General features: G+C 32.9%; 15 protein-coding genes and 1 non-coding gene across 25 annotated transcripts; 8 read left to right on the top strand and 8 right to left on the bottom strand.

Moving 5' to 3' along the window:
* Positions 1-3327: 3327 nt before the first annotated feature.
* Positions 3328-7781, top strand: LOC123693817. 2 transcript variants are annotated; one of them, XM_045639052.1, is made up of 7 exons: positions 3328-3462; positions 4052-4138; positions 5062-5190; positions 6549-6663; positions 6834-7012; positions 7339-7404; positions 7681-7781. In XM_045639052.1, the coding sequence occupies exons 1-7, from the start codon at positions 3420-3422 to the stop codon at positions 7770-7772; spliced, it is 711 nt and encodes a 236-aa protein (XP_045495008.1). In that variant the 5' UTR covers positions 3328-3419; the 3' UTR covers positions 7773-7781. The 2 variants fall into 2 exon arrangements, with proteins under 2 accessions (XP_045495008.1, XP_045495007.1); XM_045639051.1 differs by having other exon boundaries at positions 3905-4138.
* Positions 7782-19114: 11333 nt separating this feature from the next.
* Positions 19115-28789, top strand: LOC123693799 (glucose dehydrogenase [FAD, quinone]-like). The gene is made up of 6 exons (XM_045639017.1): positions 19115-19224; positions 19544-19925; positions 21562-21792; positions 25241-25373; positions 27100-27219; positions 27514-28789. Exons 2-6 carry the CDS (start codon positions 19547-19549, stop codon positions 28757-28759), a joined length of 2109 nt encoding a protein of 702 aa, XP_045494973.1. The 5' UTR covers positions 19115-19224; positions 19544-19546; the 3' UTR covers positions 28760-28789.
* Positions 28790-30141: 1352 nt separating this feature from the next.
* On the top strand, positions 30142-78790 carry LOC123693809. Of its 4 annotated transcripts, none has more exons than XM_045639039.1 (8): positions 30142-30275; positions 35619-35786; positions 65285-65493; positions 71628-71763; positions 74972-75105; positions 75497-75673; positions 77247-77463; positions 77663-78790. In XM_045639039.1, the coding sequence occupies exons 2-8, from the start codon at positions 35717-35719 to the stop codon at positions 77797-77799; spliced, it is 1080 nt and encodes a 359-aa protein (XP_045494995.1). In that variant the 5' UTR covers positions 30142-30275; positions 35619-35716; the 3' UTR covers positions 77800-78790. The 4 variants fall into 4 exon arrangements, with proteins under 4 accessions (XP_045494995.1, XP_045494996.1, XP_045494994.1 ...); XM_045639040.1 differs by having other exon boundaries at positions 35505-35786; XM_045639038.1 differs by lacking the exon at positions 30142-30275 and adding an exon at positions 35143-35531.
* On the bottom strand, positions 46818-46889 carry Trnad-guc. Its single transcript has one exon. It is a non-coding gene; the product is annotated as a tRNA-Asp (tRNA).
* A 6304-nt stretch (positions 78791-85094) lies between the features above and the next one.
* Positions 85095-87865, bottom strand: LOC123693800 (TBC1 domain family member 23). Its single transcript, XM_045639018.1, has 2 exons — positions 87579-87865; positions 85095-87479 (listed from the first exon to the last, which is right to left on the bottom strand). The coding sequence occupies exons 1-2, from the start codon at positions 87605-87607 to the stop codon at positions 85472-85474; spliced, it is 2037 nt and encodes a 678-aa protein (XP_045494974.1). The 5' UTR covers positions 87608-87865; the 3' UTR covers positions 85095-85471.
* A 1296-nt stretch (positions 87866-89161) lies between these two features.
* LOC123693813 (UDP-galactose transporter senju) lies at positions 89162-92313 on the top strand. The gene is made up of 4 exons (XM_045639045.1): positions 89162-89585; positions 89662-89785; positions 89873-90056; positions 90216-92313. Exons 1-4 carry the CDS (start codon positions 89504-89506, stop codon positions 90864-90866), a joined length of 1041 nt encoding a protein of 346 aa, XP_045495001.1. The 5' UTR covers positions 89162-89503; the 3' UTR covers positions 90867-92313.
* Positions 92314-92541: 228 nt separating this feature from the next.
* On the bottom strand, positions 92542-94779 carry LOC123693818 (5'-AMP-activated protein kinase subunit beta-1). 3 transcript variants are annotated; one of them, XM_045639054.1, is made up of 6 exons: positions 94714-94779; positions 94185-94542; positions 93878-94024; positions 93549-93680; positions 93237-93335; positions 92542-92848 (listed from the first exon to the last, which is right to left on the bottom strand). In XM_045639054.1, the coding sequence occupies exons 2-6, from the start codon at positions 94503-94505 to the stop codon at positions 92702-92704; spliced, it is 846 nt and encodes a 281-aa protein (XP_045495010.1). In that variant the 5' UTR covers positions 94506-94542; positions 94714-94779; the 3' UTR covers positions 92542-92701. The 3 variants fall into 3 exon arrangements, with proteins under 3 accessions (XP_045495010.1, XP_045495009.1, XP_045495011.1); XM_045639053.1 differs by lacking the exon at positions 94714-94779 and having other exon boundaries at positions 94185-94707; XM_045639055.1 differs by lacking the exon at positions 94714-94779 and having other exon boundaries at positions 93549-93677; positions 94185-94707.
* A 2016-nt stretch (positions 94780-96795) lies between these two features.
* LOC123693804 (proton-coupled amino acid transporter 4) lies at positions 96796-105071 on the top strand. Its single transcript, XM_045639021.1, has 6 exons — positions 96796-97150; positions 97242-97419; positions 97929-98286; positions 100074-100249; positions 101104-101276; positions 103681-105071. Exons 1-6 carry the CDS (start codon positions 96886-96888, stop codon positions 103917-103919), a joined length of 1389 nt encoding a protein of 462 aa, XP_045494977.1. The 5' UTR covers positions 96796-96885; the 3' UTR covers positions 103920-105071.
* Positions 105072-105830: 759 nt separating this feature from the next.
* LOC123693816 (ELAV-like protein 2) lies at positions 105831-107746 on the top strand. Its single transcript, XM_045639050.1, has one exon. The coding sequence runs from the start codon at positions 105860-105862 to the stop codon at positions 106763-106765; it is 906 nt and encodes a 301-aa protein (XP_045495006.1). The 5' UTR covers positions 105831-105859; the 3' UTR covers positions 106766-107746.
* Positions 107747-109524: 1778 nt separating this feature from the next.
* Positions 109525-114752, top strand: LOC123693801 (probable protein S-acyltransferase 23). Its single transcript, XM_045639019.1, has 9 exons — positions 109525-109717; positions 111327-111523; positions 111656-111830; positions 111913-112012; positions 112103-112368; positions 112448-112690; positions 112767-113002; positions 113229-113484; positions 113696-114752. The coding sequence occupies exons 2-9, from the start codon at positions 111390-111392 to the stop codon at positions 113885-113887; spliced, it is 1602 nt and encodes a 533-aa protein (XP_045494975.1). The 5' UTR covers positions 109525-109717; positions 111327-111389; the 3' UTR covers positions 113888-114752.
* Positions 114753-114994: 242 nt separating this feature from the next.
* LOC123693810 (acyl-CoA Delta-9 desaturase-like) lies at positions 114995-124149 on the bottom strand. 3 transcript variants are annotated; one of them, XM_045639041.1, is made up of 5 exons: positions 123834-124149; positions 120321-120552; positions 119802-119932; positions 118552-118757; positions 114995-115872 (listed from the first exon to the last, which is right to left on the bottom strand). In XM_045639041.1, the coding sequence occupies exons 2-5, from the start codon at positions 120535-120537 to the stop codon at positions 115368-115370; spliced, it is 1059 nt and encodes a 352-aa protein (XP_045494997.1). In that variant the 5' UTR covers positions 120538-120552; positions 123834-124149; the 3' UTR covers positions 114995-115367. The 3 variants fall into 3 exon arrangements, with proteins under 3 accessions (XP_045494997.1, XP_045494998.1, XP_045494999.1); XM_045639042.1 differs by lacking the exon at positions 123834-124149 and adding an exon at positions 121044-121112 and having other exon boundaries at positions 120321-120554; XM_045639043.1 differs by lacking the exon at positions 123834-124149 and adding an exon at positions 120837-120884.
* Positions 121864-123721, bottom strand: LOC123693807. The gene is made up of 2 exons (XM_045639031.1): positions 122879-123721; positions 121864-122799 (listed from the first exon to the last, which is right to left on the bottom strand). The coding sequence occupies exons 1-2, from the start codon at positions 123214-123216 to the stop codon at positions 121878-121880; spliced, it is 1260 nt and encodes a 419-aa protein (XP_045494987.1). The 5' UTR covers positions 123217-123721; the 3' UTR covers positions 121864-121877.
* A 1632-nt stretch (positions 124150-125781) lies between the features above and the next one.
* LOC123693796 (breast cancer type 1 susceptibility protein homolog) lies at positions 125782-137066 on the bottom strand. The gene is made up of 9 exons (XM_045639014.1): positions 136860-137066; positions 136458-136663; positions 134430-136381; positions 134207-134355; positions 133334-133939; positions 132980-133076; positions 132523-132657; positions 131891-132008; positions 125782-126022 (listed from the first exon to the last, which is right to left on the bottom strand). Exons 1-9 carry the CDS (start codon positions 136949-136951, stop codon positions 125841-125843), a joined length of 3537 nt encoding a protein of 1178 aa, XP_045494970.1. The 5' UTR covers positions 136952-137066; the 3' UTR covers positions 125782-125840.
* A 312-nt stretch (positions 137067-137378) lies between these two features.
* On the top strand, positions 137379-141732 carry LOC123693823 (ATP synthase subunit delta, mitochondrial). 2 transcript variants are annotated; one of them, XM_045639061.1, is made up of 6 exons: positions 137379-137457; positions 137846-137969; positions 138285-138375; positions 138995-139101; positions 140899-141003; positions 141514-141732. In XM_045639061.1, the coding sequence occupies exons 2-6, from the start codon at positions 137847-137849 to the stop codon at positions 141577-141579; spliced, it is 492 nt and encodes a 163-aa protein (XP_045495017.1). In that variant the 5' UTR covers positions 137379-137457; position 137846; the 3' UTR covers positions 141580-141732. The 2 variants fall into 2 exon arrangements, with proteins under 2 accessions (XP_045495017.1, XP_045495015.1); XM_045639059.1 differs by having other exon boundaries at positions 137387-137535.
* LOC123693825 (Down syndrome cell adhesion molecule-like protein Dscam2) lies at positions 141724-203711 on the bottom strand. Its single transcript, XM_045639063.1, has 41 exons — positions 203613-203711; positions 198945-199116; positions 190671-190855; positions 189589-189727; positions 187750-187911; positions 183548-183697; positions 178790-178913; positions 177312-177460; positions 176875-177058; positions 176570-176673; positions 175920-176176; positions 174136-174293; positions 173302-173456; positions 171549-171842; positions 162556-162675; positions 162224-162397; positions 159767-159855; positions 159456-159663; positions 159211-159367; positions 158771-159022; positions 158514-158624; positions 157982-158223; positions 157476-157631; positions 157002-157150; positions 156446-156578; positions 156083-156192; positions 155504-155663; positions 154996-155144; positions 154765-154847; positions 154341-154517; positions 153863-153927; positions 153665-153766; positions 152803-152997; positions 151719-151895; positions 148399-148497; positions 147182-147360; positions 146657-146770; positions 146286-146424; positions 145527-145676; positions 144324-144384; positions 141724-143425 (listed from the first exon to the last, which is right to left on the bottom strand). Exons 2-41 carry the CDS (start codon positions 198991-198993, stop codon positions 143347-143349), a joined length of 5940 nt encoding a protein of 1979 aa, XP_045495019.1. The 5' UTR covers positions 198994-199116; positions 203613-203711; the 3' UTR covers positions 141724-143346.
* Positions 203712-204103: 392 nt separating this feature from the next.
* Positions 204104-211511, bottom strand: LOC123693798 (glycogen phosphorylase). Its single transcript, XM_045639016.1, has 8 exons — positions 210996-211511; positions 210454-210685; positions 209278-209462; positions 208755-208866; positions 207300-208417; positions 206826-207112; positions 205851-206052; positions 204104-205220 (listed from the first exon to the last, which is right to left on the bottom strand). Exons 1-8 carry the CDS (start codon positions 211233-211235, stop codon positions 205074-205076), a joined length of 2523 nt encoding a protein of 840 aa, XP_045494972.1. The 5' UTR covers positions 211236-211511; the 3' UTR covers positions 204104-205073.
* Positions 211512-213213: the final 1702 nt, after the last annotated feature.

Raw genomic sequence — 213213 nt, 5'->3', positions numbered from 1 at the left:
TTTTTATTATTAAGTGTAAACTCTCCAATGACTCGAGAGACTAGGCATGTCTATTAGCTCTTCTGTATGAATAAAGTTTTAAATTCCTTGTTCAGATAATTTTATGGATTTTGTGTGAAATTTTATAGAGTTATAGAGTCTCTTAAAGTGCCGAAGAAATATTTGTTTCGTTAATTATTTGAATCATGTAAATAAAGAGAAAATTTGTATAGACAATTGCTAGAATGTATAATATTATTGCTTGTTCTTCTAAAATCTGAAGGATAACGCATAAAACTACGAAAAACTAAGAAAATTTAGTATATTTGAAAGAATCCAACGTAAAATATTCGTTATGCGTTTAACTTTATAATCTATACCCGTGTTTTCATTCGCTTTTAGCTGTAAAGTTAAATTAGATGTTCGTTATATTAAAAAAGGGAAGCTTATAGGTTTTAATAAAAAGCTACGGGCGGCAAGGAGTTCACTCAGCAAATAGCCACAATGCCGCAGACCACGTATTAGTTGGCTCCATTAGCATAAGTAACTTATCGTTGCTATCATCGTGCTGCGTTCTGATGCTGAATATTAACAAATTAAAATATTTGCGTTGTTTTTTTTTATTTCTGTATGCAGCTTTTTGAGAATTTTAAGATTTCTTCTCCTTCTATATACATTTTTGACGGAAAATAATTTATAATGCTCTAGGTTAATATTTATGTTACACTGTAGGTTTGCCAAAAGCCCACCATTTATTGAACAAAGACCACTATGAGTCCCTATTTATTCGTAGTGCTCCCTGCACTTTAAACAAATGCACAAGCCTTATTGGAAGATTTAGGACATAATCTACCACGCGCTGGCCAGATGGTTGGTAGATATTTTTTAGTCAGCTGGTTTGTGAAGCTGTAGTGATAGAAACTTAGGTATAAAAATATGTAGATAAATAAAAAAATCTTCTAAGTAGTATAATCTTCTAGTCTTGAAGCTCTTCTTTAAGTTTTTATCACTGAGCCACCAGTGTTCTCATTACATACGTGATATACGCATGACTGATCATTATTCAAACTTACAATCGACTTAGTGTAATCACTTTAATGCATTATTTAACGAAACACTTTGAATAAAGTTGCAGACAATCGAGAAATTTTAAATTTGTCACTTCTTTACTTTATTATAAAAATATTTAAATTTTATTTCTTACATTTTAAAGAATTAATAATAATTATTAAAACTAGGACTAAATCTGGAGGAAATTAAGTTAATTACAAATTACATAATCAGATCATTATCATAAACTGATAGTATTCCGTGCTCTAAAATAACTAAGTACGCGTTCTAACCAAGAGGTTCTGTTGAAAGCTATCGCTTACTGCGCCAACGAAGCGCTCATTAATCCAACATGTATAGTATATTACGTTACTACGTATTATGTTATTTGACTAAGACTAGTTTGATAAGGAATTTAAATTGAATAGACGCAAAATATGTATTGAGAAATGACCAAAAAATATTTTGTTCAAACTGTACTTGTCAGAATAATACTGAGTATTCTTGACCTATTTTTTTCAGTTTTTAAGCACTTTCATTAAGCTTTTCAACAATAAAACATGCAACATTCATTAAAATCTGTTGGTCGTGGAATCACATCCCCACCAATCTATTTACTTTAGTAAGAAGTTATAATAAACGATTCCAATGCAACATGAAATAGACTATTTCAAAGAAGGATTAAAATTACTGTATATAGTTTGTTCAGAAAAGATATTCAAGAGGGCTTAAGTTAATCCCTCGTAGCGTCTACTCTTCTCTATTTCATGTACCTGTCTTCACTTTCATTTCAGTTAAAGCTATTAACATTCTTATAAGATAAAGATACACGGTGTAAAGAAATGGGTTAGTACTTATTTCAACAAAATTGAAAAGGCTGAAACGAATTTTTACTTTAAAAGTACCCGTAGTCTTATGTAGCTTATGTATGTTTACTTTGGGAATTTAATACGACTGCTCAAAAATAAATACGATTATTTATTTGCATGTTTATAAATGTATTTCCATTTATGGTCAAAGTAATCTTAAAAATGTCTCCAAAGACCGAAATTGATTTATAAACATTAGTTCAACTAAAACAAGAGCTATAACGCGAATGCTTGATTATTTTTTATAAATATCCCAAGAATTGTAAGTTGTAATAATTAATAATAAATCTCTAAGAAAATATAAATGAATTACAAATAACCAAGTAGGTAAACAAAATAGCGTAAAACATGAATGTCTTATTTCGATCTTTAGCACTAATATTGTTTTAATGAATCCCCTAAAGTACAAATAATTCCTATTTCCTAAATATCGATTTGATTTTAAAAGACCTTTAGAATGCTACCACATAGCAAGAATGAAAAAATAAAAAAAAGTTTATCTCCTGTTTAGCTATAAGAAGCTCTATTCATATTTATCTATTAAATAACCGCGTGATGTCCAAAAAATTAAGCGAACACTAATTATGGTAATAGAAATTATAATCGAGTAAAAGTAATAAAGTTATTTAGAGAAGAATATCCTTTCAAAAGATATTCTTTAACGTGAAAATGACGTATTTTGATCTTTCATCTCCATCATTACTTACTAGACCCGCAAATTTAAAGTCAGCTATAAAACCTAAACTAACTTTACAATTCCTATCTGACGATACTTAAATTGGGACCAGACGAAAACAATTCCCTATCATACACAAAAAGTCAATAGGTTGAAAACTAACAGAGTTATCGATGGACAAATATTTAAGAAAAATATGCTTCGAATTGATAACCTCTTCTATATCAACGTGATTAAAAACAAAACAGTTATACTTACCTTATACCTATGCTATAACGGGTTGAGGAAATTATTTTCAAACCACATTACAATAGGAAGGAAATCCATTCTAAAAATAAAATTAAATCAAATTCGAAATAAAATAAGAGGCCTTTTAAAAACCCTTAGTAAGTAAATGATGATGATTTTGATGGCACAAAAATGTGTTACCTCTATTTATCTTGATTAATATTGTGGGATTATTGTCAACAAAGTCTTTAAAAATTATACCTCCAACCTTTACCATTTTAACTTGCCCACGTATTTTCAGTTAACTATTAATAGATTTTATGCATAATAAATACATACACCGAATTTCTTATTATTGCGCCTTTCGAAATAATTCAGGTATAAAAAATTTATGCCAAAAGCTTTTTTGCGAAATTTTCCACATGCATCGGTGTTACAAGCAAAATATTTTATTTACATTTATAAATAAGCAACGCTACAACGCATGCGTAGTATCCAGTTTGCTCTTCGCTGTAAAAAGTTTTCAGTCAGCGCGCTTTAGCAATATCGGAAAGTCGTTACAACTTTCCCGTTTTTAGCGCGATTCCGACCAAACAAAAACTGAGACGAACTGCGTTATGGATTACACCAGAAATATTATCCTTTTCATAATTTGTTCAAGTTTGTATTACTTTTATTTATATATGTACATTTTATATTACATATTTTTTTAATCATGAATAGTATTGCGTGCTGAAACTTTTTGCGTGTACCTTATTTTCTCGTCAACTTGAACTTTGATTATAGTCGTTTGCTCTGATAAAGTTTGTAATAACCAAGTAAGAACCCAATATCGAATTATGTTCTGATTATTTTGTGGTTCACGCGATCCACCGTAAATATTGAATGAGGCATAAAACGCGGTTATTAAAGTTAATTAAAACGTAATTACGAAAACTTTTTATAGCGGTAAAAATAACATTATTGCCAATTAATATTAAATGAAGCGTGATATTATAAACTTTTCGTTTTTAAAGATAAAGTTTTAAAGTTGATTTGTATGTATGTCAAAAAGATGATTGGAGATTTTTGAAAACTTCTTATAAATCTTTTTTTATTACAGAATGTGTTGCTGTAAATATAGATAAGATAGAGGTACCAGCCACAGTCGAATTAGGTACTGAGTCAATAATACTTGACTGTCAGTATAGTACAAAAACTGCAAATCCAGCCGGTCTTGTGGTGAAATGGTTCTTCAATGGATCTTCAGGGTTGGTGTATCAATGGATACCACCTTTACGACCGCAAGTCATTGGGCTATTAAAAGGAAAAGTTGATATGAGCTTTAGAATTTCAGGTACGAAAGTATTGTTGATACTTCAGTTGATGTTGTAATCTTAAAATTAAGCAACATTATATTTACCATCGTTTTTAGGTACTACCACTGTACATTTTGGATGTGTTAAGTTCACCTTGTTTCTATTCTTCAGCACTAATTATGTAGTAGAGTAGACTGCTATTAGTTAAAACAGCTTTTAGTTGAGTCACGGTTTCTCCTATTAAAAAGCATTACATTGGTAAAACGTTTTTAAAGATTGGTGAAGTATTTTCTTTCAAGAAGAATTTTATATCTAAAAGAGTCATTTATTCAATTTTATATTTTCACTTGCGATATTTTATTACAATCGATAAGCGATTGCTTTAAACATTTCCATCAGAATCTAATGAACCTACAACAAACCTCTTACTGCATTAAAATCAAGTAGTTATACAAACGAACAGCACGCACATAAAAAATGAAACGTACGCTCCATCACATCACTTCACCATAAACTGTATCAAATAGAAACATAATTTTTTTTTTTTTTTTTGAATGGTAGAAGAAGGCAAACGAGCCGACGCCTTGCCTGATGGTAAGCTAAGTGCGCCGCCCATAGACTACCGTAACTGGGTTACGGGTGTTGCCTACTGGTAAGGGATTTGGAAGGATTTAGGTAGAAGGGGCGAGGATGGGACGGAATGAGGATAGGGAAGGAGAGGATGGGTAGGGGATGGGAAGGGATGTGGGCCTCCGGACCCCTCACTCACCGTACGGAACGCGACAGTAAACTGTCACTATGGCGCCGATATTCTGTGAGGGTGTGGTACCTTCCCCGGTGCGAGCGTGGCCCAATTCGTGCCGAAGCATGCTCGACTCCCACTTGTGAAAATAAAACAAATATCGATACAAACACACAGCAAAAAAATACACAATCACAATAACATCATACATTGTTACAGACGAGCCCCTACAAGCGTACCGCGCGATCAAAATTCAGAAACCCTCAACAAATCTCAGCGGGAACTACACGTGTGTCGTATCTACTTTCACCGAGGAAGACCAGCAAACTCGATCCATGATTGTATACAGTAAGATATACAACTAGCTGCCCGAGAGACGTTGTTCCACCATATTGCTCCTTTTTCGTGTTATCTATACATATAATAAATCTGTAGAAGGGTCAATTCTGTACATTGAAAATATTGAAAAAATAAATACCAGGGGGTGTTACTGGATCGATACCAAACCCAAATATGTGATTAAAAAAATTTTTGTCTGTCTGTCTGTCTGTCTGTCTGTCTGTCTGTATGTGAAGGCATCACGTGAAAACTAACGGTTCGATTTCGATGAAACTTGGTATAATTATACCTTATTATCCTGGGCGTAAAATAGGATACTTTTTATCCTGGAAAAATACGGAGAAAAAAATTAATCTTAATTTTTCAGTTTTATCCATAGACGTTGTTCTGTAGAACCGCGAACACACGTTGCGTATTATTATAGGCCTAGCCTTGGCCTAGCCGTATTTGGGTCCAATAGATATTTATAAGATGTCATTGTCAGAGTTACTCAAAATGGAGAAATAAACCATCCTCGCGAAGACCGACATCCGCGCGGACGGAGTCGCGGGCGGAAGCTAGTTTCTCAATAAGAACCTTCCTTTGTGCCTTAACAAAAACGTTAAAACACCAAATGCTACCACTAGAACCACTCTCAAGTTATACGCTTAGAAGCACATTTGGCAATTTTTTTTTTATATTTAGTTACTGCCCGTATAAAGATACCTTACATTGTACGAATGTTTGCTCGACTCATATTGCGTAACTATATATCTATATCTATCTATACATATAATAAATCAGTAGAAGGGTCAATTCTGTACATTGAAAATATTGAAAAAATAAATAGCAGGGGGTGTTACTGGATCGATACCAAGCCCAAATATGTGATTAAAAAAATTTTTGTCTGTCTGTCTGTCTGTCTGTCTGTATGTTCAGGCATCACGTGAAAACTAACGGTTCGATTTCGATGAAACTTGGTATAATTATACCTTATTATCCTGGGCATAAAATAGGATACTTTTTATCCCGGAAAAATACGTAGAAAAAAAATAAATCGTAATTTTTCTTAATTTTTCCGCGCGGACGGAGTCGCGGGCGGAAGCTAGTTGTAAATATAAAGATAAGCAATATTAATAGAGCAAGCCATAACCGTGGAAGTTTTGGATCTAATAGTTCAGCAGAGGCTAACTGCTCAGCTAAAATTCGAAACTTGTATGGGATAATTTCTTCGTCGATTCTGTGTTTAAGTTTTGATCCCATGTATCTTGAAGTTTCTACGAGCTTTTTTCTTTGTAGCTTCCATTCCCGTTATTATAGTGTTACAAATTACAATACAGTTATACATATTTGAGTAATCAACATTCAAAAATAAAATATATTTGCAGGTCCAGCAAAAAAATTCCGATTCATACAAGAAAAGAAATATGTATTTTTAGTAACATTGATCTGTTTTGCACAAGACGTGTATCCAGATCCAGATATTTCAATATGGTCCCAGAGGTATGTAAAATAAAAGTACAATAAAAAATTAAATTTATTCAAATAATATTTTATGTAGAGTCACTTGCATATATTTGTTTAACTTTACAATGGAAATATAAAAAAGGATTATATTTTATTAAAGTATTTTCCAAAAATAAGTAGTGTTAAGTTAACATGTTTTCTTTTAGCAAATTGCTAGAACAGGCTGTAAAAGAATCGCAAATAAATTCTTGGGGTCTGTACACAGTAACTATAAAGGCAGTTGTACACGACGAAGACGTCACTGGTCTCTATGAAGAGTATGTGTGTGAATTATCTTTACCTCAAACAAACTATACGAGAAACCTTACAACTGTTTATTATCCTGGTAAGATATAACATTTCATAACTAAGTTCAATATTATCGTAATTAACAGTTTATAGAAGACAGAAATAGTTCACAGAACTGAATTAATTATAAAATAAATTAATAGATAATATTTACCAATACCAACATCTATTATAAATTAGTAGGTTGTCTAAATTTTGAAAAATTTTAAGATGTTTTGGAATCGTTTTTTATTCATTTTCTATTTTATGTATGCAAGTATATTTTTACCAAGCATAAAATAGTGATATACTTAAAGGACATCTAAAATTCCGGGAGTATTTTACACTTCAAACTTATGAAGAAGTGATGAAATTACTTTTCAGGCCTCATGCCAACAGCCTACATATCCGCCTACGAGGTACAGAAGCCTCAACAACATCAAGCAAATAGTAAGATTTTAACTATTCTATTTCCAGAAATAATATGACCTTTTGTAAAAATATCTTCTTACCGCGTATCTTGCCTGGAATATTTAAATTCGGATCATACAAAATAAGATGGTTCTATTGTAATATTTAAACTCATCGTGCTTCGTTGATTTCTATGAACGACGTATTCTTCGAAGATACGCAGTTATGAAAAGATTGCAATGCAAATATATTTCTTAAGACTACATTTCTATGAGATCATTTCAGTGGGTTTTACATGAACTGTCTTCATTTCAGGGACTTCGACCAACAGCGAACAATTTAAAATATTCTGTGACCTAATTTTAATGATGGCATTTTGTAATATTTTTAAAATAAAAACGTACTAAATACGTAAAGATGTTTTTTATTCTCAATACTTTTAACGATCGTCTGTACATGTGCATCGTACATTTATCTCTAAATAGTTTAAAATTGAGTATTACTCGAGGCGATAAAAGTTAAAATGTAAGTGAAATGACAATTTACCGCTTCCTGAGAGCTGCAGTAGCCTTGGAGTTTACGTGCTACACTTTAATATTACAAATAAAAGCTTTCTACTGCTTAGTGAGGCATTATATGGTGTGTTAGTTGAAATGTTGATTAAGAGTATTTTAAATTTTATATGTAGGTATGACAAATGGTTTACGTTGAAAAGTTTTGGTTGGTGTTAAATTAAGGAAATAAGTACCTACTTGAAATAAAGATCAAACTGAAACTCAAACTCAAACAACTTATTTACGATGTTTTGAGTTAAGTTAATAATTGTATATTAGTAATAATGAAAACACTTATTATTGTTACCAAATAATTTCTATGTAGGCTTTGACAATCAACAAAATTCGAAAGCTTATGCATGATTACAATGTATAACAAGTTTAGCCGCTGATTGTAAATGTCGTGGATTAAAATAAGCCTGCCTTTGAAGTTGAGATAGAAGGAACTCGCAGAAACGTTCATCGGTGGCGCGGATAAGAAAATGAAGTTAGCTAGATTGTAATAACACTACATCTGTTCCGGGCGCCGCGAGTTTAGCGCAAAAGAGCCCGGCTCCTTCACTATCAGTTGATAACTTCGTAATTGCACTTTACTCTACGGAAATAGGCTAAAAGCGGGAACGATGCGAACACGTACTCATGGTACGTGCTTAGAAACATGCTGCATTGTTTAACTCTAAGTGAAACGTAGTAATAGAAACTCGAACCTCCCTTTGAAGTTCCAAAAACTATTTTGATTGGACGAGCTCTGTATATTTACGACGTGTAAGTATACTCAATGTTGCATGAGGTTAACTGAGAGTGGATTTACAAAATTCTCGAAAGTTCGCTTTTAATTGATTTTTCTGCGTTCTCTTATTTGAATGTTTCGGAGCTTGAGCTTAGGTTGAAAGCATTGAAATATAAAGCACCTTCCTAATGAAAATTGGTTTAACTTTGACGTATTTTCATTGAATCGATAAGGTCTCAAAAACTAGAGCGAATGACGGTTCTGTTTTATCCAATCTTTTTTTTGCAGTACGCTTTTCCAATGCACTTAGGCTAATTAGTGGATTTTAATAAGTTTTTCTCTCGACTTATAATTTTAGCTCCCTTAAATACAAAGGATTTTCAAATAAAATAATCTCCTACTTGACATGAATTCTTTGGTCAACTGAGATGACGGGAGTTAAATTTCCGCTGGGAGTGCTCTGAAGAGAGACCGAACCTGCTTCTAGCCGTATAGAAATATAATAACAAAATTTGAAAAGTTCTGTATGTACCTCGTATTAAATGGATTTGGTAATTAAAGTATATTGTAATTTTATATTTAAAATGCACAAATTTATATTCTGATCATTATAATTGATGGATTTGAGTGTGATTAGAGAATTGCGATTACAATATAATTACTAGATAAAGCTCACGGCTTCACTCACGCGTTGTCGCGGTATAAAGTAGCATATTATGTGATCACATACTATAAAGTAATATCTGAACTAAATTTCAGATAAATCCAATGAAGCTGTTTTTGCGTGAACGACTCTAGCATCCATCTACCCATCCATCCTTTCTCAAAAACTTTACGTCAGAAGTAAAATAAAATATAGCTTATAGTCATAAGTAAATATTATATGAATCAGTATAACTTTTATGATTTTATTATTCGCAACACTTTAATCCTTTTTCCTAATTATTCATACGTAGAAATTTTATTCACTACATTATATTATGACAATAAGAATGGTAAGGTAAACGCAGGTATTAACGACCCCTCTAAGGCAATTTCAAAATCAACCATATTTTTTAAGTATACTGGTTCTTCTAAAGATTTATAATTTCATTTTATATGCTAGTGTTATGTATAAAAAATGTATTTATTGAAGCAAATACATTCTAATAAAGGATTATCTTGTAAAAAATAATTTACAATGTGACTTAGTCGATTGTTGCTATTACCGACCCATAAAAACGGCTGTGAAGCTATTAACGATTTTTATGCAGCTATTCCCGATCGTATGTGAGAGGAAGCCTTTTTCCAGCAATGGAATGTATAGAAGCTAGTGATGATGATGATTACCGATCTTAATAAAATGAAATAAAAATGCAAATATATTCGTATTTTTAATTGTAGTTATTTTAATAAAACAAATGAGTACTTTTTAGTAATGAACTAAATAATTATAAACTTTTAAATTAATCAACATAATACTATTAATATATGTACATATATTAAATTAAGGATTTCAAACTCTAGGATATTTCGTTATGCTATTTGATTGATTGCTTCGGCGAGTTGTGTTTTACTGAATACTTTTCGCCGCTTTCGTGGCTCCATATTTCTGGAAAAAATATACCTAATTATATGTTTTATGTTAATTTAACCTAAAAACCTAAAAATATAATTTTTTTAATTTTTTAAATTTAACCTAAAAATATAATTTTTAATAGGCACCTATTATGTCATAAAAGTAATAAAAATATATTTGCACGCTCAATTACGAGCGGAATGTTTAAGGAGCAATATTATCTGTATATACAAACATCTTTATTCTACATTCTGCAAATAAAGCAATTTGAATTTGAATTTGTAGATGAGAAACTAAACAATCTATATTCGATCGGTAATAGCTTCCTATAGTTGCTATTGCCGACCCACATGGGTCGGTATTAAAGTATGTAAGTATAAACCTAAATTGTATTACCGACCCATAAAAAAATGGTTATTTTAATTCATTTGATCATCAGACTATAAAATAGATTATAATTGATTAATGTCATACAAAATATGAACAAATGCATATTGTTTAAACAAAAAAAAACAATGATTTACTTCTGTAACTATTCGATAGGGATCCTCGAAAATATCATAACTTTGTATAAATTGACAACGCTAAAAGACACAATACTAGACAAAAAAGTTTAGTCGCTAATAGATTTTTATGAAGACTCATAGCTTAGATTTAAACTGGTCCATAAAACCACTTGTGTTAGTGTGATATAATAACATAAAAGAAAATAAAACAAAAAGTTACGTTGCTGCCATTGCCGACTTACGGGTCGTTGATACCTGCCGCGGCTTAAACTGGTGAAGCTAACACCGTCCCATTTTAATTTTAAGTTTTATCGTTTCAAATTACTTTTTATTAATAAAATGTTGTAAGAAATGAAAAGTTGACACTTAAATACATTGACATTTAGTAATATAAATTAAAGTATAGATGTCATTTGTTTGTAAATGTCTTAAAAAGATACTCACAGTACTTACCCGAAGGAACAACGGAACAGTACGACACGTCCTGCTTCCACGCTACCCCGCAGCAACTTACGCATTTTAACTCTTTTTTGCTCAGTTACTCACTCTAACGTTAAAGTATACGATGCTCAAGTAATAAATTCGTGTATAACTTTGCCTACCTATAGCTAGAATAGTTCTGGAAACGTTTAAATTTCGAATTACTTTTATAGGTCGGTAATACCTTCAGATTTTCGATGGGTCGTTGATAGCTGCGTTTACCCTAATAGTGATCAAGCAAATTGTAGAGTAATATGATTACTCGTCATTACAATATTTAATATATTTCCAATAAACCACTAATTATTTGATGGAGCCGTTGAATATAGATTAATCCTTGGACCAGATATCTCCTCTGTGGATTAATTGTATTGGACATAATGGTTTTAGCAATCAATATTTTATGATTAATTTATGTCTAAAACATTGAATATACTATGTTTACATTAAGGGATGAAACGAATTTAGAATAAAATTAGCTAACATTATAATATAATAAGCTTACATTTCTATCGAAAAATCTAATGAAAAAAAAGTTCAAAATATTTTATTTAGGGGAATAATAAAACGAGTGACTGAAAATAAAGTGAGCGACTGATTATGAGATACTGATTTAATAACTTGAGCGGTATGAATTTTAATCAACAAATAAACTAAACAAACAACGAATATTGGTTGATAATAAAATACAGATTGAGCGTACTAAAGGAGGGTTGTGATTAATCCATTTGATATATTAGAATTCTAGCTGTGTGATTACATTACTATATGAGCGACTAAATTACTAGTTGAGCGAATAGATTACTAAGTGAGCGACTAAATTACGCTCATCTAGAGCGACTAAAAACACTAGAATAAATCGTTTAAATAGTTAATTGATAAAACTTTCAAAAACAAATTGAACTGATAGTACCTACTCTGTCCATTATAGTATTTTTCAAAGTGATGTTTCTATTCGAAATACCTCGATTAAGATAAAATGCCACTCAATATAAATAAATCATATGCCAAATAATGAAAACAATACATGACATAATTGTGTCACTCAAACAATTAATATTAGGTCGCTCGAATATTATGAAGCTGCTCATTTTGTATTTTATGTAACGCAAATTAATGTTTGTTAGTTGCTGATCTATTAATTTTTCATCCATCGCAGTCAGTCGCTCACTTAGTAATTCTGTTACCCCAATTAACTATTTTTGATAACTTAAACTTTAATTTACAGTCACTCATTTAAATACTACCCATTTATTTATTTTACATAGTGTTTTGTACATTAAAGTTTGAGGGATAATCACAAGAATAAAACAAATAAATATCAAATTTCTAATAAATTAAGATGTCGATATTATAACTAATATCATCATCTCTTATATTATTAGGCTTATTTATTAGGTATTTAAATTTGTTTTTGTCGGTATATACTCAATACTCTTTTTACAATTGTACATCGCACCGGTCTAGTACTAAATAGAGTTGGTCTTCCGGCGGAAACAAAATGACTTTCGTACGACAAACGGCAAAGCTGATACGAATGAAGAATTTGATAGCAATTTAACTTGGAAATAAATTGTTTTCTAAAAGTTCAGTATGATTTTGTGTATAATATGGACTTACATAGATACTTTTTTTCTAACTTATTTTTATAGATTTGACTAGAGCTTTAATAGTATTTATTCCCTTTATTCAATGCAAATTATTCATTACAAGACAAATTTTCCTCTGCATAGCTTTCTTACTAAGATTAAAAAAAAACAATCGAGGCAGCAAGAAATAATTATTCCACTTCGAATTCTGAACTCCTAGCCAAACAATAAATTAAACAGAATATCAAGCTCTTACGTCACCAATCTACTTATTCGTATTTGAGGTTTATGCAAATCCGCATAGACTATGTAATATTGAATTCCAGTAACGATGGCCGTCTTTTCAATCAAGTTAAGCCCGTCTAATCTCGAGTTGACAATATCAAGCGCATACTGAGTGCCAGTTATAATAATGTACTCTGTGCTGAGTGCTGTATCACTACGATAACTTTATATATACGTATCTATTATTACCACATAATCCTGTTGGTCAGCGTGGTCAGCGTTATATTGTCACTAATTTAATTAATCATTATGGAACTAGGTACCTATTATGGATACTTGATGGAGAGTGGCTCAAATGCTTCTATTCAACGACTCTACAAAAAAGTAATAATGTTATTTTATTTCAATTACCTTATATAATATAACATATTTACGGATACACTATTAGGTATTTGGGCCGCGTAGTCAAAGGGAATTTCCATCTAAATGCGACATTTTGTTACGGAAAGAAGTAGCATAGGTACCTCTATGTCACTCTCTACCTTCCTTACAAGTACTACTTACTTCCAAAAATTGTATCATAAAATCGCTCCGTAGAAACATACTAAAATGAAATGAGTATCTTAGTGGGACATTTGAATATCCATACTAATATTATAAATGCGAAAGTAACTCTGTCTGTCTGTCTGTTACTCAATCACGCCTAAACTAGGTACTGAACCAATTTTCATGAAATTTGGTATGGAGATGTTTTGATACTCGAGAAAGGACATAGGCTACTTTTTATCCCGGGAAAATGACGCCATCCCGGACATCCCACGGGAACGGGAACTATGCGGGTTTTTCTTTGATTGCGCGGGCGAAGCCGCGGGCGGAAACCTAGTCTACTATAAACAAAACGATACAAAAAATACGATAGACAGAATTTCAGAAAATCCTTGTTTCTCTAACCTTAAAATAGGAGCCATCTCTTCAAGTTTACAAATAACTAAAGTACCGAGATATTCAAAGTTTAGTTTAAGCGTGGGATAGGATGTACGTAGTTCTGCTTTGCAGTCATAGATGGCTCTGCAACCAAAACAAGGAAAGTAAAATATTATGTATAACATAGGTATCTATAGCTCAATATAGAGACAAAGGGAACTTATTGTTCAGAGCTGTTTCATTCGCAAACTCCTTATCCATAAATAATTCACTTATCTTCCTTTGAATTTGTTTCTCGCCAACGTAAATCGTTCAAAAGTGGCTTGTATGAAGGAAAACTCTAATTCCGACTGAAACTGTGGTAAAAAGTACCGGAAAAGGTACCAGGTACCAAAAATTATGTACTTTGTACAAGTAGAGAGGCATTAGGGTCTTACCTAAGTATTTACTACACATATGAAATAACGCATAAATTTTTTAGCTTGATCCCTACAGAAAATAACACTAAATACACAAATGAATTTTTTTTTTCATATTAAGAGATTATAATATAAGCATTGCCTAAACGGTTAAAATAAAATGTGAAATTCGTTTTAGATCACAGTTTTACTCATAAGTCGGTAAGGAGCTTATAAAATAATTGAAGGTCATGTATTTCTGTACAAAAACGCCAACGGGTTACTAGTTAGATGCAAAACATAAACATAGTTGAACTTGTTTGCAAATTTGTACCGTTAATCTCAATTGGCCCGCTGACCGAATGTAATCACTTTCACCGACATATCTCATAAAGGATTAGAACCAAATTGATTTTCTCTTCTCTCCAATTTTAAATGTATCTTTATGCTAATATAAGGAGATATTCAGCGAAAGTTTGTTTGTTTGTTGACGGATGTTAGATGGTGAATGAAGTAATAAATATTTATACATAACCTGTGTTACATAACAAACCTGTCATTAAATTTATTCTATGCTTTAATTAAGTTCCGCTTATATAAACAATCAATGTTTAAAGAGTTTCAGAGCTTTACAATCAGATCGATAAAAATCTGTGTCAATTGGATAAGCCTGTACCACGCCGGGAATAAAATTTTCTTTTTACCTAAATCCTATTGGTGTTTTCACTTTCGCTCTACATTTTAAGTAATTAGTGTTTAACCTGAGACCTTTTATTTTCATTTTCTTTTAGCATTTATGGTAGGAGGTTGTACCTACTTACCTACACACTTCCTTATATGTTCCTTGTTGACTGTTATTACAAAAGATAAGAATTATAAATGAATTGATTTTCTCTTTATCTCAACTGCCGGACAAAGTAATTTTATCAATTTGCTTCTTTCTTTGCTGCACAGTAGAAACTAAGACCAGGTTGCGTGATTTTAACCTAAGTCTTGTAATGCATTCAGATAACTTAAATATAATGTATACTTCATATTCATATTTTAAATTAGCACATTTCAGGTCTGAAAACAATTTTTAGGAACTCTATATACGGCGGTGTTAATAAAAAATATTTGCACGAAACGGTGTCTTGTACCGCTAAGTTTATTTTTAAATTATCCATAATTGAAGGAACATATTTAATAACAATGAAAAAATCTTGTTAATAAATTCACAAGGAACAGAAAAACTCCGACATTTTTGAGGTAAATAAAAAAATGTCTTTTGTAGGAGTGTACTAAGTAGTGTCTCCAATTAGTGAAATTAATCACATTACATAAACTTGAAAAGAGAAAAATTCTTATCCAACCTTTTAAACTTAATTTGAATACGTAATATGTTAATTAATTTAAAGGAGACTTTGAAATATACAGAGTTAATTTTGAAAATAGCTGACAGTAAGCTTTGGTTTTAGGGATAGGATTTCCTTTGAAACCATTAATCACCATCGTCGTACAATGACCGTTACCCACGGACAATCTGTAATTAATTACGAATTAACTAGCCTCCAGAGGCCATCTATAAGGAACAATACAGGGTTCCCGCGTAAAGTTCTTCAATGCATTTAATTTATTGGAAGATTTGTGGGAGACAAGCCTCCGAAGGAATTAGTTACACTTGAAAATGCTCCTTTAACTGTTTTTTACCGGAAATTCTACATTGAAAATCCCATATGAATTTGAGATATATATTTTTTTTCTTATGAATTATCATTCAGATTGACAAGTCTAAAACGATTTAAAAATCTTTTGTTTATCAGATATTACAAACATTGCAAATAATACAAACATCTGTCAATTAAATAGTTTGTTAATAAAATAAATATAAATCATCATATTTCGGACCATTTCACTTAGTTTCCGTACAGATTCATATTACCAAACAATCCCCTTTGGGAAGAGATTGTTGGCAGCATATCAATAAATACAATTTATTATTGTGAATGGGCACCGTATATCGTTTATCGTGATATAAACCTTCTTGTTTACCTACTAGAATTGTTATATTTTTATTTCAATTAAGGTGAAATTGCCATTTTTTAAATAAATTAAAATTCCTTCCCTACAACAGACAATGCGGACGAATGTAGAGCTTGAGCTTATGTTAATACCCTCAAGGTGTCGTAAAGATTGTAAATAAATAACATTTAAGATGATCTCCGCAATATTATTCTTCATATTATCATTTTTTACGACATAGCAATGTAATTACGTTTTTATTAATGTTATATAGAGTCGGAATCGTGTAGGCGGAATGTGTACAAAAGCTTTGAGTTGGTACCATGAAATGCACAAGATGGATATAATTATCTTGAACATCATATAAGTAATATAAAATGCTTCTAATTCTTAAGAACCATTTTAATAATATGATATGGATAATTAGTTCCATTTGATAGTTTGTTGTGAATACGCGAAGATACCCCACTGATTTTTATTCAGTTGTAGAGAGCTTAATTATTAGGTGACATTTGTAATTATTCAAAAATATACTTATCATATTTCTAAGATCTTAGAACGCTACCCTATGTAAAGTAAATATTTTATTGGTATAGTAGAAAATGAATAGGTAAGTGGATTCCTATACTTTCTTGCAGTTTAAAACATTCAGATCTTATTCAGTATTAAATAAACTGTTTCGAGACAACGACAGCTCATCCGTCTTCGTGAATTTGAAATAGTAAATTGTTAGACATTCTATGATGAATTATTAAAAGCACTTCAGCAAAACCAGACTTCAATTTAACAGGCTATATTATTGCGCGAATTCAAACTGCAGTAACAATTACCTAGTTTTGCAATGAAGCGAAGTTTTATGAATAGAAATTAAATACTAGATAGCTGATATTAACGTTTAAAATTGAATGAAATGTTTATAGACAGGAACATAGTTACATAAATAATTTTATCGATTTGCTCGTAGAATATTAAAACTCGTATGAAAACTCTATCTCCGGTGAAGCCAAAATAAGGCTCGTTTGACGGTTCCTCCCTCAGTAAGTACTGAATTTTTTCACGTACACTTTTTTTAATACTGTTTCTGATTGCCACACAACATTAACAACAAACATAATAACATAAATAAATACAAATTTAATTAAAATAATAAATTAATAAGTTGTAAATATACTCTTTAATTGTTACAAGGTAGTACTATCATGGATAAAAACACCAATGGTCGCCGGCTGTAGCTATATTTGTTAGATAAAAACATAAATCTATTTGTCACACAATGTTACAGCTGTTCGGGACAAAGTTTCAAAATTCGTGAGCCTTCCCCGTAGTTTGTCAAATTATGATGCCATTTTTCTTGTAGAAAACCTTACAAAACAAATAAGGTATTTTACTTCTGAATATTGCGATTATTATTCATCCGCCACAATCATTTACAAAAAGGACCTTAATTATTCAATACGATCGGCAGAATAAAAAACTATTTATGACAACAATAAACTTGTCTTACACATATCCTTCGTTGAAAATACGTCGAAATATATTTGTTTTTGTTCTGTCCAGTGGACTACACCAATTATTAAAGGAAATGTTATTTCTGTCGTGTAAATTGCCGGTATGTCTGGATTAGTTTTTAATGATAATAGGTACAAATTTAAATTTGTGATAAAATATTTAATTTATAACAACAGAGCTCATATTATAAGTTTACAATTCTATGTGTTTTACATTAGTGCTTGTATGCACACACCGCTATTATTAATATATTTTATTATACAATAGTAGAGCACGATAACAGAACTTATTCGCTGACTGCTTGGACAATAGAACATATCTACACGCACATACCATCGATAAAAAGGAATATCTGTGACTTTAAATTTGAGCGCAAATACAGTCAAAAGTCGTGACCAAAACACATTCATCATTGTGTATCTGTTTAACACCGTGGTTTAACATTAGACCACGCATTCCTGTTAACAGCTAAACTGGACGCGTACCTCATTGTAATGAATAGGTTTTGCTGTTACCACATACTATTCTGACACCTGGGGCCTATAACATTGCATTCCATGATATATTCCGTTTACATAGTCTTGTCTGTACGTATTTATAATTTATTGGTGTAACTGCTTTGGTATAATATTCAATGATGGATGAATAAATATCAAATGTTGTGTTAACAAGTGATAACTGCGTTAAAAACAACCGACTTCAAACTTGCACTTGCAAAATTTACAAATACCTACAGACAAAAATGCTCATAAAATAAAAACTACTGGGCCTATCCAAATAAAATTTTTACCGCATCGAACAAAAAAAGATTCACGTAAATCGGTTCAGAAACCTCGGAGTAATCGGTGTACATACATAAAAAAAAAAAAAAATATACCGGCCGAATTGATAACCTCCTCCTTTTTTTTGAAGTCGGTTAAAAATGGGTAGGTAGTAAGAATAGGGCTTTAAAGTACAAGTAGGAGGTACAATATTTTGTAAATTTTCGAAAGGCCAAATAATTCAAAACTCTCCTTATCATTTAATTAAAAAACAATTGAATATGATTGGCGCAGTATAATTTAATATTTTGCGCTACACACGAACATGATGGTGATTAAACGAGTGTCTGGAGTGCGCAAAAGAGAACAAAGCATAACGGGGGTCATTAAGAAGAAACGATGCGGCTCAATGGGTACATAAAGAGAGAACGTGCTGGGTTTGCAATAAATAGATGCTATATTGGTGATCACGACGACATAGCGGTACAATCAAGTGCACGGTCAAGGTACGGAGGTGAGCTCCATGCGGTATCGCCTGCCATTCGCTAGCTGACCGCGGATTACTACACTAGCGAAAGTGAATAATAATATAAGTGGAAAATATTGTTTTTTTTTTAATATATCGTAAGTATTTTTTATGTTTTTAAATAACTTATTAAAAAAATGGCTCTATTTTCATTTTTTTACCTTATTTATTTTATTTTTTAATATTCAAAATATGATTTTATTGAATATTAATTTAAATATAATAATATCTTATAAACTTCACAATCATATAAGAGTAAATTCCTAAAAATAATATGGACCCATATTATAAGTTTTCTCTACTCTCCTATATAAAATTCTATTGAATGTGAATAAAAAAATACATTATATTTTAATAAATTTATTTTGTTATTCAAAGCAATAAACGTTTTAGATATGTAAACATTGTTTGTTACAGAAAATGCGGCGCCTGTTATATGCCCTCTTTATAACAACCGTAATACGCGTAAAAGCAATTGACATTTACACAGACGACGATTTCCTTAATGTTGAAGACGAGCCATATGATAACACGAACAATCTTTTAGACATCGAAAATGTGCAAAGTTCAAGGAATGCTCGTATTCTACGGCCATATCCTTTAGATAATAAGAGCGAAGAGGGCTCTCAAGAGCATAAACCTTTAGACAAAATAAACAGAGGAGCACGATTTGCTCACTACTCGTATCCTCAAAGCCCCATCGTGGATATGATGCTGCAAACAGTTGCTAATAATTATTCACCCACAAATGCGAATGATCCGTTCGATTTTCTGCGAGATTCATACCCATTGCCAAAAGGTAAGTGCATTATCGTATATATAACGTTATTATTTAAAAATGCATCATTAATTTACTATTTGATGACCAAAGTATACATAAAACCTGTATTAACAATTATAAGCTGCATTAAATTTAACTAAGTGTGTACATATTTAACTTCAATTGAAAATTAAATTTATAAACAGGTCATACAATTATAAACACGATATGTACTTACAGGTGGTACTACATAAAAATTTATCTCACTTATTAAAAAAGACACAAGTTTTTCAACCTATACAGATACATTGATGATTTTATAGCTTAATAATATTTAGATATCGTTTTCTACAATAATTCGGCACATATCAAATTGACAATAAATAATTGGTAAAGTTTACTTTCGATCTAAGTTTTAAAATATTGTTATTGAGAAATTAAAACAAAATTTTCATTGCGAAATCCTAATACAATAAATCTGAAAGTTATACTATCCGTGTAAACTTTCTTTAATATTCTTATTTATTTATCACATAAATCCCACTAATTTTTTTTACTGAAATGTAGAAATGCATGGGAATAGAAGTTTTATTTAAATTATTCCAATATAGATTCAGGTAGATTATGGTAAATATTACTTTAATTCGCAAGCGTGAAACATGTGTTTGAAAAAACAGTCATTCAAACGAACGCTCATACATACATATGTAAAAAAAGAAAAAAACATACAAATTGAACGTGTTTATAAATTGCTAGTCGCTCGCGCCCGGTTTGACCAGGGATAAACACTAAAAAATATAGGCAATGTCATCGTCCATCGAGCTCCCTGGCGAAGTAATTTTCATGATTGCGATTACGTACAAATTGTAAGTGGAATATTTTGTCACAATAGTTTTTAATTTACCAAACAAAATATGTTTTAAGCTTTGTATAGCCAATAAAGATAATCAAAACTCATTAGTACAAACTTGTGAGATATATTGTTAGACTTAAAAAACTTCTATTGTAATTCTAATTATGAGATTAAAGATATATTGTAATTTACATGGCCATATTACAATAGTGTTACTCACAGTAGGTAATCGCTTAATTTAGTCAAAATGCAGTTAGTGATCTATTCTCCATTCCTATTGTAACAAATCTGAGGTCGAGAATTTTATCAAGGAACTTGTCTGTAGGTTAGTATTACATACCGCCCATTACACGGTTGAATATGGTCCATGAACATTTATCATCAATCTCGACGACGACCATAACTTTTACTCATTGTTACATTACTATTATCTTTCACCATCGCATTTATAACACAATAAAGTGTAATGTTGAACATTAATGGGGACATCATGTTTTCCTTTTAAATTATATAAATTTATATTATGTATTCATAGTAATTTATAAATTAAAACCTTTATAAATTAAAACTTTAAACTTCTGAGAGTAGGCATTATAATATTAGATACTTATCACATTATTATCACGCAAATATATTACTATAAGCAGGTTTAGAACTCCATACGATATTTCTCAGCTTAATTTAATCCATGTACTTACACACAATATACATACACAATACTTGTCATCAAAAAAAAATTGAATACGTTCTAGATACAAAACAATTGTACCTAACAGTTTGGAATAGGAACCTTGCCAAAAACTGTACTATATAAATTTACAGGTTTTAGCAGCCAACTGGATGAGTACGACTACGTTATAGTTGGAGCAAGTTCCGCGGGTTCTGTACTAGCTGCCCGGCTAACAGAAGACAAGCCAAAGGCCACAGTTCTTCTCCTAGAAGCGGGGAAACCTGAAATGCTTCTTTCCGATATCCCAGCGCTAACACATTACCTTCAAAACACAGATTATGTCTGGCCATATAGCATGGAACATCAAGCTGGTGTGTGCCTGGGTAAGTCATAAATGTTTTCTGTATTAGTACTTATGAAAGACGGTTTCCTTTCCCGGTACGCTTATGGTTTTTACTTACAATTTACGAGCTAATAAATAATCTGTGGATGAGAAAATTCAGAAGATTACTATAGGTATTTTTTTGTAATTTCAAGTATTAAACATAAATACTTACATGAATGATGAATCTTATATTCAAAAGCCAGTTTGTTTTCGCCAACGATTTTTTTGTAAATTTTCAAGTATTAATCTAGTTAGATAGAGGAAAAGTTAAACATATGGATGATGAATCTTATTTTCAAAACCAGTTTGTTTTCGCCAGAGAAAATATTTTATTTTTTTGTTCTTCACGTACACCTATCGTAAGCTTCACATATTTAGTTTATGTTCACATATTGTAATTTAAGTGACTGTGCATATTGATTGTATTCAAATACTGTAAGGATTTAGGCCGTACGCTTAGGTACTAGGGTCGGATCTCTCTCTGCCCTCCATTGTTCGCGCAATGGTGGGTAGCGACAGATCCTGGCGCGCGGTGATCACGTTCTCTGAGGACGTGATCTCGCGGAAAGAGGAGGCGGAGCGGGTTCGCGAGAGGGATCCTCACGCGGACCCGATCCGGCGCCGACGTCCTATTGGGCGTCGTCGTCGCGCTGCGGCTGATTTACGCAGCCGCAACCAGCCTCCTTGACGATGGGAGCCGGGCGATGGAGCGGGGATTTAGTCCATTGTCCGGTGGGATGAGGCGGCGTGAGACGTGTACCGCTCACGCCACTCCATGAGGGTAGAGCTGGCAGGCTCTTAGCTTGTTTGGGCCTGGCGACGGGCTGCCGCTGATGGGGTCACGGATGAATTCTACACATACCCGTGGCCCTGTCGCTGATGTGGCTTGACGGAACACAGTGGGGTTTTGGTCGGTAGGAATCCGACATAACCCACGGCCTCTTCCCCGGAGGCCGTGGGTATCTATGCAAGATTTCCCCACTAAAAAAAAAAAAAAAAAAAAAAAAAAAAGGTACTAGGTATAAACAAAAAAAAAACATAATGCGTCTTTCTATTAGTGAAAGTATTTTCAATACCACCACTATACAATATAACATTGTATATTGTTGAATAATGTCAACGCATCCTCTGTATTTATTTAATCTCATTAAAGAATTTCTCTAGAGTTTAGCGAACACATAATTGCTGCGGATAAAGCCTTTTATGGAAAATTGCCTTAATGTTATACAGAGGAGTAACCACATTATCACGTTATGCTATGCATAACTAATTTCAAATTAGAATAAAAAATAAATAGCGAAACCTGTTGTTTAAACTCATTTCAATAAAATAAGTAAGTACTAACATATTTTTATTTTTATTTTTGGTAGTGCACAAATTGTTGCAATATCAAAAATAAATAAATAAAATTTCATAGAGAACCGTTAAGAAACTGTCTACATGCGGGATATGATCTTAATACAATTTTCCATCCAATCGAGGTCAGATAAGTTAAAATAAATATAACAACACAAGGGAGTAAAATGTTGAAAATTGAGGTTGCATTTTTGTGAAAACAACGGAAACAAGTTTGAAAAGTAAGACAAGGTTTAACAGTTAGGTGCAAACAAGCAACTGCAAACGAGACCCAGTGAACTTGTATGTATTTCAGTTAGCGAAATGTTACTAACAACGAGTACAGGATTAATTATTTATGCAGTTACCTTTCTCCACTTACTGTAAACTGTAAACATTGCGTTTAAAGATAAAAACTTCCGATGAATAAAATTGAAAAAAAAAACTTTAATGTTAAACTTGATTGTACATCTTGATAAGTATGGAACTTTTATTATTATTGCTCGTGTTGAATATAAATTTTATTGAAAGAGAAAACACTTAATAACTCATGTTTTATTTAATTTTTATATAAATAGCTATTTATTATTGCATCTTTATGATCTACAAGCAACATCTATTATTATCAGCTATATATTACGCCGGGTCGAATTCTAGGATCCAGAAAAAAAAACTAAGTATTTTTGATACTATACCTAAAAAGTTTGGAAAATCCAAAAGTGCACGCCTCATAATCTCATCCTTTACAATAAAATTGATTATTTATAAAGGTGTATATAATATAAGTAGGTAGATATTTATGTATATGGTGTAAATAAAGAATATATTATATAGATATACTAAAATTATGGAGAACAGTCGATATTTTTTTTTTGTTTATTTAATAACAATTAAACCACATCGAATCAGACCCTGAAAAATGAAAGGGTTCTATTCCTGAGCATACTCAAGCGTAAGAGAAAAAAAAAAGACTCGATTAGTAAAGTATTTCGGTCGCTATCGTGTTAACAAGAAAATCCTCCGCACATACAGACACACGGACGTCCAAGACAGAACTTTTTTAAACTGTTTTTTAACTAGTTTAAATAACAAAAATGACATCAAAAATATCATGAATGTTAAAAATAGTGTTTTTTCTTAATATGTGTGTGTATGTATTATCTTACAAGTGCAATGTATGATACATAAAGACATTTTAAGTTTGAAAAATCAGATGTTTTGCGCGAAGTGACAGTAGTACCCACCTCAACGCTTCGCTTATGAGGCGTGCAATAGGACATTTAAAAATTAGGTATCACAAGAGTTTAATTTATTATGGTTTATCTCCAGTAATCTTAATTGCTGTTTAACTTTTAAAAAGTTCGTAATTATTATATTTATGTATAACATGACATTGCAAAAACGCATAAGTCATCCTTTATCTCCGGGGCTACAAAACTTTCGGAATTACTCCTTTCAATTAGCATTTTTTGCTATTTATAAACATAATATAAATTCATGGCAAGTTGTTTAATATCTTGCGTAGGACGAGTATTTTTATTTTCGAACAACAAATGCAATTATCATTTTTGCCATAGCATCATTTTCTCAGCAATAACAAAGAACCAGTTTCTAGAAAAGCAAGTCACAGAGAAATTTATTTTGCGGCATCTTAACGATAATAAACCCTCTATTTGTTTTCGTTTCGATATTGTGTGTGCAATCAGAAATAATTGCGATGTGATTCAAGTATGAAATATATTACAATATAAGCCAATGGGCTAGTTTATTTTATGGAAAAGCACCTTTATGTTTTTACTGCAAATTTTTTATTGAATCACGCCTGTATTGATATTTTCGAAATTATGTAGATTAGTTGGGAAGTTACCCGAAACCCTAATTAATCCGTCATTATAGGATACTTATTGTTATATTACTATCGTATTATTATTGTATACATTACTATCGAGACCTACATGTAAATCCTTTGTATCAACCAATTGTATTCCTTGACCTATATCTCTGGCTTAACAAGTCGAACTAGCGGTTCTTGGTAAAATATTGAGTGTATAGTGTGAAGAGAAATGTACATAATACTAAATTGAAAATAAATAGTTGTTTCTATCTTTCAGGAAGCGAAGAGCAGCGGTGTTACATGCCTCGTGGCAAAGCTCTGGGCGGCAGCAGTGTTACTGATTTCATGTTTTATTCTAGAGGTCGACCACAAGACTGGGACAAAATTGCGGCTGATGGAAATCACGGATGGTTTGTAGTTTTAGCCTCTAAATTATTAATGAGATACTTATTTGCATTTTTAGATAAATTTTGTAATGCAAATTGTGAATATTAAAGTAATTCTTTTCATACATTTTCATTAAACATTTTATAGAAATTAGCGTCGAAGTTGAATGAAAACAGACACAAACCAGTAGCTTGCGTTATTTTTAGTACTTCTCTTTAGTATTTTAATTAGGGTTATTTTAATTACACGATAACTAGAGACCAGCGAATTATATTATTTAATCACTAGCTTCCGCCCGCGACTCCGTCCGCGCGGATGTCGGTCTTCGCGTGGATGGTTTATTTCTCCATTTTGAGTAGGTACCTCTGACAATAAAATCTTATAAATATCTATTGGACCCAATTCCCAAATACGGCTAGGCCTATAATAATACGCAACGTGTGTTCGCGGTTCTACGGAACAACGTCTATGGATAAAACTGAAAAATTAAGATTAATTTTTTTCTACGTATTTTTTCAGGATAAAAAGTATCCTATTTTACGCCCAGGATAATAAGGTATAATTATACCAAGTTTCATCGAAATCGAACCGCTAGTTTTCACGTGATGCCTTCACATACAGACAGACAGACAGACAGACAGACAGACAGACAGACAGACAGACAAAAATTTTTTTAATCACATATTTGGGTTTGGTATCGATCCAGTAACACCCCCTGCTATTTATTTTTTCAATATTTTCAATGTACAGAATTGACCCTTCTACAGATTTATTATATGTATAGATAACTCGTTATGTCATCAGACTTCGTACTAAATAATAAATGAAGTTATCCCTCATCATAAGAAAGTAACAGCTAATGTGTAACGTTATTATTTCCTTGTGTTCAATGTTAATTTGTTGTTCAAACACATATTCGCCAATCCACGTTAAGTAGACAAAATATAGTCAAGTATGTACTTACTTTTACTTCTAATCCGTTGTTTACCGCTTGCTTAATATTCAGTAAAAAAAAAATACTACTACAATACTAAAATATCTCAAATCATAAATATTAAATCACTACTAAACGTGTAACAAATCATTTAAAGTTTGATTGTACTGCTTAAAACTTCAAAACATTACCCTCAATGAAAATAAGAGCTTTATGACGATAACGGGATAAAACTTTCGTAATTGAGATTGTTGAAATGCACGCCTGCTGTCGAGATACAAATTAAAGGCATTTTAATCTCTTAAAGGAGAAAAGTTTTAATACAAAGTATCAGTGGATTCAAGCTATATTCTCTATTTTCATACAAACTTCATCAAAAGTCGATGCTGTAATATTTTTTTTCATTTTGTGACATTTGCTAAAACGAGAAACTTCTATAGACCGAAAGTTATAACACTGATTGTACATGACTATAATGATTATTATTATTAGGATACTTTTTAATTAAAGCAGAAGTATGACTCTATCTTTTTTAAGTTCTTCGGAAATGACTCTTACAAAAATTGTATAATTTCTTTAATTAATTTCTATTGAAACTTCAGTTCGTAATTTTCATGCTTATTAATCAACATTTCCCAATCTTATCATACATTTACGTCTTTGAAATATAAACTTAGTTAAACGTAAGACACGTAACACCCGCAAGCGCTTTTATGACCGAAGTCAATGATAGCACAACCCACGTACCGTTTAGTATTCTAGAGCTGCTAATCTATCACACTATGCTCATATTCTATAATCTTTCATCTTTCCAGGTCATACAACGAGGTGCTTCAATACTTTAAAAAGTCAGAACGATCTGAACTGAAAAAATATAAAAATCAGCCATATAGAGGACGCGATGGAGATCTTACGGTTGAAAATGTTCCTTTCAGGTAAGTTTATTTACAATTAAATCAAAAACATTAAATTCCAGTGTCCCATAGCTAGGAAGAAGAGCAGATGATATTCACGCCTGATTTAACAAATCATTATTAACGGACAGTTAGGTATTTATAGCCATTTGTGTTTGTTCTACACCTTTCTGTTTTTTTATTGTTTAAAATATAACATTGATAGACCAGCTCAGGACGGAGATCGCTCTATAATTAACATAGTACAAAAATCACAAATAAAAAATTAGAATATTTTTTTATTATTTCAAAATATAAATCACCGTTTCATTTCAGGACCGGGCTTGTTGAAGCTTTTCTTTCGGCAGGCAAAATAAATGGCTACCAAACCGTTGATTATGTTGCACCAGACCAACTTGGTTTTGGATATGTACAAACTATAACTAACAAAGGACATCGTCTCAGCGCAGCAAAAGCATTCTTGCATCCCCATAAACGTCGTAAGAATCTTCACATTTTAACAGATGCAAGAGCCACAAAAGTCGTAATTGAACCCCAAACTAAGAGGGCATATGCTGTGGAATACATTAAAAATAACATTAAACGCACCGTCCGCTGTCGCAGAGAGATCATTCTTTCAGCGGGTCCTATTGGTTCGCCTCAATTACTTATGCTATCAGGAATTGGACCTCAAGAACATTTGCAAACGTTAGGTATCCCAGTCTTCTCAAATAAAAAAGTGGGTAGAACAATGTACGACCACATTGGTTTCCCTGGAGTTGTATTCAAACTTGGCAGTACAAATGCTAGTTTACTGGAACCTAAAGTGGCAACTCTCCCGAACTTAATGCAATGGTTACAATTCGGCGATGGTCTTCTAACTACTCCGGGCGGTGTGGAGGCCCTGGGTTACATAAAAACTTCTCTATCTGATAGATCTGATCTCACACCCGACATTGAGCTAATTGATATGGGTGGGTCTATATCTTTAGACTCTGGTGCCGCTATTCGTAAGAGTTGGAAAATATCAGATAGAACTTATCAAACTGCATTTGGTTCACTTCATGCTGTCGATACTTGGCAAGCAATACCTGTTTTATTACATCCCAAATCAAAGGGTCGATTAGAGCTCCGTGACAGCAGCCCATACTCACATCCAAAAATATATGGAAATTATTTAACAGATCAAAGAGATATGGCAGCCCTAAAGGAAGCTATTAAAGTAGTTATCGCTCTGGGAGAGTCAGAACCGTTTAGAAAATATGCTGCTACATTACATTTACCACAATATCCTACGTGTACGTCATATCCTCTAGGATCCGAACCATACTGGGATTGTGCGATAAGAACCATGGTCGTATCTATGCGACGTCAAGTGGGAACTTGTAAAATGGGACCACAGAATGATCCCGATGCAGTTGTTGACCCAGAATTAAAAGTATACGGTGTTGACGGCCTGCGTGTTGCCGACATAAGTGTTCTGCCAAGAACGATTAGTGGACATACAATTGCGCCTGAAATCATGATAGGTGAAAAGGCTGCGGATATGATACGGAGATCTTGGTCTAATTTAGTAGCGTAGGTTATCTATAGGTTAATTATTTATTTTAATTTATTTATACAATAAATGTTCCTAAGCTAAACGTTGTTTTTTTATTCTTCGTACATACCTTAGAAGTAATGAGTACGATATAATGCTTTAATTGAGCGTAAAATGATTAATAGGTGCTCGGTTTGAAGATAACGTCAATGGAAGTCGCTTTTAGGTAGTATTTTCGGCTTCGTCATGTTGACCCTAAAAATAAAATCGATCATTCATCAATGTGAAGATCCATTACCATCGAGATGTTCAATAGTCGCATAACTAAAAGGATTGAAAGTTCCGCTTTATGAATATTAAAATGTTTTCAAGTAATAACATGGTAAAAAACAAGCTTAAAGTTCCCGAAATGATTTAACAACTTTTATCTGACTATGTCAAATAATAAAAATGCAAAGTGGGAAACTGATCGATTTTCAAAGTCTGAAACAATCGGAAGCTTTCCGTTGAACCTGATGAAATATTTAAAAAATAAACTAAAACAATCCAACAGTAAAAAGAATATACAAAAAAATTATAAATAGAGAATAAATAAAACCATTAATTATTACCAAAAATTTGAAATACAGAATAAATAAAACCATTAATTATTACCAAAAATTATTCAGATAGAATAAATAAAACCATTTCCATTGTTTTCACACTTTTTTTCAACATCAAAAGCTCATATTATTATAGATTTAATTTTACATAATTCCTATCCGATCATTTTATGCTTTATCAAACTTTTCCATCATAACAGAAAGGCAAGATAAATTCAGTCTATTTATATCATCTATTTATATTCGTTGTGCGTTTCTGCCAAAATCGTAGACCCTGAAAAATTGTGGAAATATGAAAATAAATGACTCTGAATTGACTAACAAACTGTTCTGAAGCGAGGGCGCACTCACCCTTAGCATTAAACTGCGAAATATGGAGGTGTCACATTGCCCACACATACCAAAGCCCTTACCATCGACTCCCTGGATTATTTTATATAAAGATGAATTTCTAATTCATATTTTATTTATAAATGAAAAAGTTTTAATAAAACATCGCAAATTGATTACAATAAAATAATGTCTTTTTAATATTAATTAATAATATAATATTCAAACATTATTAAAAAAACAACTATCAAGGATAATAGAGCCTTTAACAGAGAAACAAAAGAAAATAAGTCAGTATACAAATTCCTTATCTTGGTTTCTTCTATACATTGTACTCAATATGTAAGCTCCTTTCCTTTAAAATACAATAAATAAACACAAACTTAGAGCATTCAATGCAAGATCGACTTCAGTTAGGGGTGAGATCGATTCTAAGTGCAAAGGTAAATACGGCTTGTTCAATGAATGGATGGGAAGCGCAGTCGCCTACGCTCCGCCGGCCGCGAACGTGGCGTCACGCCGCGACTCTGAACAACCACTATACATACATTCATACAATCGCGATACGAGACGAAATTACGTGACTTATAATATGTGACACTATGTAAAATATTATCATGATTTCGGTATTTAAAAGTTTTGAAACTAATTTATCTTAGAAAAAGTTTTAGTTGCTTTTAGCAAAAAAAAAATTTACGTTAAGTTACGCGTATGTGAAATAAATGAAGTAGGTATGGCTAGTGCATTTAGCAAATTGAGCGGACGAAATAAATGATGGATAGTTTGCTCTACATTTTCGTACTACAGTAAAATTTCAAGAACATTACACACCTACTCATTCGAAATTAAATTTAAGTATATGAAAGACTATTTTTCAAGTATACTATTTTTCTTAAATAGATCTTAAAATTTCAAAACAATGTGTTAAAGAATAAAAGCATTAAAAACCTTTATAATTTCTTAGCATTTAGGTTTCTTTCTTTGTAAATTGTTTGCTTTTCTCTCGCTTTTAGATACGTTGTCTAGGTGCGCTGTTGTGAAAGAATGCGGTAAAAAATTTACACGGATTTGTTATTCAGAAAGCTACGCTTCGTGTGTCTGTTGAATACTGAAAATCTCGATACAGCAATACAATATCGTATACGTTGTGAACTTAATGTTATCTTTATTAGTTTCTGAACATCTATCGCATAGGTACTTAATCTTTGTGCATTTTCCTTTTATAATTTACCAAAATTGTAGGACGTGTAATTTTGTAAATTTTTGGTATTATAACTAATGGCAAAATATACTTTTCTATTCTGCTAATAAACAATACCAAATATTAATTATAGACCTAAATTCATCTCCTCATTTAAAATATACCTCTTTCATTGCTAAAACATTTCAGAACAATCGGGGATCATATTTCACTGTTTCATATTGTGTGTTTTTAAAATCGTTTAAGAATTTGTAATTATAAAACATTATTCATACTCAAAATATAGCATAGAACTTTTGTTTCCGTAAAATAGTTATGAAAATTAATTCTTTCCGGCAACGCAGAGCATTAAAAATGCATGAGAGTTTTACTGTATTTTTTGCGTTTAAAGTCTGTTATTTTTAACGACTTCAGTTCTGTTCAAAAAGCAAAACTATTTTATTAATTTATACTGTTACTGCTACTCTAATAAGCTCTTCAAACTTTTATCTACCGTAAGGACAAAAGAAAACTTATGAATCAATATTCTACTCCGAAAATACTACTACCGTTCAAGTTTAGGAAAAGACGACAGTGACAATCACAGTTCACATTACAGTTCATATAAATTAATATTAAATTACTAATTAGTAAAAACCGAAGAGTGGAACATTTATCCAAAATATCAAAATTTAATCAACTGTTTTTACTTTAATTAAGAGCAGTTCATACAGTATATTGCTTTAGCATATGTATTAAAAATAAAATGGATCAGTCGAATTTTATATACCGTGCCCCCAATATGCGTGACAAATAAAGGTAACAATCAAAAAGGCATTATCGATAATGATTATAGTCTTCAATCACACCTCAATAATTCTCACAGAAGGTGGCCTTCTATGAAGGATTTCAGTTCTTTATGTGTTCAATATAATTTAAACGTGTGTAGGCATATTTAATATGTAATACAATAAAAATAAAAATATATTTTAGTCTATTATATTTCATCTCGATCTATATTATAAAATGTTTAATTGAGCAAACTAGAATAGAGAATAGAAAATTTTACACGAAAACCCTTTGTGGTTTAATTTGATAAGAATCAATAGACATTTAGGATTTTCAGTTTACAATGTAATCTAAAATAACATTAAAAAGATAACATCTATTATTTCTTTTACTAAAATATTTCCATTCCACTAAACTAAGTACAGTATAAAACTTTTATGCAGCTCGTTCCATTTTAAGTTAATCAACTCTTTGTCGCAGTAGTTTAAATAAAATGTAACTCTGCGCGAGCATTTTAGACAAAGCTTCGCGTTGCAAATCAAACATCGCGCGGATAGGTATCAACGTAATTTTATTTCAGCCATTGAGGTTTTATCTTTACCTGTCAAGGCTCGCCGTACGTGAAACCATTAAGGGTAGAACGTGAAATACGACATAAATGGACGAGTTATGGCACAAGCTATTCCTATTGCCCATATTATTGGTCCATAGTCACGATAAATTGAAATTGGCTTTATCCGCTACGTGATTGTTTTTTTTACAAGTGCTTTTATATTTGTCTATCCGATTTGCAACTAGACAAATCTTGGCTATATTAAACGTGTAATTCATTGACCCATTGAGCCTCGAGCGGCCCGATCGGACCACGACACAATAGATTTTCTATTGTGTCTGTGATTCAGGGGGCTGAGTTATTAATATAAACCTTAAAAGAACCGTATAAATATAAATGTAAAATTAAGTCAGTTATTGAATTAAATTCAGAATCAAGAGACACTGAAGATAAGGAAAGATTGAAAGCATCAGATAGACCTCAACTGCCTGTACCTTCATAACAGTACAATAAAGTTTGGGTAGCTGGGAGACGAAATGGTCCTTCCTTACTCCAGTTAGGGAATTAGCTTTGGGTCTCAGCCTCATCAGACGGAACACTAGAAATTGTAAACGTAATTTACCTATATTCCCTGAAAGACCATCCATCCCGAAAATTATCCTATTCTAATTCTAGTTTCAGAAGATCGATTTTTGTTCTACGGTTGAAAATTATAGAAACGTATTTTCTTTGTATAACATTGCCCATTTTCATCAAAAATCATGAAAACCACAAACCATATAATGTTTGAAGCATCCACAGCCACAAATAGTAACATCAATATTAATGTTCTAAATAACTTTCTAATCAAAACAATAATATTAGCATGTATTTAATCATTAATATTTTATACGAAATATATCGACATACCTAGATTACCCTTATTAAGCCACACATCTGAAGATCTTTCTGCCTTTCTAGATTAAATTTAGTCTATAAATAAGGTAGGTACGTATTCTCAAAAGGTACCTGCTGCTGTTCTTAAAGTTGTACTACAATTTTGAAAACTGAGTTCATTCATAAATAATTTCCTGCATTCATCCATGCATAACTTTGCCGGCTAAAAGCTGTGCATCTACAAAACTCTCAGCTTACAATTCGAGCATTTTACCTGCTAGGAATTCCTTTGAACCTGATTGTATCGTAAAAATAGTGCAGTCTTTACGATTTGTAGAAAATTGTTTGACATATGAATTTTAACATTTAGGTATCTAAAAATTATGTATTTACTTGTACACGACACAAATTTGTGTACATTTAAATGGTGCATACCTTAATTACTATACGCACAAAGGAAATTAACTCAATAGTAGGATAATAATTAATAATTCATCTAAGAAATTTAGCCAACTATTTTGTGTATAAATATTGTAGCTTTGCCCTTCGTCGTCCTAATTTGGTTTAACTAAACGCTCTCATTAACGATAAAAGTTATATAACTCTGCCTATCGTTGTGAAAAACAAAATTAATATGTTCTGGGAGTTATTATCCATTGTTTTAAATTATTCATAATAGCTTACATCGTTATTGATTAGTGAAAAAATTTAAGTTCATTGTATTTTTTTTTGTGATTATAACAAAATTTAAAGGTGATCGCAGTGAAAATAAAAACCTTAATTTGACAAGGAAAGTAGAAGTTATTCGTGATGGTTTTTAACAAATTACTTATATTTAAAACAAACAAATAACTTACAAAATAAACTTGCAGTTTTAAATCTTTCCAATAAGAACATAAATAATAATTGTCGGTATATTTTCATGCCAGGGAAAACATATTCTCATGTATTTTTTGACTCAATCAATAACTTATTTACAAGTTATCAGCGATCTATCAAAAGTTTGTAAACAATATTAAGTAGAAGTTACCAGAAATTTTGTCTAGGTCATGTACGTCACGTAGAGAGACAAGGAAAAGTCGTCAAATGACAGAGTGCGTGTGTGGCGCGTCACGCAGTTTCGGCAACGCCTAGTTGCCTAGTCACGCAATATGTTGCTCCAATTTAACAAATGACCATGTTACAAACCCATGTGGATTACATTCGTAATTTTCTAACTTTTCCCCCAAACTTCAACGAATTTATTTAATCTTGAAACGCAAAATTGCTCCAATTAAATGTTGGAAAATCATGTGAATAATTGTATGTAACTTTTGTAATTAAAACATACGTGTATCTTATACCACGGTATACATATTTGCTCGTGCGTAAGATATAACTTTTAAATTAATTTTTAAAACAATAATGTAATATTATTTTATAATGTGTACCTACATTTCCGCGAATTTTGTTAAATTATATTATGTAACTAGATAATGAATGTAGCTATTAATTTTAAATACACACAAGTAAGGCTCTTGCCTGATGAAGTATTGATATTTGGTCCATGAATTCATTACACTACAGATTTTATTTCGGACAATACTCAATCAAACCGCTGCAAATTCAGCGAATTCAAATTTAATAATAACTCTTGTCATGTTTCGGTGTTCACTGCTGTGTCACTAAAAATATTTGATTAAGCAATCAATTCACTTTCAATTCATTTTCATTTCATGTATTTTTAGAACACTCATAGATAAATTATATATAGTTATTTCATCCACAAATCCACGAACAAAAATATTTGTAGAAGTTGAAAGTTAGGTTTTATTAGTATTGAATTTTGTTTCACTTTGTATCGCAAGGGACAGAAGCAGTTCTTGTTGAAGGTGTTAATAGAATTATTATGAAACTCAGTCTGGACAATTTAAAGGCGTTTTTAAGCCCGTTGTTCTATATAATGTGGAACAGTGAAAGAGTTAAGCAGTCCTATTTGAATGAAACAAAATAATTAATTTTATTTAAAAACAATGGAATTATTAGATATCATTATAAGATCCACAATAGCTCTAGATAATTCTAGTTAATTAGTTAAAACACCATATTATACCTCCTAAAGCACATAGTAATTAAATACGAGCTTTATAAAAAGCTCTAAAACGCTTTATAAATAAATTTACGTTATGTAATCCTCTATCAATTGAAAACAATCATTAATTGTTAAGAACTGCATTGCAACGGCTATTCCTTGCACGAAACATTAAATCAAAAATTTCTCCAGAAAACCGACATACGGTACTTCCTTCCGTTCGAAAGTATAGCGTTAGTTTAGCTCAATTTCACAATGAAATATAACTGCAAGAATATTTTTAAAAACTCAATGTCTTTTTTATTTGCAAAATGTATTCGTGTAAATTATGTAGCGTAATTAAAGCCTTACAAAACGTATTTGTACTTTAATCACCCCCATCGTAGCCGAAGGTCTACGACGATAATGTAGCGGTAACACTTTTCTTTATTTATATATATTTAACCATACAAATCTCTTCGAATAACAAATTTTATTTTTTCATCTCTTTACACAAAAAGTGATGTATAAATAATTTGAAGTCCTAACAAGTGAACTTACAAAAGGAGCATGACTGCCGCGGTCGTTAGTTGATAAAGGTGTGAAGAAATAGAGCAAGATGGCACGATACAATGGCAGAGTATTGTCCATTGTGTTCAGCACACTACTCCTTGGGCGGGCTATTGCAGGTATGTCTATTTTTTTATTAAAAAGTATAATACACATTTGTTAGAAAATAAGAAAAATGTAAAATAAGAAAAATGCAATAATATACGAGTGAAAACTTATAATAATTGTATCATAAGAACTCATAGAGCAATTGTTCGATCAATGCAATGTAATGAGATTGAATAGATAGTATTTCTCTTTTAATTTTATAATAGGGCCGTAAGTAAAAAATAATAGACCATGTCGTCGATAGTATTATAACGACTTCGTAATCGTAATTGGTGGTATTTATCACAAATTATAGCACCGAATGTTGTAAAAGTTAAAATACAAGCTACAAAATTTCTACATCGATGACATAATGATAAGGAAAAAATAACATAATAACGTAGGAACAATATTTATAGCGCGGTTTGGAACATATTTCAACACGGCTAATGCTCGCAGAGCAGATTTAGTAGAACCTCTTGAAATGAATCATTAACAAGCCGTAGGAAACAGGAAGCGCCGGGTCACGCAGATATAAAATCACCCTGAAATATATTCTGAAATTTTTCCTAATCTATCATCCACGTTACAGTTTAGCACCAATTTACCTTTTACGTGATTACTCGCCGGAGTTAACAAATTGTCACAACTAATGGCTGAGTTATATTTTATTTGGTTTTTGTATTACAGTGCTACGAAATCAAATGATGTTCTTTTGATATGTGTAAAGTCAGAATAATCTGTCTTATCGAAATTATTTACATGAAAATGAGCTTTTGTTCTAGTAACGCTGTTACAAATAATAAATTGTAGTGTATACTTAATTAGGACTACGAGAATCTATTAGATATTTTTCGTGTCCCTGAAACATATATTACGAGAGCTTAGTACACGATATATTATGTACCACTCGTCCGTAAATAGATGAGGGCTAAATCGTTTACAAGTACCTGTTGGTTGGAATGAACAATACTCTCTATTTCCCTGATAGCAGGTAAATCATTAAAGTTTGTTTGGGTCCGACTATCGCGTAAACTACGACCTCGATTAGTTCACGAGCCCTCATTTACACAGCATTATGTTCAGATTGCAAACTTCATTTTCCCTCAAACCCGAGCTTGCCTTGAAACAGTCGTGTTTCATTAAACATAATTCTAACTTTCTTGAACCATGCTAAATATGCGTGTCACTTTGAACGTTTATTGTAGACAATTAACGATGGTTTATTTTCTGCTATTCTGTTATAAAGTTATTATTTAATATTATTGACCTACTTTTCAAACGATCGTTTTATATGGTACTAGTTTTTCCACGTTTTCGCGTAAACTTATACACGTTTTCACTTACTTTTAAATAGAAAACAAATGTGTAATCGGATTAACATATACAAGATGCAAGTACGAATAAGCTCTTTAATAATTAATGTACTCTGGAAAAGTGGTTGTGAACGTGCATTTTAAAATGTATAAGGTTATTTTTGTTGTTGTTTTAAGTTGTGAAGTTTTAAAAAAAAAAGAACAAGAATCAGATATTTTTCGATACTTTCGCATATACATACACTAGATAGTTACCTACCTAGTTCCAGCATTTCATGGTCTTTTTACCTCCAACAACCAAAAAAGTATTTTTACCAACTTATATCTGTTAATATTACCATTCGGATAGAATTATGGAAGCGGCAAGTATCTCTACATTACACCTAATTGCAATTATGCAAAAAAGGAATAAGAACCTCTTTCTTTACATAGTGAAGATAGTTCAATAGCGAGCAGCAAATCCTTATCCATTACATTCAAAGTATAGCTAAATGTTCAGCCCTTTATCGAGACATTTATATTTGGATTTTATTTAATCTAATGATAAAAAGTTAAGAATTATTTCGGTCAAGCATTGGAGGTCTCAATTTAATGTATAATTTTCTTTCTCACACCAAGTACCCAGTCTGAACAGAACAATAGATCATTTTAAAAGCTTTATCTCTTGCGTTTGGCATTTTGGCGCCCATTACTATCTAGCACCTGGACCACTCCTCATCTATACGTAAGTGCTCCCAGCAAGCGATTTCGAAAACAAATCTCTCTATATAGTATTGAGAGATTCTTTATTCTAATGTGAAAGTATTCAATCTCTGTTGAACAGTTTACGATAAAATGTGCGATACAAAAAAAATCACCCCAGTCAGTGTTATTGTTTTACCCAGAAGCCAGGGCGGATAGCAAAAACTAAATCTATTAGATACTTAGGTTAGGGACAATCTGTATCATCGTTGATGTATCGTATAATGTCTTCCAATTTGTGAAGCCCATTCACTTAACTATTAGCCTTCGTCGATTGCGGTTCTTTTGAATGCGTCCATCGGGAACTGGGTCGGTATCGACAAACATTTATTTACGTGTTAAGTATTTGACCTCGTATCTCGATCACTAAATAATTTTGCGAAGTGATGACTGCGGTATATAATATATGTATATATTACTGATTGATACATTTACATTTTGGATAAATATATTAAAACAAAACAAATAATTTTGAAATATTCATCCTTATGTAAACCATTTCAACACTAACACTTTTTTTTTTAAGTTCAAGAAAATCATTTTCAATTAGATATTTGAAACAGGGTCAACTTCGGAAACTGGAAAACGAAACAGCCAAAAGAATTAATGAAACAACGTACGGTCACCTAACGGTCGTCTCTAACTGCTGCCAATACATTTCAACTTGTTGTTACCATTCAGACCCAATTTTTAAAGGGAATCCTGAACTTTACCCTGCAGAACTTTGATTTTCATACAGACATAGAAGGCGTGGATTATAAGGGTCCCCTTATTTGATTCAGACATAGCAAGCGTCGATTGTTAAGCCCCCTTAGTTGATTATGGCGGTAACCCAGAAGCCAGCATATTTCGGTCAACGCGTAGCACAGGTATTCAACGCTATTATGCTGAACGACTTTTAGGTATCTTCTTTACATATTGAGAACAATGAGAAAAGGGTTCATTCATAATCAGTTTTAAAACAGGATATGGGAACGTTCATATTCAAGATAGAGGCATTTGAAAAAAAGTTACCCATATTTGTTTAGCCCAATTTATAGGCATGTGTCTCTTTGTATAACGTAATCAAACTTCATTTGTAAGATGTATGTATAATTAATGATTTTAATTACAGTCATGTTTGATATTAAGCAGCAACTGAAATCATTCAGGAGATGCACTTGATTAAACCCAATTTACAAACTGACTGATGCATTAGGTCTCTACAATACCTTTGCATAATTGAAATTAGAAATTTAATGATTTTACCACTATTATTTACACATGTATTGAAGTAAATATCTATATCTTGTGTTTACAAAAAATGCTTTTACATATAATAGGAAGTAAGTAAGTAGTAGGTAATTAATATTGAAGATTATAAAAAAAACGTAATTTTATTATTTTGTTACTTATTGATATATGATTTCTTCTAGTCCTTATAAAGATATTTATTAGGATTTATCGATGAAGTAACAGAATATAGGAGACCGTCTCCTGGATTTAATTTATAAAATTATATAGACATTCGTTATGTGATAATTATAAAAACAAGAGAAACCGCTCATTCATTATGAAATGTTCCTTTTATTTAAAATTATTGTTGAGAAAAATGACTCAGCCAGGTTTATTTAGAACGGAATGCCTAAGCCCTGTTTGCATTAATTATCAGTTTAATTTCATTGCACGGCAGTGGTAATGATGCTAAATCATGATTATATCGCACTAATCTCACGAAAACGTCAGGGTGTATTCATATTTTATACAAAATTTTGCAATTTTAAATAGGGTCTGATGAATATTCAAACGCAAGTCATGTTTAAAAGAGCTCCAACTTATCATAACAAGAAAAATTGGAGCAAAAACTGTTTGAATACTAAAATTGTTTTCAGCTCTCCTTTCAGATACGCTTTTTGGGCGAGCCGAGTGTCGGAACTTGGAACGGGATCGCCAAACACATTTTTTATGGCCGGGTTCGACAGCCAGTGGCAACACAAGTCTCGTTACTTTATTTGAGAACACTTGAATCTTGCGGTATCTTGATATTGTAAGACGCTACGCCTAAAGATATCAGGTTTTGATTCTTTTAAAAATAAAAATAATTTCCAAAAATGAATCTTTATTTTTTGTGTTTTATGCACTGCATGTTGTTTAAATTATTCACACTATACTTTTATGCGGTCTTCCGTCTTAGGTAGAATTAATTAAACTTAAAATGAACTAAAAACAATTAACTGAACCTGCCACCACTGATTAACATCGCAATAAATACAGAAAGTGCAGAACCATTAAACTCGTTCTACAAAGTTAATCGTGTGTAATTAATAACAATAAACATGTTTCACTCCGTCATTCCAAAGAAAAGTGCAAGTCAGCCATAGCAACATACCCGTAGGTAGATGTATCTACAAGTCGAACGCGGTAAAGGTGGAGCTCTACCACACCCCTAAAAAGTTTTCTATAGATTAAACTTAATCGTTTGTGTCAGTTAATTCATTACGACTTATCCTTTTTCCCGTGATGAAGAAAGAACGTTGAATGTTTGTTGGCTATTCTTCCGCAAACGGGGCATTAGTTGAATATTGTTGGATAATTCATTATGAAAAATTACCTTTCATTAATAACACAATGATTCACGTTTTCAGCAGTGCTTTTTCCTTTAATGGTTTCAAGCAGTGTCTAAAATTGAACTTGAATTCTAACACCTTTTGAACCACAACTTTTTTAATTTGATCTTGTATTTACTGTTCAGTAGGTACATTGTATATTGTTTCTAGGACTCCATTGACGTCGCATCTTTATTTTTTTCATACATAATTTTCTGTACATGGAATTATGGATTATAAATATTTTCGTAAATTGGCTAATGCAATTGTAAATATGCCAGTATACTATCATATTCCAGTTTTTGACTTCGTTTCAGTTCATCGTACGATTTGCCAATACCAGAAATGTTCTCAAGAACCGGAATAATTCCTTTAACAGGCTTCACTCAAACGGAAAGTCTGTCCAATTTCTCGAAAGTATTGGACAGGAATTGTGTTCAGTAACACTTCGGCCGAGCAGCTGTAAGTAGCACAAGTATACAAAAGTATTCTCTCTCGCACTGAGGATAACAGAACACCGTTGTTTCGACGGAAATTTTCACTTGAACTAAATTGAATTATGTTAAGGCCATCCGGCTGATTTTATATGTTATATATAATAATAGACTGGAAAATAAGGACGCATCGATTTTATTTTAATATGTTTCGTGGGAATCTCCTGTGATTAATTTTAATCAAAATTTTCGGTGAACTTCGAAAGAAATCACGCAATAATAATTAAAATAATTCCTACTAGCGGTTAAAACGAATTATCTACATAAAATTATTTAATCATTGTTTTTGCTGCTCGATTTGGAATCTTTTTGGAATACATCATAATTAATATTTTTTTAACTTAAAAAGTTGAATAAACAGTCTGTTCATCACCAACATCTCCTATCAGGTACAGGCGTCATGTTCAGTTAATAAACAGTCTATAAATAAAATACATCAAATAACCTCTAAAAAATAAATAAAATAAAATATTCCCAGGGTCAGTAATTAGAAAACTTCAACAACACCTTGACACACACGATTTAATTTGCTGTAAACAAGTCGTACATACTTTAATAATATTACAGAAATGTAGTATATTAAAATGAAGTCTCCGCTTGAAATGATTGCGCTCATTAATATGTATATAGGATTCTGAACATACTGTTTTTAAATAATAGGTGTCTTCTTCGATGGCTCTATATCCGCTATCGTACTACTTTTCTCTTCGCTATCAATGATTATTATAAATACATAAATAGTAGATAATAATACTTTCACTTGTTAATACACGTGAAAGTAATATTTACAGTAATCTTAAAATTTAAATACGAGCATATAAGCATGTATTGTAACATATAAAAGTACCTACCTAATACAATAAAAATCAGACATCTACATATATGACAATTAAGAAAATGATCATTTTATAATTATTTAACCTAACATTAACGTTTATAATTACTGATGTATAAAATACTCATCATCATTATATTAAACCGCAAACGCTTTGATAAGAGCACCCATAACCTCTAAGTATGAAATGAACAATTTCATCTCAGCCAAGTTCATATTTTATATATAACAGTAGTATACGTTATATATAACTCGGGCTTATCGAGTAAGGTCGGTAGGCCCACAAATTAGCGACAGGAATCAATGTTACCACGATTTCGTATTCCGCACGCGTGGCGGAGGGAATGGCATCAGAAAATCAAATTATTGGTTGCTATATATACTTCAGTGAAAATAAGCTGTGTTGTTTCCAGGCGCTTTGATTCTTAAAACACACACTGTTATTTATATACAGCCGGTATACTTATACGAATTTCTTAATAATTGTAAGTAATATGAGGTGAGTTTTCTTTTTGTGAAATATCTTTTCGTTATAATATGTTTCGCTACACGGATTGCGATCTTAAAAATCGATTTTGTCATACTCATGTACGAAATAAAATGATAATGCGCATATTTTGTAGAGAATAAAGATATTTCCATTGAAATATTTATTTAAATAGCATCGTGATTTTAAAAAAAGTTATATAAACATCTCACGGTTAAACTTGTACTCACTCCGTATAAGATTATACGATATTTTTCCTAAGTCTATTCTAGCCTTTGACGAAAATGTTGCTATGATACTTAAGTATGTTAACCGCCGCGTTGCTATCTTTGACGTAAGAGCTTCATCCAATCAAGTTGTTTAAATCTGCTGAACGGAGACCTTGATTTCCCGAGTCAATGTTAGTGCCAATTCTAAAATTAATTCCGAATTTTCTCTCTATATTTCTAATTTGATTTATGAATTAAAAGCAGCTGCAACCGTTGTAGATATTTTGCATTTCTATCACAGCCTAGGGCAAAGTTTTCCACACGTTAGATACACGTGGAAAATTCTGCCCTAAATTTTTCTATATATGTATAAATATAGGCTCTCTTAGCCTACATAAAAAACGCCAACTTTTATGCGTCGAAATATGGTCGCAATTGAAACAAACGTATCCTGACAATAGTTACTGGTTTCATGGAAAGCATCAATTTTTTATTTTCTGAACAACTCTCACCCAACAAGCTCACACACTCGTAAAGTTACTGACCAAATGTGATATACTTTTTTTAACCAAAATTATATGCGCCATATATGAAAGAATAAGTTTGCGAAAATTTTATTGAAAAAAATTTTTTAAATTTTCTCCGTTCACAATCCATTTTGTGCAATCACATTTTTATTTCATGCGATTGTATACGGTAAGTCTTCGAGCGAATAAAGCAACACATTCCTTGATGGTATTTGTGTCGCAATCAAGATAAGAAATACTTCCACATGATATTAGTAGGTGTCTGCGCTCGCGTGACCGCCTGTCGATCGGAAAAGCTTATCGCGAGACCGCCCAGCGTTACAACTTACATGTTTACAACACGTACAACTCAACTTTATTGCTCCAGCTAAATGTCTTTCTCCATTTTGTTTCTTCGACTTAACTGTATGTCGAGAGCAAACGATATTACGGTTTTATAGCCGATTTTATACTATTTATCTACTTCGCTTTGTTAGCGCTTTTTAAGATTTTTTCCGAGGCATTTTCTCTTCAACATAACTTCAACTTCTTCTTCAGCTTTAATTTTTAATTAAAACGTGCGTCGGTTTCCAGTTTAAAAATAAGAAAATTGCAAACACGTAGTTTGCATAAAGCCTAAGAAAATACAATTTGAGTTTTAGGCATAAAATCTAAAAGCCGCACGGGGAACGACGGTGTAGGTGTAGGAATACGGGTTGATGCAACGAAGGTAGGCAATCCTATTAATCGCTTCCCCTCAGTGAGAAAGCGAAGTTCCTTCTCCCTAGAGCACTAAATGTGTGGTACACATTTTAATATTTAATCATATACCAGTGTGGGACGAGAAATGAGGAAACGAGGACGCATTTTGAATCGCACACAAATTGTGTGACGCGTCTAGGGAGAGACAGGTGCGTAAAGGTAGCGAGAACGGGAAACTCGACCCAACAGACATTTTTAAAAGATGAGAGAAATAAAATGTGAAGTGATATTGAAGATACTTATATGAAAGCTTTGATATTTAATTTTTAAAATAGGTCAGCGAATGACAATAGCTTCGATTATTTTCAATGATTAAACTTTTCGCTTTCTTCGTTGTTACCTAACATTATTATTTTATTGAAATGATACCTACTTATAGCCGGGTTAATAACCAAAATACGATATGCTACAAAAATGGAATTCTATTCCAAACACAGATATTTTTTTAATTAGGTCAATTTGGGGCACTATTCGACTAGATTGTGTGTAGCCTAACATAGCAAATATGAAGTATAAACATTACTATTATTTATATTGTTTGGTTTTTATGGCATTCAAATGCTTTACAAATATAAATTTATAAAGAATAGAAAAAATTCGATCACGAGGCGGGACTTGAACCCGCATCCTTCGCGCCATTCCGGGGCGGATGCCTAACCAACTCAGCCACTCGTGACCCGCCTGAGCAATCGAATTTATTCTATCCTTTCAGTTTTATGTGTCTTAAGGGACACACCGCGCGCCATCTATTGAGATGATTTAACAACCATCTCAACCAATATGAAGCACTTTTCAGTGAATACAATATTGTAACGATGGAACACGACCTTTTCTTGAATTTATGTTGTTTGGTTTTTATGGCATTCAAATGCTTTACAAATATAAATTTATAAAGAATAGAAAAAATTCGATCACGAGGCGGGACTTGAACCCGCATCCTTCGCGCCATTCCGGGGCGGATGCCTAACCAACTCAGCCACTCGTACTCATATAAATTCAAGAAAAGGTCGTGTTCCATCGTTACAATATTGTATTCACTGAAAAGTGCTTCATATTGGTTGAGATGGTTGTTAAATCATCTCAATAGATGGCGCGCGGTGTGTCCCTTAAGACACATAAAACTGAAAGGATAGAATAAATTCGATTGCTCAGGCGGGTCACGAGTGGCTGAGTTGGTTAGGCATCCGCCCCGGAATGGCGCGAAGGATGCGGGTTCAAGTCCCGCCTCGTGATCGAATTTTTTCTATTCTTTATAAATTTATATTACTATTATTTTTAAACTTCCACGCGTAATGTTTGTCGATGAGATCATTGAAAAAAATGAAAATAGGACAGATATATTTCCGGAAAATTGCTAGGTGGGTATAACCTAAAAAAGAAAAGTGTTTGCAACATGGAAATTGTGACAATTTCATATTGCAGCCTTAGGGAATTTATTCTATCTCGTTGACAATGTTCATCTTTCCAGATACTTGAGGTGCCGACGCAAGTAGTGAATAGTGAATAACAATGAAATCTTCACTAGGGAGCGTGAAATGGAATTATTATGGTGTTTCATTTAATATCCGTTTATACTTGGGAAATAAAAATGTCTCGCTGTCACTTCTTTTTCTTGTGATGTTCTTTTTTACAAAAAGTTGTTCTATTTTCCGAAGTTTTAATGAAAGTTGTTGAAATTGTTTGGTGTACAATAACTTAGTGTCATTGAATTGTGAACTAATTAGGTTTTGAACGACATTGTTTGAACCTACGCATATAGATTATGCATTTTCACAGTCCAATGATCAGCATGATAAGTGGCTTTGAATTTTGGATGAGCCAAAAGTCCCAAGTCACCAGATAACGGTTAGATTTCGTACGAACTCCGTAGATATGAACTCATTCATGCAGCGACGCCTGAGGCTGAGGTATATTCCTGAGGTATGTGACATGTACAGATATTTGCATAATGTTCGTTGCGATTTATGGGGAATTGCTTAACTTACATTACACGGAAATAGACAAGGGAGAAAAGATTAAGCTAAGCATGAACTAGACTATAATTTTTTACATAAGTAGGTTATGATATAAAATCATTAAAGCGATATTATTGCGTATTTATTTTTAATTTTATAACTTAGATTAGAAAACTGTTATGTGCCTGCTTAGTGTGCCTATATATTTTTTTTTTTTTGTATATCTTAAATATTAAAATCTTCAAAAGAACCTAACCTTATTAATAAATATACAAAACGACTAGCTTCTAGACTTCGGCATGAAAATTTTAAGAATTTTGAATTTGTCTGAACTGATTTCTTCTTATCTCATTCTAGTCGAGCCTTAATACTGTTATCAATATGATAATGAATACCTAAGGCATGCGGCCAATTTTGAGCAAAATTCTGAATAATCTAATCTTCAGTATTTAAATTAACATATCTCGATTATAACTAACTTTATAAGTGCTTAATCTCTTATCTCATATAAGTATATGCGGCAACAACTTCAATAATATAATTGCCAAATTGCTGAAATTTTTTAGTAGTTTGTAAATAAAAAGCTATTTAAACGCCGTCATAGAGCAAAGGCTAAATAACACTTAATATATGCGATCTTGCAAGTTGCAACAGAGTTGGTTTATGCTTTAAAGTTTATTTTAGTATAATATAAAATGTCTCGTAGCTGATAAATGTCAGGCAAGTAGGTCAGGCGAGGTGTAAACAGGAACGTAGAAGTTAAACTAGATTATTAGTTCAATAGCTTGTAAAATCTTGGTCTGTTAGACTTTGTTCAACTATGGGGAAGCTAGGCTGGCAGTGATATATTATAGGTGGAATAAATAAATATCATTGCTGTTGTGAATTTGCATGCTCTATTTATTGTGATTGTGATTTTTACTCTTTAATTATAACAAAATGTATTCTATAATAAAATCCAATTATACATATATATACAAAACTACTAAAATTATTTTCCAGTATTATGGACTATGGAATACTTTTTTTGTACCTATTAAAATGATTTCATAGCACACTAGACAATGTATTTTAATTATTTGGCCGTATTCAACTATTTGCATATAGTTATCAAATATAAAAAATAGCTAAAAGTATAAAGTAAATACATAGTATGAGTAAAAATAAAAAGATCTCTCCGGCGGGGAATCGAACCCCGGTCTCCCGCGTGACAGGCGGGGATACTTACCACTATACTACCGAAGACGTGAGAGATGTTTGCGAATTTACATTTCATATTAAAATACTTTTTCGACTATCTTAAGTCATGCTATCATATTTTGTGCTACAATGACAATACAAAACATATAAACAATTTTTTATCTATTCATTACTGCTAAATAACACAAATAACACAGTCAAGTAAATTATAAACTACTGGCGGTCCGCCCCGGCTTCGCCCGTTTTCTCTCCATAAGAACCATCCTCGTACTTCAAGAAATGTAATAAAAAAAGAATTAACGAAATCGGTTTAGTTGTTCTCGAGTTATGCGCTTACCAACACATTTTGCGATTCATTTTTATTATAAACTATTACTACTTATTATTACAATCTAGACTTATTTATTTGTTCTGGATTTACCATAATAGCCTTGTTATACTAGCCGAAAGGTAAACTTATAAAGAAGCTAGAAAAGCACAGTTTTTTCCAGACTGTAAAAAGCTCGGAATCATATTTTGCTCCGAGATAAATCGGTCAGTGCAACATTGACATCGGATTTCACTTTATAAGCGATTGATTGTTGTTAAAGAGAGATATTTGACTCGATTTAAATATGTACGTAGATGCTAAAACAAATTACATATAATATGTATATAGCAGAAAGAGCAAGAAGAACGTGAAATAGTTGCAACACTAATGTGTAGTACTTTATCAGCCTTTTAAATACATATAAGTAGTTAGGTATAAGTACAGTTTTAGTTGTTCAAGAACATCGCATGTAGTATTTCGCTCGAAAGTAGGTAGTTATTTATTCGTGAAGTAGATACGGTGTTAGATCACCAAACATCGAGATAGCGCGAATTATATTTCATAGTTCATACACTGTTACACAGGCCGCGATATTGAAACATCTCTGTCTAATAGTAGTATGTGTATATTCTATTAATATTATATATGCGAAAGTTTGTAAGGATGGATGGATGAATGGACGTTTGTTTCTCTTTCACGCAAATACTACTGAACCGATTACAATGAAATTAGTTTGTAGGTAGTTGAAGACCCAGAACAGGACATGGCTACTTTTTTCTATAAACCCACAGGCACGGGAACTAGGCGAATTTTTATTTGAAAACACGGGGGAAGCCGCGGGCGGAAATCTAGTACCTACCTAATAAATAATTGTCGGTTTGAATTGTCGCATTTTAGGTGATAAGTCACCACTCACGTGAAAAATATTATATTACAAACAATTATTTAATTATCAACAATTTATTACGGCATAGGTACACTAACAAACTTTCGAAATATTTCTGTGCTAATTTCAACGTCTTAAACACTACCTCTATAACCACCACTGTAATAAGTTATTTTCGCAACTGTCTAACATTTCCCGAGAGATATTCACTGTTTTGTGGTTATTATATTTTACTATGCGGTAGTAGTTCTTTTTCGTTATTAGGAAATATGTTCATTTTAATGTGCAGTACGTACCTAGGTACTTGTTTTTATTACCTCCTTAAGGAAATCTTGAAATTTTAAGCTGTGTGGAATCTTTGAACATAAGATAAAACTATTATGATTCTGCTCAACTGAGCTAAAAGTTTTTAACTTTTAGTTAGTGCTTGTTCAAGCTTAAAATTGAGTTAAGTCTAAGAAACGGTTTTGTGTCGTTACGTACACGTAGATTATCTAATAAAGATTTTATAATGAAGCTATGTATAAAAATAATATCATATTGTTTTTGTCATATTCAGATCTATAATAAAATATTTAATTTTTGTGGTGTGTACAGATAACATGAAAATAAGTTTCATAACTGTAACCCTGGTTTCTAATGTGCAGCTCTAAGACTACAATCACAGTGAAAAGAACTATATTTTTCAAAAACCATTGAAATTAGGAAAACCGTATGAGCATATCTATATCATATATATAATAGGTAGCCACAGATAACCTGTATTATAACAAAAATCTCCGAACATATAAATATATGTAAAACAAAGATTTTTCGCTTTACATAGCAGTTTCCATTCCAGGTACGCAACATTATTCAAAGTGTTCTATCATTTTGGGATCAGTTAAAATAAGTAATAAAACTAGAAGTTTTCAACTTGCCTCGACCCGGAATAAATCTTTTCGCTGAAATCTCCAAAGGGAAGCCTCTGGCTACTGTATCGGTTAGATCTAATGAAACTTTCCAAAACCTCCCCCGTGACGTGGATAGGGTCGCAAATAAAAATCGAATTCGGAAAATCGTGTGGTTTTATACGATTTTATTACGGCAAAGAAAAAAGATTTTAATAGTTAGTATTTAATATATTAAAAAGTTCGCCTAATTTTTCCTATGATATTTTTTTTAATTTTACTTTTAGCGAATAAATGAACACACACGTAACCTATTTAGATATTAAAAATATAGCTACAAGACTAGTCCCAAGAGCCTTTAACCTTTCCCAATTTCTTAATAAACAGAATAAAATGTTTTCGTCTGGACCCACAATCACATAGGAAAAAATTAAATCGTTTATAAATTTTACATTGCAATAGACCAGCATACTAACACAACATTAAAAGCATTAATTAAAGGAGAATTTACGGCATTGTTGTCCAAGTCCAAGTAAATAAGAGGGAGAGCATTTAAAACTTCACAAGGGATTCTAGAGTGACATGAAGGCTTTATTTGATATTCATATGGCACGCGCGCCTAATTGTTTTGTTACGGTAAGCCGGTAAGCTCAGTTGATCACTGAATTCCGGGAAAATTATTACAAGTCAGTGTGCGTCAGTTTATTTTTGGACAGTGTGGGAGTACATGATTAAATTATTGTACTTTACTATATCACTCTTACGCCGTATACGCATCAGTTGTCTTGGAGATTCGTTCTTTTGGAATAAAAATAGACGTAATGCAATTAGAAGGTTTTTCAGGTATTTTGTAGCCTTTTTCCCACATAAAACAGAGTGTAGGAAATAGACCTTAATATTATTAGGTAAAATATGCAATTAAATTCAACACAATGTTATGAATATTTGTTAATCATAGTTATGCAAATAATTGTATTCAATGAATGATTTTATGTTTAATTAACTAATCATTTTAGAAGAATATTAAGTTTTTAAATATAAGCAATATAATATTGATAATACTGTAATGAAATAAAGAAGAAAGGGTAAAATTCTACGATTTGGTTCGTATTCTTATCCGATTTTAGGTAGCATGATCGACGATGTAATGTAAATGGGTCGCGATAAAAATCAATATTAATTATGAATGAATTACGATGTCATAAAGTCAAGGTCGTATCTTTGCGATCAGTAACCCGAATGGGAACTACGCAAACTTAACTATAGTGATGAATGGAGAAATAAATAATCTTATATATAAAAATGAATCGCAAAATGTGTTGGTAAGCGCATAACTCGAGAACGGCTGAACCGATGTCGTTAATTCTTTTTTTATAGTATTCCTTGAAGTACGAGGATGGTTCTTATAGAGAGAAAACGTAAACATGTACCACGGGCGAAGCCGGGGCGGACAGCTAGTTTTAGATATAAAAATTAAGACAATTAAACTTTTATGCAAGCAATGATATGTGTTAAAACCTGAAAACAAACAAAATATTTGATATTTCTTAATTTCATCCAAAACCTTGTAAACCGTTCTCTAACTTTACGGGATCACGGGAAAATCTTCCAAAGCAATTTGAAGTGACATATTCATGACCACTGTCACCCTTTGCCCCAAAATATATGCACTGCCGTGGATCCCTTAGATCTTATAGTAGTTTAAGATATGCCTATGTTTCCTTAACTAAAGTTATATTGTTCCTACATTTTAACATCGTTTAACGTGATTAAATCACTAATGAGCACACTTTAAACTGAATATCGATAACACAACGGTGTTCGGTCACTGATTTATTCATGGAGGAGTAATTAACTTTTTAATTAATGTTATGATATTACAGTTCAATGTTTTTAAAACTGTATGTTTATGAGTTTAATGAAAACACCATATTAAATTATTATACAATTTTTGATCGAAAATTAATACATTTTAGTTAACGTACAAAATACACGTCGAATAATAAACACGGCCTGCGGCTCTTCAACTTATTCAGTATAAATAAAATACATACAAACAGATTATGCTAAAAAATATTATTGTGATATTCCAATGTGACATTCGGACATGAAAACAGCATTTCAAGCCTTTAGATACATTTCTATTCCACAGCCAAAACGTTTTCCGCTTGACTGTTTAGTTAAATATAAATAGTGAGGTTTCAAAACAAAGCACAACCCCGTTTTGAGCTGGCAGAGATTTGACTTCTGCCTCGTGTTGTTTGCACAGTCCGCGCAATCAGTGCTCGGTCATTCGCCACTCGGCATACATATAAAATAGGCCCGACGTCAACTTGTATTGACACAAGCCTACTTCGTGGTCAAACTTTCCTCTTCCAATGCTTACGATTGAGAAAATTGCGTTGTGACGAATAACGCAAAAAACATGTAAACAAATCTATAAGAATGTTAATACTTGAATATTAAACAATGAAGTTTTGAAACAATTTACTGCATTGAATCTTCAGGAAAAGTGGCACTTCTGATGCTGAGCAACGCTTTTTACAAGATATACAGAGATATACCTACACAATAACAATGCACGATGCATATAAGAGAGAAATCGATCCACTTATGCTTGATATTGCCACTAATTCAAAAAAGTTGATTTTTTTGGAGAAAGAATAGCAGAAAAATTCTGTCCAAATTAAAAAAAACCATCATTTTAATTTTTGAAAAGAAATTTACAATCGTATTATTAACGCTATTCGCAATTCTAATTAGTGTCAAGGGTGGATTTGTAAGCCCTTATTTATGTGCTTCTTTTATTAATGTATGGTATTCATTTTCAATGGTTTGGCGATATTTTCAACTTTAAGTTTGTTTTTCGTTGTATAAAAATAGATTATTAATTTTCAATAAAAATCAATATAAATAAGCAAAAGGTATAAATAATATGGGGGGAAGCTGGACTTTTAAAACACCTATCGATATCATTCATTCAGACATACCAGACTCTAAACTATTGCTACAAAGTCTAAATAACTCTAATGTTCCATCTATGTCTTTAAACTACCGAAGCGATCTTTTAGAAATTTGCAAGGGATATAAATTGCTCACATTACGGAGAAAGACATAGACTGATTCGTAAACGAGTCTAGAGTAAAACTATCCAAAAACTTCTGCTTACACTTGAAAATTCAGTAGTGCTAGTGTCTAGATAAACATGATTTTATATCACTGAAAATTTAAACACACCGTTATATTAGTTGTTGAATATTTTTTGCGAACGTCCGCGTCAGCATAATATACGTAACCGCAATGCTCTATGAAACTGACTTGTTCAGAATTTATTTATGGTATGTAAATTGCATATTTTAATCTGGTTGATCTGGATTACAATCAAATTCACGTTACTATAATATTATCAATATATTCAATAGCTATAATATAAACTAAGTACGTAGAAATTCTTGTAAAGTGAATGCACCTAATTTAAATAAATAAATAAATAAATAAATACACTTTATTTAGCACCAAATAAAAACAGACAATATAACAAGAAGAAAAAGACAATATAATGTAAAGCCAATAAGGCGGCCTTGTCGCTAATTTAGGTACTTTTCTTATTATTTGACCCATATGACAAAATAAGGTATTTATATATTTTGTTATTTAGGATATACCTTCTTACATAAATTATATTTGTTTCTAAATATAAATAAAAACAATTGTGTTTAACTTCGTTATGATTGATGCCGTCTTTATGTCGGATTATCGTCTTAGTTTGCATTTGGCAGAAACGACACAACAGCGAAATAAACCGTTCCTAACGTTTCAATAAAAGTGCAATTTAGCAACATTTAGGTTATGTAGAGATATAATGTCGCACATTTTTATGCTTTTTGGCATCCGTATATCTGGTTGTTTTTATTTTTTTCTTCTGAGCTGAATATGTTATGTTTTAAAAATTAATATTTTTAACGCAGTCTTACGTATGTGTCTATGTTTATTAAAACAGACTTACTTACTATAAAATAACTTCGAACTAAATGACAAAAGTAAATCCAAACGCCGTAATGATACGCCATAACTCTCTAAGTGCTCAGCTAAAGTGGGCAGGAAGATGAATACGGAAATTTATCAGAGCTCTACTCAAAGAAGCTAGAAAGGTTCTCGTAATTTACCTGCCGGAACTAATTTTAGGAGCTGCTATATACAAAATTATCATATTTACGATTTTTTGTCCAAAATGTGCAATCAAACACTGTCGATATTTTGTATCTGCTAGAATATTTGAAACAATAGGATCGAAGGTACTCTCTCGAGATTAATTCTAAATTCTTCAATCCCAATACACACGTCGTCCTAGTAAAACAAAAAAAAATTGGAACCGGAGCAAATTGAGATCAATGGCATGATATTTCGATTTCCGATAGTTTTTTTTTAGTAAAACTTCTGACATCTCTGTTATGAATTTTCTTTATACTGGGTGCAACATTCCTGTTCATATTTTGCACTTAAAAATGTAATGCAATGTAAAGAGGCAGAAGTTTTGAGGAAAAGTGACTTTTCTACTAAAATTGCGAGATAATAATGTTCTGCAGCTAAAGTTTCACATTGTGAAGCAAATAAAAACATAATAATCTGTGGGGGCCAGGGCTAACTATAACTTATAAGTGACTGAGCCAGCAGGGTTTGCGTAATTTTGATTTGTTTTTACGTATAGACGTACATCATCTCAACCACGTCATCTTTAGGTATCTCATTTTATTTACCACCGGGCATTGTGTCTGTTCTATATATTATATTGAATTTCTATAACGTAATAACAACAGTGCTCTACAACTCTTATCTACTAATCGCTTAAAAAATGGTAGAACATAATATTAGCATTGCCCAGATTCAGATAACGGCGCAATTTAAAACTAAACACAAATATTGCCAAAAATTAAATATTAAATAACCATTAAGAAGTTCGTGTTACAAAGTTGTTAAATATATAGCATTATATAGTGTCATAACACGACTGTTTCGTGTTAATTGTAGTTAATTAATTTTGCGCGGAAGGGGCGAGACCGGCGTCCCAAAGGATGTGGTATCGTTTTAGGCCTCCGTTGGGCTTGTCGCATTACACATAACAATTTGCTTCTATTAAAATATTTACGCTATGTGCCTACAAGTTAAGATGAAACTAGTTTTATACAATTTATCAGCGGATTGATATCTATCTATTGTAAGAGTACAATAGATATTTAGGTTCACTTTTTTTAAGTGCAGACAACTTTTAATATTAATTACAAAATTTTACAAAAAAATATTGCAATGCCATTTGAGTTAAAATCTAACTTCTTTGCTAAATTATGTATAAGTGAAGAAAATAATATTTGATATTTACGGCACCATGTGTCTTTCCAAAGATCTGTGAATAAAACCGTAAGAGTTGTTAATCACATATTTTAATTTAATAATTCCATCCAGAATCGAAACGCGTTTAAAGCATCAATTTATGTATATTGTTTCTATTACAACGCTTACGTATGTCAACAGAATACAAACTTTTGGTGACTTTTCGATTGAAAATTAGGTTGTTTTTTTTAGTATTAATTTAAAATAAGGCGAAAAAATAAATATTTTCAATCAAATAAATTACAATGTATTTGGAACATAATAAAGCAAGTTTCCACCAAATTTCGTAGAAAAAAATAAATATTGAAGTAGATAAAAATAAAAAACCAAAAACTTAGTTTTTTGAATTTTTCACATAAATTTTGAGGTTATGTGAAAAAATTGTAAAAATAAAAGTTATAGATGTTTTTATTTCCTACAACTTTGCCTTTGAACTTTTTTCCGTAGCACTTGTAGTTTTGTCGGAAATCGAGAGAAACCATTTTTTTCTCTTAAAAGCTCCCCCCCTCCCATTTCCCGAACTCGGATTGACCGTAATTTATTTTTACTTTTATTTTTATCATTTTCCCCTCCTTTTCTAATGGGTTTCATCCTACTGTGTTTTTTTTTTGTTTCAAAAATTATCTACTCTAGTCTACTAACGCTGCCTATGTGTAGGAACTCTCGTATGTTATATTCTAAATTAAATAACCTAATTCACTTAGCGCCGAGTTAGTTAGTCTTAAGCGAAGTATTAAATAATTGTAAACTAGGTTAATATTTGATCACATAATGAATTGAAACTACCATAAACAAACTAGAGCTTGTTTTCATTCGTGTATTGGTAATTCGAACACTAAACGTTCATCGCATAAGTATAATTGAAATGTAAATATTTATAGAATGTAGGTACATGCACAATTCATGAATGTTTTTGATATACAACTCCGTTATCGGTTTCATCTAAACATGGCTATCAGGTGATTTTTATTTTTTATCGACTTGGTTCATGTTTTTCGCGTGCAAATGTAACATGTAAAATTCTTTGTATAAAACATAAAACGCTTTTCGTAGTGTATTATATGGCAATATTAATTTTCTTTACACTTACAATATGTACTTGTTGCGCAAAATTAAAAAAATGTGTGCGTGTACTAGTGTACACACGATAGAAGTGAAACTTCTTTATGACCTTATTTTTCAATAATTTACTATATACAACTTTACAGAAACACGTCGGTCGAATCACGCGTGGTAGGGATAAGAAAAGTGGCGCGTAACGGAAAAATGTTACACTAAATTTTTTTCCAACCCCGATAAAGAAGTTTCACTTCAAAAAAGTATAACCTGGATTTTTGGCGCCTAACTACATTTGTTTTCTTCTCGGCTGTTGTTAAATAAAATTTATTGATTAATCTTTACATACCCACGATCAAAAAAGATTAAGCTACTTTAATAATAATTTGTTAACTAAAATTTTGTATTCAAATATAGTAACATTTTCCGTAGAACAATTAACCACATACATGTGCTCAAGGGAATCATAAACTTTCAGAAAATTCATTTACTATCTAATTTAGTATTTATTGTCATTAGTAAAATTTAATTCGCTTCAAAATTGGATCGCGTGTTAACACATATACATAATTATATACGATGTCTATAAAATTTGGCAGATAGGTACTTTTGTTGTAATAGACAAATATTTGAATCTGTATTTTAGTCATAGTCAACTGTAGTTGTATAGTCTGTGTGGTATCTATACTAAAAGTTTGCCCTCTTCAGTCTTCCCGTCTCTTTGGTTCGTGGTGTAATGTCGTGTGCGCACAATAACTTGCTATAAAGTATTCTTATAAAATAAAGTATATTTATCAGCATCCAAAAGTTGTGTTCCAATAATTTTTTCAACAACTTTCACATATTTGAATTTCTTTTCCCTATCATTATTATGTTCTCAGGGGGTGACCCAGTAGCACTCATTCAACTCATTTAACGTCCCTCAGTCATGTTTACTGTTTACAAAACGAACCTCACTTGTTTATCGAACTGATTTTACAAAACAACATTGACTTTAAATTTAAAGCGCCAATTCGATGACCCTCTGACCTGGTTAACTGTATAGAATTATATATTTCAAAATAAACTGTACCAAAACTTCAGAAACTATAATTATTGTACACCACTTTGTTTAAGTTATGCTAATCGGCAAACAAGCGGTATAGGAAAAGCTGTTATAGTTGTGTTGCTTGGTACAAAATTGTGTAAGAACACTTAAATTACGTTTTCATAGTTTGAGCTTATTTATGTAAATTCCTCTAAAGATAGCATATAAGAAATCGTTGAATTTTAATCAGATAGATCCATAAAGTATACAATCGGTCGAATTTTTACACGATACATACTTGGACTCTGTACAAAGAGCCAAGTGATTTTTAACTAATCATAAAACAGGCAAAACACATAGAAATGATCTGGCACAAAAAGTATACTAATATGTCATATATCTTAGAACTAATATTTCAACAGTACTTTATGCCATAATTTAAGTTTATAAATATAAAAAGTAGCTGGTGTCACAAGCCACTGCACTGCTAGCGCTCCGTAAATAATTCAACCTAAATAAACGGTACAAAACGTACGAAACGTTGCACAAAATGGTGACAGGCTGAAAAATAGAAGCTTGTTTTTGTTTCATTGTATTTGTATTTGATAAACGCTTTGTGAATTATCGATATTAATATAAAAAGAATCAAAGAGATTGAACCACATTGGATGAAATAATGATTGTTGGACGTTACAATATATACGATACTAGCTGTTCCCCGCGGTTTCACCCGCATTGCTCCGCTCCTGTTGGTCCTAGCGTGATGATATATAGCCTTCCTTGATAAATGGGCTATCTAACACCGAAAGAATTATTCAAATCGGACCAGTAGTTCCCGAGATTAGCGCGTTCAAACAAACAAACTCTTCAGCTTTATAATATTAGTATAGATAATAAAAATAAAAACTACCTCTTATTGTAGACATAGGCAACCCTTCTATGAATCCGCAATAATTTTGATTGAACTAATAAATATTCGTATACTTCAGATAAAATACAGTCAGTTAATCGATATAAAGTATAAACTATACCTACGTGTATTAAAATAAGAAGAAAAAGTTTCTGAATTGTAAGTAGGTAGCTAAGTTTATTGAACGACTAATTACATTATAATGTGATTTCATCATTATTTACATGTTGCTGTTTTACATTCGAATTTTCAAGTCAAATGCAAATAAAGGCAAATAAGGACGAACCATAATTTTTAAGTTTTTAAAAAATTATAGTTCGTCCTTATTACGTATGTACCTACCTTACCTACAGTCGTATCACACTTATGACTGATTTAAACGAAATCGCTGCACATTTATGAATATGAGAATAATAATACGTATGCATTAAAATATTTTTACTTCCATCTGCTCTCCAAAGCTCGGGTAGGTAAAGTTTTGTGCAACATTTTCTGCTACGTTATATGCTTTCAGGAAAAACCGCATCCGGTCACTCTGTCGTGTTGAATACTAAATTATTTATGATGTTCCAGAGAGATTAAAAACAACAAAATCCAAAAAGAAGCATGTTTATAGCTAGAATAGATACCTATACTTTACCAACAAGTAGGTTGTACCCGCATGTTAAGTGAAACGATTGTTTTTACCTACGCAAATACGCCCACCCTTTAACAATCTAAACGAATTTCCATGTTCAATAATAATAGTCAATAATTGTTATTTTCTTATAAAAAAAACAAAGCTCTTTCGTTCTTCTTTTCTTTATTTTCACATGAACTACACTTGCTTTAACGTTATATTCCACATTTTATTTAAGGTCCTAAATAGTCTCTTGAATAGCAGACAAAACAAACTGAATTATTTATCAGTCTTACTTTGTAGAAGCAAAACCCCTCTAAAACCCGAATACGTTTCGTAAATATCTTTTACTTAGATTTGAAATATGTAGCAAGATGTCCACGTGCATCGCTTAAATATTTTTGCATAAATTGAAAGTTGTATGAAAAAGTGCTTTAAATTGTCATACATTTATTTGTACCACATATAGAGTACCTGTTTTTTTCAACCATGTAGAGACATTTCAAAATATAGGTCGAGTATATCTCGTGCAGCCCCCACTTAGATGTGGGAAGATTAGCATTAGAAAGTCATTACACGTAGCGAGTAATATAACATTTGTTTGTATCCACTTAATTATTTTAATGAGCATATTTTTTATTTAGTCTGCATATATTAACAGTGTGACGCATAATTTAAATAAAACAAATAATTCAGCGTTGACACTCGTTTCAAATGCAAATTTGAGGGATTATTATTAGAATTTCATCTGTATTTAGTGTATCATAGAGAATAATTTACGCTTATTTAGTAGTAGTTAGCTCTTAGTTTTTGTTCTAATAATATAAGTATACAAACTACATACAGTAAAATACGCAAGAGAGGTCTTGCGTATTTTACTGTTCCACCACGTGTCGCGATGATGCATATTATATATTTTGCTACAATGTGTAGTGGCTGTAGAATTTGTAGTGTATAATATTTATTTCTTTATCACTGTGTAAAAATAATCTTTGAAAATAATCAAATTATGACCACGGATATCGATCGGTTATCGAACAGTTCTAATAAAAAACAATTCTAGGTATTGTGTGTAAACCCACGTTAAATATAAATAAAAATGACTACACTAAAGATAAGCAATATAGTCAATTTAAAATATGTTGCAATTTATGACTACAGGTGATTAATTATAGCTCTAGCTATAAATCAAAAGCTAAAGCTATTTAAAGCGATAAAGAAAAATCTATTGAAATGTCTAATGAAATTTTATCTATAATAATTGACAACCGTAATAATAGAAAATGTAGGTATTCAATTCAGTAAATTTGCAGTATTTTTTTCAGCATATAGTTGTCTTTGAAGTAAGAAGTTATTATGTTGCATAGTGGAAAACAGCTAAAGGTTTTAATACGAAAGGGACGCACTTTTACGGCCCTCGAGGGTCTCACTGCTGCTCTCGTAAAGAAGTATTTTATTTTTCCCTTCTACTCCTATACAATCGATGTTTTAAAACTTTCACTATGTCCTTAAGTTCTAGATATAATTAAATAATCAAGTACTCGTTTAATATCAATATTTAAAATAATATTTTATTGAAACGTTCAAATAAGCTATTTATTTTTCTGAAAAGTAAAGTAAAAGATGTGCCAATGGGCGTTAATAAATAAATTTTAAAGAGGTCTATGATATATAATTCAGACACAATGTTGCAAATGAAACCCTCTTTGTATTCCACTGTGCCGCTGGGAATTGATTGTAGGTTGTGTACCTTTAACTTATCAAGTGTTTCTTGGAATGCGTATTATTTGATAAATAGTGTAATCTTGATGAAATGTGTTTATATATATATTTTCTTTTTATATACTTTCCTTCAAATACGTGTAAATTTTGAAAAATTATTCTTATATATATATATATATATATATATATAAGTATATCTATGATTTTTTAATGAATTTTCGATTTTTAACGATACGCCTAAGATATTTATTATTTACAGAATAGATCGATTTTTCAAATTAATTTTAGGCTATAATAGGACGTTTCAAGCAATTAAGCCAGTCTTGAATATATAATAGAAACTAAATTATAATTACCGCATACTTCAGTAGTCTACAAACGCTCAGCTCTATGATCGTAAAGTCTCAACGTAAAGATTACGATCTAAGTTTATTACATCTACGAAAATTATACAAGAAAATGCAATACAATGAAAGATAAACATCTTAATTTAACTTTAATTTGAAATCCTTGCAAACATTACTAGAACGATAGCGTATCGGTGTATCAATATTGCAATCTATATGGACTTAGTTATTCAGCGTAATATTTTGAATAATGTATTACCCTATAATTTATTTAAAACAACGTCACGTGCGCATGGTGTGCGTGATAAAGTCAAACGTGTCGCTTCATTAAAAATTAAAATCTGTCAGTAGCAATGTTCGGCTCTATCTTCTGGTAACGTTAGTATTTCCCTTTCGTACAATAACATCCAACGTAAGAGAATTTAACGTTGGCCTCTGAACAATTCCGGAATCAGAACGAAGGTACAAACATAATACAAAATACATAATTTTCACACCAGCCACGTACTCGCCATTTCAGTGGCACGCGCCGTGTATACCTGCACTTCCGACACTCTCACGGAACAATATCAATAAAACCGTATTATCCTTTTAAAAACCGAATAAAATTAAACAAGAAATATTTATTTTATGGGTTCTCAAACGAGTTCATAAATGACGGAGTAAAGTAAACTGATATAACTGAATGGCAGAAAATCAATATCACTGTGTCAATTTAAATATACAGTATACATATATAATATATCCTATGAGGAAAATTAATGATAATGTATTGAAAGAGCAATTCATAATTCAACACTTACCAAAAAAATATTTGTCATCTTTAATGTGAATAATGTTCTACGTCAATAGGTTCTTATTTATATATCTAGGTACTAATTTTATTATTGTAAGTACATGAATGTAAGCCATAACTCATAACTTTATATATCTGCAGTGCTAGAGACTTCTTGCCACTTTAATGAAGATAATTATTATCTTTTCATAAATAAAACTGTTGAAGTTTAGTTAAATATATTTTCATGGTATCCCTAAAGCATTATTGAATACGGTTTATGTGCAAGTAACATAGACCAGGCAATATTTAAAGTTTTCAATGGATCGAACAGTCGCTCAGAAAGAAACAAAAGATCAACAATAGATATTTCAGCGAAATACGAAACGAAAGCTTTCAAGATATTACAAGAAATTCTTGTAAGAATATTTCTGACAGTAACAATCGTATTTCTATGTAATATATTTCTCTTGCTGGAATTTAAAATTTAAAGGACGATTCGTCTTACTGACGTTCGTGCAGCTTATCTACTGCACTCACCTTTCTATACAACTTGTAAAAATTGAAACATTAATCTTTTAATCGCGAAGTAGAACTCTGTTGATGGCTTTATGTCTGCATGTTACATATCTGAATGTTTAAATCTCTTTGACAATTTAGCCTTATTGTCGTACAAGAATTCAAACACCTACTTATGTTAAAATATCGGTTGTCGTTAAGTAGCGTATTGATTTTGTGACTAAATAAGAACAGACCCACAACAGACCGAATTTCGCTGTCTGCTTAGATATATCTAAGAGTATTTATAGTACCCGTTCTTCAATTGTTCCATTTTCTTTTATTCTTTATACTTTTTCCTTTAAATAAAATATAACGTTTTTTATAAACTGTATATTATAGAAGCTTAGCTCAGAAAGCTCAAGCAGATTACCTACACTCTTAAAAACGCATTTAATATCTGATAAGTATAAATCTACATTTAGTATTAACTATTTACATATATCTAATAGCATACCATTTTTACCATTTTTTCATCATCATCAATACATATAATAAAATTCTAGAAAAGCGGTGTCTGTACAATGAAAATATGGAAAAAAAAAATTAGCAGGTGTTATTAAAATCGATCACAAACCCAAAACTGTAGTTAAAAAAATTTTTGTCTGTTTGTCTGTTTGTCTGTTTGTCTGTTTGTCTGTTTGTCTGTTTGTCTGTTTGTCTGTTTGTCTGTTTGTCTGTTTGTCTGTTTGTCTGTATGTTCGTGCACGCTAATCTTAGAAACGGCTTATCCGATTTAGATGCGGTTTTCACTAATATATTGGAGTAATCTTCATTTAACATTTAGTGTTTATTTCATGTCAATCGGTTCGTAAACAAAAAAGTTATGACCATTTAAGTATTCACGGCGAACATTTGCTAAGGCATTCTATTTATTGTACACTGTACAGTGTACGATATAAGTTATCTGTTACAGTTATTCCTATAAATGTCCAGGTGATCATATCGAAAGTCCCCAAGGGTGGGGGGGAGAGGGGTAAGCTGAAGTAGTAGGGGGGAAGGGGTCAAATTAGAATTATGTTTTTTCTAGGTAAATTTTATACATAAAATGTCCTTTAAATTATGTCGATTGTCGTATTATATTTTTAACTCCCGACGCAAAAAGATGGGTGATGAGTGTTTGACAACTATATGTGTATAATACATGTTTGTGCTACCGTAGCTCGCTAACAGGTAATCCGAATTTGATGCGGTTTTTTTTTGTTAGGCAGCATATTTTCAGACGCTGGTTCTTAGATAAAGTGTACTTATCAAAATAGGTTCATCCATTTATTATATCTAGGTATATAGGGGTAAAAGTGAAATGAAAGTGAACGACCAAATGAAAGTAACAATAAGTCAAATTTTATCAAAATCGGTTCATCCATTTATTTGATATAGGTATAAAAGTGGTAATAAAAAAATGAATTTTGTCAAATATACTCAAGTGACATATCAAATGAAAGTGCATGACGTGTAAAGTATAATTAGACATATTTAATCAAAATCAGTTCATCCATTTATTATACCTATATATGGGTAAAAGTGGGAATGAAAAAAACGAATATTGTCAAATATGAAAGTGCATAACGGGTGAAGTACAGTTAGTTATATTTTTATCCAATTCGGTTAATCCATTTATTAGATTACAGCGGTAAAAGTGGAAATGAACAATAATCGAATGTGGTCAAATAATATACTCAAGCGGGGCATATGAAAGGGCAAAGTGTGAATTACAATTAGTCATATTTTATCGAAATCGGTTCATCCGTTTATTACATTTAGGGCACTTTAGGGGCGACAGTGGGTATGAATAAACCAAATGGAGCATCAAACGACAGGATATGACGTGTACAATGTACCTACATATAGGTACAATTACGTATAGATATGGTTTACATCAAAATCGGTTCTGCCATTTACTAGGGGTGGAAAGGAAAGGGTTAAAAATCTGTGAAAGAAGAGGAGATATGGGAGCGAGAGGATAGCCACACCCTGGAAATTTTGAACTCTACTCAAAGCCACATAGGCCTGGCCCTTGGAATTTTTTTTTCCTAAATATACAACTTCTTTTGCCACTGTGGTCCATTACAATTTGGGCACGGTTACGGCCCAAATCAATATGATGTAGGAATGTAATATGGAGGTACATTTGATAGTTCGGTCTCGCTCACTTGAAAATATTACATGAAAATAAGAAACAGAAGTTTAAAAATTTAAAAATTAAAAAAAAAATCCCAAAGCAACGAAGATAAAGGAATAAATCATTTTTCAAACTTCCCGACGATCTTAAAAATTAAGTACCATTCTAAAAAAAAATATTTATAGAGGTATATATGATATTATATTATGATAATGTTGGCATGGCAGCCCCGACGACTTTGTTTTTTTTATAAATATTTAAAATGGTATTTATTTTTAAAGATCGTCGGGAAGTTTGTGAAATTATTTATTCCTTTTTCTATGCACTTTTCTTCGTTGCGTTGGTTTTTTTTTTATTTAATTTTTATTGCACGGTCTAAACGGTTTAGTTACTACAGGCGTGAGACAGGAAAGATCTGATTTGGATTTGGTGCTGGATTTGATAAGAACTGAGTATCGATTAAGCTGATCAGTTGCTGCACGATACATTGTTAATAACATCCATACAAGGAAGGAAGAAATTTGCTCGCCTCCCCCCTGGTGCTTAAAAATAATATGACATAATGTAAAAGAAATACATAGAAAATTAATAAAGGCATTTATTTTTTTTTTATTTTTTAGCACAGTTCGGTAATAAATTTTACTATCAGTTCTTTTAATTATTTATGGTAGTACGTGTTTACTCAATAATTAAGTTAATTAGTAACCACTATGCAGTCACTATTCCACGCGGACGAAGTCGCGGGCACAGCTAGTATAAATATATATCTAATAGTTTAATTAGTTATAATTAAGTAAGGATAAAGTTTAATAAAATTAAATAAATCGTTTTACATTTGGAGCTTTTCTAATATTAGTCCTATAACGACATTAAATTGTTTGTTGACTATCAGAGAAACTCAGAAATTTTTCTCAATGACAAGCATAATAAAAAAATTAACTGTGAATAATAAAGGATAGGGCTGTAATTGATAACGGCGGCATTGTACCTCTGCGTACCAACTAGAGAGTTGCATAGTTGAGGCGGAACTCATAAACCGTGCAAATCATAACAACGCCGGGAATGGTTTACGGCACGCAAAGAGGATGCGATACTTTTACGTGTTTCCATTTCCGTAGATTGCAAATTACACTACACCTCACTGTTTCGTTCGCAAATTTGATATATCCAATATGAAATCCGTTTGCTACACGATACTTTCGCGTTCATTCGATTTTCCGTCCGCAATTTCATTTTTGAACGAGAAAAGATTGAGTGAGAGTTTGACTCGTGGAAGTAAGAACTAAGAATACAATTAATAATTTGCTTGTTCGTTGTTATTGCGTACATACAGTTTAAGCTTTTCTGTCAACTTGCTAATTCTTATCTCGAACTCCCTCTACGAATACAAACATAACATTGTGTATTCATGCAAATTGTGTAAGATTTTACTACATTTTCTAGGTAATGTGACATTAAAATTAATCATAACTAATAGTAAATTAATGATTTTTATAAACATGTCAATATATTTTATTTTGAAATATATAACATAACCGTACTCTTACTGTCAGAATAACATATAACAACAAGTACAATATAATAATAAATTAAAGTACCGAAAATTTAACCGCATAAAAGAGCCCAGTAAATTTTACATTTTAGGCATTCGGTTCTTAAAAAAGAAATTTAGAACGCTTGTTAAAATACGGAATGGGGATTAGTTGTTGTGGTGCGTTCATTCCGTAAAAAAAGCAAAAAAGGAAATCTACGTTCAACTGGCGAGCTATTTTTAACGAGCTTTTAGCGTGATATGTCACCAGCATTAAGCATTCCCTTTGTTTCTTTCAGCGCGTGGTCACACAGAAGTGCGCGTGGAGCTCCAAATGGAGAGATGGGCAGCCCGAGGGGGCTCCGTCCGGCTTCGCTGCGTTCACGACGTGCCTCCCCACCTCCTTGATAAGGTCGTCTTCCTTCGCCACGGCACCAAGATCTTCCAATACATTAGGAACAGGAAACCGCCGTACAGGAACTTCACGACGCCCGGCGCTGTACTTAATGTTAGTGAGAGGTTTTATCGTTTTTACCTTAATTATTCATGTAATTAGAGGGCTATAGAAGTAGCAATAAAGAAAGACGCTGTATTGTTCTATTCTCTCGTTACTTATATATTTCTTAATGTACCTACTGGGGCATAGAGAAAAGATTACGTACCTCAGAAATATTTACATTTTAAAAACAACGTAAACCGCACAACAAACAAGAAAGAAACAACTAGACATCATGTCAAGTTCACATCCAAATCCATCCACGAACCAAAACAAAGACGTAATAGTTGATCAGATGATACATTACAAAAGTAGAAGTAGCCTGATAAAAATCTACGGAATAGTATTTACACAATAATCACAGTTGTAAGACGGGGAGGGTCGGGTTGCCCTCTCCCGTGACACTATTATGGGGCTGACACCCGCAACCAACGGTCATAAATGAAGGAAATTGCAACATTTTCCCCGTATTACAAGGCAACACTAATTTATTTATGCGACAGTAATTCTCGACGGATATAATAACATTTTATGATTTACGATGCCATATTAGTCTAAACACTTTGTAAGATTTATATGAAAGTTATGATGTATTTTACGTTCTTCGTTATTATTTTTTTGACCGATCTGAATTTATAATTAATATTTTGCTTATTGAATACGTACCTTCTTTAGTAGACGGAAAAAATAGTCATTCCATTTTTCCTAAATATCCTTATACAACAAAACAAAACAACACATTTTTAGGTGTGTAGAGTCAAATTTATTCTGAATAGAGTTGACCACAATAAATAAAATTATTCAGACTTAGAATTTATTTCCATTACGTGTACAGGTATCTCATACACTCTCATACATAACTCCTTTGATTGAAATTTTATATGATCTCGTGCTTTTATTTATAAAACGGAAAAGCTGAAATTTATACGTATGAAATATTACAAGTTGCTATTTATAACTCACTCTCCAAATTAAGAGGCCGGCGGACGACAATTTTTCCATACAAACGTAATACCAAAATAATTTTCAGTTTGAGCATATTTCCACTTTATTGTGCTGTTATTCGGAATAAGACAGTATTTATCTAGGTTCCCATATTATTTTTATTGCAAAATACTTAAATACAACGAATTGTAAACGATTTGTATTTCTCACATTTATAAAGTATAAATGATATGTTTTCTACTCATCCATTCTGTAATAAAAACGGCAATATTCTTAATGTAATGTAATTCGAAACATGGTTTACATTGTTAAGTTACACAATATGCAAAAAAAATTGGAAAAGCATTGAGTTTTCATTCATCGTTTTTGGTATTACGGCACACGTTCAAATTAATCACAAATTTTCATCGGTCGTCGTGCTGTCGCATCAAGCACAATATACAGATACATACAGTAAACTTCATAGTATAGAAAAAAGTTTGTATGTGTTGGTAATATTTTCGATGTGTGAAAACCACGTCACCACTTTGTCAAGCACAAGCCTGTCAAACTATTTTCTTTTTCATCCTAAAACAAAAAGGTGGTTCTATGCTCGTATAATAATAATTTTAATTTATTTTTGCATATTTTGTGTTTTTTAGTTTAATTTAATTTATCGTTTTACATAGATATAATTAAGTAGGTATACCTAAATACAAGTATTGTTAATTCTGGTTTAAAATAATTTGCGCCTGTAATCACTACATATATTAGCAACATAATAAATTTTCTAGTGTATCAATTTTTTTTTCTACGAATTTATTTAGGTAGCTCAGTCGGCCGCGAAAATCCCAATATTTTAAATATTTTTTTAAAAATCGTGTTTTTAAAATAAAACTCTGGGTGTTCTACTCGTGTAAAGAGAAGCTCCTTAGATATTTCCGATAAAAAAGGGTCAAAGGATGTCACTTTTTTGCGCCTAAAAGTAAAAACATATAGTGCATTGTGCGTGCGTATTTTTTGCCAATTGTATTGTAATATTTCTGACTAGCTTCCACCCGCGTCTCCATCCGCGCGGATGTCGGTCTTCGCGTGGATGGTTTATTTCTCCATTTTGAGTTACTCTGACAATAACATCTTATAAAAAAAAGTATCCACTGCGGCTAACGCAACGTGTGTTCGCGGTTCTACAGAACAACGTCTATGGATAAAACTGAAAAATTAAGATTATTTTTTTCCACGTGTCCAGGATAAAAAGTATCTAAAAGTATATATTGTATGCCCAGGATAATAAAGTATAATTATTATGCCAAGTTTCATCGAAATCGAACTGTTAGTTTTCACGTGATGTCAGCATACAGACAGACAGACAGACGGACAGACAAAAATTTTTTTAATCACATATTTGGGTTTGATATCGATCCAGTAACACCCCCTGCTATTTACTTTTTCGATATTTTCAATGTACAGAATTGACCCTTCTACAGATTTTTTTATTATATATGTATAGAGTACCTATAGATTATATTTGCGAGAAAAATGTACCCTGATTTTTACAGCTATATTTTTTTTCTACAAAGCCTAGATGTTTAGATATTATTGAAGACTAGATTTTCGCTTCACCCGCGTTTGCAAAGGAAAACCCGCATAGTTCCCGTTCCCGTGGGATTTTCGGGATAAAAATCCTATGTGTTAATCTAAGTTACCTATGCGATCTAAGTTATATATGCGTATATATGTGTGCTAAATTTCATTGTAATCGGTTCAGTAGTTTTTACGTGAAAGAGTCAAACATCCATACATCCATACAAACTTTCGCATTTATATATTATTACTAGTAGGATATAAGTGTTGTAGAGAAATTTCCTTAAAACGCATTGCTATTCTGCACATACACTTACGATTGCCCAAAGTTTGCTGCAAAAATAAAGTAAATAAGAAACATTATATTCCTAAATAAAAAGAAAATATGCGTTTGTCAATATGAATGAATGGTACACTCACACAACTACACACTATTCACACAAATTCACGCGCGGCTTCGGCGGGAATTGTGCAACAGAGACAACAATATTCGAGCGTATTTTGCCTTCACTTCGAATTGCAGTTGGCAGCGGCCTCCGCCGGACTCTTAAATGTAGCTATTAAAATTGTCACGTATTCATAAGTAGTACCTACTTTCGCAAGTTTGTGAGGATGTGTATGTGTGTGTTTGTTACTCACACGCAATTACCACTGAACCGATTACCTACAGTGAAATTTAGCAAACATAAAGAGCGTAACTTGTATTAACACATAGGATAAGTTTTATCCTGGAAATCCCACGGGAACTGGAACTATGCGGGGGTTTCTTTGAAAAAGCGGGTGAAGCCGCGGGCGGAAAGTTAGTGATTAATAAATGTAGGATAGCGATTACTTGATTAGATGAGTTACCAAATCGACTATTTAACTACAGCAATTGTAGTTAATAGTACCTAGTTGACACTTTGACACTAAAATCGAGTGTTTATCTTAAAATGATACATGATTTGAGTTAAAAACTTGTTATATATTGAATTTTATGCTACAATATTCCAAAATATCCTTATTCACTTCAAACACGGACGTGCGAGGAATCCAGTACGCCTTAATTCATACACTCGCTTTAAACGTCATTCACATGCCCTAAGTTGCGAAATGTAAGCCATTTGCAAACACTCCAGAATGTATGGACTCACCTTAAAAGCTAGAAGTGGGGATGCCGTCAGGGTAATAGCCCGGCTGGAGTTAATTTTCCGGGTCGGCGTTGGGTGAGGTAGCCATACTTTAAGGAACATTATGCACTATGTTCATACTTCTTTGATGTTCGGTTAAACGCCAAGACCTAGCAAGTGTGGTGACAGGTCAAAAATAAAAGACATTGTTCTCTTTTACACTATTAGATAGTTTTATCAATAGAAGAAATGTAAAGCAGCTATGATTTAACGGTGAAGGTATAAGGGAAGATACTACTAGATTCAACTTCCGACTGAATCACAATTGAATTCAGTCTTTTTTTGTTCATGCTTATCTACGTTTACATTTTAACAGTATGAGTGCCAAAAAAATCTCATCCTGTAAGAAAATGTGATGAGCACAAATAAAAAATATGCAAAATCTGTTCGTATAACATGCAGACACCCTATATAAAGTTTCTCATCAACGCCCTGTTCACCGTTTAGTTGAAACGTCTTAATGAATTAGAAGATCTCAGCTTGCAACTTCACGAAAATTACGGTAATAGCCGAGTTGTTAGCCGTCTAGGAAGTTAACATTTTTTTTACGAGCTGTGGCATGCAGCGACCTTTTTTGTTTCGTTTAATTAATTACTCATTTCATCTTGTTTCTCGCACAAATGATAATCCAATCACAAAAACACGATTGTAATGAAAATAAACCGTGTCAAGTAATGATCAACATATTTGCAATATTTGACTGTTGAATGTTCTGTACATCAATTTAAAATTATAAAAGCTCGTTTAACTGATAATAACTGGTAGGAAACTGGAAATGCGTAACAATGGAGTGAAAACGCACAATAGCGATTCATTCCAACGCCCATCATTCTTCCAAAACTCATACATTCTATGTCTTTTATCTTCTAAATTTACTGCAGTATACAATATAAACGTAGCTATATATTTATAATAAATCATAATTTAAATTCAATCATATTTAGTTACGAAAAACAAAGAAAGAATAAAACAGAATGGTTTAATTCGTTCTTGCAAATTTTTTGGTAAAAGAATTTTCAGAGCATACTTGAACCTTTTTAAGATGAAATCTCATTCCTATTACCCTACACTTATGAGGATTGGCAAATAGCCTTCATTACATTTTTTTAAAACAATTTTAGAAACATGACCCTATTCTAAAAGTTTTCTTGCAATAAAAATTAAAGTTTTAAAACCATAAAAATTCAACTCTTATAAAAAGCAGTCAACATTTAGATATATTATACCAAAATAATTGAAATTACTGATTACTACAGCTCGTAAAGTAGATTTCAGTTAAAAAAATCCTGGTTGACATTTTACTGAAACATCATGGGCAGCTGGTGGCGCAATTTTGAAATTATAATTCCGAAAAAGTAAATAGATGAGCTTAAAATGCAGGCTTGTAAATTTACAGTAGGTAGGCGTTTTTCCTCATTTATATCGGTTCAAGTGAAGTCAATCAGATAAAAAAACAGTGTTGGAAAAGCGCATTTAATTTAATTCGGTTTACCTTACATTCTGTTGCATGTACCCGTCTCATTTGAGCGTGAGGGCGTAACAGGTCGACCTCGCTTCCAGGTCAGTCTGGGAATTACTGATAGACTAAGTGCAAGACCCTGACTTCAATACATAAAAAATACAAGCTTTTATTTTAAGCACATTTTAGAATATTAATTAAGACTTGTATTGTAATTGGAGCGTTGTTTTGGTTTTAATGAGCGTTTGGAATTAAAAATAGGAAAGCTTGCAGTTGCAACTTGCAGTGTACGTAGAATATAATAATACCTAATACCTTAATATCAATATACTTATATCTATCAATACGATACGTACCAACATCACAAAGCAATATCATAATTTAATTGGATGTGGTTTAAAATATAGGTAAGTAACTATTTTTTCTTTTATCTTCTTAAAACACCGGGAAGATCCTCTTGCTTCGTTTACGAATAGAATTGTGATAAATAAAGGAGCCATTACAATTGAAGTCATTATCAATAGCTAAAATAATACATAAACATAGCATTCTATTCTACTCTTCTACTAAACCTCTGATAATATATCCTCGATTTCGACACATTTCGACTTATATTCCTTACTTTTTACTTATATTGTGCAAAAGAGGGTTTTCATTCGCGTCACAACGAAGCGATTTTATTAAAAGTTTTTTGTCTCTGAAAATAGTGCTAGCTAGTGCTAGAGATTGACATAAACTTCCCACAGTGAAACATCTCATTCATACATTCCCATTCCCATTCATTCAAATTCCCATGGGTGTACTTATAGAATGATAAATTGAGAACTAGATTTACCATAAACTGTTTAATAGTCACACAAAAATGAATGACAAAAACACCTAGATAGCTGATAGAATACACATTACCACCACTATCCAGTACTAACATTTAGTAAAATGTATCGCAAAGTCCGTTAAACTTATTATGGCGAGAAAATTCCTTAATAAATAGATTATTCCATATTTTACAGATCGCTCTCGCAACAGAGAACTCCATAATCCTGCAGAACCTTGACTTCGCAGCGAGCGGCAGCTACTCGTGTGAAGTATCCCTTGACACACCTATCTACACAAAAGCGTCTCCTGAAAAGCAACTTACAGTATTCCGTATGTAAACCTTTGTTTCGCTGCCTTTAATCTAATATTGAGCGTGTTATTATAATCACTTTATGTAAGGCATTCGATAATGTCATTTTCTTGTTACAATTTTTTTATATTCATGTAAGTAGGTAGGAGCGCGTACTTCAGCTTCATGGTGGCTTTCTGTTCACATTTCTATCCATCTAATTACGTATTTATTTTTTATGCTAGATGTACTATAAAAATAATAGGCTTAGTAGTCATACAAATATATTTAATTCATAAATAAATCCAAGAAACAACATCTTAAATGATGGTACTTTGACAAAGTTATATTATGTAGGTAGTTAAATGTTAACTTTTCTTCATAATATTTTATTTTTTATCTTCTGCCTAAATTTAACTAAAATTAAAGCATAAAACATATCCTGAAAGTTATGATTTCGTGTTTAGGTAGATACCACATAGATACGTATACCTATAATTAAAAATAAATATGGGCTCATGTACTTAGCACATTCTTAAAAAATACGTTAGTGGTTTATTCTTTTTATCAGACACTAGCTGTTGCCCGCAGCTTCGCTTGGGTGGAAACTATATAGATTACATTTTGCACTAAATTAAAATAATTTCAAATTTTATTTTAATTTAGTGCAAAAAATAATGTCTGACGCATTACATTGCCATTTGCCACAGTACAGCGAACTTGCACGTAAAAGGATTTATTGACACAGATATAAAAACATTTAACTCGATTTTATGTTCCAAAAATTATAATTAAATTGTGTCACATGAAATTGCACATGGATACGCGTCATCGTGCGCAGCGAACAGTTGCAATTCATCTATAATATAATTCTGGTGATGAAGTTACAGTGTGTTCTCAAAAAATAATAAAAAATTATCAAAAACACTTGAAGTTGGTTGTCTTGGTTGAATTGAATAAAGAGAAAAGATTAGATTATATAGAAGCCTCTCGAGACCCCTCACGATTTGAAATGCAGTGATGTAATATTAATATAATACAATATAGCGCAAATATTCGCGTGTAGTTACTTCCCTGATGCGAGTTTGACCCAATTCGTGCAAAGGCAATTCTCAACTACCACTTTAAAAATTTACTTATCTTTAAATTTCACCCTGTATGTGTGAGCTAAATTAACATGCGACAATTTATGACGTTATTCCGAAATGTTAATATTTATAATATTATCATAATTATATACTAATGCCGCACTTCCTGAATTTTCATCAAATAATGCAAAATTACCTCTTCACAAATTCCATCCATAACCAAATTGAATGCATCGTTTTGTTGTCTCGCGCATTGCAAATAATGACCTCGGCTTAGGTTATAGAAGATGGAATGTAAACTGTATTTTAGTTGAAATAGGACTCAAAATATATTATCAAAATATTTCTCTTATAATAGACGAAATGGAGCTCTAATAAGAGACAAAATGAAAGTTTTATTAAGTGAGACTATGCCAAAAGATTTATTACTGAAAATATTTTTAATAATGAATTTCATGGTTTTATTACTCTCGGAATATATTGTACACCTTTGTTTATTTCTAGACATCTAATATATATAAATCTCGTGTCACAATGTTTGTCCTCAATGGACTCCTAAACCACTTAACCGATTATAATAAAATTCGCACACCACGTGCAGTTCGATCCAACTTGAGAGATAGGATAGGTTTTATCCCGGAAATCCCACGCGAAAGGGAACTCTCTCTCACTCTCACGCTCTGAAAACGCGGGCGAAGCCGCGGGCGGAAAGCTAGTAGTATATAAAACAAAGTCGCTTTCTCTGTCCCTATTTCCCTTTTTATGCTTAAATCTTTAAAACTACGCAACGGATTTTGATGCTGTTTTTTTAATAGATAGAGTGATTCAAGAGGAAGGTTTTAGTATATATAATTTATTAGGTTTTAGACAAAGCGTGCGAAGCCGCAGGCGGTAAGCTAGTATCAAATATTTAATGATTATACCAAGTTATCGCATCGTATTTGTATTCGCGTAGGTACTTAATAGTTGCCGAGTGTACACTGTACAATCAACCCTATGGGTCTATCTATGTCATCTATATCAATTATCAAACTACATATTATTTGAGTAGGAATATATACGTGGACATAAAGTTTAAATTTGTTAGATAACATTAGATTAGATTCCTATTTTATGTGTTGTTATTTTATAACATGTTAAAAAAGTAAGAAAATTTTCATTCCAATTGACTTTTCTATACGAAAAAGGTTGCAATGGTTTATTCCTTTTATCGGGTAATTTATCAAGTGCGGGTAGAGTAACAAATATTGAGGTTCGTTTTTTATTGCTTAGAATTCGTGTGTTGACTGTTGGTATACTTGCTCCGATAGAATATTTTTAAAGAAAATGCAAATTCACTATTTACCTTCATTATTACGTAGGATAAGTAATTATTGTCCATTAGTATGTAGTATCGATGCAACATCTAATAAGAACTGCATATTTTCTCTTGAAATACTATAATCATTTGAATGTTTACACATTTAATTAAATAAATAAATTATAACTTATTATACAAAAGCAAAAGTTCTTGAAAGAATAACCCAATGAAATAAAAATAGACACTGTTTTTATATTTGCGAATAAATTATATTAACATTCCCGACACACTATACGTCTTAGTTACGTATAACTTGTTCATTTAAATGTAAATTTGTAGGCCAAAACAGTGTACAGCGTGGCACATAATTGAGGCAACAGGGTGCGGAAGCAAACGGGAAATCATTCAGTTTCAGGAAATTAACTAATGGACTGGAAAACATTCATACAATCTGGCTGCAACATTTCAAGCTCGCAGGGAACTATTATGCTGATCATTATAATATTTTATATTAGCTTTTACCAACAACTTTGTTCCCGCTTAAATATCCCCTAATTAAAATATATGAAAGTAAATATCCCTGATGAAAGTATATCCGTAGATTCGTAGCCATAAACTTTCCAAGTTTTAGTTTAAAATTAACGAAGCTCTCATGAAAAAACATCTTCCAAAACGTAGAGGCGAAGAGGTACTTAATGCACAGGGTGTTTTAGCAATAACTTTTAGAAGGATTCAAATGTTTTGTTTTCAGTACAAGTCCATGATATTTTCTGCGCCTACCATACGGTGCTTTAGTACCGTACCGTCTTCCTTGATCGAGCATATAAGTTGTTATTATTTTAATTGTATACTTTTTCCTAGATCCCCAGAAACACCATCCCCGTATCGACTTCCCAAGTAGATATCTGAGCTTCGGCGAGACCCTCCGAGTGAATTGCACTAGCGCGCCTGCGCTGCCGGCGCCGCACATCACATGGTTTATTAATGGCAAAAAGGTAATCTCATATTCCATTCACATTCAAATATACAGTTACAATCTTCCTATTTAATAAATAATTACCGAAATGCCACGCTACGAAGCTCGATGTCTGAATTAAGGAATTGATTATTAAAGGGTCGTTATTGTCTTTGTAGTTCGATAGACAATTTATCATACAAAAATTCAAAAAGAAAATTGTCTTCTAGTTTTAAAAGCAATTCAATTTCAATATGGTTAAATTACGAAATTATGCTAACAACATGCGGATAAGAACAATTAAAAAGGAAAATCACCATTAATTGTATCTATTCATATCTAAAGCTTTAACTATGTTACCCTGAAAATATTTGTCGATCTTAACTTTACCTATAGGTATTATAATGATCATTATATCCTGCATATTACAGATGGATGAAGTTCAAGCCAACTCCCACAAGTATCGGGTGTCCATGAGCGAGCGAAGTTCACGGAGGGGCCTCCTCAAGACCTTTGAACCTGAATCTGAATTGACTACACCACCAATCCTCGCACTCACACATACGTCACGTGTAGCTACAAGAGCGCCTGGCTGTGTGCTTAAAGAGGTATTATTTCAATTTTTTTTTTCTGAACAGTTGTAAGTACCAACAACAAATAAGTTACAGCTCTATTTAAACGCGAAAGCAGATTTCAATTATATAGTTATTTAAACAATAACCGAAACTGTATCTCCGAGACTGTGTTGTCGTTTAAGTTTTTCTTTCAACGCAAACAAACAGCAACCATTGAACGAATCCAAACAGCTAAGAGCAGCAACCCTTTCAGGACAAATCACGCGCGGTTTTCAGTACACTATCTACTTATAACTACCTAAATACATAGCAATTCCACAAGAATTTACAAAATTTAAAAATTAACACTAAAACAAAATTCATTACTCAAAATTTAAATTTTAAGTTAAAAAATACATTTTATCAAGTTCATAATATAAATATTACATAATTAATGTTAAATATTCATTAAACATGAATGAAGCGTGTGCTAAGAATATCTGAAACAACAGAATGTAGATACCTACGTGAAGTAAAAAATTTGCATTTATTTCATGCAAAGTTGAAATAATATTACAAAATTGTAGAACCATAAAGTTACTTTAAAGTTGAAAGAACTATAACTTGTAGGTATTCCTGAGTTTTCAGTAAGTTACTAAAGAACTATTTTTATATTATACAGGAATTCACATATGGACTGTGTATTTACACAGTCTAGGGAACTAAAATTATTGAAGCAATCTTAATTACTTAGGACATCGTCAAAATCGGGCCTATAATATTTTTTTTTTATATTTTATTGTGGTTTGTGTAAGCATATATCGCACCAATGTTTGTCTATGTTTTCTCGTTACATGGTAATGTACTTTTTTTTAATTTATAGATTAATTTAAATTTTCAATGTTGGAAGCATTTTTTTTTAAATACATTAACCTTCTAAATATGTGAATATGTTCTGTAATCATACAGGGAAAATAATTTTAGAACCTAAAACCTTCGTTAAAAGAAGAAATAGTTTTTCTTGTGTAATTTCTGTACAAGCAACGATCGTTTACATTTTATTATACCTATGAAAGGTGTGAATCAAAACTTTGTACACTTAACACTTTCCTGAAATAGCTTTCTATTAGCGTTAATTTTACGATAGCTATTAAACATTTAACAACTTTTCCCATTAAGGACAAGGAAATTACTTGTATGCAAATTAACCAGTCCACCTGCGAAGCGGCTCGACACTCGCTATGCCATTTAGTATGCGTTACGGTAGTCATGACGTGGCAATATATCTTGCAGTGGGTATAGCCGGAAACGTCTTCAGTCTACATTTGCAGATTCATGATTCATCTACGAGTAGTGCAAAATGCAATGCATTAATTTGATTCGGTCTTAGTCAGATAGTAACAAAAGAACAGAGAACGAAGAGAGACCTCTTAATTCATAATAATTGTTGTATTGTCCTTTAATATTTTCTATTTATCGAAACAGCCGGTTAATAAAGTGAACTTTCGATTCGATTATAAATCTACCTATATATTAATCGCGGCATGGCATATTTTCATAGATTCCGGAAATATTTTACATTTAAATAGTAAAAGCATAAATTCTCATAAGATTCTTATCGTTTCAGGCAGAAGGACTTTCAAAGAATGAAGATGACAATAGTATCCACGGGTTAAGTAGGCATAAAAGTCGAAAACCTAGCCGAGGCAAGGACTTGTTCGTAACTGTGTCAGAGCTACAATTAGTGGCGACGGGAAAACTTGAAGTGTCCTGTGTCAGTACTATACCGGAGTTCCGGAGCATAGAAGACAAATTTGCGGATGTGAGAAACGAGACCGTTATAGGTAAATAATAAAAAATATTTGAAAACACAAAAACATATAGGTAGGTATATAAAGTTCCAACATTCATCGTTCTGTTACCTGTTCAAGAACGCTTTAAATACAATTTACAATTTTGTAAAAGTATTTTTTAGATTTCCTTATCAGCCATTCAATTCATTTGAATAATTTTAAAATATCCTTATTCTCTCTTTGGTTTCAGTGGATGTGATCCGACCTACGGCGCAAGAAGAATTAGCCGCTAACCTCACTACGGGACAAAGCACATCTGTGGCCAGCACTTCAATTATTTCCTCTTTTATTACGCATATTACACTATTAGTTCTCATCGTCATTTGACTAATAATACCTTTTGAATGTTTTTAGAAATCAGGCTGTGATAAAATTATTCGAGTTTAAACATTTCTCGGGCTTACCAATTAAATAATTAATAGGCGAGCTTGACTTAAACGTGTTCTTTAGCTCACTGCTGTGAGCTTGTAACAAATCATCGATATATTTAATGTAATTAACATGCTACGGGCAATATAGTTAAAAGTTAAAACGTATAAAATTCACACGTATTTGGATACTTTTGTAATACATACCTACAACCTACGTATATCTAAAATTACATAGTACATCTAACTCTACATTATAATTTATATATCTATAGTTCCTCTAAATAGTTTGATATAATATAAGTATATCGTATGCAATCAAGCAGATGATAACAAATTTTTGTCAACGTGTGCTTATGATGTCCCTAGCATATTAAATACAAAAGTATCATTGTGTTCCTTTAATTATAATAGTAGGTACATATCATACTTTTTAAATTAAGTGATATCGAATAAACGCAATCAATATTTTTAAATTGAGATTAAGATTTTCAACTTATTACGATAGAGTTTTGAAAAGCAAATAGATAATAAAATTGAATAGTCTTAATGATCGTGAAATAAGGCTTTTATGGAAGTTACCTTATTGTGCCGAGATTTTATCGAAATCGCCAAAACATATCATTACTCCATTGGAGATAGTACCTAGTTTGTAAATAAAAATAACTTTTGTTTACGAAATATCTATTTATTTTATTGTTGAAATGTTATATAAACAAATTGTACCAAAGCCATAAATCCAAATTATTTTAAGTAGATGTGCATAGAATGGATTCATTGTTTGAAGCCCATTAGATGCACTATTAAAAAGGCTCTTTATTTACTTGGGATCAAATATTTTAGGACTAAAATAATTATATGAACATTAGTGAATAGCTTCTCGTTCCGAATAATGTTAATAATTATTTATTACCTACTGTTATTTATATTATAAAAAAGAGTTTTAGGTACTTTAGATTTTTATTTACTTACCTATTTTAAAATTATTTATAACACTAATTATAGTCATCAAACGAAAATATGAATAACTATCTAATAAAATATGTTAAATCCGGCTAATTTGTAAATATGTATAACGAATTAGGTAAATCATACAAATTAAAAATTGAATTTAGGTACATAAACTAGCATAGTCTTTTTACCTTCTTCATCTTGTAGCGTAGGGTAGAATAATATTATAATAATATATATCTAGTGTGAGATTTATCATTTAACGATATTTATAACTATATGTAAAACTAAACGGTTTTTTTTTTCTTTTTGGTATTTGAGCAGGCATTCTGATTATCTGCAAGCAATTTGACTGATAATCGGAAAAAAATACAGTATGAATTTTATTATTTTTTAAATAAAAAACACATTAACACATACCAAAAGCCTTCGAGGAAAGGGTCCTGGGTTATGTCGGTATACACTGTAACCTTGGACAACCGATCCAATCTGCTTTTAGAAACGAGGCCTAGTTTCTCTGCGCTAATAATTCCTCTACGAATAAACTTCCTAATGGCTCCTCGTACCTACATAACAACGAAATTATACCGCTAGGAATTTAATTATGAACAGGGAAATCCGTCCTATAACCCACTCTTTATTAAGAATGGATGGTCGTTTGCCATGTGAGGTCACAGCAATGCAGCAATAATATGCAAATTTTTATTCAACGCATTCGTCTATAAGGCTATTGCGTTTTATCCTTCAATTGCTATAAAAGCTTGGGACCATACAACTGATCTGAAAATCAAATACCAGTAACTGTTTATAAAAGTATCTCAATCAATCTATTGGAAGAGTATGCTTTACCTACTAACAAATCTATGACAGTTGAAACTTGAACTTTGTATGTGTACTTATGGTGTAGTAGGTACCTATATCTTGTTTATTTATTACATATTTTTTGTTAAAATAACGTTAGGTTGATAAATTACCGTCAAAGACTTCATTCTTTTCATAATTTATAATAAGTTAGGTATTTGGGAGGATTGTTCATTGTAGGTGTTTTTGGAACGAAGTTCCATATAGCACGGTATCGCTGCGCTGGTTAAGGGGGCTAGGGAGGCGTCAACAAAAATCCTCACATGAATGAAAATGTTTATTCAAATGCATAAATTAGGCTCGGACTACAAAAATAATATCTATCATCAAGTCGGTAAACGCTACATCGACAAATAGCAATTATGCTTATATTTTAGAGTACTATCTTTGTATCCACAGATAACAATTATCAATTAATAGAATTCATTTCAGTTAAACTGATTGAAAGATTAGCCGGAAATATAATGATAATATGGGCATGTTCATTATATTATGTACCCTTTATGTACCTTAAATATATTATAAACTATCTACTCTTTAAAATAAAAATCTATAAATATACAGATCTCAAATATCACACATTGTTTTTTTCACTTTTTCATCCTCGACTTTATAAAATAAAAGCCTTAATATAATAACGCAACTTTATGGTTTCGTAATTTATCACTCAAAAATACATTAAAGATTGGTAATTAAGTATAATAAAATACCTATCTCTCTAAATTAGGTTGGTTATAGAAGAATGTAGTCTTTATTATACAGACTAGCTATCCGCCCGCGGCTTCGCCCGCGCAGTCAAAGAAAAACCCGCGTACCTAGTTCCCGTTCCCGTGGGATTTCCGGGACAGGTAAAACCTATCCTATGTCCGGGGTAAAAAGTAGCCTATGTCCTTTCTCGGATATCAAAATACCTCTGTACAAATTTGTATGCAAATTGGTTCAGTAGTTAAGGCGAATTGAGTAACAGACAGACAGACAGACAGAGTTACTTTCGCATTTATAATATGAGTATGGATGAGTGATTTGACTTCGATTTGATTGCTTTTTTTATTTACACTATGTAAGTAGGTATCTAAATTTTTATCAATAGAACATGTTGCAAAAAAATTACGACATTATGATTTACTAGAAATAGCCTTCACACAAATATCGAAAGGAGAATGCCCATTTTTGGTACTGGTTTTTCTCATGCATCAAGACAACAATACTGTTAAAAAAATCTCGGCAATTTAGAGGCCTTCTTACCATCGGAAAATATATTTTGAACAGGGAATGTTTTGTAAAATCTAATAAGGCATGTAATTGTTTAGATCCGTTATTATATAGATTTAGTGTCCATTACCGTTTACGTTTTTGGTACAGGTTTTCTCATGCATCAAGATAAAAATACTTTTAAAAAAAATCTCGGCAATTAAGAGGCCTTCTTACTATCGGAAAATATGTTTTGATCAGGGAATGTTTTGTAAAATCTAATAAGACATGTGATTGTTTAGTTCCGTTACCATAGATTTAGTATCCATTACCGGTTACCACGGTAACCAAGCGGTAACTATAATTGTGACATTTACTATGGTAAATAGCTAAATGTATTAATATCGATTATTGTTTTCATTGAATTACAAAAAAATCCATTAACATAAAATCACTCTGTAAGGTATTGTTTATACACTGTAAGTAGGTTGTTTTAACATAGATAGTGAAGTAAAATAATATAAATATATATAAAAAATGTTATTATGACATAGCTTGGTAGGTAACCAGTTATTTCTTATTTGTTTCTTTCTTCGAATATGTAGTGAAAAAATGATTCAAACAACAACAACAATATGTAAACCGAATAAAAACTCTATTGGCATTTTTTAAATATATATTTAGGTTTTCTTGAAATCCGTCCCGGAAGATTTCTGATGCCTACACTAGCCGATGAACAGATAGACTTTGTCTGAAAGCATAAGCTCTACGCATAGATTAAATATTATGTTAAACGAAAAATAACCTTCAGACGATAAAATACTACCTAAATCACACATAAACCTAACTAAATCGGGTTTATTTAAGTTTTGAGGTTAATTCACATTTTTCTCAAAATCTTGAAAACCCCTGTTTTGATCACAAAAAAATCAATTGGTAAAAATCTTTTGAATATCGAAGAACCCTCCAAAATCACTCTGGCATTGACGCAACACTATACTGTGGTCCATACTTTCATGGGCATTCTCCTTTGATTCAAAACATGCTTTAACTCAATGTAGTTGCTCATGCTAACCACGAGGTGGCATTGAATACGAAACAGAAAATAAAAAATCAAAATAAAGGTATTTTTATACGATTCCTCACGTGTATTTTATTAAAATGAATACACATTAAATAGCTATCATTTATGTGATATTAATAGGTAAGTAAAACAAAACTCATAAATATTTCAATCAATTTTATTTTTATCCTAGGAATACTATTAAATCTACAAAATAATTGTATATAATATCACACCATGTTTAAACACATCACATACCTAATGAAATTGGTATACACATTGAAATTTATTTACTGAAATTACTCCTATAAATAATCTCTATGCAAAGAAAGTGAATGCATTTTTTATCTATGTATTGCTAACTGATAAGCGCAGGAAGTTACAACACATGCGACTATAATTATCGTTATCAAAGGTACTAGCATTTTAGTTTGACAAAATATACCTACATTATAGAAAACTAAAAGACTTGGATGAGTTTATGTTTGGTTTATGTATAAACGAAATTATTTAACGTCATTTAGCTTATGTGTCGAGACTGCTAGTTCTACATCAAAATAAACTATTTTTACTTGTTTGATGGTCAAACTGTTGTCCACCAAGGATAACATAAGAATATAATCAAATGCAATGATTGATAAATATTTAAACAACCAATATTTTAATAAAAAAAAATTAATGAAATAGACATCTACACAAACAACAAACTTAAAAATCTTATAATTTGAAACCTAATACCTAATTCATAGCATTACAGCAGTAAGGTAATGTTACAAAGATTTTTTTTCTTTTTGTAAACATTCATTTGGCGTAATATTACGCCTCAGTGGTTTTGTAGGCTTTGCAATAGCTTGCTTGTACTATGTATAGTGAGTTGGGGTAAGAACTAAGAACTAAGGCCGGACGGATTTTAGACGTATTGAAATGGTCTAGCAAAAGCCCGATTTTCTCAGCACTAGTTCAAGATTTACTATGTACTTAAAACTGATGTAAATGACAATTCATTTAGCATTACTTTGCTCTACAATGAGTTTGTTCTTATTAACTCAACAGTTTTTGATTTTAAGGCGTTTAAAAACAACACTTACCTATTTTTTTATGACTATGGTAAAAAAGTATCTACTCTTCGGGGTAAGTTCGGACATAGTTTTAACTGCACTTCTATTGGATATAGCATAAGGTCGATTAAAAAATATATCCGATCTTTTACGCTCTAAAATGATTTTCTGACGATTTTTTTTTTTGAAATCCACTTTACAGGCGCGCGGCTCGTCGGAGCGACGCTCAGGACCTGAGGTCGATGCAAAACAAAATGAAGTCGTACAGAATTATGCCCCCGTAAATAAATACGCTCGTATTCGCCGAATTTTTGATGATTACGTTCTTACCCCATGTCCGGACTTACCCGAACTCACCTTACTGAAAATAATTGATATTTTTTTCTAAATAAACTTATCATACATTAATTTGTATTAGGACTCTAATTTAATAATATGAATAATTGTACTCGTAAAACTTTATAAATTATATGAAATAATATTAGATATTTAGTTTTTATAGCATTTAAATGCTAATCAAATAATTTTTTTACATGATAAAACATTTGATTCTCAGGCGGGATTCAAACCCGCGTCTTTCGTTTGATCATGGGAGGCTGAGGGGCGCCGCGTCGCTCCGTTAAGGCGAAAGACGCGGGTTCGAAACGAGCCTGGTGATCAAATTTTTTTCTAGTCTATTAAAAATAATAGTACGAAATCAATTTTTTTACAAGATACAAGAGTAAAATATAGGTATTGTCTAAGGGTATTGTATAACCATAACAAGCCTCGATTGGAACTATTAATTGGTAAGTATTTACTACTTAATGTTACTGTCGTGGCCATATCGAAAATTTGCTCATTTTATGATATATGATCGATCATTTCGTGAAATGGTCGCATTTCATGAAATGATCGATCATATCATGAAATGAGCAAATCTACGATATGGCCACGACATTACTATAAAGAAGCATACTGATTATTAGATATTCATTTTAATTTAATTTATTCGTTGAATTAAACGTTGAATTAAACCCGCACTTGGCCAGCGTGGTGGATTATGGCCTGTACCCTCATAGGAGGCCCGTGTCCCAGCAGTGGGAACGTATATGGGCTGATGATGATGATGATGATGATGAACTAGATATTACTACAATATTCCGAAATTAACACTGAAGAACATAGTAAGATGTATTAGAATCCTAATTATAATTTCTATGATTTACGTGCATTTATGATATCTATCAAAAAATGAATACTTTCAATTTCTGAGGCCTGTAATATATCTTTAATTTTCTTTAAAATAAATAAAGTTAGCGCAGGTAATATTCTATGAACTTTAGCAGTCCATTGCATTGGAATAGAGTGCATTATAAATAGGTAGGGATACCTAAGTAGGTAATTTTAAATATTCCACACATAACAATAATGAAAACTATTTACATATTTAGTAAAATTTAAATTTCTTAATAATATGTGTAATATGTACAATGTACATAAATCAGTAAGTATGTGTCTTTATAATTTGACATACATACGGAAAATTAAATACTTTAAAATTATTATATTATATTATTCTTAGTTAATTATGGCAAGTTAAGAAACATGTTCCTATATAAAATCACACATCAAATTTTTATAAACCCCATCAAAATCATTGCACAAAATGGATTACTTAATTAAAAAAATTGACAATTTTCCAAATGCATAAATAAAATGGTCATATTTTGTCCTTGAAATGTAAATATTTACTGTGTGAGGTACATAGTCTTCAAACAAGAGAAATATCTTAATATATATAAATCTCGTGTCACAATGTTTGTCCTCAATGGACTCCTAAACCACTTAACCGATTATAATAAAATTCGCACACCATGTGCAGTTCGATCCAACTTGAGAGATAGGATAGGTTTTATCCCGGAAATCCCTCGGGAACGGGAACTATGCGGGTTTTTCTTTGAAAACGCGGGCGAAGCCGCGGGCGGAAAGCTAGTATTTTTATATAAACTGATTGTTAGTTCTATTTAGGTCTAATAAAAAAAATTGAAGACCATTGTGATAGGTCAATCACAACATAATTATTTTGTTCCAATTTATTTTTAAATTAATTGAATTATAATAATTTTTTTAAGTCAAAAAAAAACTGCATATTTATAGAAATAACTAGGTTTCCGACCGCGGCTTCGTCAAAGAAAAGTCCGCATAGTTCCCGTTCCCGTGTGATTTTCGGGATTGCGTCATTTTCCCGGGATAAAAAGTAGCCTATGTCCTTTTTCGGGTATCAAAATATCTCCATACCAAATTTCATGAAAATTGGTTTAGTAGTTTAGGCGTGATTGAATAACAGACAGAGTTACTTTCGCATTTATAATATTAGTATGGATACTTGACTACAAACTTCGGTGCTCATAAGCATTATGTGACAAATCTAATATTCATTATTTTTTATATGTAGTTTTAAGATCATTAATGACTTTATGAACCACTAAGTACATGACTAATTAATCAATACTATATAAACTTGTCTAAACTTTACTATCTAGCTGTGTGACTATTTGATTTGATACAACTTTAGTTGCTAAAGATGCATTTGGAATGAGAAACCTGTCCATATCTTTAATAAGCAAGTTGTCGCCATCCGGAACACCATACTTAAAAGTAATTAGCTCAGGATGTCTTTTTTTCGCAGTGATTTTAACAATAGTTGATAGCAATCTCCTAGATAACACCTTTGCAAGGCCTTTTTTGTTTGGAATTTCACGTAAAATTATCAAATGAGTTTCTGTTATCACTAGATATGAATCATACATATGTCCGTTGTACAATACTTCCTGACATTGAAAACTATCAATTACATTTTGGTTTTTAAGGAATGACTGTATATCTATCACTTCATCCAACATTTCACTGCTTGCAGCATCGCGTCTCATATCAGAATAGTCATCTTCCTCTTCATCATTGATACTGAACACCGGGGGAACATTTCTATACCTGTTGTCTTTTCTATCAGTTGCAGAAACATGCCATTCACTTATGTTAGCACCTGAATTAGGATTGACAATATATTCAATCAGTTTTCCTTTTACTTCTTGACTTTTTGCCTTCATTGCTGAAGACAATTTGCTAAATAGTTGTATAGCTGGAATGTTGTCCCTTCGTTTGGATTCTCTCACTTCTTTCCCTAAATTGTTATTATTAGGTGCACACACCAAACATGTAGCTGGGTTATGATCCTCCAAGCAATCTGTCATATGTGGCCCAAAGTAATCATGTATAGCAACAAAACCTCCATCAAGCATAGAAACATGCTTTATATTTCTTTTAAGGAAGGAAGCCACCACCATATGAGCATAGCTATCTTCTTCAGTTCTCCCAGAACCAACAAAACACAAATGTTCTCCAGCCGCAAGGGAACCGGCGGCTAATGCCTGGCGCTGTGCATTCAGCAATCCCTGCACAGCTGTGTTGAAAGCATTAGGCTCTTGTAACATAAGATTGCAATCCAAATGAAAAGCGGTAGAAAGGTGACCTGCATTATACTGCTCTGCTGGCCGACAATCAACTAAAAAGAATTTGACAGTATCCGAGTCCACTGCATCCACAGTTGCACTCTCAATAAGTTCATGGACAGCCAAAGGAAGACATAACGCTTGTGAATATAATTTTGAATTTATTTCTAGGCCACTTTCGGAAAATAGTACCTCGAGAACGTCCTCTCGGAATGACACAGGTGTCTTCAAAGAATAGTAATGAGCTAAAGAACAGAAATCAGAGACATCATTTGCTTCTAAATCCCCTGGCATTTTTCTTAATGTTTCAATTATAGTTGTCTTATTCTCATCTTTCATTTGCAATAACTGTTCCCTCGCATTAATAATCATGATAAGACACAAGAAGAAAATAAAGAATGGATCAGATCTTTGGAAGTATAAGTCCCACATGAAGAGAACAACTTCCAAGTTGCAGGTGCCAGCAAAAAGGGATCGAAGCCAGGGCATGCAATATTGCTCGGGAGTGATTCGCTTTGTATCCAAAAATGAACAAAGTTCAGGATCATGATATTGTATAATCAATCTCAATATGTGAAATGGTACACCATTGGGCACGCAACCATTTGGAATGTATAATTTTAAAATCTTTTCAAACAAATTATAAGTATCAGACCTTGGCAATTTTAAACTTAGAAGGGGATATAATATCTCAACTAATCCATTATTTGGGCTGTAGTTAATTGATTTAGATTTACAATAGAATGTTATGATTGATTCAATATCTGATATGACAGACAGCTTTTCATCATCATCATTATCGAGTTTTTTAACAAATTTTTTAACATCGTCTCTAAGCTCATTTTGGTTTGATAAATCAAATATTTCATCAAACAAAAGCAATTGATTGCCACTGTCTTGACAATTTAGACATACCAGCCATACATCTGCTCTAAGACTATCCGGAATTTTTTTACCTTTGGTGATAAGATTTATTTCCTGTGCAGAGCAACCATCTAAAAGCGCAGATTCTAGCTCAATCAACCTGAAAAATCAAACCATAATGTAAACATCTACGATAGAATTAGAGAGTAATATACTCAATCCGTAGGTAAATAACATAGAATTAAAAAAAAATAATTACCAAGTTGTATCTTCCTCCTCTGCCGTCATATTTAAATTAAGATTAACCTTAGGTAGTAGAAAATAATCAAGCAATATGCGAAAGTCTACAACTACGTCCAATCGTTCACTATAAATACTGACTTCGCTAACTTCGGTCTGCGATGATAGGTAATTTAAACATAACACTCTTCTTAATATATCACTTTTGTTTATTAGTTACAAGCAAAACAAGAGTCCTTATTTTCTTTCAGATTAATCTTATTCGATTCTCTTTTCGATTTCACATCACTTTGTCGTTATCACAAGGTAATCACAATCACTTGACATTTTCGATGACATTGACAGTTGACAAATGACAAGTTAAAAAATTATTTGGAAGTGGGAAGAGTAGGTAGGTACCACTAACCACAGAAGCTGTGCACAGAAGAGTACTATCAACACCAAGATTTTATTAATTATTTATTCCTACAACAATGATGAGTGATGACTCACATACTATGATATATAAAAAAGCTAGATACGTTACCCGCTCTCTATTTTGGCAAGAAAAAACTCAGCTAAGTGCCCGAGTTTTACTTAGTCACGCACCATTCAGCGTCACGACGCGTCGTGGCTGGACGTTCTTTTTTTAAATTAATCGGCAGTTGTTATTACGAAGTACATGAGTGAGACATCTATTATGTCTCGTGCGTGAGAGTGAAAGTGAGAACTATTGGTGATAATGCGTTAGTAAGTAGGTATGTATTAATTACGCTGTTTTTGAGTGCAATGTTGTTGGCGTATGCCGCGTCTACTATAATTATAATAGGTCATTGCTCACATACTATTTTTTTTTTCTATATTGTGCTGTTATAAACACACTTTCCATTACTTTTCCGAGGTAATTGGCGATTGCTTGTACCTACCAGTATGCTATTTTCACCATAATATCGTGATTCGTGGTGTAGAACGTATTTACACAATAGTGCGAATAGCGAGACGAATAACGATGTGTAAAAACAGAGCACTATCATATTATATCCAGTACTAGTTGTTCCCCGCGGTTTCACTCGCATTGCTCCGCTCCTGTTGGTCTTAGCGTGATGATATATAGCCTATAGCCATCCTCGATAAATGGGCTATCTAACACCGAAATATTTTTTCAAATGGGACCAGTAATTCCTCAATTCAATTCTGTTCAAACAAACAAACTCTTCAGCTTTATAATATTAGTGTAGATAATATCTACTGTGCTCGCTATGTGCCTTGAAACTTAATGATCTAAGCTTGAAACTCGCATATTCATGTTACCGGTTGGTAGCCTACCGGTTTTTCGGATGTAATGTAAGCAAAATGAGGGAAAGGAAAACCACGGGATAACGATTAACGCATACGTACCTATGTCAATCTATTTGCTATCGTAGTCCACAGAATACGTAGGTCGTCTCAGAGCAATAATAGTAGGTCGTAGACAGCTTTGAGCTTGCTCTGTGCTCAATGCTATGCTCACTGAGCATTGCTCAGTGCTCAGAAATAACGAATACCTACTTCGAATTATCGTTTCGTTTCAGAGGCTCAGTGGTGCTCGGTGGCTGGGTGCTCTGTCAATCTGTCAAGTGTCATTAGTATTTAGTAGCAGTTGTCGATTGACAGCAGATAGAAGTGGAAGACGATAATTATATATGTGATTATTTGTGTTGGTGATTTTTGTGTAGTTTATAGATGTAAAAAATCAAAACATACAATTTTTTTAATAATATTTCACTCGATTTAAGTTATTGTCAATCAAGATATAAATAAACTCTATCTTTTAAATTAAATGTGCACTTAAAATAGATATTATTTCTAGTAGGTATCGTTTAAGTTTAAATTGCTGTTTGTCGTGGTTTAATGTAACGAAAAATTGGGTTTTCACTTATACAATAGCCACATCAAGGTATTCATTGAACAGAGTATTATCTCAAGATGAAAGATTGGCACAAGTTGTTTCCAAACAAGGAGGCGTTTATAGTTTTTTCATTATACATAATTTTATTTGTTTTTCAGGGTAAGTTTCCCACTATCTATCGTTATAAAATTTAAGCAAGTTCGTAGTCATTCTTAACAATTTTGTCTTATTTTAGGTGTCTTTATTACTGCTTCAAAAACTGAAAATGGTGTTTATGATTACAACACTACACTAGTTGTATTTTTATCAGAACTATTAAAATTGGTCATTTCAGCTACTCTGTACACATTAAAACGCGAGTAAGTTTTTATTCATCTCTTAAAATATTTAGTATAATAAAGTAACAAAAGTTAATGTAATTTAATGTTTTCTATTTTTTCTTTCAGAAACAAACCCCATCTTTTTAAAGCTATAGTCAAAGATTATAATCTATTACTCCTGTACTTTATACCTTCACTGTTATACTGTTTCTATAATAATTTAGCATTTATAAATTTATCACATTATGATCCAACGTCATACTATATACTACTACAATTTAGAGTGGTCTTAACAGCTATATTGTTCCAGGTATTTAATCTTTTTCAGTTACAAATAATAATTATATGTATATTGATTTATAAATCTGTTTTCTCAATTAATTGAATATATTCTAAAAAAAAAATTACTTTCAAAGGTGCTCTTTATAAAAAATGGTTGTCAGTTAATAAAAATTTTCTTTTTTTACAGTTTCTCTTTCAGAAAAAACTTGCTTTTGTACAATGGATATCACTGGGAATTCTAACAATAGGATGTATGATTAAAAACTTTGATGCAGCTTCAGTCAAATCAAAAGGTGATACTGATCTATGGTCTCAAATATTCAACATGTACTTTTTGTCAATTAATTTTCAAAACTTTTGTTCTTGCCTTGCTGGGACATACAATGAATATTTATTGAAAACTAAAGGATCAAATGTAGACATATTTCTACAAAATGTTTTTATGTACATTGATTCATTGCTATGCAACTTTTTCATCCTCATATGTAAGGGAGAAGTAACTACAATGTTTCAAGATTTACAATCCTTAGGCGATATATTTGTAATATTAATAACAGTGAACAGTGCAATTGTAGGTATTGTAACCAGTTTCTTCTTAAAAAATTTAAACTCTATATTAAAAACATATGCCAGTGCATTAGAATTAATCATTACCGCCATAGTGTGTTACATTTTGTTTAAAATTGTAATAACAGGATATACAATTGTATCAATATGCTTAGTTGTGATCGCAGTTGCCATGTATTTTAGAAATCCTGTTAACAATGTCAATATTAACAATAGCAGTGAAAAAGATACAAGAGATTTGAAACCACTTTTAAATGTTGTAGTTGATTAACATGGTGGTCTAGACTGCGAAACTTGTAAATATTATTATTATTTTCCTCTAAATGCATGTCCAACTATGACATATAAACAACATTTTAACAAAAAAAAGTTATGAAATTGTGCTCTTGCATGAAATTTTTATACAAGGTCAGACTATTGTGTGATGTGTACAATGTACATCTGTATAATTTTATTTTCAAGCACATGATACGGTCTAAACTGGCTGTTTTACATGACATGTATAGAACATCTATACAAAAAAAATATATTCATAAACATTAAACAGAGATAAAGGTTACCTATAACAGAAATCCATAAAATGTTGAGCTAATCTCTATTGTGAATATTATGTTACCCTTTAGAGTATATCACTAAATACCTTGTATAAAACAAAGTTGCTTTCTTTGTCCCTATGTCCCTTTGTATGCTTAAATCTACGCAACGGATTTTGATGTGGTTTTTTTTTATTGATAGATTGATTCAAGAAGAAGGATTTAGTATATAATTTATTAGATTTTAGACGAAGCGGGCGAAGCCGCGGGCGGTTAGCTAGTACTTTTTAATATGGTTTTTAGTTTCAAGATCCAAGCTATAAAATTATAAATTGTTGATGTAATATATTTTAAGCAACTAGCTACTGAAACTCAAATGTTTACTAATTTAATTAAGTTACCTACTTTTTAAATTATTTACAAAAAAAATCCTGTGTTGTATTGGCATTTGTATTATACATACGTATTATATACTTAGGTTTTATTGGTATTGTTTGGGTTGATTTTGTACATGTTGACATATTTTATTGTTAATAAATTAGCACATTTAAAAATGGTTCCTTTAGCACCAATCCATTGGCATATTTTTAATTTATTTTAAAGTATTTTAGAATGAGATTTTCCGTTATATTAGTTAGGTACTGAAATAGCTCTTATTAAAAATAATTATTTGTAAAGATTTTATGAGGCTTTATTTCAAAGTGAATGGAGCAAGATATAAATTGCAATAAATTGTAAATAATTTTGTAAACATTTGTAAACTACAAAGATCACAATGAAAAAACTTGTTTTATGATTGATCTCAATCCCTAAAGATCATATTTATATTGGAGCTTTAATTTTATATTTCATACTTTCAAGGACTTAATGTTATTTTTTAATTATGATTGTGCTGTGCACTTTACATATATTTTATTTATATAAAAAAACAAGTACTCGCCATTGAGGTATTATTACTACGGACGTAGTACATAGTTACTCTCTTAGTTTATGTATTGTATTTATATATTAAATTTTATTATTTATAAAAATTAATAGGTGCTTTATTTTAAATTATTATTATTCAGACATCACAGTACAGTAAGATTTGGACCTAGTATCTGTATGAATAATCATCAGACTCAATCATATATAACATAAACTAGCAACATATAAGCACATTATTAAAATATGACAAAAACATTATTATTGCGTTTTATTTATAACCTTTTTAATATGTTGTCATTTTATCCGCGTCCCTACTCCCTTTTCCTCCTGAAAAAAACTGATTGACATATGGAAAATATTGCACCTAGTAAAAAAATATTGTTCATAATAATCGTAATCTAGTTTATACTTTTGGATCCAAATAACAAAAAACGTAGGTTTATTGGTATTTAATTAATTTATGAATAGAAAAAAAAAACAATTTCCAATTAAATTTTATTTCTGCAAACAAATTAATATTTTACCATAGCTCTTTAAACATTATCTAATACATTATAATCACAATTCATAAAGCCTTTGTGAAGTAATTATTATTCAGTATTTTACAACTATGTACTATTTAACTAAGTACAATATATATTTGACTTTAAATAGGTTTGTACAGCAGTGTTGTAACATACTTCTTCCTATATCTATGTGTAGCAGATAGCACCATAACTCCATCTTTGATAGACAGAGCATATAAATGATTTAGCATCACATGATTTGGCTCCGGTAGCAGTGTTGGCTCACACTGAAATAAAACACAAAAATGTAAGTGTTCAATTCATGATCATCACCATCACAATATTTTCAACTGTAGTTTTTGATTGTTTGTTACTTCAGAAGTTTTGCCTGGGTGAATCAATGTTGATGAATCTATTTTATTTAAAAGCTATTAAAAGTGTCGTATCTTGTGGAATCCCCTTTTAATAAGGTTCTGATAATTTTTACACAATGCCTTTGAGACATATTCTGATTTCTTTGCATTCTTTATTTTTTTGTGTGGTCTTTCTTTTTTAAGATATTTTACTGTATTGTGTTAAATTGAGCTACCTCTTTTGCAGTTGATTAAATGAAATATTTTAATATAAATATTTATATATATATATATATATATTTTAATTTTTTTTTTTACTTACTGAAAGGGGTGTATCCTTATTGAGTATGACTTGCAAAAGATGTGGAGGTAATATAGGAGGTCCAGATACTTTTTCCCAAGGCTTAGATTGAGGTATTTCCTGTCAATTTATTAAATTATAAAATTATAAGTCTGTATTAAAAAACTTAATAATAAATATAGCAAGTTTCATACTATTTATTAAAAGATTTGTAATTTTAAGTACACAACTCAAACAACTTTGTAGTTAATATAATATATATAGAAGTTAAATTGGTATATAATAATATACTCAAATACTTTAAAAGAAGTAGAGAGCCTGCTTCATACCAACCTGAGAATATTCAGTCTGAGCACTACTATGTACACCTTCACTATCTTTTGCAAGAGCTTGGAACACCTCAAAATCAGACATCTTCACTGTCACTAAGTTGTTTTTAGATCCCATTCCATTATCAACTAGCTTCTGTGGACACAAGGTATAGCAGTAAACTTTGAACATTTGATTAATACAGACATTTAATTCATACAAACAAAAATAATAAGGCATAATATTATTACTCCACGGTAAATAACATCACATACTGAAATGTTTTCTCTAATTATTCTTATTTCTTCTTAATATTTGTAAAAAAATAAATGCTTATGATAAATCCTACTTACTACTGATGGGTCATGTCTCCATTCTCCATCTACAAAATACTTATACTGGTGCTCACCTTCTGGTAAATCAATTATAGTTACAAAGTCTCTATGAGATCTAACCATAGGTATGGTTTTCCAATCAGTAAATGTGCCACTGATGAAAACCTGTAGCAAAATAATTAAATATGATACATATTGATCATACATAAAAATAATCTCTTTCATCAATACATTTGATAAAAATAATGGTTGAAAACAACTAATTCCTTCCTCCAAACAGTACATAAATACTGATAAATAAAAAACAATAGCGAAAATACTTTACCTGTTTACCACCACCCTCCCATTTAAATACAGTCGGCAATACTTTTACATCTTCAATAGTTTTACTGCTGTCTGTTAAAGTATTTGACCTCTCACGAATTTCTGGTTGCTCGACGTCATGTTCAGGCAGTGCTTTTGTATAGTATGGTGCACCATCTTCAATGTTATTATCATCTTCCCTTCCAACTCTATCGTCATCTATTTTTTTGTCAAACGTAAATGCCTCTCCTTCTTTAGCAGGAGATGATGGACCTGTTTCAGCTTGTTTGTGTGGTTGATCTTTACTCCATTCCTTTGGATGGTTACTTCCCGCATTACCCATCCTAATAGGTACGTACTAACAAGAATTAGCACAGAACCTTGAAAATAGAACAATTTTATTGCACACAAAGAATCTGTCTAGTTACTGGATGATAGTATTATTCAATGGTATCTGTTAAAGAATTGATATTGGTAATTTGATTAATTGAAAGGAAATTATTATTTTATATGGTCGGATAAAAACAAAAATAAAAATAAATATTAGATACCTATTTACAATTTTACAAGATTATTCTCCGTCAAAAGTCACATCAGTTTGACGTTGTCATTTTGACAATGTCGAATTCTGAAGTTTTTTCTCCGGGAGTTGCCATTTTTTTTGGAAACCCATTACATGAGCCATGACCACTTTGTAATACAAATAATAATTAATAGTATAGGTAAACCAGAATCTGATGGCAATTAGGGAAATCAAAATTTAGAGTGTGCAACCCTAGGGAAAATGGACTGAACGATCTTGATACTGCTTATTTTTTATTTTGATTTCAATATAATTAGTCACATTACATAAGTGGACAAAACTGTTCTTAATAATGAGATATTATCCACTTAATATTATGTAGGTACATACTTACATGTATAATATACAATTATACATATTACTTTTATACAGGTTATACATATTATTTTAGGTTATACATTTTACACATACCTATATTTGTATATTCATTACCAGTATGCCATGTGAAAATATCGATATAATGATAATGTAGATCAAAACTGCTTATAATTTTTTATAAAATAAAATAAAAATAAAATAAAACTATGTTTATTTTCGTAAGTATTAACAGATACACACATTATAAAATTGACTTGGACAGCTTGGACTTGACGAATAGCCGTATTGGAAACTCCTGTAATAAGTTTTCATAAAATTAAATTCTAATCAACAAACAATATTACTTATAGGTACCTACATATAATATTTTGTAATTTAAAGTATCAAAACGGGTAAGTCCAATTTACCAATAAAATCTTCAAAATTGAAAATTGTGATGTGTTTGACCCTTCTTCATCGAATGTTTTTCTATAGACATTATAAACAAGACCTCTTGCTTGTGATCGCAGCGGCTTTTTCGACATTTTCGAAGATTTTTTAGACAAAATCCTAAAAATTATTCATCAACTGCAAAAAAGACAAATAATTTGACAAACAATTTGATAGTTGTCAAATAAGTTGCCACATGAAAATCTTTTATTTCTTAAATATAAATATGCCATCAGATTCTGGTAGACCTATAGTTTTCCAATTACAGCACTTGAGCTCATTATGCGGCATAATGCAACGTTGAATGTTTCAACTACAGCAACGATTCGCACAATCGAGCACTCAACGCGTGCAATCGATTTCAACTCAGTGACAGAATTTTAATTTTTCCGGCATTGTGCGCCACTGAGTCGCAATATTGCTCTATTATGCTCTGTAATTGGAAAACTACCTTTATGTAACTTTGTACCTTTTATATTTTTGGTTTTATGGTATTCAAATACTTTATAAATATAAATTTATAAAGAATAGAAAAAATTCGTCCCGCCTCGTGATCGAATTTTTTCTATTCTATAAAAATTTATAACTTTGTACCTGTTCAGAGACGACCTTAAAAAATATTTACGTTAAAATTAATTTATCATTTTTAAACTTATGCCTCCAACACACTACTCGCGAAGTTCCTCGGCGAAGTACTCGGCCGAAGTTGACTGAAGTCCGCGGTGCTACACTACACACTCGTTCAACTTCGCGAGGAGCGCATACGTTCATAATCAGAACGAACTTCAGGTAACTTCGTGCCCTTTGACTCGGGCGCAAAAACCGACAACAAACGGAAGTCGGCCGAGGCGAGGTAAAGTTGGACGAAGTAAGCCGAAGTGCCTCTCTACATTATTCTATTCGTCTAACCTCGTTCAACTTCGCGAGTAGTGTGGAGGAGGCATTACACAATAACTAATATGTAAATAAGTTCTCTTAAAAAATCGTTTTTATCATAGCACTGTATAAAAGTCAAACTCCTGATATAAACTGCAATAAAAGAGTATTTTCATTTTTCTTACATTCAGAATGTTTTCGTGTTTTCTCACCACTCTCACTGTTTTCTGGTGGTTTTCTCCTAACCCATCCTAACCGCATATCCGTTCTTGTAAAAATTTTCTATTTTTGATAGCGGCAGCACTGTCAATTACTAATCACTTCAGTTTACTTTAAGATTGCGACTGAAGGACTTGTATCCATGGATATGAATAAATTATTAAAAAAAAAACTAATCACTTCAGTTTCAGTTATCATTTATCAGTTTGTTACAGGACGTTGTCGTGTTATGGCTTCTCGTTAGATTACCATGTAATTTTATTTTGATTTCGTCGTGTGTAATCAAAAATCATTAAAAATGACCGATGAAAAACAACCCCTGCTCACATCGCCAAGTATTATAATTGACAACACTGAAAATCAAGCCGTAGAATTAGTAACGAGTCCCACTAGCCAAAATAAAGATGATAAAAAGAAAAACACTCAGTATAATCCAGCCTCAGAGCGGTACTTAGAGCATCCAACGTCAAATTTCGATACGTTAATTCACCTATTAAAAGGGAACATCGGAACAGGAATATTAGCAATGCCAGATGCTTTTAAAAATGCGGGACTGTTTCTTGGTATGTATGAAATATCGATTACCTACTTTAAAAATCATAAAAAATAAATTGATTTCGATGTTTCCAAAATAAATATTTTTTTGTTGTTTAGGTGTAGTTGGTACTTTATTTATGGGCGCAATTTGCACACATTGTATGCATATTTTGGTACTATGTTCTCATGAGCTCTGTGTAAGAAACCAAAGGCCTGCATTAAATTTTGCTGAGGTAGTAGAGGAGGCATTTGCAATGGGACCAATCCCCTTAAGAAAACATGCCAAAAATATCAGGTAATTATTTTTATGAATAGTTAAAAATTATATTTATGTAGGTACCTTTATAATGTAATAATATTGAATTTTGCTTTTTTTAAATTAATTCATTTTTAATAATATTATTTTATTTAAAGTTCAGATATAAAACCAAATGTTTATATTTTATAAGTTATTAAGTACTTACGTAAAAAAATAGTTAAAAAAATTGAGTTAATTTTCCCATAATTTCCAATCTCTATGTACAGCAATGATATAAGCTGTATACCTTCAAAAGTATATAAAGCAATACATATATACCTAATAATCAATAATATATAAAGCAATCATAAACCTTATTCAGATAAAATACATTGATATTACTCAAATAAATAGAATCACTGCACTTGTATTACAACATGTTTGTGTAAATAAATGAGATTAGAGAGAACAGATATGCAAAAGAGCATTATCATAGTTATGTCCTTGATATGAATATGATAGTTACATTTGTTTTCACAATAACTGGATAAAGTGTTATTTTTCAGGAATGTTGTAAATGTCTTTCTTGTCATAACACAATTGGGATTTTGCTGTGTGTACTTTTTGTTTGTGGCAACTAACCTGCAAGATACAATGCACTTCTTCAGAATAAACATGGGTGTTCATAGCTACTTGGCTCTATTGTTTCCACCAATGCTAGCATTGGGTATGGTGAAGAACCTTAAATATTTGACACCAGTTTCTTTAATTGCTGCAATAATGACTGCTTGGGGCTTAGTGATCACATTTTACTACATTTTACAAGACTTGCCTCACACTAGTACTGTGAAGGCATTTGCAAGTTGGCATCAATTGCCTCTGTATTTTGGAACAGCTATTTATGCATTTGAAGGGATTGGAGTGGTGAGTGTATTATTGTTAGAACATATAATCTCTATAGTAAAAAAATCCCCTTTTAATAATAGGTTTAATATGCATGAGTATTCAGGAACCTTTTTTCTACAGCCTGAATTAACAACTAAATTCTTATAAGAATCTACTAAAAAACAACATTGTTAGTTATAATTTTCTTGTTACAATAATTGAGTCAATAGAAAAAACCTTTGTACAACACTATTATTATTTTAGTATATATTTTGGCTCCATCATTAATTCACTCAAATATATAATAAATATGTATTATAAGTTGTGCACACCTACATACCTATAGATTACAATACTTATTACCTACCACAGGAGTCTAAATACCACAAAATCGTGTTAGTAGATTCGTTACTTTCTAAGGTCACCTTCATGCTTCATCATCAGAGTAATTCCATAACAAATGTATATCAAATTATTATTAATTACTGAAACGGGTAGTTAAATACGTATTTTATTTATGAAAAAGGAAATGGTTATTTAAAAATCGGAAACGGAAAACGGTTACAACCAAACTTTCATAAATCAACGGTACCAACAAACCAACAAATATTGTTCTTTCTAACATTTACTAAAATAGAAATCGTAATTATAAATATTTTTGTATCTCAAAATGTAACATTTCCGCTAAGTAATACGAATATAAAGAACACTAAACTTTGCAATCCAATATCCATAATATTAACTCGCGTAAAAGTAAATACTATTAGGAGAAAAACTGCAGTATTTTATGCGTAATGGACACCCACTACCCAGTTATGATATCAAATATCATACGAAGGTGACGCACTAAGTTCAATATCGATTTTTCTGTGGTCGGAGTGTACTTGGTGCGCTCTATAGTCTTCCAACTTGTTAAATATCTAGATATAATATAATGAAACATTAGTTAGCTATAAAAAATAGAAAAAAAATCTAAACAATTTTTTTTAATCTTTTCCAGTAGCCAGCTCCCAAATTTTTTATAATTAACATGCTCTACGAAAATGTTATTAATTAATCGTAAATCGTTATAAAAGCTTTAACTTTACTCGTTGATTTTATTTCAGTACCTGCGCGGTCTAGGTTTTTCAGATGTTTAGGAAGTATTAAAGAGACTAAAACTACTCAGTTTTTCAATAATACCTTGTTTACAAACACCTTACTACATAATATAACAAAACCCTAAAACCCGGTTTAACAACATTTTTAAAGGTAAAAAAATTAAGCACGTGAGAAAATGTACCAGCATTGTGCAACATTTAATTGAGATAAAACAAAACTAGTTAACAGCAGTCGGCAGATAACCACTCCGAAAAAGTTAAATTATTTTTTTATATATATCACGTTTATTACAATATACTTTTATAATACTCGTTTAAGAGCTTGTTATTAACTATAATAGGTGTAATTCTACGTCTAATTGCTGAGAAAGGGTATATTTTTTAACTCAATATAATCGCATTAAGGGTTCTCCGACGCTTTCATTCTATATTCCTTTCTTCGTAATTGTCATTCATGAGAATTATTTAAAATGACCTAACTACATATAGGGAATTTACCAATAGGGCTATTAGTAAATTCCCTACAGATTTGTTTAAATTTTAGATCTATATCTTTTGCCTTTAATGATGGGCATGATTTGTAGTAGGCGTACAATGACGAGGCAATTTATGATAGGAAAACATAAGTAACTTTTGGAAAAATAACTGATTATCGCACTTTAATCATCTTTACCAAAAATAGTCAAATTTTAGACGTATAGTTTTTGATTAGTGTTTGTATTTTAGGTGCTACCACTTGAGAATAACATGAAGACACCACAGGACTTCGGAGGTTGGACAGGCGTGTTAAACACAGGCATGGTTATCGTGGCTGCTTTGTATACGGCTATTGGGTTTTTCGGCTACCTCAAGTACGGGAACCATGTGCTTGGCAGTATTACACTCAATTTACCAAATGACGCGTAAGTTAAAATTTAAAACTAATCATGATTAAAAAAATGTTGCCTTTTTAATTTTTATATGTGCACTTATTCTTATTATGTAGGTGCCTATGTAAATATAATGAATTGTATTAACTTAACAAGACAATGTGAAATAACATTGTGGTATACATAGGAAGGTTTTGTCTACTATAATAGTTCCCATGGCTTTCTTTGTCATAATATAATTTTAGTTATTATATGTAAGTAGTGATCTAAATTTTAACCCCTCATACGCCTTTAGTACACCGACGCATTCGAGTGCGGCAGCGAATCTCTGCGAAACTACTGCGAAGCGAAGTATCTGCGGAACGTTTAGTAAACAGCAATGTTTTCGCAACTTTTTCGCAATGCGTCTGTGTAATGGCCATTTCGCAGTTCCTTGCACAATACTGACAAGGACGCAACTATTTCATCTATCTATGTGCTAGAGTGAGACATATCATATTATGCGAAAACTTGCCATACTACTGACAGATTTTTCGTTGTTTCGCTGCCGCACGCGAATGCGACGGTGTACTAACGCCCATAAAGGATTAAAAATGAATGAAATGTGGATAAACGTGGGGACTACGAAAACTTAAAATTCCTTACAAATGAAAACGGATTTTTTTATTGTTATGATAATAGTAAATTACCTAACTATCTCATTTGCTAAAACATGTTCTATTTCTCGGGCTTGAATTTATGAATAAATTTGATAAAAAATTCTCACTATAGGACTATTAGTCAAAAACCATTAAAAGGCCTAAATTGTTTAACCGGTACCGGCACCGATAAACAGAACAGTATTAATTCATCATATAGATGGTATAACCAGCTAATGTATTTTACAGATTAGCACAAAGCGTGCGAGCGATGATGGCAATCGCAATATTCCTTTCATACGGCCTCCAGTTCTACGTGCCTATGAATATCGTATGGCCCTTTATTAAATCCAAATTGACTTCGGAAAAAGCCCTCGCCTACGGAGAAATCGTTACGCGATTTATATTAATATCGTTGACATGTGAGTATAATTAATATTTTTTATTATAAGAATTCCTGATTGTCCTTTTTATGATCTCAGTGAGTAGGTAGGTAAGAGGTATTTAATGAGTTCCACTATATTGTGATTTTCCTTTATCGGCGAATGTATTAAGATTAATTATTGAATGTCTCGTATACTAATAAAACATTAAAGTTAATATATGTATATCTAATTCACAGAATTAGCTTATTATTTTCTGGTATTTAGATACATTTTTTTCAAGTTGTTATGTAAATTTGCAAATTTCATGATAAGTTTTCAAGTGATACCATAAGCTACAACCATGCTACAACAACACAAGTACAAGCTTACCTAAAAATTCAAAGGAAAACCATTTCTATTTTATATTAATTATTAATGAGTTTATGTTATTGTATTTGTTTCTTTACTCTTGTTTGTTTATTAGTTAATTTAGAACTTGTGGTTGGTAATAAATTGCTTGATAAGATATGTATATCATGTTATTCGGTTGGCTTAATGATATTACATGTCGATTGGAATTTCGCTAATTATGTTTATTTAAAGTATTTTTATGTACATTATTCTAATTATTACATTACATGAAAGAAACAAACAAATAATTGATAGTTTCAATATTTATTGGTCTAGCATTAGGTATATACCTCTACGTAAAAATGCTGAAAAACAAGCTCACAAAAGCATTATAGATAGGTATATATACGTTTATAAAATTGTTGCGAATCGATATTTACCGGAGGCTGACCTTAATTCGCTCAATTGCAAAACGAGTCAAACTTAATCCATCACAATGCTTATACAGATTTAAGATAGACAAGTAATTTGTTTTACTTAAAAGTGGTAACTACGTACACTACAAAAGCACATTTTTTTGAGGCCTTATGAAAAGTATAATTATAGCCGGACTATCATAATTACAAATTCTATTGCCTATGGAATATAATGCAAAACGTGTTTGGAATTCAATAACACATACAATAAAAGCTCCCTAAGAGCTGTAGGGTGGGAAAATTTACACAACCCAGTCTGGCTGACGTCAAATATTTAATTAAACGTTTATGCCAGTCAGCTATCAAGAGTATGTACACATTATACAGTAAATAACAGTTTTCGAGCGTTCCAAATAAAATGCTCATAGGTTATCATGCGTGTAGACTGAATAAATATTTACAATAGCTGGTTATAGATATAGACGCTGATTTGTAAAAACTTAATTGAATATTGGGTCATAAGTCGGGAACAGTTATGTTTTTAAATATTTATTTAACAATATGGTCCATTAGAGAACGCCTGAGATAATGGACTTCGTGATATTAGAGAAAGAACGTTGTTTTTAATTTGTTTTGTTTCCTGCAAAAATAGTTGTAACTTGACACCGCGTGTTTCTTTACAATGTATGAATGATACAGTTCATCTATGTCATTGAATTATTTCAGGGTCTAATTGACCTCACAAGATTAGATAAACCTAGGATCGGAATAAAAAGCTAATTATTTTAAGGTTATGAACTCCAAAGAGATATATTATATGAACATTCAATAATAATTTGCAAGTATTTTTGTGTGGGTCAAGCTTTATCCAAAATAATCAAATTAACCTATGGACGAAATTACTTTTAAGATATCTACTCCATTCAATAGTAAATAAGCACTTGTGAAAGTTTAAGAATATGATAAGATATTTTTTAGAATATTTACATTCAGTAATATAGTAATTATTAAGTAGGAATCTATCGTACATATGGTTAAAAAATTAAACTATTAACGTGAAAGTAAAATACTAAACTAGGTAAATTAGAAGACTGTTATTGACCCTTTTATTTAGGAAATTTACTCTGTGATAACATTCCATGCGCGGAAAGAGCCCGCCTAGTAATGATATATCAATATTATCGAACAAATGTGCTAATGAATCATTGCTAATGGACATATTGCTTTATTGTATAAAAACAACCGCAATCAATTAATACTAATTGCTGACGGTAAAACTATGAAAAAGAAACACTAATCCATAAAAATTATATCAATGTTTGAGGTCATTGTTTGTTTGGGAAGTACGAAATCGATAACCGTTCGAAAACTACAGTGTAAAGTTAAAACGTTTAAAGTTGATATTTGTTTTAGAGCCAGCGCGCACGAGCAACTTTGTCTCCGCAACTATTTTGTCTCTCCCATCAAATGTATGGTAAGTTGTGTCGCTACGTGCGCGCACTTTCATACTAGCCCATGGGTGTGAGAGACAAAATAGTTGCGGAGACAAAGTTGCTCGTGCGCGCTACCTCATATGCCCCGGAAGTGATATTGTTTGGGTTCAATGGAATAGCGGTTGTCTGCACTGCATTACTAATTAGCGTTTGGAAAATTTGAAAGTGTACAGTTAATGATGGAATATTCCTTTCTTTTAGTCATTGCAGCGGCGTTGATACCGAACTTGAGCGGTATCATTTCTCTCGTCGGTGCATTCAGCAGTTCGGCGCTGGCTCTCATATTCCCACCTATCATCGAAATTGTCACATTTTGGCCCGACCGGCTTGGAACATACGACTGGAAAATGTGGAAAGATATCGCTATTATCATATTCGGTATAACCGGATTTGTATTCGGCACGTATGCCAGCCTAGAAAATATATTTTCGCATACTTAATTATTATTGGATTAAATAGTAAAAATTGATGTCGTTATACCAAAGATTAAAACCATGACAATAATATTATTGTAAAAATTCTTTCAGATTACTATATTTATTGTTTAGATTATAGGCATTGTAGCAAAAATAAGGTTACCGGTGAAAGACGAGATAAAAAATATATTTAAGTGGTTAAAGTATTATAATGTGACAAATTTTAGATACCTATTTTATTTACTTTAAAATTTAAATGTCTGCTTTGGTCTGCTGCTTATCATCAAAATGAAGTGAAATTGGTTCAATTCGATAAGATTTTTATAAAGTTAATTAATATACATCGAATGTGGAATATTTTATAATTATGTATTGTTATGATTATGAAAATATTCATAATCTTTTATCTATTTTGCAAATATTGTATATTAACTATATTTGCATAGCAAAATGGCTGGTTTCATTTTAAAAAACATATAATGTATGTTGTAAGTTATTATTGTTGTGTGTTTTAGAGGTATTTATTATTGAGTGTTTTAGTATATTGTAGTGTTTGTCTGTTGTAATATAGTGTTATGTATAATTCGACTTGATTTGTGTTGCACATGATGATTCTGACGCGATTGTTTGATAAGCGACTTGTCCACGCTTTTTTACAGAACAATAATTGTGATATTTTATATTTTATTTTGAAATGGTGTTATATAAATTAATACGGTTTGAATGTTTATTTTTAATCTGTGGATATGTAATTTACCAAAATATTTTTGTAGTCAATTTTATTTTTAAACCAACGTACAATAAATAATTTTATATTTCTATTTTATTACAGCTGCTTTTCTTGCCATTTTTTCCATTTTGCATAGTTACAATAGAAAACAAGAATGTCATAATGCATAAATATTAACTATAATATTGTTTAGTAGGTAATTTACAGAAATAGACTTAATTCACTAATCATTACTATTTAATATGTTGAAAGTGCACAACTTGAATCGTAACATCATCCATCATCAGAATGTTAATTGTACCGAATAGAAATATAATTACCTACGTGTTTATACATAAAGTTTATACTAGTGTTATATTAGAATGATGTCCTAAAAACCCAAAGAATCAGTTGTTTAAATTATTATTAACTATTCTCTTATGAAATAAAGCTTTTGTGGATTCAAATTATTTTTATTGTATTTTTCCCGATTTATTATTCCCTGCATCTGCTTATGTCTTATGACGGAAAAGATAAATCTTGTAAATTGTAATAGAATTAGTTAGTTTATTAGTCGTTTATCAATAATAATTATTATCGAAAAAAAAAACTTAATACTACTTAAGTATGTAAGTAGTTACCAATAACTAAAAGTTTTAACTTTTTGTGCATATTATTTTTCCTCATCATCTCAGATGTAAGAAATTCAGTAAAAGCATAGTTTTAAATTGTCGCGCGTTATAACTATTTACTACTCAACCGCATGTTCCGGTGCGCGCGGAAGTCCCCGGAATTAAAAATTATTTGAAACCATTGCAATAGCTAAACCATAAAATAATATATTGTGGAAAGTTGAAGTTGTTGAAAAGCCTTACAGTTTGATGAACAAACGTTTAACTTAGAAAGCTACGTTAGAAAGTATATAAAATTATATTGCTAACTTTTCATAGACGTTAAATTATAGGGTAAATTAAATTTGTCAAGTTAGAATATTATAATAATTGCAAGTTACTTTAAAAATAAGTAGGTACTTATTTCTTTTTAAAATGAATTTAGTTCAAACTAAGCCTCTTAAAATAATTATAACAATGGTAGACTAACATTAGAAAATCTTATTCAGATAATAAATCATAAGTATTTTCTTATATTGCCACATTAAAACCTTAAAAATTAGAACGTTTCTAAACGAAATCGTGAGAATAGTATGTCTAGCAACATTATAGACGAAATGTCATTCCTAGACAACAATTAAAAAATGTCGGAATCGTGTCAAGACGGTAATTGTCATGGAAATTACGAATATGGGCCCGACGAATCACCTACAAAGCTTATCGTCAATTACATTCCCGAAGTCATGACCCAGGATATGATGTTTTCATTATTTTCGACCATGGGTAAATTAGAAAGTTGTAAATTGATAGCTAACAGAGGGTATGGTTTCGTCGAGTACGCTCGTCCTGATGATGCTGTGAAAGCTAGGAAAGCGTTCAACGGATTGTTGATGCAGAATAAGACACTCAAAGTGTCTCATGCCCTGCTCAATCCTGAACTCAAGCCTCCAACGAAACCGGAAGCCGACTGGAACCTTTACGTATGTAACCTGCCCAACGAACTAACCTTGCAGGATTTGCATGGACTTTTCGCACAATTTGGTAAAATAGTCAATTCCCGTATAGCGTCGGGCATAGCTTTTGTATTATATGAACATCAATATGAAGCTGAGAGAGCAATCCAAAACATAAATGGAACCACGCCCCCTGGCTTCCTGCATCCACTTACTGTTAAGTATGCAAATAAAAGCAACCCTAATAAACATAAAAACAACAACAACAATTTTTCTAAGAATCCCCTTGTCAAACCTTATCATTGGATAAATCATATGGGTGCTATTGGTGATCATAACTCTCCAAGTACATGGTCTATTTACATTTATAATATTGCTCCTGAAGTAGAAGAATTGACTCTATGGCAGTTATTCGGTCCATATGGTGCTATTGTATCTGTTAAGATAATTAAGGATCATCAGACTAACAAAAGTAAAGGATTTGGGTTTGTGACCATGAGGAACTATGACCAGGCAGCGATGGCTATACAGGCCTTGAATGGTTACGTTCTGCACGGGCAGCCACTCTCTGTAAGTTTTAAAACTCAAAAGAGATAATGGCGTAACCTGACCATCCAAAAATTTTACAATATCAGTACAGTAATGACTAGACAAATTGACTTTCTTGACATTGATTGGCATAGAATAACAATATATAAAATTTAGTCTTAAATGGAAGTTTAACGTTTCCATGATGTATATTTATACGTGCAGCGTGTCATCTCTTGTTAAAATATTATTACTTTGAGCTATCAACATTGTTAAGTTTGTTTCTTATTATGAATAATAATTTATTCAGTTTGCTCGTTAAATGTTTCAAGTTTAGTAGAGTTTTAAGAATTGTATTGAGGTGATTGTTGTTTGAGAGTTCAACATCAATTGTGAGCTACATGCTTTGATTTTTATTTCATTATCTATTATTATTTAAGTATAATAAATACAAGAATGTGCTTTATAAGATCTAATGTAACTAAACTAATATAAGCCACTGTGAGATGTTTAATCAGCTACTAGGATTAGTTGTACACTTTTTATAACATGATGTCTATTTAGGTAGTAAAACGAAATCTAGATTATATCATATTTATACATTTAGTATAAAACTTGCTGAATTAAAGTTCATTTTCACAATTTTGAAGAATCTTTTTTATTTATTCAAAAATAAAATCGTTTTTAATCTTTTAATAAACACCAATTTACATGTGCATTATTATTTATGAAAGTGAAATATTAATTCAATAAATTATGTTTCAATAAGTTTATTTTTTATTTATGTTGGAATATTGTTTCATATTTAATCATTTTATTGTTTTATAAATTTTGTATGTCACTATATAATCATATTTTTTATTTTAAAAGGTGGTTGAATGATTTTTTAACTATGTGCATATCCCTGTTATTAAGCACTTACTTCAAGTAATTGCTAGGTCTGATTATGAAAATCTAGAATTAAAAAGAAAAAGGAAGGTACTTCTACTATATAATCTAAGATCAATTGTTCAATCAAGCCTGATTAGTAAATAAAATTTAATAATCATATTAATCTATTTTTTTTTTAAGAAAACATTTGAATGTGCATGCTTTCAAGTACTCGCCTTAATCGTAATCCAGAATCCAGACGGATCATAATTTTATTTTATGAAGGAAATATTTTTTTCTGTAGAAATATTAATAACTATAAATTTTATATTGAAAAACATATTCAGGTTTGTTTCATTAAATTTTCGAAATCATAATCTAATAAAATAATGTAGCCTGTATGTTGGCAGCAGCTGTTTGTCTTTGTTTGTGCTTCATGATTGTAGATGGCGCTCAAATTAAATAAACTAGTTTTCCTTCATCGCATTGAATACTAAAAATTCATATTACATATAATATTTAACGAAAATAAATATAAACATATCTTTGTACTTTTATTAAGTTTGTCATTTTTTTTTTGACATAAATTCGATTTTCGGTGGAACTCTACCCTCTATGTTGCTCTCACCTATCTTTTCCTAAATATCTAACTAGGTATTCATGAAATACTCACAATATAAAAAATAACAGTAACTACTTATGTACGTTAACTTAGTTACCTACTTATAAAAATATAACTAGGTCTATAGGTTCTTATTGATGCATAGAAATCGAGATAGGGCGTAAAATTAATGTTGGCCTTGATTGTTTTAGATCGTCAAAATAAAATTGAATAGGCTTAGGTGTAGGCCATAGAGGGTGTAGGCCTATGTTTAAAAAATATACTACCCTTAGCTTTATGTTATGTTATATCATGTATTCTAGCGACGAGTGTAACTATGCATCTTTGATTTTATAATCATTCATACCAACCTCTGGAATCACTATCAGAAAACCGCATCAAAGTCGGTTGCATTCAAATAGATCTAGAGACTAGAAACATAGTAGGTATACTTAATACTATGCTATAGTAGCATAGGCAACTACTAAAAGACCGGAACCAAGTTATTGAATATAATATTATAATTATTGTAGAGGCTTTATGATGTAGAGTGTAGATCAATGAGAGAAGACATATTGTTAGGACATCTCGAATATAAAAAACGTGTCAGTTATATCACAGACTAATAATATTATACTACGTATGTATACAAGATATATCATATCTAGACGCTAGAAATGAGAAACATACATGAGTTGAGAGTTGAGACATTAGATTCAATTACCTATTTGGTTGTATCATGTGTTTCGTTAATCTTTAGTAAGTACTTAGTTAAACTGTGTATCTGACTCACGTATCACATTTGTACGGTAAATTCAAGAGTACCTACCTACGTAAGTAAGTACTAATACTTCATTTTTATTTTCATTTGCATGATACGGTAACGGTAAGATTTGTTAGTGAATAATTCACACTTTTACTGGTTTTTATCTGTTATTTTAACCGTTCAGAGTTATATTATAAAAGCTGGAAAGATTTAAGTAACAAATAAGTAGCATCATCACATTACAATATATTATCAGAAGTAGCTGTGAGAAGTAGGTACCCTACCTATACACTGTAATATGATAAATAATAATCACAAAATCACATAATATAAAAAAAAAAAAATGTTCTAGGTACCTACCTACCTACTTATACCTACATATTATCATAAAAGCAAAGAGCAGCCTGAAATTAATGCTTTTTTTTCATGCACTAAAAATAATCACACGTGAGTAAACGTAGTTGATCCTCCCTGTTATTTGTTGTAATTTTTTGGTAATAACAAAATACAAGAGGACAATATTAATTATTTTTGAAATCGGTATTAGTATTATATTTTCACTGTCGGTGGAGTTCGCGCATGCTCACATTTCACATGTACAATCAATAGACTATACAACCAAGCTAGGTCGTTTCACTAGAGTTTGTCTTATAAATATAAAATAAGGGAAAAAACAGTAAAAAGTCTAGTTTCAGTGAACACATAGTGTTTCTGTGAAGTTGCCGTGGCGGAAAGCGAGGGGTCTGCAGTGGCGGCAGGCAACGGCCTCGCCGTGAATAGCAAGGTATGCACTTATATAACCTATTCATCAATGTATGATTAAAAACAAAACAAACACCCTGCACTTACAAAAACATGAAAAAGCTTCTCATCTTTAGTTCAGGATACATCGCCCATTTTTGCAAGTGACTACTATCAAGCTGATTTTCCGTTTGTAGCTTTATTTTGATGAGACACCGAATAATTTCGTGTACGAAACTCTCGATTGTGGTAGCTAACAGAGATAACAAGGATAAAAATTTTTGATTTGATGGTTCTCAAATATTTATTACGCAATTTGTAGGACAATATGTCTGTTGAATTATATAAACATTAACTAAATGAAAACAAAAAAATCAGCTTGTTAGTAATCATTTATGATGACCTCGTTATCGATACACTTTGGAAAGGGGGACTCTTTGAACAAACCATAGATTTTGTAGGACAAATATTATTTCGAATAATTTAGGTAATTATCTTGAGATTGAACAAAAAAAATTCATTCAGTTAGTAATAAATATTTGAGAACCATCAAATCAAAATTTTTTATCCTTGTTATCTCTGTTAGCTACCACAATCGAGACTTTCGTACACGAAATTATTGGGCGTCTCATCAAAATAAAGCTACAAACGGAAAATTAGCTTGATAGTAGTCACTTGCAAAAATGGGCGATGTATCCTGAACTACTTCGCTTAATATGTGTACAGTGTATTGAATAACTTTCTTTTTTAGTTTTAAGCTTAAATTTCATTTCATTTTCATAAATTAATAGAGATGCAATCGAATCAAAAAATATTTCAATCATCGCTGTTATGCTACTCTTTAGTTTAATTATCTTCTAAATCATAGGTATATCAATAAGGATTTTTAAAAGAGATATCGTTTTAAAATTAGCCTTGCCCCGCGGTTTTACCCGCATTTCTCCGCTTATATTACTTAGGTAGTCTTAATGTGATGATAACCCGTTGTACTCTTATGTATATAGTGATTGATTATATGTATAAAACTTTTATGTAATTTGGATACTAAAGCCCTCTAAACGGATACTAAAACTTTTTATATAGCCCACACATCGCCATTGCAGTGTTGCTAGGTACTAGCTAATGACTTGACCCTTGATTCAGTCCATAGCCGCATTGCGGGTTAACATGTAATTAGTTCAGTAAACTTCTGCCTGCTACACAGCGTTCCGTTCAATAAACTTTATAATACTTTCCGCCTTCGTACCAATTTGATATGGGCTGGTTACCTACTTAACTATAAACTTATTATTACCATTTAATTATCTCATAACATGTAAAGTTTCAATTAAATAGAACAATAATAATTATTGATGGCTTATTTAATTTCGATGAAACTGAAATAGTTCTTGCTTACCGGAAATCAAACAAAACACATACGAGATGTAGGAGTTAGGAGTAGGTAAAAAGTATGTCCAATTCAAAAACGCTTTAGTAGTTTAGTAGTACCTAATATGCTTTACATTAAGTTCGCGTCCTTGGGTACGTAATTTCAAAATAACGATAAGATACGTAGTTAAGTAACTAAGATAAAGATAAGTAAGTTAGTTAATCTGTTTTAATATTTCCTACAAATAACAACTTTTATTAATAGCGTTTATTAATGCTTAAAGGTATACCCCAGCCCGGGGGCGGCGCGCGGCGTATGGGCGCTGCCGCAGCCGCCCCCGTGCACGATGGCGGCGGAGGAAGCTCTGCCCCCGTGCTCCCCGCTGTCTCCCGATGCGCCAACCACACAGCCACGCATCACTACCAACATCAACCACCTGTCTGACCTTCATCAGCTGATATTTGAAGCTGTACGTTCTGGGTAGGTGCAATTTGAAATGCAGTTTGTAAATAACCGTTGTAGAAGTGAAAGCTTCAATTTAAAGTACCTACCTATAGTGTTTCAAATCTCTACCTACTTACTTACTGTATTTTAAATCAAAATAATTTTCAGGGAAGTATCAGAAATTGAACGTCTGGTAGAGAAGCTTGGTGTGGAAATACTAAGCGCTCGAGATCAGCATGGTTATACTCCAGCGCATTGGGCGGCGCTGGATGGGAGCGTTGCAGTGATGCGATATTTGGTGGAACGCGGGGCGCCTGTCGATCTGTCCTGTCTTGGTACTCAGGTATAAACAATCTCAATGATATCACAAAACTCTTTTTTTCAATGAAAAAATCATCATGTATTACGAAAATTTAAATTTTCAGGGTCCTAGGCCAATTCACTGGGCATGTCGTAAAGGCCACGCTTCAGTAGTGCAAGTATTGTTACAATCTGGCGTCGCTGTAAATGCTGCTGATTTTAAAGGTTCGTTACTGATTGTGGATTCGCAACTACCTTTGAATGTGTACCAGCATTGAGTTACGTGAATTTATGGAGTGTTCTAATTAATTTTAGGATTAACACCACTGATGACTGCATGTATGTATGGGAAGACAGCTACTGCAGCATACTTACTCGGCATGGGTGCAGCCACCAGGCTCTCGGATATAAATGGAGATACAGCACTCCACTGGGCTGCGTATAAAGGCCATGCTGACTTAGTTCGCTTGCTAATATACTCTGGAGTGCCGTTACACTGTACGGATAACTTTGGCTCAACACCTTTACATCTAGCTTGTCTGTCAGGCAACCTCACTTGCGTTCGATTGTTATGTGAAAAGGTAAAATAATATGATACCAATAATATGATAATTACTTATTATAACAAAAAGAAACATTAATTTGTATGTCACTTTACAGGTAAAAGCTGAACTGGAACCTCGTGATAAAAACGGGAAAACCCCGCTAATGCTAGCCCAAAGCCACCGTCATGCAGAAGTGGTCAAACTTTTGCAAAAAGAAATGAAACTAAAATCTCATTGGATGCCACCGCTCTCTGAACTGTGGGCATTGCTTTTCGGTGGTGCCGGAGACTCTAAAGGACCTCTTTTATTTTTCCTTGTATCTGTTCTATTATGGGGATATCCTATGTATATTATACGGGTAAGATTGCCTATTACTTAGATATAAGTTAATTTGAATTGATGATAAAATGTAACTATTTTTGTAATTATTCCAGTGTATACCCTTAACTTGGAATACATTACGCCTTTCGCATTACTTTTTCCTATATTGGAATGCTATAATGTGGATGAGCTGGGTGATTGCTAATCGTCGCGATCCAGGATACATACCGCAAAACTCGGAGACGTACTATCGGGCTATTAGACAGATACCGTACTATGATAAGTGGAAGAAAAGAAATGTTATACTTTCACGACTTTGCCACACCTGCAGATGTTTGCGACCGTTAAGGTAATTGCAATGACCCCTCAATATTTTCATCAAGCGTAACGATTTTTGCTAGTGTCTCGATGTAATGTTGGTTTTAGTTCTCAATTCATAGTAAGTAAATACGTATACTTTAAAAATCTAGACTACATCAAATATACATAATAGCATGCATAATATTAAACTTTCATATTCAAATTCAACTAAACTCAACTATTTTATAGGTAATAATCATTTATGTCTATTACAGGGCAAAGCACTGCCGCATCTGCAAGCGTTGCGTGGCCTACTTTGACCACCATTGTCCATTCATCTATAACTGTATCGGTGTTCGTAATCGCATGTGGTTCTTCTTATTCGTGATGAGTGTGGCCATCAACTGCACACTTTCTATATATTTCGCATGCTATTGTTTGTACCTCGAAGGTTTTGGCCTACTATACGTTTTGGGGCTGTTAGAGGCAATAACTTTCTGCGCCTTGGGATGGATACTGACTTGCACATCGGTTAGTATATTCAAAAGCTTGAATAAAAATCTAATTGATCAAATCTGTCTATCTCTATATATCATATATGGGAACTTAAACTAAGTGCCTATACTTTTGTGTTATAAGTTATCGAAGCGAATATATTTCAAACTCATGGCAAATTAGCAAAAGTGTTGTAACGTATTGGTAATACTGGATAAATACAGTTCTAATGATGTCGTTGTTTTAGATACTACACGCGTGCATGAACCTAACGACTAACGAGATGTTTAACTACAAACGGTACCCGTATCTACGGGATAAGAGAGGCCGCTACCAAAACCCGTTTTCGAGAGGACCCATTATGAATTTAATCGAATTTTTCGTATGTTTGCCGGACAAGTGTGATGAGCAAGACCTTTTTTATGAAGAGAACATATGATGTGAAACTCCGAGGCATAATTACGTGGTGCCTATGAGGACTCGACACGTAATTGTGTGGCCCAGTAGTGACGTAAAAACTGAGAATAAAGTTAAGCACATGCTTTGAAAAACAAGCTATATTATGAACTCAAGCTTATTTTATGTAGTGAATTTTAAATGAATATTATCCGTACATAATATTCATACACAATGTTTCTTACAAATTTATCGTGTTAAGATGAGATTGCACATTACGGTTGCTTATTTTTAATGGTGCCATCTCGGTACTAACTAGGTACTAATCTATGAATTTTAAAATATTGCACAAATTGCTATGCTGCATTGTTGTTTAAAATCAATAAAAAGTACTAGAAGTTATCATTGTTATATTCAAATATTATGAATTCTTGAGTTATTTAAATTGGATTTACGACAAGAAACTACAAAGATAAATGAATTTTAAACAATTTACTTATAAGATTGTGTTATTATATAGTGAAATTTGCAAGTCAATTGTTGTTGTATAATATAGCAAAGTATGTACACAGGAAGAAATGACTTTATATGGTTGGATATAAATAAATGAAAACCACTAATAATTTATGCAGTGTTATAATTTTAAAATAACTAAACTATATGTCCAGCATATAAGTTATATAAATACAACACTGAGTGCGAACGATAAATAACGATAATAATGTAATTAGTATGTTTATTTTGCCTCTACATTAATTAAAATAAATATTTTCGAAATTGTGTTATTATTTTTCGATCTACACATCATTAATAATTCTAAATATCACAATCCTTTGCACACATCAGTCATACACATTAAACGTTGTATTTCCAACACTCCACGCCATGCCATTTAAAACATTTAATGTCTTAAAACCATTTAACTACATCGTATTACGGTAAACAAATGTGCGGATATAATAAAGGAGTCGTATGTAACCAGCGACCATTTTTAGTTCGTTAAAATGCAAAATACAGACTAGCGATAAACTTTATCTATTAGTCAGTGGTGCATAATACTGATGTGTTATCTAAACATTACTGCGCTGCGCACACGGGAATATTATAGAAATAATAATAATTATACTTCTATTTGGAATAAAATCAGTTATTACAAAAGATTAATAAAAAATATATTTATGCGAAAACATTTTGTGGTAAACAATAAAATATCACAAGCGGGTTATAATAAACACCGTGCCACCCGATGCACGCAGCGTGTTACAATGGTTATTCCAACTTAAAACTACTATATCTCGTTCACAGTCTCAGAAATCAGTGCGCAAATAAAAACTAAGAAATACTACAAGCGAAAATATACTACATCGATATTCGACAGCAAACATAAATTAAGTATTCGAATAGACTTATAAAGCGAATAGAAGCGGCGCTCATAGGCCGTCTTTAGATTCGATAAATTCTAACGTTCATTCATCCCTTTGATGCTCTTATAGAAATCATTAAAATCTTAAAACTAGTTGGACTTATTCGTCCTTGGGGTTGATTCTGATGGCGGCGTCCATTTCTTCCTTGGGGTGATCTTTGTCGCCCCAGCCCCACAGTGGGTGGGTTCCATCGCCGGTGCGTTTCACTCTGCTTTGCACTATCTCATCAGAAACGGTTTTCAGATCGTAGGCCCAGCCGATTTTCGAGAAGAAGTTTATGAACGTGGTGGTGAAGTTCATCCTGTTGTTTCCGAGCTCGGCGGTTTTGTAGTCCCACGGGAAGGTGTGGTGGTAGTTGTGGAAGCCTTCGCCGAGAGCAAAGATGGCCACCGAGATGTTCTCTGACGGTTGGATGCTCTTGTCGTATGGTTTGTCGCCCCATTTGTGGGCAGCAGAGTTCACGAGCCAAGTGACGTTAAGGATGAAGGCGTAGCGGAACATGGCGGCCACGAAGTATGCATTGAGCCACGACTCGCCCCACAAGTACACTGGGATCATTGTAGGTAACACGAAACACGCGATCGGCATCAAGATCATGTAGTACCTGGAACAATTTTTATTTTGTTAACAAATAAAATTCGCCTTTTTACTAATACGTCTGAATGGTCGCTAGTCAGACAGTCAGATAGAAAGGGTCATTCTTGATTGGGATAAAACAACCCAAAATTACAAGCCTGCAAAATATCGTGTAATAAGTTTGGGGGTTTTCATTAACTCTTATAAATATTCTGTATGTAAACATTGATAGCTAAATGTACTTCACATTTATCTTTTATCTCGTTATCAACACTTATAGCTACATATATTATACTATATCCTAATTCCTAAAACTAAGGTTATGGATAGATAACGAATAAAAGAGCAACTATAATGGTGTTTCAGGCCGGTTATTCTCATAGATACTGCTTTCCGAATCGGTGGTTAATGTTAAAAATATGTAATGACGATTCTAAAAGAAGTCTTATTGAATAAATAAATGTGCGAGTTTGAATAGAGCGCACACAGAATATAGCTTTAGTATACTATCTACTTACTTCTTGTACTTTATATTATTGTTTTCGTGGATTTCTAGCTTGACGTTGCGCTAAAAGTTTTCCATAATTTGCTAAAACGATAACAGCCTATCTTGATTTGGCCCGCTCAGTGCAAGATAATAAACAATGATGTCATAAATGTAAACACTTGCAACTGTGGTGATAATAATATTATCTGTCGCACTGTCTGTTATTATGAAAAACAAAAAAAATATTTTTAATTTAATAATCTTGTTTGTCTGGAATCGATAGTCAAAAGATATGTTTATTTAGAATACTTAATAATAAACTTATCGTAATTTATTTATAGGCCTATGGTTCAATGTACAATCATAACAATAATATTAAACCGATTTTGTCAAAACATCATACGATAAAAACAATTATGAATCATGTATATGACGCGATTAATAAAACCAATTATCTATTTGATACGTAGTAAGTTATAATTATAGCGTCATATCGTATAGGAGGTAGCAACGTTGACAAGTGAGCATTTTAGTACAGTTGGTTCTTTGATATGCTGTTCCTCTTGCTATTTCGGTTACAGTCCGGGCTGTCTGGCTGGCCGCAGTGGTAGCGTTTATTAGTGCGCATCTTATCTGCACAGGAAAATATCCTTAATTTAAAGTCATTTTTTAACGCGTAACTTTTAATCTTTTGCCTTTAGATAGATCCAACAGACATAAATTTTTTTATTGCAAGACGTTTTATTCGTTGTTAAATAGGTGCCAGACGCAATTTTTATTTCAAAATAAATAAAATATCATCGAAATAAGTGAAATTCCATCAACATGAGTCCCAGTGAAGGATAAGTAATCACTGTGTTACTTATACTATATATAATATTCATTTTACTATTTACAGTTTTTTTGCAACAATCTACCATATCGCCTAGTTTTCCCAACGAACCTCAAATAGGACGTTAATGTAAACTTGATAAAAACCAAATATCATCAAGAAATTAAAGACTTTTTAACGGATTTTAAATGCGATTTATTCATTGTATTATTTTCCCGAGTCTTTAATTTCTAAATGTATAATACTCGCGTAAAATCAAACACTAGAAAATACAAATATCATCAAATTCATATTTATACCCAAAAGTGTAATAAATATGAAACCACCTATTAAAAATATTAGTTTACTAATTATTCAATATAAGTATTAAAAAAGGATAATATAATATAAATAATAAAGTTATTACTTACCTTTTAGCGGACTCATGTTAACCTTTTACTCATGTTAGTAATTTCACTTATTTCGATGACATTTTAGTTATTTTGAAATAAAAATTGCGTATGGCACCTATTTTACAACGAAAAAAACGTCTTGCAATAAAAAAATTATGTCTGATGGATCTATCTAAAGGCAAAAGATTAAAAATTACGCATTAAAAAATGACTTTAAATTAAGGATATTTTCCTGTGCAGATAAGATGCGCACTAATAAACGCAACCACTGCGGCTAGCCAGACAGCCCGGACTCTAACCGAAATAGCAAGAGAAACAGTATATCAAAAACCCAACTATACTAAAATGACTTTTTTTAAAACGTTGCTAGCTCCCGTACTAATAATACAGTGAAGGAAGGAAGAAAGTAAACGTCATTATACTGTATTATATAATACTACATAAAACGTGAAATTAAAAACGAAATCACTAGATCGGTCGTCATTGATTTAGACGACAAGTATGCAAATTTATGCTCAGTTATTACTTTGATAAAAATAGATTTGTGTTTCTTTTTTATCACTAAGGATTCATGTTATATTCATGTGCCTGGCGTATTCTCATATTATATTATAAACGTTTTAACCAAAAAAGTGGTTTACAATCGAATTAGTTATAGTTTTCTCTAGCGTAAACTTATGCCTGAATTTATGTACGAAACACAAAAGATATAAGCGTAAAAAATATTTATGATAACTGTGATATGAACCTGATGTCAGTAAAAATAAAATTTATTTGCACAATAAGGAAGTAGTTACTTACTGATGATTTTTTTAGAAAAAAAAATATATATTCAGTTATGTAGGTCAAATTGGATGTATTAAAATCGATACTCTATCACAATCAAATAAAATAAATTTTTGATTCTTACTCAATTCTGTTTAAAGTCTGTGTACAAAAATTAAGCTAATATAAGAATACAACGCAACATTTTCTCAAAAAAAAAAAAAAACTCACTTCTTCTGAAAGCGAAGTATCGGGTCCGCGTACAGGTCGCTCAGATCTAGGCCTTTGCCCTTGCGCTTGAGCTCCGGGTGCTTGCGCACGAGCAGCCAGCCGATGTGAGAGAAGAAGAAGCCGCGCGTCGCGTTGTGCGGGTCCGCGTCCGTCTCTGAGTACTTGTGGTGCATGCGGTGGTCACGAGCCCAGTCTATCGCTGAATCCTATGGGACATTTGTACTTTAGTCTCACGTAAATAACTCACGAAACACACGAAATATTTTCTCCAATTTTTGCAACATTTTTAATGAATGCTTTGCAAGGAGCAGCATCTTCCTTATGGACAATCTAATATAGAAATCATATTACATTTCGAAGAAGTAAATAGTTCCTGAGTAAAACTTATTTTAAAAACTTCATATTTATAGTACAGGCGAGTAGTTTACGCGATGGTTATATACCACCCATAAGCAACTAAAAACAAAGTTGTATGAGAAAATATGTTGTCAGGTTTAGTATAGGATTGGCAGTAATAACTAATAATAAACAAATAACAAATTGGATTGCCCTTCACAGACGTGCGAGAAAAATAAAGCAATAACAAAAAAAAAAATTGATTCACTTTTTAAATTATTATTTCTGTTGCAACTTGAGAAACTTGAGACTTACATACAGAAATAATGATTTCTGTATGTACCTTAAATTTACATCCTTTGACCGTGGACTTGTGAGAAATGTAAAGAAACAATCAGAAGTAAATATTGAACAGTGATAAATACATAAATTAGCACTTAGACAATTTTAACGGGGCTTATCTTCAAACCAAAATTGGTCTGTACTCATAATCATTAAAAAAAAAATATGTTCTATTATTATTCAAATAATGTTTTATTTCATTACATAAGTACAAACTTACTAGACTACTTCTCATGTTTAAAATAAAATGTAGGTAATCAAAATCAGTTTGCGATTTAATTAAATATGACTCATTGCTACTTTAATCTGATGATAATATAATATGTGATAAAATCCGGAGGTTTTTTTGCTCAAGTGTAGACAACATTTTAATTATTAATGTAATCAGTTTTAAACATAAACTTAAAAAAATTAACACCATAATATGATCGTCAAGTTTAAATAATTTAATATTGTCAAATTTAAAAAAAGGAATTTAATTGTTGAATGTAGTAAGATAAATAAACAGCGTTTTAATTTACAAAGATGTTAAAAAATGGCATTAAGTTGAAGTACTTGTGAAGTTTTCTTACCTGGAAAGCCAATGTGTTGAAGATAACCAGAATGAGTCGCAGCGGCCATTTTGCTTTGTATGATTTGTGTGCCCACAGACGATGTGCACCCGCTGTTATTCCAAGTCCAGACATCACATATAGGACATAGGCTAAAAGAAAATACATGTGTTAAAAAAAAGCTTCATAGCGCTCCTGAGTATAGATATAGCTCCTGAGATATTAGGTTAAAAGTATAGGAATTAAATTATAAAATGATCCCTTTTGCAATACTAAAGTGCATTACATGTAATGTATATTGTATTTAATATTCATGAAAGCATAACAGCTAAAATTATGCTGTATTGTGTAAGATGTGTAAAATATAATAATGTATTGCAAAATAAAATAACAATATAAAATATATATAGAATTAACAATTACAATCAGGAAAATTAAATGAAAGCTCAATGGCGCTGGGACCATGAACAACCAATTAAATATTCCTATCAATTTAAAGGCATGAATATTTTAAAAAGCATTAATATATTAGGTACTCACCAAATATGTCAGTTTGCCATTTTGCAGAAAATAGAAATAGATATCCTCCATAGATAGCAGCTAAGTGTAAATATGCAAATGCAATGATATTTCTCCAGACCAGTTTCCTAGGATAGTTGTCTGCCTTTTGTATGGGGGCAGTTGGAAGTGCCATGTCTGGTGTAGCTGCATCACTTTCAAAAAGCACTCCATTTACGTCTGACGAATTTGGTGCCATTTTAATTGTTTTTATCTGTAAAAAATATAGCTTGTTATAGTTTAATGTGCATTCAATAAAAATTTAAGCTATTATTTTTATTCCAATGCCTACATGGAGTTAGGTATTCATTTGCAGAATGTATGGAAATTCGACCGTAAAATCAGATAAAAACCATAACACTATTATTATTACAATAACACAATGTCAAGCGTGTGCCGTGTAGCCGGTCACGTGAATAAACGAAAACGTGATAATTGATATGGAAAGGAGAGCCAATGCCCGTCGTGCCTATAGTAAAATTTCCTCAAAATACGTACCTAAGAAAGTACCAAGTAATTAAGTAGGTACCTCCAAGAAATAGTTTACTTTATTACGCAATGGAAGCACCTGAGGGAAGCACTGAAGTCTAGACGCCAAAGAATGAAAGTAAACTGTTAACGTTTATGCAAACATAATCGGAAATATGACACTAATTATTATATCTTTGCTAAATAACACGAGAAATGGATTCAAAAATATGCACTTTGGCTTTATCCAGTTTTCATTTCAGTTTCACTGTTATTTACTGACGTTGACAAATTGACATAGGATTTGGAACGTAGGTAGGTAGGTACCTAGTACAGAAAAAGCCTAGGTACCTAGGTAGGTAGGTATTAGGTTGTGTAGATTATTTTTTAATTTTTACACGGGTAATGGAACTTAGGATTTACTGTTATAAATAAAATATATCTATAGCATTTTTTAGACAATTGTAAACATTAAAGTTCTGTAATTTTAATAAATAAAAATATAGGTTTAGACTTTAAATACCTACCTAGGTAGTTACTTGTACTTTGTAGCACTACGATCATGGAGTAAATATTGCTAAAATAATAATTGTATAAAAAATAGCAAATCATTTTGTTCTGCTCTCTATTTCACTAAATTAAAACCTATCAATGCAATGCATTCAATTATTAATTTTTACTCCTTTTACCTAAATTTAGGTACCTACCTATTACCGGAAGGACTGTACAAATATAACCCACGAATTTAAGGTTTTTGTGGGGGGGGGAGGGGAGGGGGGAGTGGTGGGAACCCCTCCCCCAAAGGAGGGGGGTCAGGAGTCACTTAGTTTCTGAGATATTGGAGTTTAAAGTTTTGAGGTTAGGTTGGGTTTAATTAGTCAAATCCCACGATTTTAGGATAGAATGGGAAAGGAAATCGGGAATTGAGACTTGAAATTGCCCTCCCCGCTCTGTGGGATGGCCCTCGCTTCGCTCGGGAAAAAAAAAATTAACTTAACCTAACCAACAGTAAGGATTTCTGTATTGAATTGGGATTTTTGAAATAAAAATAATAATGTAATAATAATATATTTATTTGTATACATAGTTTACAGCAGTCAGTAATTCCTCGAAGGGATCCTTATGTTTAGCTATAATTTTTTTCCTCCAATTGTACTCTATGAGCCAGTCGGTGAAATTTCCTTTGTATTGGTCCTTGGCGAACATTCGTTTTAAATTTCTCCACTGGCTCTCAATCCTCTGGGTGTGTGTCCCATCTGGTGCCACAAATCTGTGTTCTGGGTCACTGTGATTACACTTTTTATGAATGTATCCATATTGAGGAAGGCAATCATAAGCTCTCCAGAAGTCTGTATGGATTTCTGTGCCCTCCTCAACATGTTTCTGTATAAGTGGCACCAGTATTTCAGAAGATCTCTCATTATTAGGACACACTTCCAGTCTCAGATCCTGACTGCCGTTTTCAATCATACCGAGGACCCAATGTCCTTCAACGCGGCGGCCTCGGTTATACTTGCGTTTACCAAATTTGCTTTCGTCTACCTGGACAATTTTTCCAGGTCCACCTATTTTTCTTCCACTTTCTTGGTGCTCCAATTCATACACCACAATGGTCTCCCGACAATATGAGAACCAATCGGCTATTGTTTTTGTTGATAACACTGTATCTCTTTCTCGTCTTGCAGTTTCACGCTGCACAGCGTTATAGTCCGCTCCCACACTAAATAAGTACATTATCTGGAATACTATATTTATGGGGAGATGTACATTCTCAAACCACGTTCCCTTGGAGCGACTCACTGACTTATGTCTGCAAGTGCTCTTGCGGCAACGGAAGGAACCAAGTTGTCCCCCAAATGTATGAAGAGACATAGGTTGTCGATGGCGGCTACACAGTTTCTCCCGTAGAATCATACCCCGCTCCTCAGCAAAGTGCAGACACTGCTCAAGAGTATTCAATTCTACAAAGAGCCTGTGATGGTTCCACTGAGATCTAAAACAAAATAAAAGATGATAAATTTCTTTTCACGCCATTTAATCTTAAACAATGATCAATTTAGTGGCACACAAACCTTATCTCCTCCACATAATAATTTTTTCTTGGCGCGGATGACCCAGAAGGTTGATCCTCACCACTCGAACTGTTCTCAGACAACGCCGGAGAGCCCGGCGTTTCCCCTGGGGAAACGCCAGCACTAGCTTCCGTTGCAGTGGCTCTGGAACAGCCAGGTACTGGATCCACAGGTAGCACGGGTACAAGCGGCTCACTAGAGTCTATCACTTGCACACACAATGGCACTGAAGAAGAGCTCGAAGCAAGTGGCTCATTTGAGTCCAACACTTGAACTACACTCGATTCCTCAGGCGATGAAGGGGCAGAGCACGAAACCGGGGGCTTCGGAGACGCCATGGTAGTCAACGTAGGGCTTCTTAACAGGAGGAGTACACGATAAACGCTCTCAACTACACTGCAAGGCGCACGAACAATGACTGACGTCAAAATGGCGTCACTTCGTGCGCGTCACCTCGCACGTTCCGTTTGGACTGTATTTTTTTTATTTTTTTTTATAATTTTAAATTGTGTTAAATTATAATTAAATAAAAGTTAAACATAAATATACAATGTTATTTAAATATTCCTATCCAAATAACTAAAATAAACACAAAAGTTACGAATTAAATTCAATTATGATAGGCTCAAATGGAATGTATAATGTCAAACAACTGTCAAACACCTGTCAAACAGTAAAATATGTAAAAATATAGTACAATAAAGACAAAATTTAAAAAAATCATAACTCGGAAACTATGTACGTCCGGAACTTGAAATTTTAGGAGTACACTCCAAATAATATGAACTTATCTCAGAAAAATCACCAAGTTTCAAATCGTGGGCAATTCTTGTACCGGCGAGCCCAATTATTATTGTAGATAAGTAAGGTACCTATTTAAAAATATTAAATACGATCAAATTAAAATCAGTAAAATTTTAATCGATTATAAAATTAAACGTTATTTTTTACTTACCAAAATATGAATACAACACTTCACACTGACCACCAGAGAGTAGGTATCCTAATAATATATCTGACCACTATAGAAAATTGACGCACATGCACGCAATAATAATTATTCAATTGGAATGCCACACAGAGCAAGAATGCCACTCGAAGATCAGTCTAATCATATATATACAAAATATTTGTAAGATAATGATTAATAATAGTATTGACTAAACCCGGCACAAAACGTTCACGTGCGAATTTTTATACCGTAATGTAAAGTTTGACTTTGAGCCGGTGTCCGTTGCGTTGCAGCGGCGGCGAAATGTCTACAATGAAGTTGTACAATGTGGAAGGAGCGCAGTAAACCAAACCATTCGTGGATTGGATGACAAAGTGGCGCGATACTATGACCACGTCATTCGCTCACCCATCGCGCAACCACGAATTGAGAATGTGATCGGCCCATTTCGCAAAATTATTATCCCAAAGTTTGTTGTTTCCGTAACTTTTTCAACAAAATTGTATTGGACTATGAATTTTATTCACCACATACCTACTACCTACCCATTGAAATATTTTTTTAAATAATAATACTTAATAGGTACCTACGTTTTGCTACACTTTTATAAGTACCTAAGTAAGTAACAGGAAAGAAAAGGGTGTACCTAATACCTATCCACTTGGAATGACTCAAAAACAATTTTACCGTGTCGGTTTTCTTTTTCAATCCGCGCCTATCCATAAGGATAACATAATACCTATGCCTACTGCGTATAGGTACCTAGGTACCTATGTAAATTTATAATTGTTTGTATCTATTTATTTTTAACTGGGAACCTAGTACCTACACAGTCATATACACTTAATTCATGTTTATCATTTCCTACTCAATATTTACTAGTCTTTCATCATGCGTTAGTCAAAATAATTAAAAGCGCTAACCATTGCTTGTGTGAATCACGTGAAGGAGGTATCTAGCAAGTGGACCTTTTGAACCCCAGCATATACAAAGTCCAACTTGTGAATGACATGGATTTACATTGCATGATTACAAGTTACAACTGGGGTCGCGTGAATGACACGTGCATCAAATATCAATAACATCATTAAATCCCAGAAACGTTGTTACATGATCGTGTTTGGAGACCAATTGAAAGCAATTTTTTTCCAGAACGAATAGAAGGGTATTCAACCGATTTTAAGGATTTTTTTTTCCAGAGTGTTGCTCTATGTTTACCTACTAGTTTTGCGCCTTCGACTGGTTGGTGCGCTTAGCGCTACAATTTTTTATAGGTACCCATCGATTTCTATTTTCGGCACAGGAAGTACCTAGTCCGTCCTATTTTTCCACACGGGAAACTGTAGTGCTCTAGCCAGATCATTGCTCTAGCCCATAGTCTATGCTCAATTTATTGTACACATTGTACATAATAAAATTCATCAATATCTTTAGCGTAGAAGTGATCATAGAAACATGCATGCATATTATATCCATTTTTATTACATACAAAAAATTGTGGCCAATACATTACTTAATTCTGGGAGTCAGAGACTTTAATATTTCAAAATGTAAAATCTTTTGTCAATAAAGATTTTTTTATGAAAATAAACCTTGTATTAAAGTTACATAGATAAGTACCTAACTAACTATAAAAATCAAAAATATTTATTGCGTAACAAATTATATATTTACAATTTATAATAATTTATTATAAAGTGATATAAAGAGACATATATAGTTATATATGTATGTAAATTTTAAACTATGTAACTAACACCTTTATTAATTAATGTAAAATTAAAAAAAAATATGATTTCTGGTAGGTAATTACTAATTAGTAACAAGAAAAGCAAAAAAAAAAATATTTTTTCTAACATAATAATTCAGTAATATACTACCTAAAGAAGAGTTATGAAATCAAAAATAAAACGGTACGTCCATTTGATATTCAGAAGAAAAACAACCAACATAATAAAAATATATTTATTATTATATATCATCTGCATACTATACAATAAATTATAATCATTATTCAATCAGCGAATCATTTTCCCGGGTAATCAATGCTGTCGGCCATTTTGATGTAGCGGGCGGTAGAAGGGACGAGGGGCACAATAATAACTCGTGAATGGAGCACAGAGTGTAGCTGCCGAGGCAATTCAGCACCCACTCATAGTTCACTGGCACGATACACAGTTCCATTGCAAGATCTGAAAACAAATAAGATTATATTAAAAAAATTCCTACCAAATGTATGAAAACACACACACACACTTTAAAGTGAAGGAGGAGGGTCTCCATCCGACTGTATTATTTTTGGGTTTGTTACTTCAGTACTTTCGACTGGGTGAAACGATTTTGATGATTTTTTTTTATTTAGAAGCTAGTGTCTTTCGGTTTGTCCCATTTAAAATTTTTCTAGTTCTGACCATATAAAGGCGATAAAAATTAATTACTATCAAACAGACGTTTTTTGATGAATTTTTATTTAAATTAAAGAACTTAAAAAAAAACGGTCGAAATTTTGAATCTATTTATACAGCATTATATTGATGTGTAGACTATAGCTACAGCATTTATTAGAGACGTTGTATAATACTTATAATAAAATAAAACCTGGCATTAGTTTTTAATACATCGCGATTGCTTGCCAGATGTTTTTGCGAATATCTTAATCAAGTCACTAATTGCTAATTTGTAATATAAAATATTATATTAAATTCATAATAATTTTGTATAAGAATAGCCCGCGCATGTTTATCTATCCGTCATGTGCACAATTTATTTTTAAAGGGAACTATATTTTCTATCACCAAAATTTATATTTGTCATCAAGTTGTATCACCTAATAAATAGATCTATCACCACGAAATATTTTCGTTCTCAGATAAACAAAAATTGTTCCCAGGTATGAATTATCAAATTAATGTTAATATATTTGTAAAATAAGAGATCGATAACCAATAAAATTATATTGCATTACATGAATATAAACTTCGTTCTTATAATAACAGTTATGTTACTTAAGGCGCTGCCCTGAGCAAGCATTTCATTACACTCACACACACACGCCGCGCCACAGCTGCAGCCCAACGCCATACGCGCATCATTACGAACGGACCTCGGCCGGTAGTGTCGGTACACAGGCGTTCACGCACACATGCGTACGTTTTTGGTTTGGGAATAAGAATTTGCGATTTACACGAAATCTATTGATTGGACTAAAAAAATAACACAGTATTTATCTTAGTATGTTGCTTGTAGAATTATTTGCCGAAAAAACAGAATGATTGCATGTAGTTTAGTATGGTTTTTAAGCATCAAAAGATTTTTTTAGAGGTACCTTTGTGATTTTTTTCTATCGAGTAAAATAAGTTGTATTGTGTTTTCAACACACTATCAAACTAGTTTATCTCCTGAAGAATATCATATATTTATCTGAGATTTTTTACTGCAGTTAATCATATACTTTAAAGCATTATAATTTAGCAGCAAACTCGCGTTTTGCTCTACTAGTCACCTTAAATAATAGCTCTGTGCTCAGAATGGTAGATCTGTCACCAAATAAATCGATTATCGATCCCTGACTGCGACTCCTTTTTATTTGATATTTTGTCACCTATACAGTAGTAACATTTTACTTCGTTCAGATCTGTGGTTCAGATAATAAATTAATAGTATTCGTTATCAATTTAATACATCAATTTATAATTTTAATGAAAAAATGATCAAAGGGGCGGAGACAAATTGGCGCGCTTTAAAAATTGACATGTGCAAACATATTAACGGATTAGCCATACGCTTAAAGCTGGCTAAACCCCCACCAGAAGCAAAAAATGTGCTTATCGGCCAGAAAAGAAAAAGGGGGCGCCCTTCGAAATCCAAACCAGCGCTGATTATTCAGTGATTATTGTTTTTTAACAATAAATATTGATTATTTTAACTTTAATTAAGTGTTTTATATACAATTATGCTAACCATTAGTCAGCTATTAAACCAGAGCTGATTATTCAGTGGTTATTATTTTTAAGAATAAATATTGATTATTTTAACTTTTAGTAACATAATATGATTTATTGGTGATCTCTTTAAATTATTTTGCTTAAATACTTATTAGGACACACCTATTATAATACATACAAAAACATTTATTTGGTACTAGACCTTATATCTCAGGATTTTAGGTGATTTATTGTGGAACTGATTTTGCATTGTTTGGTGACTACATTTTGGTGACAGATCTACTATTTTGAGGACAAACCCTATTATTTAAGAAACACAAAACTAATTAAATTGGTGTTAGTTTAAATGATACCCATTTTTAAACTACGGGACGATTTTCAGGTGGATGAATGAATTAATTTAATTATGGAATGTTTAGACATATTATTCTAATTATTTAGTTATTGAAAAGCTCTGTTGGTTTGGGATCGTTGGTTGAAAATGTATGACGCAATTACGAATCACCATCGTAAAGAGATTTGTTTACCTAGATTGAATAAAGTTATTTTTGGTTATGTGTTTACGCGGATAAAAGGGAACTGAGAAGATATTTGGTTTAATTATTTACAGCTAATTAAAATTAAATTATTATTATTGTATAATAGATGATGACAACCATGTAACCTTTCTGGTATTTGTACTAGGCAATTGCCCTGGTTTACCAGGGAAACAAAATCAATTAGCCTAGAGAATTATGTACCTACATTACATTATATTCATGTATCGGATAGACATGAGGTTCATAGTTCAATATTAAACAAAGACCTCTTATTTATATAGAAATCTGTCTATAATAGTACTAGCTTACCGCCCGCGGCTTCACCCGCTTTGTCTAAAACCTAATAAATTATATACTAAAACCTTCCTCTACAATCACTCTATCTATTAAAAAAACCGCATCAAAATCCGTTGCGTAGTTTTAAAGATAAGCATACAAAGGGACATAGAGACAGAGAAAGCGACTTTGTTTTATACTATGTAGTGATAAGCACAGACTAATAAAAATATACTACGTAGGTATAAGTAGGGAATGCAATCCCGATCCCGCGGGATCCCGATCTCGCGAGATCTCGTGTAATTTTTCGGGATCAATCCCGACGCATCATATGACGAGATCCCGTTCGAGATTGACGGGATTGGGCGGCAGTGGTCAGCGACGCGAAAAAGTCCTTTTGCACGTATATCCACGTCCACGATCTTAGACAAATTAAAATCAACCATTAAAAAAGAAATGGATTTGTTTGAGTGTGGAACAAGGGGGTTATTTTTGCAGTTTGCATATAATTGCTTCACCACGCTGTTGCCAACCAGCGTTGAGTCGGAGAGGGCATTCTCAGAAGTGGGATACATTGCAACGGACATTAGATGCCGTTTAGCAGATGAAACTATTAATACCCTTTGTTTTTTAAGGAGTCATTTTCAAAATATTTTCAGTCATTTTCAAAAATTTTCCTAATTTCCTTTGAAATAAGCTTATTGTTTTGATTACCTAATTTACATTTCCTTACAACCTGATTATTATTTAGTTGGTAAATTTATTATTTTAAAGGTTTTTATTTTCTTTCGAGTAATATGTTATTTTAGTTATCACAAACAAGCAGTTATTAGCTTTTTCAGTCACCTGAATTCAACATTTTTTTAAAATTAGACGGGATCCCGAAAATTCCGGGATCCCGCGGGATTGATATTTCTAATCCCGCGGGATCCTGAATTTTCAATCTCGAGTCGGGATTGCATTCCCTAGGTATAAGTGAAGAAGAACCCGTAAGTGAACAGAAACGAGCGAACCCGAAGCAGGTTGTTAGTATAAACGTGTTTAAACAAAATACTATCACAGTAGGTATTACAATATTATATAGATATTGTAATACTGTGATACTATTATATCAGCGATTAACATAACGTGAAATCGCGTATCTCTTGAAGGGCAGGGTCAAAGTCAATAACGTGTAGGGTGACCATGGGCTCACTCCTTACTACACTAGCAGAATATACAATTACACAATGATCAATGCACCTTGACGTGTCTCTAGTAGTAGGTTTATAGTCATCGTACGTATAATTATCATCTCAATAAGAAGCGGCTATTGAGGAAATAGTATTAGTTATCCTTTGAACACTCATTGGTCAACAAGGAAAAAGTGGTCGTTGTCGTTTATACGAAAACATTTTCGTTGTAAATTTGTTATGTTACTCAGCAAAAATAATACCTCATACCATAATATTGAGCAATAACATATGTACATACTTTTTTGTAACCGAATATATGTTTATAGGTATTTAAAATCTTCTTATTGTTTGCTTCATAGAACGAAAGTAAAATACCTAAGGTATTTTTGGAAATATTATTGGGAATGCCTATTCCTGTCTGTCTGAATGCCTGTTTATTCAAATATCTGTACATTATATTGATTGTTGATTCTGAAAAACAATATCATTGTTTGATACACTTGTATCGAGTAATAGATTGATGGATTTATTTCATTTAGTAAATGGTGTAGCGCCCAACAACCTTGGCATATCAAGTTTGCTAAAAAATATTGGTTACCTATTTTGTGTATTTGATGTAGTTTTATAAGCATAGCTATGATTGGAATACAATACATTATTATTGTATTTTCAATGTTCTTTCTATCTTTTGTGATAATGGATTGATCTATATAGTAACGTGTTTTATTATGAAGTAACAAAACTTTGTAATTAATTTTATTTATTACAAATTTGTAAGGGAATTTATTGTATACTAGCTGCGCTTCGCGGTTTCACCCGCGTGGCTCCGCTCCTGTTGGTCTTAGCGTAATGATATAATATAGCCTGTAGCCTTCCTCGATATATTATGGGCTATCTAACACTGAAAGAATTTGAATTTATATTTTTTGGTTTTTAAGGCATTCAAATGCTTTATAAATATAAATTTATAAAGAATAGAAAAAATTCGATCACGAGGCGGGACTTGAACCCGCATCCTTCGCGCCATTCTGGGGCGGATGCCTAACCAACTCAGCCACTCGTGACCCGCCTGAGCAATCGAATTTATTCTATCCTTTCAGTTTTATGTGTCTTAAGGGACACACCGCGCGCCATCTATTGAGATGATTTAACAACCATCTCAACCAATATGAAGCACTTTTCAGTGAATACAATATTGTAACGATGGAACACGACCTTTTCTTGAATTTATATTTTTTGGTTTTTAAGGCATTCAAATGCTTTATAAATATAAATTTATAAAGAATAGAAAAAAGACACATAAAACTGAAAGGATACAATAAATTCGATTGCTCAGGCGGGTCACGAGTGGCTGAGTTGGTTAGGCATCCGCCCCGGAATGGCGCGAAGGATGCGGGTTCAAGTCCCGCCTCGTGATCGAATTTTTTCTATTCTTTATAAATTTATACTGAAAGAATTTTTCAAATCGGACCAGTAGTTCTTGAGATTAGCGCGTTCAAACAAACAGACAAAATCTTCAGCTTTATAATATTAGTATAGATTTACGCGAGTTGCAATTATGAGAAAAAAGATTTTATCGTATGCATTATATTCGGGAGAGAGGAAAAAGTACTGTTCAGAATATGAAAATGCATTCTAGTATAAGTATACAGTTACAGTAATTGTGTGAGCACAGAGCAGTGTGAGTGACATAATATCACACCCCGGACACTCCATACAAAATTATTGTTTTGACAGTCACACTGTAGAGACTGAAAATGTGTGTGTTAACACTTTATGGTTAGCACATTTGTGACTAGCGTAAAAAAAATGTTGTGTGGTTTTATGAAACCACGGCAAAAGTGAAACTTTTTTTCACACTATAGACATTTAACTAAAAATTATCGTATTTGTACGATAATTACCGTACGTATCGTGCGTCACGCGACATGCGCTACACAGACCAAAAAGTTTGAGACGATGATGTAATAAAAGTTTCACTTTAAAAAAATTCGCGTTTTTCTGATGAAATACATCCGTAAACAGCACAATATCTAACCATTTTCTACGAAAAAAATGGTAAAAACGGGACCCTATTGTCTGCCAGTCATTGAATAAACACAATTATTATGATTTTATATACTTACATATAAATCGATCTTCCTGCGTAGACTCTGGCTCGGCCAACAGCAGTGCGGGTGATGACGTCACTTCTACCGCCTTCGCTTGGTTCACCACCGTACCACCCGCGGATTCCAATATCTCCTACAAATATAAATACAATAAAAAACATTACTTATATCATTTAAAAAAAAAAACTGCAGTTTTTACGCATGTTATGTATGAAATGGATGGATCTTAAATAATAAAAATGAATCATAAAATGTGTTCCTAATCGTATAACTCGCGACTTGCGAAAACAACTCAACCAATTCGGCAATTTTTTTTTACATTTTTTGTTAGAGTAGAAGGACCGTTCTTATAGAAAAAAAAACTGGTAAGGGTAATGGGGCAGAACAACGACTGCTGGGAAAGCCAGTTTAATATAAAATTAATTTTAAGTATTATTCTCTTCTATCTATATATCCTGGAAACAAAAACTTTTAAGTTGCAATGAGCATTTTTTTTATTTATTTTGTGCCTGAGGCTATTCAGTTTCATTTGAGGACACTTCATTTTTGTATAGGATTGTGTATGTCATTGTTTATGTATTATTTAAAATAATAACCTTTATCATTTTAATTTAAAATATTTAGTATAATTAATTAAAAATAATAACCTTGAGCGTGTCTACATCGAGAACTCCAAACGGCGGCATACAAAAGAACTTGATGCCGTTAAAAAGTTTTTGCTTCGTGAGTCGAGAACGTTTCGGGCCCGGCTCCCCTGTAATATCTAACGCCTCGTATGGTTCCTAAAATAAAATAAAAATTAGTATAATAAGGTCATTTCACAACGCCATCTAGTTCCAAACAATGCAATAGAAAATAGATATAAACGTGATAAACTACTTTTACATACATGCAAAACTAAACAATAAATGCAATGATGAAAAAGAAAATGTGTTTTATTTAGGAAATAGCAAATAAGTATACATAAATTTGTACACATTGCGTACATACCTATTCATTGATTATAACGCCTTGAATGAAGCTTTAAAAAATATATTTGTAATAATTATTACAGCTATACACACTTTATAATAGAATATTTAATATTTAACATCAAAATCTTACCTCATCAACAATCTGGTTGGTTTGCAAACACTTCTCTACCCAGTCATATGCCACAATCCATTTTGATGCTGCTAATGCACACATGAATTTGGCTGAACTGAAAATATTAAAGCATGCTTTGGAATTTTAAAATATTAGTACTCCGTCCCATGTACTTTTGAAAGGTAAGAAGAATATAAAAGTGAAACAATTATTAAATATAGTATGACTTATTTAATAGATGAAAAAATGTACATGAATGTAGAAAAAATTTGGTATTGATAGAAGACAATATATTTTATGTAATAAATTAATTTATGATATAAAGAAAGATAAAGGATAATAAATATAAATAAGTTATAATTGCTTCATTACCGTTGCGCCTTTTTTTCTTCATCGACACTAACAATAAGATGTGTTAATTCCTTCGTATATTTTTCCATAAAGATCCAATTCCTCTGTGCACACAACTGTTTAACTTTTGTTTTTTCAGATAAACTCAAGCAAGATCCAGCTATATAATATTTCTGATTCTTCCTGTTATTTGCCATGATATTCTGTGACATCACATCATCTTGTTCAAAAGCTTTGCTCATGATTTCTTTTTCTTGCGTATTTTTCGCAGCGACAAAGTTGCTTGGGCACAAAGTTTTGTCTATATCAATATCAACACTCTCACTGAAGTTAAGTGATTTTCGCGACACTGGTGTTGAGTTATGCTTAATATTATCGACAAATTTATTAATAGATATGGGCGTGAAATTTATCCCCCCTTTAGGCTGTTCCACCACAGTAATATTTTTACTATTCTTTGTTGAATCACCCACAGTGCCTGAGAAACTTGTTATGTCAATAATTCCCTGAGATTCATCCAATTTTTTGTCATTCTTTGAGGCACCAGATTTACCATATTGATTCAATTTTAATGCTTTATCTTTGTTTACAATCAGATCAGCATGTTTTTTTGTATATGAATTGTTTCTGTAAAAAATATAAATAAAATGAGTATACATATTGCGATTTTCATTAGAAAAATGATTTATGAAAATAATGATCTAAAACTCTATCAAATGTTTTTATATTTTATTTATTTTTATAGTTTTGCTATGCCTGCTTGAAACTTGAATACACATAGATTATATAAGTACATACTTAATTAAAAAAAACATATAACATTGGACTTCCCCTCTACAGTTATTGGAATAATTCCAGAAATTGTCAACACAAAAGAAATGATACAAAACTTACTTCTGTGGTGTTTCATCCACAACACTTTCATCAGAACCATCATCTTTATGTTGTGGTGTGCTTAATTCTATAATTTCCATATCATGGTCCTCTAATAATTTTTTTGGATCATCATTTGATTTATTTTTATCAATAATTGTTTCATCTTTCTGTAATACACAGGTCAAATGTTAATTACAAATATATTCACTATTTATATACACTATTAGGATAGGGTACTTACAGATTGTGTAGGTTCTTTTAAATCTATATCCTCAATATCTTTTTCCATAAGGGTAAATATACTTTCGCTATATTTTTCCGTCACTATATTACCTTGCCCTTTATCATCATTTTTGTTCTGTGACTGTAAAAAACGCTTATTAATTGAAGCTTGCGAAATATTTTGCTGTGCATTTGATACATTGGCATTATCTTTGCTTTTATGCAAATTTTTCATATCTGCATCAATATTAGCAAATACTTGGCTCATAATTTCATCATAATTCCCAAGCTCACTGTCATTGTGTGATTTTTGAGTAGCTTGTTTTTGTTGAGTTAATTGAGAATTTTTTGTTTTAGTTTTTTTGCTGCAAGGTTGATCAATATCACCTGCATCCCTATCTCTTTTAGTTGTGTTTTTCTGTGTTCTTAATTTATTGAAATTACTTGTTAGAATTGTAGATGGAACATGGCCTAAAGCCTTTAGGGATTGAACATTACCCTCCTTGACAGATTCACTATCAAATATATCTAAATCATTTAATTCGTCATCATTAGGCACAACATCTTTAGCATTATGGTCTTTAACTAAAGTTTTAGCTTTTGATACAATGGATGATCTATTTTCTGATGTTTCTTGAATATTTTCCATCACAGTTGATAGTTCTCTTTCAATACTCTCAGTAATTTCCATATTTGCAGAAGCAGTATCTGCTGATGCTGTATTTTTTTTACTTTTTTGAGATAATTTTTGGGATACAGGTATATTTCCCTCTTTACTATTTGGATTCAAAGAAATAACTTGTGCACATTTATCATTTTGTGTGGAATTTTTCTCATATATACCTTTTATAGGTGAAGTAGAAACAGATATCTTATTACTTTGTTTATCTACTGATGTTTGTATTTCTCTGTCTGAATTAATTTTCAACTGTACATCATTTTCTTTCTTTTTTATGCATATATTAGTTAAAGTACTTCCTATTTTTATAGTAATTTCAATATCTTCAGTATCATATGTTTCCAATTTTTCATTCTCTGATACATTTACAGGAATTGTATTTTTAATGTCTGTACCAATCAAAATATTCTTTTTGAAAAAGCATACATTTGGCTTTTTACATGTTTCCTTTTCAGTAACAGATCTTGTTAAAAGCTCTGCATAATTTTTTTTATTCCTAGATTTATCATTTTCATGATCAGTTGTGTTTTTTTCTAAACTGTTGATAAGTTCTGTAGTAGGATTGATATTTCCTATATTGATTTCTATTTTATCATCTGTCTGCATGGGACTATTGCTTTTCTCAAATTTTTTATCATTTTCAATTGTATCATTTCCAGAATCATCATTACTATTACAAACATTTTTTTTATTAGATTGGGGTGTTATTTTATTTATTAAATTATTGCTCTTGACTTTTTTGCACATTTCAATTGAGACATTTAATTTGTTTTTGTTTAACGTATTTAACTTACTGAATTCTTTTTTCATTTTTCTCACATTTTTCCAGTTTTTATTATTTTTATTGGGCTTGGCCAATTTGGAACTTTTTACACTATTACATTCCTTATCTTTTTTCCGGGAACTTCTTCTTGGATTGTCTGTAGAATATGCTATATTGTCATCATTTGGCATAAAATTATAGGTCTCTATATCCATGGGACCAATAATGTTCTCTTTATCTTTATTTAATATATCCTCAGAATCAGGTAATTCTTCAATTTTGTCCCAATCTTTTTGTTCTACTGGTACAAATATTGTATTGGTTGTACTTGGGTTTTTTTTACTGTTTGTATGAACCTGAATATCAGTGACAATTACTTTTTGAGCTGCATTCACTTCTTGTAGGGAGTTTTGTGAACTTACTGGAGCTGAGAAATGATTTTGGGAACTGGCTAACCAATCTTGGACATTCTTTTTGGGATCTTTCACATTGAGTAATTCACCTCCTGTACTATGCAAATAGTCATCCACTAGAAATAACAACAATTATTAACATAAGTAAAATAGTAAGTTCTGAATATAAGTTCAAAATAATATTTTACTTACATTTGAACTTAAAAAGATCTTGGACAGCATTGGCTAGATGATGTACATGTTCTGTCAGATTTTGTAGTACTAAGTTGAGTCTTAAAGTTTTGCGGTCAATCTTAGACCCACATGACAAGACGGGACAAGTTTGTCTTCCATGCCAGCATGTATGACATAATGTATGACCACATATAGCTGTAGTTGGTACTATATAATATTTACAACTGAAATAATGAAATGCCTTGTTATTATTTAAAATATTTTGAATGAATTAAATGTAAACATAACCAAGAAATAAAATCAAAAGGTGTACATATTCAGTTATTTTATACAAGGTTAATTTAGGTCACTATTAAGAACACGATATACATAAAATAAAAATGTTATCTTGTATTTATAATTAAAATAAAAACAGTTTACCATTCCATACAAGTAACTTGCTCAATCTGAAGAAAAGTAATTTTAGATATTTGATTTAAATCTATTGTCTGTATTATAGATTCATAGTTCATTGTGTATTTATATGCTAATGAAGTGAAATGAAATGGGGAAGATTTATAAAAACAGACAACCTGTAATGAATGAATAATTATTTTATTATTCTTTGACTGTCAAAACTATAGAGCAATTTCGCCTCTTCGCATTTTCGCGGCTTCCGAATTGTCATTTTTGACATCTGACATATATTGATAATGCGCCATGGCCACAGAACAGGCGATGGCGCTACACCACAGATCCAGTAAAAGGTAAAAGTAATCCAATGAGTGAATCGTTCTATGATTCCACAGTGTTGTCAATTAATAAAATATTTTTTTGGTTTGTAAATAGAAGAATAATCAATTAATAATTCAAAATTACAATAAATAAATTTTCTTTTCATGAATCGGATAAAATGAAATGAAGGGATGTCAAATGTCAAAATTTGACACATACAGTATACAATGACATATTAGGTAGGTACCTACCAATTTTTACGAGGTTTACGAGGGTGTGCAGCTGAAACGAAGGATAGAATTAGGTCTGGTTTGCTTAAAAATCGAAATTATAAGCTTTCGTATTTGCCTTTAATTCGTGTTACATAAAATCATATTTCTAAGTAAGTTTTTTAGTTCTTTATTCTAATTAAATATTACTATCGACACAAAGTTTGTGACTTGATTATTTATTACATAATCTATGTTTTTACTCTAATATTACTGGAAATTATGTTTGATTTATGCCTTTATTAAGATATATCTTATTTTTACATGATTTATTACGTATTAATCGATAAGCACAGTAATAGAAATATCATATTAAGTAGTTCTTGTTAAAATAAGTTGTAAGGTTAGAATTTTCATATTATCAAAGTTCTGAGACGTTTTCTCAGTCTCAGATTAATTGATATATGGCTTATTGAATTTCAGAATGTCTTCAGCCATTCGCACCACATTAAGAACTGTGTTCAGAAAGGCACAGATTCGCAGCTATGCTGATGCGCCGGCCATCAAAGAAGGTGAAATGGCTCTCACTTTTGCTGCTGGTAACAAGGTAAAAGAAAGACATAATATGTACACTTAATTATGAAAACCAAAATTAATTTGTACTATAGTAGAGCCATTTTAATAGGCAACATTTGACAGTTCAACAACGTAACCTAGTAACGACGACGTAGAATAACATGATATTTCGTTTAGTTAGAACTGCATGTTTGCTTAGCTTTGAAAAAATAGAATCTAAAATATATTTTTTTGTTTATAATTTAAACTAAATTGGAATTTCAGTATCTCCTCTTCTTAGATTATTAAAAAATCTTAGCAATAACTTAAATAGGTCCGTATATAAACAGTATTTATTTTGTTGCAGGTTTTCTACGACAAGCAGGTTGTGAAACAAATAGATGTGCCATCCTTCAGTGGTGCTTTCGGTATCTTACCCAAGCATGTGCCCACCCTAGGTAAAAATGCCCAAAATAAAAATATGCGAATTTAAAAAAATTTCATATATCAATTTATTCTGTAAAAAAGTAACAAAATAATGCAAGAAGTTATATAAAGTGCTATAGGTACAATATGTATTTAAATTTTAAGAAGCAACATTGGATGAACTTGGCTTTATTATGTTATAATCAAGTTTTGGAATTAAAGATGTCTAAATTTATATGATAGATCTAAGAATTATGCTCTCGATTTTCCTTTTAAAAATACATTTTTGGATACTAAGTAAATTAATGATTTCTTTAAAATGTCTGCTATTGTAGCACCTTGTTTTTTTACAAACAAAAAAATAGTATCTGTATACAAAATGATTCATAACTTGATTGATGGGTATTTGTTTAGAGGTATAGATTGTGACTTCACTGATTTTCAAGAAAAGAAGCATCAGTTGCATAACTATTATCTGATATTCAATAATCAATGAGGAATATTTGTCATTGAAACAACAGTTTTCTTTTAAATATAATAATAACAAACAGTTCTGCAATCATGATAATTTTTCATGTTTAAATAAAATATTATTTAAATTTAAAACATATTATAATTAATGTCTGTTGAAATTTATTTGTTTTTTTTTAGCTGTGCTTCGACCTGGTGTTGTGACAGTTCTCGAAAATGATGGCAAGCAGAACAAAATTTTCGTGTCATCTGGCACCATCACTGTCAACGACGACTCCTCTGTCCAGGTAAATTGAATATTTGACATGTTCTCAATAGCTGAGTCTGGTATCTATAAGATTATCTACTTATATATAAACTAGATTTCCGCCCGCTGCTTCGCCCGTGATTTCAAAGAAAAACCCACATAGTTCCCGTTCCCGTGGGATTTCCGGGATAACACGTATCCTAGGTGTTAATCTAAGTTACCTTCTATATGTGTGCTAAATTTCATTGTAATCGCTTCAGTAGTATTTGCGTGAAATAGTAACAAACACAAACTTACACTTTCGCATTTATATGTATATTAGTAGGATATATTTTGTGACTAAAGCAAAGAAAATTTTGATATAATAAATTAATACATATTATTTAGTTGTGCTATTTACTGAATAGGTTTGAAGTTGGTGCCAAGGCCCAAGCACTAAGCACTTAGTATTAAGCCCGTGTAAACCAGGCATTATGAAATCAAAACTACATAAGTTTCACATTCGCTTCAGTAAGGGCCGATTTTTCAATGCCCAGATAAACAGTCTAATAACTACCCCTCGAATAGATTTATTCAATTGCTTATCTAACTCATAACGGCTCGCCTATTTTTCAATCGTGATTTATTTGATGAATAACTATCTGACCAAATATTTCCATATTGGCAGCTCTGCTCTTGGAGTGGCGAAACAAACATATTAAATTAGTCAGGTTAGAGCGGGATAGAGTCAACTTGCAATATGTCAACAACCGTCATTATGACTCACGTCAGGAGTGCATTTTAAGTTTATCTTGTGTTCTATGATTGTTGATTATTGTTTTGATTCGAGTAAAGAGTTTTGATTAAATTTGTGTTAAAATTTATATATTTTACGATGGAAACGACATAAAGGCAGCGTCCGGCAAATTTTCAATGGCATGATCATCAGTACTATCAAAAACATCAATTTCAATATGATTTTAATTGATAATTATTTTATAGAAAGAGGCTTTATTGTAAAAATTCTACGCTCTATGTTATTACATACGAAAATATCCCAAATTTGACGCGTCAGTTGTCAACTCAAACGTCTAATCGTTGAATAGCACGTTATCTGGCCGTTGGAGCAGCAGATAGATTTATTCCTCAAATAACGTAGTTATTCGATAGATAAGTCCTATTCGTCTTTTGAAAAATTGAATATTTTGTTAACTGAAGAATAAAGTCTATCTAGCTGTTTATCTGGGCATTGAAAAATCGGCCCTAAATAGCACAACTAAATAATACGAAGGTAGTAATTAATAATATCAAATATTTTTTTTGTATTTTACTTTTCTGTCTTTGAAGTCGGTTTTTGTTAATGTAGTTATTATTATTGTAAACCCGTTTTTCACCCACTTGCCGATTTCGCCTTCTGTTTTGAATAACACAAAATTCTGTTGATGATATACATAGCGACATCCGATATCGGTAACACGCAAGAAGCTACTGACCAAGCTTCTGACACACGTAGGTCACCGACGACGAGCCGAGTAAGTACGCGAACTTTAAAACTGCGATTTTAAAGTTTGTACGTCTCTCACCTCCCTTATTGAATGAAAAAAGAGTGTGTGTGTACTTATGTACACGCGTTAGAAGTTATACTTCTTTGGCGTATGGAAAAAAAATACTAGAATATACAACTTGAACATAGTTACATACCACCTAGAACTAACTTCATGCTGTTAAATTTAGGTGTCGGTTTGCGCGCGCATCGTAAAAATTCACTCTCATCATTTTTCTCCATCGCGCCAAAAGAAGTATAACTTCAATAAATGCTATTGTTTGAGTTTGTCATGTATATACATTATTGTTACAGGTGTTGGCTGAAGAGGCTCACCCTCTCGAGAACTTGGACCGCAGCGCGGCGCAAGAAGCTCTGTCAAAGGCACAGTCCGAGTTCAACTCTGCTTCCAATGAAAAGGTTTGCTGTTTATTACATATTACTGTAAAATTTATTTGATTGCTCTAGCTATAAGCTTTTGAAAAAGCAAATAATTGTGATCATGTATGATAGAGTGAAAAGTAGATTTGTGTTGCTGGATGTTGCTTTTTTGGACCAAATAAATTTACAGTCATTTACATTCGAATACGACTAAAGAAGGGATTAGAAAAAAAAACTGTCGTGGTAGATTTTTTCTTGTTTGTGTAGACTAGCTGGACCCATGCTTCGCTTCGTTTTGGAAAGGAACATTTGCAATATGTTTCATTGCTACTTCGCAGTACGCTTCTCTGTGACGTGATCAGTATAATAGTGGACATGTGGACTTTCAAAACTTATAATAATAATCTATTAACTGTTACCCACGACAGCGACATAAGCACGGCGACGTATATTAATAAATTTTAGAAAACAAAACCTTTTGTAGGCATTTATTAAATGAAAGAAGGAAGTTTATTGTATTATATTCATAATGATATATGTCTTTTCCAGGCTAAAGCTGAAGCCGCCATTGCAGTGGAAGTAGCAGAAGAGATCGTTAAGGCCGCCACGGCGTAAACTCCTTTCGGCAAGATTGGCGTAATATTAGGATTTAACAACTATTTAATGTAAAATACAATTAAATATCACTGTCATGCAATATTTTGTTTCTGTGCATTACCTGTGATGTCAGTGTGACTTGTATGAAATAAAAGGCGATTCTGTAGTTGACATTGAGTACTTTATTCAACACAAATCAAAACACTTTGGTACAAACAGTTAGTTGCAAATAGCGAATGACCTTTTGCACAAATCCAAAATCGTAATAAAGCCGCAAACGAAACATCCGTATAAGCATACCACAAAAATATGATTAGAAAAAACTCGGTTACTTAATTAACTTAGCGTCACCGGATCGAGTAAACGTACGATTTTTAAATTTCGAACATCTAATTTTAAATTTCGAATAATTTTCTTAATTTCGATTATACTTTAAGTTATATATTTAATGTTAATCCAAAAATTCTAATTGGAAGGTTCATAGAAGAGATCGTTAGCTAGGAAGTCGCGAGAACCTATCTACGAGTCTACGTTGCAAAGCTTACACGACACAACATATAGGGAGACATCTAGAAAATGACACGCTCGTGTCTTACATCTACGTATTTCGTATCATAATATAGAAAGATTAATATTACGAATAAAAAATGCACCTTATTATATTACGGTTAGGGTAACGATACATATTGAATTTTATTTCCACTTGTTATTTTAGTACAAAGACTGCAAGGATGATCGGTTATACTATAATTAATATTTGACTGAATATTCCAATGAATTATTATGTATCATGAGTATAATTAAAAATTAGCCAGAAATGTTAAATGCTTACATACTAACTAGTTACTGATTACACAGTATATTGTTTAAAGAATTGATTACTAATAAAATGCTTACATCTAGGCTTACTTCAAGTAGTGTATGTGAACGCAAAACATTAAATGACAATAATAATATAAAATAGGATATGATAACGCAAATGGTAAAAGCACTATTAATTAAAACTTAAACATTGTAAAGGAAGCATTATAGCAACCGGGCGGCTGCGAGTGGTGTAAATACAAACTTACACAAATATAAATAACGTTAATGTTAGTACAATTCACATAAAAATAAAATGGGTAAAAATACAAAATATCACATCGTTATTACATGTTGAGCTTAATTTAAATTGAAACCGTTAACACCCCAAGACCAGCACAAATATCACTCGTTCTTTAAATTAAGCTAAACAAATAAGATCAAATAAAAAAAAATCGTTTCGTCTTTCGTTTCGACGTCTTGACAAAGCTGGGAAAGTGACTGTACCGAGTATGAGATAAATATGGTACACGTCACGTTTCTAAAGGAAATGTATCAATTTGAATTACCTACCACAACCATAGATTTCCGATAAACATGGTAACACTATTTATTTATGTGACGCGTTGTGGGTGCACTACGGGAGACACGTTACTTGAGACTTCCCAACTTTGCAAGACGAGACGTCAATTTAAAATTAATTCCTGATGCTATGGCACTCTCGTGCAAAAGAACCGATAAGAAACGACGATAAACAATGCGACACGTAAACGAAATGGCATGACAGATGTTGCAACCACGCCGCTGGCAACATTATTGCTTTATCTGCGCTAAGCAAAGCAAATTGGCATAAAGGCAAAATATTCATTAAATTGGTATTATCGTGGCGGATATTGCGCCGGCATGGTTGCGACAATCTAAAGGACTAGGGCGTGAATGGGAGTGGGCGTGTCGTAGAGCGGCGCGAGTGTAACGCTTTACAGGTTACACTGCCACAGTATCGTAGGCTGTGAGTCCCCGCCCGTGGATTGCTTGCTGGGGGATTGGGGTGTTTGCTTCTGGTCTGTAATCGTAATATTCATATTATAACGCTTGTACAAAACGAACCTAAGCGCGAGAGGAATAAGGTCTATATTCAATTAGATCATAGCCACGATAGGAATACAATTGAATCTAAACATGAGGGAATCACTTTATTTTGAGAGGCTAACACACAGAGATTTATAAATATATTCACAAACGGATATGGGACACATGTATATAAGGAACAAAATAACGTAAGAAGCTATTTCGACTAGGATATATGTATCGATTATATCATTCTTAGATATTGTAGCGAGCTAAAATTTTACCATGATTATGGGTCATGGGCCTAAAAAGCTGTTGCTATATGTAATGGTTATATAGGTATATTGTAGCGAGTGAACATTATGTATAGGGCTAATTTAAATGGCTATGTATCCGGCGCAGATAACGACACATAAGGTCTTACGCTAAAAGTTAAAATAAAACATCTTACCAATGTTATAGCAAAACAAAATTGTAGTGCACGGTCGATTAGGTGTTAGCCACAGGGTTATTTACGAAACAAAATTATCAGGCAAAATTAAATAACATTCAGCGTATACTATTGTTCGTGGACATACTTTGACTTACTGTTTCCTGTAGACCATGGATGCAGAACATAATACATGCTTAATACTGACATACACTAGACATACAAGATGCTTATCTGTTAAACTATATTATTGTTGACACATTGCACGCTTCGCTGCGCACACACAAGGATCTGGCAGTTATAGTTCGAGTGCACTTTTCAAATCAAATCAGATCATTTAATTGCACAGCTAATGTTATTACGAATTGTAAGAGTTAAATTTTATTATAATAATATGAGCACTTAAAGATTTCAAAAATACAATTAAAGTGCTGAATTTGGTAAGAGGCCTGATGGAACTGACCTGTCAATGAGTTTTCTCATTTCCTCGGTGTGCAAGCCGTCCTTGGCAGTGTGGGCCCTTACTGCAACAACATACATGTCACGACGAATCTACACTAAACACGAGACTCCAATATCCTGCCCTCTACAGATGTATCTCGAACAATACCGTTATATTGTGATTTGTGACCCTCATATGTGAAGCTATAGAAGCTTATAGAATGTTCTAGAAACTTGTAGAACAAAGCGTGAAGAAATGATGGAAAGATGTCACGATAAATAAGTAGTGTCCGAGATAATCTTCAAAACATGAACTATATCTACAAAACCATTTGAGAAGAATCAGTTAACACAATCACATCTAAGCTTATGTGATAAAATTTTAAGAAGGAAAATTGAAGATATCCCGATATTCATATGGTAAAATTATCATAAAATATTTACATAAATACATATAAGTAATTATAAACGAATATATAATTTTACCATACGATATTTGAAATAAGGATGAAAGAATTTTGAACAAAAAATAAGCCAATTGCCATAAAATCTAAAAGCTTTAATTGAACGTTATAATAATAACGTTGACAAACTTTGCATGCTGTCAGTCACAAATATTAATAATGAACAAGAAAAAACTATGATTGATTCAAAAATTGTTTTACCATCTTCTGTTCAGGAGACGCCCATGTGCGCATGGACCAATGTCATTAGTTATTGAAGAAAATTAACAACTTAATTTATATAAAAATTTTGATTTATGAATAGTAAATTCATTAATAATATAGCGCAGACACATGTTTAATAATTGATTTGAATTTAGAGATTCGTTTGATACTGGTATGCTGAGGCGAAAAGGGCATTCTAACGATCAAAGACTCAAAAGTAATAATATGCAATATGCAAAAGAAGAGGATTGATTTTAATATTAAAATGAGAGATCTAAGTTTTAATAAAGTATACCTTTTACGCTTAATTTTTACACTTTTTCCATCGTACCCAGTCGAATTTTACTAAATAGTTGATGTAAATAAACTTATTAGCGGTCAGTCAGTGGATCATGTATATTCAACTTTATGATTTTATGTTAATAAATATACTTTTATTTAGTAAATATAATTATAAAAATATATTTAGTAAATATACCGACGTATCATCTACTCGACAATTAAATGATAAACAGTATGCTCCCAAAAACAAATGGAGCATCCCACTACTCACGTACCGGGATAGTTCCTGGGCTGGTCGCACTCGGCCTCGGAGATCTCGTTGGAGTCCTTGCTCTCGTTGAATGAGGAGGAGCAGTTGTTGTCCGCGGTGGCGTTGCGGGGCGGGGGCGGGGGGGGCTCGGGGGACCCGCCGCACTTGCGGGTGCCTGCGGGGAATACGGGATACATAAAATATAGATAAAGATAATAAATAATAACAATATTATAGAAAGTGTTAAATTACGGAAACATTTTGGGCGAGTGTTTTCCTATAAGCAAGTAGGGATTTGTGATATTTAAGGATCGAATTTGTAAAAAATCTTTCTTGGTGTTCATCTTTACTACAGATAGGTAGTAGGTACAATAGGTAAGTGTTCAAAATAAGAGTTTTTCTGATAAAATTTACAATATTGTATGGCGAGTTGGTAGCCAGAATTTCAAGGTATGCGGCAACTCCAAAAGTTTATTAAAGTTATAATATTAAAGTACAAAATTACAGGAGAGAATTGAAGTAGTATAAATAACTAGTCTCACAAACTCAAAGAGTTATTCTATTTGTGGCGATAATGTTCAAAGTCTATTGCACATATTATGCTTATTAGAAAACTCTGCCTAATATACACGTAGGCAGAGTTTTTCTTCAGTCAATTTTTAGTTATTATGTTTTATTTATTTATTTATTTAGCATAAAAAATTCGGATATCGCAGATCCTAATAATAGTCCTAAAGATCGCAGGTCCTAGTTTTAGCTTGTGTTTTTTCGTAGTCATAGTTACCAATGCTGGGTCGGGAGCCATAGTGATCAGAGTATGGGGTTCCATAAGCGCCGGTGTACTGTTCGTCCTCTGGGGCGCAGCACGCGGGCTCGTCGTACTCGGGGCCGCAGGCGTACATTGGGCGGGAATAGCGGGCACGCTGAGGGAAAAAATATTAATTATATTATCCATATCATCATAATCAATAGAACTATCTAGAGGCAAAAATCTAGCCTTTCTAGATATTTTAAGGTGCAGTCCAATGTTGTTATTTCAGTTTAAAATGTGTAGATAGGTTTGTAGTGTCAAAGGCAATCAAATTGTGATGAAATGATCAAATAGTAATAGGATATTAAGTATTGTTTCCTTAAAAAAATGACAAAAAATATTACGTATTGGTCCTCTTCAGCGCAGGTAGCAGGATCGTCGTATTCGGGAGCAGTAGAGTAGATAGCGCTTTGTCCGCCTTGTGAGTTCTTGCGAGCGTAACGGCTGTTAGCACGGGGCTGGAATATGTGAATTATAATGTAAGATTCTTGATACTTGAGGTGTATTTATGGCAATTTAAGAGATAATTACTTATTTCTAGTTATGTACCTACATAATATATGGTTTTGGTTTATTAAATCGGTCGTTTCTTACATCTCTATCATGTTTATCGTGAAGTGAATTCATTCGGAAGAAATTAGGTGATATTTTTAAAATGACAATCTTATTTTCCTGTTTTTAAAAGGCGAATAAAAAATTAAAAAGTCTTTAATTGATGATTTGATTTTGAGTTTATGTAACGATATAAGTTACAAATTTACAATAATTATCTATATAGAAATATATTTTTTAATAAACATATAACTAATAATTATGATATCATGTTGTGAAAAACATAATATAATTCTTTATTATGAACTTTTTCTTACCATGCTCTGAGATCCAGCGCGCGAGTGGGCCGGGTGGTGAGGGTGCGGGTGGGGGTGGGCCAGCGTGCCCGCGTGCGACGGGTGGTGGTGGGGGAACGCGATCGCCTTGCTCGGGTCCATCTCCTCGCGGAAGCCTAGCAGGTGGAATGTGGCGTAGGGGCAGATCTCGTCTTCCATGCCTGCATGTGGATCGCTTCTTTAATAGGGGATATCGCTTTCTATAGACTAGTGTTTTGTTAGTTTTTTTTTGTTAGGGTAGTGATGTTGACATCCTCGCCTATAGTTTCTTTAAATTTTGATTTCTTAAGAACTTGCCTGTGTTTTTATTTAATAAAGCTCTTATACTACTACAACTTGTTTTTCTTGTAAAATGGACAATTTCTTGATTATTTTTTATTGAGAACATGTTCTTTAACGTATTCAAAATGCAGCGGTACTTTTTATTTTTGTTATTTGGTTTAAAAGGCGCTGATCGGTATCATATTTTGACTAGTTTGTGAGAAAAAATCATTAGAATGTAGTTTTTTTTTAAATATTTCATCGACATCGATTAGTTAGTCTGTGGTGGAACCAATATAATATAAATATTACTGTTGACAACATTTAAATAACACTCGGAAATAATTGTCATTACCTTGATAAATCATCACAATCTGAATCATTATGAAAAATTAAACTCAATCACAAACTCACAAAAAATAAATAAATCATAAAAAAAATGTTACACGCAAATAAAAATAACTGGGATTAATAAAAAAGCAAACAGCATTTTGTTTTTCTAGAAATAAGTTAATAACTTACATTATTTTTCCTTTGGGTTAGTGGTCTATAACTACTTTATACACATGCATTCTAAAGTATCTACAAAGCATCTAAATTCTACAAATCTACACAACGATCAATCTTCACGACTCATGCATAAAGCAACGTCATCAATTAATTGACTTCGAAAAAAAAATTTGAATTCGAAAACAATCTATTTTAAATTTAATTTGACGTGCTTTATCACACGTCTTGTAGAAAAAGCATTATTCGATGCAAAAAATTAATATAAACACATTTTTTTTTTAATATTTTTAACTCAACTATGGTTGATTAAATATATTGTCAAAACTAAACATAATTACAGTAGTCAATATTTTTTGCGTACAAAAAACTTTTTCTACATCCATTTTTTTTTCTTTTTCCGAGTTTTCATCACCCACACAAGCACTAACCTGTCGACAGCGTATCACCGGAACCCGCTCGGCGCATGTGTGTACGTCGCACCCGCTCATAGTGGTGTCTGCGCGGGTCCCACGTGGAGTGCGCGCCCACTGACACCATACTACCGTTACGCATGCGTACTAACGCTACTCGCGTGTAACAACGTGTACATGGACCGCGGATGCTTTTTTGTGTGTTAATTTAATATGGGGCTAATTGAGGAATGGTTAAAGACAAATTCGGAAGACGGAGGAAGGTGTTATAGGTATTTTTTTATAGTATTTTATGTACATTTTTTAGGTGCTTCACTAAACTGTATTTTTTTGTTACATATCTTGTCATTTTGTGACATTATTAATAACATCACTATCACAAACTCAAAAGTTAAAAAAGCCCTAATCCAGCTTGATGTGTCTAAAGGACCTGGTCCCGATAAACTGCCAGCTGTTTTCTTCAAAAAAACAGCTAATACATTATGCCACCCCCTTTCCATTCTATTCAATAAATGCATAAAAGAGGGCTCGTTTCCCGATGTCTGGAAACGCGCTTATATTATCCCTATTCATAAGAGTGGTGCTAAAGATGAAATAAGTAATTATAGGCCAATCTCCATACTATGTACACTGTCGAAGCTTTTTGAAAGAATAGTCCATGATGAATTGTATCCGCAGGTAAGCAAACTCATTATACAAGAACAACACGGATTTGTAAAACGCCGCTCTTCTATCACGAATATGGCTACATATACTGGATACTTATTCGAGAACATGGACAGACGCATTCAAGTGGATGCTGTTTACACGGATTTCCAAAAAGCCTTCGATAGAGTTGATCATAATATTTTATTAAAGAAGTTAGCTTATAATGGTATTCGTGGGAACTTACTGAGATGGTTCTCTTCTTATGTTACCAACAGGTCACAAAGAGTTGTTGTCAATGGATACTTTTCGGACTATATTACCATTACATCGGGAGTACCGCAAGGCTCAATTCTTGGACCCCTTCTATTTATTTTATATATTAACGACATTAACACCTGTTTTCTCAATTCAAAATTCTTGCTCTATGCCGATGATCTAAAGGTATATAAAGCTATAAAAACTACAAATGACTGCATAGAATTACAAGACGATTTAGACCGACTTAATACCTACTGTTCTAATAACAAATTAAATCTTAGTATTCCCAAATGTCACACTATTACTTTTACAAAGAATAAGAATCGTATTCTATTTGACTACAATCTTTGTAATGTAACATTAGATAAGGTTACGTATTTGCGAGATCTTGGAATCACTCTCGACGAAAATCTTCACATGAATTTACATATCGCTAACATCACCAGTAAAGCTTATAGAATGTACGGTTTTATAATGCGCGCATCGTTAGAATTCAAAAAGCCTTCTACGTTTATACACTTATTTACGTCGTTGGTCCGTCCGCAATTAGAGTATGGCTCGTTCGTGTGGGACCCATTTTACAACAAGTACGCTGATATTATTGAAAAAGTTCAAAAAAGGTTTTTCAATACCATGAACTACAGATGTCATAAAAAATATATCCCATATTCAGACGTTTTGCATAAATACAAATTTTTGACTCTTAAAAATAGGCGTTTGCTCCTTCAGACCATGTTCTTGTACGGACTTTGTAATAACAAATTTGACTGTCAGTATCTTGTGAGTAAATTATTTTACACCGTGCCACGAACTGCATACCGGCGAAAGCTACGCACTTATCATCTATTCGCTACTGAGGCATGTCGTTCGAATGCTGGCTTGCGTTCCCCTTTACGTCATGTTGTTGACAATTTTAATAAAAATTTCTCTGACCTTGACATCTTTTCGAATTCAAAATTTAAGTTTCGAAGAAGTTTAGTTGATCTGCTCCTAAACATGCAATAACCTAGGTATCTTATTTCGCGTCCCTCTACCTTTATCTCAAATTTTTGATTTATTTTATTTTTATTGCCATGGCTAAGTGCACATTTATATTTATTTTTTCTTATTCGCATTTGTTGCACGTATAAAAATGTATGTATCCAAACTGTGGATAATGTTGTTGGTTGGACAGTTATACCTGTATTTAGACTAAGTTTTATTGTACAATTAACCACTGTTCTGCTGTTTATTATCCCTAATAAAGAAAAATAAAATAAAATTTTTGTTTAAAAATTAAAATGTTATGAGTATATTCAATGATTCAAGGTATATTTTTTATGGTTGGACATAAAAAGGGGTAAATTTTTAGGAAAAGGAAAACATTTTTATAAGCATACCCAAGGTTGAATGTACACTTTGTTACCAAATTCGAATCGTACTTTCTAATATTGTCTCAAATGTTTCACTGTGATATAAAGATATTGTTTTGAACCACTTTTTGAAAATTTTATGTTGGTCAATATTCACCAAACCATCTCAAATGGATTCGATATTAGAAAGTACACCTTTCACCACGCACATATAAGACGTACCTTGCTTTATGCTTTGACGTGTCCTCTTTGCGTTGAATATTAAATTAGCAAATAAAAAAGGAACGTTTAGAATAAAGGATTCTTGCCAAAACATAAAAGTGTTTAGACTGTCACCATAAGCAAACAGCCACATCTAGGGTATAGTAACGTAAATAAATAATAGGGGATATTTTTAACATATTGACACAAAATATGAAGAAAGATCATTCAATTTAAACTTTTTTTTTGTGTTAACATGTTATAGTAAACTAACGGTTATAGTAGAAAAAGGACGGATTACAACTATGAACTTCTATAAGAGGTAAGCAAACTAAATTAAAATTTCTTAAATTGAAACTTAAACAGTGTAACCTGGACAACATAGCATGCAGAATATAAATAAAGCAACCATAATAATGAAAAAATATATCTATAATTTATAAAATGTCGCATATCTAACTCTCTCGTATATTGATCACTGAAAGTTAATGTTCTTGAAGTCATAACATCATCAGTCACAACATCATAATGTATGCTATAGTGTACAATTTATGCAAAAAACTAATCTCATCCCCCCTCTCTGAATGTGTATTTGTATAACATGTGTGTATGTGTGTGTGTGAGTGCGCATGAACTCGTATATCTGACTATGCGTACGGGCTGCGTGTATATGCATGTAAATGTACGTGCTTGCGCAAGTAGGTACTCATGTCACTGCGTGTACGTGTGTATACTATTTAAAAGTTGTCTTTGTTGTAGTATATGTATGAGCTTGTGTGTATATCTCATCCGTAACCCCCTATCCCTGCGTATACATGTACGTGTGCGTGTTAGTGCACCCGTGTGCGTGTGTATTTGCATGTGCGTGTGTGTACTCACTAATAACAGCCTGTCGCTTGACGCGGTCGCACGTGTTGTAGTTAGAGCCGGGTACGGGGGGCAGCTTGCGGTTGGGCGGGGCGATGTAACCGAGCTCGTCGCGGAGACCACCGCGTTTGTCAAGAGTACCACCGCCTCCTCCGAGTGCAGCTTGTGATGCATTGTATACGGCGTCATCTGTTGGATATATGGTATTGTTATGTGTTTTGTTGGAACATAGTTGTTAAATTGAACAAATCGTGTGACAGAATGAAAACCTAAAAGTATTCACTAGTATTTTAAATTGTTATGGCATTGTTAGATAAAGATTGTTATTTGAAACTCAAATGCAAACATTCATTTATTTTTAGAAAACGTAATGAATCGTCGTAATACATAGCAACTGAAAGCAGTTTATAGTTTATACAGAGAACTGTCGGCAAAAATTTTAGTTGCTGGCTAGTTCATGATTTTGTCTTTGTTGTTAAGTTGCAAATTTCAAATGACTATAGTACTGATTGTTTTTTTTTTGTTAATAGTTAAATAAATCCCAATTAGTTGTAATTAATTTATTACAAATTAAATATACAAATGTTATAATGATACAACATCGATAGAAGCTTAGCTTTATTTATATATGTATCAGCAATTGCATACATATGTATATTGCGCATTCTATATGTTTCAAACGTAAATAGGCATTTATTGTGTTATACATACCTATTTGTTACATTAATAATAATTACAAGATGATTGCAAATAATATCAGAAGTGGGATATATGTCGATCAAAATAAATGTTAAAAATGAGCAAATTCTACAATGATGTAATAAATTAACATTTCTATTACTGTAAATTTGGTAACAAAAGGGGCAGTTACAGATTAGCTAATTAAAATGTTGTTTAAGATATTTTACTGTATATAACTAGTACCTCCTGTAAATTTCCCGCAATTCTTTGTTTTAAAGATCTTAATCTTGTTTTGTGAAACATTAAAACGGAAAATGTCCTTCATGTATACAGTAAAACACCAATTAATGAGCGTTTACAAAAACAATGAGGGGATAAAAGTAATAAAAAGCGGTGATCATGCCACCATACATACAGTACGCGTCCTTCTGACCTCGCAGTCTATGCGGAGTGTTTCTTCTGGCCAGCGTTAAGCAGATCACGACCATTCCAACAATGAACACGACAATCGTCGCCAATATTGGCACAAGTACTTCTGGTTCCAGCCAAGCTTTCACCCATGGGGGCAGTTCTTTATCATCAGCGTTGCCTGGCAACGGGGCGACCGTACCTAAATAATCAAATAATAATACCTTTATGGTGATGGTCCCTCGCTCCTCGCACGACGCAAACCACAACAATGGCGATAATAATGACCAGAATAGCGGCTACAACGGGCACGATTAAGTTCAAATGGGACAGAATGATCTTGAACGTTTGTTCGGGTGTGAGAGACCCGTCGCCAACGTCACGTACCGGCGCGATCGTACCTGAAATGCAACACCTCGTTATTTTTTATATTCATTTTTAATTTAGGATTATTTTTTGGAATATTTGAGGCATTGCATTTCAGGTATGGCGGTATGAAAATTATGTTGGAATCACTGAAATGCAAGACCTTTGGGATGCCTTCGGTGACGAATAGATTGTGAGGCAATGCATTTCAGAAAAATTGTCTTGTCTAGAAGAGAAACAGAAGTTATATCCTAATTTATATTTTTTATATATATATATATATATATATATATATATATATATATATATATATATATATAGTTATATCCTATTAATCATGTGATACTTCTGTAAAAATTATATACCTACTTAATCAAAAGGTTTAATTTTTAATTTATTGGTATGTATTCTACATTCTATCTTGTATCTGTTGTACGTGCACATTATAAATAAAATCTTCTTAACTTATTTAACATAGTATTGAAGTTTGTTATAAATCATACCTCCAGTCATAGTAAGAGTAGCGAATTCATATTCAGCAACATTGAATCCAGCGTTGTTGTGTGCCGTGATCCTCAAAACATACCAAGTAGCGGGTTCCAAATCTGGAAATTTATTTAAATTGTATATTTTTTGTCATATCAATAATAACATGATAAAATAAACGTTCGAATCATTAATAAATAAGGAAATAAACATACCTAGAACAACGAAGTTACCACCGGGCTTAACAGCGTTAGAGATCTGGTTCCATTCGGGAGCGCCCCTGTTAATAAGAATATATTATGAAAAAATTAAAAGTTCGTTAATTTGATATCTAGATTCTGCATTAAATGTCTCTGAAAAGAGTAATCTTCGGTAGAAACGACATTCCGAATTAGTTGGAGTTAAAAAACGGGAATATGCTTTTTAAAGTTTTTTAGCTTGAATTTGAAAAGCTTTAGAGCCAGCGCGCACGAGCATCTTTGTCTCCGCAGCTATTTTATCTTTCCCATCAATTATATGGGGAGTAGCGTCGCTACGTGCGCGCACTTTCAGACTAGCCCATGGGTGGGAGAGACAATATAGTTGCGGAGACAAAATAGTTGCGGATACAAAGTTTCTCGTGCGCGAAGTTCAGTACTAGATGGAATTAAATTCTTTCTCTATTCCAATTTCCCACTATCAACATCCACTCACTTCTTCTTATTCTCAACAACGAAATGGCTCATAGGGCACCCGCCGTCCAGCCACTGCTTCAAGTGCAAGGTCACAGAGGAGGAGCCCACTTCGATGAAGTCGGCGGCGCGGGGCACGGGCGGCTTGGAGCCGCGGGTACGGGCGATCACTACGTCCGATGCTTCGCCGGTGCCGATACTGAAAAAAATATTTGTTTGATTTTTATTGGGTACCATAGTGTTTGATTTCCAGATACAATGCTGAAACTTGTCGTTTTTCATTAATAGGGAAAAGGGCGAGCTAATATGTGGAACATTGTTCATTAGAATATAACAAACATTTTCAGTAATTAGTAAAAGATGCGGTTTGTATGATGTTGAAAAATTCATCCCTCAAGTGGGATTATTTGGAAAAAAAAACTAAATAGATATTAAAGAATTCATACCCGTTGTAAGCAGTCACATAGAGTTGATATCTAGATCCGCAGAAGAGATTTTCCAATGTGTAAGTGTCAGTGTTGCTTGGAATCTGAAATAAGTGTTCAAAATATTAAACTATGTCTATTTACTAATTTATTTAACTTGTATAAAGTATTAAACTAAAATATTTACTGGAAAAAAATGGTCACCACAAATTTAATGTTTCTATACTTATTAAAATTAAAAAAAAAAAATACCTGAACAGTTTCCCAATCTCCGAATTCCTGTTTATAATGGATAGTGTAACCGGCGGCTGATTGGTCCGCATCTACAGGGGGCTTCAGGCGGAGCGTGAGCGACGATACGGAGGAAGATGCGATGCTCAGTTGTGGGGGGAAGGGGGGCGCTGTGAAATTAATTTGACAAATAATTAGAAAGATTTGAATAGTGCTTTCAAAGGTGTTGAATTAATTTATGTTTGAATTTTGAAGTTATTACACTAGAGTTAGACAGTATTGTTAACGTCCGTCGATATTATGAACGCTGTTAAAATTACACGTTATAAGCGTGCCCTGACTTATGTGCATATGAAATAAATGCAATTATTTTATTGGTTTTATTTTTTAAACGTAAATTTTTTGTAATATTATGCTTGAAAATGCCAGACAGAGATCTGCCTAGTAATAATTATAAACTCTGAATAATCTTTTAAACAACATCCTGTATAACACTCCAAGTATCATAACAACACCCTGTATAACTCACCAAGTACAGAGAGCGTGTGTGTAACAGTGTCAGTGCCGAATTGGTTCTCAACGTGGCAAGAGTACTCGCCCGCATCTTCACGAGCAACACCAGCGATTTGTAGCGATCCTTCGGGCAATTGGCGAACTCGTTCCGAGGCTTCTAGAGGATGTCCCTTTACCTGTACGACAATAATTATTATATTTTAATGCTTGTTTTGTAAAGTAGTCGTCTGGAAATAATTGCGCTGTTGGGTTACAAAATATAGTTAAAGACCGAAGATTCTAAAAGTTACTGATTAAAAATTAATGATATCCAATTGTACAATTATTGTATATATTAAGATTTAAGTTACTGCATAGCTTCTATCGCGGGCCTTGAGCGCGGGGACCGAATCGAGAAATTCCGTAACGAAAAAACCTCACGCTCCCCACTCCGACGGGCTCGGAGGTGTGGCTTGAAGACATGCAATAGCTTAAACCGCGGCAGTCCCCGAGTGCCACACGTCGTTTTTTTAATATAAACGAAACTATTTCATTGAATACCTATACGATTTTATATAATTAAAACAAACTACTTGTTATCTATCATAATTATTACCTTCCACAGAATATTGGGTGGGGGAACTCCAACAGCGAGGCAGGGCAGTTTAACGTCTTCCTTGTATGTAGCGGTGAATGATTCGTCGAACGATGCAATCTTGGCGGGAACTATAAGCATAGTTATTTTTTTTACCATTTAAACAGGACATTTTACATTTACGTTTGATTGATTATAATAACAATAAATTTTTTATTGAAAATTTATTGAAACGAATAAATGAAATAAATAGAGGACAAGGAAGATTTCTACACTTTTTATTACAGCAAATCCTCTCATATACAATAATTTATATTAACAAATCAATGTAATAATAACATAACAATCCATAATCAAAATTAAATCATTCATTCATTCACTAACCTTTGTCACTAGGGCTGCAAGAGGCGGTGGCTGAGGGTTGTCCTTCTCCGATAATGGTGGAAGCGGTCACCCAGAAGTCGTAACGTCCAGCCTTCAGTTCGGTCGCGGAGTAGCTCGTTTGAGATGCGGGTACCTGTTGATTTTATTTAGTTATTTTAAATACGGATTATCTTTTTTCTTTTTGAGATAATAATTGGTTATGTTACTTTATGCACATAAATGTTTGTTTAGTTCATAAAAACTTTTCATTGATCATCATTGACGTACAATAAATATCGAGACACTCAAAAATTGAGACTCAAAAATTGTCCGAAGCAAAACTCTGCCTTCGCGTGAATAAGAGTTTTGTAATGAACGGTACGGTACTTTGAACGTTATATGAATATGAAATAAGGTGGTAATTTGAATGAATTTTTCAGTAATATTCAAGAAGAGTTATGTTGGTTCCCTTCAGTATATGGCCTTGCATTAAGTAATTAAATCAAAGCAATTCAAACATTGATGAAGAAATAAGGAGGGCAAAAGTGATTTTTTGCTTCTTATTACTATCCCATACCTTATTAGGATGGGGTTCAGCGTTCTGCGCTTGCGTGTAAACGTTATAGTGAGTGACGACACCGTTGGGCTGCGCGGGCGGTCTCCATGATACCAAGATCGAATCTGCTCCCATTACTAACGCTTTCACTGCACGTGGGGCTTCGGGCACTGTACAAACACAATGTATTTATTATTTTACGTGTAAATTTATGTATGTAGTAGAACATCATATCACATCAAATTCATGTTTGAAAAATTTTCATATAAAAAGGATTACTAGTCAACTGTATTTATTAAAATGAACAAGGAAGAAAGCTGGCCATGTTTAAAATAAATATTTTTAGATGGTGATTAAATCACTGCAATAACACATGAATAATCATGCATACAAACATGATCATCACATTCTATTCTTCCATTTATTATACAACATTTATAATCACAATTACAACTGTAATTTATTTATTAATTGTAAAATAATGTTCATAATTACCATCTTGTTCAGTCTGACAATGGATAGGGGCTGATCGGACGCCATCACCGCCGTTTGTAGTCGCGAGCACTTCCATAGAGTAGTTGGTGAATTTCTTAAGGCCATGGAGAATAGTTTCGCTGCTAGCCGTGATCTTTGTGTCTTTGGTTTTCTCGTCTATGGAAAACATATTCAGTCAAAGATATATATAATGTATGAGAATATTTGTTCAAAATCATTTTACTACCGTAAGTCTGTATATGGCGATATAACTTCTTCTAGGTCTACTGAAAATTACTAATTAATTACCTAATAATATGATTATTACCTTCCGTAATAACAACAATAATAAATAAATAAAATATTTGACCGCCGCAAGGTGAGGTACTACCCCCTCATTGTAAATAAAGAATTTGAAACAATGGCAATGACTACATTATCCCACGCAAGATTACTATAAAACCTTTACTAAAACATGAAACATTCCCACTTCAATTCAAAATAAACAATAAAACAATTCTACTCACCATACCAAGTCTCACTCGGGCCATAGATAACCTTGTACGCTTTAATCAGTCCGTTCGCGGCCGCTAGAGGCGGGGAGACCCAGGAGACACGGATAGTTTGCGCAGTGAGCGTGGTACAGAGCACGTCCTGTGGGGGGGCCGACGGGGCGCCCTCTGCGGTGTATGCGCGCACTTCGTTCGATACAGGGCCGGACCCCATCTTGTTGAACGCTTGCACTACGATCGAGTATTGCGTGTATGTTCTGGAATCGGTGAAGTGTTACAAATATGTATGTCTGGATTATGGTGCAAGTTATAGAAAATTATCTTTAAGTATATAGGATATTCGTCTCAACTTAAATCATTTTAATATGGAAATTTGTATGATATCAAAAGCATGTGCGCTTGTAAAATGAAAAATGCCTTATAATTCTCGTACGGACGTAAACTAAACAACGTTGTTTGTTAGTGCGTCAATGGAAAAAGGATTAGATTTATTTTAATTTTTTTTTAATCCCGTCACTAGTTAAAAATATTATGATCATGAACTTACTTCAGATTAAGAATGTCGAGGTGATGTTCCTTGCCAGATTCCTTGGAAATGTCAACGGTTTCGAATACAAAGGACTTGTTGCTTGACGCCAGTTTGTAACCAACATAATATCTGTAAATGAAAAGAATAATGACTTTATCAATATGATCAATTTGATACCAATTAAAGTGTTGATACGATATACATGTTCGAACCGTGCAAAAATAAAATTCATAATTTCAACGTAACTAGAAAATAAATACCTATGAAAAACTTACCCTTGGAGTTCGCCATTCCAGTCCTGAGGTGGGGGTGGTTTCCATGTAACTCTGAGAGTATGTTTATCAGCAGCATCAACCTTGACGTCTTGCGGCATTCCAGTGGGGGCTTCTTCAGCGGTGATAATGGTCACAGTTTCCGATGGTTCAGAGGTTCCGAGTTCGTTTTCAGCGACGATACGAATGTGATAAGCAGTGGCTGGTCTGAGGCTGAACACTCCGGCTTCGGTTGCGTCTCCGGGGACAAGTACTCTGTAAAGTTGGTTGAAGATTTCATATATTAGACTATTGCGTTATAATAAAAGTACTAATTGGTCCAAGTACGTATTTCAAAGTTTTTCTGCTACGTATTGCATGATATATTAATCCTAGATTTCTTATTAAAAAATGGATAAATAATATTAATTTTATTGAAAAGCTCATATTCATGTGATTTTTACCTGTCAATATCTTTTTCCCAGTTGCCTTTAGCGCGTTTGTATTCAATGAGGAACTTCTTGATTGGCGAATTTCCATCGTAGGGAGCGGCCCATGACAGTTGAACAGTTCTTCCAGATTTATCCAAAACTTTCAAACCGTATGGCGCTTCAGGAACCTCTGTAAATGCGCAAATAACATTTTTGATTTAAATATTCAGTTATATAATGAGGAAAGTCAAACTATACTTGAATATATTGGTACAGACCTTGAATAATCATGTTGATGCTCGTATCATCGGAACCAAAGGCGTTAGTAGCTACGCAAGTAAACAGGGCGCTGTCGGATCGTTCGGTGCGTCTGATGCTTAAGTCGGATACAACTCCACCAGGTAAAATTTCTTCGCGAATCGTGTATCGTGGGTCGGATTTGGGTTCGAGGCGTTTGTTGTTCATGTTCCAAATAATTCCAATTGGCTAAAAGAAACCCAAAATTAACTTAAAATTTTTAAAAGCGCAGATTTTGGTAGAATATGTTGAATTATTGAATATACAAAATCAATGTATGTGTCAATAATACCTTTTCACCCTTAGCTTGGCACTGCAAAACAGCGGGCTCACTTCGGCGAGCAGTTTGGTTGCGCATCTTAATCTCAAATTGGGGAGGAGCTGAAAGGAGAAAAAAATAACTTGGTTTTTTATGCAAATCAAAAATGAATCTATAATATCTGTGCCTCCAGTGAATAAGGGAATAACTCAAAAACAGCACTTTTCAGGAGAGACAAAAAACTATATATCAACACTAAATCTTTATAACTTCAAATTTTTAAGCTTGTATGGGTAAGATATGATGTTAGACTTTAGTTTTACATATGAACAGATATTGTAACAACCCCATAAATATACTTTTTTCGTGTTTTTTTGTAGTTGTGGCCTTATGAACGAGTACTCCATGGAATAACTCAATGTATTCACATAATTTTTTTTTTGCTCTTTGCAATATAACGACTTATGCCCTAATGCACTATGTTCATAGTCGCATAACACGACTTATATTATTGCCAGTTTTGGTTTTATAGAAATGATGCGACTTATTATGCTTGAAATTTGTGTACTTTATGACTCAATTGAGGCCTTTTAGTGGAACAACCATGCATGTAGTTTGAAAAACGAATAAAATCAACGGATTTTTTATCGTTACTAGATATAATAAAAACAAAACAACATGTAGGTGTTTATGCATTTAACCCTAGAAGTCCAATCTATGTAAATTTAATGTACACCGCGGCGAAATAACTTTGTCTTTTCTATATTTACCATCGAATCGCTTCGAAATCCAGAAACAACTCATTAGCCGTCGAGACCTAGCAGTACATAGTTGGCTCATCCCGGTAAATTCCGCCATTTTATAGTAAAGAGGATGTTGTACGTCATTTTGACGTATAATTGGGCTTTTCGTAACTTTTACGATTGTTTAAAAAAATATCTTGTGATTTATTTGAATATTTTTTTTTCCGAGTCACGTTTTACATAATATTATATACTATATATTGAGTATAAAATAGGATCCAGAAAACTTTAACACTAGGACGAAAAACCTTCAATTTTAGTAAATGACGATTATTGTCCTCCGCTGGATTTGGTCTCCAAGCAAGAGGATTGGGTGGCTGAAGATGTTGTCTGGAGAAAAACCGAATATGTCATGGTGGTTATACATTGAGGATACAAGCACTATAAAGAGATAAGAGAAGCTCGAAAACCATATTCCTGTATGTTCAGTTATCTTACAGGGAAAGTTATAGGTGGTCAGTGGCGATATTTTACGGCATGATATGGAATTTTAACAATTTCTATATCTTATAATATCAAAATAATATAGATAAATAAAGAAAAAAACAATGAGCCGCAAAGATTTTATGAAAAAATTAAGCACATATTTGAAGGTGCCTTGGATGCAAATACCTACGACTTGAAGAGACTACGTGACAATATCCCAATTTTTTCAAAATATATGGTACCAGAGTATCCATAATATGTTTACGATAATGCAGGACCAAAATAGTATCGATATTGCGGATTTTTTTCCTATAAAAAAGGCAAATTACAGTGGCTAAAACGCGATATGAGAGAGAACACAATATTCATAATTGTCAAGACTGGTTATAATTTTTTTCTATGCGTCTATAATTATAGTATTATTGGTTAGATTAAATTAAAAAAAAAGATTAAAAACTAGTTATTTTTTTTTTATAAAGCTTACCCAATAATTATAAGAAGAAAATATAACATTTTTGTTGGCTTTAGATGATTCAATTATTGTTCTGTATTTATATAAACAAAGAGTATAATATCATATGCACTTATTGTGTTAATTAAAACTGTATTTTTATCTATTGCAAAAAATAGTTAATTTCCATAGAAATATTATTAGTATTTATCCCAAGTTAACTGATAAATACCTTTTTTTTTAATATAAAGATTTATTGTTGCAGATTTATTGAAAAAACGATTGAAAAATATTATTATGCAAAAAGGAATACTGTCCGTTGTTTCCGTGCAGTATTCAAATAGACCAATAGCAACACGGCATTAATGCGAAACTGTCTCATGTCGTCACTTAAACCAATGACACTAAGAGTTGTTCCTTTATGCTCATGTTAGAAAAATGACACAAATGCGATTATACTAAAATAATGTTAGCACGGATGGAACAAAATGAATTAAGTCTTTATTCAAAAAGTATAACTACACATACGTCCTTGTGTTCGTGGGTTATTTTGACTCGAGACGAATAGTTCCTTTGCGATTGCCTAAAATGATGGATAAGGTAACTTATACCGTTAATCACACCCTACTTATACCGTTTGGGTCATTCGAAAAAATGGGTTAGGATGCAGCTAGAGATATGACCTTTTGATATGTTGTGTATTTTGACGAGCTGAATCCAATGGTGCAATAAAAACCAAAGGGAATAACTCGTCTTACTCCCTTATTCACTGGAGGCACAGATATATTTTGTTCTAAGAGAAATACGTACCTTGAACGCTAATAAGAATAACGGCGGATAATCCAGATCCAATTCCATTAACAGCTTCACACAGATAGTAACCCTCATTTGTCTTTTGGATATTAGAAACAGTCAATGTGCCATCTTCAACTTTAACATTTGGGTTATTTGGTTTAAGGTCTTTATAATCACCTGGCGTATCACCTGTTACATAATTTATGATAAATTTTAAAACATTTTGAGATGAATGCTTTTATTTAATGTAATTTTACATCGATATGATACAGGTTTAAAAAGACGTTGAGCAAACGTTCATTAACTTAGGTTACCCTCAAAGCCATTTTAATTTAAAATATTCTTACCTTCAGCCCTCTTCCATGTGACCTGGGGCTTAGGGAAGCCATCAGCTTTACATTCGACCTTAGCATCAGAACCTTGGGCAAAGGCTTTGTCAGTGGGTTCCAAAATCCAACGTGGGGGTACTAAAATATTTACCAGTTTATTAAAATAAAAGCTCCAATGTCTTTACTTTTTAGTATTTTTATTTTGATTTAAGCAAAGTTTAAAAATTGTCTCTTTACACAATTGATATTTTGTTGAATTCAATGAATGATTAAAAGTATGTGAAATTTGAAACGTGACAAAGTGTGCACAATGTGCTTAAAGTTCTAATCAACATTTACACTGTAGGTGAATTTAATTTCAGTTCAGTAGCTTTCTTTAGCTGATTGAATAGACTTTTAAAAACTTAAAAAAATTAAATCTAGTACAACTGGAACAATTCTTTATTAATAACTATCAGTGTTTACTAGTTTTCTAAATTAAGTGAATTTAATTTACTTTGTTAAAAACGAAATTGTTCCCGTCGCAAAAAAATAACTGGAAAATTTTATGGCGTGTATTTTTTTACACAATAGGACATGACAATTTTTAATTTATACTATAATATTAGGCTTTGTCAATTGACCTAGTATAGAAATAGTACATATAATTTTCTGTCACGTGTTAATAATGTGTGAATTGTAGAATATAATTTATCTAAAATTTTCCAGTTTATTGAATTAAAAGCCTCTATTAAAATAACTGTAAGTATTCATTTTAACAGCAATAAATATTGATTATAATTTATATAGACATTAAATAGCGATGACACGTATGAGAAGCTAATGCTTTAGAAGCTTTTAACTCGGGGAAACTATTAATCAATTTAAATGCAAATTTATTTAAAGCTAATCTAACTATAAATCATAAGATATAAAAAAGGAGTAGTTAATGAACCAAAATAAACCAAGCGATAGCTGCAATATTTGATGAAATAAAGTGGTTACCTAATAACTGATTATACATTCAATATATTTAATTTATTTCTTAATTATTTTGTACATTATTTCATCAAAAATTATGTTAGTGAAGCACCATGAAGCGAAATCAAAATGCAAACAAAAATAAATCTAAGACAGGAAAATAAGGAAAGGAGAGGAAATGTTTAAAAATGCAGGAAGGAAGTGGAAGAGAGGTGATGTCGTCGATGATAGCCGCAGTCGGTTCCTACACAGTACAGTTCTATCTTAGAGGTTTTCAGTCAACTATTTAATAGATGATTTCTATTCGCGATTTTTCATTGTGTTAGATATACTTTAAAATGCACTAAGTCTTAAATATTGTGAGAGACGAGTATCACTGCCAATAATCTTTGTTTAAAAGCACACATTATTTAAACTACGCAAAGCGTTGGCCGTGCTAGGAGGTTTTATACCACTGAATATACATGTGTTAAGTGTAAACATGTACCATGTACTTCTAACGAGGCGGAATAGTTGGAGGAGCCCGCTGCATTACGGGCAAGACATGTATAAATGCCAGTATTTGACCACCCTGCTGGGTCGATCAGGAGAAGTGACGCTCTTTTTGCTATTTTAGTTGCTGTAACTTCGGCTAATTCTTTTAAGGGCTGCTCTTCAAAGTACCATTGGATATCGATTGGAAGATCACCTTCCGAAATTAAGCATGTCACTTGAGTGGCTTGGCCTGCGTACAGTGGAGTTTCGAAGGAAAATGGAACTATTCGTGGTAAAACTGGAACCAACCACAGAAATGTGGATTAATGTATTTATTAGCAAGCTGTTAGCAATTTCAGATGTATGTAAAGTTGTGTATACGAGTAAGGTATATATTGGTGCTGATTTGTGATGTTAGTTTCCTACATATATCTTTCCAGATTAATGTTTTAATAGAATATATTCAATGAATTTTTAAACGTGCCGTTAACGACGAGAGTCGCCGCATGTTCTGCGCGTCCGGCGGCGTTTTGCACTATGCAAGTGTAGTTTCCTTGATGGTTTGCGCTCACAGAATTTATTGTGAGCACAGATGCACGAGGACCCAATGGCGTCGTCGTGATGTCACGGTGCATATTCGAATCGATCGTTTCGCTGCTAAAGGTCCATGAGATGTCTAGTGGCATGTCACCCTTGGTCGCAACGCAGTTAACAACCACCGCGTCCCCAGGGTTGGATGGAATGTCTCCGAATGTGAACGGCACTATCAAGGGCGGTACTGGGAGAGCAAAAATTGACAATAAAGCGAAACAGGACAATATTAAAGAAGTACGAGAGAATAAAAGCGAAATATACTAATAATAATTGTCCGCACCCCTTACAACCAATTCAGTTGTGTAAGAAACGACGCCTCCAGCGTTTTTTGCGGTACAATTATATACACCCGCATGCGTGGCAGCTATAGATTCTATTGTGAGGACGCTACTCCTTCGATCGTTGTTGCTAAGTCTGACACCGGGTATGCCTCTAGCAGATTGATTATTGAGAGTCCACTCTATTTTAACGGGCTGATCGCCATGAGTTATTATGCATTGTAATGCAAAATAGTCTCCTAAGTAAGCCGGTTCCGGCCCAAAAGAAAAGGGTGCTATTTTTGGAGGAACTGAAACAAATGATTTCTAGTTGATAAAATAAACGTTCTAATAATTCTACCGGACGACTAACCATATACAACCAAGTCAGCCGAATAAGTGGTTCGACCAGCGCGATTTTCTCCAATGCATGTATAAGAACCAGCATGCTTATCGTCGACTGACTCAATAATCAGTAAGCTACTTCGCTTTGAATTAGATATTAAATAGTTGTTATTTCTTTGCGATATGAGTTGACTATTAAACGTCCAAGTTATCGTTAATGGAAGGTCTCCGAAATTCACAGTACATGCTACCTGCAAATACTCTCCCACATTTGCTGGTTTTTCACCGAACGAGAATGGTAATATATTAGGGGGTACTGAAAATATAATGTACAGTCAGTAATGGTGTCAAAATAAGATGAACATAGAAAAGTATAAAAAAAATTACTAAACCTATGATATGTCTAATTACGCGGTTAAACTAAGCACCGTTTATTATTAATGATGAGGTGTGTGAGTCAATTCCTGCTTCATTGTCGGCGACACAAGTGTAATTTCCTGCATGACTGTGTGCTACTGAACTGATACTGAGAATCGCACTTCTTTCACCAATATTAAATACTGTTACTCCTGATTTAGGTTTGATTGGTTCATTATCGAAAAGCCATCGTAACTGTAGGGGGTGATCTCCTTCAATTACGGAACAAGCTGCTGTAACCACTTGGCCAGAATTCAAGGCGACTTCTCCGAATGAAAATGGTTGGACCACGGGAGGAACTAAATGGAAAGCAAGCTAATATTAGTTTCATTTACGTATTAATACCGATAACGTTGAGGACAACTGTGTGGTTTACATTCCCTGCTTTGTTGCTTGCAGTACAAGTGTAGTTCCCACTGTTTATGTCCGTTACTACTGGGATGTCTAGCACTGATACGCGTTCACTTAGTTTTGTTGTTTTAACGCCCAATCGACGCGTTATATATTGCCCTTGAAAGCTCCAAGATATGGTAAGAGGAATATCGCCTTTAGGTACGTGGCAGTCGAGGTGGACAGATTCTCCTGCAAACACGGCTTCGTCCAACTCGAATGGTTTGATGTGAGGGACGACTGAGCAAAGAAAAATACACATAGTTAGATTTATATATAGGCATACATGCTGTTATATATATTTGAAATACCCTTGACATGCAGAGAAGTGGAATATCTGTCTTCTCCTGCTCTGTTTTTGGCTATACACGTATAATTGCCAGTATGAGCTCCGGTGACCGATGCGATAGACAAAAATGAAGTCTGTTCTGCCATCTTCATTGTTTTGATTCCCGAATGAGTCGATAGATCTTGACCTTCAAAGGTCCACGAAATAGACATTGGTCGATCTCCCTTGCTCGCGTGACATGTCATTTGAACAGATTCTCCATAGTAAATCGATTCTTCTATCTCGAATGGCATTATATGAGGTGGAACTAACATAAAATAAAAATAAAAATGAATGCTACAAGTAAAACTAATAACGTGCATTTGTTTAAACGACGTTCTAGTTCACGAAATTCTAATAACAGTCAAGACGATCGACGTAGTACCATGAATATTGACGACAGCGGAATGATGTGCACGACCAGCTCTATTACTTGCTGTGCAAGTATAATTTCCACTATGTTGACCCATTGCTGTTGGAATGCTAAGAACAGATGCTTTCTCTCCCAATTTTGTAGTAGTTATGCCCATGTTATTATGATAGGGAATTTCAACTCCTTGAAAACTCCATGATATTTGTAAAGGCCGATCTCCTTTCGATACATGGCATGTGAGATGTACAGATTCTCCGGCAAATATAGACTCTTCTACTTCAAACGGGTTTATGTATGGGACCACTTTAAATAAGAGACGAAAGAAGTCAATCATTATGATAAATAAAGTAATAATGAAACATTAAGGAATACGGATAGGAATAACTTAAAATATTTTGTAGTTATTAAGCAACGTTTGCCACTACATTTATCAGTATATACCAATGACTTTAAGTGTGGTCGTAAAAGATGTTCTGCCTGCGCGATTTTTTGCAATACATGTATAGTTTCCACTGTGGGATCCCGTAACCGATGGCAGCACTAGGACGGATGTGCGATCTCCGACTTTTGAAAAACTTCCTAGCTCTCGTGAAAGCGAATGTCCATTAAAATCCCACCGTATTTCAAGGGGCGTATCTCCCTTGGATATATGGCACATCATCTGAACGGATTCCCCAGAAAATAAGGCTTGATCGACGTCAAATGGTAAAATGTTTGGTGTAACTGTACAAAAAATGAACATGAGCAATAAAAAAAAATGGCAATAAAAAATACTCAACAAGCTTACGTTGCTATAAGATATCAAAAGGGAATTCGTGCTTATTTCCCATTGGCATCTTTTAGCACAGTACAGCTATAAAAAATGATGGTTGATGACATAAAAGTAACTGACCATGAACGTTAAGGACAGTGGAGTGGTTAGTGGAGCCGGCACTATTGGTAGCTACGCAGGTGTAGTTGCCACTGTGGCTTGCGGTAGCCGCAACAATTGAAAGAAAGGAAGTTCGCGATGTCATTTTTGTTGTCATTATGCCGAGATGCGATGATGAATTTTCAAACCCATGAAAATGCCATTTGATGTCAAGGGGTAAATCGCCCTTTGAAACGTGACAGTTGAGTTGAACCGATTCGCCGGCAAATACTGATTCATCCGCTTCAAAGGGCACGATGTACGGTAATACTGTTAATTTAGAAAGCCGAAATTAATTTTTAGGCAAGCGTGCAGCGTGCTAAGTTTGTGAAGGGGTTCAGGAGATACCATGAACATTGACTGAGGTAGAGTGAAGAGCGAGGCCGGCGTGGTTAGCGGCGTGACACGAGTATTCGCCGCTGTGACCGGCCATAGCGCTAATTATTGTGAGTAACGACGTTCGTTGACCAATCTTCGTTGTAGTTATGCCCTCGTGAGAAGATAATTCTTTTCCATGAAAGCTCCAAGTAATAGTTAAGGGTGTATCGCCTTTAGAGACGTGGCAAGTTAATTGTACGGACTCTCCTGCAAAAACTGGCTCCTCGGCCTCAAACGGAACGATGTGTGGAGGAACTGGCAAACGAAATAAAAAATAAAATAAAATTAGAACAAAAATGATAAATACGTATTTTATACCCTGAACGTGTAGTGCAGCAGTGTGATTCGCGTACGCAACGATATTTGAAGCAGTGCAGGAATAATTTCCGCTATGTTTTTCAGTTACAGACGGAATAACAAGGATCGAACTCCTTGCTCCTACTTTCGTTATCGTGATGGCATCTTTTTTTTGTATAGGTTTTCCCCGAAAGAACCACGTAAAGTCAATAGGGGTATCACCTTTTGGAGTGTGACACATTACTTGTATACTTTCACCATAAAATACAGCTTCATCAAATTCGAAGGGAGATATTATCGGAGCCACTGTAAAGTGAAATAATAATCTAATGGAATTGCTAAATATAACTCTATCGGATTTGTGGAGAAACAACAAAATACAAAAAGCAGACACGTGTTTACAATAAACGTATACCCTTGACATTGAGCGTTGCGTGATGGCTAGCCTTGGCAACTGTATTAGAGGCTGTGCATGTGTAATTGCCAGAATGTTTAGCTGTAACGGCACCTACAATGAGTACTGAGCCCCTGTCTCCAGCATTAATGATATTTATCCCAGTTAGTGAACTCACATCGCCTTCACTAAAAGTCCACTTGAAATTTAAAGGCGTATCTCCTTTTGGTACATGACACATAACTTGTACACCTTCACCGAAAAAAACTGATTCATCGAAATCGAAAGGCGTAATTATAGGCGCCACTGAAAACGTGAAATAAACGTGATGACATTAGATGGGCTATTAATTTTCACCTTCATTTTCGTTTTTATAGCCCGCCAAAGTTACAAAGGAGGAGAGGATGTCAGGACAGGTAAAAATACATAAGAATCTATAGAACTACAAATGTAAAGGATTGATACCATTAACAAAAAGTTGAGAAGTGTGGTTCAATACGCCTGCTTGGTTTTTCACAACGCATGTATAATTTCCTTGATTTTGATGAGTAACTGATTCGATACTCAATTGACTCGTCCGTTTTGTGTTCATTAAAGTAATTCCAATATCCCCCGACTTTACTTTTTTTCCATTAAAATACCATTCTATTGTTAATGGTTGATCACCTTTGCTGACAGTACATGTGACTAACACCATTTCCTGAGCATTGAATGAATCTTCGCCGAATTCGAAGGGGATAATTTGTGGCGGGACTGTGGTTGGAATAAGGTTAAAATAATTAATAAGCGTATTATTCTAAAAAAATGCAAAAATGTACCATTAACATAGAGTTCAGCCGTATGATTAGCGCTGCCCGCTTGGTTTTTGACTGAGCACGTATAATTGCCCTGATTGTGATGGGATACTGATTCTATAGTGAGTTGGCTAGTGCGTTTGGAATTTATTAGAGTTACGCCATTGGTCTCAGACTTGAGGGGTATCCCGTTAAAGTACCAACGTATAGTTAAAGGTAAGTCGCCTTTGGTGACGGAGCAAATGATTACCACCATTTCTTGGTCGTTGACAGGATCGGTTCCAAAATCGAAAGGCATAATTTGTGGCGTAACTGTGATTCAAATACATAAATGCTTTATTAAAAACGTGTTATAACTTGAAATTGCTTGCTAAAACAGACATAAATGTGTAGGAGAATGAAAGAAATGGATTTGTGTGAGGATTTTTTGTAAACGGTATGTATAAACAAAATACATAGAATAATAAAGTGCGAATAAAAGCAATTACAATAGTAATTTGATTATTATATTCATTCGTATTGATACCATTCACATTGAGCAGAGCACTGTGAGTACTGCTACCGGCTTCGTTTTCAGCAATGCAAGTATAATTTCCAATGTGTTCATGTTGCACATTCTCTATGCTTAAAACAGATATTCTTTTTCCGTTTCTGTTTATAAAAACACCGTTCCCCGAGTTAAGTGGTGCATTGTTAAGCTGCCAGTGAATTTTAAGGGGTAAATCACCCTTTCCTACAGTACACGTAAGCGAGACAGTATCGCCCGCATTCAACGTTTCTTCACCAAAATCGAATGGTGTAACCTGTGGTACAACTGTGATAGTAAAATGAATAAAAATATGTTATTTAAATATCCTAGTAGATTTTTTACGTTTTCTTTACGGCACGATATGTCAGATATATCATAGTTTGACTTTGTGGGGTTGGGGAAAGGGAGAATGCAATTTAAATTGCGAGGAAATAAGCAAACATTAATTTTATCTACTTTGAAAAGTTACCATTGACAACTAAATCTGTGGAGTAATTCGCATAACCGGCTTGATTCATAGCAGAACAGGTATAAACTCCTGTATGTATAAAAGAAACTGCGTCTATTGAGACACTGCTTGATTTATGGCCAATTTTAGTCACTGTCAGTCCTTGTACACTCGTGATTGGTTTTCCATTCAAATACCACGTAATGTTAATTGGTGCATCTCCTTTTGTCACCATACACTGAATTCCGACTGTGTCTCCCGCGTTGGCAGGCTCGTCACCGAAGGTGAAGGGATGGATTTGGGGTAATACTGTTAAAGAATACTACTTCACTAAGCACGCAAATTAAGTAAGAATCAGAAGTAATATTAAAAGATAGACCATTGACTTCTAGCGTTGCGCTATGATTGACATGTCCGGCGAGATTTCCTACGTGACAGGCGTAAACTCCACGATGTGTTCCATTTACGGAATCAATGTTGAGAATTGACATTTTCCGACTCATGCTTCCTATAGCGATTCCCAAACTATTCGCGGATGATATTATTTTTCCATTTAAACTCCACGAAAAATTTGCAGGCAGATCACCCTTGTTCATTACACATTGTATAGAAGCGGTGTCGCCTGCGTTTGCGGGTTCATCGCCGAAATCAAAGGGCATGATTTGAGGAGGTACTGTACAATAAGAAAAAGCACTAATATAAGTACAAAATATAAATAAAAGATAGCGAACCGTTAACACTAAGTAGAGTTGTATGATTAGTTTGGCCTGCTGCATTCCTTATTTCGCAAGTATACGACCCGCGATGCACGGCGTTGACAGCCTCAATGTTTAAAATTGAAGTTTTCTTGCTAATTGTTGTAAGAACGATGCCGAGAGTATTGTGCGAATTTATAATTTCTCCATTAAAACGCCATTTGAATGTTACGGGTAGATCGCCTTTGCTCATTACACACGACACAGATGCCGTTTCGCCCTCATTGAGAACTTCCTCTCCAAATTCGAACGGTGTTATTTGCGGGGGAACTAAGATAAAGAAGCTATATGTAAACAGGAGTTGGGATATTTTCGGAGTAAAGGATGAGAAATCAAAGAAGTTTACTAGAAACTATTTGAGTCGGTACCATTGACTTCAAGAACAGCGCTATGGTTAACGGAGCCAGCTGCGTTTGTTGCCACACAGGAAAAAGTGCCTCTATGGCTTCCATTCACGGAATCAATGTTCAATATGGAAGTTTTTTTGTTGATATTGGTTAGAACGATTCCCAAATCATTGTGCCGGGATACGATTTGTCCGTTAAATATCCAGGAGATATTGAGAGGTTGGTCACCCTTACTCACAGCGCAAGAGATGGACGCCATGTCCCCAGCGTTTGCTGGTTCGTCGCCAAATTCAAATGGCAGTATTTGTGGGGGAACTGAACAGATAGTTAATTTCATGAGAGTATATTTGTGGCACAAGGTGTAGCTTTGGCGGGTATAAACATTTAAAATTCTCCCTAGTAAAATATCACACCCTATTATAAGTCAATACAAAATAACCTGAAAAGAAATTTTATTAGTTCATATTTCTATTACACTTTATATTTAAAGAAATGCTATATTATATGCTGGAATAATACTACAAAATAATAATATAATAAATATATAATATATTCAATTGAGTCGATTATTAAGTGATGGATTATTATAGCATTACTTACTTTTTTTGAAGAATGCTGAGATATGTTTTGATTTGATATTAAAGTAAAAAAACTTTTCCTTGTATTATTAGTTCGACATAATCTCAATTCTATCGCTTACTTTTTTTTTAATAAATTAATACATAATGGATAATTATACCACATTCGACTGGGAATCGAACCCAGTTCCAATTTATAACTTACCACTTTGTCGCCACCTAGATCATATTATTTTTAAATTAATTTTCACTTAGATTTTGTTTTAAAATTATGAAAGTAAGCGATAAATTCTTCATTTTATTTATTTGAATAAAACACAAATATGTATTTCAGAAATTTTAAGCGTGTATTGCATTGACTTATTACTAAAAATTAAAATTAGCCATGTCGTAATTTTTTTTGTAACTATATTTTTAAATTATTTTACTCGTTTATTAATTATAGTCATGTTAACGGCATATTTGATTTCTTAATTATTTAAATAGTGGCAACGCAGAGCCTTCAACTCTATTTAAATGAATACACGCTTAAATTCTGAACAGATAACATTTTGAGAACACATTTCCAAACGACGACAGATGTTTTAATATACATTTGAGCTTAAAATGTTCTCATATAATTAAAAAATTCCAATTGATATTATGAATATTTCTATTTCCAGAAAAAAACGTAACCTTTTAAATAAATCTGTAGTTTTATGTTATCCACTCTCAAATTGCAATAAAATGTATTTATAACCTAAAGTATTATAAAACTATTATAGAAAGTAAAATTAAGATCGTGTTATGTTCTTCTATATCTTTCTATTCTGATCTGATATCTTTAGGTTATAAATAATATATTGTGTAAAAAGTAATGCGATCAACGCGAAACGAAACTTTTTAAGAATATTTAAATCAACTTTATTTTGAAAATGATAAAATAATATACTAGTTATTATAAAACAAAAAACTGGAAAAAAATTAGTTTATGTATATTTGTTTGATCGCATTACATTACCCACTCTTTATTTAACGTGTGAAACGATATAAACAAATTTTCATGTCCCTCAGCTCCTCTTCATTATTGCTTGACGTTACTACAAAACTTCAGATCCCCCCCGCCCAATATTTCCCATACAAAAATTGACAGAAAAAAATTGTTTACATCATCCACAGGTACATTTCAAAAATATCTATTAAATATTAAAACGTACCCATAACTTGCAACTCGAGTTGTCCCCTTGCACTATATCCCTGTGAGTTCTTAGCGACGCACGTGTAGGTGGCCTGGTCGCTCATTCGCTCTACGTTCTCGATGACTAGCGTGCCGTTGGGGAATACTTTCTGTTTGCGGTTGATTGGGAGCACACTGCAATTTGGTATATTGGCATTTAAGAAAAAAAAGTTTAGGTTATCCATTATCAAAGTGTAGGTATCACTTGTGTGATAAGATTTTTGTACAATATTCCTATATTTTCTTTGGTGTACAATACATTATTTTTTTATAATTTTTATTAAACACTAAATAAATTATCCACTAGAAAATCAATATGTAAAGGACTGTACAATTAAAAAAAAAACATGTTTAGGTTATCCATTATCAAAGTGTAGATCACTCTTGTAAGTGATAAGATCGCCCTTTGTACAATATTCCTATATTTGCTTTGGTGTACAATAAATTATTTATTTATAAATTTTATTAAACACTAAATAAATTATCCACAAGAAAATCAATATGTAACGGACTGCACAATAACATAAAAAAATGTTAAGTATATGTATGTAGAGGTTTTACAAAATGATAAACGTGTTGGTTGTAGAGCCTCTTCGAACAACTACATAGTCTATAATTCATTATATTTTGTCATACTTGTTTATTAATATCAGTCTTCCTCTTTACAACCGATAAGTCAACACTGATTAAACTATATTCATAACTATGTCGTCGTTTTGACTACCGATATTGGGAAAAATTATCTCTCATTTAAGGCAATTATTTAAACGTTAATTTAGAAGAAATAATAAATAAAATATATATTAATATGTACCGTCCATCCCGTTCCCACACAATGGAGTCGATAGGGTACCCAGCGACAGGGCAGTGCGCGATGAGAGTGTCTCCGGCGACGACGGGGCGTTTCTTCATTGGGCGCACGTACGGCAGACCGTATACGTTCACGCGGGATGAGTGGGATGCGCTGCCGACCTGAAAACATGTGGTAATTTTTTTATTGTTCGAATCCAAAATTAAAAAAAAATCTAATATTTTTTAGACATTTAATATTTAGTGTTATAGCATTTATATGCATGTTTTTATAATTTTAAAGAATACAAAAAAAATTATAGCCATTTCAATAGTACAAAACTGGAAATTATATGTGTTTTGGGAGAGTACGTACGGTACGTAGAATGTAGATATAGTGGTACGGGAGCTAGCAACGTTTTAAAAAAAGTCATTTTAGTATAGTTGGGTTTTTGATATACTGTTCCTCTTGCTATTTCGGTTAGAGTCCGGGCTGTCTGGCTGGCCGCAGTGGTTGCGTTTATTAGTGCGCATCTTATCTGCACAGGAAAATATCCTTAATTTAAAGTCATTTTTTAACGCGTAATTTTTAATCTTTTGCCTTTAGATAGATCCATCAGACATAATTTTTTTATTGCAAGACGTTTTTTTCGTTGTAAAATAGGTGCCATACGCAATTTTTATTTCAAAATAACTAAAATGTCATCGAAATAAGTGAAATTACATCAACATGAGTCCGCTTAAAAGGTAAGTAATAACTTTATTATTTATATTATATTATCCTTTTTTAATACTTATATTGAATAATTAGTAAACTAATATTTTTAATAGATGGTTTCATATTTATTACACTTTTGGGTATAAATATGTATTTGATGATATTTGTATTTTCTAGTGTTTGATTTTACGCGAGTATTATACATTTAGAAATTAAAGACTCGGGAAAATAATACAATGAATAAATCGCATTTAAAATCCGTTAAAAAGTCTTTAATTTCTTGATGATATTTGGTTTTTATCAAGTTTACATTAACGTCCTATTTGTGGTTCGTTGGGAAAAGAACGCAACATGGTAGATTGTTGCAAAAAAATTGTAAATAGTAAAATGAATATTATATATAGTATAAGTAACACAGTGATTACTTATCCTTCACTGGGACTCATGTTGATGGAATTTCACTTATTTCGATGATATTTTAATTATTTTGAAATAAAAATTGCGTCTGGCACCTATTTAACAACGAAAAACACGTCTTGCAATAAAAAATGTATGTCTAATGGATCTATCTAAAGGCAAACGATTAAAAATTACGCGTTAAAAAATGACTTTAAATTAAGGATATTTTCCTGTGCAGATAAGATGCGCACTAATAAACGCAACCACTGCGGCCAGCCAGACAGCCCGGACTGTAACCGAAATAGCAAGAGGAACAGCATATCAAAGAACCAACTATACTAAAATGCTCACTTGTCAACGTTGATTGAACCTCCTATACGATAGATAATGATTAACTATTTTATTGAATATTTTACGTTTGATTAAATTATATTATATAAAAAAAAATTAAAACCACTAGTAGGTAATCACATGTTATGTTTAAAATTTTAATGTACAGAAATTTGTCAAGATATTCCTCTACATTTTACTTAACTAAATATCTAGAAAGTAATTAAAATAAAGTAAGTAAAGTGTGCTATTAAACTTCCTACAATACAAAAAATTATGCTCAAATTGTATTAACCATAAAATACAATTTTCCACATCATTCTACTTCGATTCTAGAGCCCAAAGACACCAAGGAACCTTACCTTGCTAGACGCGATACAGGAGTACAGTCCACCATCATTAGTGTGCACAGAGGAGATATTCAAGTGCGATTCCACGTTTCCATCAGCGGTAACAAACTGTCCGATCTGCAGTCTCTCGCCACTGTTCAGCTTATCTCCATCCAATTGCCACGCGATATCGGGAGTTGGGTTACCGGAGGCGACGCACTTGAGACGTAATGATGGGCCAGAGCGGAGGGTCTGTTCCGAGAAGCTGTGACGGATTTGGGGTGGTTCGACTGAAATGAAGATCAAAATTTAAAGGCTAATTACACGTTATTTAGACACTAACACTAAAACGGTTTTGTGTGTGTCGAAATGTCACTTTCATTTTTAATTCAAGTAACAACTATACATTTGAATAGTAGCCACGTTTAAGGTGTCCAGTTATCGATTAGTGAGAGATGATAAAAATTCTACCAAATATACCAGAAAGGTAAATGTAACTTATATATTATTGATATAACTATACATAATAATGTATTGTTCACCTAAATTGGATAGTATCAAGCTCAAACGAAAAATCGTCCAATTATTTAAATAATAATATTTAAAAGATTTACTTGTTATTGTTTAATAATTAATGTTCAATTTTTTTTATTTAGATTAAAAAATACAAAAAAAAAACTTACATCGTCCTCCTAATTTCAATTCGGCGCTAGCTCCTGCACTTTCCTGATCGTTTCTGATAAAGCATTGGTACATTCCTTTGTCTTCCTTCTTGACTGACTCGATTCTGAAATTTTATACGTAAGGAGACATTAAAATCAAGTATTGACATTTTTGACTATGATTTATTACTAGTAAAGGATAAGATATATTTTTTTTGCATCTACACGTTCTATTGCAGTAAAAATAGATAACCCGATAAGTATGTAAGTTCACAAAAATACGTTACATTTGAAATTTGAATTTCTCATAGTTCAAAGTCCATTACCTCAGAGCGGGGTCGTGATGGTTCATGTCCTTGCCGTCCTTCAGCCATGTGATAGTTTTTACGGGATTTCCTTCGTATCTGCAAGTGAATACAGCGGGACGTCCAAAGTCAACGGTTTGTGTGGCGGGTTCCACTGTAGCTTTCAATGGGGCAGTTACGGTAAGTACGGTTTCTACTGATTCACCTGAAATGCACATTTAAAATGTTTAAGTATCTGCTTTAGAATATATTTGTTTGTTATTTATATAATATTGTATTATGTAAATTAATTTGGATTGTTTGTTGTTGAAAAAAATGTGTGCCTGGTAAAAAAAGTACTCAAATATCAAAATATTTTATCAATCTATCTTATATCTTATATATTTTATTTACAGTTATAAATTCTTGGGCATACTTATACTAACTAAGTTATACTAGAGCCATAATAATTAACATACCTCCGACAGAGTTGTTTACGACGCACAGATATTTTCCTGAATCCTCAACCTTAGCTTCTTTGATAATAAGGGTTCCAGAAACTTGTTTTACTCTGTCATTAAGAACAACTGGTTGCTTTCTAGCCGTGCCATCGATAAACTTGTACCACCTGGAACAAAAGAGAAAGCGTTCAGGACGATGGAAGTGTGCACTTACTTTCCGAATTAGACGAGTAAAATTAAAAAAATTGTAATTCATGGACGGACCCCTACACGTGAATTAGCTTTAAATCAAAGAACAACGGTAAGCTTCGGATGAATTTACAAATGAGATTAAGCTCGTAGCTCTCTGAAGGACATGTGACGACGCAAAATTGTATAAACAGCCATGAGATTTCAAACAAAATTAGAGACACAAATCCGTTTCTAAACTAGCCATGTGTTACGGGAAGCACAAAGTAAAGATTAAAGCGTCTGAATGAAAGCAAGAACACCCTGTGACTTACCAGGAGGTGTCTACGCCGCTCAATCGTTACTTTGGCTGGGGAGGGTAAATAGGCGCGCGGCCGGCCGCGGTTCATCACGCCTTCATGTCACGAGCGCGACCTCCAGACTGCAATAACAACGGACATCAATACATTGGTGGTGATACTACGTGATAGATGAATGCGTGAATGCCGCCGGCCGGCCACCGTGCCTCGGATCGAGCGTACCTCGTGCCGGGCGCCGGGTACGCTTGCACCTCGCACAGGAGCGCGAGGCTCTCTCTACCCCGCCCCACTTGCCGATTGAGCCCGTCTCCGGTCACTTTCGGCCGAGTCCTACCCGTCGGTTCTGCAATTTAAACCTACTGTAACCGTCTCTACCTAAACTCACCTAAACAGGGGGGCGGGGTAAGCTGCCACTTGACACTTTAAATACGCTACATCGTTTTGGGCCACTAGAAATACTTCCCAACCTTCGAAGTTCTGAGCGGAATCTTTTCGAGGCGCTATTTTATTAGTAGGTTCTGCAATAATCGAATAGTTTTTAAACATTTAAAGGACACCTACATTCATTTCATTACAGTTTCGATATGGCACGGTAAAAGGTTTCCCGGCGATGCACCGTATATAATTATTATTTTGTAAGTGAATATTTTCACTTACCGGAAAATAGGAGGAGGGTACCCGGCTACTTCGCAAGTTAAATAAACAGAGCTCGCTAATGGCGCGATAAAAATTTCACCACCTTCAAATTTTCGGCTTTTGTCGCTTCTGGGAGCAATTTTATTCGTTGGTTCTGTAATTTTTTAATCACGGTAAATAAATGGCAACGCACCTTGACACCGGTACGGGATATCCTTGCGCTGGACACAAGAGCGCTAACGCAGAATTTTGTGAAAAATGAACCGCCGCCTTTGGTGTTGCGGTTATACTTGGTATAACACTCGCAATTGGCTCTGGTGGAACATATTTTTAAATATTGAGTAATAATTGTAATAAGTGCTTTAAACTTGCCTGAATATTGGAACAGGATACGCTTGTGCTTGACACAATAACGCGAAACTTTGATCGACGACTCTTATGAAAGTACTACTGCGAGAGTCCGTTGAAAAAGTGGGAGCTTTGGAGCCGACAGGTTCTGTATAAAAATTATATTTAAATTGGAATAGAAATGAATTATTTAACTTGCCTGAAGACTGGGGCAGGGTAACTTTGGGCTTGACATAGAAGACCAAAGCTTTGCCCGACACGCTTTCTAAATATGCTTCCCATGGATTCAGATGAAAATGTCGGAGATTTAGCACCAACGGGCTCTACAAAATGTATGTATTTAATTAAAAATATACTTGTTCAACTTGCCTGAAGATTGGAACGGGGAAAGCTTGAGCTTGGCATAGAAGAGCGAAACTTTGACTTTCGTGCCTTTTCAAGGATGAAAGTGCTGATTCAGTTGAAAATGATGGAGCTTTTGAACCGACGGGCTCTGTTTATACAAAACGTTTTTATTTTTACCGAATCATATCTAACGCTATGTACATGCTTTTAAATGATAGTTCTGAGTGTTCAATAATATTTTTTTCGACAATTTGTAGTTTCGATACCACAATTTAGTAATTGTATAGTTTGTATACATCGTAGACAAAAGCTTTTAAACAAATTATAAAGTTTATTGACTTGCCTGAAAATTGGTAAAGGGAATGCTTGCGCTTGACACGTCATTGCAAAATTTTGGTCCTTATGTCTCGTCACCGCAGATGAGGTTAAATCATTTGAAAAGGTCGGTGGCTTGGAACCCACTGGTTCTGTACAAGCAAGATACCACATTTAATCTATTAACTTACCTAAATATTGGTATAGGTGACGCCTGAGCCTGACAAAGTAACGCAAAGCTATGTCCCGTTTCTTTTATAAATATACTGCCTTTGGAGTCGGTGGAAAATGACGGAGCTTTGGCTCCCACCGGTTCTATAAGAATTATCAGGTTGAGTGACACATGTATAAACCTACCTGAACATCGGTTGAGGGTACCCTTGTGCTTGGCAAAGCATGGAGCCGCCGGAAGTAGCTTCAATATTATAATTATAGGACGATGCAGAAGTAGGGAATGATGGCGCTCTGGCAGATACGGGTTCTGGATTGAACAAATTTTCTATATTATAAAGAACTCACTTGAAAATAGGAGGGGGGTGAGCTTGAGCTTGGCATAAGAGTACAATCGCTTGTTCAGCTACTTTTGTAAGAGTAGTGCTTTTAAATTCCATTGAAAACGACGGCGCTTTGGATCCAATAGGCTCTGTGATGAACAAAACGAGTATGTCTTAAATATTCTCACCTGAATAATGGGACTGGATACGCTTGGGCTTGGCATAATAGAGCAAAGTCTTGGCCTGTTTTACGTGTTATTCCAGAGAATTGAACATCATTAGAGAATGTGGGGGATTTAAATCCAATAGGTTCTACAAATAAAATAATTATAGTTATTCACCTGAATACTGGTACGGGGTAACCTTGCGCTGGGCATAATATGTTTAGGCTCTGACCAACCGTCCTTACATACCAAGAAAATTTATTATCAGTGGAGAAGGTCGGTGATTTTGATCCAATGGGCTCTAAAATTTAATTTTAAGAGTCAAGAGAGTATATACTTCTAATGAGAAGAAATATGTACCTGAATACAGGAATAGGATATCCCTGAGCCCGACATAATAATGCGAAAGTTTGTCCAATATCTCTATTAAGAAACCATGCGAATTTATCATCACCCGAAAACACCGGCGGCTTCGTGCTTATAGGTTCTGAAATATTATTGATTTTTAAATACCTTACCTAAAAAGAGGAACGGGGAACCCCTGTGCTGGACATAATAAAGCGAAGTCCTTACTTTCAGTCATTTCATACCAGGCTAATTTTGAACCACTTGAAAATGAAGGGCCCTTCGAGCCGATTGGTTCTAAAATAGCAATTTTGTTGCTTAAAAATCTTTAACATCTGATGTGAAATTTGAAAAAAAAAATCTGTTTGATACTACCAGTAACCTGCCAAAATGTTGTTTGCAGAACCATAAAATTCAAGATATTTATATTTGGTCGGTGTTTATTTAATGATACTAGTTAATTATTATTAATCGTAAATTAAACAGAACATATATTCTGTTCAAGAGAATGGAGGAGATAATATTTTGGAAAGTAACCTGTCATGCTCAACAAATGCTTACCTAAATACTGGAACCGGATAAGCTTGCGCCAAGCAAAATAATGTGATGCTGGAACCCATCGCAAATTCCAGAAACTCTATCGTTTTTATTGGAACCTTTGGTGGAGCGGAGTTTATAGGTTCTAAAAATTTACCAAGACAATAATAATTGTTACCTGGCCAGGGGAACGGGAAATGCCTGCGCAGGACATAACAACGTCACACTAGCGTTAATATATGCACCAAAACCTCTAACATTATCCAGTGTAGGAAACTTTGGAGGTACTCTTCCTACAGGTTCTGGATAAGAATAAAATTTAAGCGTAAACTTAGTAAATGCAATTTTTGGTATATATTTTTACCTGAATATTGGGACGGGAAAGGCTTGCGCCATACAAAGCAAGGTACTAGTTTGATTTGCTGAAGTTTCCGTTATATCAATCATTTTTGTAGCTACCTTTGGAGCCGCGCTGCCCATTGGTTCTATGAAAAAATAAGGTAAATATAAGTATACCTGAAAGTCGGAGCAGGAAACGCCTGCGCGGGACACAAAACCGTGACGTTGTCATTTTCTTTAGCATCGAAGGCACGACTTTTGTCAGTAGTCGTAAATTTAGGTGAAACACGACCGACTGGTTCTATGAATAATTTACATAACTTAATACATGTAAGTAATGACCGTTATTTTACCTGAATAATGGGACTGGAAACGCCTGGGCGGGGCATATTAAAGTCAAACTTGCATTGAGTGTAGCACTAAAACTTCTTGAGCTGTCCATCGAAGGGAATTTAGGTGAAACACGCCCAACCGGCTCTAAGAACATAACATAAAATAAGGTAAAGTATACCTGAACAACGGAGTAGGAAATGCTTGGGCTGGGCAGAGTAACGTCACGCATGTGTTTGATGAAAACGTGAAACTTCGTCCGGTTTCCATCGATGGAAATTTCGGTGATACTTTTCCCATTGGCTCTGTTAATGAAAATTGTTCAAAACGGACGTAGGCCAATTGTCAATTGAATGTATCTTACCTAAACATTGGGGCAGGAAACGCTTGCGCCGGGCAAAGTACCGCTAGACTTTGATTACTATCGAAATTAAATAGACGGCTTTTCTCTAAGCTTGGAAATTTTGGGGATACTTTTCCCATTGGTTCTGAAGCAAAAAATTTAAAAGGATGATGTCAAAAATATTTGTGAAAAACAAATGTGGATTTCATGGCTGTTTATATAATATTATTTTGCGAATAAATTATCATTTATTATTTCTGTAATTTGCTACCTGAATACTGGAACAGGAAATGCTTGCGCAGGACATTGCAATGCAAAAGACTCATTTTTCTTGACACCGATCATAGTCCCCATCACTACAGATGCAAATTTGGGCGGAACTCGTCCAACAGGTTCTAAAGGGAGCAATGATAACAGAAATAAATAATATTTACCTGAATAATGGGGTGGGGAACGCTTGTGCGGGACATTGTAAAGCGTATGATTCATTTTTCTTAACTTCAAACATAGTTCCGGTTAAGACGGTCGCGAATTTGGGAGGTACGCGACCGACTGGTTCTAAAATATTACAAAAAATAAAAGTGCGAGTACTTTCTGATATTACCTGAACACGGGGACAGGGAATGCTTGAGCTGGGCACTGCAATGAAAATGGCGTATCCATTGTGGCTACATACATCGCGCCCACTTGACTCGAAGAGAACTTGGGTTGCACGCGCCCTATAGGCTCTGAAGAACAATGCAATAAGGGCAAATTGAAAGAAACCTTACCGGTACATGGGTGCAGGAAATGCCTGTGCCGGGCATAATACTGCGAGACTCGCGAGTTCTTTGAACTGGAAACCACTGGTTGTCTGCGCACTAGCAAACTTCGGGGGTACGCGTCCCACCGGTTCTGCGCATGTTGGGAGAAGGCGTTACCAGGACAAGACCCAAATGGATGGACACATTGCGATCAACAGCCTTATATCCCCTACACTCTCTAAAAGTTTTGGCTCGAATTCTTAACGTATTAAAGGCTCGGCAGGGTACCCTATCCCAACATTCAGGCAAGGCAAGACATGGCTTTTTATTTTCGAACGGAATGTACATAATCATTGATTTCCTTATGGATGTCCATTTTATTAATTTTCAATTAGGTAATTGTTCTTTACATTTGTACGTTGATTCTATTTAAAAAATTATAGATTACAAACATTCCATTCTAAAGAAATTTTTAATATGATACAATTATTTTGAACACTTATTCTATTATGTTATATTTAAATTAATAAAGTTTTATTAAAAACACATCGACTAACTAAAAATATTTGTTCAAAATATCAAGATGTAAAGGAAAAGTACCAAATGTAAAATCCTTTCTAAGAATGATATTTTGCGGCTTATGTAGGTATTCTATGTATGTAATTGAAAATATTATAATTACTGAATTCGAACGTCATTCTTAGAAGTTCAAAATTACACCATTAATTCAAAGTACATTTTCTTATTAATGAAATGAAATGAGCAATGAAAAGTTTAAAACTAAGTATGAATTAATGGCGTATTGGTTAAAAATAACAATTACTTACCAGTGATAACAAGACGTCCTTTGGTAGCAGATAAACGAGTTTCTCCAGTAAGCCTGTGTTTTGTTCTACATTGGTATGATTTGTAACCGTCCTCAGGGCCAACATCACGAATATGCAATTCACCAGATGGCAAGACTAAATATTTTCCCTCTGAAAGAATAATATTCATGAAAACATTTGCTTGATTTACTAAATTTGTATAAATTAAATTCATTCATTTCATTTCAACGTAACATAAGGTTACGATTTACTTATAAATTTCATTGCATGCAGGAAGGAGGAAAAAAAGGAAAGGTAGGCCGTGAGGCCTATGGAGCCAAAGGAACCCGATATAGGAACAGTACCCTAAGCAACTTTTAATCGTTTCTTTTAAATTGAATCCGTCAGGAAAAGACCACAAATCTGAACTATGTACCATTTAAATTTTGTTCGCTATCAAGCTTGATCTCATCAATTTCATCTCCCTCGCTTATGATCCACGAGATGACACTAACGTACTCCGATACAAAACTGGGTATGTGACATTTTAAAATAGCTGAATTTCCTCGTAACACATATTCTTCCATTAAATTAACGGCATATGCTTGGGAAACAACTGAAACCAAAAACAAAACCTATTAGCAGATCAAACAATCTAAGACCTATTTTGATAGATAAGGACGTGAGTGAAAGTATGGAGGATGTAAAGGATAAGGAAGCCTCGAAAATATATTCATCCACGAGTACCTAACTCAGAAGATTCATCTATTTTCACTTCTTGTTCATTTTCATCTTCCGATATTATCCAAGATATAACGGACACATATTCTGATACAAAACTAGGGATTTGGCACTTAAGGACAGCAGCGTTTCCACGCAACACATATTCTTCCCAAAATTTCACGTCATAAGCTTGAGATACGACTGGAAAAGACAGCAGTAAAAAGCAGATCAATTATAGGTTTTGTAAATACGGATGAAGTAGGTTGAGGATGGGACGTTAATTTGAATATACCTTTACGTCGTTACCTAAACTAGAATCGGAATCTAAATTTATATCCATTTCCTCGATTTCTCCTTCAGAAATAATCCAAGAAGTGACTGCGACATATTCAGTTACAAAACTAGGGATATGACATTTAAGTATAGCAGAATTGCCTCTCAAAACGTTTTCCTCCCACAGATTGACTGTATAGGACTGCGAGACGACTGAAAAATGTTTGTTTGATTTTATTGGCAATATAAAGCATTCAGGGAAGAAATATGGACAGGAATAGTGTACGACAAACAGCTTAATGAAAATAAATACAAGACCCAAGTTCGCGTATCCTGTACTATTTATTTCCTTTTCTTCTACATCTCCTTCAAATATAAGCCAAGACGACACGGTTACATATTCAGCTACAAAACTCGGTATATGACATTTAACAATAGCTGAATTTCCACGTAGAACATTTTCTTCCATTAGGTTAACTGTATAAGCTTGAGACACGACTGAAAATATTAACCATGGGTTAGGATCAGGAAAAAGCTTATAAAAATCCTATGCAAATACCAAGATCATTAGGTCCTGCTTGGATTTCTAATTCTTCTGAGTCACCCTCAGAAATGATCCAAGACGACACACTGACATATTCGGTAACAAAAGTTGAAATATGACATTTTAAAATTGCTGCATTGCCACGCAACACACTTTCTTCCATTAAGTTGACGGTGTACGCTTGAGTCACGACTGCAAGTAGAATGCTTTTGTACACATATTAATATATGCAAATTCTACGGGAAGTATAGGATAGCAAGGTATTATCTTAACAACATCATTCTTAGTTAAATACCATCATTGTCGACACTATCATCTATTTTAATCTCATATTCATCATCTCCCTCCGATATGATCCAAGACGAGACATGAACATACTCGGTAACAAAACTGGGAATAAGGCACTTGAATATAGCTGCATTTCCGCGCAGGACATTTTCCTCGACAAGATTAACTGTATATGCTTGAGATACCACTGCAATATTGTATACATATTAATACCTTAAATTGACTAGAGAATGCGTGACGGAACAGGATGCAAGGAAAATCGTTAACTCGAATTTAAAGTACCGTAATCTTCATTATTAAGAAATTCTCCACCCTCGGAATCGTGCCAAGAAACTACTTGCACATGGTCCGAAACAAATGACGGAATGTGGCATTTAAAAACCGCTGCGTTTCCGCGGATTACATAAATATCGTAGACCTGAGATTCGTAGAATTGATTCACAGCTGAAATTTTTAACAAAGACAACACAATATAATGGTTGTTATTCAACATGGATGTATGCTTATTCGCTAGGGATTTACTATAGAGCGGATAGGAACAATTGGGAACGCGCTCACAATCTTGATTACCGTAATTGCCATCGGAGTCATTTAATGAAAATGCAGAGAGTGACTCTTCCTCGGTCACCCATTCAACAACTTGTACATAATCAGATACAAACGATGGGATTATGCATTTCACTATAGCTGAATTGCCTCTTAATACATCTTCGTCAATTATACGTGGTTCATAGTTTTGATGAACGACTGTAAATACAATTTATATCAAGATAATTTTACAATTATCAGGAGAAATCGATAGGGATGTTGGAGTGCGGAACTATTTTAAATACTTTTTAAATTGAAATACCGGTTAAATCATCAAAATTTTCACTAGCGGTAACTGTGTCGTTATCCATTGTCCAAGCTACAACACTAACGAAGTCCGCTACAAATGACGGCACGATGCATTTGAGAATAGCCGTATTTCCCCTTAATACGAATTCATCGTTAACTCTAGCCTCATACACCTGCATAACCGCTGAAGTAGAAAAAATTGAAGGATTTTAGGATGATATATATTGTAATTCATATTTTTACCCTCATTACTTCCCGGAAAATAAGTACCACCATCACTATCAGTCCACATTTCAACAAAAACAAAATCGGAGACAAAGCTTGGTACTTCACATTTCATTATAGCTGCATTACCACGAATAACGTATTCGTTGTCCGCTTCGGCTTCGTATGGCTGCGATACAACTGATCAAATAATTTCAAAGTAATGAAAGGATGTTTTTACTAGGAAAGTAAGAATGGAAAGGGCATCAGAGATTTAAAAGAATTTAGATTCATGTACCCTCTTGAAGATTTGTATTGTTTATGGTAAGTATTTGTCCGTCGTCCAAGATCCAAGATTCCACATACACAAAGTCGCTTACAAACGATGGGATCTTGCAGTGAACAATGGCAGCGTTCCCTCTAATCACGTACTCATTTTCGGCTTCAGTCACGTAATACTGTGACACCACTAAAGAATATTGATTAGGTATTGAATTAGAATGGATAGGTTCTTTAGGTGGTGGAATAGGCGTTAAATACGGAAGTTGCTTTTATTGTATATGAAGCTATTGTTACCGAGGTCTTCAGAATGGCTAATTACTGTTCCTTCTTCGTCAATCCACGCTTCGACCTTTACAAAATCGGCAACGAATGAGGGAATGGAACATTTTAATACTGCAGCATTTCCACGTATTACATATTCTGTTAGAATTTCTGCTTCATAAAACTGATTTACGACTGTAATAAAATAATTACAAAACTATCTTCAATTTTTCAGTTTACTGGACTGATGGACGTAGGATAGGTAAACAAAGAAGGATCAAAGGGCACATAGTAAAAAAATGGAATACTACCGATATCATCGGTTATCAAATATTCATTGCTGTCAGAATCAACCCAAGCCTCAACTTTTACGAAATCGGCGACAAATGAAGGAATATTACACTTTAAAACAGCAGTATTTCCACGTATTACGTATTCCGAGACGACTTCTGCCTCAAAATATTGCGTTACCACTGAAATAAGTAGTTTTACACTGAATGTGGAAAGTTGACATATCGGGAAGGTCACTTTGGGACTCAGATTTTTATAAGTTTAGGATTTATGTATTTGATTACCGTCTCCCTCTTTCGTCCCATTAATTGTAAATGAATTTTCCTGCTCATCGTGCCACGAAATAACGTACACAAAGTCAGCCACAAAAGAAGGTATTGAGCATTTAAGTATAGCAGAATTCCCACGGATTACGTATTCATTGTTAACTTCTGACTCATACTCCTGCTGGACCACTGAAGACAGATTCCATTTATTGGAGAAGGAATTTTAGGAAAAAATATTTCAGTCATAGAATAACCGTAGTTTTCGCCAGGATAGAAGTCTTCCTTTTCGTCAGTGTGCCATGACAGTACTTCTATGAAATCGGCGACGAACGAAGGAACTTGGCATTTCAGTATAATACTGTTCCCCATAATCACGTATTCCTTGTTCACATCAGTGTCGTAGTGTTGAGAGACGACTGAGACACGATTTTATTATATTGGAATGCAGTTATCAAAAATATTATTCATCACCATGTAGCTGCTGTACGTAATTTAAACTAATTGTAAACATTATAAATAATAAGAAATGTATAAAGCCTGTGAATAATCACGTTCATTCACCATAAAAGGCGAATAACTCCTGAAATTAGCTGTAAATATTTATTGTAAATAGCCTTAACAAATTCAAACATATATTTTGCTTTTATTATTCAATCAGTCAATTATTTTAAAAGCTAAAATATAGGAGAGCGATAACACAATATTCCATTATTTCAAAAAAATTCTAGAAAATAATTATTTGACCATAGTTTGTGATTAAAAATACGACAAGAACTGAACGGTAGTGAGATGATTATTAAATTGACCTCATTGAGCCCTCGGTCCTCGGTTTAAAAGGGCAGCGACTATTCGTCACACTATCTCTGTTATAACGAGCTCCTATCTATTAACTGATGCCACCGTTAAAAGCTGTGTCTAATAAAAATTATATGTTATCTGTATTGATTTATAATAAAATATTTAATATGATAGGTAGGTTTTAAAACTTTCACCAGATGTATTTTTAATTTAAAATAACGTAAACGTGTCGTTAAATTTGAAATAACAAATCTGTTAACATTTTCACGTTTCATGTAAGCTCTATTGAAAGATACAATATACCTACGTTCTTTTGCTACGTAGTTGTAGAGTAGAACTTAAGTAGCTTATCAGTTAAGTCCTATCGAATTACTGGTTTAAAAGTCAAAGTTGGAGGTCAAGTTAAGTGGCAATTGGTTCCACTTATATTCCTATTATAGTAGTTAACACAAATTATATTTAAAAAGTAGATACACTGTGTATCATACTTAATAAAAGAATTTTGGTGATATGCATGACCATCACTATTAAATGAAATTTATGAAATAATTAGTTTTTATGATGCGAATCACATTATATTCAAGTAACTAGCATATTCTTATAAAAATATTTTTTATTGAAAATAATATATGGTGCTCAAAACTAGGATGTTTTATTTTTAATAATTAAACTGACTCATAACTTATTTTAATTTTAACCTTTTACCGTTAGAATACGACAATAGTAAGCATTGCGTTATCGCTCTACATAGATGTTATTCTAAAATACATAGTATGAATTATAATGTTATTAATTATGCAAACATTGGATTTATGCTTGCATATGTAAGTTATTAAAATGAACAAAAAAAATAACAAGCTAGGTACATAATATTAACATGTGTATTAAGAACGTTATACTCAAACATTGAATTGATCACAAGACGCCCATATCGTTGAGAGAGGAGACAATTTATATTTGTCTCAAATTCCGCTTTATTGGCCAATTGCTTTGTACAACTGTGTCAGACTGAAATGCTAAGTGGGATTATTTTAAATCGGTTTAGCAGAGATCGATCTTATTTGTCAATGTTTTAACAATTAGGGTACAAAATAACGACTTAAAAATATCAGAGATATAATTTACCTAAATCTATAAAACCTAAGCTTACCAGTCAGTCAGTCAGTCACCAAATACATGTTATAAATATAAAATTTTCGGAACATAAAATGAACATATATCACAATTGGCGCGTCTTTGTTTTTGTCATCATTATATCAGAAATAATATAAATAAATCAGTATATACAAACTTACCAGCACGAACATTAACATCTCTAGAATGGATGGTACCAACTGGGTTCCTAGCGAGACAGGCGTATACTTGAGCGTGGACTTCCTGACGGTAATCTTCCGCACGGAACGGTGGGAACACTAGGTTTCCGTTCGGTAGCACCTAAAATATTTCCGTTAAATTTATAATAGGCAACAATTAATTGAAATAAATATCATAGGTAATAACTACCTGAAATCTTTGTTTGAATTTTCTTTGCTAAATAATTTGGCATGTTTAAGCAACAACTTATAATAACCATTTCATGAAATAAGTTATAATTGTCGCATTATTGTTTAATATGTATCTAACCTAAATTAATTTGAAAAGCATAACTGGGAAAAGTGATTACGATTTACTGATATGAACGCAACAGTATACAAAGGTCTTTTGACTTTGGATATCGTATATAAATAAGATTCTGAAAACACAGACAGCTTAGCTCTTTTGTGAGTGCTTCACTTCCCCTTCATATACCTAAAACGATGATTGCGACTTGCGGAACTTACAGCCGTGGCAAGTATTTCTATACTTAGGGCCATATAAAATTTATTCCACTTGGATGTCTTACTTTACATATCTTTATTTTTACTTTCTAAATACGATTTTACATTTATCTACTATAGACATTTCTTAAACAATAAAATAGAAATCAAATCGCGATTGCCCGAAGCCCTCTCAGAAGCAGAAAGCGCATTCGTAATTACTTTACCGTAAAATTGGGACCCCATCTTGAAATTGGATTGCTTTATTGAATTGAGAAACCGAGAATTCATTCTACTTTTTAGTTCTCCCTAGTATTTAATTATTTATACTGCAAGTTTCAAGTACATTGTGTCCACCATTACCTACACTATCTATATAACTTTTTAGTTTTTACTTAAACACGTCGATTAAACGCGTCTATATGTGCATTAAATAGATAAATCTCACCCGAATAGCGTCAACATGTTAACAGTGTCCAGAAACATTGTAGATTAACTGTTGCTCAATTTCGTTGAGCAACGGTTGCCTAACAATGTTTAATATAAATACAAAGCTCACAACGATCCCTAAACCAGCTCACCTGTCGCAATCCAGGGACATCTCCAACAGCGGTTCCATCAGCTCGTACCCAAATGACGTCAGGGGCGGGGGATCCTCGGGCGGCGCATTCCACTACGGCTCCGGTCGTGTTGCTGAAGTCAACTCGGTTCGGGGGTTCCTTCATGAATATCGGTCCGATCGTTTCGTCCTCGCATCGCACTGCTCCTGTGATGAAGAGAATTTTTTATTAGGTGTACAACAAATCAGAAAGCTTGCTAGATTGTCATAATAGATATGGTTAGGATAACTTGATGTTTTCGGTTATTAAGGCAGAAACCACAAATGAGATAAGTTATCATCTTCAAATACTTAAAAAAATGCTCAACGTTGCAAATTCACATAGTAAAGAATATAAATTCCTCCAAAAGAATCATCAAGAGATCAACTTGATATCAGAGAACGTAAGTTTAAAAGTACATATTTGTACATTTTGTTATCAAAAGTTCAGTACCATCATTACTCACTATTCGTAACCGTGTTTTAACCATTAAAATTTAGTATAATTAAAAACGCGGTCGCATTCAATGTGTTTAAACATGACAGGGTATTTGGGTTAATTGTGCACTTCCAAGGTTTTTCGTGAATATCGTTCCATTAATACCATATCCATTTATCGTATTTAAATATTGTTATGGTGTTGTGAGTTTCACACCGAACTGAATTTATATTACGCTTTAAGTATTCTATAAGTAAAGCTTCGAGGAAGTTGAGTTTAGAGATAATATTATAGTGCACTACGGTAGGTACATACATACTAGTAAATGTCGTTGCGTATTCTCACCTAGTTACACCTTTCTTAAATGGGCAGCGTATAAGCTACTAGAGACATAGACATACATCTTAATTTATGTCTATTGTACGCATCATGATTTCTAAGCAGACATTATTTAAAGTTATGCGAATTCTCTTAACCACACTTTCATAATACAAGATATAAGATGACCAATACAAAAAAATGCATATAATACCAGGAAAGGCCTTGTCTACCCTACTAAGGATTGTCTACAAAAAGGTGTAAATGAAATATGACTAAACTTCCCAACTGAAGAAAGCAACAAAATACATGCACAAGCGACAGATGGCAATGGCACAAGTACGGGCCTCATCAGCTTATGAGGACTCGACCTACTTTATAATGACATCTTACATAGAAGCATCTTTGTAGCTACAGGCTGCAGCATCATTCAACGTGACGAGAAAAGAATAAATTGACACGTTAATTATGGCTAATGATGATAATGAATATACTTTATAGTTAACACGTCGCCGCGTAAATTATTTCTTTCTTTTGAGTGTCTAATTTCTTGAAAAGATTTATGTAACTTTTGAGTAGACATTTTAAAACGTATTTCATATTTTAAATGTGTTACCTTTAGTTTATGTACAGTTTAAGATGTTATGATTCATTACTGTGAGAATTCTCATACTCAGTACCAATAATATCATTTTATCAGGAATAATTCGTCAATAATATTAAATTTGAGTCACATCTTTTGTTCACATTCAATCACTTTATATTTTTATTTTTAAGTGATTTCAGAAAATAAAATAAAAAATACTCCTTTGTTAATATTTAAATACTTCAATCTCTTTCATCAGGGAGGTACTTAAAAAATTTAAACACATTTTATATTCAAGCCCACTAACGACTACAATAAAACAATCCACTTAAAACAATACAATAGATTAGGTTAAAATCTTAAAATAGTGTGAACTGTGAAGCATCTTTTCTCGTACGGATAGGGACAAAAAATAGCAACAATCGGTATAAAAAGTCAGTGGTTGCGTGCGACAGATGTGCGCGCACGCAAGCACGCGATTGGCCGAAACCCCGACAGATGCGCCGGCGCTGAATATCCGTGCTGTTGAGCAGCATCATCACAAGTTGAAACTAACCGATTTCACGTAAAACAAACTGTTTCTAAGAAGCAATATGTATAAGTTGTCCACTTTAGTGATATTAGGTAGAGCTTTGTGTAAAGCTTTCAGTGGAGAGATTTTATGAATTACAAGTTTTTATATTGTTTTATATAAAAGTTAAAACAAAGTATTATAACTGTATTGATAGACATTGCTAACAATGTACCTTTTTTATTTTTATCCTTATCTTTTATAAAAGCTCTATCATTTTGCAAAGTAAAATTATTTTTTTATGAATTTAATGAGTACACTACATAATAACTATTATAATCAGAATAACATTAGTGATTAGTCTCTAACGAATGTTTAAAACTATACATGTACAGTATGATCAATATGGAATAAGTACTTATAATATGCCAATTTACCGATCATGGCTAGTTAATTACTTATGTTTTGCGATAATCTGTAGCAATAATTTACGCGATTACTTGTTAATAGCTCTCAGACCGGATATCCAATGTTATTGTATACAATATAAAGTGATTGCATTTAACTCACATTACCTGCAAGATTTATACAATTTGAAATAAAAAGGGTCGAAATAGGGCCTTCTCCCCATCTTCTCCCTAAGTAAATCTCTTGTCAAGGCCTACTTGAGCAGGTAGGAGATAAGACAAAAAATGGCACGCGTGTGGCCTATGTGAAATAAATGGCGTCGTCCAACAATATTGTTGATAGACCATAATATAATATTAATTTACACTTAACCATCTTTATATAGCTCAAAATCTAATCTAAACAGAAAAAGTATTTCATGAGGTATAAAATTAAAATACTGTAAACGTTTCATCAGTTCAGCATACAATTTCTTAATACGAAAGTTTGATAAACATAGCTTTTATGATCTCAAATTTCACTAGTTATCTTTTATGTATGCGATGTTGTAACTTGTAATCAAGTCGTGGTATGTGGGCGCTATGCGTGGTTGAATGTTGGAAACACCTGCGCTACCATCTGGCCGATCAAATGAACCTTTGGAATTCTACTGATAACACTCGCTAATGTACTTTTTCTTAGATACTTAGTTAGGAACGGGTCAAGATCAGCTCAGGTTGAATAGCGTCATGATTTTGCAATTTGCAATGTGCAAGTTTACCTCGCCTTTTTCCAATATATCTTACAACAGGAGCAGAGAAATAAGCTAGTAAGGTAAAATCGCAACTATTTATCTTTACATTTTTGTTCAGACTTAATTTATGTAGAACTTTAAATCAAATCAATATACTTATGCATAAAAAATATACCTAACTCTAATTATATTCCATTATTTTAAATTGCTTGGTATGTTCCCTACATATTAGTTTAGTTGTTGATGCACAAATAGAGTACATAAACGAACGTCCAAGGCAATGCAATTAGTGCACAGCGACAACAATTGAACGCCGTTTAAAAAATTCAATGTATTCAGTTCATTGTTTTGTTGTTGTGTCTCTTATAACAGAATCCGTTGCAACGTGCGACCTGAATTATGTAACCGACAGGTTTCGGTCATCAGCATTATCATATTGTAAGCAAAAAGCAGCCTTAAAATGTTCTGTTTGTTCTATATTTCGTAAAATATTTGATCATGCTTGATGCGATGTCCGTTAGGAATTTTTGGCTTGTATACATAGACGAACGTAATTAAAATATTATTCTCCTCAAAAATATTATTTAAATAATTTAACGGTAAGACGTTAGTACATGATACATTTTCTGTTTAATTCTAAGTCCACACTTGTATAGGTACATGAACCGAATTATAATGTTGTAAAACCAACTCCGTTATAAAACTGTAATCCCATCAAATTCTGAATAGGTACACATTTTCTAGAATAACCTAACACAGCATTTAAATTATTCATTCCAACAGTATCTATAGTAACTACCTCTTTTTTACTATGAGTATGAGTATGTACACAGGAATCGTTTCCTTTTGCATAGATATATAGCATTATGCAATGGTCATTGAATTATATTTAAATTGGAACGTGGAGAATATATTCAACATGATTTACCTCATTTGAATATTAGGTGCTTATTGTTGCTGTATAAAAAAATATATTTTATGCATTAAAATATCCCAGTACCCGCTAGAAAACATTTTTAGGGTCACTGGCCTTAAAAATTCCGGAGGGAATCTTTATCTTCTAAGCTAATGATACTCACATTTTGTCACGCTTGAGATCAAATTCCTTAAGTCTTACTTATGCATAACCGAACTTTATCGGTAACTATTTAAAAAGCTGTGTTAAACTTTGTAATTTTCTCCCAATTTAAATGGTAATAATTAATAAATGAATTCAATCTGTTAATTGATTCAATCAGTTAATTGTAGATAACGATAATCTCCATATTATTATGTACCAAAAAGAAACTAAAGTTGTAAGCGAACTAGAAGCGAAATTTTGAATGCTATATATTCGTTGGGTTTGTATTACAATTTCCGGTGTCCATGGCCGTTAGCAGTTACATAGCATGCGGATGATATCAGATTAAGTGACGCGCACATGGAGTAATGGAGATTCCTTCAATTGAATAATAGTCCTCGCTAGGAGATTTGTAACTGCATGGGAACAAGCTTTATATTCGCTTGGTAAAATTTGCTTTAAAACATATTAGTGGACAGAATTGTGTATTACAAGAGACACTTACAAAAAAGTTCATTTCTGAAGCATATATTTTTATAGAGTCAGTAAGTTTTGTGCTAGAACTTTTCTTTGTCGAACTCTACAATAAATGAACCACACAATAAATAATATCATTTTATAAACAGTATATAACTATTAACTATAACCAGTATCTTTTAGCATACAAATCAGTTTAATACATTTGAGCATTGACTATTAGTAAATACAGCTATAGCCCGTAGGTAGATGTCATAAAGTAGAGCGCATATTGTGCCTTTGGGAAGACTAGCAATTTCCATATTTCGCACGCGGCTCGATATTTCTTATTTCGATTTGCAAAAGGTATGACTTTTATCGATACGGGTGCCTCCATAGCACCTAGTACTTAGCATGCGCATTGGAGTCATTTGTACGAGACAGTATGATAGAAAAAACTGTCATAAATAATTCCAAAAGTTCTAAAATATGAGCACTGTATTAAAATTACTAGAAGTAGGTATGAGGTGAATGATATCTGAATCGAAAGACTACAATTCCATAATCATTAATAAGAACTGAACGATTATAAGGCGTAAAGTTGTTACGTACATCGATTGAAAAGTAAGGATAGTCAGGGCCGTCTTAGACTATGCCGGGGCCCTTGGGCACACAAGAATTGGGGGCCCTTTGAAATATAAAGAAATCAAACTAGGTACGCAAATTTTTTCCCACAATTATATATGTTTTTGCCCTAAATTGATAGAAGTAATAAGAAAACTTAAAGAAAATTTCTATGTAAAATTTTTGCTCCATTTTTTTATACACTTTAAAAAAAAAGTTACTTCTGACCAATCTTGTATTATAATATGGTCTTTTGAGGAAACTTTTTTTCCTTATTTTTTTTTATATAATTCATTTGAAACGCTGCTGCTGTAATGGCGCTCCAAAGTTGACTTTAATTAAATTTGATTAAGAAATATTTTAAGAATTACTTTTTCAAATTACCTTTCTCTTTGAATTTATATTTTAGGTTTTATGGCACTCAAATGCTTTATAAATAAAATATAAATTTAACAAAAAAGGTCGTGTTCCATCGTTACAATATTGTATTCACTGAAAAGTGCTTCATATTGGTTGAGATGGTTGTTAAATCATCTCAATAGATGGCGTGCGGTGTGTCCCTTAAGACACATAAAACTGAAGGAATAGAATAAATTCGATTGCTCCGGCGGGTCACGAGTGGCTGAGTTGGTCAAGCATCCGCCCCGGAATGGCGCGAAGGATGCGGATTCGAGTCCCGCCTCTTGATCGAATTTTTTCTATTCTTTATAAATTTATACCTTTCTCTTTTGCAAATTTATCTTTTTAATTTGCATCTGGATTTTTTCTTTCGTAGCCGTTTCATATTGAACAAAATTATTGCGTGCGTTATTAACATAATTTATTCAAAGCCTAGGCAAATGGCAAAAGTCAAAACGCTTGTCATCTATTCGTATAGAAATGGTCCGGTGTGAACAGAGTTCACTAAATTCTAGGACCTTTAAAACTACAAAATTTCATATCCAGCAGAAAATTAGTAAAATTGTTCAAAGGAATAAGGATTACTAAAAATAAAATTCAAAATTAACTGTCATTCCGGTACGTGAATTAAAAAACATATTCCAGGTTATAAATAAATAAAAAAATAGGTGATTTCGCGATTTATACTGAAACGATAAGTTTTATCATAAAATCATTTAGGTGTGAAGTGATTTAAGAAACGTGTGCATATTATAAGGATGGGATGAGTTTATAAATCGTTATATCTTAGAAAATGGTAGGAAGCTACATCTTAGGAAAATAATGTATTGATTCTATTGTATAGATAATTTTATGATCTACAATTTGGGTAAAAGTGGTTATATGATAAAACTTACCGTTTCGGTAAAAATCACGAAAAACCTATAATCTGTTGACTTTTAGGAAAAAATTTTTTCGTTGTAACAGAAGGTCGGGAAATTTTAATATATTTTTGAAGTGAAACTTCTTTAGGCGCGTTGAGAGTAAAATTTCAAGGTCGCATCATAACAATACCGTAACGTCATGGAGTAATTCAACGATTTTGGTATCTTATAATCTTGCCAAAGAAGTGGGCTATTTAGCACCGAAATAATTTTTCAAATTGGATTCCCGAGATTAGCGCGTTCAAACAAAAAAACAAACTCTTCAGCTTTATTATATGTAGTATTAAGTATAGATTGTGTTTTTAATAATTTCACCAAATTTCGGCTGGATGGGAATTTTGGTCGTGGTCGTAGTGGATTCTATTCTCTAGCGTTTCTGCCACTTGTCTAGAGGCCCAGAGATTAAAGTTTTGTCACAACGCCCTTGTATTGTATGCTATTCTGTAAACTTAGACTTGTTAGTAATTTTCATAAATCTCAAAATAATTCAAGTAAAAATATATTATATTACGTTCATAAGTAAATAAATAATTCGAGTAAATGTCTGATAAGTTAATTATAATGGTGTTCGAATCACTCGAATTATTCCATGTAATAACCTTGTAATAACATAGATGTTTTGATTCGAATAAATCTGAAAATGATCTGACGTTCTGGCATTAAAAAGCTGTATTGCTTTTTAATAAAATATTTTGAGATTTATGTGAGAAAAATTGTCAGTCCTACATCTCCTCCAGGGGGGCCCCCTGACGATGGGGGGCCCTGGGCACTGGCCCCCTGTGCCCCTATGGTAAAGACGGCACTGAGGATAGTGCCTGCGACTGACTCACGGTCGCGAGACGCGACCTTCTGTGCGCAAAAGGCCAATGTTCCGGCTTGTTTACATCGAAAACCTGTAAGCTTTAGTATTTAAACATGACCTGCTAAAATCTACATACCAAAAATCTAAACATGCTACTTTTTGCATACATTGTCTTTAAACGTTAAGCATGTGTATCTAAATATAGCATTTCAACCAATAATATTAATCGATAAATTGCATTGGTTTATATTATACGCTATTTCAATTATTCATGGTTAAAATCAAGTCAAGCTAATTATTAATAACAGAAACACGAAGTGCATTGTACAATGGAAGTTGACGAGGTATAAGCTAATCTGACTAGACAATGATTCAATGAAACACGTAATAAGTTTGTAAACGTAAGCATAGAATAATAGACGGGCTTTTTTATTTTAATTATGGAACTTGTAAGCTATTAAACCGCGGAATAAATTACACATTGTAAAAAGCGTAAAACCGCCGTAAGGCGATTAACCATGAAAACTTTTAGCAATTCAGGCGCTTGTGCGAAATGTTGTTTATACAACGTGATCAGTGACCTCCCTGCGTATTCCCGCGGTATCGATCGCGCCCGGGTGCGGGCTGTCTCAACTCTCATCCCATTACTTACAACTTCCTCTCGACCTTACAATTATGAATCATTTCGATGCTCGTCTCATTCAATTAAAAGCTTTTTGGTTTTAACGGAAGCGCAGATTTTATAGATACATATGTAGGTATATGTCTTAAATGCCGATCTATATTTAGAATGTCTATTTTAGTAGAATGTGGCACGATATTGATCTTAAATCAATCGTATATAGCTAAGTAAGTATATTCCTTTACGGGAAGATAAGTAATTGTTTTTAAATTTAATTATATCCTACACAGGATATGGAAGCCCGGTCTCTCTTAACGAAGTACTTTATCTTAAGTGGCTCTAAAAGCTTTTCTTAAAGTAATTAAAAGATACTCACCAATCGCGAGCAGGGCGACGAGGACCGTAAATACGGTGAGGGTAGCCATATTGCACTCACTGAAACACTTCACTGATCACTGGGGTCACTTTTGGACAACGCGAATAAAAACCAGATCGAAACCAAAACAATAAACTTCACTAGCCGCGATGCGGCCGGGCGTTGCCCGAATCTGAAACAAAGATAAAAATGTTAATTAAAAAAATGATGAAACCAAAAATGTACCTGAAGTATTTTATTAAATGCATCCTCTGAGCTTTTTGAGAACCATTTCCAAAAATGACCAAAGTTCTCAAAAGTTCTCAATTCGTACCGTGCTCTTTTTAAGTATTTTTGTAAAAATAACGAAATTCAGAGTTCATTATTACGGTTAAGATTATTTTTTTTTTGTTATTTTGCTACAAACAACTACAATAGGTTTACCTATTAATTGTGTACATATTCCCACAAATGAATTTAGCTCTCGTAATTTTTATTTTTATGTGTATTACCTACATTTTATTCGAGATAAAAAATATGGACTTCAAACTTATGTACGGGAAACGCACGGTTACGATAAATTTATTAGGTACTTACATTTAAAAATTGTTAGTTTTATAACAGCCAAAATAACATACTGATGGCGAGACGGGGGAGCGTTTCTAATGTTATAAATTGTTGAGGGGTGGTCAACCCTCGATTTAGTCCTCCTAAAAATATATCTACTCTCTCTTTCTTTTCATTTAAATGTGACGGCATTAATGCGTGACGGTGCTTTAGTTTTCATATTCATTTGGTAAAATAGTTTCTAGAATAAATGGAAGGGCTGATCTTCTTTCCAAAGTCAGCTGTAATTTGCATACGTCATCGCAATTGGAGGACCCTTGATTGACAAAGTAGGTACGTGCTGTGGAGCGTGGAGGAGCTTATACCAATGTCTAAACAAAGCGTGCCGGAAATACGCATGTGTACGAATACGCCTCGAAAAGACGGAGCAATGAATTGCTAAGCGTCGTTTTATATCTATAAAATTAACTATGCAATTGCTTTTAAAACGTTAGCAACAAGTTTGTAAGTACATTTTTCTCACCATTTATAAAAATAGCAGTAAATAGATAGGTATTTTGAAAGCAATCTTTCTGTGCAATTCGGTGCTTATCTAATATCTATAGTAGGTAAACACTTTTATCAATCAACTTCGGATACGTGTAATTCGCTTCCTATCATAATAATTATAGATTAGCCAACTTTGACAATTTACTTAATATTCATTTCCACTATGTAGAGCATGTGGTAGAGTATGCTCTTTCGTGTGGAAACCATTATGGAGTTTCGTTCATCTATACATATTTCAATTATGTATAATATACTTATATGCATTGTTATTCTTTTAATCATATTTATTTAAACGAGGTAAATAAATATGGTTAAAAGTAAAATCTGTCTATAACGACCGTTTCCGCAGCCCTAGCACGATTAAATACTTACTGCTGAAAATCTATTTAAAGCCAACACATGGTTTTAATTTTTACATTCTGAATTTATAACAATACATTCTTCCCACATACTTCATAACGAAAAAGATCACTGACCCTATTAAATTATAGCGTTAATATTTTACGCAGTTGTTCATACCAATATGGGCTAACATCAAGCGCGATAGAATGACGGTTACGGTTCGGATTATTTTCGGTTCCATTATCCCGAGATGCCTAAGTGAATACACATTTGTTGGGGATTTTCTAAGAATGGATGTTTATTTTCTTATACATCTATTTCCTCATAAAAGACAAGCTTGTTTTATAGATTTTTTTGGGATACCTATAACGTGCAAATAAACACTGAAGTTTATTTAATAAATTGTTTTATTAATTGTAAATTAACAAATTTCACAATTAATGCATTGTTTTAGATTTAAGTCGTGTTCGGAACAATGTATACTAATTGCATGTTTAACAGTTCCTATGTTTAGACAGAACATGATTATCATACAGTCGGGGTATGGTAATTGATAGGTGTTAAAACCAACCTAAATATTTGAATACGGTCAAGACCCTATCAATTGAAACATTATGTATTCTCAATGTATTAATTTTAAAGTCGAATCAATGCATCAGGATTTTTTTGTAGATTGTAATTTACAATAGGTACCTATATCCTCAGAAAAACCATATGCTTCGTTTTGCGTAAGCTACGTATTATTTAGTAGTTAGTATAATAATCGTACAACAAAGTTCGATTCGATTTCTACCAAAGCTATTCCTGTTATGTATGAGGAAGTAAATATATAAAAACGTCTGGTCCATGTATAGAAAGATCGATATATCTTGTTAAATTTCTCGCGGCCGAGTGTAGTCGTATCGACTCGGTCGCGCTGTCTGGGAGAAGTACATAGTACCTATGTAAATTTAGACTCTACATTGGTAAATTTAAGACTCAGGTTTTAGTTTTCAAGACCTTTTCAAGGTTATATTGTTATAGAAACTGAAGTTCCTCATTCAGGTGAAGTTTGCAGGAAATTTTATAATCTAGGGATAAAGTAGAATGGTTCTTTAAATGAAGGTTTTAATATAATCCAATACAATCAATTTTGAACTACTAAGTAATTTTATAATCTTAAGATATTTTAGGAAAATAAAATGATTATCAGCTACGATTATTTTTCTGGAAAAAGTTATATTTTTATAAATATTTTTGATTTAAAATATATATTAAGGATTATGTTTTTTTCTGATATAAGTACCTATTTATGAACCATTAATAAAATTGATACAAGAGCGGGTGAAATAAATTACATAGGTATTGTTTTCGTTAATATTTATATTTATTTTATAACGTGACAAAACTTAAACCATTCCTTATTTAATAAAAGATAAAACAAGCTCATAATAAATAACACATCTAACGATAAACTTAATGTATGTAATGTTAACTTTATCGCAGGGCCTTGGTGTCATATTATTTCCAGATCTCATACCGTTGTTTCCAAAGCGTTATTTTGTAGAATCGATACGCTTAGATTTATCTATCTACATAGTAAAGGTGATTTGTTTTACGACTGAGTAGTTAGGCATCTAATTACAGACATAAGTACCGGACGAAGGTTCTAGGGTTACCGGGAGTCGAGTTTAATCTGTCTTAGTTAAGACTGCTCTTTAGTTAAGTGTAGCAATAAAATGACAGGAAATTATTTACGAGCAAGGAAAGTTAAATAATTGTTAGGAACTTGCTAGCCTTATATGCCCTTGTATCAGATTTTTTAAATCTACAACCTCCTGCAAGCAGTGCGCATGGTCCCCAACTGATAAAATATTATTTAGACATTTTGCTGCCAAAATATCCAGTACACTTAATGCTGCTATAATCACGTTATCGTAAATTACATTTTAAAGTCCAAATCTTTTGAGATTCAGGTTCTTTATCCAGCCACAATAATAATAAAAAAACAATGAATAGGAATAAAAGCAGTCTCTACCTGACGCTTTTATGTGAAATCTCGTTCAGACCACATTTCGGGCGTTTTGCACCTGCTCTTTTTCAACGAGAATGGGCTCATTGAATGAAGCGCCATGTGCTTTAGTAGCCAAAAGCGACACATTGTAAACTAGCGTGAATTTAAAATTATTTTCTGCATTGTATAAAATATTTTTTGAAACTAATTAAGCAATTTGTGCATGGTAGGTCAATGAAAAACGAATGTAGAGCCACTCAAGTTAGATATTTTTTGTACTTATTCATTAAATTAGCATTAAAATTAGCTTATTTAATTAGCTTTCTTTATGCAAAATATCCTATTATTACCGGTAATATAATTTCTATAGTTCCTCTAAAGAAAGGAAACTCTACATGACATAGAGAAAACTTGCTCTACTCGATGTAAAACCGCTTATATGGTAATATGGACGTATATATAAGCTAACGAGAGCTCCAGTGTAGAGCGTAAAATGCTTGCTATATTTAGCACACGCTCCGATTTTCGACATCATCGACATAGTACCGCTGTAACCCCAACTCCCGACTCCCGAGGCGTGGTCATCCAATTAACCACCAAGTCCTCTGGAGCCCTAACTATTGCGTCAAAAATAGCACGCTCCTACTATGTTTATATTATTTGTGACTCATATTGATTACTAAGCATTCGGACATAATGATGATAAATAACTCATTATTCTACAAGATTCTTAATTTATTGCAAATCTTATTTTGTATTAAATTGAATTTTTTGTAATTGTTAAAATTTAAAATATATACCTACCTGGTTACCAATTAAACCTATGATTTTTTTAAGAAGTATTTTTTTAATAGTATTTAATAATCAAGATATAATATAGAGAATGTTATGGTAAGTCTTGATTGAATCCAAATGCAAACTTTATCAATTTTATCGCAAATAGATTGCGGTAATCATCGGTAGTGAAAGTAGAGTCATTCATGTAAAAATAATATTTATACTAATGATACAATATCGGACTGCAGTATGTACATTGCAAATTAACTTAAAATGTTTCACGAAACTCTACTAAATATTAAATCTCAGTCTGGTTTTAGCGAGTCTGCCTACACTCGGCGAAGACAACATAGTTATCGATCGAAGTCGCGCGTTCTCCGAGCCGGCATTTTTATTAAAGATGCACGCTTTTGACATAAAACCTTTGCGGAAAAGCTAGATAATAGGCGAGAGATGATTACCTGCGAGACGCGAGCCTCGGCTCAGCGGAACGTCCACAACACAAAAACGCACAACACACGCGAGAGGACGAGCGGCAATACCGTCCCGTCCGAGATTATGACGCCGAGTGAACGAAACGAATAGTATTTTATTTTACTTTGTAGTAGCTAGGATTATGAACGGCCGATGACATCCATAGAGCGAGACGGAGAATGTCCATCTCTTTCCCTCCCACGGTTATCTCGCTTAGCATTTGTAGAATTAGAGCGAGTGTGCTCGAAATGTACCGATGCGGTACGAATAGCAAGGATCTGGCGTAATGCGCAGACAGGATTTGTCCTGCGCGCAGTTCGAATTGAAAAAATAGATTTATATAGCGACACGAGACAAAATGGCGAATACTTTTTGGTCATAGACAAAAAAAAATCTATCTATACTATGTTCTAACTAAATAACTACATAATACATTTTAAATTACATGGATAGAGTTCTAGGAATAAAACATAAATAATATTTTTAATAAACTTTATTTATATATAGCAAATATTAAATAGAGTAACATAGTGAATCTGAATTACAAACTACCTATATTATTTGAAAGAGGAAAAATATGGCAGTGGACATATAATACATTTTTAAATAAAATAATACAAATATTTAAACTATAAAATATCATACTTTTTTATATTAAATAATAATTAATAAATACTTAGGTTTCTTTTCAGTAAATTTCTATATAATATCAAAATATTTGTACAAATCGAATATGTTCAATCAGTCTAATCTAATATTAGACTGACTTATAGTTGCACTGGTGTGTTATTAGGAACATAGATAAAAATTTAAGTAATGAGTAAAAGGCAATTTATGGCACAAAAATAAATTCATATGTTATAAAATTCTTCTAATAAATCTTCGTCTGATTACATTTATACGTCTACTTCTAGGCAAGATTTATTTTAATTATTTCAATACAATCAACATCATAAACTTTTGAACGTTTTATATCTCTAAAATTTTGCTACTTACACATCAATTATGCACGAGACACTCTAAATTGTAGATTTTTGTTTATGAATGAAACGTTACAATCAATACATACTCATTTAAAAAACTCTCAATTAACTCAGTATGAAAAGACGTATTTAATATTTCCATAAAGTAAGTCTCGGTGGAAGAAGAAAAATGTAGGTAGGTAGGTATATTATGTTATAGAAAAAATATTTGAGTAAGAATATGTTAATAAAAACTTCTTAAAATATGTTATAAAAATAATGAATAAAAAAATATCTTCAATTCATGCTTAAAAAAGCACCGACATCAATATTAAACAAATTTGGTTTTAGCAGCCTTATGCGTTTCGGACAACAAAATATAGACTATAGCTATACGATAATTTTTCATACTCTAAAATATATTTTTGACTCTACATAATATAATTTTAGGAAAGGCTACTAATCTTTGAATATCTTCTGGTGTATTTATACTTCATGTGGGGCGGGCAGTTTGTCCCAAGTGGGTTCGACTCCCCAGATCTCGCGAGCGTATTGAGAAATGGTACGGTCGGAAGAGAACTTGCCCGAAGATGCGATGTTCTCGATCACCATCTCCGCCCATTTTGTTGGGTTCTGTGGACAAAGAGCCGCTTAAAATATCAAATTAAACACATTGAATAACGGAATGGCCAAATTCCAATGTCCTATTAAGTCAATGAAAACTGTATAAACTTTATTTATGAAAAGCACATCCAGCAGTGGCGTGCGTAATATTGGAGAGCAGCGAATGACATTGCATGAAATCAGAGCCGCCTTGAATCCACAAAATACATCAATCGTAATAAATCCACATGACCATGCAGATCAGAACTCCCACAAGTAGATGCGTCCACGCTAACATACAGTGTGATGCAGTGTCCCAGTTGCCCAAATGTAATTTTTTTTATTCCAAAAATGTAATTACAAATTCTATATGGTTTCCACGAGGATACATAGCGGATACAGCTATATATTTATACTACTACTAGCTGTACCCCGCGGTTTTACCCGCAATGCTCCACTCCTATTGGTTTTAGCGTGATGGTATATAGCCTATAGCTTTCCTTGATAAATGCCTACTTTCTAGGCAAGTATCAAGGAAAATAAAAATAAAACACGGAAAGAATTTTCCAAATCGGACCAGTAGTTCCTGAGATCAACGCAAACTCTTCAGTTTTAAAATATTAGTATAGATATACTACTATACATAGAGGTAAACCTCACCTGATACACGGCGGACACCTTATCCTGCGCCTGTATATACGCGTCGAAGTCGGCCAGGTGCAGGAAGCGGTCGTGATGCAGCAGCACGTCGGCCACGTGCGCGAACCGGCCCGGCTCGCCTGGCGAGAAGAACCCGCTGCGGATCTGCTCGATGCACTGCCGCAGCTCCGGGTTGCGCTCGTAGTACTCGTACGCGTTGTAACTGCACACGCAATTATAGATAAACTAGTGATCCGCCCCGGCTTCGCCCGTGGTACATATTTCGCAATAAAAGGTAGCCTATGTCCTTTCTCCGGTATCAAAATATCTCCATACCAAATTTCATGCAAATTGATTCTGTAGTTAAGGCGTGATTGAGTAACAGACAGACAGAGTTACTTTCGCATTTATAATATTAGTATACTTACTTACTACTACTTTTACTACTGTTAAATTTAGGTGTCGGTGTGCGCGCGCATTGTAAAAATTCACTCTCATCATTTTTCTCCATCGCGCCAAAAGAAGTATAACTTCAAAAAGACGTGTGGCACTCGGGGACTGCCGCGGTAAAGCTATTGCATAGCATGCCTTCAAGCCACACCTCCGTGCCCGTCGGAGTGGGGAGCGTGAGGTTTTTTCGTTACGGAATTTCTCGATTCGGTCCCCGCGCTCAAGGCCCGCGATAGAAGCTATGCAATAGCTTAAAATACTTTATTTCGTTTCTAAATTTTACAAAATATGGAGTAGTAGGGCCCTCCTAGTAAGTTTAATATAAAATCTGCGTCAGGAGGACCCGCAATGGGACATAAAGGTAACAATGTTTCGTTCAACTGGGCCAACTTGACTTGAGGTACAAAATTGGTATTTAATTTAAAATGAATATAATATAACTGTGTCAAAACTGCAACCAACTCCGTAAAACTCTTTCTGACATTAGCACGCACAAGAATTTTAAAACACAAAATCTCAATCCTGGAAAATAGAAAAATAACATACCCTTTCTTCTGCAGAGCCTCCACGTCATCTACTCGCATGCCGAATATGAACAGATTCTGTTCACCGGCTTCCTCTGCCATCTCTACATTGGCTCCATCCATAGTACCAATGGTCAGAGCTCCGTTAAGCATGAACTTCATGTTTCCAGTACCGGACGCTTCGGTTCCCGCGGTGGAGATCTGCTCACTGAGATCAGCTGCTGGCATGATACGCTCAGCCAAAGTTACACGGTAATTCTCCAAGAATATCAATTTCAGTTTGTCGCCAACGTCTGGGTCGTTGTTTACCTAAAAAAACACGTACACATTTTAAGAAATTGTAAAGATGTAAATAAACTTTTCTATAATGAATATGAAGATTGGTAATTTCTTTGGTTGAGATATCTCAATAGTAAATATATATGTATAAAGTTTATAGTATGCACTTATTACTAAAATTCTCAAAAAATAATATTGAACAAACAAAATCACTTACAGTGTCTCCTACTGCGCAGGCCAAGGCAATAATTTGCTTAGCGATAAAGTAACCTGGCGCCGCTTTACCACCGATCATTACGGTTCTAGGCGCAATTGGTGCACTTGGATCACGCTTGATGCGGTTATACAGCGTAATTACGTGCAAGATATTCAAAAGCTGCCTCTTATATTCGTGAATACGCTTCACTTGTACGTCAAACATAGAAGCGGGGTTAATTTTAACTCCAGTGTCTCTTTCGATGAGAGAAGCGAGTTTCAACTTATTTTCTTGCTTTACTTTCATCACCGCCCGTTGGAAGCCAGGGTCCTTTGACCAACGCTTAAGACCTTGCAACTGGTCCAAATGAACGGTCCATTCGTCACCAATCTTGTCACAGATTAAATCAGCTAAGCCAGGATTGCACAGCAGTAACCAACGACGGGGAGTAATGCCGTTTGTTTTGTTCTGGAACTTTTCTGGCCACATTTCATAGAAGTCACGGAAGATGGTCGCTTTAAGGATATCGGAGTGAATGGCAGCTACACCGTTAACGGCGTGAGAGCCAACAACACAGAGGTTGGCCATGTTAACCCTCTTTTCACCTTCTTCTTCAATCAGGGACATACGACGCATGCGATCCAAATCGCCTGGCCAACGTTTTTCCACCTCCTTGAGGTGCAGGAAGTTGATGTGGTAAATGAGTTGCATGTGCCTGGGCAAGCAGTTTTCTAACATTGAGCAAGGCCATCTTTCCAGAGCTTCAGGCAGAACGGTGTGGTTTGTGTAAGCACAACATTTAACAACGAGATTCCAAGCCTCATCATATGGCACTTTTTCAACATCAATCAGAATACGTAATAATTCTGGAATAGCGAGGGCAGGGTGGGTATCGTTCAATTGAATGGCAACTTTTTCTGGAAGGTGTTCGAAAGTGGTTCTCACTGCTTCGCGACTACCAAATTTGGACGCCTTGTAACGTCTGATTATGTCTTGTAGAGTAGCAGCACACATAAAGTACTCCTGACGCAGTCTCAACTCTTTGCCTTCAAAGAAGTTATCGTTGGGGTAGAGCACGCGAGAAATATTTTCAGCGACGTTACGATCCAGTACGGCTTGAATATAATCTCCAGAATTGACTGAAAGCAGGAATAATTAAAATAAATTTAATTTTTATGCTAAAGCTACTTGAATATTTCACTTTGCAAATATTCAAACCAAGAACTTAAATTAGTATGTACCGTACAAAAGGCTTTTATTACGAAATTTATTTTTAAATGATAATCTAACTTCCTTAATATTAATTTTATTTACTTTGCATTTCATTCTGCCTTACGACATAGAGCTGTGTTAAATCCTGTTTGCGCTAGGATGTGTGCCAATAAAAATACAACAGCCAATGATTTCAAAAGTACGAAGCTAAGTACTAGATACACAATATAGAAAATATAATGATGATAGTATAATAATACTAACAGAATTTAAGGTTAAAGTCGATCGGACTCTTCGCTGACCACAACCGCAAAGTATTGACGACGTTGTTATTGTATCCCGGGATTGGGTTATCGTAGGGCATAGCGAACACCATCTACAACAAAATACGATATAAATAAATTAAACTAGTCAACAATTTATTTGTTTGTAATAAGAAATTTTACATTTTATATGTTTAAATGTTAAACCATTAAAGCCACTGTAAATAAGTAAAAAAATTAAAGAACTTCATATACCAAGATGATTCATTTTATTGGTTGTATGCGAAACCCGCGCCAAAAATTCTCGATCTTAAAACGCAAGTTACGACTCTATTTAAAACAGCTCTCTTATCGTAAAATTACCAAAACACTGAAGTCATTGCACCGTGATCTCACGAGCTGGAAACTGGCCCAGAAATGGATTTGAATTTACGACTAGCATTGTAATTATTCACAACATTTTATCTAATCTTAAACGTAAACGTCAAGGTCAATTCAAGGTCTTATCCAATTATTTTCGTTACCTGCGTGTCAACCCATTTCTTGCCTTGAGGAGTGTCGACAACACGTCCATAGAAGTTAACGGGAATCATGAATTCGGGACGTGCCTTTTCCCATGGGTTCCCATACCTCAGCCAGTCATCTGGCTCCTCATGTTGTTCACCGTTCTGGATCTTTTGTGCGAAGATACCATATTCGTATCTAATACCTAGAGATAATAAATACGAATAATATGTATCTCAATAATTATAACGGTCAAGTTCGAACATTCGAAAATTTAAGCAGCAGTCAACCAGTTAATTTGGTTTGCATTTTGTATTTTTTTTCCACAGATTAAGAAATTAAACAAATATATGTATATCAATTTATAATTTTCTGTCATATCATAAAAAAATATTTGAATTAAAAGGCATACAATACTGATAACAATTACTCATACATGTCACATTTGACCTAACATTATTTTAAATAACCATCAGAATATTTGAGAAGAAATGACTGAAAGTATATTTGAAAGTACATAATATGTACATACATAATTATAATATATTGTGGCATTTTAAATCCAAAATAATATTTTAAACAAGTTTTATTCATACAGCTTTGCCATTCATTTAGTTTAGCATAATATTTATAATTGGAGCGAAGCCAGCTTTATTTATTCAAGAGTATTCAATTAGTTTTGAGACACTAAAATTGGTTTCAATTGTAAACAATTACCCAAGTCATAAATTTAACTCTTGTGAATTTGAGAAACACAACCTAACTATAAATATGTATAATAACCAGTATAAAGTGAGTGAATTAGTAATTCATTTTACTGTATAAATTGTTTTATCACTGTAATTGCAATTGTTTTTGCTATTTTGTGTACTTTAGCAAAGTATCAGACTAAACACACATAAATAAAACAAAATAAACTACTATTTTACTACTTTACTAGTTATTTGTAAGTATTTAAAAATCCTGTGCCTGTATAGATTATAAAAAAATACAAAAATTATGAGAACTTAGTTATTTTTATACAATCATCACCATTCAGCTTATGTTTACAGTCCTATATAATTATCAATGCATAATCTGTTTTTAACTCAGTTATGTAAAAACAATTTATCTTAATACTTATTATATTAATTAGCCGTTAAATAAGTTATGACTATTTTAATGTTATCATGTAATATGATTAAGTTTATAAATACCGTATCCATATGCTGCCAGACCGAGGGTAGCCATGGAATCCAAGAAGCATGCAGCCAAACGACCCAATCCTCCATTTCCCAAACCAGCATCTTCCTCCAGCTCTTCCAACTCTTCTATATCTAAACCTAATTGATAGAGAGCTTCATCTACCGTTCCTTGGATGCCCAAGTTGATCATAGTATTCTGGAGGGAACGACCCATGTAGTATTCCAGAGAAAGATAGTAGACACGCTAAAAGAAATCAAATACTCTTAATGGAACAATGCAATCAAAATTAAATAAAAATATATTGGTATAAACAGAATGATTAAAAGAGTATTATTGTTGGAAATATAAACATTTGATTACTAATATATTCTTATAGAACACAATGCTTTTAAATGGATAAACACATAAACAAATTATGTTCAAGCATTTATGAATATACTTAAAAATTAAAATGAACAGTTGCAAAGCTGTGAAAAAGTTTTATATTATACCCTCAACAAATTTATGTAATGCATTGCAATAGCTGCTTTAGCATAGTCATTCAAATATTTACCTTGGGATCCTTTTCATAATAGTATTGTTGGGTGCGTATCCAGCGGGAAACCAGGTGGTCCCTGACGGTGTGCGCCAGGGCAAAGTAATAATCTCTTGGAGTCGCAACATTGCGGTCTTTGACGAGAGTGTAATGAACGTGCCGGTTAAAAGCTTTCTTTACTTCAGCAACATTTTCTACTGCTACTATTCCACGGACGGAAATCTGCTTTCGCTTTTCGGAATCCGATTGCACACTCATATTTTACTCGTATTAATAATAATATGTTTCAAAAGGTACAGCACCAATCAGCTGTCGCACCCCAACTGAACGCAGCTAATGAGTACGATATCGGTCACCTTGAGAAGGTCGAACATATAAAGCTGAAGCTTGTACAACCGGTAGATAGTAGATACGTATCCACAAATAATCTGTCGTTGCCGTTTTTTTATTCAACTTTCACAGGATATAAAATTGGGTGTATCCTTATATTAGGAGAATAGGAAAAATAATAAACTGGTTCTTATAAAGTGTATTGATTACATAACCGCTCATATGCTTCAGAAAAAAAAAATGACCCCTTGCTTTGTTCCGTGCATCCACAGTTGCAATAACACGATCGCAAATCTTGTTTCGTGCAACTGTGGTTGCAAAGCGACTTTCTTATTTCAATTGATTATAAACCTTATTTCATACTCTCAGAGTCTAATTTTTACGTATTTAAACCAAAGACAACTAATTGATTCATCTATTTCTACCCAATACTACCAACCTTTCAAACAGAATTTTGAGAATATCTTAGTTTGTATCTTACGCAAAGAATATACTACTCTCTAACGAATCTTACGTGTCTTAGAAGGAAGTGTTAAAATATGCCGTAATTGTTGTATTTTATTGATTTCTACTCGTGTTTACTTACCAAATTATTCTCTAACATGTGTTTTATTGTTATAAAGTAATATTTTAGTGACCGTTGTAATAAATATGTAATTAAGACGACTTTAAAAGTTAGTGGACTTTAGACGATTTCATAACTTTTAAAGGTATATGGTAATCATATATTGTTAAAATAACACAGATTTGTATAGTATTATTTCAATAGCAATCGATTACAATCAATATATTTGAAGTACTCCTCACGCGGAACTCATAAATTAAGTTTTAATAGCGGTGGGTCGAACGCGCGGCGCACGTTCCAGAGCACTAGCAAAGTAGGCTACCTTTATTTTTTTCGGAAGCAATTTAGCGTATTTCATTTTTGCAACTGTGGTTGCACAAAGCATATGAGCGGTTAAGATAAAGTTTTAATAAGAGATTTAAAAAACGAAAAAAATAAATTCGTATTTTGTGCCAAAAAATATGTCAAATGTCAATGTCAATTTACATGTCATACAGCAAAATGACACAAATACAGATAACAATTACTGTATAGTTTGACGTGGTTTGACTATTAAAATCTCAGAGCAATAAACCTATAGAGTACTTGTATCGAGCGTATACAATTTACATATATTTGTTTCTCTCTATCTAAAGAAAACGTCGTATGAAAGAATGAGACAGCTATAGACAACAAGCTACGTTTCAACATAGTCATGGCACCATTTTTACTATAGGTACGTATTTAGATAGATAGAAGGTGATAGTGATGGATGTGCTTCAATCGATAAAATCGTGAATGTATTTTGCATATTTATGGTTTCGTGAAATAATAAATAAAAAAAACAAAACTTATTTCAGTTGAATACATTATTTGTTTAATCCTACGTATATAATAAATGCGAAATTATGCGAGAATGGATGTTACTCTTTCACTGCGGAACCGATTACAATGAAATTTTGTACATACTCACATAGGATAGGTTTTATCCCGGAAATCCCACGTGAACGGGAACTGTGCAGGATTTTCTTTAAAAACGCGGGTGCAAAGCTAGTATAAAAGAAATTTTAAAACTTGAAATGTAACTAATTTAAAATAAAGATGGAAATGATGATAAAGATAAAGGAGTGAGGAGAAAGGCACAGTCAGCATGAAGGAATCATGCAGCATATTAATTTTAACAAGTTAATAAAAGGACAGTCTTAATGAAAACATTTTCCTAACATCCTACTAATAAAGCGAAAGTTTGTGAGGATGGATGTTTGTTACTCTTTCACGCGAATACTACTAAACCGATTACAATGAAATTTGGAAAAATTACTTGTGATCCCGTAAATCCAACAGGAATGGGAACTATGCGGG

This window comes from Colias croceus, chromosome 8, assembly GCF_905220415.1.
Source record: "Colias croceus chromosome 8, ilColCroc2.1".
NCBI classification, from domain to species: Eukaryota; Metazoa; Arthropoda; class Insecta; order Lepidoptera; family Pieridae; genus Colias; species Colias croceus.
The sequence above is the reverse complement of the archived record's forward strand: the minus strand, read 5'-3'. Positions and strand labels throughout refer to the sequence as shown.

What these genes read in the sequence shown, in the direction of transcription:
- LOC123693817 (XM_045639051.1), top strand. Translation starts at nt 3,420, where the DNA reads ATGGATTACACCAGAAATATTATCCTTTTCATAATTTGTTCAA. An exon ending in ATTTCAATATGGTCCCAGAG is followed by an intron (nt 6,664 to 6,833) that starts GTATGTAAAATA and finishes GTTTTCTTTTAG; the next exon opens with CAAATTGCTAGAACAGGCTG. An exon ending in TCAACAACATCAAGCAAATA is followed by an intron (nt 7,405 to 7,680) that starts GTAAGATTTTAA and finishes TCTTCATTTCAG; the next exon opens with GGACTTCGACCAACAGCGAA.
- LOC123693799 (XM_045639017.1), top strand. Translation starts at nt 19,547, where the DNA reads ATGCGGCGCCTGTTATATGCCCTCTTTATAACAACCGTAATACGCGTA. An exon ending in TTCATACCCATTGCCAAAAG is followed by an intron (nt 19,926 to 21,561) that starts GTAAGTGCATTA and finishes ATAAATTTACAG; the next exon opens with GTTTTAGCAGCCAACTGGAT. An exon ending in TCAAGCTGGTGTGTGCCTGG is followed by an intron (nt 21,793 to 25,240) that starts GTAAGTCATAAA and finishes TCTATCTTTCAG; the next exon opens with GAAGCGAAGAGCAGCGGTGT.
- LOC123693809 (XM_045639039.1), top strand. Translation starts at nt 35,717, where the DNA reads ATGGCACGATACAATGGCAGAGTATTGTCCATTGTGTTCAGCACACTA. An exon ending in CTGGCTGTGTGCTTAAAGAG is followed by an intron (nt 75,674 to 77,246) that starts GTATTATTTCAA and finishes TTATCGTTTCAG; the next exon opens with GCAGAAGGACTTTCAAAGAA. An exon ending in GAGAAACGAGACCGTTATAG is followed by an intron (nt 77,464 to 77,662) that starts GTAAATAATAAA and finishes CTTTGGTTTCAG; the next exon opens with TGGATGTGATCCGACCTACG.
- LOC123693800 (XM_045639018.1), bottom strand. Translation starts at nt 87,607, where the DNA reads ATGACGGCAGAGGAGGAAGATACAACTTG. An exon ending in GAGGAGGAAGATACAACTTG is followed by an intron (nt 87,480 to 87,578) that starts GTAATTATTTTT and finishes TTGATTTTTCAG; the next exon opens with GTTGATTGAGCTAGAATCTG.
- LOC123693813 (XM_045639045.1), top strand. Translation starts at nt 89,504, where the DNA reads ATGAAAGATTGGCACAAGTTGTTTCCAAACAAGGAGGCGTTTATAGTT. An exon ending in AATTTTATTTGTTTTTCAGG is followed by an intron (nt 89,586 to 89,661) that starts GTAAGTTTCCCA and finishes GTCTTATTTTAG; the next exon opens with GTGTCTTTATTACTGCTTCA. An exon ending in TAACAGCTATATTGTTCCAG is followed by an intron (nt 90,057 to 90,215) that starts GTATTTAATCTT and finishes CTTTTTTTACAG; the next exon opens with TTTCTCTTTCAGAAAAAACT.
- LOC123693818 (XM_045639054.1), bottom strand. Translation starts at nt 94,505, where the DNA reads ATGGGTAATGCGGGAAGTAACCATCCAAAGGAATGGAGTAAAGATCAA. An exon ending in GGGAGGGTGGTGGTAAACAG is followed by an intron (nt 94,025 to 94,184) that starts GTAAAGTATTTT and finishes ATTTTGCTACAG; the next exon opens with GTTTTCATCAGTGGCACATT. An exon ending in CTCAGACTGAATATTCTCAG is followed by an intron (nt 93,336 to 93,548) that starts GTTGGTATGAAG and finishes ATAAATTGACAG; the next exon opens with GAAATACCTCAATCTAAGCC.
- LOC123693804 (XM_045639021.1), top strand. Translation starts at nt 96,886, where the DNA reads ATGACCGATGAAAAACAACCCCTGCTCACATCGCCAAGTATTATAATT. An exon ending in AAATGCGGGACTGTTTCTTG is followed by an intron (nt 97,151 to 97,241) that starts GTATGTATGAAA and finishes TTTGTTGTTTAG; the next exon opens with GTGTAGTTGGTACTTTATTT. An exon ending in CATTTGAAGGGATTGGAGTG is followed by an intron (nt 98,287 to 100,073) that starts GTGAGTGTATTA and finishes TTTGTATTTTAG; the next exon opens with GTGCTACCACTTGAGAATAA.
- LOC123693816 (XM_045639050.1), top strand. Translation starts at nt 105,860, where the DNA reads ATGTCGGAATCGTGTCAAGACGGTAATTGTCATGGAAATTACGAATAT.
- LOC123693801 (XM_045639019.1), top strand. Translation starts at nt 111,390, where the DNA reads ATGGCGGCGGAGGAAGCTCTGCCCCCGTGCTCCCCGCTGTCTCCCGAT. An exon ending in AAATGCTGCTGATTTTAAAG is followed by an intron (nt 112,013 to 112,102) that starts GTTCGTTACTGA and finishes AATTAATTTTAG; the next exon opens with GATTAACACCACTGATGACT. An exon ending in AGATGTTTGCGACCGTTAAG is followed by an intron (nt 113,003 to 113,228) that starts GTAATTGCAATG and finishes TGTCTATTACAG; the next exon opens with GGCAAAGCACTGCCGCATCT.
- LOC123693810 (XM_045639041.1), bottom strand. Translation starts at nt 120,537, where the DNA reads ATGGCACCAAATTCGTCAGACGTAAATGGAGTGCTTTTTGAAAGTGAT. An exon ending in TCAACACATTGGCTTTCCAG is followed by an intron (nt 118,758 to 119,801) that starts GTAAGAAAACTT and finishes AATGTCCCATAG; the next exon opens with GATTCAGCGATAGACTGGGC. An exon ending in ATACTTCGCTTTCAGAAGAA is followed by an intron (nt 115,873 to 118,551) that starts GTGAGTTTTTTT and finishes AAATTGTTCCAG; the next exon opens with GTACTACATGATCTTGATGC.
- LOC123693807 (XM_045639031.1), bottom strand. Translation starts at nt 123,216, where the DNA reads ATGGCGTCTCCGAAGCCCCCGGTTTCGTGCTCTGCCCCTTCATCGCCT. An exon ending in TATTATGTGGAGGAGATAAG is followed by an intron (nt 122,800 to 122,878) that starts GTTTGTGTGCCA and finishes ATTTTGTTTTAG; the next exon opens with ATCTCAGTGGAACCATCACA.
- LOC123693796 (XM_045639014.1), bottom strand. Translation starts at nt 136,951, where the DNA reads ATGAACTATGAATCTATAATACAGACAATAGATTTAAATCAAATATCT. An exon ending in GAAGAAAAAAAGGCGCAACG is followed by an intron (nt 133,077 to 133,333) that starts GTAATGAAGCAA and finishes TAATATTTTCAG; the next exon opens with TTCAGCCAAATTCATGTGTG. An exon ending in GCAGGAAGATCGATTTATAT is followed by an intron (nt 126,023 to 131,890) that starts GTAAGTATATAA and finishes ATTTGTTTTCAG; the next exon opens with ATCTTGCAATGGAACTGTGT.
- LOC123693823 (XM_045639061.1), top strand. Translation starts at nt 137,847, where the DNA reads ATGTCTTCAGCCATTCGCACCACATTAAGAACTGTGTTCAGAAAGGCA. An exon ending in CAAGCATGTGCCCACCCTAG is followed by an intron (nt 138,376 to 138,994) that starts GTAAAAATGCCC and finishes GTTTTTTTTTAG; the next exon opens with CTGTGCTTCGACCTGGTGTT. An exon ending in ACGACGACTCCTCTGTCCAG is followed by an intron (nt 139,102 to 140,898) that starts GTAAATTGAATA and finishes TTATTGTTACAG; the next exon opens with GTGTTGGCTGAAGAGGCTCA.
- LOC123693825 (XM_045639063.1), bottom strand. Translation starts at nt 198,993, where the DNA reads ATGGCTACCCTCACCGTATTTACGGTCCTCGTCGCCCTGCTCGCGATT. An exon ending in GCCAAGCTAAGGGTGAAAAG is followed by an intron (nt 159,664 to 159,766) that starts GTATTATTGACA and finishes GGTTTCTTTTAG; the next exon opens with CCAATTGGAATTATTTGGAA. An exon ending in ATGAGAAAACTCATTGACAG is followed by an intron (nt 143,426 to 144,323) that starts GTCAGTTCCATC and finishes TTACGATTACAG; the next exon opens with ACCAGAAGCAAACACCCCAA.
- LOC123693798 (XM_045639016.1), bottom strand. Translation starts at nt 211,235, where the DNA reads ATGAGTGTGCAATCGGATTCCGAAAAGCGAAAGCAGATTTCCGTCCGT. An exon ending in CCTGCGCAGTAGGAGACACT is followed by an intron (nt 207,113 to 207,299) that starts GTAAGTGATTTT and finishes GTGTTTTTTTAG; the next exon opens with GTAAACAACGACCCAGACGT. An exon ending in AGGTGTCCGCCGTGTATCAG is followed by an intron (nt 205,221 to 205,850) that starts GTGAGGTTTACC and finishes CTTTGTCCACAG; the next exon opens with AACCCAACAAAATGGGCGGA.